Source organism: Gordionus sp. m RMFG-2023, chromosome 4 (assembly GCF_954871325.1).
Source record: "Gordionus sp. m RMFG-2023 chromosome 4, tfGorSpeb1-WG-v2, whole genome shotgun sequence".
Lineage (NCBI taxonomy): Eukaryota > Metazoa > Nematomorpha > Gordioida > Chordodea > Parachordodidae > Gordionus > Gordionus sp. m RMFG-2023.
In genome coordinates this window covers 27,053,386-27,309,087 of record NC_088778.1, presented here as the reverse complement: position 1 = coordinate 27,309,087, position 255,702 = coordinate 27,053,386, and the positions used below count along the sequence as shown (strand labels likewise).

General features: G+C 27.3%; 9 protein-coding genes across 14 annotated transcripts; 6 read left to right on the top strand and 3 right to left on the bottom strand.

Moving 5' to 3' along the window:
- The first annotated feature begins 56,465 nt into the window (after window positions 1–56,465).
- On the top strand, window positions 56,466–65,937 carry LOC135927944 (probable dimethyladenosine transferase). The gene is made up of 11 exons (XM_065464224.1): window positions 56,466–56,545; window positions 56,590–56,663; window positions 56,734–56,820; window positions 56,862–56,923; window positions 57,012–57,155; window positions 58,944–59,067; window positions 61,273–61,365; window positions 61,423–61,487; window positions 61,575–61,638; window positions 62,728–62,834; window positions 65,677–65,937. The coding sequence occupies exons 1-11, from the start codon at window positions 56,491–56,493 to the stop codon at window positions 65,717–65,719; spliced, it is 918 nt and encodes a 305-aa protein (XP_065320296.1). The 5' UTR covers window positions 56,466–56,490; the 3' UTR covers window positions 65,720–65,937.
- A 193-nt stretch (window positions 65,938–66,130) lies between these two features.
- LOC135928192 (beta-1,3-galactosyltransferase brn-like) lies at window positions 66,131–73,921 on the bottom strand. Of its 2 annotated transcripts, none has more exons than XM_065464576.1 (4): window positions 73,852–73,921; window positions 68,085–68,664; window positions 67,178–67,428; window positions 66,131–66,765 (listed from the first exon to the last, which is right to left on the bottom strand). In XM_065464576.1, exons 1-4 carry the CDS (start codon window positions 73,887–73,889, stop codon window positions 66,207–66,209), a joined length of 1,428 nt encoding a protein of 475 aa, XP_065320648.1. In that variant the 5' UTR covers window positions 73,890–73,921; the 3' UTR covers window positions 66,131–66,206. The 2 variants fall into 2 exon arrangements, with proteins under 2 accessions (XP_065320648.1, XP_065320649.1); XM_065464577.1 differs by having other exon boundaries at window positions 67,184–67,428.
- Window positions 73,922–73,996: 75 nt separating this feature from the next.
- LOC135928194 (receptor-type guanylate cyclase gcy-22-like) lies at window positions 73,997–102,959 on the bottom strand. Its single transcript, XM_065464578.1, has 7 exons — window positions 102,881–102,959; window positions 92,152–92,213; window positions 91,614–92,080; window positions 88,462–88,705; window positions 88,216–88,314; window positions 78,846–78,940; window positions 73,997–74,218 (listed from the first exon to the last, which is right to left on the bottom strand). Exons 1-7 carry the CDS (start codon window positions 102,886–102,888, stop codon window positions 74,078–74,080), a joined length of 1,116 nt encoding a protein of 371 aa, XP_065320650.1. The 5' UTR covers window positions 102,889–102,959; the 3' UTR covers window positions 73,997–74,077.
- Window positions 102,960–110,959: 8,000 nt separating this feature from the next.
- On the top strand, window positions 110,960–112,462 carry LOC135928777 (uncharacterized). The gene has a single exon (XM_065465240.1). The coding sequence runs from the start codon at window positions 110,960–110,962 to the stop codon at window positions 112,460–112,462; it is 1,503 nt and encodes a 500-aa protein (XP_065321312.1).
- A 2,735-nt stretch (window positions 112,463–115,197) lies between these two features.
- On the top strand, window positions 115,198–152,841 carry LOC135928528 (uncharacterized). The gene is made up of 17 exons (XM_065464986.1): window positions 115,198–115,368; window positions 115,411–115,607; window positions 115,652–115,945; window positions 123,744–124,159; window positions 128,135–128,301; window positions 130,240–130,355; window positions 136,124–136,230; window positions 137,664–137,855; window positions 139,599–139,675; window positions 143,936–143,999; window positions 144,100–144,310; window positions 144,859–145,070; window positions 148,133–148,496; window positions 150,485–150,756; window positions 151,492–151,627; window positions 151,732–152,169; window positions 152,378–152,841. Exons 1-17 carry the CDS (start codon window positions 115,229–115,231, stop codon window positions 152,518–152,520), a joined length of 3,546 nt encoding a protein of 1,181 aa, XP_065321058.1. The 5' UTR covers window positions 115,198–115,228; the 3' UTR covers window positions 152,521–152,841.
- Window positions 152,842–156,634: 3,793 nt separating this feature from the next.
- On the top strand, window positions 156,635–170,837 carry LOC135927744 (uncharacterized). 3 transcript variants are annotated; one of them, XM_065463898.1, is made up of 9 exons: window positions 156,635–156,853; window positions 156,901–156,987; window positions 159,012–159,158; window positions 160,877–161,720; window positions 163,555–163,785; window positions 170,265–170,359; window positions 170,407–170,499; window positions 170,545–170,580; window positions 170,628–170,837. In XM_065463898.1, exons 1-9 carry the CDS (start codon window positions 156,695–156,697, stop codon window positions 170,757–170,759), a joined length of 1,824 nt encoding a protein of 607 aa, XP_065319970.1. In that variant the 5' UTR covers window positions 156,635–156,694; the 3' UTR covers window positions 170,760–170,837. The 3 variants fall into 3 exon arrangements, with proteins under 3 accessions (XP_065319970.1, XP_065319969.1, XP_065319971.1); XM_065463897.1 differs by having other exon boundaries at window positions 170,407–170,580; XM_065463899.1 differs by lacking the exon at window positions 163,555–163,785 and having other exon boundaries at window positions 170,407–170,580.
- On the bottom strand, window positions 170,766–172,797 carry LOC135927745 (nucleosome assembly protein 1-like 1). Of its 3 annotated transcripts, XR_010572170.1 has the most exons (14): window positions 172,649–172,797; window positions 172,466–172,607; window positions 172,345–172,428; window positions 172,210–172,300; window positions 172,098–172,165; window positions 171,989–172,054; window positions 171,808–171,947; window positions 171,614–171,759; window positions 171,538–171,566; window positions 171,389–171,496; window positions 171,295–171,327; window positions 171,216–171,249; window positions 171,030–171,098; window positions 170,766–170,976 (listed from the first exon to the last, which is right to left on the bottom strand). XR_010572170.1 is itself a non-coding variant. In XM_065463900.1 (13 exons), the coding sequence occupies exons 1-13, from the start codon at window positions 172,753–172,755 to the stop codon at window positions 171,088–171,090; spliced, it is 1,059 nt and encodes a 352-aa protein (XP_065319972.1). In that variant the 5' UTR covers window positions 172,756–172,797; the 3' UTR covers window positions 170,766–171,087. The 3 variants fall into 3 exon arrangements, 2 of the variants coding, with proteins under 2 accessions (XP_065319972.1, XP_065319973.1); XM_065463900.1 differs by having other exon boundaries at window positions 170,766–171,098; XM_065463901.1 differs by having other exon boundaries at window positions 170,766–171,098; window positions 172,213–172,300.
- A 9,443-nt stretch (window positions 172,798–182,240) lies between these two features.
- On the top strand, window positions 182,241–192,108 carry LOC135928775 (vesicular inhibitory amino acid transporter-like). The gene is made up of 3 exons (XM_065465239.1): window positions 182,241–182,633; window positions 190,765–191,489; window positions 191,586–192,108. The coding sequence occupies exons 1-3, from the start codon at window positions 182,262–182,264 to the stop codon at window positions 192,106–192,108; spliced, it is 1,620 nt and encodes a 539-aa protein (XP_065321311.1). The 5' UTR covers window positions 182,241–182,261.
- Window positions 192,109–194,442: 2,334 nt separating this feature from the next.
- LOC135928774 (carbohydrate sulfotransferase 11-like) lies at window positions 194,443–195,372 on the top strand. The gene has a single exon (XM_065465238.1). It carries the CDS (start codon window positions 194,443–194,445, stop codon window positions 195,370–195,372), a length of 930 nt encoding a protein of 309 aa, XP_065321310.1.
- The last annotated feature ends 60,330 nt before the right edge of the window (window positions 195,373–255,702 follow it).

Sequence of the window (255,702 nt, the reverse complement as noted above, 5' to 3'; positions counted from 1 at the left end):
TAGGAATTCTTAATACGGTATTTGGTTTTGTTGTGGTATAAGAAATTATATTATTACCATACTATCTGATGTATAATGAAATAATTCTAAGTGAGTAATTAAATGAACAATTAAATTTAGACCAAACCCCAATTCCTATGAAAATATGCGGCTTGACCAATTAACTAAAGAAATATAAAGTAAAGCTGACCGGGACAACAAAATAATTCTAGAAACCTCATGACACATGTAAGAGATGCTTTATGAGACAACCAAAAGGGATCGAAGGGGAAAGTATAGTAAAGAAGGGAGATTTTAAATCCAAAGTAAAGTGGAAAAGAGATGTATAAACATTGGAATACATAATTATATTAAAGGAATAGAAAAAGAAATTTATTGCTATAGAAATATTGAGCAGCAGGGACTACTAGTACAAGTGGGAGGGGGGGGGTTATAGTAGAAGATCTTCTAGTTATGAAGGCACTCTTGTTATATGAACAAAATTGGAGAGGGTAGGCGGTTATTTTTCAAATTTAGATTTCTTTTTTTTAAGATTCTGAGAGAACCAACGTCTGGTAAGAATTATTGAATTTGGACGAGAATTCCGTACATGCGCAGTACTTGTTGAGAGGGCCATTAAATTAGGGCATTTTGGTGGTTAATGATGCTTATTATCAGAGTTGTACAAAAGATCTTCTTTGAAGATTTTTGAGCGAGATCTAGCTCAAAAATTTGAGCAAGATCTTTGAAGATCGTAAAATTTGAAGATCTTTTATTTATAAAAAAATTTGAGCAACGATCTTAAAAGATCTAGATCTTTGAAGATCGTAAAATTTGAAGATCTTTTATTTTTTTAAAATTTTGTGTAACGATCTTCAAAGATCTTCATGATATTTATTTTTTTTACCCCTTTATTAAAAGCCCAGATGTTTTTCAATTTTCATCAAGGCAGGAGGAGAGGTATAAAACATAAAAGAAATATTATATTAATAAAATTGAAAAACATCTGGGCTTTTAATAGAGGGGTAAAAAAATAAATATCATGAAGATCTTTGAAGATCGTTACATAAAATTTTTAAAAAATAAAAGATCTTTAAATTTTACGATCTTCAAAGATCTAGATCTTTTAAGATCGTTGCTCAAATTTTTTTATAAATAAATGATCTTGATCTTTGAAGATCTTTTTATTTTGAGAAAATGTACAACTCTGCTTATTACCTTAAGGTACTACCTATCAAATTTGAATTTTGTTCATTTTTCATTTGGATAGGCACTACCAAATATATTTATAATATATATTTGAAAAATCGTGATTTTTGGAAAGCCTCTATGGCCTAGTAGGCAATAGCTTGGCTTACTTATCCCATGGTCCCGGGTTCAAATCCCGAGAATGGTCATGTTTTTTTTCTTATTCTAACTTGGTGGTTCCATCCTTGGGGGGATAATATATAGGAGGCTAGACTCGACCACGTGATTCCGTATTAATATATTAAATAATAAGGGTCTTATTACATTTTAATAAATTTTGGTTTATATTTAGCAAATTAGGTTGGTATTTCCATACATTCACTTGGTAGCAAGCATCATTAACCCATTTTGGTGATGTAATCTGGTCTTCTTAAACTTTCACTTATTTAATTTTTTTAAATTATTACTTATAATAACGCATTGTATTCAATTTTTGAGGGAATGAGGGCAAGCAATGGGGGTGGGGGAGGAGTGTAAGCAGATTATTCTTATTAGATTAAAATGTTATATATTACAATCAAATTTGTCAAAGGATATGGTCAAATATTATATTAAATTAAAAAATATTTTTAGAATAAGTAAATAGGATATCCTGTTGTGGACATTTTGTCAGAGTGCTCATAAACATATTTAGAAATGATTAAATAATTTTTGATCTTCTTGATTTAAGTTTCATTCTATTGAACAAACTTGACACCTCATTGTCTAGAATTCCATGAGAGGAATATCTCGAATAGATAGTCGACAAATTTAAATATTGGCCGCGAGAGAAATCATAAAAGAATATTAATATAATATAAAGACAATTTAAAAACAACTGGACATCTAGGAATTACCATATTCAGATAAATGAATATTAAGAAAAATTGTATTGGATTTGAGCTATTCTAATATATAAACAAGATTCGTGAGTATAACACAATAGTTTAAATAAAATCAATGTTTGTACTTTACCCCTGCCTGCCAATTTATATTTTAAATTATCTTAAAAGTAAATATTATATTTATGGGGATCCAGTATTATATATATATTCAGGAAAACAAAATAATTAGGGGATTCACAAAAAATCATTTATTAAAGTTCTTATAGCCATTCTTTTTAAAAGGTAATTGAATTAGCAGTCTTGCATAAGATCTATCAATTCTTTACCAAAATGAATAATTACTAGTGCTATAAACGTTACTTCAAAAACGTGTTACTAGTTACTTTATGAAAAAAAGGATTGTTTAAAAGCTATTTTTAAAAAAAGTATCGTGTCATTACATTCCGATATGTAAGCATCGAGATTTGGCAAATAAATATCTTAGCATTGTCAGCTATGAGCAAATTCATTAGGCCTTGGTTATAATCTTAATCGGGCCATTTTTGACCAAAATCGGGCTTTTTAACAACACTAAACAAACAAAATATACTAAATATTATTTAATAATAAAAATAAAATTATCATATTATAAGATAAGTTCTTTTGTAATAATTCTTTATTTATTATTAAATTTTGATCAGATAAACAATAACGCCTAGTGCGCAACACCGCTTTATCTGTTCACACGTACATCAACTAGCGCAGAGGATGGGAGGGCGGGGTGTATTATATTTAATAAATAAAATTTTAAGGGAATTTATTAAAAATGATTATCTTCACAAAAATTTTCATTCAGATCCTCATCAAAATTTTTTCTGTCTTTATCGGAATTTAATCTGAATTCACATTTTTACATTCATAGTTTTTTTAGAATTGAGCTGTTAGACAACGAGGTTGAAAATATTTGAACTAGAACTCAATCTACTCTTTATTTATTTGTGTAAGTTTTATACTGCCATCTAAAGAAATAAGCACTATTGACATATATTCTTTTAGAGAATATTAATAATCATTTCTGATTCATTCAATAATAATTTGATTAACAATCTTGATAACTGTTTAAAATTCAAAAACAGAAATGTAATAAATAAAATAAAAAGGAAGAAATGAGGGGGGGGGGGGTGATTAAATCAACTTGATTTAATTTAAAAACAAGGCCTAAATTATATAAATTTTAAAAAATAATAATATAAATGTTATATTTGCTTAATTAAAAGAAAGACAAAGATATAAATAAGTATATATACAGTGTTGTGATGATTTAATGAAACATATTGACGATTAAATTAAAACCCATCCATATAAAATTATTTTCTTTGCATAAATAATTAAAATATAGACAAAGCATTATTGAAAATTCTTTTATTACGCCTTTTGTTATTTTAATTAATTTTGCAAAGAAAATAATTTTATATGGATGAGTTTTAATTTAATCGTCAATATGTTTCATTAAATCCTCACAACAATGTATATATTAGTATAATTATAAATAAATAATTGAACGTGTCGTTGACCATGTATTTTATTTACTTCATGTAAAAGAAATAAATACAGTAGCAGCAAAAGGATTCTTTTTTTTGTATTAATGGAAAAAGATTGCGATTTTATTATATTTGTAAAGATCGCCTTTGATTTTTTTGAAGAAATATCGCGATGATTTTGGATATATAAATTATTATGGATAAATTGATTACAAAATAAATTATGACTTATTTTTAATACAAGGTAAAAGAATATTATTAATATAATTTAATATAAATCAGTTAAGTTTCTTTTTAATAATGATAATATATTCTCAATGTTTTTCCATTAAAACAAAAAAAATGAATTCCTTTTGCTGCCACTGTATTTATTTCTTTTACATAAAGTAAATATAGTACATGGTCAACGCTAAACGGGTCCAGTGTCTTTATATTAAAAAAAATTGTCCCATAATATACATGTATTGGACGGATTATATAATACTTTATATTTAACAACAATTAATAAAATATGTTAATGATGTATACTTAGATGTCAATATATATAATAAAATATTTTCTTTTCCATATTATTTAAGGGAAAATAACGAGTAATATTTTGCTTTACCGTTTCTTAAAAAAAAGTAACGCGTTACTCCATTTTGAAACAAGTATCGAATGGATTTCATTTTGCTAAAAATTGGTAACGCCGTCGTCATTTTCATCGACGTTACTTTTACGGAACTACTAATTTTAGCTCTTTAATTTAAATGAGTTATTATATTTATATATAATATTATTTTATAAATAAAAGTAGTAAGATAAGCAAAAAAAATTTCTTAAACAAATAAGCTATTCTTTCATTTCATTTCATTTCCTTTCATTATATTTATTTAAAAAAATATAATTTAATAAAAAATAAAAATATTAGCTTATGAAAAAAAATCAATATATATTTTTTATTTTTAAATCTACACTTATAAATCAATTAAACGCCCTCTGAACAAAATATTATTAATTAAATATAATACAATGTTAATATATTGTACTGAATTTTATAATTTATTAGTTCCCTCATATATTCGATATAGTTATTTCCATTTTTTAAATGGTCATTCATATTTTATTTAGGATGTAAAAAAAATATATAGATATCATATATAAACAAATATGATTATTATGATATCATATTCGATAATAGTCGGTAAGATAAGAATAAATATTCATTTTTTTAAAAATTTTACATGAAAAAATGATTAATAAACTTCATTTATTTTATAAAAGAAATAATAGTATTTTTTTAAATAAAATAAGTATAAAAGCACTATGGCCGTCGTCGACTTATTACTAAATATAACAACCACAAAAGCAAAAGGAAAAATTTAAAACACAAGAAGAAAAAAACGAGAATAATAAAAATTCAAAAAATAACATCGCCACCAAATATTTTGAAACAAACCAAAATAGGGTATCCTAATTCGTAAGCTTTTGGCACACCTTAAATAATTAATCATAGCTCCTAAAATATTATAGGTAGAGAGCCGCGCTATTTTTTTTATTTATTTTGTATGCATTGGGCTACATAAAAATTTATAATTTGTTATAAATTGCTTTTGTTTAATGCAAAATACCAATCGTTTTACCCCGGCCTCCCCTATCTAGGCATATTCATTTCTCGGGATTATTGATATGGATCATTCTTTCACATCCTTTTCTGTCAACTCTATCCTGAGAACAGAAAATTAAAAAATCGAACAAATACTGCGAATCTGTTGATAGTTTCAGCAGTCTCTAAGTTTCAGAACATCAATCCCAAAAAGTATTCAAAACAATAGGGGAAAAAGTTACGCTTAATCACAGTTGATCCAAAACAGGCCAATACCTACTAGTGATCTGCAACGGGCCTAATTTTTAAGACCGACTCGGGTCTGTGCAGCCTGAAATTTTTTTACGATCTTGAACAAGTTATTTGTTCTCCAAGAAGCTGGGCCCAAAATATTCATTGTCCGGTCCTATTATCTAAATATAGAAATTAATTATTTTTCTCATGACATGAGTTATAATGCAATAATAAAAATATAAAAATTGTTCTCTTAGGTATCATCAATATTATAATATACTGGGGTAAGTAAATATATGATTTGATTATATTCTATTCAGTTTAACCATGAAATACAGCTGTTATCTTATTTATTAATTTTAAATTATATAGTCTAGTTTGTAACACAAAATAGAACTTTTGGGGAAAGCATTTGAGTCCTGTGAAAGGAATATATCTGGAAGAAAAAATGTTCAAATATTTAAAAATCGACCGACGTGAGATACATCGTAAAACGATATTAATATAATATAAAGGCAATTTGAAAAAAAAACTGTACAAAACAAGATTCATCATGTTTGGATAAAAATGAATCTTAAGAAAAATTATCTCAGATCTGCGCTATTTTAATTCAATAATATTTTAATCATTTTAATGATGAGATCACACGTATTTGTGAGTTTAACACAATATATAATGTAAATAATATCCCTTTTTTGTAACTTACGTTAACACCAAGCTTGCCAAAATAATATTTTAATCTTAATTTATTTCATAATTCCTATTTATTAAAGTTTTTAGAGGCAGAGATTTCTCAAGAATTAATTAAATTATCAGTTTGGCCCAGGGGTTCGAACCGAACCGAACCGCAAAACCGGAATGAACCGTTATGATTTTCTGAACCGTAACCTTAACCGAACCGTTATGAAGAAAATATTAAAAGAGCGAACCGAACCGTTATAAATATTTTGAACCGGTTTAAACCGGTTCAAAACGGTTTTAAAAATAATTAATTTTAAATTATTAACCTAAATTTAAAATTTTAATTTTCCTGAAGTATATCAAAAACTTAATTCGTTAAAATTAGATATAGCAACTAGATATGATAGGTCCATATTGGGGATCAATATTCAATTTATAAATAACGGAAAAATAAAATTAAGGACTCTATGCATGAAAGTGATTAAATAACGACACACATCAGAATATCTTAAAAAAATTATTCTAGATGTTCTAAAAGAATATGAAATAAAAATTGAGCAGATTTACACAATATCCACCGATAATGCAGCAAATATGATTAAGTTAATTAAGCTAATAATACTACACGATGAAGAAGATGATGATGATGACCTTAACGATTATTTAATTAATGATGATTTAAATAATAATGATATAGATAATGACGATTTAAATAATAATGATATAATTCATGATGAAAATAAAGAACTTTTTAATATTGAAAATATTAATCTTGCACCAAATGCCAGATCCATATTAATAGGTATTAGATGTGCTTCACATACATTTCAATTAGCAATTAATGATTGCATTAAAAATTCAAATGAAATTGTCATTATAAATAAAGCAAGAAACATCTGCAAAAAAATAAGAAATCAGACAACAATGGCTATTCTCTCAAAATTAAATTTGAAAAAACCACTAATAGATTGTTGCACAAGATGGAACTCTATCTATTTAATGTTGGAGAGATTATTAGAGTTAAAAAGCTTTTGCCAAGAAATATCGCTCCAAAGCGATCGCGAAAAATGTTTATCAGAGAATGAATGGAAAATAATTAGTGACATATTAAAAGCTTTATATCCAGCTTATGTTTTGACAAAATATTTACAAAGTGAACAATTGACAATGGGCGATTTTTATGCTGCGTGGATCAAATGTCTTATGCAAACGAGTAAAGTAGACACTCCATTTGCCAGACTTTTTCTACGATGAAAGCACGAGAAATAAATTTCAAAAATGAAGTTTTTTGCTCTGCTATTTATCTCGACCCTAGATATAATGTATTTTTAACTTTTGAAGAAAGAGAGATCGCCAGAAAACATCTTTGTAAAACTTGGAACTTGATACAAAATCTAAATAATCAGAATATTGAAATTCTAAATACTATGCCTACGTGTTCGTATTCGAAGAATAATTTAGATGATGATTTTGAAGATTTATTAAAGTCGCATGAAAGTCTTAATAAGAATAATTCTCAGGGCATCGAAAATTATAATAAATTTATAGAAATAGAATATATAATTCGTTCATTTGATAATATAGAGAGATTAGAAAAAGATACTAATCTTTTGAATTATTGGGAAAATGTAAAGAATAGTATGTTAGAACTTTATAAGTTAGCTATAACTGTGCTAGCAGTTTCAGTTACGCAGGTCTCCGTAGAAAGAGCATTTTCAAGCCTTAAGTTTATACTCTCTGCCCAGAGAACTAAATTAAATCCTGAAATATTAAAAATATTTTAGTTATCCGTTCGAATTCTCTTTTTAAACCTAAATAGTATAGTATACATATTATTTTATTCATTATTGTATTTACGCATGTTTGTTTTTATCTTATTTATTTATAAAATAAAAAAAAACTAATTTGTCTAATTTATATTTCCTAAATTTAATAAAAATATCTATTAGATTATCATGGATAAATTAAATAAGAAATTATAAACTAAAAAGATTTTCTCTAAAATTAATATATACATGGTTAATGATTAATTTTTTTTAAAATTAAATTTATAAAAACCGGAACAAACCGAAAAGAACCGTTATAAGTTATAAACCGAATCGAACCGATATGATTTTTTTTTAAAAAACCGAAATGGAACAAAACCTTTATAAAATTTTAAACTAAAAACCGGAACGAACCGAACCGTTATACTAAACGGTTCGAAACCCTGGTTTGGCCTATGAGCTTTCAATCATTTTGAATGACTAATTTCATAACTCGAATTTAAATGAATTATGATAATTTCAAAAATAAATAATTATAGAATATTTATACAAGATCAATTAACACTCTTTTGTTTAAATAAAATGTATTCCTTTCATTTTAATAAGAAAATATAATCATACCCTCGAACCAGAAACAATTGTTAATTCCTATAATAAAAAAAACAAATTATTATTAGACGAAAATAAAAAAATATATATTTTTTAATATAAACAGTTCTTATACAATTTTATTAAACGCCCCCTTGAGATCAAAATTTTAATAATTAATGAAAGCACGATGTTAATATATTGTGCATCCTTCAAATTTAATATAATCCTTATTTGATAACAAAGTTGTGTTTGAATATTCTAATTTCTTAGTTCGCGTATAAAATCGGTATAGTTATTCAAATTTCAAATGAGTGTATCTTATGTTGTATGGGACTACTTTACAAAGGAAATATATAGCTAATATAAAATTAACAAATGTGATAAACAAGTAGACAGGGCCAACATAAAGAAAATTGGTAGAAATTTATTCATTTTTTAAAAAAATTTTTATTATAAAAAACAAATTAGAAAATATGATTATTAAAAAAGAAATGATAATAATTTTAAAAAAACATTTATAAATCGCTCCCCGTCCCTATTTTTTAGAAAAGGATTATGACTCCAGATTTGTTACAGATTACAGAGACCTTATTATGCCTAGTCGGCCCCAGTCCATAACCGCCCGATATATTACATTTTTTAGCAGGCCTGGGTGGAGTCGGGGATTTAAATAACATATTAATGGGAGTTGGGCCTAAAAAAATTTCAAAACAGTTTCTAACTTTAAAAAAAAGCAATTTTTTATTAGATTTTTGGTTATGGACTAAGGCCTGACTTGGGAATACTTTTTGAAACTTATTATGGGCTTGAGCCGCACTTAGGATTTTTTTAAAATATTAAATATGAGCCAGGTCTAGACCTATAATCAATTTCAATACCGGAGGACTAAAAGGAGAATTCTTAAACTGATTTAGTTTTGTAGAGTGTATAACACTAACTAGAACTACAACTTATTGTATAATTCTTGCCGTTTAAGATTAGTAATTGAAATATTCTTATCATATACCAAAATATTTAGGCAGTTTCCTATAAAAAATTTTCAGAAAGATTTAAAAATTATGTAATCATAGGGTTAATTTGATATTTGCAATACTTAATTAACAAAACTATTTATTTTAAAAAAATCATTTAATATTTGTAATTTAAATATTTAATCCCTAGTTAATAGTACAATACAAATTCTTTATTTTAAACAATACTGAAGGCGTACCCAATTCTTAGGATTATAGACGTATATCATTCAACAACATCCCTATCTACTAACATTATTCTGAGAACAGAAAATTCAAAAATAAATTGACAAATTCAGCAACCTTAACAGTTTATTGTTCGTTTCGGCAGTCTCTAACATCTGTGGTTCAGAACTCAACCCAATAAGTATTCAAAACATAAGGATGAAAGCTGCGTTTAATTATATCCAAAACAGGGGCATTACTTATTTGTGATCTGTGCCGGGACTAATTTTCAAAGCCTAGCCCCAAATTTATTTTTAAAAAATTTTTCTGCCCGATCTAAATTTTTTTATATATATAAAGTGCACCGGAAATAACCCCGCCATAATTTGTTATTTTTATTTTACACTGAACCTAATCAAATTTTTAATCATTTTTTAAAACAAAGTAAAAAGAAAAATATTGGCTACTTGTTTCTTTATAAAATTTTAGAATATATCCTATTTTATTTAAAAATTTAAGCTTTAAAAAAAACTATTACATACTGCAAAAAATATTTACTTTGCTGTTTATCCATGGATCTTTAAAATGGTTATTTTTAAAAAAAGTATGCAATTATAATTTCTAAGGACGGTATGCTTTAAATTAGTTAAAGTTATACCTTTAAATTAGAACTCAATAAAAACCTGTTACCGATGAATAGTCAGACTTGGGCATATGTTTCCCATAACTTCGTCATGTCAGACTTTGATTGAAATATACAATATTAATCTACACACTCTATAAAGAACAATTTCAATAATAAACAGCAAAATATTTAGATTTTCCTAGGGCTTACCAATTTCCTTTAAAAACTGATTATTATTTTTTCTCATCTTAATATTACTTTTTAAATTTATTTTTTCTTATTCTGGTCAAACCGAACTTGGAAATAAACTGGTCCGATACAATATTCTAAACTGAATTTAAAGAGGACGAGTGATATGCATCGGGTCTAATTTTTTAAGCCTGACCGGGCCCGAATATTTTTTAAAAGTTATTTGTTCATTATCTACTTAGTGCTTTCGCGATAATATTATACATCGGGCATTTTGCCCTGGATCTTCTCCTGGATATCTTTGTCCTAGGACCTAAATGTATTTTAAAATATTAATTTTTTAAAATAAAATCTATTAATAATTTTTTTAAATTTATATCCTCAAAATAAATAAGTTTCGTTACTATTTCCTCTTACTATTTGGAGGTTCGTTTTTAATGTAACCTATAAATAATAGGAATATATTATAATTTTTATTGATCTTTGGAGAATATTGATTATGCTTATATCGAAAATTAAATTCAGCTTTAGATCATCAAGTGCCTTTTCATTTCCCTCTATACTTCAAAAATATAATAATATGAAGAGATATTCAAATCAATACTCATGAACATATTTAACCTAAAATTCAATCAAAACAGCTGGCTACAAATAATTCACCCAACAAAATCTGATAGACTTAGCTTACGATGATCTATTCCCATCAATGGTCTTTTATTTTCTCTCTGCTTATAAACAAATTCGACCTGATTGTGACATTTTAACTACCTGGAAAATGGGGAATCACATGTACTGGGATTTTACACGCCTAAACATTTTTGCCCCCCCCCCTCCCACCAATAATAATTATGATCCATTAGGGATCGCTGATAAAAAAAAAATCCCATTTATATATACACTTAGCCGAAAACAATATATTCTTGCCCATATCAAAGTTTATAAGAATTTAAATTATGATTCTAAATTAAGTGATTTAGAACAAATGTTATATTTTTCTCGGAAAACGCAATGCACAAGATATGGACATTCTAAATTTCTAGATAGAAAAGATGATCTAACTTCTTAATCTTTCCACACTAGCTAAAATAAATTATTTATGTTCCGGCAACTAGCACACTTAGGGAAATTGTTTCCACTACCGCTGGGTTGACATTAAATTCAAGCATCATTATGTCGGGAAAATTTAAATAAAATTGTTTTTATGCATGTTATATAAATTCGATTTTTAATTTTTCAATAAAGATCTAAATAGACCGAGATATCTGTAGTAGTATAGTGTATATATTTGAATTTAATTTTCACCTAAAAAAAATTAGTTAACAATTATAAAAAAATATGGTATAAAAAATTTATATCGATGCTCCTATTTATCCCGCCTATGCTGACGGCGGCTAAAAATCTGCGGGAGGCTCATAATATAATATCAGAGATCTGCAGGTCCAGCTCTAAGCCAAGTCGTTATTTTTATTTTTTTAAATATACCCTGGCCGGGGCTAAAATAATTTTTTTTTTAATTTCCTGGGCTGTAAACCGAATATTTTAAATCGCCTTTATTATCTGTAAAAATTAAAAATAAACAAGATAAATATCACATTCGTTCACTTAGCCGTAGAACCTATTTCCATTATTTTTTCGATCCGTAGATTTCTATTGAATTATTCAACTAATCATTATTTTAGGTGATATTCAATCACATTAAAAGAAACAATGATGGTAAACTCAATATTTAAAATCTATTAAACTTATTAAAGGGATCAATTTATTTTAGATAATCATCATTTATATCTTTCTTTTTCTCTGTCCCAAATTCAAGGCAAATGCGTATGTTACCGGGGGGAGAGCGCAAAATGACTGATACATATATTCATGACTATATCAAATTACAAGAGGAACCGGAAATAAGGGTTTTCCACTATTGACCAGTGGAATAAATAGTGTGACGATTTAAATCCAGTTTGAGTTATATATCGATTTCATATTCGCTAAGAAACGATCGGTAAAAAGCAGAATAGATATATTTTTTTAAATCAAGGCCGTAGAAAGAATTTATACACTCTGTCCCAAAATTATTTTCTTAAAGAAATTAAAAAGTAGAAAATCATTTTTAGAAAGAATCAAGGCCGGGCCTAAAAATCCAAACATCGGGCCAGGCCAGCAATTTATTAAAAAAATGTCAATACCCCTATTATCATTCTTTCGAAATATTCCCCTTTAAAACCATCATTTATTTATATATTTTTTAATATATTTATTTGAATTTTATGCTCGTATGATATAAAATGAATTTTGCTTTACAATTTGCAGAGTTGTTAAAGGATCTAGATACTTGTATCTAGATCCTGTATCTAGATACAAGTATCTAGATCCTGTATCTAGATATAAAAATGTGGTATCTGTATCTAGATAGATTTTTGATTAAAATATCTGTATCTAGATATTATTTTAAACGATGTATCTGTATCTAGATCCATTTAAAAAGTATCTTTTAACAACTCTGACAATTTGTAATTTGATAAAAAAAAAGTGTTAAAATAAAAAGTTCATCAAAATGTACCTTAAAAATTATCTGAAACAGATACCGATACCTAGTATCTAGATACAGATACCATATTTTTATACCTAGGATACTTTAACAACTATGTTATAATATATATACGTTTCATTGTGTTATTTCGGCAATGTGTGATTTTTTCAACTTTAAATTATTTTTTTAAGCGCGTATTTTTGAATTCAAAAAATCTGATTTTACCGTTTCAACATGTTTAGAATACCTACTCTATGAATTTCAGATTATTTTATCGTGAACATTTTTGAACTCAATCTAATTTATATTAAGTTTTATGCATTAATTTTTCATTTTAATTTATAAATGACTCAAAAGATATCGGTTATCAACAATTCATAAGATAGGTATTCTAAACATGCTGGAATACATTTCCGGTATAATCAAAATTTAGAATATTAAAAAAAAACGCGCCCAAAAATCGATTTAAAGTTAAAAAAATTAACACTACCGAAAAAAACACATTGACGCTAAAACATATATCCCCCAAGCCAAAAAATGCAGATGCCGGATATATTTTTCATATATATTTTTTTTAAAACAAATTACAATTCTGCAAACAGAGACACATTTTTTTTAAAAATAATTTTTTTTAATATTTAATTTACACTTCTTTCTGCATTTTTAATTTTTTTTTCATCCCTTTTATTTATTTTTTATATTTTTATTGAATGATGAAATAATTTTATATTTTTTGTGTAATTTTAATAAAAATATAAATTAATTAAAAAAATGTATTTTGAAGAAAAAAATATATAAGCTATTTTTAATGTAAAAATAAAATGGTGACCAATTTCATTCTTCGGTATTTATAAAAATTTATACATATATATATAGTCTTTTATATTAATATATTTTTTGGTCTTTATTTCATTCAAATATGTTAGAATATTAAAAAGTTTCCACATGCATGTGAAATGTCTCATCGAATATTTGGTATAATATAAAATATTTTAAAAAGTCCTTGATCTCTATAATGAATAATATATTTTCTAATTTTAATATACACTACACCTGAATTCCCAAATATCTATGCCTATTTCTATGTTCAATCGTGTCTTCAAATATTATATAATAAATAACTAATAATTTAATCATATCAAGCATTTTAAATATTTTATATTTTTTTAAAACTTAAATGTGTCCAAAGTGTTTTGTTATTAATTTGTGAAAATTTTAAAATTTTAAGGATTTTTTAAAAATATTTTGGACGCAGCCTGAGTAGAAATATTTTTTTTAAATATAAATATCGTCATTTAAAAAAAGAATGTTTCTAGTTAGTAAGATTAAGGGTTTCAATCGAGGTCCTGCCTGACAAAGTCAATAGGAATTTATATCCAATCCCGACCGATTATCGATAACAGGTCTCTAATTTAGATGGTTTGTTAAAAAAGCCTGATTCGGGTCGATTTTAAAAAACGGTCCGATTAAAATAATAACCAAAATAACATTATGTAAGCCTAAAGATTTTGCCCATAGCTAGCAGAACTGCTTGGACATCTATTTGCCAAATCTCGATGCCTACATAATATTATTTGAATTGAAATCTTAATCGGGCCGGGCTTTTTAACAATACTAGGTATAACTATATTTTAAAGCGTATGGTACTTAAAAATTAAAATTACATATTTTATAAAAAATAAAAACAACAAAAATCATATTTATTTATTTATTTTTTCAATTTTACATGAAAATATACCAATATCCAAAAAAATATAATTTGTTTTTTAAAAAAAAACAATTAAAAACAAAATTATTTAATTAAAAATCGGTAATAATGATTTCATGGATTGAAATACCAGTTAGGAAAAAAAAGTTTAGTTGGGTAATTACTATATTTTTAGCCTTAAGCCAATTTTTAGCCAGCTGAAAAATTAGCTAAACCAAGTTTTTAGCCAGCTAAAAAATCGGTTAAGCCAAGTTTTTACCTAAAAACTATGATTTTGGCCTCGAGATTTTTTTAAAAAAAATACAACAGCTCTCAAATTTGAAAGAAACTTATATAAATTAAAACGCTTTAATGTTAACGCATTTTCTCCGGCATTGCCTGAGGATTAAGCTGAATTAGTGCACATTTAGCCATTACCCAACTATAGCCGTAAGTTATAAAACAAAGGGGTGTTTTGAATAATTAACTATTTAAATTACATATCGTTTTTCGTAGAAATTATTTTTATTTAAATATAATAATGAATTTGCTATTAATCCATTTTTATTCATTAAAAAATACGAATAAAAATTTAAACCCCTTTAAAATTATATAAAGCTTAATAATCTGAATTTATTTTATAGAAACTGTATAATATTTCGGTGTGGGGAATATTTTAATTATTGACCAATCATTCAACAGCCACTATGCATTTAAGTGGTAAAGTCAGTATAAACCAGCTTTTGAGGATTATTCTTTAGGGTTCCTTTTATATGTTATAAATTTGCTGATATTATTTTAAATTCAATGTGATTGTGATAAAATTAATCCTGCCAGTCACATATTAGGAATTGTATATAAACAACAAGTAATTATTATTTCACAAACTTAAAGCAAACCAGAATAGGGTGTCATCATAGCTCATATTAGTGATGCAAAAATCGCTACAATCAAGCCTGAAGATTTTGCTCATAGATGGCACAAAGTTTTGGACATCTATTAGTAAAATCTCCAGGCCTAGGCAATCCTTTTTTAAAAATCGGCCCAAATAGAGTGATTTTACATCGCTAGCATAAAGGGTTGAATAGCCTAGGCCAAACAGAAATCAGTTTGAAAAAATAATTAGAACGTTGACATAGCCATAGTAACTACTTCTTTTTTATAAATGATTTTTTTAATTATTTTTTTTGATAAAAATTTTTAATTTTTTAAATGAATAACATATTACCAATTTTACTATTGCTTATTGTTGGTTTTAAATATCTGTATATTTATTTTATATATGAATATCTATAGGCATCTTTTATAAAGTATTTTCGTCCTAAATGATATACATGCATTTGATATATGCATTTATCAAATATTTGCGCGAACTACGATATTATATCGTCAGTTAAAGTTTAGCAGAGGATAAGGATTATATTAGATTTGAAGTAATTGCAATATATAAACATTGTATTTTCATTAAATAACGTTATTTCCTTCTCAAGGGGGCGTTTAATTGAATTTTTTTTAGTATGTTTATTTAATATTTACAATATTGTTTATTATCTATTTTTATTCCATTATTTTTTTAATTAAATATATGAAAGGAAAGCATTTTTAAATTTTTTTTATATAATAAAATATTAACAAAAATTATTAAGTCTTATATAAAAGATGTTGTATTAAAAAATACCGAACCCTGCAGAGTTACCATTTACATTGCCCGGTGTAGGATTGTGCAATACCCATTGTAGCTTCAATACCTTATTAATATTATCATTCTAGATTCAATACCGAAGTGATATTTTGGTATTGTAGAATCAATACCGTATTGATTTTTAAGAGATGTATCGCTTCAAATATATTGGCGGCCATTAAAATTACAAAATATTTATTATTATATATATTTTCAACGCTTCAAAAATATTGGTGGCCATTTTGTCCGTAAAAGTTGAGGTTCGGTAATAAATTATAATACGGTATTGATTTTACATTATTTTAAAAAATTTTCCACCCGGATTACTCTTTAAAAAAAATTTCGGTCAGAGTATGTAAACTTTTTCTACGGCCTTGGTCCTTAAAAAAATTGAAATTGACCTAATTCGGCATTTTACGGGCAATTTATCAGCGGACATGAAATCCATATGTACTCTCTCCATGGTAGCATAAGTAATTGCCTGAATTTGGGACGAAGGAAAAGGGAGGTGAAATGATACTTATCTAAAATAAATTTTTCCCTCTAGGAAGTGTAATGATATTTTAAATATTGATTGAATCTTTGTTGCTTTTAATTTGAATTAATACTAATGATTGGTGAATAATTAATTTAGAATATTTTTTAAGGATCGAAAAAAATGGAAATATGATAATTAAATGAATGTGATATATTTCTCCATGATACACAACTTTTAAATATATTATTCTACTCCTTTTTAATTTTTATAGATAATAATGGCGATTTAAAATATTCGGCCCGAGCCTGCCCAGCTATATTTTTTTTTAAAAAAGGCCCGGCCTGTGTACTTGGGCCGGGCTTAGGGCCTGGCATGCAGATCTCTGATATATTTATAGTAATATTTGATTTTATGAAACATATTGACGTATAAATTAATCCCCCTCCAGATAAAACGATTTTACTTGCAAAAATACTTTGCAACCTTATTTTTAAAAAGTCAGAGCTGATAAACTTTTTTTTGAAACTTTTAAATCTATCCGCCCAACACAACCCTATTCTTAACTTCTTTGGTGTTTTAATTAATCGATATCGGTCTATATAACCTAAGCCCACCAACAGAATTCAGGTAATCGAGACAATTACCGCCCTTAGTTTAGTTAGGATTTTACAGCCTTCTATTCACGATAAAATAATAACTAAGTGAGAATCAGATTCGTTCCTTTTAAAATTTTAATAAAATTATATTCCTAAATTATTATATAATTGATATCATTTTTGATATTGAATAAAATATACATCCGTCGCCTGATGATACTATAATCCACATTTTGTCAAAAATGACATTTTTTTCATAATTCATTTTCTTATAGTTATATACTATTCTGTTTACACTAAAAAAAAAAAATTGAAATATATATATATATATAAAATAAGTTAAAAATTATTGCCCAATATAAGGTTAAATATCCTATTGAAAATAAGAGAAACTTAATTTTTTTTTTTTAAATTGGTCTCCTGTAACATTACAAAATATGGAAATGGAATAATCTAATTCTCAAACTACAACATTTAAAATAAGGAATAGAGTTAAAAAAAAATTATCATAATTTGAATAATAATTGCAACGGGCATTAGAATATATCATATATTCTTAAGTTTTACCCAAATAAATTATTTAATTTTTAATTCCTTAGAAGCGTCTTCCAATTTTATAGTTTAAAAAAAAACTGAATTTCATCCAAAAATAAAATTGGTCACGAAGCAATTTTGAAGAAAAAAATAAGATATTGTTTAAATCTTTCTTTTTTTTTGTAGATTGTCTATCAAGAATGACAGGGAATGAGAATATTATCCATAATTTGAAGATGTATGTTACCTATTATTTGACATATCCATTTTATCTCCCCCCCCCCATTCCTTCCTCCAGATATAAGTTCAAACCAGTAAATACTATTATTTTCGTCAAAATAATATTTATTTAAATTACCCATTATTTTATAACTCTCATATCAATATTTTGTGTTGAATAAAATATTCCTGACCCTCCAAGAACTAGACCCGTCCAATTAAAATGATAATTATCATTACAATAAAGAAAGTATTTCAATTTCCTTTTATTTGATGCTCATATCCAATTTTTATTTTTTACCCTCCTTCCCTTTCCTCGCCCCAGACCAAATTCAACTTATTAAGACCATGAGTGGATATTTTAATTCGCTTTTATTTGGTGTCCATAATATTTTGTGTTTTGATAGAAATATTCCTGACCCCTAAGCCTAGACTCGCCCATTAAGAGGGAACGGTTGACCTCCTGTTGGATAGTTGTTTTGGTTAGCTATCAATTGTTACCTATAATGGTCATATGTACTTTCACAAGATCAAATAAAGGCAACTTAAAAATAATATAACATTAAAATTTGAGAACCCGTGAAGGTATAACTGCGGAGAGGCCATAACGCTAAGCTGCTTCGACAAATTCTCAGTTATCGTATTTAGAGGTGAGTTCGATTCAAAATCTTGATATTATTATACTATAAAAGATTTTTTCTAAAAAAAATAAATTGTAAATGTTTTTTAAATAATTCTTGCAAGCAAAATATATATATATGAAGAGTGAGGAGGGGGGGGGGTATTAAAATTAAACGTCAGTCTATTTCATAAAATTATCATAATACGGTATAATATAACTTTGTCAAAGAACTGCAAGCTCCTAGGGCAGATCGATAATTAAATTACCTTCCAAAAAAAAAGTAAACTCTAAGAACTTAAATGTTTATATCGTGATTACGCCAATTATTTTGTTTTCCTAAATATATATATATATATAATTCTGGGTTCACATAAATATAATAAATGAAGATTTAAAATAATATTGACAGGGGCGGGGTAACATAAAATACAAAAGGTGAAAATATTTAAATTATATATTCTTTTATTCAAAACATGTGATCCCACCATAGAAACGAATTATATAATATTGTGATATAGCGCAGATCCAAGAAAGTTTTTTTTAAGATTCATTTTTATCAGAATGTGGTTATTCTTAAACGTATAGTATTTTTTTAAATATTAATACCATTTTAAGATTCATTTTTATCAGAATGTGGTTATTCTTAAACGTATAGTATTTTTTTAAATATTAATACCATTTTATGATGTCCCTCACGTCGTCTTATTTTTAAACCTTCAGATATATTTCTTTTATAAGATTTCAGACAGTGGAGTTTCAAGTTTAATAAAATGTTTTCCTCCCAATGTTCTATCTGTATTATAAACTACCCAATCTAGTTAAAAATTGATTAATAATTATCCAGCTGTATTTCTTGGTCATGCCTAGAGTGTCGTAAACTAATCAATCATATATTTTGCTACTCGGTATATTATAGTGACTATATTATAACTTTTATAACTTTTAATATTTATTTAATATAACTGATTAAAAGCCAAAGGCGGTTAAAAATATTTTCGATTAAAATTTTGAATTTAATAATATTTAAAGATAAATTATGGACAATTATTTATTAAGCATGATAAAAATATTTATTCCCAGAATCAATAAAAATTATAATGCAATCCTATTTTTATAAGGTTGCATTAAAAATAACCAATCTACAATAGCAAGAGAAAGTCGGAATAAAACTTATTCATTTTGAAGATACATACACCAACATTTTAAAAAAATGATTGAATTAAAATAGATTAAATAGAATAAAAAAGAAATTAATTTTTTAAAATATATTTATGAGCGCTAGAGCCAAATATCTAAGACAAAATGCGCGTACAATATACCAGATGCACGAAATGCCCAATAGACAAATATCTTTAAAATACTGTTAGGCCGGGCTTCAAAAAATAGACCCGATTAGACCTGTGCAGCGAAGTTTCAATTAGCGGCCACGGTTTTTAAAAAATTTTTTTTATCGCGTTTTCACGCGTCGACTTTGCCGGCGTCTAATTAATAGACAGCGCAATATATAATTAAATAAATGTATAAAATTAATTTAATTAATAATTCAATTTACTAAGGTCAGAGTCACGCATTACATTAGTAATATTCTAATAATTTTTTTTATAAACTTTATATATAAATTTGGAATGCAAACAAAATATAAATTAGAAATCGAAAGGTTTAAATAGAGTTGTGTTGTTATACAGCTCGATTAGAGGCTATTTTTAAAAACGGCTAACTCAATATTTTAGCCAGAAAAACATTACGCAAGCTTAAAGATTTTGATCATAGATGGCACAAAGGTTTTGACATCTATTAACAAAATCTCGAGGCTTGTGAGAGATTTTTCTGGTTAATGAGTTAGCTGTTTTTAAAAATCGGCTAAAATCGAGGAATTTAACCATACTAGCCTAAAGAATTTTTAGCAAAAAAATTATAATTGTGGAATAAATAATTGTTTTATCGAGATTGGTGAGGACTTCTTTCTTTCTTTCTTAAAGTTCTTTTGGCATTGCGTATTAATACAGAGGTGGAAAATATTTTTTCGATAAGTTAGTTAATTTAGATATTCAAAGTATTTTTCTATCCAAGTATTTTCTATTACTTTTTTTCAAAAGGTTGGTGCATTCTGTTGTTGGCCAACTAAAATATAACATTCTTGTGCTAGATTGCTAGTGTTATTATAATTGTTGCTTGAAAGTGAAAGTTTACGTTTGGGATATATGAATTAGATGTTTGCCTATTATCTTCAACTTGAATCTCACTCTCTGCAATTCTACATGCTTTATAATGCTTCCATCTAATAAAACTTGCAAGGAATTTGAATATTTTTAAACAATTTTAAGATTTTGAAATCTCTGATCATGTGTTGTAGCTCCTTAAAATAATATCTGAGCTATCAGATTTAGTGTTGTTAAATGAATCTTATAGTTTTGCATTAAACTTATTCTAGTTGCTCTTTCGATTAAGATAATAAAAGGGAAAAATGGGGTGAGGGTTACACCAAAATATAAATGTAAGATTTTTATGCATAATTACATAGTGTATAATATTGCAGCTGTAAAGCATCCGCCTTTGATACGGAGTATCCCGGGTATGAAAATTTGGTGCTTGCCAAAAAATTAACATTAGGTTATACATTCGCCTTAAATTTTAACACTTTAAGATGATAAGAAAACGATCAAATATTGATTAATGAGATTATATATATTAGAATATTTCAGAATCAAAATTTTCACTCAGCATCACGAATTATAATAATAATAAATTGTTCTTAGAAAAATTACGAATAGGAATAATGTGGTTGATTATTTCAATTTTTATTTTTTAGTGCATTTCCATGTAATTAGAATACAGGCTTGTAAGTCCAATATCCTATGAAAGGAATGTCTGGAAGAAATATTTTGAAGATTTAAATATGGACCGTGTGAAAGATATCATCTTGCGGACAAGCTTAAAATTCAAATACAAATTTTTTTTAAAAAAAAATTAAATTATCATGGTCTGGTCTATTTATGCAAGCTTTAAATTATTTGACAAAATGATTAAATATGGATCTCATTAAAATGAGTTATAATAATTTGCTCTTATAAATGCATGATAATTTTAAATAACTAAACTTTATTTAATACATTTTGGAAAAAATAATTTTAACGGCAAATAATAAAATAATTGTAGCCCCAAACAATATGTTAATTTAATTTTTTTCTAAACAATTAAACGCCACCTTGAGAGTTAAATATTATATTTTGACACTAATCGCATTTAAATATATCGAAAATGCTTAAACTAATAATTTATCTATTATTTTACACAATACTTTAGACAAAATCATAATTTTGTAGTTAGCAAATATTAATCAATAGAGTTATTCCTATTTTAAATTAAAGTATTTTGTTTAGATAAAAATAACTTTATAAATGAATTTTATACATAATATATGAGCAAATAGTATATAAATTAATAGTTTATAGGCCACCAATTGTAAGATTGGATAAATTTATTCATTTAAATAAAAAAATAAAATTTTTAATTTTGAAAAAAATAGGTATATTTTTTTAAATTTGTATATTAGTATTCGCATAACAAGTTAATCCGAAAATTAACAGATTTGTATCTCGTATTCGTTTGTAAATAAAATAAGGGTTTGGAAGTTATCCAAACTAGTCTAAGAAATTTTTATGAAGGAAATAACCATGAATTTTCTTAATTCTATAAGCTTATATTTGCAAATTCTGCCCCTTAAAATATCAAGTTGTCCCAACCAGGATTGAAAATCATTTTGATTGGCCTGCAGGCTGAGTTTTAGATCGCGCTCACTAATAACAGGTTGAATTTTACACCTTATCACATTAAATTTATGGAGGTAAGTATATATAGGTTTTTAGCGGTTTGTTTCCAGTGAATGTCCTATAGTGTAGAAGCTGCCCTAAAAGAAATGGTAGAAGTGTTAAAGATGATATTGAGGTCATCTGTGAATTTTCCAATTGATTTGAGTCAAGTATTTGAAGAAAATATTAATTTGATTGCTAAAAAGGGAAAATTTAATTATTAAACATGACCTGGAGGTTAAAAAAAAATCTAAAGATCTGTCAAATTCTTGAAAATTGTATTATTTTATTAAAATATTAAAATTAATATATTATTTGGCCTCTTCATCATGATGAGATTCTAAAAACTCACGAAAAACTATTCGTTTATTTTACTTTATGTTTACTTTCTAGTTTTTCTGCTTTTCCTAATTTATCTATCACATATAAATATTTATTAACTATTCTTATACTCCCTCATGTACTGCCAAAAGAGTTATGAGTATAATTAAACTAAAACTAAAACAAGACTTCGTATTACCATGAAAGATCCAATAATTTAAATATTATGTCAACTACTCCAAATATCCATTTAAATAAATTATAAGTAAAGTTTCAGGATGATCCGCAGAAAAAATATGGCCTATCATGAATTTTTAAAAGATTTCGCCAGCTCTTAAATTTTTAACCCCGACCTGAAATCTCTTTAGCCTGGCCTAACCCGTAATTATATTTTATAAAGTAAGAGCTCATAGATTTCTATTATTTAAGGCTTAATTAAAAATCGGAAATATTTTGCACATACCGGATTTTATTTTTATCGTGGCCATCATTAATTTTCTTAATACACAGATTAAATTTATTGTTAGTCAAGGACCTCCTAAAAACATTTTCAGTCTAATGTGGAAATTCTAAATAATTTTGATAAGACTATCTAATTGATATAAATAGAGGAGATTTATTTTAAAGAAGTGATAGCTTAGAAATAATGTTTTAAAATTTTTTGAATTATCTAAATTCGATGAAAGATAAAATTATGAAAAGGAATAATATGTATATTTTATTAATAAACAGATAATTTATTAAATAAGGGATATATCCAGAAAATTAAAGTGAAGAGGAAGAAACATAAAACAAATTGAGGAAAAAGAAAAAAATGTTATAAATCATAAAAAGTTCAAAAATATGACCTTGAGGAGAATTATAATATGTATTGAAAAATTATGAAAGCTTATTAAGGAACGGGTTTGGCGCGTTTTAATTTGATTTTTTTTAAATTTTCCCGGCCCAGCCGGCAGGTCGGACTTTTGGATTCGGCTGCAACTTTTCCAGATTTCTAATTTAAATAATATCCTTTTTGGGTAATGCTCCCACCTACCAATATATATTTGATTCTAAATTTATTTCATAATATTTTTAAGGATTAAGAATCGTTTGAAGTAACACTTAGGAAAATTTTTTTTTGAAAAGTAATTAAATTTTTAATCTGGTTTAGAAACTTTGCAATTCTTTGACAAAATGACTAATTGCAAATCTCGAATTTAAATGAGCTATGATCAAGTTATTTTATTTTTTAACTTTCTTTATTAAATTGCCTAAACTTATTACATCCAATATTTATTTTGATGCAGATACTAACTTTTCTATACTGTGATATAAACATTGGTGTATAACTGAGGTTTATTTTTATTGTGGAAGTAAAAATTTTTTACATGATATCAATTTTTTTCTACTATTCATTTAGGATATTATAATGAATGAAGACCAAATGGTGTTAGTAATTTAGATAATGCTGATGATACTTAAAACGATTCATAAGTTCCCCAATTATATTAAAATTATTTTTATTTTGGCAATGATACCTAATTAGTACATTCACAAATGGCAGGACCTTTTCTTTATTGAATAAAAACCAATCAAAAGTATGACATATTAAAATTGATTAAATAAACTAAGCTAATCCTCAGCTCAAAGCAAATTATTAAAAAATTGGCCCAATCGCAATGAAGATTAAATTTTCTTTTATTAACGATATTTTGACTAACTTTTTAAATCATTATAAAATGTTTAATTTTATTGTGATTTACATACCGATTTATATAGCTATAATAATTTTTAACCGTATTATATTCGCTCTTAATATTTTGTGTTTTCCAATATTTTATTATTTTTATTCAAAATTATCATATTTATAAATATGATTGGTTCTAATAAATTTTATGATGTTTGTTGTAATAATGTTTTATGATGATTAGTTATAATATATTTTTAATGCTCCAAAAAAAATTATACCATCCTTCCGTAGAAAATTCTTGTCTAGGCGCCATATCACTTAAATAAAAATAAGAATTTGGATTAAGTAAAATTTTGAGAGTTGGTTGCCCTGTTTTTAACAGTAATGCTTCATTATTTATTTTTTTCAAGTTTATTTAAAACTACAAATTACGGGTTTTTTAAATCACTATTTCTATTCTTTTAATTAACAATTTGAATTTAAACCAATATCAATATGAACCAATATATACCAATTAAACCAAAAACAATATTAATATAAGAAATAAAATATTGTTTGCTAAGTGATGTACTTAATGGTTGCATTTTTTGTTCATTATATAATGAGAGCAGAGAAATAGGAGATTGTGACTCAGATGATTCTGGACTTGGATAAAGGACAATTGCAGTTTGGTGCTAATCTGAGATATGTAAACAACATATTTGTTTATTAAACTTTTGAGAAAATATCCAATGGTTTAATAAATAAGGAATAAAAAAACTTAATTTTGTCAAAGTATATATCTCTCAAAAGTGATCAAATCCTATTCAGCTATTTTTTAAATTAATGTATTTTAGCTTGAGTCTCTTAGTGAAGGTCACGGTCCGGTCTTTGGTTCACCGACACCCTCGGACCGGACCACGATTCTTAAGAAAAAGATCGATCCATACCGTGGTCCTAAATAAAAAACATATTTTTTTTAACCTAATTTAATTTGTTTTATCATTTTATTAAATATAAGAGTATTATATAAACAATAAAATTTATCCAATGGTATTGAAGAAAGTGATTTTGTGCTTGTGGAGGGCATATTAAAATTAGGAGTAGATTATGTTTTTGAGATATTTTCATTTTCATCATTAGAAGTATATATTTTATGTTTTATCAGATGTCTGCTTAAGGTACCTAATTATTTTATTAAGAATAATGTTAAGTTATTTTGACAATGAATTATTCAGACAGTTTCTTAAGAAAAAATAAAACTATATAAATAATAACCAAAATATTTTAATAATAATACTGCTTATTTTGATTAATTTATTGCTTAAAAAATTATAAACAATTATTTTGTTACTTGTTTCTGACGATACATTAAATTTGGTACTGCAGTGAACACATAATCTATGTTTTTTATTGTGACTATAAGTAAAATGTTTCTTGGACAAACTTATGGTTTTCATATTGTAAAATAAAAATTAACAAAATCTAAAATAACTCATCTAGAAAAATATCATAAAATAAAATATACAAAAAAATTATATTAATTGAATATTAAAGCAAACTTAAATAATAATAAAAGACCGGTCCGGACCACGGTACTAAAAAAGACCGGTCCGACAATCGGCACGGTCGGGTCCCGGTCTGAGACCGATAGGACCGGACCGTTGCCATTCACTACTCTTGTACCCCACCTTTGTTGTAATTTCTCCCAAAGCATATGATCTTAAATCAAAACCTTTTTCACTTTAAAAAGAATTTATAGAAATTTCACTCATTTTTATTAAAATATAAACTAACCCTAAACCATATATTTATTCTTTCTTTTTCTACCTATAGTATTTATAAATATATTGTAATATTTATACATTATGAATTATTACATACGTCAATTAGATATAGTTATAATGATTATTATATATATTTATGATTTTATTATAATATTGTCTGGGGATAACTACCTCATAGAAGAGCATATATTGTCCAAACCTTTTTGAGTGGATTAATTTCAAAATTAAAACTCTTATAAAACCACATGATCTATCATAATGTGATATCCGGATTATAATATATTTTTATATCCTGCCGTTTTTTGTATGTGTTATATGAATATTGTGTTTGCAATTATTATCCTATTTATTATATTAGGACATTCATGGATGTAAATGTAAGTATGAATGTATAATCTATTAAATGCGATGACGAGATAAATAACCTGTAATATGAATCTATTGGATGTTTTATGAAGTAAATTATGGGGAATGATTGGAAAAAGTCATGGGAAGTATGAACTATTTTTTAAATGTGATATTTGTTTGAGTAATATGAATGTATTGGATATTTCATGAAATTAATGTGGAGATAAAGATAAGATTGTGAATTAATTCAATGGAATAAATTCTGGAGAATTTGCAAAATATGATAAAATTATAGTTGACAATAAACTAAATTTGAAAAATATATGATTGGTTCTGATATTGTGTGAACGTAAAAGAGTTATTTTTTAGAACATGAACTCAATTAAAAATCCCTACATTTATAATGAATTATTATAGTATATTACTTGGTATGAGTATGAGTTTACTGACGCTATGATAGTGTACAATATATAGATTTGGTCGGTGTTTTGCAAAACTGCATTATAATAGTCAATAATAAAAGTCTAAAAATTTAATAGATAACCCCCAATAAATTTATCCCACCTCTAGACTACCCCCTTAAATGCCTACCCCCACGAAAAAATAGAATGAAAACTGTTCCTGCCCCCACCGCTCATGTAGACACTGAGTATTGTATATTGACTGTTGAACGTTTGTCAATAATTTAATGCATAAAATATTAGACAAGTAACAAGGAAAAGGGAATACATTATGTAATAAAAGGAGTTATAGTTATTCTTTATATTTTTTAATTAATAGAAACGTTTTATTATATTTAAATAAAAAATCTTTTCTACTAAACACGATTTGTAATTTAAATTGTTAATTACTAATTAATATTATCCCCTTTTTTCCTTTATTTTACACTAATTAAAGCAAAGACCATTTATCAAAATTAGCCGTTTTAACTGTACATTCAATTCATGTATCATTCATGTCGATTTAAATGATATATTTTTGTTTTTAATAGTTTTTTTTTTAATAAAAAAATTTGTTATATTTATATTATTCGGATATCGATATTTTTTCGTGTAAATTTTTTAAAAATAAAATATTAAGTTAATTGTTTTTTTAAAAAATAAAATATGCAATTGATTAGTATCATATGATTAAAATAGAATGTTCGTTATTGGATATAAATTTCCTCGCAATTCAGGTAGAACCTTGATTGAAAATTTTTTAAATTTTTCTTCTTCTTCTAAATGGCACTAACTATAAATATTTTTATTAAAATAACGTTAAAAAAATTCATTACAAAATTCATTACAAAATTAATTAAAATTTACATAAAAAAAATAAAATTATTATCATTTCAAATAAATATAATAAATTTAAAGAAGAGATGAAAAAAAAAATTATTTTTAAAAAAAATGTGCCTTCTTTGCAGAATTTTTAATTTGTATAAAAAAAATAAATAAATTGTGTTGATATAAGGAAGAAAAAATAAATAAAAAATCAGGCTAACCAGGTCTCCCCCTACAACGGAAAACTTCCGCATTTTTCCTTATCCCGCACAGAACTCCCCGAATCTCCCGCGAAAATATCCCACTACTTTATAAAGCCTCATCAATCTACATTTTAATTATCAGAAATTATTTTCGTGTGTTATCTATTTTATAAATAATTTTAAAAAAATCTATCAGTATAAAAAAATTCTGAACGGTTCTATCTTTCTATTGGAAGATGATAATTTTTTTTAATTAATGATAAATATGTTTTAACCAATAACACAGCACACGAGCACGCCATCTTTAGTTTTAAGGGTAAAGCCAAAAATTGACTTATAATAATTTTAAATTCAAGTAAAAAAATTTTCTATATTATTACTATCTTTTAAATATAATATAGGTATATAATATAAAAAACTTTAATAAATTTTCACAATATAAATTATAAATTTAATTTTTGAGCTAATTTTTTTTAAAAACTAAAAGTGATAGGAGCTATTGCCTGCTGGAAGTTGCAAATGGCTAGAATAATAATAGCTGAGGCTTTTGAATTTGTTTATTTTTTTTAGTCTCTGCTTGAGTATGCAGCTTGCTCTTTATATTGGTGGGGAAGGATGAGACAGATGTATAATCCCAAATAAGGAATTTACCCAGGAGATATGGGGCAGGCAGTCAGATCGTAGGCTGCCACCTGTTGAGAGGTTGCAAGATTTTAGAATATTTGGTATGCGAGCCTTTTTTTAAAGGAGACTTAAATAATCTGTTGGATGAAGAATGTCGTTGATGTCGATCTCGACTTTTGATGCAATTATGTCTTCCCTGGGCATTTACCATGAGGGTGCAGTTCACGCAATGACGAAGCTAAACTAGGTCACATCCGGGTAAATCCTAAAGTTACTCTTAGTTGTTCATTAGTTAAGAGATTCTCCAGATTTTTGCTCAGCAGGGATTCCAACCATCCATGGCCTTTGAAGGGGAAGATAAATTTGTAAAAGTTTTGGTTATTAAGGGCGATAAAATTTTATTGTGTGCCACTATTGTGGAAAAAGGTGTATCAGGAGAGATACTGTCTTGCCAAATTGTAATAACTTATTTCAAAGCTCAATTTACAAATTTATTAAAAGTGTCACATTTTATGTAAAAGACAATTTTCACAATATTATTGATTAATGTCGTTTGTGAAATTTTTTTGAAAATAAATTATTTTTTATTTAATTTGGTTTAGCGAAATAATTTTTTTATAACAAAAAGTCAGATCAATGGATTTAATTTATATACCTCTTATTTGATATAAAAGGCAAAATAATGACATAACTTAGAAGTAGTGTTGTTAAACGGCTCGTTTTGAGCCGATTTTAAAAAACAACTAACTCAATATTATAGCCAGAAAAATATTGCCTAAACCTCGAGATTTCGCTAATAGATGTCCAAACCTTTCCTTCTACAGACAAAATCTTCAGGCTTTCGTAATATTATTCTGGATGAAATATTGAGTTAGTCGTTTTTAAAAATCGGCTCAAAACGAGCCTTTTAACAACACTACTTAGAAGCATTATATGACTGATTTTGTAAGGTGTAATAAAGTTACAAATATGAAATTTAAAAAAAAGGGAGTTTTCTCCTCATCGAGCCCTGGTCATAGGTCCGCAAAAAATATTTTCCGTCAAATTTACGAATTCTTCCCGCAACATAAAATTTTAACTTGATATACTGGGGAGGAAAAGGTATCATTTGCACTAATTATATTCCCATTATTATACTTTGTATTATGAAGTCGTTGGTTGTTAAATTTCTTAAAATTTCTAGAAGTGTTACATTATATATTTTTTTTAAATTCCGTTATGTAAAAATTACTTATATTTTATTGTAATTATATATATTTATTATTTTCGATTATATTATAAATATATTAGAAAATGATTAATTTGTGATTTATTACTAAATTTTTATAAAATTAATTAAAAAAATATATATATAAAATATAATTTTATTAAATTTTAGATTATTTATATAACAAATTTTTTTTTTATCTCTCCACTTCATTATTATATATATACAGAAGTATAATTAATTTTTCCTCGTGACTCTAACAGAATTAAAAAATGAATCTGTATTATGCTTAAAACTTGTGCTCCCAATTCCCCAGATAGATTTTTTGAAAAGCAGGGCAAAATAGCTGTTATTATGTAGGATTTGGTCTAAATTTGATCTGTTGTAAAAAGAAGTAAACTTGATTTGATTTACTCCAAATCGACATGAATTAGACGGGTTGATAATAATGATAAATATTTGCAAAACTATATTTCTTTTATACTAAACAAATTACTATTTAAAATATTGAGTTACATTGATTATATTATCTAACACTACACAATTTATGATCTTGTTAATAGTTATTGTGTAAAATATGCATATATTAGACTTGAACTATTTACGATATGTTAAAATCGATCATCGTTAAAAAAAATACTATTATAATCTCAAGGGGAGCGTTTAATTAATGTAAATAACTGTTAGGTTATGTCATCGTGCGGGCAACTGATTTTCTTGAAACCTAAAAATTCTAAAAAATCTTGTTCCAAAATATAGAAAAAAAGAAATATCGGTCAATAAAAAAAATTAAAATCGAAAAATCATAAGAACCTCGCTTTTTTTATATATATGAAAATAATTTTTAATTTTAATCATTAGATTTTTGTATTAGACACACTTCATTCTAACCAATCGATCATAAAATCAACTTTTATTAATCACCTTTTCTCATTATTTGTAGTAGTGTTGTTAAACGGCTCGTTTTGAGCCGATTTTTAAAAACGGCTAACTCATTATTTTAGCCAGAATAATATTGCCTAAGCCTCGAGACTTCGCTAATTGATGTCTAGACCCTTGAGTCATCTATGAGCAAAATCTTCAGGCTTGCGTAATATTATTCTGGATAAAATATTGAGTTAGCCGTTTTTCAAAATCGGCTCAAATCGAGCCATTTAACAACACTAATTTGTAGTATCCAGTATAATTTGTTTATTCATTTTTTGTATTCACATCACACACAAATATCAAATTATATTTAATTTATTTTTCTATAATTTCTATTTTATTTTTAACGTTTTTTATTTTGAAAGTAATGGGAAAATGATATCAAATATAGGAAAAAAATTTTGACCCTCATTTAATTATATATATTTTCGCCTTTATTGTAATATAATTTTTTTGCCATAAATTATCTTCTAACGCCAGAAATGGGAATTCAATTGGAAGCTGTCGGTTATAAGTCGGCAAATGATCAAACTGGGTACATGTTTTACATATAGTTATAGATATAGAAAACAAAAAATATTTTTCAATGGATAACGCCAGAAATGTGAGCCTTTCTAATATTCAAAGTAGTCGGTTAAGACAGTGGTCTCTACAATAGTAGGGGGGGGGGGTGCAAAGAAGTTATTTCTTCTTAAAATTTAAATGAAGATACTTTTTTTGAAATTTTTTTTAAAACTTTACAAAATTCTCAAATAATATATACAAAAAAAGAAGAGATATAAAACAAATGGATTAAAATCTAATCTATATTCCAATCTTTTATCATATAACAATATAAATACCATTAAAGATATGGTTATAAAAAATTCAAAAAGAAATTTGAATCTAATTTTTTTCAGTTATACTTATAGTTGATGGAACATATATGATGTTTCGAATCAGATAGTAATGTATATTGAAAACGGTGAAACGCCTAACCCGGTTAAAAATAAATCGATATTTATTGTATGGGTAGCACTATTAACCTTGATATTAAAAAAATATTTCATGCAAACTTAGTTATATACTACCTTTAGAATTTTTAGTTGGGTAAAGTTATGATGATGCATAAAACCTGAGTGAATAAATAAAGTACAGTTTTATTAGATCTGTGGCCCCAAAGGCATCTTTCATTTGATGCTATTGTCATGGATCAAATTTAATCATTGTTCAATTATATCAATCGATAAAAAAGTTAAGAAATATTTTAGGGATCCTAAACGAGATTCACGAATTTTATTAGTGTTATAAGGTATGCAGTGCTCAAAGAATTCTAGTAATGTAATGTACTGACAAAATAGCTAATTAAGAATACCACTCGGTGATATTATCTTATTTTTTATGATTTAAAAAGTTTATTTGATATATTTATAGAAGCTGGTTTTCATCATATAAAGCTATTGTAAATTTATTTCTACTTTATAATGCCTTGAGGTTAGCCCAATGACATATAATAACACCTAAACTGACGATTCATTCATGTAATGCATTTTTAAGCATGTATGAATGCAAATCAGCTGACGCCATTAACACCATCTTGATCGCCTTATAATATAAAGTAAGATACTAAATTTAAGTATTTTAATAAATGCTTTGGTTTTTCACTGCCTTATATTACCCTACCCCATTTCTTAAAATATTTCTCACTAAATCTTTTACAAAATTTTAATAATCGAAACGACATACTTCTCATCCAAATAATATTCTCATATTCCAATCAGAGCCCTTTCAAGTGCTTTTCTTGTTTTTGTACTTTCTTATTTAATATCAATTAAATTAGATTATGTGAATTTCAATCGGTAAATAAATACATGATTAGCTGAATTGTTATCAATATATATATATCAGTTATAATTATAATATTATTTATAATAAGAAGATATATATAATTGTACAACTCTTTTTCTATTCTTTTTGTTTAAAATATTATTTGACAAACATTAAAGAGAAGTAGGTGATTAAATCATGCAAAAGTCTGAAAAGGAGTAAACAACGTAAAATGACAAAATCAGGTAAATCTTCGCATACAAAAAGCATAAACAGGACGTAAAAGGCATGAATAAATATGTAACAATCGAAACAGGCTTATAAATTTTAAAAATAAACATCATTATTTAATTTTGTTAAAGATTTTTTTTTAATTTAATGCTAATGAATTTTTTAAGCAATTTATTCAAATTAAGAGCTGAAATTCACAGAATACATCCGTAGATGGATAAAGATAATTGTGGTAATTAATCATAGATTAAATTCAAATATATATACTTAAGATAATAGTGAAGTGTAGTTAATCATTTTTTTTGAGATTGTGGATTAAGGCGACAAATAAAATACGCGTTTAATATTAGTTTAAGTCATTTATTAAGTAAAATAGATGTCTATATATTGGAATTTTTTTTTATAAATTCCTCATTTCATGGTTGAACAAAAAAAAGAATGAAATAATATTCTTAGAGTCATTTAAATGGACGAGGTAAGCCTAGGGACTCTCATTTCGGGCTAGATAAATATCAAAAAAGACATAACTCTGTATATATAAAAATAGAATATATTTATACCAATTTAATTATATGTAATAAATTTTAAAAGAGCCGACCAGAAAGAATATTAATGACAAATACAATTCAACTTCAGATATAAAATTGAAGGTAATATATATTTTTTTGATATATATATTAATATTATACATAAGTAAATAGAAATATTTCAAAATAACCTAATTTGTTTTGAAAAATGGGTGAGGAAGTGTGACCATATTATTATTTTGTCTTTACTCTGTTCTTCCTTGTAAATAATTTGCATTTTAATATTATATTATAAAATTCATTAAAGCATCCTTTGCCTTTGGTACAATACCAAGTTGTTGGGGACCGTCTATTCCCAATTTATCCAAACACTTGTTACATTAAGATGGATAAACATACCATTGAATGTAATTCATTATTATTTTAAATCGAATATATATTTAAATATAACTTAGTAAATTGTTATGTTGGTGATAATATAGCGAGGAAGAATTAATTAATATTGAGTACGATCAGACATAGTTAAACAGCTGATAAAGTTTATAAAATCTTGTAATTGAGAAGGGTTTTTCTTATTAGTCTTAATTTTATCTTTAATTTCAATTATAAAAATATTATAGGGATTTTTGATGATCTGTTAAATCGCGTCGAGTTGCTAAGAATTTCGTCTTAAAAATTAAATTTATATTAAGTTATTTAAAATAAATAGTATATTTATTGAGTGCTTTTTAATTTTATACATAAAAAATCTGTCTTTTTAAGGTAATTATTCATGTTTATTATCAAAAATAGTTTAATTTATGTAAAATCTATTATAAATAATAATTATTTATAATTGTAATCAAAATAAATATGTCGCTATAATATAAATACATTGTAAATGAGTGAATTAGATTAAATAATGATATTAATTAAATATCATAAATTTACGGGGAAAATCTATTTAATTCATAAAGAAATTTTTTTTACATATCGCGAATATAAATGAATAAAAAAAGGGTACATATATTTCTTAATTTGAGAATGAAAAAAAAAAGAATGTAAATGATGAAGGGAATAAGATCTAGGTCATTCCGTCTGCTCGGGATGAAGCATATGAAATTAGATATTATAATCGAAATTTCAATGCTTTGACGTATGTAGACGTCTTTAGGTCTTCTGATTTATTTCTTATGGCTCTACCAAGCTTTTTAATTAGGTTAAGAGCCTAGCTTCCAAGGGATGTTAATGTAGTGACAACTGGTACGATGATTTTCACCGTAAATTTATAATTATTAATTTATATCATTATCTAATCTAATCACTCATTTATAATATATTTATATTATAGCAACATGTTTTGATTAATTAACATATAAACTATTTATAATAATAAATATGAATAATTGCCTTTAAAAAAAATCTATATTGATGTGTATTTTTAGCTTTGATTTATATTTATTTTAATGCATTATAATATTCCTACAATTTGTAGTGAAATATTTGAACTATTTTAATTTTTAATGATTTTTCCATGCAATTTTGCATGTGAATTCAAATTAAACAAATTATTCAAGTCAAATGTGTCTGAATTATAGTAGGGTGATCTACTATAAACAATGATGAAATATATTTCAAGCAAAATATGATTTTTCAAATTACAGATTAATAAAAAATTAAGTCATGTTGTATGAATAACATATATATAGTATGTATATACAGTATAACTTGTCTAATTTAGGCTTTCATAATTCGAGAAACTCTTAATTTGATCAAATCCTATATGCCAATTAAATTCTTAGTATTGATAAATTGAACAACTGTCTACATTGAGCAAAAATCTTAATTCTAGCGCCTAAATTAGATAGGTTTTACGGTAATGGTAATGATGGATGAATTAAATTGGCAAATGATATATATCAGAGACCTGCAGAGGTACTATTTTGCACGGCCCGGTCCGGATTAAAAAATTCCCGAATATTTAAAAAAAAAATTGGGGGCCTGAATTAAAAAAAAAATTTTTTTTAGGCCCTGCTCGGAATTTTTTAAAATTATATTCGACCTGGTATATACAAAAAATTCATCTATTTGGTATTTTATCAATTTCTCGGCAAGTATTATCATAATAAGCAAGCATATTAGTTAATTTTTTAAACGGCTCGTTTTGAGCCGATTTTTAAAAAGGCTAATTCAGTATTTGCGCCTTAAAAAAAATTGACTAAGCCTCAAAATTTCGATACTATATGTCTAGACCTTAGCTCCTTCTATGAGCAAAATTTCCAGGCTTGCATAATATTTTTCTGGATAAAAAACTTAGTTAGCCGTTTTTAAAAATCGGCTCAAAACGAGCCGTTTAACATCATTAATTTTATTTTTTTTTTATTCTAAACAGATATTTAGTATATTACAAATTGATACTATAAAAAATTTGTGTAAATAATATTTTGAGAATATACTATATTAATATTTTATAATTGTTAATTTTTTTTTTTTTTTTGCCTTTTGTAATATTGTATTATTTTTCAAAATTTTTTCAAAAAATAATTCGATTTTTTAAATAAATAGTTAGTTATGATTTTCATTATATAAATAAAGTATTCATTACGCGAATAAAATTATATAAAATATATTCTAATCATCATGTGAGATGAGGCTGCCAATGAAGCTGATTGCGAGTCTTTGTCTTAAGAAGAAGCCTTCACGAGGTTCATCTGTTAGTTTGCGGATTAGCGATCCAAGTTCCTTGAAGAAAGAAAGAGCACGATTCCCAAAGGTAGTCAAGGTAGTGGAAATGATGGGAATGAATAAGTGATCTTGGTATATTTCTGAATATTTTGCAATTTTTAGAAGCTCCTTGTTCTCCAGAATGTTAAGGGATTGATTGGAAGGAGCCAATGGATCAATACAAGAGTAATCCCAGACCAAGAATTGACCTCGCTTCCAGGGAATTTGAGAAATCCTGTCAGGGCGTTTCCCATCAGATCTAAAAAGGCCCAGAGGGTTCACGGTCCAATGATTGCATACTGGAAAGGAGAGATTCGACGCAGCTTGCAATAATGGGCTTATCCCAGTCCTTCTGCTTGTTCGTTTCTGGAATTGGGTGGTCGGCAATGAATCGAGATTTCCATTCAATGATGGCACTATCAAAGGAAGGGTCAGAATTTAAGGAATTAGGATTGACTAAATTTTTGGTTAAAAGACAGCTCGATATAAAGGCAGTTAAGGCAAGATCGGAAGGGGATCTGATGCCTAGTCCTCCCATCTTGGTAGGAAGGGTGGCTTGTGTCCACGCTAATTCATGGAATTTTAGATTAAGGATACTTTCAATTAGGACTTTAATCCCATTTTCATAAATGCCTAAGGAAGTGGGAAATTTAAAAATAGGGGTAGAGCGGAGCGCGTAAAGAATTTTTGGGATATTGAAGAAATTTTTCAGGAGAAAAAAGGCTTTATGAGAGGGGAGAAGGGAAAATAGGTCAGCCAACTCATTAAGGGTTTCGAGTGTAGATTGTAGTAAGGATGATATGGCTGTGTGTCCACCAACGGGAGCACCTAAGTGAGATAATTCCTTCAGAGTAATCTGTTTGAAATTATGAAAATTGTTTTCAGATGAATTAATTGGAATGAATTCTGATTTTTTGGTTGATTGATAGACCAATGGATAGCCCTGCATCCTTGATTATCATTAAAGCTTTATTGATTTCGTCGTTTGGACCACAAAGGATTCCATCATCGATGTACCATGCATGCAATGATAATGAACATGCCTCGTTAATAGATTTAACAATTTCATTCATCCCTAAACAGAAAAATAAAGAACCTAGAGGATCTCCCTGTTGTATGCCCTCAATCGAAGGAATTTTATAGGTATCAAATTGGAGAGTGGAAGGCTGTTGATAGCATGAATAAAAGAATTTAGTGTAACCAGGAAAGAGAATACTCGATGAGCTCAGAAAGGAATTCCGAGAAAGAGTGTTATAAGCATTGCTGAAGTCGATTTTGACTAAAGATTCGTTGGTTGGCTGGGTTTCTAAGTGTATTCTCGTTAGATGAACAACAGCTTCACAGCCGCCAGGTATACCAACACCAAGTCGGAAAGGACTTAGTATATTTGAAGCTTTATGCTTTATTCGAGAGAAAATCATTTTAGCTACTAAACGACGAAAGGTCGAGCCAATTGCCGGTCTTAAATCATTATTGGGTTTTTGAAGGGCTATTAGCCTGGCACCGAAAAGAATAGGGGAAACAAAGGTTGGCACATCACCTTTTTTTGTTGCAAAAGTTTGTAATTTTGGAAAGAATGGAAGTTTGAGAACATATTGAGGGGGAAGTAATGTCCTGGAGAAATATAGGACAGATTCCATCAATGCCATGTGCTGAATCTCGATGAAAGGAAAGGATAGCTTTCCTCACTTCATTAGTGGTAAATTGTGATGCGCATGTAGAGTGAGGCTGTAGAGATATAGGGGTTATAGTTGTAGAAGGGTGTTTTCAGAGCTTCAAGTATGTGTCGTTTGAAGGTTCGGCGAGGGAGTCTTGAGTAGAAACCAATCTAAGTGCACCTTTGATGTTAAGATTGTCAATAAAAAATAAAACTGATATTTTAATTAATAAAAAATATAACATATATTATATAATAATGTATTTAATCCTTTGCGTATTTATGTTGTATAAATTTTTAAAAAAAATAGAGCCCGGCCTGGCCCGGGTATTTTTTTAAAAAAAAATTTTCAGGCCCGGCCTGCCGGGCCGGGTATGCAGGTCATCGATATATATAAAATTTTATGTTAAATATTATCTCATATCAGATGTTGACATTATCCTTCAAGAAAAGAGGAAATTTAGAGAACAGCATAAGACTATGGGGTACTCAGTTGTTAATGCGAGAAAACTGCCTCAGCCTAAATATACTTACCAAAAACGAACTGTGGTAATTGCCATGCCGGTTTTCTAAAAAGCAGGATCCTATTCTGCTTTAGAGAACTGCTCCGAAAGTAGTATGGGAAGAAAGATACTCCCACTGGTATGGTGCTCAATACTCCGATGAGCTTTTTTAATGCGCGCACATGTAGCTTAGACTAATTTTTAAAAAATATTTCCTAGATTTAGAAAAAAAAATACCTTGCATATATTTTAATAAAAATAATGGTTACTACAAATCATATGTTAATTTAATTTAAAAAAAATACATTATGAAAAACCATTTATAATTTTAAACAATTATTTTTATATACTTAATTAAACGCCACCTAGAGAGTTAAATAATTTACGTACAATAATTACATTTTAAAATACATCACAAATACTTCAAATATAATATATTCAAATTTTACACAAAATATAATCAAAGATTTAGGTTATTTATATTAAATTGAAAGTTTTCTAATTCGTGAATCCTGAGTATTATTTTATTGACTTATAATTAATCGGGTTATTAGGTTTCGTAAAAGAAACAATTAATGGGTTAATAAATATATTTATAACATAATTTATATTTATTTATGTTCATCTCACAATATCTCATGTCCATATTTTTATAACAGGGTTAATATACGTTCACCATTGAAAAATATGGTAGTAAAATTTTTTTTTTATCTCAACCACAATATGGGAACTTTGCAAATAGTTTAAAATATCTATTTATCAATATCTTCCCATGCCAGAAAATTAACCTTCCTCACTAATCCTAAGTACTTATTATAAATTAGATAACACAAATAAATTTAAATTATATTTAGCCAATTGAAAAATAAACATTTATCTCATATTACCACCCCAAAATATGCCAGTATTCTCAAACAATATTTGAACTCTGGAAATGACATACAATACCAATTTATCAAAATCTACCTACATTTTTAGTATCTTAAGAATCTCAAATAAATAAATAAAGTTTGCTTAGTTAATAAAGAAAATAATTAAACATCTGTTTAATTACTGTCTCTTATATGCTGGGGCCTTTGGCAGATATACTATTATGTCCTGTTGTAATCATTTCGTTATTAATATCAACATGTGAAATGCAGATTGAGTTTGGGACAGTTGAGACTTTAAAATTATTTTCTGATAACCAGAGGTAAGCTCAAACATGATTTAAATCTTGTGCCAACCTGGTGGTGATTTATTCTGTAATAATATCTATAAAAATTAAATATCTTTTTAATTACTGTCTCCTATATTTTGGGGCCTTTAGCAGATGTACTATTATGTCCTGTTGCAATCATTTCGTTACGATTTTTTTAATTAAAATAAAAAATGGTTGATTTTAAAATTAAATAACTATAAATAACTATAAACCAATAAAATAAGAGCTTAATAAGCCAATAAAAATAAAGATTAATCCAATAAAAATAAAATTGCATAACAATAACATATATAAGAAAGATTATATTACAAAATTTAATATAGAAGTTGGCTGAGTGGGAAGAACGTTTGCCTTTAAAACGTTAAGTCATGAATTCAAATCCCGTTATGTACAAAAAATTTTCTTAAAATTTAACATTATAGAGATATAGTCTCCATCGATTTATTTAACATTATGAAGATAGAAAAGTTGATAAGAAAAATAATAATTAACATTAAGGATATACGAAAACGTTCATTTCTTGATTACGGTGATTATATATATAGATAATAATATTTATCTAAAATGCGTAATATTTATCGATATATTTATTTTTAACGCTAATTATATAATAATAAAAATCGCTATTTATCTAAGATGCGTATATATAATAATAATAAAGAATTAAACTTGTATGAAAAATGCAACTCCTCCTTGCCAAATCTCTACTCCATCTACACTCTTTTGACAGTGAGGAAGAGTCAGAAATTAAATCTTGTAGAATAATAATTTATTAATTAAACAAAAAAGTTATATTAATTATACAAATTTAAAAATAAAAAAAACAAATGAATCAGTATAAACAAATTTGTTTCTTTATATATACTGTATGTAAAATAATTAATTAAATTTTTACAAATTCTTTTTTTAAAACTAAAAAATCGTCTGGAAATATAAAATACATCTCATTAAAATTATTTCGTTTGTAAATTTTACAAAAATATGTTTCAATATACACTGTATGTACAACCATTATTCAAATTTCACATAAAATTCTTTTTTAAAATCAAACAATCGTATGCAATGCAATTTCATTAAAATAATTTATATAAACAAAACAAATTATTTTAATATATTATGAATTATCATAGTCAAGGACTCAATTAAAATGATATAAACTAATTATTACAACACCCCTTTGCTTAAAATTGATCCTTACCCCTATTGTTCATTGATGCAGAATTCCCCTTTCCTTGCACTTCATCTTCCTGCACCACTAAAAAGGTGTCATTATTGGCCAAAATAGTTGTTAGACAACGCCTCTTTATATGATCACCGTAACAGGACCAGCACGACATTCTTCGTCTTTTATCCTAGTTTTGCTCCTTCTTTGGTCATAGAAAGAACGTGTAAGCCTGTCTTGTATAGTTTCTCCATACCTTAGTTGTGCTTCCTCTATTGCTGCATTTATTCAACTTATTCTCGAATTTCTATCTTTATTATTTTATTGCATATTCTGAAATAGGAAGTCATCTACAAAAGAATTAATATATATATATCTTGCACCTTATTTCTATACTCTTACCCAAAATACCTTGTTAAACTCAAAACTATACTTCTAACACAACTTGCTTCAATACAACTTATGATTCTCATAACTCAATCCTATATTATGTCTCTCATCAGTTTTCAACACACCTAAATTATGATTCCCATAACTCATCAGATTTGTTAAAAAACAAATCAATTATGTCTATCATCAACACTTAAAATTATGATTCTCATAATTATCACTTGTTAACAAAACAAATCAATTATGTTTATCATCAATTTTGAAACCGTTTTTTATTCCTGACCTACACATCTAGGTCTTAATTGTTTACATGTCTTGAACATATCTCGGCTTGTCCTTCAATTTCAACCTCGACCTTTTTTCTTCCTATATTCTTCCTTACTATACCCTTCCGCCATTTAACTGGACCATCAAACAGTAGTATCCACACTAAACTTCCAATTTAAAATTTTTCTCAATATACAGTATCTTTTCGCTTTACCTTTTCTTTCAAGAAATCTAATTTAATTCTCGTTTTTCTGCATAAAAACATCTCTGCTGACGAATTTCCTCTGATCGTCTTGGTATTATTGTATACTAACAACAATAACCACCATTTTCCTTCTCCATATTTTTCTTTTTTAGCCAACTTAACTATAGCTACCATACGTTCAGCTTGTCCATTACTTCTTGAGTAATGTGGTGGCGATAATAAATGTTCAATCTTCCATCTATTACAAAATTTGTCAAATGCTCCTGCCTTTAAACGCTGGACCACCATCTGATACTAAAGTTTTCATTAATCCATATTTACCTACAAAATCTTTTACCTTAACTCTTGTTGATAGTCCTGACACCTGTTGGCAATCTATCTATTTTGAACCAGCATCTGTCATGATAAAATATTATTTCTCAAATTCTAAAAAATCTACATGTATTCTTACATATGGAACATTTATCTCTGACCATTTATCTTCCTTGTTTTTTGCTGGTACATTAGCACACATATTGCATGTTTCACACAACGCTTAGCTAATTCTTCAATTTCACTATTCATCCTGGGCCACCAAATATACTCTCGTACTTTATTCTTCATTCTTTCTATACCTTGATGTCCGGTATATACCGCTGCTAAAATGTCTTTTCTTAACATATTCGGTATCACTAAGCGATATCCTCTCATTAATCAATTTTCATCTACATTTAATTCACTCTTAATGTTTTTAATGGCTTTGTCTTAATTTTTCCATTCTATATCTCCTTTTAAACAAGCTCTAATACTTATTAATTCTTCATCTTGCTTTATCTTATCCACTAGCTCCAAAGTTATCGGCCTTATTCTTGTATCTACCTTTAAAGCTCTTATAATATTAATATTTAATTCCTCTTCTTCCTTATTAATCATTGGCTCTATATCTTTGCTTTCAACATCTTTATTACCTCTGAATCTTATTTCAAAATCAAAATTACCAACCAAGATTAACCAGTTTTGCAACCTCGGGGAGATCATTAATTCTTTATTGTCTTTTTTGAACAAATATACCAACTGTTTATGATCCGTATGTAATAAAAATTTCGGCCTAACAATACTCTCTACACTTAGTCAAACCAAATTTGACTGCTAACGCTTCCTTTTCTATTGTAAAGTAATTTTTTTCAGTAATATTAAATTGTCTGGACAAAAATAAAATCGGCTTCTCTATATTATCAACCATTTGCAACAAACAGCGTCTACATGAGCGGGAGGGGTAGGAACAGTTTGCATCCTATTTTTTGAGGTGAGTAGGGGGAAGGTTGCTTTAATGAGGGTAGGATAAATTTTTGAAGGGTTATCTATTAAATTTTGAGATGAAATAGGACAAAATTTATTGCTGTAAAAATTAATACTTTTTATAGAATTATTATAATACAATTCATCGACCAAATCTATATATTGCAAACAATCATACACATTGTTTTCCAAATAAAACTTTCAGTTAAAATATATACAAACTTTTGTAAAAATTTTTAGAAAAATATATTGAGGGTCAAGGTTGAATATCGTGTATTATGTGTTGATTTGTCATGGAATTTTCGCCGTATATATACGTTAGCGGCAAATATGTTTTTTCCGGCAATGTGTTATTTTCCCAACTTTAAATAATTTTTTGAGTTCGTTTTTTTTTAAATATAGAAAAATCTGATATTAACTGAAATGTATTCCAACTTTTAGAATATATAACTTTTGAATTGTAGACAATTTTGCCATTAACGTTTTAATCATTTAGTTATTTATATAAAAAAAAATCTATGAAAAAACGAATATAAATTATATTAAGTTCAAAGATTCTTGGCAAGATTATCAAAAATTCATAGAGAGGTATTCAAAACATGATGGAATACATTTCTGGTAAAAATCAGATTTTTATTTTAAAAATAACCTGCTTCAAAAAATGATTTTAAGTTAGAAAAATAACTAATTGCCGGTAAAAAGCATATTGCTGCTATCATATATAATATTAATTCTATCGTAACAGGATGGTCCGGAAAATTTTATAAAAAAAGATTATACCAAGAAATCAAAAACATGGAAAAAAAAATTTTTTTAATTTATTTTTCTGTATATTCCACAACTCAAACATTGGATGGTTGGTAACAATTTCATTTTTTGGTAAAAAAATTTTTAAGCTTTTTATCTGTATTAGTATATCACATTTATATGTCGTTTTTTTTTATCTTGCACCATTTGGCAACTACTTTGCAGATTGGCTTTAATTGACACAAGCTTACGTTCAAAATTTATTTTTTGTTTATAAAATTATGAAACATTACCAAAATCTTCCATTAAAAATTTTTAAAATCCTACCAATTCATCTTCATACTTCCCATTTATTATAAATACTTTCCAATTTGAATAATATAATTGTCCATTTCTTATAATTTGAAAAATATGAATTTATATTATGTTGACAAGGTGGGGAAAAGTCTTGTACGGTCTTGAGAGAATTAATATTTTAGAATAACGTCTTTTATTCAATCTTTTTATAAATAGAATTAACTGAATAATTTTATAATATAAGATTTCTATATACAAGGTAAATCAATCATGTAAAAATGTATATCATATAAAATAACGTTATCCATTACAACATATAATATATCAAATGATCGCCTTAAACCTTCATTATCTAAAATGAAAAAGTATATTAATACAATACGAATATATCGTGAAAAAGAATATGTAGTTAATAACATGTAACATATCACTTATTTTTTTCGTAAAGATTTCACAATTTATTCAAATTCTAAGCTAAAAAATTAATAAATTTTCATAAATTAGACCAATATTTCATTTTTACATTTAAAAAAAAAGAGTTTATTTCTCTCTTTTCGTTAAAATTAACTAAATAATATTTTTGATATTTAGGTCACAGCTAAATGTGAAAAAAAAATTTTTTTATAACAAAAAAAAATAACTAGTATTTTTTCAAAAAAATTGTTCAATATTTGTTTAACAAAATTTAATTATAAAAAGATCATTTTATTTTTTTTTAAACATTTATTTTGTTAAATTTAAAAATATAATTTAAAAAATTGCACCAATCAAAAATCATCTAATTTAAATTTTAGATAGATACCAATGACATATATAATACCTAGACTGACGATTCATTCATTAAAAGTGTACATCAATGCAAGTCAGCAGACGCCATCTTGGTTACACTAATCATTATTAAAATTTTAAACGAGAACCTAATTTATTCCTATATCTGATGCAAACTTTATTAAAGAATTACCGGATCATCGAGATAATAAGGAAGCAAGTTATCAATTTAATAGTAATTTTTAAATGAGAATAATTACTACATGTGTTACCAAAATGGCGGGTCCAGCTGATTTTCTTTAAACCGCTTAAAAATTCATTTTAATGAATGAATCGTGAGTCTAGGTAAGATACCTGCAATTTAGTACTATAGACACTAATTTTTTGACACTAGATAAAAGGAATAAAGTTTAAGCGATCATATCGCAATAGACTAATTTTTAAAAAATATTTCATAAATTTAGAAAAAAATATAATATAACCTCCTTGTTGTTCATTTATTTTAATAAATATAATTGCAACCACTAGCAATATTTAAATTAATTTTTTTTTCAAAATGCATTACAAACATCCATTTGTAATTTTAAACAATTATTTTTATATACTTTAATTAAACGCCACCTAGATAGTTTTAAACACAATCGCATTATAATTATATATCACAAATATTTCAAATATAATATATCCATATTTGACACAATACTGTAAATAAATCACAATTTTGTAGTTAGAAAATTTAATCAGTAGTATTATTCATATTTTTAATGAAAGTATTTAGTTTAGTATGAGGATACTTTCTAAAAGAATTGTATTGATATAATATATAAATAAATATTATATAAAATTAATGACGAGGAATACAATGAAAATGATAAGAGTTTATTCATTTAAAAATAATTTTTAGTTTTTAAAAAATATATATTATAATGTCTTTTTTATTTTTGGCAATGTGTTTCCAAATTTTAGTGATTTTTTGAAGAATGTTTTTTTAAATTGAAAAGTCTTATATTCCATCATATTTTGATTTGATCTGCTTACCAAAAATGGCCCACTAGGCGTTCGCATTCGATCGCCCGTGTCCAATCGAGTGACGCGAGCTTTTTACCCATGTAAAGTTTGAGAATAGGTCGAGATCGTTTCGATCCCGAGACCTCTAATCTACCTCCCTATGAATAAAACAATTTTGCCAAGAGATTTTCAACTTAATATTAATGGCAAAATTATGTACAATTCAAAAGATTGAAATTTCGAAAGTGTAATGGAATACATTTCTTCTAAAATCAGATTTTTAAAATTAAAAAGACGCGCTCAAAAAATGATTTAGAATTAAAATAACACATTGCTGGAAAAAACACATTGACGCTAACGTATATCATATTAATTCTTTCGTAACTGGATAGTCTGGAAATTTAAAAAAAAATTTTTTATAAACGTTAAATACCAAGGTATCAAAAAACATAAAATACTTTTTAAAAAATTTATTTTTCTTTATTAATACATTAATATAAATATATTTATATGCCCAAAATTTCAAAAAAAATAATTCAAAATATGATTTTTTTAATTTGAGCATTTTATTTTTATCAATCAGTGCATCACACTTATATATCATTTTTCGCTTGGCAACCACCTTGCCGATTGGCTTTATCTTTTCCTACCTCTTGGATTGAATCAATTGGGCATCTTGATTTGCCAGGTGGTATCATTTTTTAGGTGCATTTTCAATCATAGAGTGAGACATATTTCTATCCAAAGAAATATGTATAATCCAAGTGTCTTCAATACATATCGAGAAAGTTAGAAATAGGTACTATCACCATCTTTTGTTATGCACTCATAGACGATATTCACTCAAAAATCTATGCAATGAATCGATTCCTGCTATATGTTATGAGATAATCATATTTGGTTGGTCGTTATTAAAGAACTGTATTACTTTACTTTATTGAGAGGATATATTCCTTGATCTACTGCTACTGATTGACAATTATTCTAATAACACGAAGTAATCTTTTTATCATTGAAACTTTCATAAGATCCTTTGGGACATTTTTCATTAGTTTTTGACAAACATTTTTTGGCTCGATTTATGTAGATTGTTCTTTTACGACCTAAACTCCTTCTCCTAATATTCTTAAAAATTTGTGAAAGTAAAAAAATTATCTATGAATTTTGCATGTTTGAACGCTAAAAATAACACTTGTTAATTTCAGACATCCTTCGCCAAGAAAACTAGCTTTATTGATCAAAAGTAAAAGGCTATTCAAAAGATAAATATAAATCCAAACCTAGACACTAAATTCTACTGTGTTTTCTGTAGATCCTTATTGTTTTTCCCATAATAGGAGATCCTTTATTCATTCAGACTTAAATTATCTTTGAGCATCTCAAATTATTGCAGATTTCTACCAATAATATTTAATAAGGGTCTAACCTTCCTAATTTCTCACAATATCAAAATTGTGAGATAGACATAAATAAGGTTTAATTTCTCAAAAACCATTTATGGAGATTATGGTGATAAAATATGAACCAATATTTTCATCTTGAATAATAATGCGACCAAAGCTGTTTTTGAACGAGAGAATTTTATGCTGACTATAAAAAATTTAATAAAAAAATTATAATAAAAAATTGTTGTTAAAAGATCGAATCAAAAGATCGACGATCCTGGATTCGATCGCAAATTTGTCAATTTTACGAGATTTATGATTCTGACTTAAATTGAGGATCGAGATCATTTTGTTTAAAATTCGATCCCGATCTTTTTAAAAATTAATTTTTTACTTAAAAAGCAATAAATAAAATAAAAATTTTGAAAATTAAATTAAAATATTATTTTAAAAAAAAATATCTATCTTCATATTTTATCAACTTCCATTCCACCATTTATTTTATAGATATATTTATTCATTTCCTAAATTTTACGAGATTTAGAGCTCTTACAAGTTATTTAATATAAATTTATAATAATATATTAATATTTATTTTAATAGGTAAATGTAAATGTCCATTATAGATTTAGAAAATTCTATTGCTTCTACTATTGATGTAACAGCAGATATAAGTGAGAATGAGAACCTTTTACCATTTTTGAAATTACGTAAGTATTTTACTTTATGTGAAATGGATGAAAGCAACTCTTATAATATGATCAGCACCAAATGCCGTCTCTGTAAGAAGATAATATCATCTTCCAAAATATCATCCTCGAACTTAAAGAGACATTTACAAATAATTCTTTTAAATTTTTTTTATTTGATAATCTTAATGTCAACATGTTTAAATTTAATTTATTACATTCCTGAGTTGATCAGGTACTACAGAAATAGAATCTAGATACAGATTCTTTATAAAAAAATATTTTTTTATGCAATTATTTATATTATCAGATATCTGCAAAATATATTAAAAAATTGCAAAGATCTGGCAAATTTAGTAAAATATTTTTAACAGGCCAGTTCTATTAAACCTCTGATATCTAGTAAAATATTAATGGGCCTTTGAAGACATTAAAAATTTATTAGATTATTTGAATTTTAAGCTAATATTTTGTTTAATATTCTTTGTAAATAAATTACAATGTTAATTTATATTAAGTATTAAGTTTACATTTAATCAATATTTATGATATGACCCAAATATAAATATATACCATACAGATGATGTGCCAGACTTGACTGTAAAATTTAAAAGGGTTAAGTTTTGCAGATACTTGATTTATATGAATAAAATGAACACTTATTTAATAATAAATTAATTATCATTACATATTATAGATTTCCTTCACTGTATGAAGACAATAACATTTTGGCAGCCATGATTCACCCTAAATTTAAACTTAATTGGCCTTATATTAATCTGCCACAAAATATGATGGTAAAAGAAAGATTAGTTGCCCATTTGGGAAATATGCAGGAACAACCATATGCGCAGAGTTGGGCAGGTCCTCCAGAAAAAGAATCTAGATACAGATTCTTTATAAAAAAATGAATCTTAGATACAGATGCTAGTATCTTTTTCAAAATATCAAAAAGATACAAGATAAAAGATACTTGTATCTTTTACTAAATTAGAGTATCTTAAATACAAGATACTTTAAATTATAAATACCAATTAAATTAGAATAGTTTATAAAATACAGTTTTTATTATTTATTTGTGAAGAACATAGCATACACATATAAGAATGAATATTTGCAATAATTAATAAAATATTTATTAATAAATTAATTATAATAACCAGGGATTTTAATATTAGTTTTTGCCCATTAATAGCTTAAACAGGGAAGGGAGAGTAGTATATTTAATGGGAGTTGAAAATTTGCAAATAAGAAAAAAAAATTAAATTAAATGATTTATTAGAATTTGCAGGTTATTTTCTATGTTGTTTTAAATATAGCTTATATTCGGAGTATATGGCTAAATGGCATCTCTAAAAAAAATATACTAGTTTTATTTTATTCATTATCTTTAATAAGTATTTATCATTACTTATTTGCGATTTTATGTATTATTTAAATTAGTTTATTTTTTAATATGACTTATTAATTCTTGCATTTGTAATATCATATATATAAATATCATTTAAATCTCTTTTCAATTTTTTTTTATATATTTTTTGCAAAATCATTAATTATATATAAAAAATATCATAATAATGTACAACTTTATATTATAATTATTAAATACATAATTATTATTAAAAAAATATACATAAAAATGGATTTCGATTTTATTTATAAAAATAAATGATTTTATATATAATTTTTTTAAAAATTTTATAACTTTTTATTTTTGTTAAAAAAGCCATTTTATATCGGATCAAATTTTTTAATATTGGCGGATAACCGATATTTTAAAATGGGTGAAACCAGCCCGATCCAAGCCGATAAAAAAATCGGCACATCCCTAATATATTTTATATATAATTATTTTAGCAAGTTCTTATTAGAGAAAATATTTAAGCTACAATTGATATATAAAAATATTAGATAATTTTAAAAGGCTCTTAATAAAATAATTATAATAAGGTAGAATTTAACTTTATTAGTTACTTTTATTTATTTATGATATAAGTAAAATTACATTACAGTATTTATTTACAAAATTTAATCAATTTAAAATGCATTAAAGAAAATTATTATGTTTAATAATTAATTAATAAATATTCTGCCATGTTGTTATTTTTTTTGCGCATTCTGTTTATAAAGGTGTGCGAGATTCTCTTCAGAATCTGTTTTTAGTGAAGCAGGTGATATTGACAGTTATTATCGCTGCAAGCTGACCTCTGATAAGGAAATATTGGTATTTCTAAAAAGAAATCTTTGTTATATTAATGTTAAATATTATTTTAAATATTTATTTCAAATTTCATAATATAATTGTTTATTACTTATTATGTATATAGATTAATGTTATTATTTATTATATAAAAGTGATTTAATAATAAAAATATTTTATATACTTTTAGAATTGAATTGAATATAAACTATAACTCATCATTATAATATATTAAATGACATAAGTTATGGTATATTTAAATTATAGATGTTATACTATTAAAGTATATTAAAAATTAGAAGCATTGGTATCTTTAGAGAATACAAAGTTAGATATGATATCGGATCGGTAATCGGCCGATATCAATTTAATATCGGGAATATCGTCCAAAAAGTGGTGTCGACACACCCCTAAAATATATATACAAAATGATTTTAATTTGTAATCAACCATCTTCTATAAAAAAATTTATTAACAATTATCTAAGAGGTAGTTAAGTATAGGTATTATTATGTTGATAATTATAAAATAAAAATATAATATACTTTAATATGTTTAACAAAGTTTGTAAAGGAGTTTGTTGAACCTTTAATAACTTTTTTACTTCTGCAATTTTGACAAGCTTGTACCTTGTTCTTTTTCACATGAATTTTATAAAATTTACCATCTAGAATTTTAAGATTCGGATTTGATTCAGGAGAACCCATCTCCATAATTTCATCTTCACTACTATGATTGTTAAACATTTTACAAATTAAAAAATATTACATATAAAATATATCCTTTATTTAGTTTTGGTGTTGTTATTTTTAATCTATCTATCTTTGTGACCTATAACATTTCCAACTAATTTGGGTTATCAATATTATATTTAAAATATAGCGGGAAAATAAAGAAAATAATACAAGATTTCACGAAGAAAATAAAGTTACATTGTGTGATATGTAAATGTTTTAAACAAGAATATTAAAAAGAATCTGTATCTGTATCTTTTTAAATAAAATGAAAAAGATACAAGATTTTTTTCAAAATAAAGGATCTTAGATACAGATACTAGTATCTTATTAAAAATGTCAATAAGATACTGAGTACAAGATACAAAAGGATCTTGTATCTTAGATACAAGTATTCACGGTACTGCCCAACTCTGCATATGCGGATACCTCAAATGAATGTATGGATGACATTGATGCTTTTTTTGGGAAAAATACTGTACAAAATGCTTGTTCCGTTAAAATAATTTTTTATTCAAATGATGATTCCATGAATATTTTTAATACTTATATTAATTTTTAAAAAATATTTATTGAATATAATACACATTTGCCATCAAGCGCTCCTGTGGAGCGCTTGTTTAGTAAAGCTAAACATGTTCTAAATGAAAGACGCAAATGTTTAAGTGATGATAATTTAGAAAAAATTTTATTATTAAAAGCTAATTTTAATTATAAATAAATATATTATAATTGTTATATTTATTATTCAATTACAATAAATTTTTACCATATTTAATTTATTTTTATATTAGTTAATTTTGCATCGGTTATATTATATTATTATTCAATTACAATAAATTTATAACATATATTAGTTAATTTTGCATCGGTCAGAAATTTCCTTCAGAAATTTAAATAGAAAAAAAGATCGTGATCGCGATCTTTTTTTTAAAAAAAGGTCGATCCTGGATTTCGATCCTCTTTTTTTGAAAAGATCGTGATCGGGATTCGATCGTTTTAAAAAGATCGGTTAACAAGCCTGAATTTAGATATCATTATACATATACCAATGTTAGGAAAATGACATGATAATATTTTATCTTATATTTTCGGAAAATAAATACTTCTGAGGCTAATATTTTAAAGAGTTAGTTTAGCATATGATTTATTAGAATATATATTTTTTGAATTAAAATTTTACATAAATTTATTTTTAAGTTTTTTATGCCCGAAAAAAAATTTGCATATTTTAAAATCTAAATTTAACAAAATAAGTTCAAAAATATTTTGGTTATCAGTTTTAGAAAGATGAATAATGGCAAGATATTATATGATTTTTTAATTTAAATAAAAAGTATTATTTAATGCCATAGTTGATGTTCCGAAAATCAAATTTTGTTTGGTTATTAAATGGATACCTTTTGCTCAGACCGTAAAATACTTGTGTAAGTTATTCAACCCAGCAAAAAATTTTGTATGATGTAGGAAAATAAACTAATTCTAAGTTCATAAAAATTTGCTAATTCCTGACTTGTAATAATATTTTGCACAAGTCATCCAATGCGTCTCAAAAATATTTTCTTCATGCTTGCAGCATTAGAGATCTGCAAAGTTAGGCCCGGCCTGTACCCGCCCGAGTCCGACCCGACCCAAACGGGCTTCGGGCCAGGCTTGGGCCTAATTTTATTTTAAATATTCGGGTTCGGGTCGGTCCTTGGAAATTTTTCTAAATATATCTAAATTTATCCATTTTATATTGAATTTTTTATGTAAAATAAAAAATTTTGATTTTATTAATGAAACTAAACACCATATAACATATGTCCTTTATTTTGAGTAATTATAAAAATTAATTTCTATACTTACAGTCCGGGCAAGGCCGGTAAATGCCAGGTCGGGCTTGAAAAATTAGGCCCGATGCAGATCACTACGCAGCATGTCTTCAGGATATCGCCTAATAATAGGTTTATTGAATTTGTTTTACAATATATCAACATCAAGGACATTTGAAAAATCCTTAATCTGATTAGCTTTTGGCGATATTATAATACCGACTGTTACATATGATATATCCTGTTCACATAAAGATTGTAACAGTGAAATATTCTAATATAGAAATGTAAATGTGGATTAGTTAGTTATGATACAACAATCCTAAAAATATATATAAATAATCCTTTATAATATATAACTTAACTGAGGGTAATAAATAAAATCTGTCTGTTCGAGATAACATACTCATTTATTAAAAAGTGCAGTGGTAATGAAATCGCATTTCATTAAAAAAATATCTTCAAAAAATTTTTTTCTATATTAATATTGCCCCAATTCATAATATATACAAACAAAACAAGACATTAAATTTCGCACTGTACAGTTCAAAAAAATTTTCCGACACAATGTTGGTCTCCTTGAACAAAGTGTTAAGGAAAACTCTTTCACTAATTGTGCTAGTTGCCGGAATACAATTTTTTTTAGCTAGCGTTGAAAAATTATGAAGTTCAATTCTCTTTTCTCTCCAGAAATTTAGAACATCTATATCCTGTGAATTATGTTTTCCGAGAAGAATATTGGATTTTTGCTCTAAATGGCTTAAGTGGAATCATGATTTGTACTTGTTGAATGTTTAATTGCCAATTTTGCCAAATAATTTGAATTTAATATTCAATTTTGAATCTTGATTCTCAATTGCTCTATTTACTACCCTAATATGATGATACTCTATATATTTAAATGTTTTATAATAAATTCCGACGCTGAGTAATTTTGTTCTATTATATATACTTTGACACAATTTCCAATTTTTGAAATCCAAGGTCTAGTGGAGAAGCCAACATTTAACCGGAAAATCGCAATGAAGTTTTTTAATGCTTTAGGAAAATGATTTTAGAGCTATCATTATCATTATCATTTTCTATTAAGTTTGCTAAAATCACTTCTAAAAAGTAATGCTAAGCAAGAAAAGCTAATAATTCTTTTACGAGATCTGATTTATAGTTTGTTAGTTTTATATAGTGTTTCCCAATTCTTTTCAAGCCGATATTAATTAAATTTTTATTTGCTCCAGACCAGATATCCTTTCAAGCATAATTAATATATTATGCCAACTGGTTAAACCATTTAATTTTAACATTCTATATGTGTGTTTGAAAACCAGGGTATATATAATTGCTATCATTAAGTAGCATATCTATTGTACTCAGCCATTTTCTTTGTTCTGTTTTCAACTTAAATTCAATCTCTGCAGTTTTATATCTTAGAGCAGCAGTAATAATTTCTCTTATTCTTTTAATAGAACCATCAACAAGAGATATTTGATACCATCTGTAATGTAAACAGATTATGCCCATGACCCAAGCATAAGTGGTGTTCATACAGGGTTGGGCAAATTTTCAGAAAATTGTATTCGGATACAGATACAGATACTTTATAAAATTTTGTATTTTAGATACTAGATACTTTAGAAAAATTTCAATAAGATATAAGATACAAGATACTTGTATTTTTTTTAAAAAAAAGTATATAAGATACAAGATACTTTTTTAAAATCTTTAAATAGTCAAAATCAAAATGTATAAAGCTTTATTTTCTTATCTATAATATAAATTTATAAAAAAATATTTAAAATAAATTGTAGAAAATATTAAATTTATTATAAAAGATAATGCGATATTCCATTTAATAATTATATAATTAGTAAATAATAATAAATCAGCATCATATATCAGCAATATTTTTTAATATTATTAATTTTTCAAATGATTTATCGTTCAATCTGTCGATTTGGTCTATTAACCATATTAGCAAAGCTAAATAATCTTCAACGGGGGCGGAGGAGGATAATATTGTGTTATATTTAATAAATATTTCTTTTACCTGTCATCTTTCATATAATTTAGGACCTCTATTTCAATAAATGCACTTAAAATTGTTATCAAAATCATATATATTTTTAAATCTTTTATTTAAATAATTTTCTATGGCAATAGCTAATGGTTTGCAAAATTGTAGATTGGTTTGAATTAAATTTGTATTTTTTTTAAACGACATTTAAAATTGGAGCTGATTCTCCATAATAGCAGTTGATTTCACTCTGTATTTTGTCAATCGCTATAGCCAATGGGGCCATAATATTGCAATATTCTTCTAAATATTGAATTTCAATATCTCTTAATTTAGGAAATTCTAATTTTTGACATAATTTAGGAAGTTCGCCTTTAAATTTTAATAAACTATGAAGACTATCATACAAACTATTACATCTAGTGCAACAAGGTGTAACCAATTGTTTTCCTAAAACTGTTTTGATAAGTTCTGCAGTTTTAGGCCTATTATTTGCATTCCATAGCATAGTACATTTAGCTATTGCAGGATGATAAATTTTAGAAATGTTAGGAGAATCCTTAATAGCTCTCTCGACATTTGTTGTGGTAATTAAACTTATCGTATGGCACAAACAACAAATGTGCTGAGGCAATGTTATTGAGGCTTCTTTATAACCTTAAATAAACAAATAAATAATTTTATTTGAATAAATTTTTTTTACTAAATTTACAATATCATAATAAATTTTAAAGAAGTATTAGATAATACTTTCAATGATTTTGAATTCTATACATTCATCATCATTGATGTCAGAGTCATTCTCTACAGCTTCCATAGAATATTCAAACTACTTGAAAGCTTTTTTAAAGTTAGAGCCGTTATCGTAACAGTTGCTATAACTTTTTCGTCAATACCAAAGTCACGATGAATTTCTTTATTATGATCATCTTGAAGTACTTCAAAAAATTTGCCATTAAGTATGCTTAGTTTAAATTTATTATTATAATTTTCGGTTGAAGAATCATCTGAAGACGAAGATAAACATATTATTCTATTTTCTTCTTCCATAATTTTAAAATAGACAGATATAAAACGATTCAAATATGGTAGTTCTAATTGTTAGCAAATTGCTATATGACGACCAACGTCATATATCAAAAATTATCTTAAAATATCTAAATTTTGATTAAATTTTTCATTTAAATCTTAAAACAATATCATTTTAAATTTTAATACTATTTAAATTAACGAATATAAATTTTTTTTTAAAGTATCTGTATATTTTTGAGTACAAACAAAGTTGGTTAAGATACAAATACTTTCAAATAATATGTATCTTAGATACTGGATACAAGATACTTTCCAAAATTTTAAAAAGATACAAGATACAAAAGTAAAGTATCTTGTATCTTGTATCTTAGATACAAATATCCGCGATACTGCCCAACCCTGTTCATATTCACCAAATCAAACATCCTTTCTAACATTTGGTCTCCATTTTAAAAATATGCAAAATTATGGTAACTTTTGGAATTTTAGACTTTTAATTAATTGAATTCTAAAATGATGTAAAAATAATTATGATGTTGAAATAGGTATAAAATAAAAATTTATCAATTGATTGGCACAAAAAAATTTACAACAGTGATGTTGACCAATTATTAGAATAAAAATGCATAAAATATGGAAATTATTTAACAACTTTTTTCTGCATCGATATCGATGGCACGTCTGCGTGATTTTCATAAACGGCGACATTTTTAGAGTGCATAAATATCGGCGGTCGAATAATGGACGGCCGGCGCACAGGTAATTAAGCTAATAGCATAACCAACAAATAACTTACATTGCATTAGGTTTTGAACATAGCCAATTATATATAATAATACAAAGACTGACGATCAATTTATTTAAGGTGGCCAAGCACAAACAGCACCTATCAACACTACCTTTTCTGGCAGTCATAGATTAGGTCAGCATAATAACCCATTCATACATTTAAAAAAATTTTGTATTTTTTAAAAAATGGGAAAGATAAAAAAATCTAAACCAAAATCTAAGTCAACAAATATCAACCAAGGTAAATTATCTTTAAATTAATTTATTGATAATGTATGATTTTAGGTATATTTTTAAATAAACAAGTTGGGCAACATGTATTAAAAAATCCTCTAATTTTACAAACCATTGTTGATAAAGTAAACAAAATCGATATGAATTTTATTTTATATGCATATTCTTATATAACCATTATTTGTTTAAATATAGGCTGCATTGAAATCAACAGACATAGTTCTTGAAGTTGGTCCTGGAACTGGTAATTTAACAATTAAATTGCTTGAACAATGCAAAAAAGTATGGAATGAATTAAAATTTGAATTAAATTTTATAACAAGGTTGTTGCCTGTGAGCTTGATACACGACTTTCAGCAGAATTGATAAAGAGAGTTCAAGGAACGTAAGTTACTATTTCATTTAATCATTCATTGTTAATTATTTGTATTTATTTTTTTACTAAATATATTTCTTATTTTTTACTAATTTAGACCATATCAAAATAAACTTGAAATAATACATGGAAATGTATTGAAGATTGATCTTCCTTATTTTGATGTTTGTGTTGCTAATTTGCCTTATCAAATTTCATCCCCATTTATTTTCAAGCTTTTACTTCATCGTCCAATTTTCAAGTAAGTATATAATATATAAAATTATTCATAAGCATTTAAACTGCAACTTTTAATGCACAATAATACTCTGAAATATATCATTTATAGTTCTACATAGTTCAAAATTATATTTTTGGTCATACTTGACCTAGGCTACTGGAAAATTAAAGTTTGGTTTGATGTTGATGTGTTAAACATAAAATATATAATAGCTATTACAATAATTATAATTTTATTTATTACTTTATTTTTAATATAGTCAAAATTGATTAAAAAAAACATCACTGGCTATCATAAAACTAATGTCTAGCCTTTTGAAAAATGTTCAGGAGAGAAAATAATTATATTGCTATTTATTTAAATAAATTTTATAAATAAAAAAACATGCTTCTTAGTTTATTATGATACGAGCTATTAGTATATATATAAATTAGAGATGGATGCAGGCCATGAAAATACCAACAATGTGTCACAACATGAATGTGAATAAATTTTGAATGATGATTGGACATGACAGGCTTTTCCAGAAAATCACAAAATCACTAGGTGTGATTAGAATTTTTATGTAAATCATGGAAGAATTTGAAAAAAACTTGATCTCTTACCTTACACATTTTATAACAAGGTTTCTTATAGAAACTACTTTAGGAGACTTTATCCAAAATGGGATACTTATATTTCAATAATTTTTACAAATTTAAGGAAAAAATTGAATAAACTATTAGAATTTTTTAAAATTACTAAGAAATTTATATTATAGAGAAAAACTTATTTCATTATTTTTATTAATGTTTTCTTTTTTTAGAAAAAGCCAGTAAAATTTTGTCATCCCCAGCCAGTTTGGTTTTTAAAAAACGATTTTTTTCTTTAGCTAATAAGCCTTTACTAAGATGAACATAACTTAAATAAATATGTTGGCATTTTTCAATTAATATTGATGCTTTTAATTACTGCAAAAATGTATAAGACAATTTTATTTTACATAAAATTATGGTAATAAATAAGACAGAATAATATATTTAAAAATAATCTATGAATTTTTTGGGTATGACAGACATGATAAAATTTAAAAATATCTGACATAAGTCGGCATGAATTTTTTATTTCTAAGAGTGAGTAGATGGGCAATGAATAAAAAAAATTAGGCCCACATTTACCTAACCTTTATCAGCATGACCTATAATATTTTTAGTTTAGCTTGGCTAAAAAAAAATTTTTTTTTGTTATTTGCCCAGCCTAAACCAATTTATTTGGCCTAACTGCAATTATCTTTTGTGAAGGAAAAATCATTTCTTATTATTTATGATTTAAACAATTTCCCAGCTAGCCTAGCTCACAAGTATTTTACCCAGACCCCAAAGGCTGGGTCAAGCACATCTCTGGTGGAAGGAGTTAATTGATAAACCCACTTATACAAAAAAAAATGTAAACTATGAGAGCTTGCAGCATAGGTACTGACTTCATGAGAGAAGTGGGGCTCTCATACCTATTGAATTCTGCAAGATGATAATATTGACCTATTATTTTTGGTAACCAAAGAAATTTTTTATAAGTCACAACATCTTTGGCTTGCAATCCAGTCAATGATATGTAAATAAAATGTTAAAAATCATTTTTACACAAGTTTCAACTATTTTTTTAACTCAGACCCTAGTAATATGGCATATAATTTCATTAATCTTTTATTCGACGATTCTGGCCACTATAAGCCTGAAAGAATTATTCTAAATTTTATAATAAGCTTTGTAAATGATAAATATCAATACTTATTTATTTTATTTAAATCAAAATTGTTACTAAATTTTTTAGATACGCAGTATTAATGTTCCAAAAAGAATTTGCACAAAGATTAACCGCAAAACCAGGTGATAAATTATATTGTCGTCTTTCTGTCAACACTCAGATTTTGGCCAGGATTGATCACTTAATGAAAGTATAATAATAATTTGAAAATATATAAATAAATATAATTCTACCATGTAATTTAGCTTTTAGAACTTGGAAAAACAGAAAAATTAATAAATGTATTTTAATCTTAAAAATAATTATGAAAAGCCTAACTGTTTAAGTTAAAATACTGGCATTTTTTAAATCAGAGTTTGTACAATAATCATCGAAAAAAAGAGGTTTCTCAAATATTTTTTTTTATTATTAAAAAAACAAATATATTTTTGAGTGAATAAAAATTTTGAATATTGTTCTCAAAGATTTTTTTAAATTTAAAATGAATAATATTCAAATTATAATTTTTGCATAAATATTCTTTTTGTGATTTTTGGTATAAGAATCTAACTTTTAATTTTTTTTTTTATTTATCACTTATATGATAATTAAGAGTATTTTTTTTGAATTGTCTTGCCAACTAATTTATAATGAAACCTGAACCAACAAATCTGACCTCTCCAAAGACGAGAATGGCCGGGCCGTATTTTAATATTTTTATAATATGGCAGCCCAGAAACCAAATGTTTTAGATCGTCATTATTAGCTATTAAGAATTGAAATAATTTAAAAAATATTCGAGCTGGGTTTGAAAATATAAAACTCGGGACGGGCGGGCCGAAAAATTCTTTTTAAAAAACATCTGGGCTGGGCCCTTCAAATGGTACTTCTGCAGGTCTCTGTGTAGACTAAGGCTGAATTCATAGTGGGATCCAATCCGACTCAATTTAACAGCCGATCTATTTTTAAAATCTGTTTATGAGATCAATTTTTCTTTATTAGTATAAATTATATTTTTCAATTCTAGGTAAGATAATAATCTAAGAATTATTGATTTTAAAATAAAAATTGTTCTGAAAGATTTTTAAAATCTCTCAGCTGTTAAATGGGATCGGATCCCACTATGAATCCAGGTTGAGACCAATTTATTTTTTTAAATCGGATGGATTCATAGAACTATATTATAAAAAATTTTGTTCATTACCTTGGGTGGCGTGGATAGGGTCTGGTAGTTCCCCCAAAAGTCGGTTTGACACATCACCATTTCTTTTTGCACCGGGGTTACATGGTCAATCACATACCAAAAAAAGAAAATGTATAAGAAATCACTTTATACCAAAATATATTAATGTTTTAATTATGCCTTTTTTATAAAAAAAACTAGATAAAGGTGAAAAAAAATTATAATATATTATGAATATTGAGTATAAAATTTTAATTTTTAAAATTGTGATTAAATAAATAATATCATTATTTTCCTTATTTTGATATTTTTTAGTAGTAAAAAATATAAATTACTAATTAGCATTTCCATGAATACGGGTGTTTACCGTGACTCCGATCTTAAGGTTCCTGAGGATTTACTGACCCCTTCAGCCATTCCTCCAGTTATTGAAGACATTCTACCTAGTGATCTGCATCGGGCCTAATTTTTCAAGCTCGGCCTGACCCGAAATTTTTTTTTAAAAAATTTGCCGGCCCGGCCCGAACCCAAAATTTTTTTAAAAAGTTTTGCCAGCCCGGCCCGAACCCGAAATTATTTTAAAAAATTTACCGACTCGACCCGGCCCGAATTTATTTAAATATAGAAATTAATTTATAATTACTCAAAATAAAATACATATGTTATATGTCGTTTAGTTTCAATAAATAAAATCAAATATTTTTATTTTACATAAAAAATTCAATATAAAATTGATAAATTTAGATATATTTAAAAAAAATTTCCAAGGTCCGACCCGGCCTGAGCCCGATTATTTAAAATAGAATCGAGCGCCCGAAGCCCGATCGGGCCAGGTACGGGCCGGGCCTAACTTTGCAAATCTCTAATTCTACTATTAACGGATGTCCCTATACATCAAATGCTCCCCCCTGGGGACATTGACAAATATTAAAAAATATATGGTACCAGCCTTTGCACAATTATATTCACTGGTTCCCTTTGCAAACGTATGAGATATCGGGGAAGATATTCTATTTCTTACTTATTACTGACTAATGCTATTCGACAAAATAAAGAATAGATTTTCTGCGATTAACCATAGAAAATGCAAGTTTTTCGCAAAATGGGAATCATCATTACTATGACCGAGTTAGCCGATCTAGCTCGGTACAGGGCTATAATAACAAAAAAATGATATCATTTTAAAACGGTTATATACATAAATTATATATTTTTTATTTTTTTTAAAAAAAGGTTGGCAAGAACAATTTTAAACCTCCGCCTAAAGTGGAGAGCAGTGTTGTACGAATTCAACCCAAAAATCCAGCGCCGACGATTAACTTTCAGGTTACATTAACTATAATTTTTTTTAAAAATAAAAATATATTCTAAATATTTGATCAGGAATGGGACGGCTTACTCAGAATCGCTTTCAACCGGAAAAACAAAACTTTATCTGCCATATTTAAGTTCTAATATTTAAATTCTTCCATAATAAGTATTTAATAAAGCATGATTGACATTTTAATATTTTAAAAATATACATACATATATAGGCAGTCAGGCATACTCAGTCTCATCGAAAAGAATTATGGTGTCCATTGCTCGTTTAACAATATAGTAAATATGATGCTTAAAATAGATCAATTCTAATCTAAATATTTAAGTTATGTTAGTGTCGAATGCGTTTTTGTTTTCGGCGACGTAATTTTTTTTCTCCCTTCATCTTAGTTGAACCGGGGAATGTATTTCAGTAAATTATGTTTTTAAAAAAATCTACCATAAGGATTTCGGATCAATTTTTCCCATATAATTCTAAGATTCGCCCATGAAAAATAAATGTCCTAAAATTTTAGAGTAGGTTATTCTGCGCCATTGCTTAAATTAAGATTTTCCCAATTTGAAAAACAAGGTTTTTAAGACTGCAATCCTAATGAAGCATTTTTAAAAAAAAAATAATTTGGCAAAAGATAGTGAATACCTTTAAAAACGCTTAAATGTTTTCTCATTCCTATCTTTAGGCTAAAAATCATATTCTATTCAGCCGAGGGTTATTAAAAAGCCGATTATTGTTATATGCAACAGTAATTTAACGTAAGCCTCGAGATTTGGCAAATAGAGATCCAGACCTTTCTGCCATCGACGAAAAAGTCTCCAGTACTTACGTAATATTATTTTGGCCAAAATAAGTTGGTTTTTAAAAAGCGACCCAAATCGGACCTTTTTACAACTTTATTTCAAGACATATTTAAAAATTCTAAAATGAAAATGAACGAACTGGAATACAATACAGCCTTAAATATTAAAATTGAAGGAAAAAGAATTTTACTCATTGCCGGAGAAAAAAAAACATACGACGTTAACATAGTATTTATTATAATCCCTGCAATAATTTCCAATGTTTAAATCAGAGATCTACCGACCCAGATAGATGAGTCAAGTATTTTAATTTTTTTAAATATACCCGGGCCAATCCTAAATTTAAAAAAAAAAAAAATACCTGGGCCGGGCAGTATATTTTTAAAATCGTCCCATAATTAGCTATTAAAAATGTAATATATTTTTAATAAATTCGGGTCGGGCCGAAAATTTTTTTTAAAATAAAAATCCAGGCTAGTCCGGACCGTGCAAATGGTATCTCTGTGGGTCTCTGATTTAAATCGCATCATTTTGTAATATTTATATTTTTTTTACAAAATCTTTATATAGCCCGTACCTAAAGATTTTAACATGAAGGATTTTGTCATAAAATTGTTGGAGGATAATGACTTTGCTGCTTCACGAGCGAGAACGATGGAAATAAACGATTTTTTGGGGTGATTAAATCTTTATTAATATTATAAACATTTTTTATGGCTCCTGGAAATTTAAAAACCGGATTTCGGTTATTAGATTTGACTCGGGTTTGGTTCAGGTTCCAAACTCAGTTAATATACCAGATGAATAATATGGGGATCGGAATCCTGAAGATTTAGATCCAGGTAGAACCTTAAAAAATAGGATTATTTGGTTCTTACATTTTATCATTATTGCTTCTATGAACAAATAACTGGTTCAAAGTTAGCGGTTAATAAATTTGAATTCTCGCTTTCATTTTAATTTTTTTAGTAAATTATGATGAATCTAGTAGACTTTTTTAAACCAGAGTCTAGAATTACAGAACCGCCTATTCCTTATAATTTAAAATAAGGTAAGGTACTCTTCTAATGCTTACAAATGGAGCATTTGTTGCCGTACTTTTTTAATAAAAAGCCTTACACTACATTTATAGTTAACGCGTTATCTTCAAACATTGCGGTATTTAATGCAGCGTTATTACAGCTGATTCAGTTTTAATAACTAAACTAATTTGAGATAATGCTAAAATAGCGATAATTATTTAATATAATACTTAAGAAAAATCTTATACCTTTTTATCGAATTCGGCTATTAATTTTATAATCTTATTGCTTATTTTTTATCAATGTATCTCAGCATATATTTTTCAAATTTTAGAGCGTTATCATCATAACGCTCCATAGTTATAAATTTATACCAATGATCTTTTTATTTTAGAATTAGTATTACATCGATTCAAAATGTCGACTTAATTATAAATAGAATTGATTTTTGTAAATTGTATTATTGTTTGCATTTTTATTCCATTTAGAAATATTCCATTTTAAAAGATAGACTTTTTAAGGAAGAAATTTTTAGTGCGCCCTCCTCTTATTATTCTTAACTGGGTAACAGGGTTTTGTCGGCTTACGTAAAAGCTGGTGTCGTAGACAAACGTGAAAATGAATAAATGAAAAGGTAGTGAAAAAAACACCAGTTTACGTTTTTCAAGATGGTTTCTAACGCCAAACTGTAATTTTACCAAATTCCGCGATACTATTTGAATTGCATTTGCAAGGCAGTGTTTGAAAAGCACAATTTTTTTCGCACTAAGTAATCTATTTGACACATCTTTCTTTTAACCAATCTCTTGGACAAGTCTAGTAGACTATGATTTAAAGGTATCCATATATATGCGGTAGGATTAATATATGATTTTTTTTTAAAAATGGTGTAATATAAATCTGTTGTTGTTTATAATTGCTATATGCTATCCTACTAATGTAAAAGCCTGAAATGTTCCTGGAAAATTCATGCTTATTTTTGGAAACGAAATTTTAAATTTTCATCAAAATTCTCGAAAATATATAATTATGCATATTAGAAAGTGATAAATCGAGTATAAATACCGAATTCATTTTCTATTATTTTAAATCAATAAAAAAAAATTTTCTTGGCAAAAGTGACCAGAAATATATATCACTGCAAGTGAAAAAACGCAAGGAGTTTTGTCGTCAGAATATTCATTTCGTGCTGATCATCGTTTCAATGATTTTGAAGTAACCAATGATGAGATATCATCTGGTATAGCTGCAGTCAATGCCATAATTGCAGAATTCAATCTTAATATCGGAATTGTTTTAAAAGCCATATTCGCAGAATTTCGATCAGAGTAATTTTTTGGAAAACGTTGGAATAAAGGCATGTTCAACTTCTGATATGGTTGAAAGGCCTTTGTCTGCACCTCTTATAAGTATCGCTATAAGACTTATCGATTTCTTTTGTCATTTTTGGAAGAACCCATTCCAAAAATCGTAATAGATTTATTAATAAACGCGTGGAAAAGTTAATTTCCATAAAATTGCAATTTTATATTTACAACATAAAATTATTGACCCTATATGTAATCATCCAGTTTATTTAAACTCCTTATATTTTAAGAAAATTCAAATATATCATCAGCAGATAGTGATATCATTATAGAAGAAGAACATAAGTTCAACTCCCCATTTCCCTATAAATTAATTTCAAATATATATATCAGAGTCCTACAGGCCCGACCCGTGTCCATATATTTTAAAACCAAATATTAAATCGCCATTATTAGCTATAAAAATTAAAAATAAATATAATATATTTTTAAAAAATTCAGGTCAGGCCATACAAATGACTGCAGGTCTCTGATATATATATTTTTCAATCACTATAATTTCAAGAATTAAATAAAATGTTATGCATCGAAAATTAATATATTTCAGTTTAAGATTTCCTTTTTGGTTTTTACTCTATTTACTGTATCTAATTCATAGGAGAACACAATTTTTACATCACTTGAGAGGCTTAAATCCTATATTATACTAAATGTAGTATGATTCATAATTTGCCAATTTTTTTTAATTTTTAGTCAATTTGGGACATTTTTACAAAAGTTCCTCAAAATGCCCCTAAATTCCTGGGGTGGGAATATCGATGTTAAAATTTCTGGAATTTTACATTGGTATGTTATCCCCATTAGATGTCAACTTATGACTTGATTTGCCAGGTGACTTTTTAAATCTGACATATTTTATATATTTAATGATCGTTTCATTTTTTTCCATACCTTATACTGCACTCACAGTTAGCACGAATTCATGGCGAAGTATACAAAATATGCTGTATTTTTATATTCTTCGGCGCAAATTCTCACTAACTTAAGGGTTTTTTTCCAAAAATTTCGAAACTTTTAAAAAAAATACACTACTAGATTACTCTTTTTTTTAGCTCAAGTACTTGTGCTTCATTACATCTGTTCCAAACTAAATCGTTCATTTATAATTTTTATTCGGTATCTCATTTTAGACTTCTACAGCTGTTCAATAACAATGGTATACATTTTGGCTGAGCATGGTGAAGAAATATAGATGGGGACATTTATACTTTTTATTATATATAAAATGATCAATAGAACGAATATGTCGCGATATGATAATATTATATATTGCTTGGTTATGAATAAAATATTGTTAAAACATACCTAGTTATAAAAAAAATATTTGTACTCAATATTTGTTTTTTTTTACCTCTAATTTATTAACTAATTGTATATTATATATTAAAACAAAAATATATTAAGTTATAAACAAAATGCAATACAATTCAATTACAGTATCTAAAATTACAATTTCATAAAGTATCAATGAATAAAATATATTTTCGTAATGCGAAAGTATTATTCATATATTATTCTTTTAATAAAAAAAAACCTTATTTATACATTATTTGCTTAATTATTTAAAGATATTATTGTACAGCATTTGCGCGATCCCTTTTAGAAACAAATCATTTATATCTTTTTCTTTGACAATTCGTTTATGCGCATTCCCGATAGCTTACTCTTTGTTATTATGGTTAGCTTTTAGGTTAGTTTTTTCGTTTGTCTTTAGGTCTTTTATAGCGATCTTAACTCTCTCATGTCCGTCCATGTTGTAATTGCGATGTTGAGACATGGTTTTATTCCAAAGTCGGGGGAAAGTGAAGTGCCCATGTTCCGCGTAAGCGAATATTTGTTTAAGGGGCTCTGGCGCACCATTAGCGGCCCATTCCAGCGTCCGAACCGGATCATATAAGTTGTACAGATCGTTGACTTCCATGTGAGTTACCTTCAATCTCGCGGGTAGTATTCCCGTGACGTAAACGTCATCTATCCAAAAGTATCGGTCACCCAGGGAAGAAGCCCATAACCTCAAAGCTAATCTGGGGGTCGTAATGTAAGCTCGGCCCGAACAATACGGTGGGTAAGTATCGGAAGCGTATTCTGAGGAAGAGACAAGCCATTTAGCGTTGGCGTGAGTTTCGTCCGAAACTGCCGGACTAGACGGAAACAAGTAACACATGAGGAGATCGGGGGGTGGGGAGACTAATTGAGACGGACTACTGGAAACGATTTGGCTTGTAGTGTTTTTTTTTATAAAGCGGAAGAAAAAAATTAGATAAATTCAGGGGAACCCGAATTTTCTTTCAAATGTTTTTAAGTATTTCGCCGAAATTTCGAAGACATAAATTTAATCGAGTCCGATTTTCTGAATAAACACAACCTCCCATGATTTAAAATACGCTGGGTTCGATTGGTGTTCATAACTTGATCACTGGTAAGTCCATGTTTCGTTCCAGTTATATTAATTTTTTCCTTTTAAATTAAAAAACAAACGTATCAAATTTGGGCGACATTTTTGTCCCCAAAGTGAGCCTTGTCTAATTTGATCAAAATCTTTGAGGGCTCAAATTAGAAAAGTCTCAAAAAAACACAAGTTAAAAAGATATAAAAATTATCAAGTTTTTTTCATCAAATTTATAAACTCACGCGAACCTATCAGAACTCGGCCCGGGAAATTCATCTTCTAGGAATGCCACTAGTTGAAACATATCCACGAACATGTCGTCATCAGCCTTTAAAATGTAGAGGGCTTGTGGGCATCGCTCGGCTGCCCAGCGTTTACCCATCAAGTTTTTGTAAGTAAGATTACGATAGGCGTCGATAAAATTTCCTTGAATTATGTCTCCGTAAATTGAATTTTCGCGTTCTATCTCCAACTGAATTGGTCCGGAAGTCGTCTTTTTAAATATTATAAAATATGGTATTTGATTTTATAAGGGTAACGATATGTAGCATCAAGCGTTATTAATTTTTTTAATATGTTTTTGTAAAAAAGTTTTTTTTTTGGTGGCATTTGTGGCTCAGACGTTAGAGACCTTAATTGAGAAAGCACTACTAGCTTTGTCTTGGGTTCCAAATCTAGGTTGGACTAGTTTTTTTTAGAGTTAACCAAGGTTATATGCTTCTATGAATGTATGGTATATAGTAGATATAACCCAAAGCATGATAAATTAAGCGTCTATCCATTAATGCATATTTTAAAAATAGTATTGTATAAATTTGGGCGTTGAAATTGGTATACATTGATGGACGTCATATATTATCTTATTTTGTACGTAAGCCACGTTCCTAGCAAGCAATTGAGGAGGCACGATTTTATTCGCCAAAGTAAAAAAAAGGTATAGGAAGTGATAAAGCAATAATATTTCGTGAATTAACTTAATTTATCGCTCTAAAAAAATTTAACACTAATTGAAAATTTCCCAATTTTAACCGCTCGCGTAGACGTCGTATAATATATAGGAGTTTATTGTGGAAAGCTTCATTACATTTCTCTGATCTTTTTTAACTATTAGGTTAAAAAAAAATTTCAAGTGTAAAAAGATTTTTTTACCGAGTTAAATGGAATTTCTATGATGGCAGCCAATAAAAATGTCAATTTTATCGATATGTGTTTGAATATATTCGTAGATGCCCAAGTAGTCCTTATAGCCATTCGTTCTTCAAAATTTTTTGGAGCCGTGTGTATCATTATGAGCATATAGACATCCTTGGTGCCGCATATGTCATTGTCTATTAGGTATTCAAAGTTGGTCAGATCTATGAGAAATGGTATAGTCCTCTGCTTCTCCGAATTGCTGAAATACCTATTTCCAACCATTTCTATGGTCCGCTTCATGATTCTCCAATCTTCTACGTTTTTTTCCATGACCGAGTTGTCGATGTTATTCGTTTCCCCATCTGACCTGAATCCGCTAAAACTGCTGTAAGTTCCGGTACACAATAAATTGGTATAATAATAGTAAGAAAAGTGATTTTGATCATTGGGCGAGTCGTAATTGTTGTTAATATTGATGTTTTGGCATTGATTGACTTGTAGGAGAGAAATCAACACCATAAGGATCAGGATGTATAACAATAAGGCAAATAGGACCATATTTTTGAATCTCGATTTTTTTCTCACCAAAGAGTCACTGCAAAGGTATCAAAAAAAGTGAAGATGAAATTTTATTAATTAATTTTGCAGAAAGTTGGTAAATATTTATAATCATGGTGTATTTGTCTTAACTTTTTCCTTGCCAAAACTAGGCGTTTACGAAGTAGGCATTCAAAGGGGTAGGATAAAACACAAATAAACATTATTTGTAGATTAAAGATTAAAAAAATTTTTTTAAAATTTATAAATAGATATAAAAAATTTATTTAATGATTGAATTTTATACACTCCCGTGACTTATTTAAAAAATAAGGTTAGTAATAACTAGTTGATTATCACCAATAAATGTTTATTTGTTTATCATAGCCTAGATCATGAGGCCGGAAAGAGTTTTTAATAGAATTTTATTGGAAGGTAGAAATTGGTGGTTTACTATAATATTTTTTTAAAATTAATATCATGCGTTTAACTTTATTTTTTATAATTAAATATTTGAAAGGAAAACCTTATTATTTTTTTTAAAGAAAAGAAGAGTTTTTGCTAAAATATCTTATTACTATTTTTTATAAATATTATATATATAACTCATTTAAATTCGAGATCTGTAATAAGTCATTTTGTCAATTGTCAAAGAATTGCAAGTTCCTAGGCCAGATTCAGGCCCATAACATCAAATTTTCCTGTTTTCGTTAGTATCATTTTAAGTTAAAAATTCCCCCACCCCCCTCTTCCCAAAAAATGTAAACAATATATCATTATAAGAAAGCATTTGAAAGAAAAATTAATAACTTTTTAAAACAACGACTTAAAATTCAAAATTTATTAGAAAAATAGCATTTAAGCAAAAAATAGTAAAACCCCAAAATTATTTTTATATAAATCTACTAGAGCCAAAGGTTTACAATAAGCGGACTTAAAGATCTCTAACAAAATTGATGGGAAAAAAATTTTATCTATAAGTTCTCCCCCCTCCTCCACTCTTATAGCAAAATCCTGGATATGCCAGCTGCCATATTAAATTAATCTCCTTTCAAAAAAAAATTTCGCTCTGAGAACTTCTTTAATAATGGTTATAGTGACTACCCCAATTATTTTGTTTTCCTAAATATTACTCCATACAATTCTGGGTCCCCCTAAATATACAGGGTTTCACATCCAAAAAAAAGAAGAAAGACTCAATCAAAAAAGAAAAAGTGCAGTCAGATCAAAAAAGAAGAGGTCTGCAAATATATTAAAGGTTCGTTAAAAAGAGAAAAGGTACCAACGACTTAGGATAAGGTCAGATCAAAAGAGGGAAAATGTCAAAGATGCTAGAGTATAAAGGGAGGGGATGCCAGAAAAATAATTTATAATGATATACCCTCTTTTAAAAAATTTTAAGCAATTTAAAAATCAAATTCCAAGTCTTATATTACTGATAAGATTCAGCAGATAGAAACTTTTCAAAAAAAAGGAAAAGGTCCGATCAAAAAAGGAAAAGTGCTAATCATAAAAGGAAAAAAGTCGGATCAAAGAAGGAAAAGTGTCAATAAAAAAAGGAAAAGTGCCAATCATAAAAGGAAAAGGTCAGATCAAAAAAGGGATAGTGTCAATAAAAATAAAGAGATGGTATGATCAAAAACGGAAAGGTACGAGGAAAGGAAATACAAAAAAATGGATAATGTTATTTTTTTAAATATATTATTTTGAAATAATGAGAAATTTTTTTTGTTGTCGATATATTAATTCTTAAATATTATTTTTCTTAATTTTTGGTTATTTTTAATTTTGTTACTTATTTTATATCTAACTTTTTGCGATCTATTTTACTTCTTTTCTTTTATTCTCTATTTTTTTTGTTATTTTTAACGATTATATTTCAATATTGTATAGATTCTTTATACACACAGTAATATATTTCCTGTCAAATCAAATTTTTTAAAATTTAAAAATAGCTCTCAGTGAAAATAGAGAGATTTAGATTCACAATGGTTTCCTTATCCATATACGACATATATAATCAAAATTATTAAAATTATGTCGAATTCCTTCTGATTCAGATTGTCAAATCTTGATCTAGAGCGAATATAAAAGCTATTACTTAGATACATTAAATACTGTAAACTAGATAAGGTAATTTAGAAGATAACCTATTAATCAAAATATAATTCTTATAAAAGAGGGGAAAAAAAGGAATAATATAAAAAGATAAATAGAGAAAACTTGTGCGAATATTTGATTTAAAACACTAATTACCTACCGTCCATTATGTATTCATCTTAAATTTTCGTTTTTATTTTTTAAATGATTGATGAAACGCTAGCATAGTTCAATTATTTATTCTGCAAATTAGGAGTAAATGAAGCCGAGCACGTTATTTACTTTAATTATGCATTTATAAAATCTATTTTATCAAGTCAAGCCCTTTATTTGATATCTAAAAAATCAAATCTTAATAGAACCTTCTTCAAATGGCATATATTCTGACAAAACGAATCAGTTACGACATCTCTTAATCATTGAAAAAGATTCAAGAAGGGTATTTTAATTAATAGATTAAATCAAACAATTTAATTAATAGATCACTATACATGCTTATAGTACTATAAATTTGTTATTCATTGAAGTTGGCATGAATTTGAATAAACTTGGGTTCGGTCTGCTTAGACAAATTAAGTATATATATATACTAGATTAGCAATTATTATTTAAAGGTGCCCATATTTATAAATCAGCTCTAATGACATTTTCTGGTTTCAAGGCAATTAATTGACATTAACGTGCATTTGACATTTCGAAGTGTAAACAACTGACTTCAAAGTTTGGACACTTCCACTTAACAAATCGCTTTTTTAAAATCGGGCCGTTTAAGAACACTAGAACCATGAGACAGCCTATCATCTTCGTTTTGTTACAAAAAAATATCCCCTTTGCAGAATTGCAATTCTAATATTTATTTTATTTTTTTTCATTAAAAGACAAATTGGTCGGGCCAACAACCTATTACCTCCCTTGCAAATGTAATACAGAAATTTAAAAAAATGAAATTTTATGATTGTATTATAATTTTGCGACTTTTATAAATCAAATCATACGTTTTTTTTATTATAGCATTTTTTTAAAAAAAATATAATAATTAATGACATTATCAAACTTTATTAATTATCGAAGGATTTTTATAGATTTCTTGGAAAGGTTCAATATCTTTTAATAGATTATCATCATTAAGGGGGTTAATACATTTTACCTAATTAACAAAAATGTATCTACGATTTAATTTACAAATATGCGCTTATAGTGCGCACAAATTGAGCGTTTCAAATGTTGCGGTGCAAGCTCAAATAATGCATTTCAAAGGGCCTCGGTGCAAATTGGTAAAATTACCGTTTGGCGTTAGCAACCATTTAAAAAAGTTTGCTTTTTCATTACTCCCTTTATTCTTCGCTTTGTAATATCATATAAAATGTATAATATAAATAACTTACTTATATCCTAAAAATGAATATTTAGAAAATTAAAAAAAAATAAGAAGGCAGACGATAATATAATTTTCAAATTTTTTTTTTTAAAAAAAGCTTATTTAAAATTTTGAATCGACGATAAAAAGGCAACCTCAATATAAACAAGGGATGCGTTACGTTTTTTTTTATTAAAAAATTACGGTAAAACATAAACGCTCAATTTGTGTGTAGTACAAATAAAATTTATAAAACTGTGTCCTGTCTCAACTCTTTTTTCTTTCGAATTCTAAATATATGTCCAAATAGAAAGTGATTTTTTTAGATTTCAAAAAAAATAAATTAGAGTAAGCAATAAATCCATTGGGATTTAGGAATTTTTCAATTTCAAAACATTTACTTAGGGGGCGAAACGAATTTTGAAATTCTAAAAATCTGGTTATATTTTAAAACGTTTAACCTAATATTTTAGCCCAAAATTATTACGCAAAACATGGAGATTTTGCCAGATAACAGCAAGGTTTGGACATTTATTAACCAAATATCGAGGCCTGCTCAATATTTTTGGCTAAATTATTGGGTTAGCCGTTTCTAAAAATTGAGCCGTTTAACAAATGCTAGTAATGTAAAAAAAAGGATAATGTTATGTTATGCTTAAAAAAATAAGAAGTATTATAACTATTTAAAATAGCATATATACTCTGCGGAAAATTGTTAATCCAGACTATTAGTATGGAACAATATTCAGGATTCGAACAAAAAATCTACCTCAGTTCTACCTAGTGTCGCCAAAATCTTCAGTCTTGCGTATTATTTTTTTCTGGATATAAATTCGAGTTAGTCGTTTTTAAAAATTGGCTCTAGTTCTACCCTATAAATAATAAGCAATAATAGCTTACAATACTATACTAAGGAGAATAAAAATTACTAGTTATGGGGAGGGGGATTTAATCTGAACCAAAAAAATAGAAATCTAATTGTTGTAAAATTCATCGATTGTGCGTTAACTATGAATATTATTTAGTTAATCATTCAATGATTGTGGTTATAGTAGGTAATAATCTGTACTGGGCATGATTTTCTAAGCCCGGTCCGGCTCTAAATTTTTTTATAAATTTGTACAGGCTGGCTCGATCTGAATAAAAATTTTTTCCGAAAAATCGGGCCCAAATAATAATATTGACATTTTTACAGTGGACATTCTACAAACAAAATAAAGAAAAATATTAGCGCCTTGTTTCTTGCAAAATTTTTCAAATAATTTGATTATTTACTTCTATTTCAAAATTTAAGCCCTACCCTACTCTGCCCAAACCTTTCATAAAATATATTGGGCCCAACCCAACTCGAACCATTTAGGCCCGGTCTTGGGTTTAAGCCCTTTCAGGGTGGGTCTGGCCTACTTTTGTAGATATTTTAATGGTAGGTAATTATTGAAAAGCGAGCAGTTTTTAAAAAATATGAATTATTCTAATTATAAATAAAGTTAAGAGTTATTTTCGCATTCAGTGCTGTTCGACTCGACTACTTGTGAAAAATATTTATACGAGTCGGAATTTCATTATCTATTTTTAAAAAAAGCTTATATAAAATTAGAAAAATCTATAACTTTTTTCCTTTAAAAAAATAATATAATGCTAACTAGACTATACCGGAAAACTCTTATAAAAAAAATTTTACGGGTCTGGCCATATAACCTAGTCAGAAAATTGGGCAGTTTGGGCCGGGCCTTATCGATTTCCAATTCAGATATTTATATGATCTAAAAAAATGTTAAAATTATTTACCCGATACGGTTTTCCGTAGAATACATGACAGTGTGCATATATTTATTTTTTCCAGATCCGTTATATAATTTTTATTTGGAATTTTTTTTTAAATATATTTAGATTTTTATTTTTACTATTTTTTAAAAATTATTGCTTCAAAAGTTATTAGATAATTTAAAAAAAATTTTTTGTTGCGAAAATATTATTTTTGGAAGAGGTGTGAAAAGGGAACTGGATATTCCTTTTAGATTTTCTCTTCGGCTTGTTTTTCTTCTACTTTTTTCTTACGTTTCCATTGGGGTACAAAGTGACAGACTTCGTGATCTCTTTTGCTTTCCCAGTTTTTTTTGCCTAATAGCCAATGTAATTGCATCTCATTTTTTCCCTTTATTATATACATTATTAATAAATAAAGCGAAATATTAATATTTATGCATATTAATTATACTTGTGATAATAAATTTAAATACCGATGGGGTTCAATGGTATCGAAAGCTAATGATCTTCTTAAATTTACTGAAAAAATATGTAATCATCAATATTATAACACCTTATGGCAAAAATTACCAAGTTTAAGTCTTTCATTTAAAAAAAATCGAATTTTAAATATTTTGATTATTATTATAAAATTCTGACTAAAAGTCTTGAAAAGGCCTATCCAACTCGATAACCCGGGTTGTGACTGATGGGGCCTGTTTGAGTAGAAACATGGGTTCTCTAGTTCTAATTCCATCTTGCATCAAGATAAAAAGGTAATTCAAGGCCAAAATTCGGACTGCTCAGGAATTTTAAGACCTTTGTTTATCGGTTGAAAATTTTTGATAAATAATTCTTATTAAAAATAAGTTATCTTATTTTTTATTGTTTCTATATTTTTAAATATGAATGAACAATAACGCATTCATGAATTTGAACACTTGTTCCTTTTTTTCTTTGCAAATTTTAAATGCTAGTCTAATATCATTTTATCAATAAAAGTGTGACACGAACGTAAATGAATTTGTTTTTTTTTCTATTGAAAAAATTTACAGCACTAAGATCAAGCCTTATTCCGAATAAAATCAAGAGAATTCAATTATCTTAACAACAACATTATACATTTTAGTAGATATCTTATGTCAACTATAAATTTTATCGTCTTAATGAAACATTTAGGCAAATTAATTCTTTCTTTATTTAATGTAATGTACGGAACTCAAAGACTTAACTGGTCCCTCGGTTCTTTACTTCCAATTGCCCCAGATTAGGCTTGATCTAAGACTAAGAAATAGTGTAGGCGCCTCTACCAAAATTGGAGTTGGGACCATATAATAATAAATAATACGTAATTATGCCAGGCTTTGCCAAAATATTTTTTATGAATGCGGAACAAATCTAGAAGTAGAAGCCATAACCTGGAACCCCTATTTCAAGATTCTGAGGGCCCGAAACCGGTTCTTGCAAAAGCATAACTAATTATATTTTTTCAAAATGTTTGTGCGATATATTTTAACGGAACCCAGAACTGGGAAACTTTGGAAGGGAATCAAACTTTGGAACAGAATTAAGCCACAACTTGAACTTTGTATAAACCGGAAATCGGAAACACATTTTTTTAAGGAAAAGAAAATTTAAAACCAGAAGTATAACTCTCTTTAGTCTAGTTTCCAAAACTCGAATTATAATAGGAATAAATAGTTTTCACTAATTAAAAAAAAATATTCCTTAGAACTTTCCCCAGTTGGGAAACCTATTATTATTTAATAGTTTTTTCTAACAACAAAAAAAAGAATTTTTTTGTAATGTTTTACTTTTAAAATGAATTCAGCAAACAATAAATATAATTATCATTTAAATAGGATTTTAATGGATTCGGCAATTTAGCGAAAAACGAGACGTTTAAAAATTTCTTCTTTTTTTTCAAAAATAAAAAAATCAAACAATATTTCTATTTTTTTATTTTAAAGTAAATAGATGAGATAATAAAGCATTTTATATAATTTCATTAAGCCCCATCAGCAATTTGGATTAATTGAGTTTTAAAAAATATATAGTTATTTTAGAATAAAAAATTTCTATATAAAGGTATGTATATTATATTAGTAATATATAAAAATATAACAATTTATTCTTCAATCCAGAATTAATGTACGATTGTTGTTGCAAATAGTAAATGTTTTAAAGTGCATTTAGGCTCAATTTTAAACTTTTATTTTTTATTTTACAAATATCAATGCGATTATTATAGTATTTTTCTCTTTATTTTTTAAAAAAAATATTGTTTCAACAAAACATGCTTTCAAATTTTTTTAAATAATAAATGAATTATTCTTACTTTTAATAATGAAGTTCTAAAATATTTGTCCAAAAATTTCCCAAAAATTTATGTTTTTACTCATCATAAATATATTTTATTGAAATATAAGATAAAATAAAAATATTTTTAATTATAATTTTAAATTTAATTTTTATTTTTATTTTTATTATATAAATAAAACTTATTATTTTTTTTATCTAATTAATAAAATATGAAATTGAATTAAATGTTGATAACACTATAAAATAAATTATCCATGTAATTATAATTGCTGTATTATGCAAGATAAAGACTAGTATAAAACATATATATATTTTCAACCTGTAATATTTTAATTTTTAATCTTCCTCGTCTTATATATAAATCATCCATTATTATTAAATGTTACACTTACAATTATTATTAACGATAGCGCACACAAGAAAAAAAATGTTATGATTGAGGAGGTTATTAAATTTTAATTAAAATATATAAAGGTTTACACAAATAAATAATTTTAATCGAGTTTAAGAAGATAAAATTAATTGAGGGAAAAATTATGATAAACTCTTAATCTGATCTGATCTCAATATGTTATATTTTTGTATGTAATCAAAGGTGGAAAAGACTATAAAGAAGAGTTCTGATACAGGGAAGGCGACAATAAATATTATATAAAACAAAAGATTATAATATTTTTTGATTACATAAAAAAAGTATTTTCTTTTCATTATTTTTTTTCTCTCTCTCTTTATTTATATTAATTGTAAAAATAACTCTTGAATACAAAAATTCCCTAGGATAATTAATCATTAAAAAAATTTGAAAAGTATATAATATTTAGGCAAATTTTTTTTTAGTGTAGTATATATTATTAGCGGCAATTTGTTATTTTTTTTTTAAACAATCATTTATTTGGGCACTTTTAAAAAAAATTTTAAAAATTTGAATTTAGCAACACACATCTACCCTATGAATTTCAGACAATTATTTACATGAACATTTAAACTTAATATAATTAAATTTCCATTTTTCCATAGATTTTTTTAATATATATTTAAAATACTCAAAGTAAGAGGGAAAAATTGTCTACAACTCATAAGATGCTCTAAACATGTTGGAATTTGTTCCCGCCATAATTAAATTTTTAATTTTTCAAATTTAAAAGAAAGCGACCAAAAAATGATTTAAAGTTGAAAAAAAATAACACCTTAGAGGAAAAAACACATTGACGCTTAACATATATAATATATTTATTTTTTAAAATTTTCCCGGATTCTGCTTAAAAAAAAGTAAACAAATTTAGTTTTAATATTTATTTGATTGATGGGAACGATGAAACAAAATTCCAGATAAGGATTTTTTCTGGAACCATGAAATTGTGGGCCAAGCACGTTGGTTTTAATGCGTCACCTAAAGATAAATTAGGTGCCTCGGGCAATATAAATACCCCCACCCCATTTTAAAATTGTTTTATTGGTTAAAAAAATTAATTTTTTAAAATAAATATAAACTAGTATTTCTAATTTACTTCACCCCCCCTCCTGTTTTTAACTTTTTTTTTTGGCTCCTGCCCGCTAAATGTTAAATTTTCTTAGCTAGCTCCCATCCAAATGGGCGTTTGCGGGGGTTAGACTTATAGCGTAAGTATTAGAGCACTGCATGGATCTAGTCAAGCCTTATTTTGATTTCATTTTTTTTTATTTGGGTCGGCTTTTTTTTCACAATTTTTTTTTAAATATTATCTTCAGGAAAATTCATCTTTGGTGCTTTTCAATTTTTTTTATCGCTTTCTTTTGGAAAAAAAAAATTGAAGAAACTTTTTTTCCCCTCTATCCAATATTTTTTCTTAAAAAATATTTTTCCAGATCGGATTCGAAAAATTATTATAAGTCGGATTTAAGGATCTTCTAGAAATTCAGTCAGAACCACCGGATAAAAATAAAACCTAGTACCCTTATCTAGATGAACCTTAGTGCCCCTAATCCAAAATTTTGGCCAAAAAATATTACGCAAGCCTGAAGATTTTACTCATAGATGACAGAAAAGTTTAAATATCTGTTGACGAAATCTTCGATATTATTTTAAATAAAATCTTGATTCAACCGCGAGATCTAGCCATTTAAGCAAGGACTACCTTTTTTTACCCTGCATTCACACTGAGCGGCGAATTCATGGCAAAATATAATAATTGTATACATTCATTTTTGTAATACTTCATCACGAACTCGCGCTAACTGTGAAAGCAGGGTAATACATTATTCTTTATATATTTTCTCAATGGACGGGACCTTTAAAAATGTTAACATATAACACCTGTTTTAGAATATTCAGAAGAAAAAAATTATGCTTGATTTATATTATAAAATTTTATTTTTGTTTTCTTTTTAGTTTCTCTCTCCCAGGATGAAATCAATGACTTATAATAATATAATACTACCCATAATTGACGATTTAAGTGTGCACCAATACAAATCAGCTGATGGCAAACCATTTTGTTTTGACCAGCTGATTCGCTTGTATATTTAACGTCGCTTGAAAAGAACCTATCAATGAATCAAGCAATCAGTTCTAGGTAAGTGTTATATAATGAATGGATTAGAAATCTAATTTTTACCCAATATCCCTAAATTTTATTATTAAATATAATCTCTTGATAATGAAGGACAAATAATTTTTTTTTTTTTAAATGGAAGAAGAGTTACTCGTTTAAATAATGGAATTTATGAGAATTTACTTTTATGAGCACTTTCCCCCGCTTTTCGCATATGTATCCATTATCTCTTTCCATCAATAAATCGTAGGTATAGGAACTGAGCTGTATCTTTGAAGCTTTTTTTGGGAGGCAAATTTTAACAAAAAACATGATGATATATTGTTTAGTTTAGCGTTGTAAAAAGCAACTGGTATACAGAGCCGTTTTAAAAGCTTTGACACCCTCCCATCCTCTGGGGCAATAATGAGTCCGTTAAAAAAATATCCCAATTTACCTAAATTTTAAGAAGCGGAAATTTAAATTTTCTAAAAAAAATAAATAGGGAATCCACTAACAACAAAAAAAAGGCAGGAAAATTAAAAATTTATCGAAAATAAGGGAAATCAAAATTTTAATTTTTAACCATACGAAATAAATAAAAATAATTATCATATAGGAAATTAAAAAGGCTTATAATAATATTTTTTATAATTCTAAATTAGATGATTTATGATAGGTATATATTTTGCTCTGAAGGATTAATAACAGTATCTGAGAAGTTATGGTTCTCAGTGAGAACTATAACTTAAAAAATCTTGAATATAAGAATTATGGATTCCGGTAAAAAGACAAGCGCTTAAAAGCAAAATCTTATAAGTGAAATATACTTATATATGGATGCAAGTATAATACAATTTAGGTGCTCCTACAAGTGGAGAGAGAAGAGAGTTATAAAATGCAAATGCTTTATTATAATATGAAATAACTCTCTCTTAAGAAAAATAGAATATTAATTAATTTGTTTTAATAGCATAATAATTATAGGAAAAAAAATAATAATTAATTTTGAAATTTTAACAGGCAGAATTGGGGTATTTATTTGAATGTATTAAGTTTGTCAAAGTATTTGTTCAATAAAACGAATTTTAAAATTTTATATTGAGTGTACTTAATTAAGGGAAGGGAGGTTAAATTTTTTTAAAAATGTTTACTTTTTCCAGGATGGTATATTTTTAAAGGTTATTCAGAGGCACTTACAGTGTTTTGCAGATTTAATTCAAAACTGTTATATTGCTTGTTTTTATTTCAATTTTTTATATTTAAATAACTACTCTGTAATTTGAATATTTAAACAGGAATTATGTTATTAAATAATTAATTTCTTTTTGAATATTGTGTTAATAGAGTTTTCGACTATAATTTAATATTTAGATATATTTGAATATTTAAGTTGTTATATATTATTATATCATGAACTTTGATTCACTTTTAATTTTTTTTTGAATATGCAGCAACGATTATAAAATAAAACAGTTTTTGTTTAAATAATAATATGTATAAATAATAAGAAAACAACTATTACAATTAATTAATTTAACAACAATTCTTCCGACTTTATTCAAAGGGATTTCTGAAATTTACACCAAAAATTATTCCCAAAAAAGTGTTTTATTTTATAATCGTTGCGTAAAATAAAATTATATATATTTTTTAATATTCAAAAAAAAATTAAAAGTGAATCAAAGTTCATGATATAATAATATATTCAAACAACTTAAATATTCAAATATATCAAATATTAAATTATAATAGTGGAAAACTTTATTAACACAATATTCAAAAAGAAGCTAATTATTTAACAACATAATTCCTGTTCAAATATTCAAATTATAGAGTGGTTATATATAAAAAATTGAAATAAATATAAGCAAATATACCATCACCCCCCTTAAAAATTAACTTCCTACATTTTTGGTGTAAATTTCAGAAACCCCTTTGAATAAAGTCGTAAGAATTGTTGTTGAATTAATTAATTGTAATAATTTTTTTTCTTATGATTTATACAAATATTCAAAGTTTCATTTTTATGTAATTTCCCTTGGAACTTTTATTTAGTCTCCCTTACACCACTCAATAAATATATTACGATAACTAAGATCGGAACAAAAACATTTCCATATTTTTTTTAATTAGTTTGTAAAAAAATTATTTAACTCGTAAAATAAGAATATATAACTATGTTTATACAATTTTTTGCAAGTTCAAATAATATTATTTTCAAATGAATTAAAATTATGGAAATGTTTTCCATCAAATCTAGTCAACATTGGATATAACTTAGATTTCTCTTAAATTGATAAGAATATAATATATTTATTTTATAACAATTTTTTTGCGAGTTAAATAATTTTATTTTCAAATATATTTTAAAAAAATATATGGAAATGTCTTCCACCAAATCTGGTCAACATTGTATATAACTTAGATTATTGACTTATAAAGATATGAAATAAAATTTTCATTTTAAGTTAATTAAAAACTAAAAATTATTTGGTTTTATTTTTATCATAAAAATAAAAAATAATATCCATAAAAAAATATATCTGTGAAAAAAATATATGTATTTTTAAATTATGAATATTAATTTTTTTTTAAATAAGATTTTAAAAGAGATTATATTAATTTTTTTTTAATGAGTACTGACTAGGAAAAGAAATGATATTTATAACGGTATAGAGGTCGTAGGTTAAGAAAAATTTATGTTCAAGCTTCAAAATGGCCTAAAATTTTATTAGCGTTATTAATCGCCGAATGAAGATTACCAATAAATCTAAACACAAAGGGAAGGAAAGGGGAGGGAAAGAAAGAAAGACATTTGCTTTGTTTTAAAAATATAAAGAATGTAATAATCATATCATACCTCCTATCCTGATGCTTATGTAAGCTTTTATAATAGCATCTAAAATACTTTCGATTTTTACATTACTTAAGATTATATGAGAAAAATTTTGAATCTCTTAGAAACAATTAAAGTTATATCACCAACAAAAGAAAAGGGATCTAATATTATAATTGATTTGATAAGACCAATGAAATATTATTTGCTCGATGGAAGGAGAGTTCAATAGTGAATTGTTGGGTCAACATTAATAAAATTGGAATGGGGGTAAGGAGGAAATAGTTTTAATTTGGATATTTGCTGATTTTGATTTCCTCTTTTTCTTTAATTTTGATCTGAGGAGATAAGAAGAGGATAGGTTGTAAGCATACGCGTACGCAAGAATTTGGGTCTGGGGGGGGGATAATAAATTTTTTTCAAGAAATATTATTGTTTTTTAAAAATATCAAGCATAAATTTATTAGGACTAATAACTATTTCTAATACACAATTTTAAAAATGTAAATTATAAAAAAATTATATGTAAAGAATCACTTAAATGACCCAAAATAAAAATTTGAATTTTTTGAGCTTTAAAATTTATATATAAAGTATAAAAAATTTAAATGTTATAAATATAAATTAATACACAAAAAGCTTAGGAATAATTGTATTTTGTATGTTATATATTTACAATGTAAAATCCAATCTTCGTTGTGAGCTAATTTTTCAATTATCTCATCCTTGCTTGTTGTCAAATGCCTATGAATATTCAAAAGATCCAAACCTTTCAATCTACTTTCAAAAGTTGTACTTCTTGGTATGTTTTTCAGAGAGCTGCAGGCCTGGCCCCCGGGCTGGACCGTATGGTAGGGCCCGAAATTTTTAAAAATAAACACCCGGGCTGAACCTGAATTTAAAAAAAACATTTAGGCCGGGCCTGAAAATTTTTTTTAAAAAAATATCCTGGCCGGACTGTATATTTTAAAACAGCCTATATTTGAAATCGTTATTATTAGCTATAAAAATCAAAAATAAATATAATTTATTTTAAAAAAATCCGGATCAGGCCTGAAAATTTTATTTTAAAAAAGGCCGGGCCGAGCCTGAAAATTGAGCTTAGCCGTAAAAATCTTTAAAAAAATCCGGGCCGTGCCCTGCAAATGGTACCTCTGCAGGGCTCTGTTATTCTTCTTAAAAAAGAGAATGTTCTCTCATTAGTTTACTATGGGGAAGAGTTGCTAATATATATAAACCCTTTTAATACATTGGGAATATAATCTAAAATGTGGTTGAATTAATGCAGAGCATCCATGGCATTTTTTGGGACTGCATTAACCATAGTTAATCTTATAAACATAGTTATTCAGCTAATAAGGCATCATAAGATCAACAAATATTTTTTTCTATCACCATCTGAAAAAGGTTGGAAAGCTTTTATGGAAATAATATTTGCAGATGAATAAGTGCTGCATAATGAATTAAAAACCATTAATTTATTTGGTTTATAAATGTATTTGTATCTAAGATATACTCTTCTACTGATCCTATATTAATGTTTTCTGTGAGCTTGCCTTGCTGCAAGTCGAGTGAGACAAATATTAAATACGTATAGCTCTGCTTTTGACTTAACAATAACATATAAAACATGAAATTCTTTATAAACATTAGCCCTAATTTCCTTGAATTCTAATAAAATGCTCTCCGCTATTTTCATCTTATTAATCAAGTCAATAATACATAAAATAGTTGTACATTCTAATGAGAAAAAAAATTTGGAATAAGCATTGAATCCAATAATTTGCTTCTAAGGAAAAATTTCTTTCAGGCCATTGTGATATGTCAGTAATAGCAAATAATCGGCTCTTCTAACTACATAAAAGCTGTTACTGCTATGGCGAAAACTCTATCTCGTAGTAAGGTTGCGATTTCTTTCTCCCTGTCGGACAATTTCAGAATAATTATTATTTGACTAAAAATTTAAAAATGATAGATAAATATTAAGCCACTAAAAATTTGAAGTAATATGATAATATTACGCCGGAAAACTTGAAATCGAAATTAATTGATAAACTTAGTTATGAATGTGATAATAAATGTAATTAAATATATATTTAATATGAGATAGGAATAAATATTAACAAATATAAATTAATATGTACTGTGTAAATTTAATTCAAAACACATATTTATTAATTTATTTGAAAATAAAATAATTTGACTTGTAAAAAGTTGTTAAAATAACATATTTATATATTCTTATCAATTTTTACAAGTTAAAATTTTTATTTACAAACGAATTAAAAAATATGGAAATCTTTAATTTAAATCTGCACAACACTCTAAACAAAAATATTTTTGAAAAATATATTCGGCATCTGCATTTTTTGGCTTTAAGGGGGGATTTGTCCCCCTGTCTCCCCCCCCCCCCGCTGCGTACGCCAATGGTTGTAAGGGTATAGTAAATCGTCATTGGTATGTAGAAGTCCAAAATAACTTTTATAAATTTGTTATTATGGGATTAAGTTTTAAAAAAAATTATCATATTAGACATATCTAACCTCTCCGAATGCTTTCAAGGGTTAACATTATTTTCGAACAATTTATGCAATATGTATATATATATATATAAAGGACATCCTTTTCACCTAGAAAGGAATTAATAGTTAACCAGTTTTATGATATAAAATTATAAATAAAACTACCAATATTTATCTCAGACAAAACTAAAATAAATTTAAATTATTTAAAATAATTTATTTGCCACCTACCTGACAATGAAGTTTTAAATATTTTGACTCCATTCGTTTACAAATTTTATTAATCTATAAAGTTGAAAATAGATAAAAAAATAAAAAACTATTAGAGAAAAGGAAATTTAAACCTAATAATAAAATCCATGTATATATATATTTTATCATACATCTGGAAATTTTTAAAGAATATAAATTATATCATTTCAAAAAGTTTATATTTGAAAGATTATACTAAAAAAATTATAGTTGGGACAAGAAAAAATATCTGAGGGAAATCATTTAAAAAAAATGTGTGCAAGTGTTATTTAAAAACAATTTAAATTTCAAAATATTTGTAATGTATACATCAAGGAGTATTGTTGTTATACGGCCCAATGTTATAGCCCAAAAAAAATATTGACCTAAGCCTTGAGATTTCGCTAATAGATGTCAAACCTTTGTGCCATCTAGCAAGATCTTTAGTCTTGCCTTATATTTTTCTGGTAAAAATATTTAGTTAGCCGTTTTTAAAAATCATCTCAAATCGAGCCGTAACAGCACTAATCAGGGGCGACGCTATGGTATAGTAAAAGGTTCAAATGTATTAAGAAATATAATATTTAAAACAATTCGGGATTGCGAAACACAAGTAAAGGGTGTCTTAACAATAATTTTAAGTTTAACTATTATAAAATTATAAAATTTGTTATGGATCTACAGAAATTGCTTAGAGTGTAAATATGTTAAAAACACTCTACAAAATGCTCGTTTTTTTAAATATAATGCCAATGTAATATAAGCGTGTGAAGACCACTGATGTTCTGTTAAAATATATTTTAACACTCTCCTTTGATACAATAACGTTCGTTGCTACATTAAATATTTTTAAAAAATATATAATCTTATTGTTACCGGGGCTCATTTTGAGCCGATTTATAAAAACGGCTAACTAAATAATTTATTAAGAAAAATAGTATGCAAACCTTGCTCCTAGGTGACACAAAGGGTTGAATATCTATTAACGAAATCTCGAGGCCTAGACAATAATTTTCTGGTTAAAATATTAAGTTAGCCGTTTTTAAATCCGGCTTAAATCGAGCCGTTTAACAACACTAGTTACCGACCCATGTTTTTGTCTACATTTAGAAATTTTTTTAGAAACCATTTTCTATATTCTAAGGTTAAAGATGTATGTATGTATATCGTTGAACGTCATTAATTTTTTTAAAAAATCTTTTATTAAAATATTAGAGAACGTCATAATTTTATATATAATTTTTATCGATAAGTATGTGTATCAAAAAGTTAGTCATGGATTTGAATCCATCGAGAATCAGGGTTTTTTCTTGAAGCCAACTTAGTGACCAACCCGCTACGCGGTATGGTAATATAGAACATAGTAAACAACCGCGTGATTCCGGTAATATATATTAAAATAAAAGTGGGCCTTATTGCATTTTAGGCAAAAATATAATTCATAAACTTTCTAACGAAAAAAAAAACGAGGTATTTTTTTAATATAAAAACTAAAAGGTGTTCTTAAAATATAATTATAGAAAATTTAAAAAAAATTTAACATACGATTTGATCAAAATTTAAAACTTCTAAAAGTTTCTTATTAAATTTTCGCTAATTTTTAAACCAGATTTAGGGCACAGTTTTGATAAAATTCGGTTCGCTATTTAGCAAATTTCTAGATGGTTGCACCTTAAATCTTGTAATTAGGATTATTAATATTGTTATATTAATAGATATTTAATTTTTTAAAGCTAAACCATCATAATTCATTAATTTTTTATGATATTTATAATCAATCTTTAACAAGGAAGGTATATTGGAGGTTTTTTTTTTAAAAAAAAGAGAAAGGGTTTAGATAGATTCAGTAATATAGTATAATATAAAAATGAAATAAATTATTCCTATTTTTAATAAATTATTCCTATTTTTAATAAATTATTCATCGAAAGGTAATAATTAATTAAATTAAGAATATAAAATATTGAAAAAAGGCACAAATTTATCATTTTATAAATATTTACATACGTATTTGAAATAGTTGAAACCTAAATAAACAAGAATAAATATATTAATAAGAGAAATAGATTTTTTTTCCTCTTCTTCTTTTATTTCAAGGTATATATTAGAAAATTTAATTAGATATTATTTTTTTTCTATTTAAAAAGTAGTCGATTAAATGTAAAGGTTGCGGTTCAAAGTACAAAGTCGGTTCCATAAAATAGGCCGAACCCGACCGGTCTTACAGATGTTCTTTTTCGGCCAATTTTTTATTATTAAAAAATTTTATTTTTATTTTACTCGGGATAATTTTTTTCCCTTTCTTCGTAAAAAAAATAAATTCGTCGAAAAGAATTTTTCATATCATATACTAGGCAGACCTTGTTTTTTTAGTAAGATCCAGTGCCCGCTATCGCGGTGGTGGGCATGATATAATAATTTCATTAGAATATATGGGGGTCGGGTTGTTTGAATCAATAGTCCCTCTCCCAACCCTTTTTTTTAAATACAATTTTTATATAACAACTCCCACCCCACCCCACCCCACCCCCTTCCTTTCGATCCTTAATTATTTATAAATATAAAATAAAATCTAGTCATGGGCAGGGGTAGATATTTTTGGAATATGATTTTCAAATTATTTATATAATATGTATATATATAATATTCGCAAAATATGTTTTAAAGAAACGAAATTCTAGACCAGAACAGTACTGATTCGATTGCTATCTGTCAGCATCTTGAAAACATGGAGGTAATATGCTTAGATTATCTCTTCTCTTAGGAGCATACTTTTACCCCCTGCAATAAAATAACTTAGAAATAAGTTACAAATTATTGATAAAATACATGTAAATTTTAATTGTGGTAAGAGGCATACAGTTAGTGAATTCGCACAGATTTCTGTTAAACAATTAGTACCATATGGTTATATTTATTATGATTTAAACTTTATTTAGTCTATAAAATGAATATTTTGTATTTCATTGAATTAAATTTGGTGGCTTAGCAACTAATGAAACGTTTTAATTGTGTAATTCAAACATATTTTTTTTTCTTACACTAAAAGGGTTATATGAAATGACATGTTTAAACTTTGGCGCAATTAGATTAAATTTCGATCTAATTAAGGATTAATTAAAGTCAAATGTCATTATAAACCGTTAAAATATCTAAGATATTATTTTTAAAAAAATGTTTTTCTTGAAAAAAAATAAAACCCAAATATATATATAATTTTTGAAAAATATGGAATCTAGCCAAATTTCTTCTTCAAATAGGAAATCTAAAAATAATCCAATAAATGGTAGGGAAAGATTCAACCAAAAGCCTTTCTTTCTTTTACGAAAATCAGGGATACGCCACGTGTCATTTCTCACTTGCATAATTGTAAATTTATTTATAAAATGTTAAAAACGATACAGAAAATTAAAATTTGAAACTTTTTACTTAAAATTTATTAACTATCTTCATTATATCTTTCTTTTCTTTTAACTTATGACTTGTTGTAGGAAAAAAATTTATTTTAGACTTACTCGATTTATTAGTAATAAAGATTAACCATCCCAACAATTCACAGCCGAAATGTGATGAATAAGATTTTAAAAAAAATAGTAATAGAACTAGACTAAAACAACAAGGGGAGAGTCTATGCGTAGCGAGCTACAAGGAGATAGAGTACACTAGTTAGATCTTAACTATTTATGGAAATAAGAAGATAGGGTCGGATTGAACTCAGACCTTGAAAAAAGAGTAGCCCCACTCACCCAGAATTTAGTACAGTTAGCCCATATTCGTGGCGAAGTATATAAAATTTGCGAGAAAGAATACAAGAAAGTAGCATATTTTGTAGACGCCACGAATTCATGCTAAAGTGTGAATGCAGGGTTATGGAACGGCTAAGCCGGTCCTTTTTAAATATTCGATTCATGACTCTAATATAAAATACGCCCTTTAATTTTTAATCATATCGTCTCTTATAAAGAAAATAATGATTAATAACTTTCACTAGTAGATTCCATTCTTGAAGCTACATTAACAGCATCTCCAAATAAACAATATCTAGGCATCTTAACTCCAACGACTCCAGCCACTACTGAACCTTAAAAATATTTTTTGTAAAAATATACATTTAAATAATCATTATTTTTTTTTAATCATTGATTAACCTTATTTAGTTGTTTTGAAAATGTGTTTAGTAAATCTAATATTTTTAAATATACAATAAAATAAACGTTTAAGGCATTACCAGTATTAATGCCTATTCTGATTTCAACATATTTTGACTTTTTATGGGGCATCTCGATTGTGTGGCACAGGGAGTTTAGATCGAGAGCTAATAAACAGATCTCTTCCACGTGGCGAGTCCCATTCCTTCTGGGAAGTCCACTGCATGTCATATAGGCATCTCCTATAGTTTCAACTTTGTAAACATCATAATAGTCTAAGCGCTTGTCGAAGAAGGTATATAAATGATGGAGAAGATTTAAAACCTGGTATATAATAAAGAATAAAATTACTTATATGTTGGCGTAGACAAGAGGGGGGGGGGTTAGGGTTTAATTCCCTATAACCCACTATTTTTTATTTCAAAACAATTATTTATAAGTTAGTAATATATTTTATTTATATTGTATAAATTAGATATTTATAAATATAATTTATATTGCTAAATAAATTAGATTTATAAATATAATTTGAATTGTTAAATATCTAATGAATAAACTGAAAAGAACAAGCAGCATCTATATTTATAAAGATCATAGAATCAATCATAAGATTCAAAAATATTTTTAATTGGGGAAAAACTTCAATGTATTTAAGCGTAACTGACTTTTGAATCGTAATTTTAAAATTCGATATTCAAGACTCGGCCGAAGGCATGTCGTAATTTTTATTTGACTTATAACTAGTTTTTATTTATTGATTTAAAAAAATTTATGATAAATTAGTAGATATTAATCATGCCTTACATTGTTCATTGCTTCTATGATTTCCCTTCTAACATGATGTCAATCTTGACAATTTATTTTTATTTTTCCAATGATGTTTTTTGTATTAAAAACTATCTTCAAACGGGTTAAAGAACTAAAAAGTTTGAAATAAGCACTAGTTATTGACATAAAGATAATATTATTTTATCTTTAAGGCGTGATATCATAGTTTGCATTTTCTTAGTAATTCAGTTATTTTTTTTGTGGGCTAATTGGTGGAAGAATTAATGCTATAAATATTAAGGCAAATAGCTAACTTCTATATTCTCCGTTCGGACATGATGCTAATTTTTACAATTTTTTATTTTTTGCCAATAATTCTTTTCCCCTTTAAAATATCTACCACGAATAAAACAATAAAATGCTCTAATAAAGCTTCACCTAATGGTTTGGTATAAGTTTCAGACTTTTTATTTTATGGAATTAAAAGTACTAATCAAACATTTCCATTCTATCATAATTCCAATTTTTTTCTTCCTATTGTCAAACGTATTAAATTAATTTACAATTGATTGAATAACATTTTCAGGAAAATGCTTTCAGTCGCTTTTTATTCGTAAGTTTGGCCAACTATTTGTTGATAATTACATTCATGTTGGCTACTCTACTATACTGGTTAAAATCGAACACTTATAAATTACAAAATATTGGCATATTTTAGAATTAATATATTTTCAGCCAAATTTAAGGGAGATGATATAAAGATAACCATTTAAATATCAACAATATATAATAATTTTTTATAGGAGGGACCCTGTCGAAGGCAGGTCAAAACGAGGTTTGTATTCAATGTCCCGAAAAAATTTTTAAGCCTCTCCTATGGATAAATCATTGGCTAACTTTTGAGCTACTAAGCTGACACATTTGTACTAGGGTTCAAGCTAATCAGGTGACAAAATTAAATGGTCGTCTTCATACGTTCGACGATCAGATTTGAATCATAGACCTAATTTTTGAGTTATACTAATCTGACACATTTATAATAGATTTCAACCTAATCAGGTGATACTGGTCATCTCATACGTTCAACAATCAGATTTGAATCAGATGCCTAACTTTTGAGCTACTAATCTGACATACTTATACTGGTTTCAACCTAATCAGGTGATAAAATTAGATGGCCGTCATCATACGCTAGACGATCAGATTTGAATAAGATGCCTAACTTTTGAGCTACTAATCATATTTACACTGCTTTCAACCTAATCAGGTGATAAATTTAAATGGTCGTCTAACATTTACAAAAGGTTTCAACTTAATTCAGGTGATAAAATTAAATGGTGATCTCTATACGTTAGTGTGGGGGATTCTATAATTTCTCATTAGACCATTAGCTAAAGAATATTATTTTCATTACATTTTTCTTTAAATAAAAATAATGTATAAATTGTATATTAATGAATACGAAAATGGATATTAAAAATTAAAAATATTTATTTTATTTTAAATTTTATTTTTGCAATCTTATTTTTCTTTAGCAATAAATTTTAATTTATATATTTTTTTCATGAAAACAAAAAATAGTATTTATAAGTGTATGATTCGTGGAAAAAATAATTAGATATTATAGCTGATTTCGAATCACACACACAAAGTATAATATTATTTATGCCAAAATTGTATCTATTAAAATTACGATATTCTTCTTTTTATAAATAATTTATTCTACCTAAGACCTCGTCAAATATTTATTAGATGATGAGCAATATACATATATATCGCAGATCAATAACAAGCGATTATTTATTGTATTGCTCCAATATAAACATTTCCTCTTACTCGTTTATATTTTATATAAATTAAAAAAAAAAATTAACATTCATGCATGCATAAGAGGCCCCGAATTAGAATTTTATTTCCTAATCGATTCAAAGTTATGTTTAACAAAATTTCGCATTTGAATATAAGTTGTCGGTAGGAAAATAGGGTTTAAATCATAACCCCTAAATAGTTAAACAATTTAACTTAAGTAGTTCGAATGAGATGGGTGTTTAATTTTGAAAAAAATAACATTTTTTTTTCTCTCACATTTGTTCTATTTTAACTTTTGATTCTTGGATTTATTTCTTAAATCGTAATCGAGGAAATGTCTATTTGTTTATATATGATCATACTTTGAATATAACAAGAAATCATATTTTATTCATAAAAAATGAATAACTTTTGGTATTTTGGTCTAAACCAGATATTATAATAAGTCAACTTATTTTATCTTTCATTTATTTTTTAAAGTGAAAACTAAATAATTAAGGTATCAAGAATTATATTATAATGGGTGATTTTTTAAATTTGCTAATGCAGGCTAAAATGTATTTAAATCGTACAAATAATCAAATACGCTTTGGTGAGATGCTGGAAATACGTTTTAGGTGTGACCAAAATGTTAGATTTTATAATATAGACTCACTTGTAAGGGTGTGCATTGAGCGGAGATGGCAGTGAACCCCACTATATCATTAAACATGATGGTAACCGAATCGTAAAACTCTGGACTTATCGAATGACCTTTCAGCAAACCATCAGAAACATGTCTAGGTAGGATTTTATGAAGCAGCTCAAGACTGCGGCCTAAATTATCTGTCACCCGTTTTCTGTTCAGGTTTATGAGCTTGCATATGATATTGTATTCTTGGTTAAGTCTAATCACATTCCGGTGCAACATGAAGTAGTTTAAATATAACAGTGCGACAGACATGATGGCGTATAAAATGGCGTTGTAAAATGACGCAGTATGGCAAGAGTTCCTATAAAACCAGAATGCCGTTGGATAGATGAAATTTTTGGAGCTATTTAGTATGCACCCATCTTGCCGGTGATTTTTCATATTTTCACATATGGGAGTGGTGTATGTTCGATTGGGAAGATTCACGTGAGCTAATTTTTTTAAAGGATAATAAAAAAAAATTTTTTTTATATAACAAATTACATTAAATTATCATAATTACTTAGAAGTGCGAAGTCGTCTATTCTGATATAGGAAAACTTTTCTATCATTCGTTGATTTTTTCTATGCAAATATATAAGGTATATTTAAATATGAATTAGTTGGGGAAGTGAAGGGGGGTACGATGGTTGACCCATCCCTGAAATTCGTGATTTTGGTTGATTTTTAAAAACAGCTTGATTAAAATTTACTCTAAGATTTTGCTTATGGATGGCAGAAAGATTTAGAGGACCTCTATTTGCCCACTCTCGTGACTTACATAATAATATTTTGGCTAAAATCTTTATCGGGCCGTTTATAAAAATTGACCCAAATCGGGACGTTTAACAAAACTACCGGGGATTCTAATGCCAATAACATTAATTTTGATTGACTCATTACATGAAGTTATTTATATATAACGGGTGTTATGTGCAATTAGATATCAATACCTAATTATTGGAAGGCAAAAAATTTACTAATTATATCTTTCTTTTAAATTATTTTTTAAGAATATTAAAAAATATATATATAGGGAGATTTAAATTTAAATTTTTAAATTATACCTAAAATTCCCAAATCTTTTCTGTAAAAAAGATCTTTTATAATTCAATTTTATGATCTTCTAAAAAATTTTCAAAATTTTGATCAAGATAAATCTTCAAAATGATCTTATTAAATATATTTTAAACTAAAGGTTGTTGGAGGTGTAAAATGTTTTTTTGGCGCGATCCGAAATAATTTTTTTTTCCCTTACCCCATAAAAATAATTTTCTACATTGTCCAGCTCCGCTCTTGATAATTTTTTATAAAAAAAAAATTACACAAATTAGTATAATTTTAAGATTAAAAAAAAAGGCTCCTTCAGAAGGAAAAATCTTTTGTCCAAGCCCGGTTTAGCCCCCCAACCTCTACTAGATCGTGAATTAAAACACACATCATCTTTTCAGATTTTATTTAGAAGCTATGCCTTGTTCAATCAACTCTATTTCAGTTCACTTAGACCTTGAAATATATTTAATGTAGATATACGATTTTTTTAAAAACGAAAAATGGAGGTTAGCATTGCAGCAGCGTTATATAAATGAAATAAGTTTCTAGATTCGTCGCTGTTTGGTAATGTGTGGTTTAATTCAATTGTAAATGCTTACAAATTAAACGATTAATAACAACACAACTGTATAAATAATTACTTCAGCTTAAAATTTATTGAGCTTCTTTTACTGCAAAAATAAAGAAATTATATAGATTTTTTCGCATGAGGATATTCGAAATGTCTCAATTTAAAATCATTTATAAGAAGCGATTTGAAAACATCTGATCATACCAGAATGTCTTCAACATGAGTGGAGTACTTGCCCAATAATTTTGCTCTGAACTTTTAAACTAGTCTTATAAAAAAAAATACACAAAAGTTTATGGCGAAATTGTCAGAAACTCATATGATAGGTGTAGGTATACTCTACATATGTTTAAAATATATTTCCGGTAAAAATAGAAATTTTTTTTCGGATGTAAAAATCTCCTTAGAAAGGGATTTAAAATTGTAAACCAAATATCCTCATTTTAAGGATTTCGGAGATGAACTATATCCCGAATAAACTTATCCAAATAATAGCTAAGGTTAACAATGATTTTATTTAACTTAGCGAATTTATTAACCACTGTTTAAATAAAAACACTCACAAATATTTGATAAATGCTTTTGTCATTAATTAGGCCATTAAAAGTTGTTAATATATAATAAATAATTACATAAATATTTAAACTTTATTTTTTTGATTTTTATTGGACATAATTTATGATTAATATCTCATTTAAGGATTATCACGGCTTACAGTGCATTTATATACATATATATATTATATTACAATTAGAGATCTGCAAAGTTAGGCCCAACCCGTACCCGGCCGGCCCGAACGGACGGGCTGGACTCGGGCCTAATTTTATTTAAAATAATTGGGTTGGGCCGGGCCGATTATTTTTATAAAAAAATTCGGGCCGGGTCGGGTCGGACTTTGGAAATTTTTTTAAATATATCTAAATTTATTAATTTTATATTGAATTTTTTATGTAAAATAAAAATATTTTATTTTATTTATTGAAACTAAACGACATATAACATATGTCTTTTATTTTGAATAATTATAAAAATTGATTTCTACATTTAAATAAATTCGGGCCGGCAAAACTTTTTAAAAAAAATTTCAGGTTCGGGCCGGGCCGGCAAAACTTTTTTAAAAAAATTTCGGGCTAGGCCGGGCTTGAAAAATTAGGCCCGATGCAGATCACTAATTACAATGTCAGTTTTATAGTTACAATTTCAAAACAAAGACATTTTAAATTCAAAAATTTATGAGGTATACTTACAAACACACCAAATTAATTGGTACGTGGTATATAGATTTAGATCAGATATAATTATTAATTCTACCAGATAGAAGATAAATTTTTTTTTTATAAAATTTGTCATATTGTTTATTTATTTAAATAAGGAATAATGGCGAAAAATATTTCTTTTTTGTCATTACTTTTATTTTGTTGAGAGTAGAGGTTTGCAATGCCCGGATAACGTCTAAAAATTTTAATATAGGATGAGCAAAAAATTATTGGGCTGGATTATTGAGGAATTCTGATAATTGATAGAAGTGATAATCCATAAAGTGCTGTGTTATAGTTAGAATAAAAGTTATGCAGAGATAAGTGGCATAAATGGCCATGTGACTGGCTATGCCAGACTAAGGATTGAAATAAGTATTTAGCATGTTTCGATGAAATTTATAAATATATGAATAGATGAGTGGTTAATTTTTAAATGTTCAACATCCAGATAATAATTTATGATATATTATTATTGAATAGATGAGTCTGATGGTAAAATGAAATGTTAATATTAATTATTTATTGTAATTTTTAATTTATGATATAATTCTTGAATAATATCTTATGGCCAGTTGAAACGTACCATGTTTGAACTGGGCCAGAAAGTCAACACTTTCACATAAACTCATCTGGCTCAAAAACTGTTATAGATACAGCTATGATTCAAATTATTTTAAAGTTAAATATTGGGCTCGACTTTATATTATATTTATATGATATATTACTCTAAAATGTTTCCTCGTTGAAGCTACTATTCTTGTTTGTTGATAAAATTTTCTGGCACTCTTAAAATTTAAATTTATACCCTGTGTTAAAATTTTTATCGAGATTAAAATATTTTACGAATTCAGGAAAAGAAAATTCGATAATATCATCATTTTTCAGGGAAATTATTTTGCTTATATGATCTTTACCAACATTATCTTCAATATCAATCTCTATCGTCGACATTTAAAATTTTAAATTATTTTGAAAATAAGATTTATAATTTTTAAATATAAATTTAAATTTCAAAATTAAATAAAAAAAACTATGCTTTTAGAATTAATTATAAATATAATTTAATAATTTTTATGTGTATTTATTATATAATACTTCGCTACTTTCTTAATTAATAGCTAGTTACAGCTATTTTTTTTAAAAAGTAACGCGATATGGTAGCACAACTGATAATTATAACCAAATTTGGCATCTAACCAAAATAAATAAACAATATACCAATTTGCTCGGTACTGCCTAACCCCTCATTCATAGTTAGTGGGAATTCGCTGTGAATTATAAAAAATACGCTTTATTTTTGTTTTCTACACCACGAATTCGCGCCAACTGTGTATGCAGGGTTAGGCAGTATCTGCTAATTTCTCATTATAGGAGGTTCAGATTAGAGATCTGCAAAGTTAGGGGGCCTAATTCTATTTAAAATAATCGGGTTTGGGCCGGGTCGGGTCGGACCTTGGAAATTTTATTAAATATATCTAAATTTATCAATTTTATATTGAATTTTTTATGTAAAATAAAAATTTTTGATTTAATTTATTGAAACTAAACGCTATATGTCTAAGTAATTATAAAAATTAACTTCTATATTTAAATAAATTAGGGCCTGGCCGGGCCGGTAAATTTTTTTAAAAAAATTTTGGGTTCGGGCCGGGCTTGAAAAATTAGGCCCGATGCAGATCATTAGTTCAGATATTGCAACTAAAAAATTATTTGAACGAAGTTTCTGTTATTTTTTTCTCGGTGAAATATTAATCCTTCTATAATTAAATTTTATTATATTATTAAATATGCATTAAAATTTAAAAAAACATATTTCTTTAAATTTATTTTGATATATTATTGAAATAAGACACATGTGATGTATCACTGTATTTCGTTGATTACATAAAAAATTAAATCTAATTATAATAATAAATTAATCAAAAATTTAGTGCTCTTTAAATATTTTTTCTTATATTTGTATTTATTTATGATACCGACAATGAGCTCAATCGTAATCAGAATCAGGCAATAATTTCACATTCCCGTTTGATACCTTTATAAGTCATAAATTAAAAATGACTCCAAGGTGATTACCAAACATAGTCTAAAATTTTAAAAGGATCATAACTATTTAAAGATGTTATATTTAACCTTACGAATTCATTGTGAAGGATATAGCATTAATTAAAGATAAAATTTAAGTAAGGCCTCAGTGTTCAAGCGTTGCGTTAAATGTATAAATATGAAGCTTTATGAATGATAACGCTATGATAAAATTTGAAAAACATATAATGCGATGAGTTGCTAAAATAATAGCGAATTCGATAAAAAGGTAATATGATTTTTCTTAAAATGATATATAAAATAATTTTATCTCTATTTTAGAAAATGGAATCAGCTGTGATAACGCTGCGTTGAATAACGCTACGCTGAACATAACGCCTTTGTTATAAGTGAGGCCTAAGGCTTTTAAACTTTGATATTAATCATCTTTTTTGCTCCAAGAGTTGAGTGAAAATCACCTTTGCAAACCCGGGTTTCGAACACGCGCGGTATCGACAAATATATATATATAATCTTAGATTTATGAATTTTCTAAAAAAAAAAAACAATTCCAACAACACAGACTCCTATAAAATTACTATTTTTTCAATCATGGTAAATAAAAATTCCAGTCACGCTACCTAAAAGAAGAAACATTTTTTTTTTTTTAAAAAGTTGAATTTTAAAGATAACTGGCAAAAATATTTTTCGTTTGTTAAAAGACAAAATAAAATATTTGGTATATTTAATTTTAATTAATTTATAAAAACCAAAATTATTTAAAAGATTGGATACAAAAAAAAAATATCGATTGTTAAAAATTCTTATAACACGATTTTTTTTTAAAAAAAAAAAATAAGAATAATGACCTGCCTGACTAAGGAAATTTTTGGAGCCAAATTTTTACGGCCGAAAATTTTGCTGATCGCGACCCAATGTTAACTTCAAAATGAGCCTTAAAATTTTAAGAAAATTGAGCAGGGAGGGGTAGAGGCTGTGTTGTTAACCGGTCCGATTTGATTTTTAAAAACGGCTAACTCCATATTTTAGCCAGAGAAACATTGCCCATGCCTTGAGATTTAGCTAATAGGTGTCCAAACCTTTGTGCCATCTATTCAGGCTTGCGTAATATTATGAATAATATACTGAGTTAGCCTTTTTTTTAAAACGGCTCAAATCGAACCGTTTAACAACACTAGGTAGTTTTTTGCAATGGGCGGTTTTTAGCTAGCAAGCCAGCAAACTTTTGCCCAACCACTAATAACTTTTTTTAAAAATTCATTCGCGCGCTAAGTTTGGCTTTTTATTTATTTATTTTAATAAATTTTTTTTAATTACACTTATAAAATGTGTAATTTGAAATTTAAATTTTTTTTTAATTTGTGCATATTTTGACTGAAAAAATATTTAAAATTCACCCATCCATTGATTTAAATATTTTAGAAAATCTGCCCACTTCAGCTCAGAGATTGAGCGGGTGGACGTGGGCAGGCGGGCTAAAAACCTGCCTATCTCAAACCTCTAGGGTGGGGTTCGAACCTAAATCTTTTTTTATTAGTGGAAAAATTATGAAACGTGAAAGGAATGGTGACGATTATCCAGTGAACGTTCCCGGAACAGTTGTGAAACGTTCCCAAAAATAATGTCAAAAATCTAATTTGTTCCATAGTTATGATTGGCTAGACCACAAATTAACTCCCTTGATTACAAAAGTAGGTTATATTCAATAACGGAATAGAAGAAATGTTGAAGAGTACGAAAAAAAGCAACATTAATTCATTTATTACAAATAAAATGAGTAGTATTGAATATATAAAACTTCCCCTTCACCAAACATGGTCCTATTTCTGATATTTCCATCCTCGAACGACATAATGAAGTGGTAATCATAGCGAATTTTATTTTTTGCTTTACCCGCTCATAATGCTAAAATTGATAGAATCTTTTCTTTATTCGATAGTAAATGAACAAATGAGAAGAATAGATTATCCGTGCACTCTAATAAGATCAATTTAATGCATGCGATATAATTTTAAATCGTTTTTATGCTACCAGTTTTATTAATTTTTAAAGAAAAGGCCAAATATATAACGAAAAACATATGTAAATGAAAAATAAATGTGATTTGTAAGTTATATAGATTAATTCGATTTAAATTATTTTATGTTATTTTTATAAAATATTATACTTATTATAATATAATAAAAATAAAGTACATACTCGGAAAAAAAAAAATATATATATATATATAAGATATTTAAAACATAAATGTTTAATTATAACGAAAAAATATTTTTTTTTGTGGTTAAAATCTAAATATAGTTGCGATGCAAAATATAAATAAAATTAACAAAAAAGTTTTTAATATAAAACAAATGACTATATTTGATAAACTAGGAGGGAAATGGGAGTGTTTATGCAATAAAAATAAATGATCGCTTAAAATTAATTTTTTTCTAAATGTCCTTTTTTTCATTAAGCAGGATCTGGCAACCCTACCTATGGCTCTCTTCTAAATACGCTAGGATTTATAGAATATAAATATTTTTGATTCTATTTGTTTATATGGAAATTTAAATTCCTAAAAAAGGAAGGATTAATGATAAAAATAACTGTATTATACTAAAAATAAAATTAAACGTTACAATTTATTCTATATTCAAACCATTACTTATCCTTATTTTGTCAGTTCCATAAGAAGATCTTTTCAAAAAAAATATGCTGGTGCTATAGCCTAACGTAATATGGCGTAACCTCGGCCCATCATTATATATTATGGCTCATTTATAAATATTCCTTTTTTATTTTTTTTAATTAAGTTTGCTTCAAACTTTATTACCAATTTATTTAGTATTATTTATGTTATTTTAAGAATTAAGACCTTAAAAAATCAAATAATTTTAACTTGTTTTATCTTAAAATTAATATGATATAGTAAAAATTTACAATTTCATTGGCGAATATTCTTACCAATTTAATGTTAAGTTGGGTTTTTGCTCAGTCAAATGTATATTATCACCAGAAATTTAATTAGATATTTTTTTAATCATGTTAAAATAATTTTTACTGTTTTATTATAAAATTAATATTGTATAATTAAAGTTCTAAATTTAAATGTATATTATTATTAATAATTTAATGATATGTAGTATTTTTTCTCACTCAAATTTATAATACCACCACCGCACAGATATAAGTATTACATAAAATGTCATATACATAGTGTAGGTATAATAATAGCAACTCATTTCGCCAAGTTAATAAAGTAGAAATTTAATTAGATATTTTTTTAATCATGTTTTAAATAATTTATAACTCTTTTATTATAAAATTAATATTGTATAATAAGAGATGGATAATATTCTTACCAATTTAATGTTATGGATAATATTCTTACCAATTTTATGTCAAATGGTGTTTTTCCACACTTTATATTACTCAGAGACCTGCAGAGGTACCATTTATACGGCCCGACCCGGATTTTTTTTTCAAAATTTTCAGCCCGGCCGGGTTTTTTTTAAAAAAATATTTTATTTTATTTTAATTTTTATAGCTAATAATGGCGATTTCAAATATTTGGTTTTAAAATATACAGCCCGGCCCGAGTACACGGGCCAGGCTTGGGGCCGGGCCTGTAGGTCTCTGATATTACTAGTGTAGAATTGGTATGATATCAAGATTTTAATTATCCTATTTTTTAATATATTTTTAAATAATATCTGGCCCCGACCACAAACAAGTATAATTATTAAAAATATTGAAATAATATTAAATATATTTTAAAATCTAAGTAATTTATGACCCTTTCTTTAGCTACCATTTTCAAAGTATCCTTTTTTAAATTTTTTTAGGGGGTTCTTAAAATTTTTTCCGAGGGCTCTAGCCCGTGTGCCTTGACCCCCTAGTGACGCTACTTTGTTTTTTTATAAAATTAATATTGTATAATAAAAATTTAATATTTTAATGGATAATATTATCGCCAATTCAAGTTTGAGAGGTGTTTTTTTTTCTCGTTCAAATATAAATGATGTTCGTTTATAAAATGTTTTAATTAATACTTAAATAATGTGGAGTTGGTTTAAAAATAAAGTAGAAATAAAATTAGATATTTTTAGGAACGCGTTCTGGAAGGTTCTGAGATCTGTAACATAGAACGGAATTGGAATGGAACAAATCTTTTGACCGGAAACGGCGGCTTTGGAACCAAAAATGCATTCGTTCCGGGTCCCTTATAGAAAGTGATGATGTTTTCTCTTCTTTTATCAAAACAAAATGATAATCGGAAATTTTTCTGTGATAAATCGTCTGTTAAGTATTATAATGTTCTATATCCACTTTTTTGAATTCTTCTGTACTATATTCTTACATATCCAACAGTAAAAATTTTAAAATTTAATGATAATAATTTATTTTGCATTATTAAATTGTGAATTTTTATTTTTAATACAAGAAATCCTTTTTTTTCTTGAATGCTCTTTTGAACAATTTTTTTAAAAAATGGATGTGAAACATTATAATCCTCATCATACGAAATGACAGAGGAAATATCAAATTTTATTTCATTTAACTAAATAAAATGAGTTATTAAATTAGAAATATTGGACAAAAGCTGAAAAATTGAATATGCTGAGCACCACCCTCTGTGGGCCTCTAAATGTATGAATGGAATTAATAATCCATTTTTTTTTAAATTTTAACCTACAAGTCGAACTTTATTTGATGTCTTTTCTAATAAAATATTTTACAACTATGGTAATTATCCGTATATATATGTCTATATGGGACATGGAATCCATTTGGGATATCGAATCTCTCATATTTTACATGATTTACTGAGGCAAATTTTAAATTTAAAATGTTCTTAAATAATTTCTAGAATAATTCTTTTAAATAAAGTTAATTATACCCCCCTCTTACCCCCCCCCCTTACCTTTCGCCATAGCAAATTCCTGCGTACGCGCCCTGCCGTATATTATTTTCCTAACGGGAAACTTAAAAATGAAATATGAAATCTTGTTAAAGTTTTGCTAAGTAACCCTTTACTCTAAACAATTCTAGCAAAAAAAATATTTATCAAAATATAAATTAGATGGTCTTGTTTTTAAGTCATTTGGCGGCTTTTCGTATTTTATTTTTTTTTTTAAATTTTACGAAAGAAATTTTTGTAAAAGGTAGTTAGTAATGTTAAGTAGGATTCTTTTTTGTTACACAACTAGGACATCGATAAGGATTTTGGTTAAAATAAATCGGGAAATCTTTGACCTAAAACATTGTGATTTTGAGATCAAATGATTATAATAAGGAAAAGTTAAAAGGTTTTATAATAATAATAATGTAATATATCGTTGGTCTCACTGCAAAACGACTATATATTTTTTTTTTAAATCCACAAGGAGAGACAAAATAAGAGTATTTCAATATTAAAGATTAATTTCAAATTTAGTACGATAATATGCCATTTACAAAATTATCTCAAACAACGTGTTAAACATTCACTTAATATAACAATGGGAATTGAGATGTGAATGTCCGACCCGCAAAGCTTAAAAATCCGGCCAGCAAAAAATTATAAATGGCTGGGCCATTAAAAGTAAAAAATAAACTGGTCGGGCCGGATAGCTCGAAAATCTATTATTTTTGCTTAAAATTTAAATTTTGATAAAATATTTTTGTATTTTAAGTTAATATTTTGATTTTGATGAATAATATTTGGAAAATAAAATAAGTTATTGCATGCTTATTTCTTTATATAAGAGCTGTCTAACTAAATAACTAAAATCTATAAATTAAAGAAGATTCATCAAATATTTAACCAAGTTATTAATTATAAATGATTCAATTACAAATGTACACAATACAGGTATCAAAAAACAATTGATTTATAAAACGGTTGTTATAGAAATAGAAAACTATAGAGTAAAGAGCCTAAATTGACATCTAAAAAGAAATAGATATAGATATCAAAAATGTCCGAATCAGTGACTTTTAGTAAATAAAGGGTCTGGAAATGAGTAAAAAATTATTATCAGGCCTGGATGTGCCGGAAAAATATTTAAATAACGGTCCGGGGAACTTGTGCGAAAAATTTTAGTGAACCGAAATAAGCAGGGCAGAGTTTAGCAATCCACTTGGAATATATAATTATATAATATTTTTGCCATAATCTTAAGATAAGGATAGAATTAAAGTTTTAAATAACGATAGACATTTTTATTGGTTATTGGTATAGGAACTTTATTAATAACCCCATCAATTAGAAAAGACGCATTTCAAAAAGTTCGTTGGTTAGAACACTGCAATGAGATCTTGTAAAAATTATTATAATATAATGAATTTATTTTTACTTGTACATGATCTGGTACAATAGAAATGTTATAAGGACAAATAAGGACCCGATTATTGTGTAAATTACGAAATTGAAAATCTTCATAGACCTCCAAAATTTATCATTGATTTTAACCTCGTCACCGTTACATAGCATCAGAAATTTAAATTCTTCGTATTTAGTACTACTAGATGAGGAGGAAACTATTTCATCTTTGCTCTTTGGCCATAATTTTGTCAATTTTCTTGTATCCAAAACGCTGAATTTTAATTTAGGCGCTAAGGACGATTCGGGAAAGTTGCTAAGATTTATATTCCCTGTGGGACTATAAGGTGAAGGATGGACGTTGTTATTTGTAGAAAATTTTACCATTTTTTTTTATTGAGTGAAAACTTTAGCAAGATGTTTTTTTCCTTCCTTTTATTCTTATTTTAATATCTAAATATCTCAGGAATCAGCAAAGGGCAATGTTTAAAGTCTCTTTCATTTCTCGTTTAAAATAATTTATAGAGTATAATTAATAAATATCTGATTTTGTAATTATATCTTTTGTGTTTTTAATTTTTTTTAAAATTTTTTTAAAAATTTTTTAAATTAAATTTTAAAAAATGGGGAAAAATTAAGAATTATTATAAGCATTAAAAAAAATCGATAACAAAAAAGGAAAATAATATATACTTGGAATATGACATGACTTAAATACAGTTGGGCTGTAAACTAAGTGGTTATGATTGCCTGATTTATCCGAATTCCTTAATGGAGGTTATCTTTCTAATGTAGCAATCCAAGAAAGAAACATTTTCAAATATCCCCTCATCATCCTTATAACAATAGTATTATATATAATCTATAAAATATTCATTCTAATTTCTCAATAATTTATATAACAACAAATACCTATCAAAACAACTTGTACAATTAAACCACCTAATCGATTAACTAACTGTTACTATTAAATCTCGACTAATTATTTTAAATAATATAAATTTGCATTTATCTTCTCCTAATTTTGTATCGATAAAATAACACTTTAATAAACTTATTTAAATAAACCAGATGGCTTACATATTCATTAAGTAGCTCCAAGATTTACCTAAAGTATGACTTGCCATTTGGCCCTCCTATTCATAATAACGCCAGCGCAGTTATATATTTATTTAATCATATTATCATTTTATCTATCACTTGAAAAACCTATCGACCTCCTACCCTCAATAAATCTATTTCATAAAATAATAGATAATTTATCAAAAAAGATAGAAGGAAAGAATGAAAGAAAGTTCGGTTCTTAAATGAGAATCAGATTCTGGTGTTTTAGCTTGCGCTTCCGGTTTCATACTTTATTAATAAGAAATTTCAAAAATCTTTTTAATAAGGTTCAAGTTTAATTTCAAAAGGCAGACAGGGTTCCTGCTTCTACAAATTTTTAAAAAAGAGGTTCTGGATATTAGATTATTTTTTTCTGGTTCCTTTCTAAAAGTTCTAGTTTCAAGTAATAGAGAGAATAATTTGATTTAAAAGCTGTCTCCAAAACCAAAGTTTCAAAACTTTCGCAAATTTTAAAATCATGCTAAATTTTCGAAATTTTTAAAAATTTTTGGAATTATGTCTCATAGGTTAGGACATGTTTTTATTTTTATTTAGAATTATTATTTATTTATTTTGATCAAAGTTTCGAAAGTTTGTGAATTCAATTTTTTGATATTTTAGACGCAACCTTAATAAATTTTTAAATATAATACGAATTCTCAAATATTTTGATTTTGACTAATATTTTAACAAATATTAATGAATGATATAAAATTTTCTTGTATATTATTTATAAAAAAAAAATATTTTGAAAATTGAATAGATTTTTTTTAATTGCACAATATAAAAATGTAATAAAAATGGCAAAATAAATTTCTTTTAAATTATTGAATATGTAATTTATATTAATTAGATGATGATATCTTAACTCAAGATTCAACTGAAATTTTTGATATCTGAATGAAATATATTTAAAATTTAACAGGCATCTAAAGTAAGGAGTAAGATGAAAGGGCGCATACGCAGAAATTTCCTAGGTATAATGGCGGGTAATTTAAATTAAAAAAAAAAAATTTCTTGCACTTATTTAAGAATATTTAAGTTTCAGGAATTTATTAGGACTATTGACTATAAAATATTGAGAATTTCTAATACACAAATTCAAATATAAATATTAAGTACATATTTTTAGGATATGAATAATCACTAAAATAAATATCTCAAAAAATAATTTTGTAAAAAAAAAGATATAAATTTTTCAAACATTTAAAATTTGATATTTAAATTTAAATTATAGTTTTTAAAAAAAATATGTCGGAAATGTAAATTTTAATCTAGCAAAAATATTCTTAAGAATTATTGCACATATATAAACCTGCAAATAATTGATGGAAAAAATATATGGTGAATTATAAATTTGAGAAAATTAAAGAAGCATATTATAAAATTAATTTATAATGTGAAAAATTCAATCTTCTTTAGGATTGAGCTAAAATTTCAAAGATTTCATCAGTGCTTAATGTCAACTCTTTATGTATAAAGAAGGACTAATCCATTCAATCAGTATTCTTCAGTAGTGTTAACCGGCTCAATTTGATCCGATTTTTAAAAACGGCGAACTCATTATTTTATCCAAAAAACTATCAAGCAAGCCAGAAGATTTTGCATATATATGGCACAAGGGTTTTAACATCTATTAGCGAAATCTCGAGGCCTAGCTCTAATTAAAATATTGCATTAGCCGTTTTTAAAAATCGGCTCAAATCAAGTCATTTAACAATACTACTTTTCAGGTATGTTTTATCCGTGTTAAATAAGAAAATGTACTTTTATTGGTAGAAGTACTAATGGGTAGAGTTGCAAAAATATACAATTGTTTTATATATTGCAAAAATAATCTAAAATATGTTTAAAATTTTGCGAAGCATTTATAGCATTTTTGGAACATTATCAACCATGTTTAACCCTTCTATACCCACAATTTGCACACAGCTAGTAGTTCATCACGGGATATTTTAACATCTTCAAAATAGAAATTGGCCAAACATTTAATATTTACTCAATTAAGATTTAAAATAGATTCGGAAGGATTCTGCAGTAATAATATTTATCAGCTGCAGAGGAACCATTTGTACGGCCCGGCCCGAATTTTTTTCCCAAAAATTTTTTTACGACCCGGCCCGGGTTTAGAAATTTTAGGCCCGGCCAGGCCCGAATATTTTAAAAAAAAAATTTGGGGCCGGCCCGGCCTAGATTTAAAAAAAAATTTTTTAGGCCCGGCTCGGAATTTTTAAAAATTATATTCGACCTGGTATATTCAAAAAATTCATTATTTCGTATTTTATCATATTTTTCGGCGAGTATTATCATTTAATAAGCAAGTATATTAGCTAATGTTGTTAAACGGCTCGTTTTGAGCCGATTTTTAAAAACGGCTAACTCAATATTTTGAAAAATATTGACTAAGCCTCGAAATTTCGATACTATATGTCTAGACCTTTGCTCCTTCTATGAGCAAAATTTTCAGCCTTGCACAATATTTTTCTGGATAAAACACTGAGTTAGCCGTTTTTAAAAATCGGCTCAAAACAAGCCTTTTAACAACACTTTTTTTTTTAAATTCTAAACAGATATTTAGTATATTACAAATTGATACTACAAAAAATTTGTGTAAATAAAATTTTGAGAATATACTATGTATTTATAAAAAAAATAAAAATGATATTTTTGGGCCGGGCCTGAAAATTTTTTTAGGCCTGCAGGTCTCTGATATTTATAGAATTATAAGTGCTGCCTGTTTAATCAATAACCCGTCATTCTTTAGAGTTATAAAAGTATTCAAAACGGGCATAAAGAGATTCATTTTATAGTATCCTTCTACTGACCCTATATATTTCATTGAGATGAGCGCCTTCCTGTTGATAAATATCAAATTCATACTCTACTTTTGATTCAGCAATGACAAATAATTTATGAAATTCTTTACCTATATTTGGCCTAATCATATAAAGTTTCAATATATTGCTTTCAGCTATTCAGAGTCTCTATTAAATTGATTATTTTAAAATGGTAGATAAATATAACGTCAAGGAAAATTTGAAACCGGTATTCATAGAATAAATTATTAGCGTATTAATTTCTCCTATGAATATAATAAATAAATTTAAATTGGAATATCGCTATAAGAGGTAGGATTGATTATTATAAAATATAAAGTAATAATTATAGAACATAAATATTTTTGAAAAATATTTAAGACGGAATCTGAAATTTTTGGCTTATGAGGTGCCCTCGCCCCCTTTGCTCACGCGTAGGCCTACAAAAAAACGAATCGAATCGAATTTTCGAATCGAATAATTGCGCTATTCGTATTCGTACGAATAATAAAATCATTATTCGTTTCGATTCGTCGAATATTCGATTCGATTCGAAAATTTTTCTAAAGCTTATAAAATATTTTGCAAAAAATTTTTTACAGATGTTTAAAGATGACACTTTTAAGGATTCTCTAAACTAATTGTCATTACAATATAAAAATTTATAGAAAATAAACGAAATAAAACCCAATGATTTCATATAACGTTAACCAAACAAATTGACCAAAATATCCGATTTTTAGAATTAGAATTGCTTATAAAAAAATATTTAAACTATTTCTTCAATCTAATATTAAAATTTTTTAAAAATGTACAATAATCTCATTTTATAAAAATAGAAAATAATACACAAAAATATAAAATTATAGTAAATCCGAATTTGATAATATCCAATTTTTTAAGCATAAAGTCTTTCTAATAGTTTCCTCCTTCAAAGACATTCTATTTTTCATTATCATATTTGTTCCTATTGAGAACAACCGCTCACATGAAGCCAAAGATCCCTGAATTGACAATATATCAGTTGCCATTTTTGACAACACAGGAAAACGATCCCCATGCAATCTCCACTACTCTAAGGGACTCTTATTTGAACTGATTCTTATTTCGTTAAGATATGTCTCCACCTAACATACTGATGCGATGTTATTTTGTTTAAAAATTCTATCCATGTTCGACTGTACTATTGGGTTAACTGATGTTGATTTGATTTGATATTATATTTTATTTTGTAATCATTATATACATCTTTAAATTTTTCTAATAGATTTGTCGTGTCTATGTTATATGTAGTTGGTAGTTGCTCAAAAAATTCCATTTTTAGTCTAGGATCCAGTATTGTTGATATTATAGTGTGAATATTTGTTAAGTTATAATAAGTTTCTATTTTCTCAATCGCACTGATAGATATTTGCGAATAATTACGAATATTTATATATAAATAATTTCGAATAATACGAATATATTTTCCTCATTATTCATATTCGATTCGAAATTTCGAATCGATATGAATAACAAATAATTCGTTTTAGGCCTACTCACGCTCCTGGTTAGGGTAGTTAATTAAAGGTTTAGAATTTGTTTAGGGTTAATTTAAGGTTTGATAGATATGGGTTAGGGTTAAAAAAATATATTAGAAATGCTTTTAAATAAAAAACATGTCAAATATGATAGGTCATGTGATTATAAAAGAGAAATATAAATAAATCAATATCGACAATATTCTTTTGTTAAACAATATTCAAATTAGGTGCATTTAGATAAAGCAAGAAAATTGTTAATATCATGAATATCAACTTTATAGAGAAAATAATTAAAATACCAAGTTTTGATTTCGGGTCTTGATTCGAGATCTTTATCGGTCTCGAGCAATGCGCCTGAAAATTGATCTAGCTCAGTCATTTCGAGGAAGTAAAAGTCGTAAGCGGCCATCTTCCAGGCCCAACGTGTCAGACGATTGTTCGATATCTTTGGCAGATCCCTCTTTTCCCCGAACAACCGTTCCAAGGGTTTATGGTCTGTCCGAAGTTTAAATTTTCGACCGTAGATAAAGTTGTGGAATTTTTCTATTCCAAATAACAATGCCCTCGCTTCTTTATCGATAGGCGCATAATGTTTCTCCGACTGTAACAACGTCCGAGACGCGAATGCTATGGGTTTTTCCTCGTTTTGTGAAACCTTATGAAGTAAAACAGCCCCCAGTCCTGTATCTGACGCGTCACACTCCATAATCAACGGTAATTTAGCATTATACGGCGTTAAGGTTTCTTCCGCTGATAACAATGTCTTAACCTTATCGAAAGCCTCCTGCTCTACATTAGTCCAACACCATGGTACTTTTACACTAGTCAATCGATGTAACACAGCTGCTTCACTATGAAGATTGGGAATGAACCGTTCATGATATGTGACAAGCCCAAGAAATGAACGTAACTGATGAACATTCTTGGGGTTAGGTGCGGCCTGGATTGCTTTAACTTTCTCTTCGCTTGGATGTACCCCATTTTGGTCGATAACTATACCTAAAAATGAAACAGATTTCCGTAGAAATTGGACCTTTTCAAATTTAGCTTTGAGGCCGGCTTCCTGCAGCCTTTCGAGTACTATTTTTAAATTAGCCAGGTGTTCGGCGTCATTTTCGCCGGAGATAATTACATCGTCCAAATACACTCCAGTCATCGGGCAATCTTTCAAAACATTGTCCATGTAACGCTGGAAAATAGTTGGTGCGCACGAAAGCCCAAACGGCATCCTTCGGTATCGAAAATATCCTTTATGTGTTGAGATGACCAAATATTCTTGGGACTCTGGCTCAACGGCCATTTGTAGATACGCGTCCTTTAAATCTATCACCGTAAAACGGTTCCCCCCTGAATCTTAACCAATAAGTCATCCAGTGTAGGAATAACGTGATGATCATATAATAGATGGGGATTTAGACTCACCTTGAAATCTGCGCAAATACGAATCTCGCCATTGTTTTTTCTGACATTTACTGTTGGGGTTGCCCATGGCACCCTAGTTATAGAGGAATCGATGGGCTCCAAAATCTCAGCAGCCACAAGGCGATCCAGTTCTAGTTCAACCGCTCTGCGTAACGGAAATGGCACTCGACGAGCTGGAAACGATTTTGGAACAGCCGTATCTTTTAATTGAAGTCGCACCGCGTAATTACGTATCAACCCCGGTTTGTCGTCAAAAACAGCTTTAAACTGTTTAGCTAACAAATGCCCCATTGAGTCTTCCGTTAGTGACATCCTCGATCCGTGTGAACATCGATTGTATTCGAACGGCCCATCGAGGCTTTGGCCCGCGGGGGCACCGAATGTATTCGAGCGGCCCATCGGGGCATCGTTGGTTTGGTGGCAACTTGATGTTATTGTTTCTCTATTCGTTTTGAGAACCTGTTGTATGCTTACCTGTCTCGGTAACTCAAACCCAAATGCTAAAATCCATGGCAACCCAAACAGAGGTAAATCATTTGACTTTATTATAATAACTGATAAATTGCGAATTTCCTTCCCCACTTGCACACGAACCATGGCTTCACCCATAAGATCCAAAGGCTTATCTCCATAGGCTGCTAATGGGTTTGTGGAAGATGTTAATGGTTTGCCAATTTTCTCCCAAATATTCAATCCTATAATCGAGGCTTGTGCTCCTGTATCATAATCAAAAGTGACACTAAGTCCATTTATTTTGGCTGTGATCTTAGCCCTTTTATTTAATCCCCTTGTCCAGAGATTATTAATCGAATCACTTGAGTGAAAATGTGGTTTCACTGAGTTTAAATTGCGATATACAGGCTTACTAAGGCAACATGCTGCGAAATGTCCGGTTCTCTGGCACTTAAAACATGTTTTGTCTTTAGCTGGGCATAAATATCTTTCATGCCAGCCGGCACAATTCTTACATTTATTATCGTAAAACTTATTATTAGGCTTCCTATAATTATTATCTCTCTTAACAAACTCTTGTGAATTAGGCATTTTATGTTTGTTATCTTGCGGTCTGACACTATTTACCAAGTCTTTCTTGATGGTCATTTCGTTTTGAGCATTTTCTGTTGCCGTGGCCATATCTAGCACGAATTGGAACGTTTTATCAACTATCCCTTTAATGTGAAATTTAAATCGATATACAGTTTTTAAACTGTTATCAATTTCATCTAATTACTAGTGCAACCAACAACAATGCTCAAAATGGATCAAAGTGTTATTAACGAAAATTTCGATTTAGTGATTTTAAATGAATGCAGTCATGTTACCAATATATTAATAGATAAAGGGATAAGTGAAACGGAAATTGACCAGAAGGTCAAAATGTTTAGGGAAATGCTCATGAACTCTTTCGGAAACGCGACCGGAAGTGAGAAAGAAGCGGCTCAAAACGACGGGACTTATTTGGAGAGTGGGCGGGAGGAACGCGTCGAATCCAAACAAAAACCAAAGAAAAAACATTCCAAAAAGCTCCGCGAAAACAAACCTGTCAATCATTCCACTACGCCCACGCTCGAAATATCTAACCATTTTGATAACGCGCTAGAAGTCATCAAAAATGACGGCAAAGCCGTCAAGAAATTCAAAGAAATCCCCCTTATCCAGTCTAAGATGGATGCCATTCTCCCACCAAATCAACTCACAAAGAACACTGCTATTGAAAACAAAACATCAAAAAAAATCTTACATTCTACGGCCCTTCAAAATGGCCTTTCAATTTCTACGGAAGATTTGGGGCTAGTTGACCCCAGGTCTAGAAACGGGACCAAGAAAGGGTCACGAGAGATCAGTACTACCACCGCGTTAGATCAGAAAATGGTAATCAAACGCGAGAAGAAAACGCGCAAGCGCGCCTCCTCGACCGAGATGAGTGAAGGTGCCGGTGTCGACGATGTTGACATTGACGTTGACACCCAGACATTGCTCAATGATAAGGTATCATCAAACAAAGATAGGATCACCGAAAAACACGCTCATAAAAGAAAAAATTCCGCGAAGAACAAAGAGGCCTCTAAGAACGTCTCGCGTACCTCTGAGATAATAAAACCCGCTAAGGATAAAGTAGTAAAAGTTCTGACAGAGCAACCCGCACCCCAAGCCCGTAAATCTTCGTCCTCTAAGATTCACTCCTCTTCAAAAAATGGTGGTAGTCAACTCTCCGAAGGCAAGAATATGCGGAAGCCAATCAAATCTGTTTATCCGGATGATAGGGAGGCTCTCCGAAATTTTTTCGTAGATCTGTTGATGGAAGGGCAAGCCTCGCCCACGCGCTTAAGTCCCAGTGAAAACAGCGACGATGCTTCCACCGAATCCGAGTCGGAAGAAAAATCTTCCAGCGACGAGGCGGCCGAAGATGATTCGGCGAAAGTTTCTTTACTCAAACAACTGATGCTATCCTTCGCCCAATCCTCCTCCAAAAAAACTAAGAAACGCGATAAAGAAAGCGGTAAAAAATCTAAAGGGACAACCTCGGCGATAACGTCCTCTCTGCCCGAAAGGCGATCCAAACATTCCAGGAAAAGACAAGAGCGACCTTCGGATATAGGAGCGGTCTTGAAGGCTTATTTAAACGATATCCAAAAGGCGGCCGAAACGAAGGGCGGAAAGCCTAAAAGGGATGATCGCGACCATAAAACTAGACGCGGAAAAAGTAAGAAAATTGCCATTTTTGACAACACAGGAAAACGATCCCCATGAAATCTCCACTACTCTAAGGGACTCTTATTTGAACTGATTCTTATTTCGTTAAGATATGTCTCCACCTAACATACTGATGCGATGTTATTTTGTTTAAAAATTCTATCCATGTTCGACTGTACTATTGGGTTAACTGATGTTGATTTGATTTGATATTATATTTTATTTTGTAATCATTATATACATCTTTAAATTTTTCTAATAGATTTGTCGTGTCTATGTTATATGTAGTTGGTAGTTGCTCAAAAAATTCCATTTTTAGTCTAGGATCCAGTATTGTTGATATTATAGTGTGAATATTTGTTAAGTTATAATAAGTTTCTATTTTCTCAATCGCACTGATAGATATTTGCGAATAATTACGAATATTTATATATAAATAATTTCGAATAATACGAATAATTTTCCTCATTATTCATATTCGATTCGAAATTTCGAATCGAATATGTAATAACAAATAATTCGTTTTAGGCCTACTCACGCTCCTGGTTAGGGTAGTTAATTAAAGGTTTAGAATTTGTTTAGGGTTAATTTAAGGTTTGATAGATATGGGTTAGGGTTAAAAAAATATATTAGAAATGCTTTTAAATAAAAAACATGTCAAATATGATAGGTCATGTGATTATAAAAGAGAAATATAAATAAATCAATATCGACAATATTCTTTTGTTAAACAATATTCAAATTAGGTGCATTTAGATAAAGCAAGAAAATTGTTAATATCATGAATATCAACTTTATAGAGAAAATAATTAAAATACCAAGTTTTGATTTAATTAACTTAATTTTGCATTAGGTCCTGATGTTGTTAAATAACCTAACTTGGTTGGTCCCAAGTCACTAAACCAATCGTCTCCTATCCAATTTTTAATTCCCTTTTATGGTGATATTCAATCACAAGGTCAAGAGAATTGCGAATAGTGTTGCTGAACTGTTAAATCAAGCCGGCATAGCTGCTACTCGAATAGAGTGACCGGATTATTTATTTTCTAAATAATGTTTCAAAATAAATAAATAATTTATATCAGAGGTCTGCAAACCCGGACCGTAAACTAATATAGAACAAAAGACGTTTAGGTAGTTTCGATTTTTAATATCATGTAATTATAAAATGGAACGATCTAGCCTTAATTTGTAACCCATAGGCTGGGGAAAATTTTCAGGCCAAGCAAAATTTTCTTTAAAAAAAGCTTATATAAAGTGATTGGCCAGGCCGGACATAAGATTATCAGAACTAATACAACTATAGGTCAAAACTAAAATTTATTAGAGGAATAGGAAGCCTTAAAATGACTCTTTAGTAATTTTATTTTTTCAGAGTTTGCCATTAATGTTATTGGTATTGTAATTATTAGTAGAATTCGTAAATTCTAACTGGATAACCTGATTGTTAAATCCGCTATACGTCTGGCAACCTCTGACAATTGGCTTCCTACGACCAAGCAACTTATCAAGCTCTTCTCCTAAAACGCATAAGGTCGCCTTCCCTACTCCCCGTTAGTGCGTTCATATGCTCTTGCCTGTCTTGCGAGCTACACACACTGACAAAACCTCCTTGCTTCTGCAGGCAAATGATCTATAGAAGTCTCTTTCATTAGTCGATCTTCCCTTATCCTAAAAAAAGAACTTGGATAAGCCTCTAGTTGGCAACTCCGTTGTATACTTTAAATTGAGGTGCCAACCTGAGGACGATTCTCTACTCTTCTTTATTTCTGCAGACAGCGGGCACGAATTTAACGATGCTTTCCCATCGCGAAACCTTGAACAGCTCATTAAGTATAATGAGCTACAACACGCCATCGGTCTTAGACTTAATTGGGTGTCACTGTATACTCTGTCAAACGTCGGTCAACTCCAAAAGCCATCTCTCTTTGCATTGCAAGCGCTGTAGTGGCTAGGCATTCAAAATGCAATGATACTATTCAGGGCCTTATAATCTGCATCAACCCATCAACCTTCAAACCTACTGGCCTTTACAATTCCGATGGTAAGCGGCCTGATGATTCTACTATGATCCCTTGGAAGAGGGGGGAATTCCTAACCTAGGATTTCTCATGCATCAATCCTCTTGCCCCTTCCAATATAAATAAAGATGCCCTACTAGACGCCGAGATAAATAAACTCTCTAAATACGTCATCGCTTCTTGCTAACTCTACATTCCTACAACTTATCGCCAAAACTCTAACATTGTTCGGCTCTCATGCCCCGGCCTTATTTAAAGAACTGGGAAAACGAATCTCTACTAGGACCGAGGATCCCAAAGAGGGATTCTACCTACGTCAAAGGTTAGACCAAAAACATAATAAAATGCAACTATCTTAGCTTTATACTCTCAATGACCGAAACCCCCTAAGTGAACCTGAACATCCTATACATAGGAGAGAATTAGGCTATTTTACTCCCAATTATAAAGATGACGCTTTAAGGGAACTTGAATCTCAATCAATAATAGATAGCAAAAATTAATGACTATATATAATTGTAATTTACTAATATAATATTTTTTTTCAATAATTGTAAAAATTATAACTTATTTTGTAATTTTATAATCATTTTTGACTTTATACTAAGCTTTTCTAGTAATTGAATATGGTTAATTAATTAATTGATAGAGTAATATATTTTGTCAATTTTTATAATTATTATATATGTTTATTTTCGAAATCTTTAAAATTGCATTGATGCAAATCATCGAAAACTAATTTTTATTTTTGATATCAGAGCTGCAAGAAAATATTCGAATCATGCTTATATAACTACAAAATATGGATGTTATGGTGGCTGAAGAAGTAACTTCAAATGAAGATGAATCAGATGTATTTTCCGATATAACTCCTAAAACTGGCAACTCAAATTCAGCTACTATTAATGATATTATAGATATACTCAAACCAAATGAAGTCAGGTATTAAACTTATAAAATATATTTTATTATTTATTTATCTAGATGGTTTTATTCTAGTCCAAAAAAAACATGGATTCCTTTTTTGGGATATGATTCTTACAGGATTGAACTTGCATATCGTCAATTGCACTCAAGTCTTAAAGGACTGTATACTGAAAATTTTGAGCCAATTTCAGTCAGAGGTGATTTATATGAAGTGGATATAATAGTTAAAAAATGTCTCCCTATATATTGGCATGGTAAAATGTTATAGATCACCAGTTATTTAAATATTTACTTACAGGTGATCCAGTTGATGTAATGAGGGGGACTTGGTTTTTTGATGTTGGTTGGCAGCCATTAGATGAAGAATATGCTACTCAAATAGAAGTTGAACATTTATCTAAATTTGCAGGATGGAAAGCTAATGATACTGTTAACAATAATATTATAATGAACAATGTATTAAGGGATAACAATCCTAAGAATAGCCTAGATGATAATAAATACTTAATCTCTCCCAAATACTCTTTAAATGATAAATCGTTGTTAGCTATGGGTAAAAAAGGAAATGATAGAGATAAAAATATTAGCAAAGGTGTAATATATTATATATTATGTTTCTTTAATTTTCAATTCTATTTGTATGATTTTGTTTTTTTCTCACCATAGTAATGATATAAACAATAATGGTTGGAAAAATTTTTTATTTACAATTACAGTATTTGACAGTTTATTTAAGGTTATTATATTGTAGGCCTATTCAAAAATGAATACAAATTGAATAATAAATTATTGGTATTCAATTCTTTTAAATGAAATGAGAAATTACTATTCATAATTATACCAATTCAATAAAAATAGTATAATTTTTTATTATTCATATCTAAATTATTCATGCTTAAAAGAATATAATACAAATAATTCCTTAATCATTTTCATTTTTAATAGTATGCCTTATTCTTGTCATTATATTTAATAATTTTAAATAAATTTATATTTATAATTGTTTTAAAAATGAAGTCAAAATTGAAATTAAAATATACTCCTTTCTTCAATTTTCATAATAAAAAATATTTTTATAACATTGTTACTTTTTTGAATTGATTTTAAATTTACAAGAAAATCCATAGTAATAGAAAATTTGGTTAGTTTAATGGGTTTTTCTGAGGCAATAGATTAAATTCTAACAATATTATTGGTTAATTTTTACACACTTCAAAATCAAAATTTAAAAAAATAAGATAAATAAATTAGATTTAGCACATAGTTTAAACTTAATTGCTGATATTCATGATTTTTTTTATTAAATCTAATATCATATGGCTGTTGTGGTAGAATGTTCCAGGAATACTGGAAATTCTTATAGATTACATTTTAACATGTTTAAGAGATCTATCTCTTTTCATCATAGTTTGGTTAATTTTTTATATGATATAATATATTTAAGAACAATATTTGAAAACACTAAAATGAAATAGCATCAATTAATTAGACTATTGATACAATATTTAACTATGCAAAAATAGTAGAATGCATAGCAACATGAGCTTATCTCAAGTTACTTTAACAAAATGATATATTAAAACTCATTTAATCATCTTTAAATTAAATATTGTTTTCATATTTTATTTTTAAAAAAGCTATAAAAGCTTTTGAAGATATACCAATAAGCTTAAATTTTTTTCATGCATTTTGATACCTTATCTGGTTGGGTAATTAAAAAAAAATATTAGGATCCAGAATTGATATACCAGTGAAAAAATTAGAAATAATACAATTCTAGTAAATAATAACTTTACTAAATTTTTTCTTTCTTTCTTTTCTTATATTTTTTCAATTTATATATTTGTTTTAATATATATAAAATAATTTTTAATCCCAGCTAGACGATACTTTGTGAGTGGTTTTTTAAGAAAAATTATTGACTTTATGAGAAGTGAAAATTTTTTTAAAATGATTTGCATCCCTAATTTTTCAAATAGTTAATTGATATAAGTCACAAATTTTATTTTAAATATTTATCCTGACCCAAGTTTATATTTTTTTTTAGGCTATACTTGGATCTTTAAAATCATATCATTTTATTTGTCCCACAGACCTGTAAATTTCTGTTACATTTAAATCAATTAACGCAGTAGAATTTAATATGTTACTGTACTGATAAATTATACTGAGTATATAGGAAGAGACCTCTGCATAGATAGATATTTTAAGTCCGGTCATTTTCAAAAGTTATTAAGGTGGCCTAGCCCGAATTTTTTTTTTTTAGATTGATCATCTTACATCCCGCCCTGATTTTATTAAAAATTTCGCCATTTTCAATAATTTTTTATAAATCGCTTAAAAAATGAATTTGAAAATTTAGAATGCATAAGACCTGCAGAGGTGGATATTTACTGGACATCTTTAAATTTTCAAGCTGACCTGGCACGGCACGGATTTTTTTTTAAAATCGATCATTTTATCCCGATGAAGATTTTTATTCAAAAAAGAATAGGCTAGAAGGGAGGAATCAATCTTTTAGAACGAGATTATAATCCGGGTTATCTTAAACAAAAAAAAACGCACGATTTATTATATTTAATAAATATCAAAATTATGCCTAATTGATTAAAAGCTAATTTGAAAAAAAAATGTCGGATCATCGTGAATTGCCATTTTTTTTTACATTTTGAATAATTTATTGATAAAATTACGCCCCTAAGTTGTACCGGTTTACCGAACAATCTTCGAAATTTTCGGCCCGGACCCGATTTTAAAATTTTTTTTATTTTTATCCCAGTCCTGATTTTTTATTCCTCCAGAATTTTATGGCCTTTAGTAGGGCCACATTCATAGTGGGATCCTACACGAGTTAACCCTTCACTACATAGGTGGAAAAAACTCCCGCGGTTACATAGGTGGGGTCTATTTTACCCCAAATTTTAAATAGCTATATCTCAGAAAATAATAAAATTTAAGACCTAAAATTTTACACACTTATTGTAAAAATATTAGAGATAATAAATACAAAATTTATAGATTTCCATTTACTTCTAAATAAAGTTATGGTATTTTTACTAAAGCTGCTCAAAAAAAAATCTTTTTTGGAACTTTCCTTAATCATATGATATGACCAAAAATAAATGAAAGGAAGCAAATTTGATTATATATTTTATTAATTCAATATTTTATAGTAATAATTAAATAAATTTTATAATAAAACATCAGATATTAAAAAAAATATTTGATATTATAGTTCATGCATCTTTTTTAAAAACATTCACGACATGTTACATACATATGATCTTTGCATATAAATTTTGAACAAATAAATAAGGATTTCTTGTCCCTAACCCTTGGACAAGAGGAGCACCTTCCTTTTTGTTTGGTTGATATAGGTTTTAATTCTTCTATATTAAGCATATTCCCAATATTATCCCTTAGCAGTTTATTAACATGTGGGTTTTTGTACTAATATTATAAACTTTGGTCTATTAATCTCCTTTAAATTATTGGACTTATAAATTATTAAAGAATTTATGCAAGTTATATTCAACAAATTATAAAAAATTGCCATAGGCCATCTATTTGTTATTCTGGATATTGAATAATTTGAACATAGCTGATTCACAACATCAACACGACCCTTGGTTAGATTGTAAAATGTGATAATTTCTGGTTTTTTCAAATCCGCAGTTGATGTATCAATATTGTTATCATAGTGAAGGGTAGAAAGCATCATGCTTATACTTTTTTGGTACATATGATACTAATGTCATATTATCTTAGCAGGCAAATAAACTTGAACAAATATCTTTCTTTTTAAAATTAAATGATGTTGAAAACTGCTTTTTATTTTTTCTTAAAGTTCCTACTATTGTTAATGAATGGGAATTTAATAAATGTATAGCAAGTTCATAACTGGTAAACCAGTTATGTGTGGTGACATTCCTATTACTCTTAGAAATGGGCTGAATTAACCTTTCAACCACATTAAAAGGCTTATTTCTCAATTTATATGGTCCTTCAGGCTGATTGCCAGCATATAATTCTATTTTCAAAGTATAAAATGTCACTAGAATAATTCAAATTAAAAATCATATGTTAAATTTATGATTTTTTACTCCACCGAAAAAATAAATAATATAAAATTTTCAAATTTAAAGTCATATATATCAATCAAAAAATAGATATAATTATATTTTTTTCAATTATATTTATTAACCTGACATACATAAATATAATTAGTAACAAAAAAAAATTGGATTTTAAAAAAAAATTACGTCATTACATAGGTGGGGTATATTTTACCCCAAGCTCAACAAATAGCATATATCTCAAAAACTATCAAATCAATAATCATGAAATTTGGAAGTTGTATTCCTTGTTACAAAATATTAAACTACTGAAAAAACCAGGTCGGAATATCTTCTAGGTTTTGTATTACAATTATTATAAAAGTTGTGGGGTCGTATTTACCCCACCTTTGTAGTGAAGGGTTAACAGCTGATAGATTTTTAATATTCTGAGAAATATTTATTTCATAAACAGATAATTAATCAGCTGTTAAATCGTATCTGACCGGATCCCACTATGAATGTGACCTTACCCGGGATCGGATTGATACCTGCCGATTTTAAACGTTGTCGATTAGTTGGAAAATCATATATTTGAGCGTGTAATATTTTTTTAAATATTTTGGGTTCCTACTCGGGTTTATTTTTCTAAAAAAATTGACCCTAATGGGGCAGATGGGCCAAAACTAGCCCCATCTAGACCCATGATACCCACAACCATCTAAGATAATATTTTTTTTTAACCTCAGCATGCCGCATTTTAATATAACATTTTTTTTGTAATATATGCCAGTTGGAGACTGATCAATTTTTTAAAAACAATAAGAAATGAGATAATAAATAATACATAAAGTTTATTTATTTTTTAAAATAATAAATAATTATCATTTTTTTTTATTAAATCTTCAAATAAATTGTCTAATTTGAACACCATTGGGTCCAAAATTATTTTTCCAATACAAATAGGTTCCCTATTTATCAAGACCTTTTTTAAAAAAACCTTTCTAATCGTGAGCAATTTAATTGGGACTCATAATTTTGGTCAAATTAAGGAGTTGCTAGAATTATCAAGAGCCCAAATTAGACAAGTTTAGCGGTATAACATATATTGATTTATTTTGCATTATTATTTATCTTATTTCTAATGTGTGCCTCCTTTTTTTTTGAAACAATGAAAATTCGGCATAGGTAATTTGATAACAATTTTAAAATTTTGAAATAAATTTTGTCATTCAAGCCAATAATTATTTATGTAAAAAAACGGTTTAAATTAACTCAACCTGCGACATTTTTAGCTAGCTACTTACCATAATCAAGCCAATAATAGGTATAATTTATAAATATTGAGCGGAACGATGAAAATGGCGACAGCTGTTTACGTATTCAAAGGGTATTATCGCTTGTGATGAATCAGCTGTGATTTCGTTGGCTATTAATTTATCATCGCTTGAGAATCGCGATTAGTATAATACCGGCCTAGTTCATTATCCATTAGAATTAAAGTAATTACATGTAAAAAATAAATACAATCTTTAAAATTCTAGTGAAATATGTAATGTCAGCCATTATTTTGTGAAGAGTGTAAACGAGATTATTCTCTTTATAAATTATTTTTTTTCAGATGCATGCTTAAATTTTAACACCTTTTAAGCACTTTTTTAAGTTAATTAATCCCATTCCTTCGTTATGGTTGTGGATATAGTATTCTTTTAAATTCTATTTTTCCATCATCCTCTATTCTCCTAGGAAGAAGTAATTTTGGAAAAATTTCCCAATTTTTCTTCCATTTTATAACCTCTACATAGACCGGTTTGATTCAACCGAACTCCGGTCGTTCGAACCGGAATAGACATTTTCTTGGAAATTTTTATTTTATACAATAATACACAGAATTGTTTATCATCCTTTTCGTTTGAACATATCCTATTTGGTTTATTTTAAATATTTGTTGACATTGTTATTTTTCGTATATATTTTCACTTTTCGATTTTTTTTTGTATTTTTAATTTTTTTTTTTAACTTTCTTTTTTCTCATTTCCTTTTTCAAGATGTTTAATTTTAGTCAATAGTAAATATCCGGCTGTTTAGTAATAATTCGAATCAGGACACACCTATAAAAAAATAGTTTAACGAGAAAAAAAAATCTCGGACCTGATCAGAGTAGTGTCGTTAAACGGCTCGTTAAGAAAAACGGCTAACTCAATATTTCAACCAAAAAATATTACGCTAGACCGGAGATCTTGCTCATAGATGACAGGAAGGTTTGGACATCTCTTAACGCGATCTCGAGGCTTGCGTGATATTATTTTGACTAAAATCTTTATTTTAAAATTGGCTAAATTGAGCCGTTTAATGACACCAAGTCGTAGTTTTTTAAATTAAATTCAGATTATATTCATAATAGTTAAAAAAAAAAATTTTTTTAAATTCATTTAAAAGATTTTGGAATATTTATTTTTGTTGCTTGCAACTTAAATTTATTTATTATACCCTAAAACTTCTAATTTAGGACACAGTTTTGGACCTGGCCAATTTAGACAGTTGCCAATTTTTTTTTGAAGCATTCTTAAATAGTTAAATAGGAATTCGATCGCGACTCAAAATTTTGATCAAATTAGGAGAGTTGCCCGAATTATCGAGAATTCAAATTAGACAAGTTTAATTGTACTCGATATTTTTAATTTAATATCTGAAATCATCGTTCTTTCATTTAAACGAAAATTTGGTGATTAACGATTTCTTTTTCAAATTATATATTTTTTTTTTAAAAAAGTGGTATAAAATAACATTTATATAAAAAAAAATTTAAGAAATTTGATAATAATTTATTATTAAATTTCGTATTCATTCATTCTTTCACACTTTCTACTCTTTTTAGCTACGATATTGCCAGCTTTAAAACGGAGCCTTGAAACACAAATTTTTATTTAAGTAGTTTTTAAATTTTTTTAAAAAATAATTTAAATATTGGGGTTGAGTTGCTCATAAAAATCAAGGCTGGGCCGATATTAATAATCAGATTTTATCAGCGCCGATATTTAGTTTTGTAGTTTGTATGTTAGCGGCAATGTGTTATTTTTCAACTTTCAATCCATTTTTTGATCACGTTTATTAAAATTTATTTTTTGGAATACTTACCACCTTATGAATTTCAGACAATTTTCCCATTAGGTTTTTCACCCAAACTATAAATGACTCGAAAATTAACGGTAAAATTATCTACAATTCCCAATATAGAAATTCTAAACATGCTGGAATACATTTTTCGGTAAAATTATATTTTTAAATTTAAAAAAGACGCGCTTCAGAAAGTTGAAAAAATAACATATTGTGCCGCTAACATATATATTTAAATTTTATAAATAATTTCTTAATAAATTTAACGGAAAGGAACTGAAATACAATTTGTTTTGTTGTAATGTTTTATTTTTAAATAAAATAATAGTTAAAAATGATACACTATTTTTTTTGTTATATTATCTGTAACAAGAAAAAGATTTTAAAATATCTAACGTGCCACATTCAGCTTGTGTTGTTTAACGGATGAATTTTAACCAATTTTTAAAAAACGTTTAACTCAAGATTTGAGCCATAAATAAATTACTCAAACTCATCTATCTGTGGGCCACAGATGGCAGGAAGGTTTGGACTTCTATCGCCTAAATTTTGAGGTTTGGATAATAATATTTTGGCTAAAATCTATCTTGATTTAGCCCTTTTTAAAAACGCTTGGCATTCACTTCATAAACATTGCAAATATTTTAAATGAGATTTAGAACTTTTGAAAAATGAGCACGAAATCTTCCATGAAAGTTATGCCTATTTTTATGACATCGGCTCAAAGATAGATGGTAAATAAAAAAAAATCAACGACAATTTCTGGATCGATTTTTTAGTAATATCGAAAAAGATCGAATCGGTGAAAAAATTTTGTGGATCGGCGCGGCATAAAATAATTATGATTGACTCTTTTTTTTGTTGTTTTATGATAAATGCTAGTAAATGTTTCTACCGATAAATTTAATTGGGTGTTGCTATGTTACACCCCTTTTACCCCCTCCCCATCTTCTGTCGCCAATATGACTCAAAAAATTAATGATTTTTTCCCTAATCTTGTGTGTCCTAATTATTCCGTTACATTTTGTAAAAAAAATTTTTAAAAAACTAGAAATGGATAAATTTTGCTTTTCAATAAATTAAATTTTTTTTTATACCCTATCTTCGAGGGTTCTTTTCTTTCTTTATTTTTTTTTTTTGAAAATTATTTTGAACAATTCTTCATTTAATCTTTTTATCTATTCCCCTTTTCCTGCCATTTTTCAAACTAAATGTTAGGCGGCATCAAAAACCCTCCGCTTTCTCCTACCAATCGTTCTCAATCCCTTTTTTACCAAACATCGCCGACCCCTGCTCCTTCCTCCACCATCACTCCCGCTATGGATATGACCGAGATTCGGACCAATATCCCCGACAAAGATAGGCTAGACGGCAAAAAATCAGCTTCCGTTAGCCCAATGAGCGACGAAGGGGCCAACAGCAAGACTCCCGCCGGGAACGAAAGCTCAAAGGATAAGAAAGACGCGGATTCCGATTACAAAGATAAAGGCAATAGGAAAGATTTTAAAAAGAAAACCGCAACCTCTACCGCAGCTTTGCACACCCTTAAATTCAAGGATTTTTACGTAGAATGGTACAACCCGAACGAAGTTTACATGTTTAGCTTGGCAACGTCTTCCAAACTCTACCGTTCGGTTAGCGCTCTTTTAATAAATTTTGAAATCAGGAAAACTAAGAAAGAAAAAAAGAAAGAATTGAAAAATACAATAATTAAGTTTTTAAACAGATTTTATTAATATGTTCATTTTAAACTTATAAATCTTTCGATTTTTTTTAATTTTGTTAATCCATTCTTAATCTTAATATCTCAAAGGATACTTATTTTTCCCTATCTGTGCATATCAAACAACAATCTGATGTTAATTTTTTTTATTCTCCCTTTTGACATGCATATCAAATATTTTATTTTTTGGCTACTTATTACTTCTTAATGCCATTAGTAAACCACCTCTTTTAATTAATTATGAAGGTCATTTTATGACAAATCGTCCAAAAAAAAGAGATTTCTTGACTACCTTACTATAAAACGAACGATACTTCATGTGATGGTTGTACAAAGTTTTAAAGTCCTAGCTCAAATAAGCTTAATACTGATTCTATTTCGGTTTCAATAATTACTCGCGGCCGAATCTATGTATTATATATCAATATGCGAAAAGTTCTTTCGTGCCTATGTATTTTCGGCAAAACAAAAATGAATTATTTTGAGTGTAAGCCCCTCTTGGTACTGCAAAACTTTTCAAACATGTTTATAACCAATATATTTAAATACTGTAGTAAAAAAAATTAGAATAGGGAAATTATGAATTAAAAATAATTTGGGAAAATTTAATAAAAAAATGAATATAGTTGGTACTATAATTTTAGCATATTATCCATCATCCTATAACATGAATTGGAAACCACTTACAAAATATTAAATTTTGATGCCTAAGACTATCTTGATTGAAACCATCAAAAAATAATATATATATATATTTTATTTTTATCATTTCAAATTTACTACACAAGTTTATGGTAATATTTTATATTTGAAAACGGAAGTTAATCAAATCATGACATTTTATTTATTTTTTAAATTTACCAAATGTTAAATTTTTTAAAAAGATAAGATTTTTACGTTTTTTAAAACAGGGGTTTGAACCGTTAAATATGGCGATTCTGTTCATTCCGGTTTTTAGATTGAAGTTTTATAAAGGTATTCTTCCATTCCCGTTATTTTTTGGGAAACTCATATTTCCGGGTATAGAATTTATAGCGTTTCTTTTCGGTTCGTTCCGGTTTTTATTAATAAATCATATATATATTAATCTTAGAGAAAAATCTTTTTAATTTATATTTTTTTTTTATAATTCCTTATTTAATTTTAACTATGATAATCTAAACTTAAATATAAATTAGACAAATTAATTTTTTTTTATATATTTCATAAATGAATAAGATAAGAACAAACATGCCTAAATACAATGAGGAATAAAATAACGCATAAATATAATGAAATTTATATTATTTATCAGAGACCTACAGAGGTAACATAATTTTCAGGCATTATATTTATTTTTAATAATGGCGGTTTAAAATATTTGGTTTTAAAATATACTGCGTGGCCCGGGTATATTTTAAAAAATTAAAATACGGCTCGGCCCGTGTACCCTATCTTAGGGTCGAACCTGCAGATCTATGCTATTTATGTTTAAAAAGAGAATTAGCATGGATAACTAAGATATTTTTTTAATATTTCATTATTTAAATTAGTTCACTACGCAGTTAGTATAAACTCAAGACTATAAAAGGCTATTTTTTACCGATACCCGCGTAGCTGGAACTGCTTGAACAGTTATTAGCTAACATAAAGTTCTGGCATATTATTTATTACAATTTCCCAATAATTCCTAATCTCTATATTATCAGCGAATACGCTTATTTCTATATTTTCTATGCCCTGAGACTTATTAAGACTTTTATGCCACTTTAGTTAATCTTCAAAATTATCATCTAAATTTTCTTTCGAATGTGAACACGTAAGCGTAGTATCTACAATTTCAATATTGTGATTATTTAAATTGAGTATATAAAGCAAAAACAATAAACTTGGTATTGATTGTTATGAAGATAAAGACGATTTAATTTTATAAAAAAAAAATTTAATTTGAAAGGAAATCATGAATTTAAATTTCTCCCAAGGATAATTGTTTAAAAACCTATAAACCGGGTTAAACTGGCTCAATATATCGATAACACTTCGGTTCTTCATATATCTTGATAACTCTTCGGTTACGGTAAAATTATAACGGTTTGTTCCGGTTTGGCGGTTCGGTTCGAAACCCTGTTTTATAGCTATAAAATTATTTATCTTGATGTCTTAAACATGTTTAATGAGATGGAGGTGCAATCAATGCAATGTTCCCTTTTATCTAATCTTATTTAAAATTATTTTCTATGACTTTTGATATTGCCGGTGGAGATTGTATACGATACCACTTATTTTTTTTAAAAATTTTAAATATGTTTTATTTAAAATTAAAAACATGCTGATCTCATTTTATACCTGATCCGGCTGAGACTTAAGAATTTGTTTTTATTTTCAAGAGGTTGGACTTAAATTTGAAAAAATATATTCCCCCCCCCCCTATCCTCCTAAAAAATTATATTGATGTCCAAAAAATTGAAGAAGCCCGGAAAATAAGATTTTTTTCAAAGATTTCTTCAGAAAACACTGGTTTATTTTAATGCAAATTTTTATGATAGATGATAATTATTTTTGGCACTTTTTTTAAAATATATATAATGTTAGCGTCAATGGGTTTTTTCTGGCAATGTGTTATTTTTTCAACTTTAAATCATTTTTTGAGCACGTTTTTAAAAACTTCAAAATCTGATTTTACCAGAAATGTATGCCGTCATGTTTGAAATACCTAGCCTATAGATTTCAGATAATTCCATGAACTTTTAAACTTATTTATAATTTATATTAAATTTTCCATATATTTATTATATAAGTTATAAATGACTCAAAGGTTAACCGCAAAATTGTCTACAATTCATAGGATAGGAATTCCAAACATGATGGAATATATTTCCGATAAAATTAGATTTTTAAATTTTTTAAAAACACGCGCTCAAAAATTGATTTAAAGTTGTAAAAATGACACATTGTCGTAAAAACATATTGACGCTGACATATATATAATATTTTATTGCTATTATTTCTTAACGATGGCGCCCTCTATATTTCGTTTTTTTTATATTTTATATGAAAACAAAATAATATTTCGAATTCTTGTTTCCTTCATTTTGATTCTTAATTGAAAATTTTAATATATTGGTAATGAATCTATATATCTGGCGAGTTTCATCTTCTCAAAGTGAGATTAGCACAAATAAAACTTAGCTTTGTTTTATCGGAAATATATCGACACTGGAAAATTTTTTTTAAATATTTTTATATATACTCAAGTTGGATGACCTTAATATAAAAATATGTGATTAAACTTGCGTACCTTTACCGAAAAAAATTAAAAATAAGCCATTTTTAATAAAAATAAAAAGTGGCCTAAATCATTTTTTCCTATTTACGAAAGTTTATTAATTTTTTGAAGTTAGAGAGAAATTAATAAATTTTGGATTAAATTTTATAAAGTTAATTTTTACTAATAAAGGGTAAGCAATAATTAATTTATATTTTCCATATTTTAATAGAAATGGGTAGTTGTGTTAATAAAATAAAGAACTATTAAATTATAATAATTTGGATTATAAATTTTATAATTTACAAAACTTTAAAATAAATATTAATGGAAGATTTTGTTGGTGATGTTTCATAATTTTATAAAGTTACGAATTTGTAATTTTTTGATATTTAAAATATGCTTTGTATTCTTAAGGAGCTAGAACTTAAAGATTTTGATTTTTTTTATGAATATAACCAACGCATCGCCTTTCATTAATTTAAAAAAAGATGGTTCATATGATGTCCCAAATTTTACTTGGAATCGACCCATATGAATTATTCCTTTTTTTTTGACTTCCTCAGGGATTTAGATTAGGGTTGGTCTATTTGTTATTCAATTTATTAAAACAAATTTCATATATTTTTTCTTAAAAAAAAGCTGACATACGCCTTGGGTTTCCAAAAGACAGGTCTTAGGCTCAACAGAGGCTATTGCATATTAGCCAACGATTCGGATAAACCACCTGACATACAGCATATAGTCTTTGTAATTCACGGGATTGGCGCCAAACTCGACACCAGCAAATGTATCAAGAATTGCGGAATGTAAAAAAAATTGACCTTTATTTTATTTTCTCATTTTTTTCAGGAAATATTATGCCCGAGGAAACCCTGAATTTATTCTTTTATCTTTTTTTTTCAATTTAGCTCGTCAGTTCCAGTCAAACTCTTTATTAAAAATAATCTTATCAAAATTATTCTATTACTATAAATTTTAGGTGATCTAAACCGCCAGGCGGACACAATCCCTTTCAAGATTAGCGTCATTGAGAAGCGTCCCGCCTTTCAAAAAAAAGATGAAATAATTTTTTTTACATAGTAGGGAACTTTGGCGAATAAGAATTTCTTTTCTCTGGAAAGTTTTTTTAAAATAAAACATTAGGTAAAGAGTTAACAACAATCTCTGGACTCCTAAGAAATTTTTACCTTAGACAAAGAATATCTCTAAGAGATATGCTGATCCAACTTTGATATGAAATTAATATAAAATATAACTACTTAATATATGTCCTCTTTTTCTTTCTAATTTTATAATAAAATTAATTCTCTAGTGCTTTGCCATGGAAAAAAGTACAAGGAATTCTCGAAATTCTAAAATTTATTTTGCCAATTTAGGCTATTTTACAAATGATAATGGTAGAGAATTCGAGAGTAATTTAATATTTATTAATATCTAATTAATTCTTATATAACTTATCAGTAGAATCATTAAGAGCGCACCGTACCAGGTGTTTTATACTCGTAATGATAACCAATGAAAAATATCTAGTTCAAATGAAATGGATTTAACATCATGTTCTGATAATGGTATTGTTTAAAATGTTATTACTTATTCTTAATTTTTTTTTTATAAAAATTTAGTTTTTTTTGGTTTTTATTAATCCTCAACTTCTAGCAATGGTATTAAAGACAAATTTTAATGCATAAATTGAATATTTTTTTAAAAATATAAGGATATGTGGGTGATCGATACCACACCTTATCAGATGTCAGACAACGCATCTTCCGATTTCGATAGTACTTATTCGATAATTGGAATTGATGATTTAAACATAACATTGTGTTTAACTGGTAAGGTGTGCTCTTGCTGATTCTACTGTAATTGTTAATTATTTTTGGAAACTGGTGGGCCTAGTCATTTTTTTTATTCAAGAATATACGCAGAGATATTCCCATTTCCAACCCGTTTGTTTCAGGGTGCTTAGGCCTGGAATGAAGAACGATAATGAATGGAAACTCTGTTTTCATCACCTCTGTAAATAAGTTATCTAAGAATTAATTAGATATTTATAAATAATAAATTACTCTCGAGTTCTCTACCATTATTTACTTTGCAAAATTTTGGGTGGCCCAGATTGGTAAAATAAATTTCTTCGAATTTCGACGATTCATTTATGCTTTTTTTTTTGAAGGCAGAAGGTAAACTTACTGAAGTGATCTTTAAGGTTGAAATATATATTTACGACAAATGAGTTTATAATTATTAGAAATAAAAATATTCCGAATAAAACATGGCTCGAATCCCCACGTTGGAATTCCGTAACCCAACCCAATACAACAGACATATAATTTTTTTTTAAAAATAATTTTGTATTAGTATGAATATAAATGTAGTTTTAGATCAAATATATTGGGCTAGAAAAGATAGAACCGGGGGACATGGACGCTTCCTGTCATAGAAATTGAAGGCGGGGCAATATGGACGTTTGATCATCACTAAATATAATCAGAGGAGTAACAGACACCCCCACAATGTGGGAAGATTCGGACCATTTTTTTTACAGATACAGAGGTCTCAGGTGGCCTCAAATTATGCGTAATGACCTCCAATTAATCTTCCTTTTTATGTGGCCCCAAGATTTTCGCATTACGCCTGACTAACTTTAATAAGTTGATTAAACCTTACCCCTGTGGAGGCTTTACCTTATTTAATAGCCAACATTTAAATCTATGCCTTAATACTTTACTTGTATTCAAATATAGTATGAGAGATCACGCTGCCAAGCTCAAGCAAAAATGCATATCCGACAAATGCCCTAGCACCGTGAGGGCCGAATTTTTCCCTATCGAATGGAGAGCGAACCTCAAATTAGACGACGGTTATTTATTAATATTTAAATTTTTTACTCAATATAATGTGTATTAATTAAATTAAATGCTATTATTTTTTGCTAAGATTTAGATTATGACGAAAGACCTGCAGAGGTACCATTTGCCCCGGTCCGACCTAAATTTTTTTTAAAAAAAATTTTTTGGTCCGGCCCAGGTTTTATATTTTCAGGATTGGCCCGGATTTTTTTTAAAATGTATTATTTTTAATTTTTATAGCTAATAATGGCGATCTAAAATATACGACCCGGGTAATTGAAATACGGCCCGGCCCATGTAGTCGGGTCTGCAGGCCTCTGATTAAGACAAAAATTCATTTTTCCTTTAAAAAAATAATAACCAATCATATTTGACTAGTGTTGTTAATCGACTCAGTCAGGTTTTGGGTCAACAAAAATCGACCCAAACTGACTTGAGTTATGAACTCAAGTAGTGAAAGAGGACGAATATTTTAAGAACTTGAGTTAACTAGAGGACGAATATTTCAGATATATTATTAATTAAGATATTTGTTCTGTTTTTACATTTTTTTTTACTTTAGACTTCTAATTTGAGTCGTGAATATGAATTATATAAATGAGTCGACTATTATTTTAAGTAATTATAAATATTAATTTCTCTATTTAAATAAATTCGGGCGTGGTCGGGCCGGTAAATTTTTTTAAAATAAATTTTGGGTTAGGGCTGGGCTGGTTTTTAAAAAAATTTTGGGTTCGGGCTGGGCTTGAAAAATTAGGCCCGATGCAGATCACTAATGTGAATAAGAATTATATAGTTGAATCGACTAAAGAACGAATAGTTCTATGAACTTGACGACTAGAGGACGAATATATTTAATTAGTTATTAATTAAGATATTTTTTGTTTTTTACATTTTTTTTTACTTTAGACTTCCAATTGAGTCTTGAATATAAATTATATAGTTGAGTGTGAGTCGACTAGAGGACGAATATTTATATGAACTTAAGTTGACTAGAGGACAAATATTTCAAATTAGTTATTATTAATTAAGATATTTGTCTGTTATTTACTTTTTACTTTAGACTTCCAACTTGAGTCGTGAATACAAATTATATAGTTGAGTCTACTAGAGGACCAATAGTTCTATGAACTTGAGTCCACTAGAGGACGAATATTTTTAATTAGTTATTAATTAAGATATTTTTTGTTTTTTACATTTTTTTTACTTTAGACTTCCAATTGAGTCTTGAATACAAATTATATAGTTGAGTGTAAGTCGACTAGAGGACGAATATTTCTATGAACTTAGTCGACCAAATATTTCAAATTAGTTATTATTAATTAAGATATTTGTCTGTTATTTACTTTAGACTTTCAACTTGAGTCTTGAATACAAATTATATAGTTGAGTCGACTAGAGGACGAATATTTCAAATTAATTATTATTATATATGATATTTGTTCTGTTATACATTTTTTTTACTTTAGACTTCCAAATTAAATCGTGAATACCAATTATTTACTTCATTATATTATTCCTCATTTTATTTGATCAAATAAATTCTTATTAACATGTTTTGATTGAATACTCTAATAAATTCTTATTTACTTTTGATTGAATATTATATTCTCAAATAATAGAATATTTTGAAATTATATCTCAACCATTATTTGAATTTTATATAAAAAAAACCAGACGTGTGATAATAATCAAAACTGTGAGTTGACGGGTGAATCTTCTTTAGCACTCCTCATCTGTATTTAATATATTTTTTATAATTTATAGTCCCTCTTTTAGGTAATTATTTTATTGTCATATATTTAAATTAATTATTATTATTTAATATATTTGTTTTATTATTTACATTTTTTTTACTTAGACTTCCAACTTGAGTCGTGAATACCAATTATTTACTTCATTATCTTATTCCTCATTTTATTTGATCAAATAAATTCTTATGAACATTTTTTGATTGAATACTTAATAAATTCTTATTTACATTTTTTGATTGAATACTATATTCTCAAATAATAAAATATTTAGCAGGTATCGGAATATTTTAAATTGTATCTCTCATTATTTGAATTTTATATAAGAAAACCAGACGTGTGATAATAATCAAAGCTATGAGATGACGGGTGAAGATGACGGGTGAATTTTCTTTAGAACTCCTCCTCATCTGTATTTAATATATATTTAGTATTTTTATAGTCCCTCTTTAGTCATTATTTTAGATAATTATTTTATTTTATAATTAATGGTTAATAACTATTAAAATATTTTCAAAAATCTCCTCTTTAGTAAATAATTATTCTTATCTTGAGTAATTGTGATGTAATATTGGATTAAAACTTTGTGGATAAGAACTATAACGACTATAATCTAATAATATTATTTAACATTTAAGAATTTATAAAAATCAAACAACAATTACGCAAATTTACTTTATTTTTCTGTTTCTAATTAAAATATAATGATATAAATATAACATAAGAAAAAAATATTATATAGTATTAAGAAAAAAATATATATATTATTGCCCTATATCGATATTCCAGTTATTCAAGGATAAACAATGCTTTAAGGTGGATGGTGCCATCCTATTTCTTTTTTTCGTCAGGAAATCCACTGTCTTGCTAAAGGCTCTCTCACTCGGCACACTTGATGATTGCTGGGCAAGAAAATCTTTTGCAATCATGTAGGATAGACAAGGCTATTTTTTTCCCACCAATCTAGTATATTCGTTGTAGGGGACGCTGCTTTATCATCGAGATAATCCTTGATCTCCTTTTTTATAAGATCAGGGAATTCATATGCCTCCCTAAAAATTATAATATAATATATTTTAATTACTATCTCAATTCGTGATGCATGCAAACAGAATACGGCTGAGTATCCATGTCATCAGGAGAAAATTCGTAGGCATTAGATCTATAAGATGGAAATTCAAAACCTTTATATAATATTTTAAATTTTTCCATATATTCCGCCTTAACTAATATTTTAGGCATATATTTAATTTTAGTTTTAGGATCAAGTAATGTAGCCACATAATTACTAAATGTGCTCACATAACTTTTATATGTCATACACTTTGTTAACATTTTATTTGCAGCATTCTTAATGGCATCATCATTATGATTTCTGGAAGTCTCCTCCAAAATTTTTTCCATCCTTGTAACAAATAGCACAGCCGTCCCAATCGTCGTTGTATTGGATGATATTTCCAACGTCATTTTGTAAAACGATTTTAAAAAAATTTCAATATCCTTCAAAATATTTGCTTCCGTATCATTGATATAGTAGGCATCCGTCATATATTTATTTACAAGTAATTTGATGGCATCTAAATTCTTTAATAAAATATATTACACAATATTAAAATAATTATGTTAACACTTACTTTGTTTACTGTTGCTAGCATTAAATATTTTCCGTTCCTATGGTGATATAATCTAGAGGGATTCTTGTCCCACCAGAGACCTTCATAAATTTTTGTAGGAGCTTGGGCGATAGATGTAACTTTTTTATTGCATTTCAAACTTTTTCAAGTTTAACGTCTAATGATGATAAACCTTCTTTTACAATAATGTTAATAATATGGGCTATACATCTATAGCTAAACAGAGTTATATTATATTTTGATTCGAAAATGGTATTCATTTTCGCTGCAGCACTCACTATATTTGGTGCATTGTCTTGAGTGATTGATAGTATCTTGTCTTGAATTTCAAATGCATCAAGTGATGTTAACAATGCTTAGGAAATATCATCACCACAATGTGGGTATGGTAATTTAATTAAATCTAGAATAAAACTTTCCATTTTCCATTTGTTGTTAATATAATGGCATGAATTTAGATGCCATCAAATTACTTGTAAATAAATATATGACTGATGCCTGCTATATCAATGATACGGAAGCAAATATTCTAAAGGATATTGAAATTTTTTTAAAACCGTTTTACAAAATGACGTTGGAAATATCATCCAATACAACGACGATTGGGACGGCTGTGCTATTTGTTACAAGGATGGAAAAAATTTTGGAGGAAACTTCCAGAAATCATAATGATGATGTCATTAAGGATACTGCCAATAAAATGTTAACAAAATGTAGGACATATAAAAGTTATGTGAGCACATTTAGTAATTATGTGGCTACAATACTTGATCCTAAAACGAAAATTAAATATATACCTAAAATATTAGTTAAGGCGGAATATATGGAAAAATTTAAAATATTATATAAAGATTTTGAATTTCCATCTAATAGATCTAATGCCTACGAGTTTTCTCCTGATGACATGGATACTTAGCCGTATTCTGTTTACATGCATCACGAATTGAGAAAATATTTTATATTATATATTATAATTTTTAGGGATGCATATGAATTCCCTGATCTTATCAAAGATGAGATCAAGGATTATCTCGATGATAAAGTAGCGTCCCCTATAACGAATACACTAGATTGGTGGGAAAAAAATATCGTTGTCTATCCTACATTGTCGCTGATTGCAAAAAATTTTCTTGCCCAGCAAACTTCAAGTGTGCCGAGTGAAAGAGCCTTCAGCAAGACAGTGAATTTCTTGACGAAAAAAAGAATAGGATGTCATCAACCACCTTAAAGCATTATTTATCCTTGAATAACTGGGATATCCATATATGGCAACAATATCTATATTTTTTTCTTATGTTATACCATATAATATTTTTTTCTTATGTTATATATTATATCTTAATTAGAAACAGAAAAATAAAGTAAATTGTGTAATTGTTGTTTGTATTTTATAGGTAATAAATTCTTAAATGCTTAATAATATTATTAGATTATATTCGTTATAGTTCTTTACAAAGTTATTATCCAATATTACATCACAATTACTCAAGATAAGAATAATTATTTACTAAAGAGGGGATTTTTTAAAATATTTTAATAGTTATTAACCATTAATTATAAAATAAAATATCTAAAATAATGACTAAACAGGCAATAAAAAAATACTAAATATATATTAAATACAAATGAGGAAAAGTTCTAAAGAAAATTCACCCGTCATCTCATAGTTTTGATTATTATCACACGTCTGGTTTTCTTATATAAAACTCAAATAATGGTTGAGATATAATTTCTAAATATTCAGATACCTGCTAAATATTTTATTATTTGAGAATATAGTATTCAATCAAAAAATGTTTATAAAAATTTATTTGATCAAATAAAATGAGGAATAAGATATTGAAGTAAATAATTGTATTTCCGACTCTAGTTATAAGTCTAAAGTAAAAAAATGTAAAAAACAAAAAATATCTTAATAACTAATTTAAAATATTCGTCCTCTAGTCGACTCATTTATATAATTCTTATTCACGACTCAAATTAGAAGTCTAAAGTAAAAAAATGTAAAAACAGAACAAATATCTTAATTAATAATATTATATCTGAAATATTCGTCTTCTAGTTGACTCAAGTTCATAAAATATTCGTCCTCTTTCACTACTTGAGTCGACTATTGACTCCTGAGTCGGAGTCGGATGAACTCGACTTTTTAACATTATATTTTACCAATCAAAGAATTTGTCTTATTTAATCAATATTTGAAACATCGCTGCTCCTCGCATTTTAAGAACACTCTCAAGAGTTTTTTATATGCCAAAATTATTTTGGATTTATCTTAAATAATTCAATACACATTTTTCTAACGCTTTCCAGCTTTGCATTTCTCCCTTTTTTAAAAAAAAACGTTTTAAATACATACAAATATTGACAATTAAAACACATTGTTTTTTATAGGAGCTGTTGACATGATCTCGCCCAAAAATGTTATAGGACTCAGAAGCATACTCAATACTACGGTCATGGACATAATGTATTATACTAGTCCAATATTTCGTAACGAGGTTTCCTTATTTATATATATATACTAAGATTTTTCTTTAGACTGTGTCCTTTTCACAAATTAATAAAATTATGAAACATGGCCGAAATCTTCCATTATTTTTTTTTTAAATTTTGTAATAATTAAATAAAGAAAAAGAAAAAAATAAAACGAAAATGAAAAATAACAATGCCACCAAATTCTTTAATATACTTTGAAATTAATAAATTTATGATTTTTAAATGAAAATTTTTTTTTGTAAATGATTAAAAATGATTTAGAACACTATTTTATTTTTACATTAAAAATAGATTGTTATTTTTTTATCCAAAATGTATTTATTTATTTATATTTTGGACCCACTTTTTTGTACGTCGCCAAAGCTTGAGAATTATATTCAAAAAATTTTTGAACATAAATCTTTTAAGAGATTTATTTTTTAATTTGTGATTATTCATCTTGAAAAAGAATTTTTATTCATAATATTTTACAAAATTTTTTTTTTTACCAAAAAAATATTTGGCATCTTTATAAGGTAAAATTTGATCAAAAAATGTTCTTTTTTATCCAAACTCTGGATGTCGCTATTACTGGTTTTCTATTTAAGTATACCCAAAAATAAAGTGATCCTCTTCTATTTCAAAGATCTATAAATTGAAACCTTAGTTGTATAATATATTCAGTTATTTATTTAAAAAACGGCTAAACCGATTTTTTAGCCTAAAACCATCACTTTGACCCCGGGGTTCTACCTTAAAATATATCAGTGCCTTTATATTCACGGATTTTCTCCGGCACGCGTCTGTAGATTGAACCGAATTGACCGACATTTAGAACTTAAAATATTATCTAGATGGAATTATAGTTCGTTATGCCAATGAACTTAAAAAAAGACTATTATGATGGCCTCTAATAGCGATATATAAATAAATTTTTTAATATGGAGTGGGACACCTAGAATAAATTGCAAATTTTATTTATGAATTTAAATTTACGTTAAATATAAGCAGGTATAGAACGATGAAAGTTAGTTTATGCATCAAAAAACGATGGGGAGGGGGCGGGAAAATAGACTAATCAATTTATTAGTATTATATCGACATGGGCATCAAATTTGGGAAAGGGCATTTTAAAAAAATGGAATGTGGATTGTGGGAACAAGTGTTAGAAAACCTTTTAAGGATGCTGAAAATGAACCGATTTCTCCTTTTTTTTTGATTCCATATTTAAATGTTTTTATATTAGAAATCCGTCATTCACCTCAGCTGTATTTATGTTTTTCTTTTTTTTCTATTTAAGATACTCACTGGAGTCACAAGTGTTAGAAAACCTTTTAAGGATGCTGAAAATGAACCGATTTCTCCTTTTTTTTGATTCCATATTTAAATGTTTTTATATTAGAAATCCGTCATTCACCTCAGCTGTATTTATGTTTTTCTTTTTTTTTTATTTAAGATACTCACTGGAGTCCAAAAAGAACTAAATCGCCTTTACCAAATGTTTTGTGCCAAACATCCAAATTTTTCCAAATTCCCTCAAAATAAGGTTTCCATTATTGCTCATTCCCTTGGGACCGTTATAATTCACGATATTTTATCGGGTTGGAACCCATCTTACATACATCAAAATTACGTGGATCAAACTTTGGTATGCTTTTTTTTAAAAAATAATAATATTATATTAATTTTTAAAGAGCCAAAATTTCTATCAACACTAATATTAGGATAATAGTTTATTTTTAAGAAAAAAAGAGCTAAAAAAATAACATTTTCATGCCATAATTCTGAATCTTACCCTATGTAACTATATAAAACAGGGTTATGCATTTGACCGGTCAAATATGGTCAAATTTAAATAAATGTTTTTTAACAATATTAACTATTTTATATATAATAGTAAAAAATGAATATATGTTAATATTAAATTTTATTTTTTTTAAAACTCTAAAATTAATGTTTGGCTCTCCATGGCAGTCTTATCATTTTCTTTAATATTTTTAATCAATCTTAGGTTATGATATACTTTTACCAATTTTCTGGTTGTCGAGATCTTCAATCGACTTCTTTTCTTCGTATGAATATTACCTTAAACCTTCCAATTTCTTTCTGAAAAAGTAGTATAACTAGGAATTGTTGTAATTTTTAAGGTGTACAAAGTCGATTTCAACAACTATGAGCCCGAAATTTGATCGTTTCTTATGAAAGTTACTGCTTCTCCACATTTTTTGGCTATTTATTAAATACCGCCGCTTTTACTTCTGAAATTTATGATATCAAATAAAATATTTTGATTATTATCACCCCTAGTTCTTGTATTATATCACACGCTTCATCAAACTCAATTATAATGCTCCCCCTATATTGGGGATCCAATAAAAATAAATTTTATCACTTGGCACCTCATCCCTTAGTCGTCCATTTTTTGAATTTCAATTACAGGAAATTGAAAAAATTAAAAATTAGCAAACTTATTTTTTTTTCAAAAATAATATTTATATTTTTAAAAAAAAACAGCGTGCTACATACACTTCTCAGATAATTTAAATACATTTGAAAAACTTTCCGATATTTTTATACTTGATAAAAGTTTTCTGGAATAACGTAAATTTAAATTATTTGCCAATAAAGGTGGGGGGGGGGCGTTCGAATTTTGGAAATTTGATTTTACCGGAAACCGGAAATGTGATAAAGCATGCACAGGGTACCTACGCTTAAATTGTAGACAATTTACCTACCCTTATTATTTCACATTGAGATAGTATCATTAGATTGGCATCGAATTCAGAATTTTAACCTCCTAGTAACTAATAGTTCCTGAGATATCGATGGTTCAAAAATTTTCAAAATATAAACCCATTTTTAGAAAAATTTAATGAGATAAAAAAAAAACTCCCGTAAAATTAATAGCGAAATTGTTTGAAATTTATGAGGTAGGAATAATATAATTCTACGGGTGCTTATATGGAATACATTTCCGTTTCAAATTTAAAAATACTCTTCACAAAGATGATTTAAAATTGGAAGATTCCGAATCTCTCACCTGAATATTCCAGGTGAGTCGTTCTTACTTCAATATTGTAATATCTTTTACGTGAGTAAAAATAGTTTTAAAAAAAAATAAAATAAATATAACTGTTAATTGGCTCGTGTTGAGCCTATTTTTTAAAAACGGCTAGCTTAGTATTATAGCCAGAGAAAATTGCCTAAGGCTCAAAATTTTTTATAATAGGGGTCGAAAATCTTCAGGCTTGCATTATTTTTTTCTTGACCAAATATTGAGATAGCCGTTTGTAAAAATCGGCTCAAATCAAGCCGTTTAACAACACTACGTCCTCGACAAACAATCACATCCTTTCAAATCTTTCCTTCAACATTCTCTATTTTATATAAGAGCGACTGCATAGAAGACGCAAAGGATGAAGTCGATAAGAAGAGGTGGTCCAAATTCGCCGAAAATTTGAAGGCTCAGTAAAAAAAATGGATTACAAATATATATTTTTTAAAAATATGTGAAATAAAATTATTAGATATCAAGGTTATACATTAAGAATATTCGAAAGCTGACGGGCCAGGCAAAAAAGAATTATGCAAGGCAAGTAGTGTAAGTTTTTTTAGCCGGCCCGGACAATTTATACATCAAATATCGGACAAGGTCTCGTAAATCTCTGATTTTTTTTTCGTAAAATTTTAGTAGGCCAGCTCGGGTACTAAAGTTTTGATATATTTTTTTTGAATTTTAAGCGATTATTTTGATTAATACTATTTGAGAAATAAATTGCAATGCGCTTATTTCTTTGTATTTGTTTAAGAGCTTGTGTAATTTAGAATAAATTATTTATGATATTAAAATTACAAATACTCTATACATATCTCAAGTTGTAAAAAGAAATCAGAAGAGATTAGATATAAGAGCCTAAATTGACATTGGAAAAAAAATAATTAGATAGAGATAATAAACAAAAGGGCTAGACAATTATAACGGGCTGGCCAACTTGTGCAAAAATTGTTAACCCGCAGAAATGGGCCGAGCTGGGATTTCCAGATCTATAATATATGGATCAGGAATTTAACAATTAGTGTAACCTTTCTAATTCGATCATCGTTGAGGCCAATTGCCTAGCTTAGACAGTTGCCCAATTTATCAAGGCATTTTCTAATACATACTAGTTAATAAGAATTTGATTGGGACTCAAAGTTTTGGTCAAATTAGGGATTTGCCTGAATTATCAAGAGCCCAAATTACATAAGTTTTACTGTATACTATAGTAAATATTCAAATAGAAGTTTTTTTTAAAAAAAATAATCCATTTATGTTATTCTAGAATTTTTTAAAGCTCTTACATCGGCCCTTTATTTCCAGAGCCGGAAAAGCACTCGAAAAATTTTATCTGACTGCTCTTATCAGATTATTTTTTTTTGAGCAATATGATCCAATAATTTTATCGAGGTTTGTTTGAGTCCGGTACCAAATTAATTTTGAAATCAAGGTTCTAACCCACCCATGTCCGCCTCGGAATGGATTTCGACTCGAATCAGCCCATGTAAGACTCTAGAATCTTTTAATTCGACCTGTTATCTGGACTAGAGGTCTGCATTGGGCGGGTTTTTGGACCAAAAGCCGCCCATCTAATGTTTTAAAAAATTTAACCCGCCCAGCCCGCCCATAGTTTCAATTTTTTTTAACCCGCCTGCCCATTCTCGAAAAAAATTTTACCCGCCAATCCGTCCGCCCACTTAGATGGGCGTGGGTGGTCGGGCCGAAACTCCGCCCGTCGGGCCGAAACTCCGCCCAATGCATACCTCTAATCTGGACCACCTATTAAAAAATGGACCCATCCGGATCTCAATACTGAGAATCCGAAATATTTTTCCTCTTACACTCCAATGCGTGTACTGGAGACATTTACATATGATGGAGGTCGTCTGGTGGGATGGACCCATTAGTGTGTTGAATGCTTTAAGGTAAAGGGTTTTGTTATCAATCCAGCTACTATACGATCGAACCTGGTCTTTCGGTTCAATGATAATATGAGATAGGAAGCAAAATTCTAGTCTTCTATTATCCTCGTTTACCTTAGCCATCATAAAATAAAAATTAGTGGTTATATCCAGATAGATGACCAAGTGATGAGGATCGATTTTTCCCCTTTGATTGTGATTCCCCAATGTGCCGCCATCTCTGCGACTGCTAATGTGACCCAGGTTACCTCTTCCTCGTCTGTACCATAGATGACAATGGCTCTAAAATAGACCCAGTATTTCAATTGGGTGATTGCCTCGGCGCAAAGATTCAATGCAATATTTTTCAGCGCATACGGGAAGATAGAAGTTTCCATCGGTAATTTCTTGTATGCTTGTTAGGCGCTTCCTTAGAAAGCTGGGGAAAACTCTATTGGTATCGAACAATGCCCTGACCAATTAATCGTAATTGTCGGGATTGTTTTGAGCCTATACTAGTAACGGTTGAAGTTTTTTGACACTTGAAATAATTTACGATTACCCTGGGAGTACCATTGGCTTTGGGGATAAAGATTCATGACTGTTTGAAGGACTCCTGTTCGTTCCATTTGTGCGATGAACGGGAGATATCTATTTGTTAGTCTGATTAACCTATTGGTAAAGTATTGCCGTTATATTGTTATCCCCCATACCTTGATGGTCTAGTTTGGGACAGAATCCTCTCCTTGCTATCTTCTTCATGCAGATGGATTGATCTTCTCTACATGTTAAAGTTAAGCTAGATAATTTTAGATTCGCCTCTAGATTAATATCCGAATTTGTAGGTGTGGTTCCCCATAATCGTGTTATTAAACAATGAAAGTTGTCATTGGATGCACTTTCTCCGTCCATAATACTTGGGACTTCAGTGTTCCTCAGTTCATTTATCTGAGGAAAAATGTTTGACATAATGTGGGGTTCCTGGGAGCATTTTGTCATCATCCGACCTTACTCACGTTGCTTGGTCGTTCTCATCGTCTAGCTGTGAAGTATGCACACTACGTGTTCCTCTGAATCTTATCGATGGGATTAGTGTATCTAACTTTGGGGATACCGATGAAGTATGCACACTACGTGTTCCTCTGAATCTTATCGATGGGATTAGTGTATCTAACTTTGGGGATACTGAATATACCAGGGAAGATCGGGAGCTCATCGATCACGTTTCTGTCGGTCTGCTCCTTGTATTTGGCCCGCTCCTATCACCCGAATTATCCCATCGGATGCTTTCTGCTAGTCGGGATTTGGTAATATACGGTCCACTGTATCGGGGATATAGTGCTTGAAGTCTTAGGTTCCTTGTTATATTTGCAGCAGGTGTATCGTGCCGTGAGTTGAACCTCGTCCTTTCGTTTTCTGGTAGGCAGTAATCCCAATGAACAATAGTATAGTAGCATCTATTAATGCGCTAAGATTAGCGCCACATACAATGAGGACCTCGAATCTAGACCCGCTCTTGCACCAGTAGGTATGGCCGACACCGTTTCCAATCCAGGGATGACAGACGTCCTCATATTATGGGTAGATCTCTAAGGACGATGGCGGACTGCAAATATTTTCTAATGAGTAGCTCGCTCATCTTGATATCTGTTCAGAAAAAAAAGGAGACACTCCTTAGGATCCACTATGCGAATGGGATATCGAAAACAGAAATTGAGCCTGTAAGTTGAATTTTAAGGAAAGAGACTGGAAAAATAATCTACGATGGCACATTGCCTAAATTAGTATAATAGCTTAAACTCTTTAGTATGTGTACAGAAGGGGTGGAATCATCTTCGGTTGACAAACAGTTTACTCCTCCGAATCATCCAACAGATGGCCTTTCTACGACCAACGTTGCTTAAAGTCAATGCTTATTCCTTTTGTTAACCCCCACCTCCGTCGACCAGGTAATGGACAAACGAGGGTTCAACCTCCAGGCACGATATCAATCTGCCGGTAATACAAGAACATACGAGGAGCCTAGGACCACAAACACAATCTTACCCCGATACAGCAGGCCTTATGGAACTCAATCTCGTCCAACAGGGAGCATCGGCGGGGAAATTTGGCGGATAGGAGTGGGTCCAGCGTAAGAAGCAGATCGATGGAGCTGGTATATTTGGTATCCACAATGTATTGCTCCCCCTTGCTAGCAAGAAATTGCTAGAAAAGTTTATCCATGAACTGAGACGGGAGAGAATTCTCTCTCAACTTGACAATCAAGCTATAGAGAGAAATGGGAAACGATATATTACCAATAGGTTCACCAGGCCAACTAATCGATATCTCTTTCTCCCAATAGCGTTGCAAAATATTGTTTTGGTCTTTGCGGCAAGGCAATCGCCCAGTCGACATCTATTTAGACGACATTATCATCTTTGAAACAGACGAGTAAGAGGTCGGCTGGGAAACATTCACATGATATGACGGCACTTTCGGAACTCACAATCATTGGGAGAATATTTGTCCTCATCTCCACTAAAGTGGTCATCTATCTGGAAATTATCATTGATTTTTTTAGGGTGGCTGAGATATGAGGATAATAGGAAAAGACTAGAATTTGTATAATAGCCTTTGAATAATATATTTTTTAATGAAAGTGGCCTACCAAAAATATAAATTCGGGCTAGACTCAGATCAAAATTGTAAGGCTCTATTTCATTGTACTCAAATTTTCTTTTTATTTTAAATCAACTTATTCAAATTCAGAATTTAGTGACAATTTAATTTTTAATATTATCGTGACAGAGTTTTGGATATCGAAAGCAAATTGAACTATATTCGCAAAGACAGAAACAGTCTGAAGTTTAAGGTAACAATTTTAATCACATATTACGATTTCAATCCATCATCATTTTGTTTCGCCGGATGCCAACATATCTTATACAATTTTACGATGTTGAAAAAATTAGGTGGAGAACCTATTCCTACTCGGCTCCCCTCTCGCGGTATTTCTAGTCATGCGTGGTATATCCCTTTATGGCAGAAAAATTGATGTAAATGCCGGAAACGAAGTTAACGACCAAATAGATGATTTCTCATCTCTGGCTGATTCCTCAAAGTCTTATAAATCCACTTCGAGATACCCCCATCGGTCTTCAAGTTCTCTCCCGACATCTAACGGTATTTATATTAGAGGTCAGCGCGGCCCAAAACCGCAGATCTCGACTCACGAACCCATCCATGAAAAAAGTTATTAGGCTAGGGCGGACAAATTGTCTAAATAATTTTAACGGGCTGGGCTCAAAGCTTCGAAAAAATTTCAAGCTGATATTATGATGTTTTCTTTCATATAAAAAATAATATAGGCTGGGCCGAAAACTCTGTTAGAAAAAATTTTCAGGGGTTGGTTTGGGCCAAGCCTCCACACCTTATAATATATATTTTTATAGCATGTTAAACCCTAAGACCCACTTAGATGGATTGCTTTCTCTTATCCCTAGTTTCCAATCGTAACAAAGTTAACATAATGAACTTATGATCAGTGTATCTTCGCCTGAAATAAAATATTTTAGACGCCCCTTGCTCCTCCCTCTATCGTTTTTGGGGTCTTCTTAAGAGATAAAATTAAGCTATTTTTTTTAATCACATTTTGATTTAAAACATTACCTCCTTTCTATTCATTCACATTACCATAAGATTATGATTTATTTAAATAAATATATATACAGCTGGTAATGACATAGTAGGTAAGGAGAGTCTACAACAGGAGCTCGAAAAAATGGACCAAAATTCTAATAGATCGTTGCGATTTTCTATCTGCGAAAATAGTACTAGCACAGATTCTTTCTCGGACAAAAGCCATAAACCGAAAATATCTGTTTTGCTACCTAAACATATATGCAATCACGTTTATAATATATATCACCCGGCCGACCCAGTGGTAAATCTAATTTTACATTTAAAACTTACCAAAATATTTTACTTATAGGATCCTCCTATCTATTCCTGCTCATTGATAAATAAAATATAATAAACAATATTAAATTTTTATCACTATTCTCAGTGACGTCTAGGATGGTGGTCTGCAAACACATGGTTTAACCTAGCGTACCCCGCCCATCCTACGGGATGGTGGGTTTAAAGTTTTTTAATTAGTTGGCGGGCCGGTAGCAATATTTTAAAAGTAACTGGCGGGCAAATTTTGAATATTTTACGAATGAGCAAAGAGGCGTATATTTATTTAACACTATTTTTGTATATTTCATATTATTGCATGTTTCAAAACTTAGTAAAGATGTATTAAATAAACAAAGGAGCCAAATTGACCAACAAAATTTTAAAATAAATAAGCGGGTAGGCGGTTAAATTTAATGGGAAAACTTTGGTAATCACAATAAATATAAATATTCAGTAACCCCTACACTTTTTGAGGGATAGAAGCAGAATACCCCCCTAAAGTACCCCCACCCCCACCCCCCTGTTATTGTAAATTATTTTTTGACACCAATTAATTTCAAAAATAATTTTTATTGCATCAATATTTATTATAATATAAATATAATGTAAAAAATATATGCTTTAAAAATATTATTTTTAAATTAATAATTTAGATAAATTAGGGGAAGAGAAAGCAAAAGAATTTATAATTTCATTAATATTTAATTGTTTAAATAAATTATTTTCCATTGATAAAATGGTTAAATCAATTAAGAAATGGATCTTTCATGACACTACGAAGTCTTGTTTTAATTTTACTCATGACCCTTTCGGCAGTACATGATGTAGTAGGAATAGTTAATAAATATTTATATAAAATTGTTAAATTTGGGAAAGCAGAAAAATTTATAAGCAGACGATAAGGTAAAATAAATGAATAGTTTCTCCAGTCTGAATCATTCATCTCAGAATTATTATCATCAACAGAAGAAGCTAAATAATGTATTAGTAAAAATATTTTAATTAAATAAATTTACAATTCTCAGAATCTGACAAATCTTCTTTAATCTCTAGGTCTCGAGTAATAATTACGTCCCCCGTTTTAGCCATTTTATAAATATTTCTAAACATCAACATTTCCTCAAAAACTTGACTTGTATTTAATTGATAAAATTCACAGATATCCTTGATATCATCTTTAACAATTGCCTTTTCCGCCATTCCCTCTGGAGTAAAAAATGATGTTTGACTCAAAAATTTTATCGATTCATCGTTAAATCCTTCACTAAACTGCATAATAATTAAATCAAGTGCAGCATAAACACACTGATTTTAAAGCTAAAATAAAATATTATATTTAATGATGAAAGTATATATATACCTCTCCTTTTTGGATTGTAATGTTTGAAGTCTTGAACTTTCAAAATCAAAAGGTAAATTTCTCTTCTTCATAAAATCTTGGGCCTTTGAAAAGACATCCAAAAATTCAGTGTTATTATCAATTTTAGGATTATAAAATAATAAAAGATAATAATTTAAATTATACTTCTCATATTAATCAGGCAATCTTTTGCCAATTGAATTTGATTTATTGCAAACCCTATATCCTTCGAAATGGTTTGCAATTTTGTACAAGCCAAGCTTGTTATCAACAATATTTTATCCAAAACACATAGTGATAAAATAAAATCAAATTTTTCTATTCTATAGACTAGAGCACTAGCCATAGTGGAAGTGGCAGGATCTTCTGAATCCTCTAAATTTGCCAAAGCTGCCCTCAAAGCATCATAAAGTAGGAAAAAATTTACAATGGCCTTATATGATGTTAGCCAGCTTCTATAAATATAAAATAAACATTATATATCGAAACAATTAAGATAATATTACCGAGTGGTATTCTTGATGCGTAAAAATCTATGTGATTTTGTCAGTAAATCACACTGACATGTTTTGAGCACTTCATATCTTTTAACACCATTAAAATATACGTAAATTTCGTCTAATATTCCCAAGACATTTCGCAGCTCTTTTACAGATTGGCATAATTGAACAACTATTAAATTTAATCGATATAGCACCAAATAAAAGCTGCCTTTGGCGCCTCCGCTCTAATCAAAGCCTGCACTCCATTAATTCTTCCACTCATGTTTGAGGTGCCATCATAGCTTTGCCCCACTAGGAATTCGAGGGGTAGATTCATGGAGCCAAGCTTGGATATTATATTCTTTTTAATATCGAGGCCCGTTGTATTTCCCGTACAATAAATGTCTAATCAGCCTTTCAACGGGCTTAGGTGTCTCGCTATTTTCAACATATCTCACTATCAAAGCTATTGCTTCTGATTTCGATACATCATATGTGCCATCATCTATAATTGAATAGCACCTGTTGAATTCAATCTCCTTTTGAATTTTTTTATAACCATATTTTTCATGGTTTCAATAAGAATATTTATGTTATTATATGATAACAGATTTGAATATAATTTAGATTTTAATCCCTTAATTTTTTTCTCACTTCTTCTTTCTTCATTATCTTGTATATACATTTTAAGAACAGGCTAGAATCTGCAATAAGTTTAATAAGGCTCATCATATTGCCATCTTAATTTTTAATCAAGCATTTATATTTTTTTTGGTTAATATTTTTGGGCATATTTTGACAATGATCTAGAAATTATAAATGATTATATATAAGATTAAATATTTAAATTTTTACTATTCCCTTTGATAAAATTTTAATTTTGCGCCAAATCTTGAAAGTGGAAAAATAATTTTATGATAAGAAATATCGGATAACAAACTAATTTGCTAAACATCGACCATAAAAATTTTTAAAAAAATAAATAAAAAAATTTAAAAAAAAAAAGTACCCCCATAGAAATTTATAGAAGCAGTTGCTTCGGACCCCCCCCCCCGTTGTAGGGGTCACTGTAAATATTGAACACAATTTTTTTTTAACCAAAGTAGAGTTCAACCGAAACGTTTAAGATTTGATTTAGAGTGACTTAAAACAAATATTAAACGCTTAGTATAATTATATGTACATGTAATTATAACGAATAAGGCCTACCGACTAGAACCACTCATATCTCTCGGGTATATCCGCGTGAAACCTCTGCCCATTCACAAATGCGATTTGGTTCGAAAAATACTTTATGGCGATCTTCCGCTCGAATTTTATCCCTTAGAACCGGTCGAGCCTCAACCACAAACCGAAGAAGAAGCTGAGATACAAAATTTATTGACAGCAACCAAAAAGGATAGTACGATTTCTAGTCCTCTTTTGAATGCATCGAATCCCATAAGCAATATAAATGCCATGATGAATCTATCTGTGTTAGAAAAGGCCGTTAGCAAGGAATCGAGGCGAGATATCCGAGGAGAAGAAATTTTTCCGACAGAGGGACATCAATGTGGCCTAGTTAAAGGTAAAATTTCTATAACTTGAGTATATCCATCTGGGTTGGGGGGGGGGGGTTAAGATAAATGGAAATAGACTTTAATATGTTATTCTACTAAATTACAGAAAGGGAAAAGGGGATATTTTAGCATATATACAATTAGAAAGAGCCTTTAAATGAATGCTATGATTTCAAAAATTCGGTATAATTAAACAATTTGTGGAGTCTTGTATATTTTATTAAACATTAGCATTTTAAAAAATCTAATAGCTATGCTTTCAATATTTTATTGCTGTACACTGGATTCAGCTAATAATTGGATAATATATTTGATTTTTTTTTAGAATGAGGATAGATTAATAGGCTCAATTTCTATGTCTACATAAGGTAGATTCCAATGGCTCCTACAACAGGAGGTCGGACGGGGCCACATATATGTTTAGTGGGGTCTTATTTTGTCCGAATTTGATACAGTTATATATTTCAGGGGTTTGCTAGTTTTTTTTAAAAGTTTCATATTATTCAAAAATTAAACTGATCAATGATTCTATCTATAATCATTACATCACAATTTAATATGAATTGTATGTTGTAAATGATATTTAAAAAAAATAAACTGAAACACAAACCGCGCTGTAAAAACAAACATGATTTTTTGTTTAAAGCTTTGTAGAAGAACGATTTCTTAAATGGTGTATGGCCATTTAACGTCGGAATTATACTAGTTCACTAACTATTTTATCGTAATTACTTTTAACTTTTGGGGAATAATTTAGATATATTAGCTTAAATTATTTAATTTTTTTGCTTTTTAGTGAAACATCCCCTATTGAGAAGTCAAATATGTTTTCAGAATAAATATATGAGCTATATTTCTAGATAAGGAACTTGAAATTAATTACAATCTTCAGAAAATATATGCTAAATGCTCTATACTACCACCAAATAATTTTAATGCAATAAGTTATAGGCAGGCCGGCGAGGAACCTGCCAAATGGTACGCGAAACAACAAATACCCTCAAACCTATCCCATTAGTCCAGGATTTTTTATTTTTAACCCTTCACTACAAAGGTGGAAAAAAATCCCTTAAAACTACAAAGGTGTGGTCTATTTTACTCCAAATTTTGATTAGCTATATCTCAGAACATATTAAAATTTGAGATCTAAAACAGTTGCCCAATTTATCAAGGTATTTTCTAATAGTAGTTAATAGGATTTTGAATGGGGCTAAAAATTTTGTTCAAATTAGGGAGTTTCCCCAAATTATCAAGAGCCCAAATTAAGAAAGGTTTGACTGTATAAAAATGCTTCGTAAAATCGTCGCACACGAAATGTGATTCGATAAAAATTGAAAGAAAATAACCATTGAATAAATATTAAATCGTGAGAGAAGGTCCCCTAATTATCAGCTGCTACTTCACAGTTTATGAGAAAAGGCATGGCGGCCATATTTGTTTCGAATAGTGTTGTTAATTGACCGGGCCGAGCTAGCCTGATTGAACCCGACTTTACTCGAATAATAAATTTGAATGGATGATTAATTAAAAAGATTAAAATTTCTCTGTTCATAAAAAATTCAACCATTATTTATTTTGTGGGTTGGCCATCTAGCCAATGATTGCATATTTTTTTAGTTTCGATCCTCAGCTGGGAATTTATTTTATTTTCCTGAAGCTAATCTCTTGGACGAGAGAAGTTTTGGGTTGTCATAGATATGTATTAGGGTTTAATATTACATTAAAAATAACTCCATTAAACTTTCTCATCTTCTCCGAAGAAATAAAGAACTCTTACCAAAATATTGGAATAAATAAATAATTATGATACTCTTACAAAGTTTTTTTTATTTAACTTTTAACAAATTGGATTGAAAACAATAATTCCTGCCCATATTATTCACCTGTCGCCATAGAACCCTTAATTTAGATAACACTCCTCACTATCGCTTCATCTAATTTCATATTTGATATTTATATATTTCATTTATTTAAAAATTTTAAAAAATAAATAAAGAAGACGAACAAATTGCTTCTCCAATTATTGACCCTCACAATCCTCCTCCCATTCCACCCCCGCCATATTCGTCGTACCTGCCGCGGGCTTCCTGGGCCCCTAACCTAGATTTCATCAAAACTTATTGGAGGAGGTCTTCATCCGACCCCAAATACGATGATACACAAAATCCGGTCCACGAAAAACAAACTCATAAAACGAATTCTAAATTATTGAACCGGCCCGGTATGATTTCGGCTATTAAGTCCGGTCATGAGGCGGATATAAGCGAAGTTAATATGCCAATCACATTTTATTTTCTTATACTTATACATGATGCCAACAAAAAATTAGCACACCCCCCCCCCCCATTCCCCCCACCACCAAAAAATAGACAGACATCAATCTCTTTTTTCTTAAAACAATTAACTACACTTTAAAATAAAATTGCATCCTTGAACCTTAAAATTTTGTCAAAATTGACACAAAATTAATCAGTATATATTTTTATCTCATAATTTTTTGTTCAACAAACTCCTCAAAATCAAAATTCTTCGTTTTGATCTTCTGAAAATTAAAAAAAATGGATTTTTTTTTCTGAGAATGCTCACAGAGAATTCGATTAATTTTTCCTCAAAATTCCAGAATATTTTATAAAAGAATATCGATGATCTTTCAGGATGATATCATAAAAAAAAAATTTCATCAAAGATTTTGACTCTTAATTCTAGGCGAAAAAGATCTTCAAATGCTCAGATTTTTAAGTTCAATTCTATTAAATTTGTTAATAAGCACTCTTTTAAAGATGACTATACCTAATATTATCGACTCTTAAATTTGAATAAAAGGGAATTTGGTGAGGTTCAATTTAGAAGCGGAAAAATTTAGCTTCTAATATATATATCTTAATTTTTGGTTAAATTATAGTTTATTCGCGCATGCGTGTATTGGCATTCATCATAATCTCTTTCATACGAAAATAAATTACATTTTTCCAAAAATAAAATACTCATTTTCTTCGAATTAAGTACGAAATGTCGCCTAAACGATCCGGTAACACCAGTGACCCTTCCACCTCCAATATGGACGGCCTCAAAATAAAATACTATACTCACCCTAAGGATCAAAAACTCGATAACCCAAAGGAAGATCGTTCTTCTCATAGTTTGAGCTATAATATTTGCACGCTATCTTCATACATTTAAAATTATTCCTTCCGTTAACCCTTTATAATCGCAATTTATATATCCTTATTAATTACCCAAAAGAACGGAACAAAATATCTAGTCGAATTAACGGCCCCTTTTCATCTCTCAACGAAACCGGTACTGACACTAGTAGCCAGGACGAAGGCATCCTTTTTATCGAAGATAGAGACGATGATGTTACCCCGTTAAATAAATTAAGCACTACCGCATCTTCGAATATCCCGAAATCTAGTCAAAGTAGGGTCAAGGAAAACAAGGTTGAAGCGAAAGAGATCGTTAACAAGGACATCGTCATAAATCCTGCCCATAAGACAGTTTTGCTCCCTTCCATGACCGCTCTCAAAAAGAGGGTCAACAAATCTAAGGGATCAAAATCGAAGACGCCAGACGAAGCGGGGTCAACATTGAAAGATGCTAACGATAGATCGGGGCAAGATGGGAGTGCTAATCAAGATGGTAATACTGCTAGCATTCAGGTGTCTGATGAGGATATACCTAGTTAGTGGCTTAATTTTTATATTATTATCTTTTTTGATATATGTTAATTTAGTTTAGAAATCGGTTTTTAAAATTCTCGAGGAAATTAGTAACAAGTTTAATATAGATATTTTAAAATAGGCATCATGCCAAAATGATGTCTTTTTTTAGAGTTGTTTTAAATTCCAGAAATTAATAAGTTGATTTTATTTTATTTTCAAAAAAATAGAATTGGAATATAGGGTTGACTACACATTACCCTCAGGTTGGACTATAGTAAATACATATGTTTCTGCCATAACCGCTCATACCAGTTATTGGAATAGCCCCGATGTCATATATTTCATATTACAACACCTGTTTCCCGACTAAAATGCAAATTAATTATTTTAAATTCACTTAAAATCCCGCTTTGGAAAAAACCATAATTTTTATCGGGAATTTCCCATATATAATTTATATTTTAGATTTCATCATTATCATGCGCAAAAGTCAAAACAATTATAATTTCATTATAAATGTTAAAAATATTACCAGGTTTTTAATGCATTGTAATAAATGGTCTTTTATTTACCCGCATTAACATTTACTTTATTGATATGTTAATATATCTATAATATATGCAATAATTCTCATTAATTATAGTTATTTATGTAGTTTTATATAAGATTTTTTTTTAAAGAAAATGGCGATAAAAATGTGACAAATTATTATGATAATTATATTGAAATATTTTTATTTATTTATTTAGTCAAATATTTTCTTAAATTTTTTTTTTAAGAACAATAAAATTTGAATATAAAATAAAGAAAAGGCAATTCTTAAATTTTTCTTTTATTATAATCAGTTCTGTAAGATATTTTCTATTTTAATATAACCTTGTTTTAAGCGGATCTGAATCAAAGAATTTGTGCATCATTATAGCTATGCCGTTCTACATATTTGCTAATATTCGACCAAACAGACGTCGATTATCACCTTATTGAACTATGTCATAAAAAATTTTTTAATTTTCTATTCAATCAAAATAACTAATATTTTAATTTAATCTATTTTTTAGAAAATAAATTACAAACTAAAACAAATTTTTAGTTATTATTAGGAAATTAATAAAAATATATAAATAATGCCAGATCAAAGAAAGAAATTTTTTATTTTGAAAATATCGACTCCGATACGATATTTAATATCCGCACCATCCTATAAATTATCATGGTCAAGGATGGGTAAAATACTCTAAATGTATATTTTCGTTACTTTTTTTTCACTTACTTTGAATAAGTTACATCTTACAATTGTTCGAAAAACAAGACCTAAATTACGAGTAAATTTTAAATTAACATATAACAAAAATAATTTTGCCTCGAGATTTCGGTAAAACCTTGTATTCTATCTATGAAAAAATTTCTAAGCTTGCCTGTCGAAAATTTTGATTTAAAATTAGTAATAGCTCTAATTCCTGTTAAATCAAGACTTCTTATATTTTTTTTATTAATAACTTATGACACTAACATTTGCCCGAAAAGAAAAATCTTCAAAGATTTTGATCTAGAATAATTATTTTTATAATACTCGAACAAGGAAATAAAGGAATTACCATCGACTGGTCTAATTGAAAGTGGGGTAATTCAAGTTCACTCACGACAAATGGGGGATAAAATAATTTGAAAAATTATTATATATGTATTTCATATTCGCGGAAAAACGATCCTTAACCCTTTCACGCCATGGATAACTTTTGGAATCATAATTTTTCAATAGTAATTTATATGCATTAAAAATGGTCACTGGTAACTTTTGAAATCATATTTTTAATATTTGCTCTTTCGTATTTTATCACTAACTCTTTTGTTTCATATGTTATATATTATAGTTTTAAAAAATCAATTTTTTCTTAACATTTTCGCGCCAAAATTTTAATTCATATTTTTGGTTATCAAAACTTGCTAAAAATATAAGTAATAGTTTTATTATTAATATATATATATATTAATAATTTTATATAATAATTATCATCTTTTTAAACATTTTAGGTGCTGGAATTTGAACATAATGCCATTTGGCATCTATGGTCATTTCTTATGCACTAAAATATTTTTTTTATCAATAAATGGGAATTTTAGTCAAATTATTTAGGATATTTAGATTTAGGGTTAAAACGGAAGTGGGAGGGGGTGGGGGTAATCAGATTATATTTTGATAATAGTTAACTGTATTGATTATTTAATGTCTAATAGTTTTCTTGGATATAGGGAGAAGTCATAATAAATATTTTATATATATAACATGTAATAATATGAGATACTTTTTAATCACTATGCATTTAGATATGACTACACTTATCCCCGAGGGTGATGTTTCTGAAGCTGATATAGAGAGCTCAGATGAAGAAGACAATTATTATCCTTTGCTAGGAGATGATTTGCCAACCTCATCTTATATTACAAATGAACTAGGTCTTGAATTGGAGGATATAATCGAAGATACTACTATAACTAAAATAAAAGATAACCCTCTTTGGTCTAAGAAAGACATTGGAAACATGAATACAGAATTTACTCATATGGTGGAAATTCCTGAACCAGATTCAACTCCTCTAACCTATTTTCGTAAATTTTTGGACAACCAAATGATAAGCAATTTTGTATAAGAAAAAAATATTTATTCCTTCCAATGGTGTGGAAAATCTATAAATACTGATAGCAATGAAATTGAAAAATTTATTGGAATACATTTGTATACTAGCTTTTAAGATGCCTTCTATACAGCAGTATTGGTCGGTTGAGACATCTATTCCACAAGTATCAGAAACTATGTCCCACAATCGTTTTCTTTTGATCCGAAAATTTTTCCATATTAATAATAACAAAAATATGGTAAATAGAGAAGATTAAGGTTACGACAAATTATTCAAAATTCAACCTTTCATATGCCAGCTAAAAAAAAATCAACTCGAAGAGAAGTTAGCTGTAGACGAATTCATAATTCCTTCTAAGGGGCGCTCTAAATTAAGGCAAATACATTTGATCGAAGCCCCATAAATGAGGGATAAAAGTATTTGCCCTATGTGGCTCTTCTGGATTTATGTATGATTTTGAAATATACCAGATAAAGTCTACTAATACTATAAAATCATATTTAGGTATCAGTGTAGATATCGTACTTCGCCTGTCTGAAATAATACCATCAAATAAAAACCATAAATTATATATGGATAATTTTTTCTCCTCATACCAATTATTTATGATTCTTAAAAAAAAGGATATTTGGTGTCCAGAACAGTAAGGTCTAATCAATTATCACGATGCGCACTTAAAAACGATAAGTCTTTAAAAAAGGAAGGTAGAGGCGCTGTAGATTATAAAAGTGAAAAAAACGGTATTATTATCTGCAAATGGCAGGACCACAAAGCTGTTATTACAATATCTAATTTTATAGGTGTTTTATCTACGACCAAAATTAAACGATGGTCTGTATCGGACAAAACCTTTATAAATGTAGAAATGCCCGCTATAATTAAAAACTAAAATGAACGTAACAATTAAACAAAGGTGCAAGTATTGCGTAGATGTATATTCAAGAATTATGTGTCAAAAGTGTAATATTTATTTATGATAATAAACGAAATTGTTATTTGTCATTTCATATGAAATAAAATATTTTTTTAAATGAACTTGCATTTTGCCCATTGATGACATTTGGAATCATTGAATATTTTTTGATAGAAATACTCGAAATAAGTTTTTTTTGATAAAAATGTGTTATTTGTGTCTATAATAAGTATCTCTTAAAAAAAAAATTTTTCATCGAGGGGCGAAAGGGTTAAAATGCCAAAGTTTATTTTAATCTTTTTAAAAGCCAAGCCCGTAGAAAAAATTTGCACGCCTTTATCGTGTAAATTTTTTCTTAAAAGAAATCCAGGCGGAAAATCTATTTAAAAAACCCGGGGGCGGAAAATTTTTTTAAGATATCCGGTACAAAACTCGGGTCGGATCGAATTAAGAAATTCAGGACCGTCCGATTTTTAAAATTCGGGCTGGGGGTCTCTTGATAAATATTCAATTTTATGTCTTCAAAGATTTTTTGGGAAAAAAAACTTTCAAATGCTCATTTGAAAACCTTTCCTTATAAACCTTGAATATACTATTTAATAATCAGATTGCCTTGGTGTCTAAACATATTATCCAAATATTTATTAAGTTTATTATTAGATGGATCGTTTTTTTTTCTTTATCTTAATCATCATTTCGTTACAAAATGTTGATAAAAAGTGAGTTATATATTCAATGACGTCAAAGAAAATACCTTTGATTATTTCTTTTTACATTAATATTTCAAATGAAAAAAAATCGATAAATCTAAAAAGATAATACTTCATCCTAAAAATAATTTTGAAAATATGAAATTTTTTAAAATTATTTATGAATTTTCCAAGTTTAAATTTTATTTTTTAATCGTCGAATAAACAGACAAATTACATGTGATCTACACGTGTTAAATAATCATTTATATTTAACGCTCGTTATGTCGATTAATTAGAGAGACCATGCCAGGGATCATTCTTATAGTTGGTGTATTTTTATGGTCCCTATTTATATTCGCTATATCATTGTTGGTAGGCCTTGGGTTTCCAAACTATATCTGGAGATATGTTCTTTCAAACCAGTGTGTAAATTTCAAGGAACATCCAGAATATCATGAATGGGTAAATGTTGAGTATGATTTTATTGTAAAAAATAAAATAATGTACAGGTTATTGATAGTAATTATGATCCAATTTATACCTCAATATATTTATGGAATATTACGAATCCGGATGAGATGGCAACAAATCTTAGAGTAATGGATAAATAAAATCGTTGTTAAAAAAATAAAATATTTTTATCATTGTTTTTTGTTATCTCAATCGTGCATATCATTAATATCGCTGCACAAAACAAAACTTATTAGATGCGGGTGTCGGGTGCCATTGCTTTTATATTGATATCTAGAAGAAAAATTGTTTTTCTTTAAAATTGATGAAACCTCTACCTTCATTTTTCACTTTTATTTTTATAAAATCATTTTAGGAATATCTTATTCTATTTTTTATAAAAAAAATCTATATTCGATGTGATGTGAAGTAATTCTAAGCATGAATTACTAACTCGATATGATATATAAAATTTTAACTATTTTAGGTCTATATTTATTGAACGAAAAGAACAAATACTTCTATAAATCTGTTTATTTATAATTAGTAAGACAAGTCAGGCATCACATATTGGTTTTCACCCAAATATTCGATGCTTCTATAATTTTTGTTCTAGCAAGATGCCAATCTTGTCAATTCTTTCCTATATCGCCAATACTGCGTTTTTCTTTAAACCACGCACTAATCGTTGTCATAAATTTCAGAGTCAATGCTTCCAGAAGTTTGGCTGACTTCAAGCTTAAGATAATATTCTTTATTTGTATTATAAATAGGTTGATTTTTTGTAATCGGCGAAATTGAATGTAGAATTAATAAGTATGGCGTTAATTATTATTCTAAATATATACAATTTATGTCCTCCGTTCTGCCATGGTATGGTACACATTTTGGAATTTTTTTTTCTTATCTTACCAATAATTATTTTTCCCCATTTTAAACCATCTACCAAACAGATTAAAACAATATAAACACTTTTTAATGGTTTGGCATAAGTTACTGAGCGCTTTCATAAACTTGGCTGATTTCACACTTAAACGCAATGTCATAGTATTCATTTAGTTTATAACTCGGTTTCTTTTTTGTAGTTTGGAAAACTGATTGAGGAATTAATAATACTAATCACTAAATACTTATGCCAACTAGATATTTAATTCTTCTATATTTTCCATTCGGACGTCATGCCATTTTCTGGATTTTTTCTTATTTCGATTAAAATAATTTTTTTCCTTTCTCTACCAAATAAGAAATAATATACAATAAGGTACTAAACATTGTTAAACTATTATGAATAAATAGTTTCAATCGCTTTTCACTCTTAAGGTGGCCAAAATTTTAAATAGGGGTTTCCCAAGACAAATCCTGGCTATGTCACTACAGTTGGTGCTTTGTTTGTCATGGTAGGAATAGTACCTTCTTATTAGTGTTGTTAAACGGCTCGATTTGAGTCTATTTTTTAAAACGGCTATCTCTATTTTATCCAGAAAAGTATAAAGCAAGCCTGAAAAATTTTGATCATAGGTGGCACAATGGCTTGGACCTCTATAGGCGAAATCTTGAGGCTTAGACAATCTTTTTCTGACTAAAATATTGAATTAGCCGTTTATAAAAATCAATCAAACCTTTTAACAACACTACTTCTTATAGGATTACCTAACCAATATAACCCAATCATTTCTTTAAACTGATACAACCAATGTACCTCAGGTGCAATTATAGCGTTTAGCAAAGAATACTGGCCTTTAATTATTTATAGAGGGATGATTGATTTCTTTACAAAAGATGGGCCTAATATATATTTAACTTCTTTTTTCTATAAATAATACCATGCATGATACCTTTACGAAACCAAATTTGGAATCGTATATCCATTATATATTTTGCTCATTCTATTAATGAGAATTTGGTAGATCATCTGTTTACACGATTTGGACTAGAAGATTAGTTATTCAATCAAGTCCAAAGTTTTCCACCTCGATAATAACTATTATAAATAGTTACAAACAATCACGATTTGCCCCACCCAACTCATAAAAATGTAACCTGGCCCAGCCTACGGGTTAGACTTTGGGTCTGACCGTAACCAAACCTCTACAACACATAATAATTATTATATATATAAATTATTTGAATAATAATACTATCCTAACATTTATTTTTATTTTTTTGACAGACACAAATAATAGGTCCTCTTAATTTCGTAGAAAAGTACAAGAAAGTGAATGTATCCTTTATTTCGGATACAGTATCTTATATAAATATGCCAAGTATCGTAATGGATACCTCAAATTCTCTTATTAAATATAATTTAGAAGATACGGTATGTACATACCATTATAATTAATGCATGTTATTTACAAGAATTTGGGTTGGCAAAATTTGTGATTTCTTTGAAAAAATTGATTTTTTAAAATATTTAAATGGCGATTATACCAAATACTAATATTTTAATTAGAGAAGTTATTGATTGAAAAATATCATACATCATAAAAAAATTTTACCTTAGCATAATATTTCTTTGTAAAGTAAAAGGTTATTGCTTCAGAAGATCTGGTCAGGAAATTATTGATGAAATATATATTGATAAGTCACATGAGCTAATTTGATATTTTGTCAAATGAAAATCCGACTTTTAATCAAAAATATCAAAAATTTGATGATATGTGTTTTAAAAAATTTTAACTAGTCGATATCAGGGGGTTGAAATTTATAAAATTATGTTTTCGATGAAATAATTAAAGAAAATGAATGATAATTAACAGGACCATTTAATTCATAGTAAAACAATCAACAGCTTCGTATTTTTATCATATGGGAGTGTATTCCAAACTAAGGAATCGTTTAGGAAAACTAATTATTTTTTTTAACAATAAAAATTAAAATATCAATGTCGCGTACATGAAAAGTTATAATGCCCCGTCAAAGTTAGGCATCTTTCAATTTTAACATTTTTGGAAGATATCATGATAATTCTCTTATAAAGTTTTAAATAACAAATATAATATTATTTTTCAAATTATACTGCATTATTCTAATATTTCAATAAAACCGATTTCTCACAGCCCTGAATTTCAAAAACTAATTATTTTTTCTTAGAATATTAAATAATTTCCTACTACATTGAAATCCGAATTATTCAAATAACAATTAATTATGTCAAAAATTGACACAATGCAAAAATAAATTAGGAATTTTTTTTAATCCAATATGTAATGATTACTATAGTGCAATTTAGTACTTTTCGTACAAAAATTATTTAATTCTAAAATAATCCAAATCTTTATCTTTCCTTATTTTAGATGAGTATTTTAACAAAAATTTAACATATAAAATTTTATTATAAATATTGATTTATAAATCACTGATTTTTCTTTAAAAAAAATCGGGGCGACTTGAATCGCGATTCAAATCAAATTGATTTTTATATGACAACCCTAACAAAAATACATATATATTCAGTTATTGTTAAAATTTCGTGCAGTTTATTATACACGTCGAAGATCTGCAGGGCCGGTACGAGGAGCCAACAAAAATTGGCATGCTCATAAATATTCGGGCCGAGCTTAAAATAGTTGGGCCGATTTTTGGGAAAAAATCATTTCATCAGTTGGAAAATTGGAAATTGAGCGTTTAGCATTTTTGAAACATTTTGCTAAGTATAGGGCTAAAATTATTCAAATAACAAAATTTTAAAAATTTCCGAGCCGGGCCTGATATTTATTAACCTTGTATTACCAAATATCCTGATGATTTTCGTTCTAGACTTCCGATCTTTAATAACTTCATACACATTCCTTGTTTCAAAATATCAGATAAACCCAACACGTTTTATTCAGTAATCTTGTTTTAATTAAATTTTACGTTACACCTAAAATATTTTATGATTAAAATATTATACCTTAATATTGTGAACTTGCAGATTCAATGAAAGCATAACTTGATCGTTTAAAAGAATGTATTTTTTTTTGTATAGATTTTATTATTTAAGTTAAAATAGTCTGATCATACCAATCGAATTTCAAAATGTTTTAATTTTAGATGTTTACGATTACTTATAAGGAAGATTCATTACCAATCATGGGAAACATTAGTTCCTTGATTGAAGAAATAATGGAATTGAATCAATTTTACAATGATCCAAGGACTGACTATACAACTCCTGCAAAGGTCAACAAAGAACGATTATCCACACCTTCAAGTGTCCTATTCACGGCGGCGGGATGCAAAAATATTTATTTGAACCTAACAAATTTTGTCCTTGATTATAAAAAATATGGATCTCAATCAAAATTTGACGACACTTCTCTAAGCTTTAAAGTAAATCGTATATTGTGTTCGTTAAATTTCACTTTAATACAAAATTTAACCACCGACAATGACAGCTATAAGATCACAGATAATATATCATTTGATACTGACAAACCTGCAAATAAATTGACAATGAGGTTGAACTGTTCTATATCCTTCCCAAATTGCAGTTATTATCAAAATTTGACAGCGAAAACTAATAATGCTGTAGTCACACGCTACACCCAGGAAACTATGATGCACATCTTAAAAAGCCTTGATACTGTAAGAAAAATATATAAGACAACTGAAGGCAACATTTTTGGTATGCGAAGTTTAAACGAAATAATTTTTGGGTTTACCCAAAGTAACTATGACATGGAACGAGTGATGTCGCAACAATACACAACTACGAATTACACTAATGTCAATGACAAATCCGATGACTCAGTAATTGGATCCAAAAATTTTGAATTTAACCTTATGTATGTACTTGGCATACTTCCCAATCCCAGATATGACAAATCCTTCAAAAAATTTACGCTATATACCTGCTTGAAGGAGCGGAATGCTGATTATAATGGACAGTGGCAGAGTGAGTTGAATATTTTAAAATAAGAAATTTTCTTTCTTTCTTTCTTTCTTTCTTTCTTCTTTCTTTCTTTCTTTCTTTCTTTCTTTCTTCCTTCCTTCCTTCCTTCCTTCCTTCCTTCCTTCCTTCCTTCCTTCCTTCCTTCCTTCCTTCCTTCCTTCCTTCCTTCCTTCCTTCCTTCCTTCCTCCTTCCTTCCTTCCTTCCTTCCTTCCTTCCTTCCTTCCTTCCTTCCTTCCTTCCTTCCTTCCTTCCTTCCTTCCTTCCTTCCTTCCTTCCTTCCTTCCTTCCTTCCTTCCTTCCTTCCTTCCTTCCTTCCTTCCTTCCTTCCTTCCTTCCTTCCTTCCTTCCTTCCTTCCTTCCTTCCTTCCTTCCCCTTCCCCCAAGTTGCATTTTTATCACTGCAACGCGATTTTTTTTTTTATCTAATTTCAGCCTGATTGGTTTTGACTGCTCAAATTAAAGTGCGCATTTTTATGAATATAATCAACTTCTAAATTCCTCATAATTAAAAACCTCAAATGTATAATTTTATAAAAAATATAAAATATTAGTAATAATTAATTATATAATGAACATAAATAATTTCTTGGAATCGATTCATTTATTAGTTACTTTTTTAAAATTATTTCTTTATTAGTGGGTTAGTAAGTCATTCTTAAATAGTTGATTTGATCCAATTGTATTTTTAAAAAAATATATATATAATGGTATTTATTAAAATATATAAAATAAAATTGGTATATTTTTTTTTAAATATACTAAGAGATAATTATCATTTATTCCCTTTAATTGTGATTTAATGGTTAAAATTAAAATGAAATATATGTTTTTATTGATAGCGTCTTTTTGTATGACTATTTAACATAGGTCCAAATTATAAGTGCTATCTTCTATTATAGTGTTAAACGGCTCTAGTTTTGAAAACGGTTAATCAAATATTTTAGCAAAAAATTATTATGCAAACCTCGAAATTTTCTTCAAAGGTGGTAGAAGGGTTTGGACACATCGATTAACGAAATCTCGAGGCTTGCATAATATTATTTTGGCAAAAATAGGTTAAATTGAGCATTTGACTACTCGCGATTCGGGTTAATCAGATTATTTCTTAAAAAGGAAGGGTATTTAAGGGCGACTGGGGCTGGTTGGGCAAGAACTTTGCTTTTTTGGGTAAAAATTTTAGCTTAATATTTGTATCATATAAGGGCATAAAATATTAGGCTATAAAAATAAAAAGAGCTTCCTTTTATAATATGGGCACTATTTTAGATTTAGGCGGACGATAACTTTTTTTTTGCCATTATTCCTCATGCCCGGGTAAGATTTCAAAAAAATATGCATTTATGAGATTTGTTGAATAAAATTGGCAATTTATTAGGTATAAATATCATCAAATTACAACAAAAAAAATAAGCTAAGCATTATGGGCGGATAATTCGTGTGTGGCCCATCAGAGCACTTTTTTCATTGAATTCATTTTTCTCTCTTCTTGCTTTATTGAGATATCGGTTATAGGCTGATCAGATTTCCTTAATTTTTCCTATTTTGAATTTGTAAGGAGACAAAGCTATTGTTTCAGCTCTCTTAGTTTGCCAATTATCCCCTTGCCGCTCAATCCCGGATTTTTTGTTCATTGATTTGTATTTTCTTTTTTTTGGTTTTTTGATTTGATTTGGATTTTTGATGGATATCATTTGCTTATAAGAAATAAATTGGAGGTTTCTTTTATATGACCGTCAAATTCATTTTGGTTTAGAGCCACCAAAAGTCTTAGAAACGACTTTGAGTAAGAGAAAGATGATATTTATATACCTTTTTAATGGACATTTAAAAAAAAAGGCTACGATCGTGAAACCATATATAATCAAACGAAGACAGGAATCGGGGGTTTAAGCCCTTTTTATAGATACTTTCCCGTCTCCTCTTACAATTTATGCGATTGGAAACATTCAAAATTAGAACCATTTTATATGTTATTCGTTCCGGAGTTAAAAATATATTTGAATTACAGTTACATTTACGATACAAAAATAGAGGATATCGATGTCAAGGCCTACGAATTTTTGGGAAGTAAATGATATCATTTTATATTTGTAGATTTTTATGAAATATAATTAAAAGGTCAAACGACACCTTCCGGACACGCCACTCCTAAAAAAAATATTATAGGGAGAGAACGAATATTTGACATTTTTTTAATTTTTTTTTTTAAATAAAAAATAAAATATTATGTAAACACAAAAAACACACAAATGAACTTTTTGGTAATTTTTAATTTTTTAGAGAAGAAGGCGAGTTCAGAATATAATTTTTTTTTCCGTTATTTTTTCTATATATAGTTTTTAACGATATCCGTTCTCCAGAAAAATTCAATATATTATATTTTGTATATCTCATATTTTTTTAAAAAAATATATATTTACAGACAATAAATGCATCTGCTTTATAAAATATATGTTAAAAATTTTAGACTATTAAAACCAATTTCTGATATAATAAATAACCACCAAAAAATTCTTTAATTTATTTCTTTCTAATTTCTTTATTTCTTTCTTTCTATCTTCTTTCTTTCTTTCTATCTTTCTTTCTTTCTTTCTTTCTTTCTTTCTTTCTTTCTTTCTTTCTTTCTTTCTTTCTTTCTTTCTTTCTTTCTTTCTTTCTTTCTTTCTTTCTTTCTTTCTTTCTTTCTTTCTTTCTTTCTTTCTTTCTTTCTTTCTTTCTTTCTTTCTTTCTTTCTTTCTTTCTTTCTTTCTTTCTTTCTTTCTTTCTTTCTTTCTTTCTTTCTTTCTTTCTTTCTTTCTTTCTTTCTTTCTTTCTCTTCTCTCTCTTTCTCTCTTTCTCAACAACAAATCTTTTTTTTGTGGGGGATTTAAGGCCTCGATAAATTTTGTATGCGTTGCTTGAATGTTATACTTTAGTTTGGAAGAGAATAGAAGAGAAGAAGAAGAGAAGAGAAGAGAAGAAGAAGAGAAGAGAAGAGAAGAGAAGAGAAGAGAAGAGAAGAGAAGAGAAGAAGAAGAGAAGAGAAGCATAAAAATAATCGTTCACGATATGAAATAGCAAATTTTAAAAAAATCTTTATCTTTTTATAAGAAAATCTTTCAATATCGTTGATTTTCAAAAATTTATTCTCAAAATTTTGGGCGAAAAAAAAATCTTCGAAATGTTCATGTGATGATTTTCATAAAACCATGATTTTAAAGATATCATTTATCATATGTATGAATATATGATTTTTAAAAAAAAACTAAAAAAAAATTGTGTCCAAACTAGAGGTCTACGATGGGTGGGTTTTTAGCCTGCCCACCAATTCTACGAGCGGGCAAGAGCGGGCTTTTTAGATTATTTTAAAAATTAGGCGAGCGATGCAGAATTTTATTTAATGATATTCCTTATTTTATAAATTCAATCAAAAATACATTAAGATAAATAATTATAAATAGCCACAGCAGCCATTATAAAATAATCGAGAAAGTTAAACAAAATTTTTAGATAAATGGGTCGGTGAATGAATTTATAAAAAAAAAACTATCATGGGTCTGGGCGGACAGGAATTTTCAAAAAAAAACGAGTGGTCGGGCTTGTTGGTCAAAACCCGCCCATTGCAGACCTCAAGTCCAAACTTATTTTCTAACTTAGAAAATCAGAATAAAAATGTAAATCCCATATGGGGATATACCAATTATTTCTCATTTTATTTAAATTTCCTCAATTAACTAACTTTTCTAGATCAATAACATTTTTTTAAGGCCTTGAAGCGATCAAATTTCTTTAAGTTTTTAATACTTTACTTTAAATCGGCGTCTTTTATTAATGTTATATTGTATATTTTTATTTTTTTTTTAGAAAGAAATTATTATTTTTTTTTTACTTTTAAAAACGTTTTTGTTGATTTTATTTCAGCAAATTAAAAAAAAAAAAATTTGTAAAAAATTTAGTAGTAATATAATGTCTTGGCATAATTTATTTTATATTCTAATTTAACGATAAATGTGGGTTTGGGTTAGTTCGAAGTAGTGTTGTAGGTCGATTTAAAAAAATGGCCAGATTAAGATTATAACTAAAATAACATTATGTAAGCCCTAAAGATTTTGCACATAGCTGTCAGAAATACTTGGACATTTATTTGCCAGGCCGTTTTAAAAATCGATCCAAATCTGGCTTTATAACAACACTAGTTCGAAGAGATCTACTTGGTGGTGTTGTGAACAATTATTTCGGAAAATAAATATATATTATGATTTTTCATATTAAGGCAATCATTTTTTGGGGGTTTCTCTAAAAATGAGAATTTGGAAAGCCATAACCGGATAAAATCTAAGAACTGGAACAAAAACATCAAAGGTTAGGGGATTAAAATCTCTTTTAAAATATAGGAAATTATTCTTTTATTTTCCTCGATATATTAAAAAAAGTTGCATTCCTGAAATCATATTGATTTTTGAAGTTTAATCAACCCAAAAATAGGAAAATTTTCTATTTTTTTTAAAATAAAATAAGAGATCGATGAGCCGAAAAACTTAATCTAATAATGGCTAAGATCCTAAATTTTGACATTTAAGATGAAACTACTTAATCCTGAAATTACTTTATTTTATTGCAAATTTTGAAAGATACAATAAATTTAAAATAACAATAGGGGGGGGGGGGGGTTAAAACATTATTGTGGATTCCTTCGGTAAAATATATCGAATGTAGTATAAATTTTTTTTAATATTTACTAGTGTTGTAATAACTAGTTAAATAAAAATAAATGCATATTTTGGAATGTAGTTCTAAAAAATGTTTATATATCTCAGAAACCTGCAGGCCCGGCCCGGCTCTGGTACAGAGCCGGGTTATATTTTAATTTTTTTTTAAATACACCCGTGCTTGGCCCTAAATAATAATTTTTTAAAAAAAAATACCCGGACCGGACCATATAATTTACAACCGTATATTTTAAATCGCCATTATTAGCTATAAAAATTAAAAATGAATGTATAATATATTTTTTTTTTAAATCCTGGTCGGGCCGAGATTTGTTTCTTGAAAATATAAAGCCCGGTCAGGGCCGTGTAGATAGTATACAATCTGCAGGCGTCTGATATATCTCTTTCATAAAAATAATTTAATTTCACTGTTTATTGAACGATTTATTGTGTGTATAATATATATATAATATTGCTGTAAAATTAATTAGATAAATTTTGATTAAAAAATAATAAAATAACTATAACTAGTTGGCAGTTACTTTAGAAAAAGTAGCCACATTTTGGAATATGATTAATTTTTAAAAATATTTAAATAGATCTTATTATGATTTTCCAAATTTAAAATCACTATTTATTAAGGACATCTAATTTACATCAAGTTGCCCCTGTATAATTTATTTAGTTTAGGGAGGCTTATCTTTTAGACATCCCCATTTGAAAATAGTTTATTGTTAATAATGTCAATAATTTATTAAGCCCATATTTTATGAAAATTAATTATTGTATTGTGTTATTTTATGATATTTTTTGGTTGATGTTATATTATTTTCAGTGCAAATAAATATTTTATTGTGGTACTTTATTTAAATTCTCTTTGATTAATTTTTGGCAAAATTATTTTGTACAAATAAGATACAATAACTAGCTACCTTTTTTTGAATGTAACTTGTAATTAGTGAAATATTGCTTCCCTAAATTATATCCAAATATTTAAAAGCGGCAAAATATATCGCTGAGTCTTGTCAGAACTATTTTCTTAGATCTGGTATTTGGATCTCCCATATTTTGATCTGGGAGATTCTTGACTGATTTAATTATATTTTCTTATTGTTGAAGAAAAATTTAGGATCCAGTAATAGTAAAAAAAAAAAAATTGAAGCTATATATCGTCGGCTGATTATCATAATGTTCTATATCCACTTTTTTTCGATCCTTAGTAAATTAGTGTTGTTAAACCACTCTATTTTGCCAATTTTAATATAAAATTTTAGTCAAAATAATATTATGCAAGCCCGAGGTTCCATTAATAGATGTCCAAACTTTACTAGCATCTAGGAGCTAAATCCCTAGGCTTGCATAATATTTATTTGGCTAAAATATTGGGCCAGTCTTTTTTAATAATGAGCCGTTTAACATTTAGTATTCTGCATTCTTCTATATATCACCAATGAAAATGTCGAAATATAATTTATAATAATCTTTTATTTCCTTTTATTATGGTGTGATCTCTTATGTAAAATATATTTTAAGAAAGTTGATGGAATTATAATATAACGTAAGAATAATTTATTACGCCTGTCTTTTACTGTTTATAAAACACTTATAAAATACTTATAATAACTTAAGGTAAAATAATTTAATAGATTAAATAAATAAATAGCTATTTGTATTTGGAAGAAATAGCTTCTTGCCTTTTTCTCCCTCACATTCATATCATAACTATACCTCACTCTAATACTTCAATTGGATAGGGCGTAGTTCCACTCTTTTTTTATAACTATGCCTCTGAGTTTCAAGGTTTGTCGGTATCCTTGAGAAAATAGCCAGAATTATATGTAGGTTGGACCTCCATATAATTCATGTTCGCTCACTTTGGGCAGGTCTTTAACCACGTGCTAGATATGATAAAGAACACCTGGATAGCGTCATCTTTAATTTATGATAATTCTTAATAATTTATTAATATCTTATATATCGATGAATAAAACTGAAATAATAAACTAATTAAAATTTGAAAAATAATTTATTATGGTATAGCCATAGACTAACACATAAAAAAATAGTAAAGATAGGGGTAAAACAATTGGTATTTTTCATTTTTGCCATAAAAATTTTTAACAAAGGTAAATCAGAACTAATTATATCTATATGTAATGCATCCAAATCCCTCACCTAAAAAACAAAAACTCTGTTCTCTACTTACACTTTAGGAGTTATGTCATTTTATCCAATACTCAGGGTAAAACTGCTAAGCAGCAGGGAAAGTAGTTAAATAAAATTGAACCAAATATTAGGATTGACGTCTATTTATTACTTTTAAGTAGTGTTGTTAAACGGCTCGTTTTAAGCCGATTTTTAAAAACGGCTAACTCAATAGTATAACCAGAAAAACATTGCCTAAGCCTTGAGATTTCGCTAATTGATGTCTAGACCATTGTACCATCTATGAGCAAAATCTTCAGGCTTGCGTAATATTATTTTAGATAAAATATTGAGTTAGCCTTTTTTAAAAATCGGCTCAAATCGAGCCGTTTAACAACACTACTTTTAAGTATAAACTAATCAATATAATAAGGGAATGTAAATAAATCATCAAAAATAATATTTTTTAAATGCGCCTATTTTAGACACATCGGTACATTTCAATTATTCATTTTCCCTTTTACGATTATTTTTATTTCATTATGAAACAAAAATTATTTATTAATCTTCCTCTTTGCTCAAAAATAGCTTTTTATATACATTAATTATTTAAATATTCTCATTTTTCAAGTTTAATCAAATCATTTTAATCGTTTTACTCAAAACAACTTTATGAACCTTTTTTAAATTTGTATTGCTAAAATTATTAATATTTTATTTCAATTTTAAAATAGAATAAATTTAACAATAAAAATAATAGACAATCAAGCATTGATTCATTTAAATTGGTTGTATTGAATTTCGTGTACAAGATTGAAGGGGGTCAGTGCATGCTCATTAGTGTTGTCAAACGGTTCTATTAAGACTTTAGCCAAAATATTAATATTTCCACACTAATTTAAATAAAATTTCAAAATTGAATAAATCTAACAATACAAATAATAGACAATCAAGCATTGCTTCATTTAAATTGGTTGTATTGAATTTCGTGAACAAGATTGTAGGACGTCAGTACATGCTCATTAGTGTTGTTAAACGGCCCAAGATTTTAGCCAAAGTATTATGTAAGCCTCGACATTTGGTTCGATCGAACCATTTTTAAAAATCGATCCTAATCAGGTCATTTAACACTAATGATAATGTTAAAAGTAAAATAATATAATCATTTTCTGCTCAAGCATTTATCATTCTTAGTCTTTATTACGATCGCTACTTGAAGAATGGTGATTTGAGCAAAATTTACATTCATAATTTTCCTTTTCTCCAGCAATAATAGATTGTGGAATACATAATGAGATTTGTATCATGGCATATTTTAATTTAAAGAGTTATATATTAAATGAACCGTTATTTTAAAAAAAAATTTAGAAAGATAATTAGTAATTAAAAAAAAATTTTTACATGGATATCCCAGCCTTTGCAAAAATAATTGTTTATCTTAAAAAAAATTTTTACAATATAAAAAGATATTTTAAGAAATTTTTAGTTATTTTTATAATATAAAAAGAGATATATTTTAAGAAATTTTTAAAGTTATTTTTATAATATAAAAATAGATATATTTTAAGAAATCCACTGTTCCCTCAAAATCAGTGTCAATTTTTTAAAATTTTCTGTTGTTTTATTTTCTATACCTATTTGAATCAGCCTTCAAAAAGTGGTTATATAGTACAGTACATTTCTAGTTTAGAGCTATATATTAAATTTTTTTAGATAATAATGATCTGAAAATATGGTCAGACAATGTATGCATCAATTTTAACAAGTCTGAAATTCAAAAACATATCACTCGACCTTTTCATAACATGGTAAAATATTGTGAATTCTAATTTATATTAAATAATAAATCTATTAGATCTTCATTGAACACAAAACTGGTAAACTATGGAGGCAAGATTTGACATACTTAATCCAAAAAGACATTAATCATCATAATAACACAACTTCAGTGAATTTAAATCTACCATATTATTTAAAAACTTCAGTTTTAAAGGTCAATCAGAATTATACAAATTATGTTAAAATTAAGGTACACATTCATCAAACTATATTTATAAATAACTCTTTTTTTTGTAGATAATAAGACCAATAAAAATTAGTTGTGGTATATTCATCATTTTAAGCTCAATTTCAATGACGCTTTTAATAATGAGCATAATTTTGGTAATAAAAACGTTGAAGCAATCAAAAATATTTCCATATAATTGAAAAATATAACCTGGGAAAATTTGATATTTATTAGTTATAAAAAATCATGAAAAATAATTCATCAAAATTGTAATTAACAATGAGTATACATATATGTAAAATAGCATTATATATAATGTCAATAAAAAATAATATATTTTTTTGCAAAGAATATTAATGGTTAAGATTTCATGACAAGATATTATTTTGTTCTTGGACAGGAAATAAGATTGTAACTCTGTACATTATTTTTGGCATTCACTTAACAAAATTGTTGATTTTATAATTTACTGGAGTGTATTTTGCTAAAACTTAATAAGTTGGATGTGTTGAAATATTGAGGAAGCTTTTATTCATCATCTTTAAAGTTATAAATTTATTAGATAACATTAAATATTTATAACATTGAATCATAATATTAAACAATAAATGCTCCATTTTGATCACAGTTAATGTTTTTATTTATTTTATCATAACCTTCTAAATCGCCTGAGCCTTCCTCATCATCATCCTAAATAAATATGGAATTACATAATCACAATAAGTACGATAATACTTCTTCTTCAGATAACTCTTCCCCATCATCATCCTACATAATTTGATAATTATTTGTTAATTTAAAATATATGAGTAAAATTATATGTAATTACAGGAGTATAATATCCAGTATAATAAAAAACGGCTCTTGGTACTAGTCTTTCACGTATAAAATTGCCAATTTCAACATCATCTGCTAATAATTCTCCCATTTCTTCATCCTATTTTTAATAATAAATTAAAATTCTTCTTAAATTTATACCATTTCTTCAGCATTTATATTTTCTGGTACTAAAAGTAGATCATATATAAATGTTTAATTATATATTTAATTATACTTTCTTGGCTTTCAAAGAAGTTAAAAAAGGATTCAGTCTTAACACTTTTAGTTACCATTTTGGTTTGGCCTGTAGTTTTATGTTTTTGTCTTTTTTTAACCACTCTTAGGGTAACATTTTTTCCAGGTTTCCAATTAATCTCACATCTAAAAAAAATATATGTGAATAATATTCTTAGTGTATTCTTTTCTCACCCTACACACTTAGTTGCCTCTGGTCCTTCAAATAGGATGGTATCATTTTCATTTATATTACATGAGAATTCATAACTTTTGGTCAATATTGAGTTAGTAAAAAAATCATTTAGTTCAAAATAAAATTCTAAAGTGTATCCCTACAAAAAAATTTATATAATTTCAATATAATAACTATTACAATTGGATCCTTGTTCATAATGATCTTAATATCTTTTAAATGCTTCAAAATTGGAATATCTTGTTCCTAAATTTATTCTTGTAAAATATCTAAATTCTATAAAAAATACTTCTATTAAGTCTGAAAGCACATCAGCATTTTGCATTGCTATTAGCCAAAAATCTGCAATACCTTTAACTAAATAAAAAAATTTAGCTGAAAATAATTGTTTAAATATAAACCACTTTCTTTAGAAGCATCATTGAGCTGGTTTTGATTGATATCAATGAGTTGTTTTTGATTTGTATCAATTGATGTATTTTCCATTTTTTCCTAAATATGAATTATGTGAAAAAAATTTATAGTATATATGCTACCGTCAATTCACCTGCCTCATCATCAGAAGCCCACTGGCATTCTTCTTCAGTAGGATTATATGAGCCATCTACTATATTTTTTCTCTATTCAAATATAAAATATTGCTATATATATGTTTACTTTATCAAAAAACACTTGATATTTTTTATAATAATTGCATTCAAGTTCATGAGCTTCTTTATGGTATTTTGCTTCTTCTTGACTATATTTAAAATGCAATCTTTTCAAGGCTTTTATTTTTCTTCTAACATCTAATGGGAGACTAAAAAGTAATTAAGTTTAATATCTAGGTGATAGATGTACCTTTTAATAAAATCAGAAGATTTCCAATCTTTTGAGTCCTGCAAATTTGCTAAAAGTCCAGGATTTTTCAAAATTTCATTAGAAATTATATTGTCGCCTTTTTCCATGATTTTAAAACGCAGTCCAATACGCGAAATACAATCCGGAATATACAAATAATACAAGTTATAAATATTGTTAAAATATTTTTAAAAAATAAATTTTATATAAATATATTTTATTTAGAGATTATATTAGTTTAAAAAAGAAATTGCTCAATAATAAAATTTTACATATTCTTATTGGATAAGGTGAGTAAATTAATCTTTTTAAATTGTTTTTATGCAAATAAAATACATTCTTTTAAGAACATATTTATGAAGTGTTCAATGATATTATGTACTACGAGATTGGCGCTTCATTTCTTAAAATATATTATGGAGTCTTGGTGATTAAATGTAATTTATTTTGTTAAAAAAGGCGTTCGCCTAACCCAAGTTGTAGGAAGGATGAGGCGTGGAAGCGAAGAATGATGGCAGTGATTCCCAAATAATGGTGAATGATAAATGGTAATCTTCTTCTATCGTTAATAATATATTGGGGTTTCCTTTTGGATTTTAATTACATGTAGTAATTATTTATTTTTGCGAGTTTAAATTTTCTAATTCAATCGTGAACAAAAATTAAAAGGTATCAAAGTTGAACAAAATTTTTTGAATAATTTTAAGAGTGCTGACGTCTAAATAACTATAGGTTAAAATTAAGTCGAAGAGGGGATCGGAAGTATCTTTTCATTTAATATTTTGAAAGACTGTTAAGCAAAGAAAAAAAAATAGGTAATTAGCAGGGAATAAAGATTTTTCATTAAGCATATTTATAAATTAAGTAAATTATAACACGAATTTCGTAAATTAAATAAATTTTATTGCAGATTTATATTAAATTCTAAATTTCAGATTAAATAAATAGAATTGTTTTTTTTAATTCGAATGATGTACCGACGGTAACAGGGATGGAGTTTAGGGCATTATCATTTTGAGCACTGGTTAGCTCTGGGTTAGGAGATATATCTTTTACCAAGATAGTTGGACCTAAAATAAATAAGGTCACACATATCAATATTCTATCTTTTGTTTCAGGATTATCAAGGGATAAAGGGGCCTTTTGAAATTGTGAAGTAGATAATTTAAATGAAAAATACATACAGCGAGTGTCAGTATGGAATCTATTCTTTATTTTCCGATATAAGTCTGAGTATTGCAAGTTACCATACAATGGTAAACATGGTTGAAATTAATCAAATATACAAATGATTGTAAAAGATTAGATCCAAAAATGAAAATAATTGTTATTAAATAATTAAAGATAAACAAAAATGATGATAAAAGAGATTTTGTCCATAAACAATCCCGTTCTTACATAGGTTTTAGATCTATTATGTTTCCTCATATTAGATCACAACATCAAGAAAGAGCTGGGTCGCTATATATGCTTTCTTATTGGTCAATTCAATGAATTGCCTCAATTCTTTATCTAAGCACAAATATCATGTAATAGAAAATATGGACATGTAGAATAATAAGCTTGGTTTGAATAATTAAAATATTTTAACTTGTTTATCACTTGTAATCTATATAGTGATACTAAGTTATTCGATAACAAAGAAAGGGATTCTTAAGAAATATAAATACTTTAGTTTAACAAAAACAAGGTTGTTGTTAACACAACAGTTTTGAAGAGAAATATGTTGTTTAAATATTTGGTCAATGGAATCAATAAAATAGTTTTATAATAAATAAATTCGTTTTCTAACCACGAGTGACCACATTCCGACAGTACTGAACCATATATGTTGGAGAATAAGAATTCTAAAATGAAATAGGATTGCTAATTTAATAATAATATTTTATTTTATAAATTGCTATGGAATGCTATTAAATGTGTGAATTTTAAAAGGCGATAAAAAAAAATAAGAAGTTAATTCGGAATTTTTCATTATACATAGCAGAAAGAAATGAGAACACTATATTAAATTTCTTCTTTTAGAAATTATGATTTCACATGATCCTCCTCCCTCCCTATCATAAAAGTATATTTAAACATTGCACCATAATCTTTAATTCAAAATTGTATATTTCCTTTATTTCCAAACAGAATAATAAGAATTTCCAACAAAAATTGTATTTCACAAATATAAATTAAGAACAAAGGAAAATTATTGTTATATCTCTCTTATTAGAAATTCATTGAAGAGCGTCTATAAATGTCAATTATATATCAACAGATACAACACTCCCCACCCAATGTAGCGTGTTTAACTTTATGATATATTTTCACAAAAAAATAATTATATATATATTATAGGGGTTTAACAAATCTTGGCCTTTAAGAATCTTTAAAAATTAAATAATTAAAGTAGCTTTTTTAAAGTTTGGTAGACCTGATTAATAAATTATATCCTATCATGCAATGTATAAATGAGCAAGAGCGGGTGTGGTGCATTTTGCCTACAAATTATTAAAAAGGGGTAGAGGGCAGGCATCTAAGGAGGGTGTGAGGTTATTAATTAAATCTTTAGATGATATATGGCTAAATATATTGCTGTTATAGACCTATTTAATATACTTACATAGATTACAAATATATACCGAATCTTCATATTGCATACAATACATTACCATAGGCGCAGCGAGGGTTGGGGCAAGGGATAATCCTCACTTTGGTAATTTGTCTCTTCCCGTAAATATCATTTAAATTTTATAAAAATTTCCCCCTACACACATCACATCCCCGTCTTCCACAAAAATGCATATAATATATCACTATAAAGATTTGAAATAAAAATTATGAAAAGTATATACCCTTTAAATAGCGTATATGATTAAAATATTTTTAAAAGAAAAAGTTAAAACCCAAAATTATTTTTATAAAATCTAATATATCCAAAGGCCTAAAATATGTGAGACCTCTAATAAAATTGATTGGTAACGCTCACCTAATAGGAAATCTTTCCTGTTTTAGCAAAATCTTAACTTGCCTATGTACAATATAATCATAGTCATTGAATAATTTTACATAAAAACTTATTCCTGGATAATTTTTCGTTATATTTTTATAATCAGCAAAACTAAATTCATGCCAAACAATATAGTATATTTTAGAAGTTTTTTAATTTATTCATATTCTTAAAAATAATTCTTTCACACTTTATTTTTTGATAGTTTATAATAGAGCATTGATAATTTTCGTAGTTAATAGTTAAGAAATATCGCAATTTTTCTTTGGGAGATAGATAGATATATAGGTTTTTGATCAGGGTTTGCATCCAAAAAATTTTTGAACAAACCTTAATTATTAATTTAGATATGATAATTATCATATAAATTTAAAAAATCATAGGTTAGGGACTCTATACATGCTTGAAAGCGATTTCTATAACATTAGGTACTTTCGAATTAGGCTCTGATTTATGTTTTTAAAATGATAAAAACTGAGGGGTATATGAAGCATTGTCCTGTATTTGTTAAACACCTACGATGTATATACCAAAAAATATGATCATATTGTAAATTGTAATGGTTATTTTTTATACAAAAAAATTATCAAACAATTAGTTAGTTTAAATAATTTTATTGTTCTAAGTAAATTTGGCAAAAAGGAGTTAGTATAATCATAAACACAACTATAGGCTTATTACTATAGTTTAGTAATTACTATATTTTTAGCCTTTTAAACCAATTTTGGCAGGCTACAAAATCAAATAAATCAAGTATTTAGCCGAAAACGTTCACTATGGCCTCGGAGATTTCTTAAAAGTTAGCAACGCAAATTTGGAAGGAACTAATATAAATTAAAACGCCTTAATGTTAATGTTTCTCCGGCAAGCGCCTAAAGATTTAGCTTAATTAGCTGACATTTAGCCATTAAAATAGGTTATTCTATTATAAGATTTATTTTAACAGTTTAAAATTAATGAAATATTGTTATTTGAGAAAGAATTTAATAACATTTTTGAAACTGTTTACATGGTTAACCAAGTTGTGGTGATTATAAATTGATTTATTATATACTTGATTTAAAACTAAAGGTTAGGATGATGTGTATGCGCGGGGGGGGGGGGTAAATCTCGATTTTCTGTTTATTATTTTATTTCATGAATACATTGTTTCTTACAATTACAAAGAAGTTTTGTGCATATGGCTTCTTAGCTATATTCAGACTTTCCTCAGAAAAATGAATCCGTTTAGTTCCTATATTAACTAAAAGGTATTTTGAACTTTTTAGTTTTCAAGTTCATAAATACTAAATTTGAGATATGGAGACAATATATAAAACATTTCTACAAATGGCAACTTTCGCTATTCGTTCATTAGTAATGAATAATTTTGGATAGTGTTAAGAGAATGTTGATTGCTAGCTATCCAAAATAATATAATATGTTTTGTATCTGTTGTATGATTAACGTAATTTGGACCAGCTCTTTAAGAATTTAAATGTTCTTAATTGATCATAGCCATTTCAAACCTATAATATATTATGCCAATTTTTTTAACTCTTTCCGATATCAAACTTCGAAGGGCTTGGTTACCAAATACAATAAGATAAGGATAAATAAGATGCCTAAATTAGAAATAGACAACGTAATATCAATTTATGTCAAAAATTTTTGAGTCTCTTGCAAGGAATGTTAATGTATGATATTTAAAAAAGGAAGGTGATAGTGTTTAATAAGCTAGCAATCTTGACAAAATTATGCAAATTTGTCACATATTTTCCCTTCATTTGACCCCCTTTAATAGCATGCAGAATAATTATTGTTTTAAATTTAATGGAAACTTTATTTAATAACATATAGCAACAATAAATTTTTTAGTACTGGGTTTATGTTTTTTATATATCAGGTACCAAGTTTGCAAATTAAATATCAATCTCAATAAGCATAGTAATGTGACAGAGCGTGTTAATACAATTGGATAATACACCGTTAAAAAAGAGCTTAAGGTTCTCGTAAGTCTTAATGAAATATTTGTTCTTAAAAATGCGTTGTCCATCTCTAGAAAAATAAATACCCTTGTTGGCGAGGAACGGTAGAGATGTTATAAGGGACACCACAGTTATCAACAACATTATAAAGCCGTCCAAATTAGTTTTTTTAAAGAATTTTATCTTATAAAAAATGGGATATTTAATTCCCATAAAGCTTCTTGCTGACAATACATACATGAAACAATGAGATAAAAACATAAGAATACATAATAATATTGTTTGGATTTTTCACTTCTATAACATTCATATCCTGGATAAAGCAATTATTGGGATGTTTTATATTCCAACAAACCTTGAAAGTAGTGATTATGCAGACGAGAAGACCCATTAGATTTTCAAATCAGGTAATATCTGATGTGGGTGTTGAAAAGTAATTTTATCGCTTTTCCATAAGAATTCTTGTATTAGAAAACAGGGATTAAGACCGTTTCTTAAAAATCCGAAAGGTAGCAAAATGCTAACGATAATAAGAAAGACGTAACTCTCTTGATAGGATAAGGGCGTTACAATTTCATGACTAAAATTAGGTCTTGTTAAATTAACCGATGCCATTATCGTTAAAAATAGCGAATATATTAATCCATTAGATTTTATTTACATAGAAAGTATATTAAATTAAATTATGACTTGATTAATATATATATAAAAATAGAGTATAATATTTGGAGGTTGAATTTTATTTAGGTACAATAGTAAATTCTCAGCTCAATTTTAAAATTTATTATCTTTGCATAATTAAGATTAATTATATTTTATAAATTAATCGGAATTTTATTTTTCTAATAAACAAGAGCCAAGCCAACTATCACCAAAATTAACTTTATTAATTTTTACTATATAGCGCTAACTAAAAAAATTTTTAGAAATTTTATGGGTATGAATTATATAAAAGGATTAATTAAAAGGCTGGGAACATTACATATGTATCAATTTGAGTGCAATATCCTAATAATGTAGGTGCAATCAATTTGAACATTTCAATCAATTATAAAAAATGCACTATATTTTTCAGGTGGCCTTTTGTAAAATAATAGTAATGGAAAATGTTAAATTTAATGCATCAATCAACCATATGTCAACTATAACTAGCCATTAATTAAAATTTGAAATTCAAATCTATGCAAAATTTCTCACCTCAAATACTATTACATCCCTATATTTTAGATAGGTCATAAACTCTCAATAGAATAGTAATTATAAATGAATGTAGGATATTTTTGTAATCTACTGGTTAATATTTAGAGAGAAGAAAGAAAAAAAGCCATCGCTAGATTTTTTTTCTTCTGAGTTTTATTTCTATCATATAATTTCTTTTAAAAGGCTATTTTCAGGGTATTTTATAAAAATCGAGTATTAAGATTTACTAACAAGATACCTGTTTCATCATTTCTCCTCCCTTTCTTATCCAAGGTGTCATCTGTCGAAATTCACGTTAAACGCTGATGTTCATGCGGGTGGGAAATCAGTACATGAACATCCACCTAATTTTTACAGTGATTAGAAGTTAGATGAATAACTTTGTTGATCAGCTATAATTTATAATTAAAAATTATTTAACTCACTTATAGAGATATTATTCAATATCAATTGATTAAATAATATGATATTTATGTACATATTTTACCTAATTGTTATAATCCAATTGAATAGGGGAAATGTGCCATGAATGGCCATGTTTTTGCTTTTTTGAAAAAAAGGTATTAAAATTTATGTTTAACCAAACAAATTTTATATCAATGTGTAGCCTTAATATTAATCTTTAAAATAAAATTTGAATCAAAGCTCTATGTGTAATACTTTATGAGCTAAATGAGATTATGTGAAAGTTGTTTTTCTGGCCAGTCAATACATACTATGTGTTAACTGGTCATAATATATTATTTAAGAATTTTATTATAAATATAAAATAATACAATATGAAATACTTGTAAAAGGCCTATGTTAATGTTTCTACATTTTTTAGTTATATAAAAAATTAATTATACACTAATTTAATTAGTATTAAAATCTCAATTTATTACCACATCTATTTAATGATAATATTATAAATTAATATCTTAATTATCATTTTACTTGTTCATCATTCCATTTCACCAAATGTTGTTTTGCAAAGCTTTACATTTTAATATGAATATGTGAGGCCAATCAATACATGGCCAGTCAATACTCACCTCTCTATTATTATTAAGCGCCTTTATATGGCTATTAAATAAAGCTTTTAAAATCTAATTTTTTGTGTGAATAATGCTAAATGCCTAAGGATAATATTTATATAAAATATCAGTAATCTAAATTAGTAATTTTTTCATTAAACAAAAAAATGTGCAAAGTGATTTTTCCAGAAAGAGGTACTAAAAACAGTTTTTTTAGAATATTTTTTCTATTGAATTGCTCTATTCAATTATTGAACTAAGGTAAAGCACATATCCTAAATATACACATTTTGACCCAATTTTGAGAAAAACTGGTCCAATAGATAAAAAGTTAAAGGGTTGTGGCCATTCTTCACACATCGCCATTTATGGCACATTTCCCCTACTTATTATTTCTATAATTTGAGTCTACCATGTTACAGAAATCTAGCGCTGACGCACAAACGAGAGTTTAGGAAAAGTTCCTAGGAATAGAGTTGATGGAATAGTGTTTTTCAAAATGTTAACTAACTCTATATGGGACTAATAATACTTCTCTTTGAACTTTATGAACACAATACTTGATTTTTTATATGCCAAGTATTAATACATTTTTGTATTGTGTAAATTAATTAAAAGGTATATGTTTTAAACAGTTAATTTTTAATATCATATATCCTACAGATTTAAAGTTTTTTAATGCTTTATTATAAAATAAAGCTTATTCTTTAAATTACCAAAATTAAATTTTATTGTATATACTCGCCTAAGCTTAAAATACAATATAATTTATTGATTTTAAAAAAAATAAACTTCAAGTTTTAATTAAATTATAAATTAATACGAGAATTTTGTCATTTATATAAGGGATTTAAAAATTTTATAGTATAATATTTTATTTTTTTAACTATTAGTTTTCAGAACCAAAGTTTTTTTAAAAAAATACTATATTTTAGAGTTAATATCTATGATTATAGTACTTAAAATAACTGGGTTTATATTATAAGCAAAAACATAAATATAGTGAAAATATAAATAAATAACTTGTCTTTTCATGAGTAATAAGAATCTTAGTAAAGCGATGCATAAATAATTTTCAAATATTCAAGTTGAAACAATCAATGAATGCAGAATACTATGTTGAAATGATCTGGAATTGAGTTAAATCAACGTTTTTTTAAATTATAAAAAGGTATCTATGTAAACGGGTTCTTAACTAAAGACATAATTTAACAAATTTGCTTAAATTAATTTTATATTAAAAATAACTTATGAAAATAAGGAGATACTGGTTTGGCGTGATTCCTCAAAAACTAAAACTATATAATATTTTTAATAGCAATAGATGTAAATTGATTTTTAACAGAAGATAATATTTTTTTAAAAAAATTTTTCTTATCCGAAGTGGACACCTTTATAGGCCTTTCAAAATGAAACTCGATTGCTAATTTTTAAAATAAAAAACGCTAGCTCTAACCTGGCTCCTATAAACTAACTATTTGAGTTAACCTACTGCAAAAAACGTCTCCAAAGCTGTTTAGAAAAAAATTACACTCACCCTTATATGCGAAAGGCTAAAGAGGTTTTAACACAGGATAAAGATTCCTTTGGTTAATTTATAAACTCAAGCCCCCCAAAATCACTTCTTCGGTAATATTGAATTATACACAAAGTATAATAATTTGTATAACAATGAAATAAGATAGCTATTTTACTCTTAACTAGAATGGATAGGTTGGAGCATAACCCTGCATTCACAGTTGGCGCGAATTCGCGACGAAGCATACTAATGTAAAATTATTATATTTATATCACATTTCGTATGCTTCGCCGCGTATTCGTGCTAACCTTGAATGCAGGACATCTTATCATATTATCACATTATCTGCTAAAAAGGAAGTATACACCGAGCCGTATTGACCAAGCCAGATTTAATTATAAAATGGAAGCTGATACTAAGAAGTCAACCCCCTAAATGTTATAAAATATCTTAACCCCCCGCTCCAACCCCACTATTAGAAGCACATCGAGGTAAAAGTATAATAATAATAATAATATGATAAATATTATATATATTTATTTTCAAAACCAAATAACTTTTCAAAAAAAAATTTCCTATTTCCAAGAAATTTTTTTGTAAAAATAGCACTGATAATTGATTATTTTTTATAATATAAATTACTAATAATGTCACGGCAATTTATTAATAAACTTTATATATAAATTTTTTTTAAAAAGACTGTAGAAAGAAATATTCTTCCTCTTCATTTTTAAAGTATAAAATATTGATTTAATCAAGAATCTAATAAAACTTTTATTTTTTTTTTGTTTAAAATTTACAATTTTTCTTTTTGGCTTAAAAAAAAAATAAAGTTTCAAAAGATTTTTTTACTTTTAATTATAAAAAAATGAGTAACTTCGATGAATATTTTAAAACGCTAAAACAAAATTTTAGAATGCCAGGATTGAATCCTTATCATCACTTGAATGACGAAATTTTGGATGTGGGCGATATTTCTTCTGGGAACTCTTCCTCGATCATTCCAGCTGGACAAGATTGTAGTCGAGATTGTCATAATCTCGAAATTTTAGAACGTAGTCCAACCGATAACATAGTTGATGAAAATTTCGAAGATCAACCTCGTGAACAAAATGAATTGGAGAAAGGGTTTCCCTTAAATAATGATAGTAATAACATAATAGAGTATTTGGATGACAGAATAAGGCCCAAATTACAAAGGCGTGACACGACCTGGACCAATAGAGACATACCAGGGAATCGTATAACGGAATGGCAAGCTGGATGGAATGTAACCAACGCCATTCAAGTTATTAAATTTTTAAAAATATAAATAGAGTATTTATTAAAGGGAATCAAATGTCTCTTTGTCGCATTAAAAATAATGTTATTAAAATTTATTGTGGATTTTTTTTTAAAGAAATTTGAGGTTTTTTTACAATTATATAGATGGTGTTGGGAAAATTTAGATCAATATGGATAAAAATTTAAATACTTAAATTTGTTTGTTTAAATTTTTAAAAAAGACACTATGATTGTCAAATTTATGTTTAGAACAGATTTAGAAATATTTAATTGCAAGAATATTTTTGATTTCTATACCATGATGCTCAAGTAATATATCAGAGGCTTTTAAGACCAGGTGAATTGGGGGCGAATAAGACAAAATAATTTTTACAATAGCAAGATGAATTATTTATCATATTTTTTTTCTTCAAATTTTCTTTGAAATCATTTATAAAATCCAACCAAAATATAACTAATAAATAAAAAAAAGAAGTTCTGGCTAGTTAGTATCAAAAGATCTCTGCAGAACTCTGGTATTTATTTACTATATGCAGTACCAAACTCCTTTAAGGAACCGCTAAAATAACGAATTAAATAGAATCTCCAACAAATATAAAATCAAAATTTGCCATTACATATAATAATAAATAAACATTCCGACTTATCCAACCCTAAATACCTGTCATACAACCTGCTTTACTCAGTATTTAAAAAAAATATATCTAAACTATTCGTAATTAATTATTTGCCATATATATAAATCGATATTTTGAAGTCACATTATTATATAATTAAATAAATCATAATAAGTGTAATTTGTATGAAGCTCAAAAATCAAACCCAAAAATGTTACTACAGCAGTCTATAATCCCTAAAAATGAATTTAAATTTAAATACTTTAAAAAAAATTTAATACCAATATAAAGCAATATAATTATTATACCGTAAAAACTATTTAGTTATGTATGCTTTAACCAAAAAATAATCGTTAACTTAAAAAAAATGATTTTCTCGTATATTCTTATATTTATTATACCTATTTTGAAATTTAAATTGGTTCGGACGTTATCAAAATATAAAAATGGCGTAAGTTGTGGATAGTGTTGTTAAAAGGTTCGATTTTTTATTGACTAACTTACTATTTTCGCCATAAATATCACACAAGCCTGGAGATTTGCTAATAGATGGCAGAAAGAGTTGGACATCTATTAACAAAATCTCGAGGCTAGCGTAGTATAAAATTTTGGTGTTAACCTTAATTTAAAATTGGCGAAATTAAGTTGTTTAACAACACTAGGTGTGGAATATCTATATACTCATGGATAGAAAAAATATATTATTTAGCCCATATATATGATTAATATGTAATGTGTAATGAATATAAAACTAGCCCAACTCGATACGTTATGCACTTCGAAGGTGGTAATGTGTCGATAGAGGCCATACAGACTTGCATTCTCTGTTTCGATATCAACTAATTAACCAATTAGTCAACAAAAAAACGCGAAACAGTAATTGCGGCGGAGTATACAAAAATACATCATCTCTTGAATTTAGATAAATTTCACTATATAATTGTCCTCTGTGTTTTGTTGTGAACTGATAAGATTGTGGGGTCAGGCCAATCTTTTTAAATTTTTGTTGAAAACATATTAATATTAGACAAGAAGTGCCTCCCCCTCTACGGGAAATCAAACAGATACTTATTGCTGCCTAGAGAAACCCTCAGTTTTTAGTTTGATTTCTGTGGGGATGTCGAATACCAAACTAGTTAGCCTAAGCTTGTGCTGGACTTGGTACCAGATGCTTACTTCTGAGCTTCCATGCTATATAAAAAATTTTAAAAAATATAATATATAAATCATAAGAAAAACGATGAGTTCTAAGGTAAACATTCATTTAAAAAAAAATATGTATATATAAAAATTTCTTTTAAATTAACTTCAGTTTTAGACCATTTGCAGAAGTTAATAAAGTAAGAAGTTAATTAGAAACATTTAAAAACATAGCTGAAATTTAAGGATGTATATATATAACAATGAATAGGAGAGACCGGAGAAGCATACGGAGCCCCTAAAAGGCAAATGTCAATAAAAACTGCTTGATAATATTAAATATATATTATCTCGTTTTATTCCACTTATTTATAAAAGCGAGTAACCAATGGGAGAGAAAGATAGAAATCCCCCCCCCCCATCGCAAATTTGACTGTTTTTATATATATCATTTTAAGCTAATAAAAATTTTACCCCCCCCCCCCCACCTCCCAGTCAAAATTTTGCAAATTTTCCAACCTAAAACTCATATTTTAAAAATAAATTTTATTAAAATTTCCTTTCCTTGCGAGTGTATGAGAATTGTTCAATAAAATAAAAAAAATTTTAATTAAAGAGATAGAAACAGTAATTTATTTTATCATTATGATTATTTCTAGTTATATCTATTATGATTATTTTATCTAATTCAAAATTATTTGTGTGTTAGTAGGAATTAATAGGTATTTTATATAATATTTTAATTATTAAAAATATCTAGAATTTTTTAAATATTGTTCATTTTTACTTCTTGTAGAACAGAATAAATAGAAATACAAAAGTTAAATAGGACTGAGCATGAAATAAAATGAAAATACAAATTGAAGAAAAAAAGGGTATTGTATTTTATAAGAAATTATTATTGGCGTACGCAGCGGGGGGGGGGGGCAAATCCCCCCCAAAGCCAAAAAATGCAGATGCCGGATATATTTTTCAAAAATATTATTGTTTATATTAATTTATATTGTTAATATCTATTCGTATCTCATATTAAATATATATTTAATTACATTTAATATCACATTCATAAGTTATTTTATCAATATATTTCGATTTCAAGTTTTCCGGCGTAATATTTACTTATTATTTTCAAATTTTTAGTGACGTAATATTTATTTACCATTTTCAAATTTCTAGTCAAATAATAATTATTTCTGAACATCTGGTCCAACATGGAAAAAGAAATTGCAACCTTGTCCAACGAGATAGAGTCTCTGCCATCAAGCAGTAACAGCTTTTAAGAAGTTAGAAGAGCCAATTATTTGCTATTACTGAAATATCACAATGGCCTGAAAGAAATATTTCCTCAGAAGCAAGAAATTTATTGGATTCAATGCTTATTCCAAATTTTATTTCTCATTAGAATGTATTATTTAATTATACAACTATTTTAAGTATTACTTTTCAAAAACATGACATTGACTTGATTAAGAAAATGAGAATAGCAGAGAGCATTTTATCAGAATTCATGGAAATTAGGACTAATTTTGATGAAGAATTTCATATTTTATATTTTATTGGTGAGTCAAAAGCAGAGTTATACATGTTTAATATTTGTCTCCCTCGACTTGTAGCAAGGCAAGCTCATCGTTAAAACATTAATATAGGATCAGTAGAAGAGTATATCTTAGATACAGATACATTTATAACCCAAATAAATGAATTTTTAATTCATCACGCAGCACTTACTAATCTACAAATAAAGCCTTCCCAACCTTTTTCAGATGGTGAGAGAAAAAAAATTATTTGTTAGATTTTTATTATGAAGATGTTAAAGTATCTTATGATGCCTTACTAGCTGAATAACTATGTTTATAAGATTAACTATGGTTGATATAGTCCAAAAAATGCTATGGATGCTCTGCATTATTTCAAACACATTTTAGATTAAATTCCCAATGTATTAAAAGGGTTTATAAACTCTTCCCATTAGTAAACTAATGAGAGAACATTCTTTTTTTGTATCATTTGCAGGGCACGGCCCGGATTTTTTTAAAAAGATTTTTTAAGGCCCGGCCTGGGTTTTTTTTTCAGCCTGGCTTTTTTAAAAAAATATTTAGGCCTGGCTCGGCTTTTTTAAAAATTTTTAGGCCCCGGAATTTTTTAAAATAAATTATATTTATTTTTGATTTTTATAGCTAAAATACGATTTCAAATATAGGCTGTTTTAAAAAATACAGCCCGGCCTGCGTGTTTTTTAAAATATAATTCAGGGCCGGCTTGGGTGTTTTTTAAAAAAAAATTAGGCCCGGCCCGGGTATATTTAAAAAAATTAAAATACTGTCGGGCCCAGGGGCCGGGCTTGCAGGTCTCTGAAAAACATACCAAGAACATCTAAAAGTAGATTGAAAGGTTTGGATCTTTTGAATATTCATAGGCTTTTGACGACAAGCAAGGATGAGATAATTGAAAAATTAGCTTAATCCAAACGAAGATTGGATTTTACATTGTAAATATATAACATACAAAATACAATTATTCCCAAGAAACTTTTTGTGTAAAGGCTCAAAAAATTCAAATTTCTATTTTGGGTAATTTAAGTGATTCTTTACATATAATTTTTGTATAATTCACATTAATTTAAAATTGCGTATTATGAATAGTTATTAGTCCTAATAAATTTATGCTTGATATTTTTAAAAAACAATAATATTTCTAAAAAAAATTATTATCCCCCCCCCCCCCCCAGACCAAATTCCTGCGTACGCGCCTGGAAGTTATATTTTAAATTATATTCTAGTCAATATTTTTTACACACTACAAATAGTATTTTACTTCAATTATATGAGAATTTAAGCTGAGGCTAGTTTTTAAAGCAAATTCTATAAAAAAAATGACACTCAACTACCTAACTTAATATTATAAAATAGGGTAATAAACTTTCCTCTTTAAATATCCATAAGCGCGAATTAGTAAATAAAAGCTAAAAATATTAATATAATTATTATTGAATTATGAAAAACTTAATAGAATAACTCAAACATATGACCGGGTTCGAAGGCCGGGAAAAGCTGGTCGAAAGCCAGCTAAAGGTGGTTTAGGGGAAGCCCCATAAAAAATTCTCCACCTCCCCCTTCCATAGAAAAATTCTGGATACGCCATTGATCAACAGTATTAATTTTTCCGAATAAAATTTTTGGGAAAGAATGTGGGAAGGACGAGCCTTCCCATGATTCGTTTTTGAGCCTTAAAATATTACTTTTTTTTAAATATAAAAATTGATCTTTATATTAATATAACTACTTTATTGATAAAAATAAGCCATAATGGGAAATGAATATAAAAAAAAATTAGTGCAATTTATTGACAATTTAAACTAATAAAGAATGGATTAAAATTGCAACATGATCCAGCCCAAAAAGAGCCTTTACCATTGAAACACCAGGCCTCATTATTATGAAAATTTATATTATTTAATTTTCATATATCAAACATATACAACCTGGGGCTCATATGTGGATCTCCCTTACTACAAAAAACTTTTAATTTATATAAAGTGTAAAAAACAGAGGGGAAATTAGAATTTAAACTTAAGAGTTATACTGCTAAGAGGCAAAAAAATATACAGTCAAGCAAGAAGCAATATTTAAGATGAGTAGGGATGAGTTAATTATTCACATAAAAAAAAATTATATAACATATATTTTAACTTACTGAAAAATGCGAAAACGAGTTACATATACTTTTATTCTCCTTGTTTAGGCTTCAAATATTTTAAAAATTTCAAAACTATAAAATCAGATAGATGTATATAACAATCATTATTTAATAAAAATCATTAAAACCTTCTAATGCTGTTCTAATTATTGGGACTACTATACTATAATATCTGCTTACTTAAAAAATAATTGTATTTAATGGATTTTTAATTAATTTTCAACTTAACCTAAATCGATTTAATTATAACGATAGAGCAAAATTAGCTTCAATTTTTATTACACAACGAAAACTTATCATTCGATGAAAAAAAAAAAGATAAATAGTTTTGCTGCATAACTAAAACTATGACAATTTTTAGTGATCCTATTTCTAGGCTTCAATTATAGGCAGGTATTATTATAGATTATTCAAGACAGCAACCTGCTAATGATTTGTAGTGAAAATATTTATTTTATAATTTTCGTGATTAATTATTAGTTTTGAGTTAGGTCTCAAACTTTAGACATTAGATTTTTCCCATACATTTAATAAAGACGCAGTAGATATAGGAGTCTTTAACTTATTAGATATAGGAGTCTTAAACTTAGAATTTTATAACTTATAATCTATATAAAATAATAATAATAATAATTTCGAATTAAATACAACGTTTTAATATTATAATCCGCTAATAACATTTACTTTAAAAAGATTCCACATTTCCCATTTTGATTTCGGGTTCCCAAAAATCATAAATTTTACAAAGTTTTCAAAATTTTAAACTTTGCCCAACTTATAACATTTCTTTTTATTTCTGGCCTAATGTTGTTAAACAGCTCGTTTGAGCCGATTTTTAAAAATGGCTAACTCAATATTTTATCCAATAAAAATATTGCCTAAGGTTCGAGATTTCGCTAATCGATGTCTACTCCTTTGGGTAATCTATGAGCAAAATCTTCAGACTTGAGCAATGTTCTTCTGGATGAATTAGCCGTTTTTGATAATCGGCTCAAATCGAACCGTTTAACAACACTATTCGGGCCTATTAAGAATAATTTAATGAGATTTCTGATATATCCCTTATTCAAATTCGGTGACTTTTTTAATTTACTTCATTAAAACGATAATATCAATTATCAACTATTCAAGTTTTTTTTTTTTTAATAATGAAAATAGCTTTAACATTTAAAAAATTTTTTATCTTTCAATTCGAAAGACTATAATTGTCGACTAAAAAAATTTTTTTTTAGTATTATTTTAAAAATCATAGTAAATGTATAACTTTTAATTATTTTTTTTAGTATTATACATTGTGTTTGATTTGATAATTACAAAATTACTTAGGCATCATTTTTATATTTCCTAATTTAAATAAAAGATTTTGATTGTCGTAAGTATAAAAATTAAGTTTTGGATAAAAATAGAATTTATATAATATTCCTTATTTTTACAGAGATCAAATAAAATGTTAAAACTAAAGCAAAAATAAAATAAATATTGTTATATTTTAGTGTCATAATTTATTAAATGACAAAATTCATCAATAAGGTATATTGCTATTCCTAGTATATTCTTCTGATACTATAACTATTTAAAATGAACTAATCTTATATTTTAGATGAACATGATATTCTCCAAAATATTTGATGATAAAATCAATAATAGTAAACTTGAGTTGATTTATATTTCCAATAAAAAAGCTCTTAATTTAATTGATTTTGAATTGATATTTCTAATAGTATAAACTACTGGCTGATATAAAAATAATGCTTTTTAACTATTCAATCACCTAAGATATATATATATATAAAGGTTAAAGAAAAGATACCAATTACTAATTTAATTAATATAATTATTTTAAAAATTACAAAGGTTTTATAAATTTTGAAATTTTATATAATTTATTGGAATATTTTTTGATGTTTTGAGACTAGTGATGCAAAATAGCTTCATTTGGGCCATATTTTAAAAAAAAAAAAAATTTTGGTAGGAAATAATATTATCCAAGCCTCAATCTTCAGACATGAGTAATATTTTTCGGGTTAGAATACTCAAATGGAGCGATTTTACATCACTAATGGAGATTACAATTTTTTCTTTTTTTAGTTTAGATTCTTGATACGTCTCTTATCTGTCAAAATAATAAATATATAATTGGCCTATTTACCCTTCGTCGAATGCTATTTCAATAATTTCAGGTTCAAAATTTACCCTTTCCGATGACTAAATAGTAATACGCACTCGCTAAATTTACGGGTGCTCCGATTATAAGAAATTCAATTGGAAATAAAAAATGTGCTACTTTTTTTTTTTGATTAATGAATATACAAGACCTTTATCATGACTTAGTAGTAGGCGTTGGAAAGCTTGTTGGGAAATATACTTTTCTAAAGTTTAGGATCGATTTTGTAAACCTATATCATTATAGATAATTTTTTTCCTTCCATTATCGGAATTCGGATTGTTAAGTTTCATTAGTTACCTAAGCTTAACAATAAAATCATTATCGCTACCAATTTTAAAGAGTGGCAGCTTAAAAATTAGACAAGGATCATAGGAGATCATTTAAAAGTTTTCCGCATTTGTTTATTCAATTATTTATATAACAAAGCTTGCTTCTTTTAAATAATTTAAAATGTGATACATATCAAAAACTTATACTAAAATAAAACTATTTTTTATTTTATTATACAAAAAAAGGGAATGTTTATAGTCAGTCTACCCTATGCTGTACTCTACGGTGGATATTGGGCAGTTTTTGCTATGATCATCGTAGCTTACATATGCTACTACACGGGAACAATCCTCGTAGATTGTCTTTACGATGAGAAGGAAGAATTAACCATGCAAGAGATTAAAAATTATCACGGAAAAATTTTCTTGGAAGAGAAAAGGACTATGGTAAGAATTCGTACTAGAAATAGTTATGTGTCTATAGCCCAGTCTGTTTGGGGCGAAAAATGGGGAAGCATCTTAGTCAATAGTGCTCAGATCATAGAACTTCTTATGACGTGTATACTATATTTAGTATTGTGCGGAGATTTGATGTTCGGTTCATTTCAGAACAGTGCTTTCAATTCTTTAGTTTGGATCATTTTCGCTACTATAATGTTGTTACCTTGCGCTTTTGTCAAAACTTTAACAGGTATCTCAAGACTAAGCTTTGCTTGCACTATCGTTCACATCATCATCAATGCAATAGTCATCATATATTGTGCGAGCAAGATAAAACATTGGTTTTGGGGCCAGGTACGTTTAAAGATTGACATGTGGAATTTTCCGGTTTCAATGGGAGTCATAGTTTTTAGTTACACCTCACATATATTTCTTCCGGCCTTAGAAGGAGGTTTAGAGAGCACCTCAAAGTTCAAAGGCATGCTAAAGTGGAGTCACATAGCGGCTGCTTTATTCAAGTCGGTCTTTGGGTATGAAATAATAAATTTACAAATATTTTAATTAAACTTATTTATATTAGTTTTATTTTATATAAACTGTGCAAACATATTTTTTACACTCCTTAGATACGTCGGATTTCTAACTTTTGGAAAAGACACACAGGAAGTTATCACCAATAATTTTAACAATCTAACTTTCAAAGGTATTTTAAATATAACCTTGGTGATTAAAGCTCTTTTCTCTTATCCATTACCATATTTTGCGGCATCCGAATTGCTCGAAACCGCTCTGTTCAGGGGTAAGTCCGAAGGAACGCCATTTCCTACGTGCCTAGACATCGAAAGTGGAAACTTTAAACTATGGGCTCTTGGTTTGAGATTACTGTTGATTTTGATAACACTAGCCATGGCGGTTATGATACCATATTTTAACATCTTAATGGGGCTAATAGGCTCATTTACGGGGACTTTGTTATCTTTCGTTTGGCCGTGCTATTTTCATATTAAATTAAAGGGAAATTCCCTCGAATCAAAAATTCTGTACCTCGATATCTCGATCATTATATTAGGAGGGTTGTTTGGGTCATTTGGAATGGTTTATTCATTTATCGCACTAAGAAAAGCTATAAATATCTCTAAAAACCTATAATTTGTAAGGTTTATATAATACAAACGGGTTCCCAGTTGCTCTAAATAACGAGTTAATATAATATACCCAACCAAAGAAATAACCAAAAATAAATAATTAATAGTTGATGATAGATGTAAAAACTGAATATATTAATATATCGTCGGCTCTCTACAAACCCGTCTAATTAGCTTTTTTTCTTCAGAACTTATCAGGAGAGGCAAACGGGTTTTAATATTAAAAAAACAATTTTAAGGAAGTAATAAGCTATATTTTAAATTAATAAAATTAACTTTTGTAATACGAATATTCGTATTCAACAAAAACTATATTAGTGATTCATAAATTTTTGCCCAAATTGTTACGATGAAAGGAGGCATTTCTATTAAATAACAGATTACGCACTTATAAGGTATTATAGAAAATATATTAATAAATCTATAAATGCAAAAGAATCCACTAGGAAAATTTTCTTAGACACTTCTAAGGCGAAACAAATTATATGTATAAGCCTCAATTATATGGATTTATCTGGGATTTAATACTTCTTAATCTCAAATCTACTGAGGAGCGTTTTTTTTGAAAGAATTTTTTAATAGATCATGAAAGAATAATTTAATTTTAATTTATTATAATGACTAACATAAAGTTTTACGATTTTTAGTAAAAACTAATAGTTGATATGATTTCATTTGATAAATTTAATTTCTAAATATCAGGTTTAGGGCAAATAGGTTGATTAGTTTATCACAATTTCTAAATATTTCTTAATATAAGACATTTCCTACGCCTTATATATTAATTCAACATATGTATTAAACATAATGATAGTGAAAATTAGAGATAAATTTATTGCCCTTATCAAATACAATTATTAGATAATATTTTATTATTTCCTATATAAAATGCCTTCGGATTTTATTTTTTTTATATTTGATTACAACTACAAATATTGTTGAACTTTTTATTTATGATGGGGGAGAAAATAATAATTGTGAATTGCATAATTAATACTTATATGTTAAATTTATTGACATTTATTTGATAATATTTATATAGTAAGTATAAAAATTTGGAAGTCTTTTGATTGAAATAAATTGAAAATTATGGCATACCATATGATTAATAGATGAATTTTTTCGCTTAAACATATAAATAAATTTTAGTTTTATTTTATAAAGATGATGCATAGGTTCGCCATGAAAATTAGATATAATAGACATACTCAATTAACTCTCATTTTATTATTTGGAATCATTCTTATATTTTATACCAAGAGAAAGGTAATTTAACGTTTACTATGTAAACTAAAAGAAGAAATAATAAATTAAATCTAATTATCTACGATCAAATTAAGTTTGACATTTTAGCTTAAGCGTTACAATCCCCAAATATTTTTTAGATATATTTCTTTCATTTTATCTAATATCAGAATTTCAAATGAGTTGTTTTTAGGTTTATTTATAAAAAAAATTATAAATTAGTTCAAGTTGAAGGGCATTCTCGAAAATTATAATATATTTGGAATTCATGAATTCGCTCTTAGCTAGCAAATTCACTGAATTATATCTCTAAAAATAAAGATGATTCGGGTTAAAAAAATGATTAACAATTAATTTTATACAAATTGCAATATCAATAATATGATAAAGCCGAATATTTAAAACAAATAAATATGGTTTAAAAGTGAAATTATTTCATTCCGTTGATTTTCTGAGAGATATTTGCATAAATTTTTATTTAATTGCTTATGAAATTAATTGAGTAAAGATATATATTAATTTTTTTTAAAGTATTTTGGACAGTAAAGATTTTTAAGTCTAAGATGGTTATAAATAACTGTAAATTTAAGAGTCAAATACATCATTAGAAATCGTTAAAATGTGTCCCGCTTGTCATTTTTCTATTTTAAAATTCTAAATAGGTTTCTGAATAGTGATTATTTTTAAATTTAACAAATAATTATCAAATTATAACTTTAAGCGTATTTAGTTATATCATCACCTTATGCCAAAATCCATAATTAAAAAAATAATTGAAATATAGTGTCCAGGCTCTGAATAGAATTCAGCAGAATTAAGAACAAAAATTGAGACGAGTAACGCTCGGAGAATCTCTTAATATTAGAAATACTATCCGTCCTATCAGTGTTATACTAACCTCAGATGATGCTTTAAGGTTTCTAATATAAACGTAGGCTTGGGGTTCTTAAAAAAAATAATATAACTAACAGGTCTATTATAAAATAATATTCTTGTGTGCTAAATAAACAATCATTCATTTTAAATGACTAAATATAATTAATTATTTTAAATAAAGTATATATATTATTCTCCCGATGGATTCAAAGAAAGGATGCTAATAAAATGTGAAAAAATACGCCAATATTCTTGGGATCACCCAAACAATCTCTCCGTGATAACGTTAAAACACCTGATCGTAAACGACAATTTAAAACTTATTTATTGCTATGTTCCGAAGGTGTCTTCTACTCAATGGAAAAAAATATTTTATATGGAAGAGAATTCTAAACTCATTAAAGAAAGCAATTTATCACAGGCGCACGTAAATAATCTGGTGCACGATAGAGCGCAATTGACTTATCTATCATCATTTAATGATTCCTCAGAAGTCGAAAAAAGATTGAATCATTACAAAAAATTCATGTTTGTTAGGGAGCCCCTCGAAAGGCTATTATCGGCGTATCTCAACAAATTCGGGAGCAATGATAATCTATACTTCAAAAAATCTTTTGCCAAATACATTCTAAAACTTAAACATAAGAGCCAGAGAAGGTTTAAAGAAACATTTAATTATAGCACCGAAAATATTGTTGAATTTAGAGATTTCGTTAAATTTATACTGAACCCTAAAACTCAAAAGTCATCCTATTTGATGAATGAACACTGGTTACCGATAACCAGTTTATGTGATCCTTGCGCAATCTCTTACGACTTTATCGGGAGACAAGAACAGATGATCGAAGACGGAAATCAAGTTTTATCGCGATATTTTAAAAAATCTGTATTAAAAAGTGATAATGCATTTAACCTGTTTAAATACGTTAAGAAAATATTACGTCAGTCACATCATAACGCGGACGATTACGATGGTCTTACGAAAACACCATTTATTCAAAGATCCCATACCAATGATTTGATGAATCCTTATTTTAGAAATATTTCGATTCGTGAAATCGAAGATCTAATTAAGGTTTATCAAAACGATTACATCCTTTTCGATTACAACGACCAAGCTATTTTAGAAACACTGATCAGCTTTTGACTTTGAATAGGTGTATAAATTAAGGAGTACCTCCTTATATTTTACCCCCCAGAAATAAAAGGACAGAAAATAGACATCAATGAATTAAATATAAATATGGTTATCTAGTTGAACAAATCCTATTTCTTTTGTTTTTTTTTGGAAATATTATTACCAGGGTTTATAAATAATGGAGCAAATTTTTTTAAATAAATTTACTCCCTTATTAAATTATTAATTTTTTTTTTATATATAGATTTCTTTTATAAAAAAATAAATTATGCCTTAATGTTCATCCAATTAGTCAATACATATTTTGGTATATTATTTTTCTTTTATAAAATCGCGATTCTGGCTCCCTAGCCCGCTCGGTCTCTGGTAAGCAACGCGGGTTTAATATATACTCTTAAATTAAGATAAACTTAAATTACCTATTAATCGTGAAAAGGGAAAAATAATCTTCTTCTTTTTATTTTTGTAAAATAATTATTTAATATTCCATTTTGAAAGAAATGTATTAGAGAGAGTATTATTTTTTTCTAATGTCGAAAGGAGGGATTTAAATATAAATATAATTTCGTTTGAAAAAACATAAAAATAAAAAAATAATAATACACATAACAATAATAATAAACTAAATTTTTTTTATCTCTTCTGATTTAAACAATATTTAATTACTATTATTAAAGATTAAAAATAAAGTAATTTAAAAATATAATATATTTTTTTTAATTGGGTCAGCATAAGCATGTTTAAAATGACATTTTAAAAAAAACAAAGTTAACACTTTAAATTCAATGAGATTGATATGTTTAAATAAAAAGAAATGACTTTAAAAAAAATAAAATAAACAACAATATAATACAGTGTAAATAATTGAAAAATTCGATGGCCAATCAAATTTGAGATAATATTTAAGAATTTGTTCTCGTCATCTATATAATGTAAATAATTGAAAAATTCGATGGCCAATCAAATTTGAGATAATATTTAAGAATTCGTTCTCGTCATCGAATACGTGTTTATTTTGTAACTCAAATCAAATAAAAGCTTGGTGTATAGTAGTAACAATAAAAAGACGCTAAAAGTTATCACTTTCATAAACGAAGACAATGACAGGTAAAGTATGATGGACGATAGGTGCCAAACCATCTCCATTCCCATACTTATCAGAATAATTTTGATCCAGTTGAAGCTTTTACGATATTTGAAAACTTCCGAGCCTAAGTATCCATAGATAGAGATGTAGAAAAGGTGCATAGCCAATTGAAGCATCAAATATATGGGATCTTTAGCGAAAGGGTAGCAAAATACTTGTATCCGAGGTGAAATCTGACCATCGGAATGGCTGTAAACCTCTAGATATGCAGGGTTCGAGGCATCGAAAATTATGGCAACCGTACTTATGATGATCTTGTTTATTTTTTTTCGAAATATTATATAGAATAAATAATCACAAATTAAAATGGTGAAATAATCCGTAGATTATTCCTTTAACCCTTTAAGTTTTCTCATAAAATAAATATAATGCCGTATTTATGATAAATGCGTGAATTTTTTTTTTTTAAATACAACCTCCACACTTATATGGAAAAGTATCTTAATAATATATTCATGGTTGTTTCATTTTATATGATCAACTCCTTTAGAAGATATAAAGGTTGAAAGGTGGTTTTATATTTGCATCTGCTTTTAAACATATTTTCCTTTGGTAATTATAAGTAAAAAAATCTAAAAAAGAAAAAATAACATTGGACTTACCCTGCAATCACAGTTAAAGCGAATTCGTGGCAATGTAAAATTATTATATTTAAATCATATTGTATACTTCGCCACCAATTAGCGCTAAACTATGAATGCAGGGTTTGGGTAAAACAAATAAACATGGGTTTATTTGATTTTTTGAAACAACATAAAATAGAATTATAAGGGTTGAAAAATAATTTACATGTGGCAAATCGAGATTAGGATGTATGAGGGGAATTTTATCTATAATTATTCATTTTTAAGTTTTTAAAAGAGTTGTCGTTTCCGCTTTTTAAGTTTAACCTATCAGTAATTTATGTTTTTTATGTAAACACCAAAGTGTGGGGTCTGAACAACCTTAATTTCAACTAATTCGATATATCTCCATTTACATGCAATTTAACTTATTTATTTTACTTTAACATATATCCTATTAAAATCTTAAACTTTGCAAAACATTTATTTATTTTAATTAATTATGTTTAGATGAAAAATATATTTGAGAGTAATTATAACCACGGACATAAAAAGAAACATTCCGGAAAAGGAAATTGGGAAAAATTATAGAATTTGAGCGAAACTAACGGTGATTTAGAAATTTAAGAACAAAAAAATTTTCTGTTACATAAATAAATATAAAATTTATAAGAGATCATTGATAAATAAATTCCTCGATTAACAAAACAATATCATTGCCCATTTTATTAAATAACTTTCAGAGATTTTAAGATGATAAAAACATTAGCTTAAAATTAAATTTAAAATTATGTTCACTGTTTTGTTATTAAAATTGATATCATATACAATGTTTTAAATCTCAATACGACAATCAAGTTTATCACACCATTAGAAAATATCTTAATTAGTGCTGTTAAAAGGCTTTCGATTTAGCCGATTTTTAAAATCGGCAAACTCAAGATTTTAACTTAAAACAAATATATTACCTAAGTCTAGAGATTTTGCCCATAGATGGATTAAAGCATCTACCAAAAAAATATGGAAGACAGGTAATATTATTTTGGCCAGAAATCTTGGTTTTCGAGACGTTTAATTTAACATAAATGTTGATATTAATAAATAGTATTTGACAATCATTTATTGTAGTTAGGAACTTCATATTTAAGCTATTAGAAATAAAAACTTAGGTATAAGTTTTTGAGGGGGGGGGGGGGGTGCTTTCATTAAATTTTCTGTCATGTAGACCCTGGAAGGAGGGTTTGGGTAAAGGGCTAAAAAACACATCTAGACCTTTAATATTTAATATAAACACCTATGTATAAATAGTATATTACAGCTACTAATAAGTGTCCAGAGTATGAATAAATGAGTGAATATTTCGTGTAACGCTTTCTAAAATTTTTGACCGGATTTAATTTATAACGAATAAATTTTAATTTTACGCAATTAATAATTAATAAACTGATTATTGATATTTGGAATAACCATTGACCGATTTTGCATCCTAGTGTACTAAGTTGTGATACTATTAGGATAACAGAAATAAATCCCATTAATAGATTAATATACGTGGTATAGTGAGTTATCTCAAATTCTTTTTGAAATGCCCAGGCATTGTAATATCTAGCACTATAAATGAAGGAGGAAAAAAGTAGGAAAATTCCCAGGATAGCGAATACTAGTATGCAGCTATACACGCGAATATTGTATCGTTTGATACCCATAATTGCAATAGTTAAGCAAGTTTGGTTTGGGTGAGTGACATTGGAATTTGATGAAATCCAAGGAGCCGTGTATTTGGGACATCTGATACATTGTTTTATTATGTTGCGCACATATATTTCATTCGACTTGCAAGTCACGCACTGCCAACAACAGGGCTTATCAGATGTGACTTTAAATTCTGTAACTTTGCAAGGTTCGCGACATCTGGATGGGGGAGATTTGGTCGAATCTATGTAAGATATATTACCCCATATTAATGATTTTTTGATTATAACTTTTTGCTCTTTAATTAGGTACAGGCCAACGTGCCTACAATAGAAATGTTCAATGTTATTGATTTTCTTAGAAACAAAATTGGATATGACCATAGTAGGATATAAATAAGAAGCATTGGATATTTTTAGGGTTTTCACGTTCTGATATGGGACCGACATTAGCAATTTATTTTGTATAATTAATCCGTTTAAGCAGGATATCTTTTGTTTATTTGTTTTATAATGATAACAGGATTTGTTGAGCAATTTCTCTATATTACTCCATATAACTTGAACAGAAAATATATTTAGTGAGATAATATTTTCATGAAATTTTTCGACCTTTGAATTTAATTTATTCTCTAATTCTAATGTAAATTCATATTCAGAACGCCAACGCTTGTACCAAGAGTTGGTTGAGTTTAGATTGTATAGCCATTTGTATAAGCCATGATCATGATGAACATTGTTGTATATGTAAATTGAGCCTAGAAGAATATCCTGAGTATCGCTTTCTATAATTAGTCTATTATTTTCTTTTTTATCGAGCCTGATAAATAGCAAATTACCAGTATAATTCTGACTTCTGATGAATTTTAAAATATGCAAGAATTCTAAGTTTCCTATAAACAAGACAACAACTATAGGTTTAGGCCGTTTCATTAACTTTAATATATCATCTCTCCAGCCATATTCATAAATATTGTAATGCATGTATGGAATTTTGATATCAGCTTTTACACATATTTTAGAACCCCTCAGTTTCTCGATAAGTTGAATTTTATATTTGTAAAAAACATCGAGATCGTTGTATATTATCGCTATTTCATCCCAGACAAATTTTTGGATCAAAAAGAAAATGCAGTTGATAAAATCTTTTTGATGGTTGGCCATTGAAAAGAAGTATCTAAATCTTAGTATATCATAAAATATAAATGTGTTGTATTCCAGGATGCCTAAAACAATGAATTTAAAAAAATCTGATTTAACCGGAAATGTATAACAACATGTCGAAATTAATGATGTATACATATGTACATAGGCGTAGCCAGAGGGGGGGGGCAAGGGAAAATCCCCCCTTCAGAAATTTATCACGAATATCATTTTAAGCTAATAAAAAATATCCCCGTTAGTCCTCCCCCCACTCCTTGCCAAAAATTATGCATATATCTTAAACAATAATTTAAAAGAAAGAATGTAAAAGTTGATATTTTTTTAATAAAACTATTCATCATAATTTATACATTTTTGGAAAAAAGCATTTATATATAAAAAAAGTGAACCAAAAATGCTTTTTAAGAAATGTAAAAGCCAAAGATAAGTCTTAAGACAAAAGTGAAATGTATTATATTAATAATAGATCCATAAAATTACTAAATAATATAATATATCAAATATAATTTTTTATAAAGTGAGTTATTTTAATTTATTTATCTTAATAAAAGTAAAATATAATTATAAAACTAGATAAAATTAAATCATAAATTAAATAAAAAATTAAAGCACAATACAAACTGTGGAATATTATTGTCGTAGATTTACAGTATATCTAATTTTATCAATTAGCATATGACAATCAAGTAATTTTTACCAATATAGGGAATTATATATTTTACAGAAAACTATAAAATATTGATAAGGACATCAGAAAATATCTTTTAAAGTCATTGTGGGATGAATAATATAAAAATTAATTTTTAATATCATTATTTATTTAAAATAAATAGATTGCGTTAAATAATTAAATGCAAAATGTTGCTATATTTATTGTCAAGAGCATTGATTAGTAAAATTTGTTAAAATATTAACTGTAATATATTCTCTAACTGTCAAATATGTCTGTAAAAGTGGAATTTTACCTAGTATTTTCTAACTAATTTTATATAATAAAGGAATATCAACTATATGTCTACTTACTTTTAATAAATAAATTTCTTATACTTGTATAGAATAAATTAATACCATACTTTTGTATTAATGTATATAAAATAATTTATTATATTTTATATAAACTAATGGAAATATATTTCATATTTGTTCCAAGCTTATTTTTTTTTATTAAAATTAACCTCTTATCTTGTAAAAATATTTTATGACTATATATAGACTAAGGTAAGCCGGCCGAAGGCCGGGCAAAAGCGGGCTGAAGGCTCGCCCATAATGGGGTCTGGGGGCGAAGCCCCCAGTAATTTTTTAATCCCCCCCCCCCTTAGGAAAATCCTGGCTACGCCTTTGTATATATATCCTATTAGATTGACTATTCATTAATTAAAAGTGCCCATACATAGCTGTAACACTATTTTGTGAATTCGACTAATTGCTTTTATTTATAATTATATGAATGCACATTAATGTAATTTAATTGGCATACAAACCACAGGCGCTACAGCTGACTCCTATGTATGTGCTCATTTTTAAATGGACTTAATAAATGAATCGGTAATCAAATATCATCATTGGTCTAAACTACCAACTCTATAAATTTCAGAACACCTTAAACATTTGGGTATTTTTAAAAAGGGTTATAAATGAAAATTATTTTCAAAAGTTGTACTCTCTCTACATAGTGAAAAACATTTCCGGTGATATCAAATTTTTCATATTTAAAGATCTTTCTCAATAAATTATTTTAAAGCGGGACCACATATATATAGGAAATGACTTAAAAAGTATAAATAGAAAAATGAACTTTGAAGTTGGGTACAAATAGTCAGCATTAGCACTTGGACTAATATGGGTCATTTTTATATGTTGGAAAAATGGCGCAACTGCTTGAATTTCTGCACTTGTAAATGGACCTATAATGGCCACAAACTTGAAGTTTAATATTCTCTCAATTGCCCGGATGTTTAATGCTTGAATCTAAAATAAATATAAAAACAGTTTAAATATATGCTCACTTCTGATTCGTTTTTTTTATAAGAATATATATAATTTATATATTGTTATATATATATATATAGTTTTTATATTCTTATATATATATATATAGTTTATATATTCTTATATAAATGAGATAAAATACAAAAATATTGTTTTATTATATTTAAATAGAGAAATAAATTTATTATTTATTTTATTAAGACATTATAAAAAATATAAAATAGCTGACACGATGCCTAATATGGATGAAGATAATAAACAAAAAATATTTGATGATGAGGAGGAAAATAAAATAGTTGAATATATAATTTCGAAGTTATCTGTTAAAAGTTATTAAAAAAATTACTGAGATTTCTCATTGTTAAAATATAAATAAAAGATGTCTATACAAAAACAGGACTACAAAATTTTCATAATTTATGTGACAAAAAAGATTATTTTTTTATTTGTTATAACTGTAAATATTATTATATAAATAAAACAAATATGAAATTCTGATGAAAATATTTTTTGAGTCTCATAGAATGTCTGATAAACTACTTGATTCTACTAGCCCCATAAATAATCCAACTAACCACGGGTTTGGGGCTACTAGTTTCAAAAAATCACTTTTACTAAACCCTTTTTGGAGAAAAAATTATTAAATATTTATAAAGTATAATAGCGTATATTTATAGGTAAGTATTTAAGGTATGGATTGGTATTTTGTAAAATCTTATACTATCATTATTAGGAGCTTGATGATTTTGGCAATAATTACGCCAACTAGTCCTGATCTCCCCTATAGTAGTTAAGGGATAGTGAATCTGGGCTCTGATCAATCAAATTCTGCTATCATATATTTATATCACTATTATATATTTAAATCAATTTTCTACGATAATACAATAGAATAGAAAAAAATATTTTAAAAATTTTACACATTTTTTATAATTCAAATAATGCCATATTTTGTCATTTTTATATGAATTATTTTCATGTAAATGGTATATTTATAACAATAAAACATTGTCCATGAAAATTATGAAATATTAATTATCTTATGGGACACTTAATTAAATAATTGAAGCAACGCCCCAAGGTCTTGTTGGAGCAACAAATTACTTTTACCAGAATCAATCTTTAAAAAAAAGCACAAAATATTTGAAATTTATCATTGTATAAAGTTAGATAGATGTTTGGACTATCTTATGGTACTTTATAAATTCAAATACATTAGTTTCGGACCTATAATGATTTTGACAAAAATTGCGCCGACTATCCATGGTCTCCCCTACCTTTTCCAATTTGGAAAAATATAGATGGATTTTATTTTTAATCATATTTTAATCAGGAAATAATATTATAAAATATATAGTATTTTTTTTTTGTATTGCTAGACAAACCAAAATCTAAAGATACATTTCTTTTATTCCATCGGGGTTCCTGATTTTTAAGAAAAACTTAAATTTTTTTTGTTATATCGATATATCGATGGTGCCATTGTCATAAGGGAAGAAAATAGTGTGGCAACGCATCTTTGCATATAGCTAATATACCTTGGTGTTTAAATCAACGTCTAGCATTAGCGGTAAGATTTTGTAAATGTTGTAACTGACGTTAAGTAATTTAATTTTTTATTGACATGATTTAGAATTTATGCAGCTAATATACAATAAAAAATAAAATAATTTGGATAAAAATAGCGCCTGAATTGGGCCTTCAGTTTTTGAAGATTGGACGGGTATAGGGGGGACTGGGGCTATTTGACCCGTTTTTTGCAAATTGGCTATAACTTCCATGTTTTTTTATATATATATCATAAAGAACAATATATTAATCGATACCTATAACTATATTCTACAAAGGTCCCTTTGTTTTTTGTAAGAGTTTAAATTTTAACCAACAAGACCCAATAGCGGAGTTGGGCAAACCACTTCAAGGGGCTTACTTAAACAATTGGTTTTTTAGACTAATGAATTGAAATGCATTTTTATTTATTAATAATGTACATATAGAATAAATTTATTGTTCAAAATATCATATTACTTTTAAATTGAAATTAATTATATGTAAAAAATTGAAACTTAATTTTGGTTAATAACATTTTGGACGTATAAAGATAAGAATCTTAGGGTGGGATTATGATTTTTTAGGATAAATCTTAAATACCAATCATACACAGCCATGAAATGTTCTATTTAAGATTTTGAAATATATTTTTTTATATTAACTCCCATAATTGACTTGTATGGTTTAGCAAGCACTCTAGCTCTGAATTGACTTATCATGAATTAAATAGTATTTAGACTTAATAAATATTCATAAAACTTAATTATAAAAGTGTGTTAAAAATTTCCTATAAAATTTAATTTATATATAAATGATTATATATATTGATAAAAATTTAAATTCTATCAGTAAAAATCTTTTGAATATTATATCAAAATTATATTTTTTAAATTTTATTAATCATTTATTTCAAAAAATTTTTGTCTATAGATGCATACTAATAAAAGCTATATTAGGATAAAATTTAAACATACTAGTCTATTTAATTTTAAAAAGAGATTAAGTGGTTTACAAAGTCCCGGGGTTTGCCTAACCCCAGCCACTTGATCTTCTTCTTTCTTTCTTTCTTCTTTCTTTCTTTCTTTCTTTCTTTCTTTCTTTCTTTCTTTCTTTCTTTCTTTCTTTCTTTCTTTCTTTCTTTCTTTCTTTCTTTCTTTCTTTCTTTCTTTCTTTCTTTCTTTCTTTCTTTCTTTCTTTCTTTCTTTCTTTCTTTCTTCGAAAGAAAGAAAGGGTTCAGCAAAGGCAGGTTGGAATAATTAAATTTCCATTTATGCTCATTTTTGAGATTTAACAATATCTAATAACAGTTAAAATTTAACTAATTGTTCACTTGGGATGATCTAGCCTTGTTATATCAGATTTAAAAATTATTTTCAAAACTCCCGAGGCCGTAAATAATATTTTCACAGTTTTTTCAGCCTGGCATGACAAAAAATACTGCTTCCGATCCAACTGTGCAAACCTAGACATCAGATATCTTATTCACAAATGTATAACTATAATAAAATTAATGGAGAAGAAAATGTTTCACCTATCTTTAACCAGAATCCTCGAATTTTACAAGTTGTGTTGTTAAAAGGCTCGATTTGACCCTATTTTTAGAAAATGGTTAACTCAATATTTTATTCAAAAAAAATAATACGCGAACCTGAAGATTTTGCTCATAGATTGCACAAAAGGGCAACTGTTAGAGAAATCTCGAGGTTTACGAGCCGTTTAGCATCACTATTTACAACCTAACATTTGATAATCCTGCTCATCCTTTCTTTTCATATATATTTCCAAATAATTACAAACTCACAAAAAATAAACTTTTCTTTTGTTTACCAGGGCCATGGAAGGAGTACCGCATGTTGGTAAGATAAAATATCCTAAAGACAAATTGTACAACTGCATTGATGCATGATTTAGCTTTTCGAGTTTATATATGGTAGAATAGGCCAATTCAATATGGTGGGAACGAATAGTTTCGCTGCAGAAAGAATTCCCTGCTGAGCCCTTTTCATAGATCCGGTACAATCCTCCTATCATTATGTCCCCTTTTTTGTACAAATATCCTGAAGGAAATTTATATACTCCATTATTATAATATACACTAGCGAATAGAATTATCAAACAAGCTGATAAAGGATAAAATGTATTAGACATATAAGTTATATCCTATATGTTTAACTCTGTAAAACGACCAAAAAAAAGGAATTATTAATCACCGAAATTAGAATAGAGATAATATTTGTAATATAAAAATAATGGGAATATTTGATTTAGTTGATTATAAATAATTTATTTGATTTGTTTTAAAAATTTGAAAATAAAATAAAATTAATTTAGGTGTATATGTTGAATATTTTTGATTAATAAATTTTTTATAATTAAAAATTAATAGGATTCCCTAATCATTTAATCAATTTTAAATATTTTAGAGCAAACATTTTGCAAATATACCTTAGGTATTATTTATGACTAAACTTAATTATTATAAATTAGCTTTGGGCCCAATTTTAGTCGGCGGTTGTGGTTTATTTTCATCTGCGTTTTGTTGGCCAGTCAAGTTCGCGGTCGCTCAATAATTTAGCAATAGGCTAGGGCGGCGTTAATGTATTATTTTATTTTTACATCATTCATTTGGTTACATAAAGTTTTAGAATCATTTCTGTGCCCGATTCCCCCTGTTTAATAGACTTATTTATCTGTTCCTCTATCTGTATTTCGTTTTCCGAAAAATGGATTATAATAAAATATATAAATTTAAAAATTATTCAGATTAGTGACAACAATATTTTATCTATTTATCTATTTATATGTATTTTATTAAGAGATTAAAGAATTATTAATATTTATGATTATAAAAATCTAATCGTTCATTTCTATACTGAATATAATTGTTAACATTTTTCAGATTTTAAGCGGCGTAGAATTAATAATATTCCCACATGTTTCTTATTCTATTACCCAAATCTTCTCAACTGGTCCAAAACAAAGTTGTCATATTGTATATTTTAGACTTTTTGTCTTTTAGAAAGATATTGATAGTACAAATTCCAAACTACTCCTACAAGTCGTAAAAAGCTGTTTTTTTTACTCAGAAATTTTTAACTAATCAAAATATTTTTTTAAAATGATAGAGCCATTACAAATGATATTTGGGTAAAGATAATGTAAATCATTGTAAAATATAATTAACCTTTCTAAACTTATTATAATTTGAGAATCAGTTCAAGTCCCTTGTGCAAACTAGACCTGATCTTTCTATGCGTTTTGAATACCACCATCCCACTCCCAACTCGAAGCTAAACGAAACGCCAAAAATTTTCTATCGTTTTAAAAAATTTAAAACACTCGTAATAAATTTTTATTACTTTAATTGACCTTAGATCGAACGAGAATACCCACCGAATTCAAGCATATTAATAATCGGAAGAAAAGAAACAAAAGTATTTAAGTCAGATCTGCAGCACCGCTATTGATACTTGGGATTTTTAACAGATAAATATACTTACCAGAAACCTGCAGAGATACCATTTGTACGGCCCGGCCCAAATATCTAATTTTTTATTTATATAGCTAATAATGGCGATTTCAAATATTTGGTTTTAAAATATACGACCCGGCTTGGCCCGGATATTTTTTTTAAAAAAAATTTTCAGGTACGGCCCGGACCGGGTATTTTTAAAAAATTAAAATACGGCCCGGCTCGTGTACTAGGATTTCCTTTTCATTTTTCTTATAATTTAAGACTTTTAATTCAATATCATTTACTTAATTATTTTAGTTGGATGTGGTATTTTTAAAACAAAAGTAATCATCGTCTTCATCAATTGAAAAATTTGCTGACATATTAATTTAAAATATATTTTTTTTAAATAATTAAAGTTTCGTTTATTAATAAATCTTAGAAGGTTTTTTTTTTCTTTTTCACCATCAATCCAACGATTTTTATAGTAGGGATGATAAACATTGGCCAAAAAATGCCGTTTTAAAGTTTTTATCATATTAATATATATTTTTAAATATTTTTATTTAGAATATTTTACATCATTTGCAAAAATGCAGATCAGTTTGAATTACGATTTTTTGAAAGGCATTTAATATTGGAGCTGATTCTCCATAAAAGCAGTTAATGTCGTCTTGTACTTTTTCAATTACTATAACCAATGGTGACATCATATGGCAATATTCTTCTAGATATTTCATTTCAATATCTCTTAGTTTTGGAATTTTTTATTTTCCACATAATTTTGGCAGTTCATTTTTAAATTAGTGAGTCTATCAAACATGCTACTCCATCTCGCAGCATGGTATAATTAATTGTTTTCCTAAAACTGCTTTGATAGCCTCTATTGTTTTAGGCCTACTACTAACTAGCATTCCATAACATAGTACATTTGGCTAGTGTAAGATGATGAATTCTAGAAATGGTAGGAGAATAATAGCTCTGGACGTCTACGGTGGCAATGAAACTCATTGTATGGCATAGACAACGGATGTGCTGAAGCAATGATATCAGATCCTTGAATAATAATAAATAAGTAATCTTATATAAATAAAATCTATATTTAAATTTGCATTATCATCAAAAATTTTACTTTAAAAGAAAAATCGTTAAATAATACTTTCAATGACTTCAAATTCTATATATTCATCTTCGATGATGTCAAAAAAATTATTAAAACCTACTTCCATAGAATATCTAAACTGCTTTAATAACTTTTTTATCAATTCCAAAGTCATGATTATCAAATAACTCTATTCATCTAACAACAAGGGCCCGAGATTATCTTTGTAAACTATCGTTTGAGAGCTTATTTAATTATTTATTTTATTGAATTTATAAATAAAATAGCGATTTCATTACCCAGGGACAAGTCATTCCAAAGAAGCTTCTTAGTAGACCATTATCTGTATTAGTGCAGATATATGACTGGGATTTTAACAACTGTTTTAAATTATCACTTTCTTATTTGAAGCTTTCATCAATTTATCTTTGCAAAGATCTTCGAGAATAATTATTAATGGTAATACAAAACAAGATAATATTTCTAATAATAAATTGACAAATATAGATAAAAATAGGAGAAAACTAAAAAAAAATTAAAATTTACCTTCTATCATTTTAACAAATTCTTTTTGCTCCAATAGATAATGAATGCATTCCTTTAACAACTTTTCTTTTTATCATTTGAAAATTCTAGGGTATTATGAGTTAATACTTTTGAAATCTTGTTTTAAATTTATTATTTACTCCTTTAATGCTCAGTTATTTGCCACCAAAAAGGTCATATTTTGCATAGCTAGAATGCAGTGACGAAGCGTCCATAGAAGCAAGGGAAGCGCTTCCGTTGAAATTTTTATTAACATAATTTTTATAACTTAAAAAGATTAATATAATTTTTATAACGTTAAAAAGATAATATAATTTTTATAACGATAAAAAAATAATATTATTTTTAGTATATTAAGAAATACTATTATTTTTACTACGTTAAAAATGTTACTATTATTTTTACTACGTTAAAAATGTTACTATTATTTTACTACGTTAAAAATGTTACTACGTTAAAAAAATATACATGAGGGAAGCAAATTTAATATTTCTGAAAATCATGCCATGGTATTGTGTAAATTTATCATTAAAAAATAAGCATTGGGGAAGCAAATAAAAAAAATGCTTATTATTTTAATAAATAAAAGAGAAAAATTTTTTTTTATATAATATTTTTTTCCTTACTTTTTTAAAATAAAAAATATTTCGTTTTTAAAATCCTTAATTAATGTTTATGAAAATTTATTAACATTAATATTTAGCTCAAGAAATTTTGATGCGAAAAAATTGATTATTGAAAAAGGAAGACCAAAACCAATTTTACAAAACTTAAAAAAAAGAAATCAAAACTTGCACCCGTAATTTTTCTATAGATAAATATGAAAAATATGAATGGCTCACTGGATGTGAAGCTTATGATTCTTATATTGTTGGTTATGCCTATTATACCCAAAGGAAAAATAGGTTTGGATTAATAAAAGATTTTCGGATATGAATAATTTCAAAGGCAGTTAAATGGCAAAGAATCAACCGCTTATTTTCAGTCGATTATTCAATTAAAAACAGGGCCAAGTATTTAAAATATGATAGATTCGATGCGCAAAATATCAATCAATGAAATTTTAACACAACAATCAGCATATCTCAACCAAAATTCTTCCTACCTTGTTAAATGACATTGGTATTTTAGTATTTTAATCCTACCCAATATCTGGCTATCCCTTTGACTTTAAACATAATAACCCAACCCTTACACACCACCTTATATATTGGTGCACAACAATCATTAGTATTATAACATTATAGTGACTTGCTCAACAGTAACTTACCACCAAGATTTCTTTGATTCAATCAATGATGAAATTACTTATCTCAATCAAATATAGTTTTAAATAGATATTGCTGCAAAATAATCATAATACAAGAACTTTATTGTGGCTTGCTCAACTTACCACCAAGATTTCTTTGATCCAATCAATGATATTCCTGCACAACAATCATTAATACAAGAACATTATTGTGGCTTGCTCAACACTAACATACCACCAAGATGTCTTTGATTCAATCAATGATGAAAATATTTATCTCAATCATATATAGTTTTAAGTTAATTTATCTACTTGATTTTAAAAATATTTTTAAACATTCCAAAATTCCACAATCATCTAAACCTCAAATTTTAATATATATTTTTCAAAAATATAGATCTTAAGTTAGTTTGTATTATATTTTTTAAAATATAAATTTTTATTTAAACATTACTCAATTATTCTTAATACAACAAAATTTAAATTTTCAATTTAATTTTATAACTTTTATTTATTTTTTATTTTTTTATTTTTTTTAAAAAATAATATTTTTGAAAAGTTATTCATTTATACATACCCCCACCCTCTTTTCCTTTTTTTTTTTTTTATTCTTCTAAAATGGGTATGTCAAGCATTTGTAATGCCTGCCATAGAAATATAACCTTGACCCAAGCTATATGTTTTTATAAACATGGGCCCAGGTCAAAACCATGTATAAACTCTGGTAAACCCCCTTTAAATGAAATTTTGTACAACAAAATTGAAACAACCCCCATTGTAATTCAAAATTTTTAATATGATTTTTATGATAATTTTTTAAAGTGGGAAAAGCCACCAACCTTAATCCACCTACCCCTTAAATCAAGGTCTTTAATTTCTAATTTTTTAACAACACTTATTATGGAAGTTAATTTAAATTTAAATTCCCTTAAAGCTTGGGAGAATCGTTTAACCTTTCCTTTTAAAGTCTTTATTAAACCTACAGATAAAAATAAAAAAACTATTTTGCATGAAAGTATAAAATATAAAATAGACCATTTTTATGATTTAGAAATGGAAAATTACGTTCCTGATGTAAGGGCTACATCTGATTTTGCCCATAAATGTAAAATTATATCAAAAAAAATAGACCAAGGGGACGTATGTGGAGCTCTTAAATTAGCTTCATCTAATGATAAATTGGCTCCATTTGATGAACATACTTTTACTTTATTAAAAAAATTGCACCCTCAGGCTTTTCCTGAAGATCTTCCCATCCCTATAAAATCTAACTTAATCGAAATAGGTAAGGAAGAATTAATTAAAACAGTTTTATCTTTTAATAAAAACTCTGCAGGGGGAATTGACGGTTTTCGCCCCTCTTATTTCCAATTTTTAATTAACCCTAAAAATCCTTATCAAGATTCATTTGTAAATTCATTGATAATATTTAGTGAAAATATATTGAACAATGATTTACCTAGTCAAATTCACCAAATTATTTTTGGCGCAAGATTAATTGCTTTTTCTAAGCCTGATGGTGGAGTTCGGCCAATTGCAATAGGGTCATTTTTTAGGAGACTTTTAGCTAAGATAATCGTTGAGCGCATCAAATCTGATGCTTCAAAAATGTTCCAAACATATCAACTAGGCTTTGGTACTAAAGGGGGATGCGAAATAGCCACTCACTCTCTTCGCATATATATCGAAGATCCTCCTCCAGACGCCGTAGTCTGTAAGCTCGATTTTAAAAATGCTTTTAATTCTTTATCCAAAAAAACATTTTTGAACATTTTTTATGAAAAATTCCTAGTTTATGCAAGATTTATTGAACAGTCTTATGGCTGTAGAACCCCTCTCAAATTCGGGGAATATACAATTCCTTCTGACGAAGGTATTCAACAAGGAGACCCTTTGGGCCCTCTGATCTTTAGTTTAGGTATACATAACCTAGTTCATTGTCTAAAATCCTCTTTTAATTTAGATTTAAACATATGGTATCTAGATGATGGTACCATTTGCGGACCTTCTAAAAATATTCTTGCAGCGATAGAATATATAGAGAAGAATTTTCTAAACATAGGCCTTACTCTAAATAAAGCTAAATCGGAAATATGCTTTTTAAATTCAAATACTCTCAAAGTCCAAGGGTTTAAAATCATCAAAAAAAGTGAAATTAATCTTCTAGGTTCACCTTTAAGCAGTTTTTCCAACTGTGAGGTGTTCATAGAAAAATTTTTCGAAGGCTTATCAGGACTTGAAACTATTTTAAACGAAATTCCTTCACACCAGAGCTTTTTTCTTTTAAAAAAATATTTATTTTTACCAAAGATTGTACATATTTTTAGATCTTCTTCCTTTTTTTTAAATAATGAAATTATTAATCGTGTTCATGAATTTTTTAGAAGTTTATTAGAAAATATTTTAATTATTAAATTGGAAGATTTTAATTGGGGTTTCTCACAATTACCCTCGAAAATGGGTGGTTTAGATTTATATCCTTTAAACCTTCTATCTCTTTCCTCATTTTTGGCATCACGTTTGATGAATAACGCCATGATATCTTCTTTTATCTCTCCTAAAGATAACCTTTTAAACTCAGCCTTGACAGCCTGGGTATCTTTAGCTCCACCTGAAGCTCTCTTACCCACGATCTTAACACACCAATCTATTTTCGAACCTTTAATAAAAAAATTTTTTAAATAATCTCATCAAACCCCCCTTTGGTGTATATTCAACTATTACAGAATGCTGACTGTACTAGTGGTTATGAATGGTTGGAAGCATTACCAAGTCGTAACCTAGGTAATCTCTTATCAGATGAACAATTAAGAGTTGCCATAGGCCATCGACTTGGATGTAACATTTTTCAACCACATACATGCATCAAATGTAAAACATTAGTTGACTCCAAAGGGAGACATGGTCTAAATTGTATATATAGTCAAGGCAGGCATGCAAGGCATGCAGCAATTAATTTAGCTATTAGCCGTTCTCTTACCAGGGCCCGAATATCAAACATCCTGGAGCCTACAAATTTATCGTTAGATGATGGCTTCTGATGGCTTAACTTCCGTGCCTTGGTCATTAGGGAAATCCTTAATTTGGGACTTCACATGCGTATCTTCTTTCCCAAAAAATTTAAATTCTAATCCGGTTGATATAGCCGAGAAAAAAGATAAGAGCCCTTACATCAGAACCTAAAGAATTTTATTTTATAAAACAAAACCTTCAAATCACAATTTTAAAATATAATTACGCATGTTTTTTGGGAACTTGTAGTCCCACCTCGGTTTTTATATAATATTGTTTTATTTTATTTTATATTTGATGTGAGAAAACTATATATTAAATAAAAAATTTTATAGCAAGAAAAAAAATCGAACAGCATAATTCTAAAAGTCAAATCAAATAGATAAATGTTCAAAATATTGATCAACTCTATATGCTTTCTTGGAATTCAGGAGCACGTATTCCGTGGTGATGATGAATCTTCTAATTCAGTATATAGAGGAAATTGTATTAATTTATTTGCTCGCGGAAGAAAATTTACTATTAAAATAAAACATCATTTAGAAATAGTGCAGTTTTTATTGGACTATCAAGCAATATTCAAAATGATTTGATTAATTCTATTTCATATGTCTTACACCAAAAAATATTAAAAGATAATTTAAACGACACTTATTCTCAATTTTTTGACTTACACAAGCTGGAAACCGAATTAGGTAGTGTTTCGGGATGTTGAATTTAGAAAGAGATTAATGTAATACTTAAATTTTTAATATGCACCGATTTGATGAAAAGTTTTAAGAGTTTTTTAAATTATGCAAATTCATCTTAACTTTGGCTTCAACAACAGCAAGTGCAGAACGGAGTTTTTCATCTTTAAAAAGAATCAAATCTTTTTACAGAAACAGGATGAGCCAAAATCGATTATTGAATCTATCTTTGATTTCGATTGAAAAAAAATAAATAAAAAATTAAAAATCTATTTTTATAATGCAGTACTTGATCATTTTACTCAAAAAAAAAGATGAATACCACTTATTTATAAATTTTAATGTTTTTATGGTTTGAGTTTGACTAAAATAAAAAATTTTTTGATTTCTTCCCTATTAGTAAACTTGACGCTTCGTCACTGCTAGAATGTATTTTATTAAATTATATATGAAAAAAAAACTGTTATCTTTATTTATAAATAATTCCAAACATTTATTCCCTCTAAAATTTTATAATGCAAATATAATATTTAATATGAATTTTTTTTTTATAAGATTTTTTTTAAAATGCAAAATATTGACCATTTATTTATTTTATAAATAAAATTATATTATAAGCATATGTAAAAAAATTTAAATAAATATGCAAGGTTGGGTTAAAAATTGTAATATCATATAAAAATGGTATCCCAAATATGTGGATTATATTTTACCCTAATGTTCAACCTTTTTTTATCAATGTATTTTATTTTTTTTTCCATATTCATTTCAATTCTATATTATTTTTTCATTCATTTTCATTTCATTATCACCAAATAAATATAAAAATTTTCAAGAATTTTTTTCACTTTCGGTCCAAATTTTTAAATCTTTAATCCTAATCCAATTTTTTTTTTTATAAATCATACCATTTCTTAACGTTCCGAACCGTGTCCGCAAGTCTTTGATATATATCTGCATTTTAAAAAGAAACTTATAAAAAAACGTGAAATATGCAGATAATTCATCTTATTATGTGGTAATTGCGGAAAAATTTGGGGAAAGGTGTTATAAATGGCTAAAAATTGGGAATCTCGCTTATATCTTTTTAGAAAATTTTTAAAGTAAATTTGAAATTTAATATTAATTAGATTATTTTATCAAAACAATCATATAACTTTAAACAAATAAATTTTACTATATTCAGCAAATTATTTCATTTCTTTTATTGAAGTGTATAATTATTCTAATTTAGACGCAAAATGAAAAATATACACCATATATTTTTTCCCCATTAATAAAATATCCGCTATTTCTAATAACGCTAGCTTACTATGTACTTTTATCCTAACAATTCTTGGCCTTAATCATAATGGCATCTCAAAATAGCATGGGTGGCAATATACTATTATATATATATTATTTATTATTCTTTTTTTATAGGGTTTTTATACAAATTGTATAATTTATAATATTATTATACCGACCTTTTTGATTGAATAACCATGTTAATCCAATAATAATAAATTACATTTATTATCAACATACAAATAAATTTACACTTCCTCTAGGCAAATGTAAACTTTATTTCTCCTATACTTTTTTTTATCGAGTAAATGAATCTATACTTCAGATAAATTATAATATAAAATATTACTCTATTTTCATTTATGAATTATTGAGCACATTGTGAGTCGAAATATTTTATTTTATTTCAGACCTTTAATACCGCCCCAAAAAATATATCCCTATACATATATGCATACGAAGCCTTTTTAAATTGGAATGTTTTTTTGCAATCGATATTGAAGATGTCGATATAATTTTTTCATTAATTATTGAAGAGTTGCCACTCTTCTTAAGGATTCCCTTTTGCCAGTAATCTCAATATACTTTTTATATGCTTATAACACAAATGGTATATCACTATACTTAGTATCAATTTTAATGTTTACTCGAGGGAGACCTGACTATCACCTTTTTGCATCATCAAAATATTTTTATATAATATATTTGGAATAACAATAAATTTGCATAATGTCTCTCCCCTAAATCTCTCAAGGTAGAGTCCCTGGAACACTCTTTTTCTCTTTATAATCGGGGCTTTCCAAAAAATATGCTTTACATCCTAAATTCATAACTGAGCCGCATCTAATACACATAACAAGATTTTTTTCTTGACATTTAAGCTATTATTGTTTATATTCTTTAGGATATATTTCGTATCCTTTATTTATTTAAATATCAGATTCTGCTTTGTATCACGGCATATATGGTCAATACGATGTGAATTTTAGCAATAATATTCAAGAAATCCTCTAAATTAGTGGCCCTCTGATATTTTTTATTTCACTTAAAGTCAACATTAAATCAATTTTTATACCGAATATTTTATTTATCTCACAATTTGCACATGAGCCTTATCCGCTGAAATAAAAATTTTATCAAAAATAATGGGACTGTTTCCTAAATGAGTAGATCTCTGCTTTTTTCCACTTAAAATCAAACTTAAAATATTTCCTTTGCAATCTAAATGCGAATTATTATTTTTCTTCTTAATTTGTTTAAAATTTGATTTAAACCTTTGGTTTGGGACCAAATTTTCTATATTTGATTGCAAGACTTGTTGAATTTTCTATTTATGACGATGGGAGAAAATAATAATTGTGAATTGCATAATACTTTTTTATTTGATATTATGATAAATATTAAAATTTGGATGTTATTTGATCTGAAATCCATTCTAAATAATGGCATATATGATTTTTTTTAAATTATATTATTGAATTTTATTTTCAATTTCAAATATATTTTAAAATATATATTTAAAAAGGAAAAAAATTATTTTAAAAATTATAAGAAATAAAATATTAAAAAAGTTGGGGAATATTAAAAAGTTAAATTGACCGATATAAAATATAAAATAAAATAAATAACTACATTAAATTTGAAAATAAATAAATGACACAATAAATAATATAAAAGAATGTTAGGAATAATATTCACAATAAAACCGATAAATAAATTTTAATGATTTATTTCAATATAATAAAAGATTTTTTTAAATAAAGAATCTTTCAAATATTTTAAAAATTTGATCAAAAATTGAATTTTTTTTAAAACTTTTAAGAAACTTTTTATTTTTTATAAGGATACTGCGAGGCCATGAAAATATTATTTAATAAATATATTCTCTTAACTCTCATTTTATTATATGGAATCATTCATATACTCTACACCAAGAGAAAAGTAAATTAAAAGTTTACTCTTTAAAAGAATAAATAATGTAAATCTAATTGTTTTAGATTTAGGTTTTACATTTTCGTTTTTTAGATATTAATGTCTAAGTTATTTATAAATATATTCAAAATAATATACTTTCCTTAAAATATATTTTTCAAAATATCAGCATTTCGAAGTGAGTTGTTTTAGTTTTATTTAAAAAATTATAGAGAATAAAGTTTGAATTTTCGGGAATTCTCGAGAAACAGTATATATTTTTGGCATGATTTTGCCCTTCCCCAACAAATCCCCTGAATTATATATCTAAGAATCAAGTTGATAGGGATTAAAAAAAATTAACATCTAAATTTAAACAAATTCAAACATTATTAATATGATAAAGTTGAATATTAGATATAAAATTAATTTGATAATAATATGGAAACTCATAATTAATTATTTTGTTGCTTTCTAAAATATTTCAATTAATTTTTATTTAATTACTAATGCATCAATTAAATGATTATAATTTTTTTTTAAGAATACGTTTATAAAATTTGCTTAAATTTGTTATTAATAATTTTAAATTAAGGAGCAAATCATCATAGAAATTGATGATGAAATTTAATTCAAAAAATAATAACAAATACACTTTATTTTGAATATATCACCTTATTCAAATGGTGTCCAGGATGCAATTCTAATATAAATTTAAAATCGAGAACAAAATTTAAGTCGGGTTATGACGTTACCTTAATATTGTAAACATTAGAAACACTACCCTAATAAATATATACTAAACTCAGATGGTGCTTTAAGGTTTATTCTTTCTTGGATTTTTTTTATAGATATAATAATACATTATTAATAGGTCTATTTTACTTGTGTAAATTATATATTCATTCAAGGAGATTTGAAGTTTATCAATTTTACATTTATAATGACTTTATAATTAATTAAATAATTTTAAAAAATATATATTTTATTTTTTCAAATTTTCATTTCTAGCATTTTTTTTCTCCAGATGGATTTTATGAAACTATGCGAATAAAATGTAAGAAAATATCCCAATATTCTTGGAATTACCCAAACCATGTGTCCAAGTTAACTTTAGAACATCTGATCGTAGACGATAAATTAAAACTTATTTATTGCTATATTCCGAAGGTGTCCTCAACTCAATGGAAAAATATATTCTATATCGAAAATAATCCTAAAGCTATTAAACGCGTTAATTTAACGCAGGAAAACGTTATTGATCGGGTGCACGATCCAACACAATTCACGTTTTTATCGTCATTTAATAGTTCATGCGAAGTAGATAAAAGATTAAATCATTACAAAAAGATAATGTTTGTTAGGGAACCTCTTGAAAGGCTACTGTCGGCCTATCTCAGCAAATTCAAGAACGAAGATAATCTACATTTTAAAAAAAGATTTAATCCATACATTTTTAGAATTAAACATAAGAGCCAAGAAGCTTTTGAACAAAAATTTAATGTTAGCGCAGAGAATATTGTTCAATTTCACGATTTTGTTAAATTTGTACTGAATCCCGACACTCAAAGGTCATCTTATTTGATGAATGAGCATTGGTTGCCAATGAATAGTTTATGTGATCCTTGTGCAATCTCTTACGACTTTATCGGAAGACAAGAACAGATGGTCGATGACGGAAATCGAGTTTTATCGCGATATTTTAAAAAATCTGTTTTAAAAACTAATAACGCATTTATACGCCAGTCAAATAATAACGCAGACGATTATGATAGTCTTGTGAAAACACCATTTTATCAAAAATCTCATACCATAGATTTGATGAAACTGTATTATAAAAATATTCGATGCGAGAAATCGAAGATCTCATTAAACTTTATCAAAATGATTATATTCTTTTCGATTATAACGACCGAGAATTTATACAGAGTATTTAGTGTGGTGAAAGTGGAAAATTTGTTATATAAATATATATATAATGAGATTTATTGTGGTAAAAATTTTTCTTTTTGTATATAAAATGAGAATTTTAGCCTTTAAAAGTGGAGAATGTGTCTTGGTTCATTTTTAATTAGTGTCGATTTATTTTGAATGGTGTATTAATGTTGGTTTTGAATTAACTGTCCATTTTTAATTAATGTTGGCTCATTAGGAATTAATCATGTAATGATATTTTATTTTTTAATGGTAGATGAGAGATATAAATTTAAATAAATTTTATCATTATGATTTGTTTTTAATGATAAAATGTGAGACATTTAAATTTAAAGAAATTTTATAATTATGATTTGTGTTAATGATAAGGTGTGAGACATTATAGGTAAAGAATGTTTATCATTATGATTGTTGTTATGATGAGTGTGAGGCATATAAATATATTCTTTTTAATATGTATTTTTAATATATTGTATTTACATGTAATCGATATTTGGATTTTTACGTAATGATCTGTCCTTTATAAAGAAATATATATCATATTTATACCCCTAATTCGTTTGGAAATAACAAAATGATTTACGTTTGGGATAATACTAGCCGAGGAGCTCTCCCTAAAATTGAACGATTTACATATAATGGTATCAGATGGACTTTGGTGAAAGATGAAACCAAATGAATAATTTGTGATACGTATGTGGTTATAGTATCAGATGGACTGCAAAATGAATGGTAGCAGGTGAACTCTGAATCAATTTGTACCATTGAAAAAGATTTTGTTTTGGCAATTATAAGTAATAATAATATTTTTTTTGGAAATGTTATTAAGCGATCTGTAAAGGTCAAATGATTCAAATTTTGTGAACTATATGAAATATTTTTTTTTTGAGAATGTATCACGTGGCTTGGGAAAGGTGGGCATGTGGTAGATTTGTAGATTTACAATAGATTATTTTATATAACATTGTATGACAAGCAAGTAGTTTATAAATGTAGAATATCAAGTTATAATGTCAATTATTTGTTATATGTTAAGAAGATTTGGATTCTCTTTATTAGTAATAATAGTGGGATTTAAAGTGAATTAATAAAGCATTTAAATATATATGATAAAAGGATTTATGTATTTTGAGGATCAAAACAATGTGAAAGCTTGCAATAAAAGGATATTGAAAAATTATGATTGGCCTATATCTTTTCAATGGAATTATTTAAGAGCCGTTTAACAAGGCTACCCTAGGCTAAATTTATAATAAACGCGATATCTATCATGAGTGATAGCAAAATCAATTTTAAAATGTAACCAACTTTAGCTTAATAAAACATTTATATATATATGGGGAGACAGGGATATTGTTACCCAAGGGCAAGTAATTTCTTCTCAAATAATTTTATAAACTGATAATTTGAAATTTAAACTTCGAATGTATTTTAACAAGATGCTTCAATGGTTCTAAAAATGTTTCGGGGAGATACACTCATAAAAAGAAATCCAAATTTAAATTTTAACACGTCAAATAAATATTATTCAGACTAAATATCCATTATAAATGATATATTTTTTCCCCTATTTTTCAGATGACTTGCAGAAGATTTTTTACAAAAATTTAATTATGTTAAAGTTAGATAGCATTTAATTTAAATTTTGCATTATTCCGTTTTTTTCCCATGAATCATTTCGGCGAATAGATTATTTATCGAATCCGAATTTAAAACTTATAACTCGATAAAAGTAATTAACAAATTAATTTTGAAATTTGGTAAAAAATTTAAAAATGAATCAAATTTATTTAACAATTTTTTTTTCTCTAGTATATATTGTATTGTATCATTATTTACATTTGTGTTTAAATAATAATTTTTTTTCCTGCCACATTTAATGTTAACTCGATTCGCAAAAATTTAAATAATTCATTTATTTATTATTTAAAAAATTTGTATGTCATTAAATTCGAAATATTTGAAAATCTGGCTTCGTTTATCAATATCGCTTTCGTTTTGTAACCCAGATCCAACAGAAGCTTGGTATATAGTAACAATAGAATAAATAAGCTAAAATATATGGTCTGCATGAACGAAGACGATGACAGGTAAAATATGATGCAGGCTAGGTGCCAAAAATTATTCACCCACATAGATATAAGGATGATTTCTACTTCTTTGAACGTTTTACGATATTTGAAAACTTTTGTGCCTAAATAACCGTAAATGAAGATGTAGAAAAAGTGCATACACAGTTGAAGCCACAGATACGTAATATTCGAAGCGTAAGGTTTGCAAGATACTTCAACCCGCGGGGAAATCAGCCGACCCGAATTATCATGGACCTCAGTGTATACTGGGTTCGGGGAATCGTAAATTATGATAACCGTATTTATGATGATCTTTGAATTTTTTTTTCGAATAAAATAAAATACAATTATATTCACTAATTTTGACAAATAATTTAAACGGGAAATATAATTTCTTTTAAGGTTAGAAATTAGGATAGGGGGTAATTTTGGGATAATTAATGAAATATTACACAATACCAGCAATTTTGTTGCACGTTAAATTGTTGAAATAAATTGTTAAAAACATGAAGGGAGTTATTATTTCTTTTTGTATTAGTCTTTAGGAAATTAGAAAACAAGGTCATGGAGTGCCTGAAAAACTTTTGGGAATCAACCTTGAAAGATAATAGAAGGGGGATGAAACGATTCGTGTATGTTTCTAGCCAATGATCCTAACCATATAACGTATACAAATCCAGGTTTAAGTTCAGATAAAAATAACACTTTATGGGTCAGAGTTGGTCTATAAATAGTATTGATAACGGTTTAGTTTAAACCCTTAAATGCCTGTTAGGAATGAATCATTAAAACTTGTTCAAATCTTTTTTTTTACATGCACATTTATTAGAATTATATATAGTGAAACACATTTTTATATAAAATTATCTAAACTAATGTTTATTTTATTATTATTGCACATATACGAATTTACTAATTTATAAATTTTAACAAAAGAAAAGTATATTTTACGAAAGAATTTTCCTGAAAAAATAATATTGGGCAATGTACAATAAAAATATTTTTAAAATTCTCTTCCATCAGATTATATCTATTTACAGAATATATGGTTGAGAACACATCTATACGCTAACTTGGGCAGCTGGCAGGGCCAAATAACAATATACTCGAATATCTGAAAAAGGTTACTGATATCAAAATTTATTGTTACTAGTCTTAAAAGAAGCTAGGGGATATATAAATATTAAAATCGGTTCGTAAACATTTCTAGCAATTCAGTCAGACCCAAACCAATGAGGAAGCTGGAGGAGTAGCAGTTTTGGGCCACCAAAATAAGATATTCCATAATAATTCTTCTCTTTTAAATAAAATGGAACTCCCGATTGGATAAAATGATAGCCAAGATTTCCAAAAATTGGGACGATATAGGGTTGAATGACTCAAAAATTTGTAAGAGATTATGTTTTATTGCTGTCATTATAATATATTTGTTATAGCAGGAAGAACATTTATCAAAAGCTACAAAAAAACAATTTGTTGTTGAATAATGGCATATGCTTATCCAGGATTTTGCTAAGGGGAGCGGACACTATGTCTTTAGCTACACTTAATATTATCTTTCCCCCTACCTGAATGAGTGTCTACATGCGAAAAAAAATAATTGGAGATGAAATGCCTAGATCTACCCTTTTATTCCTTCCCTCAAATACAATAAACTCTATCTCGTAGTACCCCCTCTTCCCGCCGTTTATGTAGACACTGAGCTAGGACTACATACTAAATATAATATTATTAACTTGGTCAATTTTGTAAGACTCAAATAGATAGTATATTTTTAAAATGTCCAGAAACGCTTTTTCAAAAAATCAATGAGATTTTTTTAAAATATTTTTTTAGGCTACGTCTAAAGCCTTGTGTATTAATGTATCAAGATATAATTTATCCAACAAAGAAAAACTAATGACGAACTTACATGATCTCTTACTCTCAAGTGAATCAACTTTGTCCATAGGATTAAAATTTAGGAAATTGTACATTAAATAATCTCTGTATGATTTGAATAACAGCTATCATAGTGCTTACAAATTAAGCAGCAGCGTTTAACGTCATTTTTCTCTAAAAAAGCGTACCATTATTTAAAATACAAAATGCCATTTTTATAAAAAGGCATCATTTTTAGTAAATTCCAAATAATGTTATGTCACTCAATCGATGCGTAGTTCACATAGTACATAATATTAAATTATACAGACATTAGTTTAGCGTAAATTACCCATCGTTTGAGGGATATTGCGGTATTTCGCGCTCACTATAACCGAGTACAAACAAACACTTTTGGCTTTTTATAACGCAAAAAAACGCTTACCAAATAATATTATTTTAAATAAAACGCAAAACTAACGCTTCAATTTGTAAACTATCATGTGTTACGTTATTAATGATTCATCAGCAATGTGCATTATCCGGCACAGTCCTGAGGTTATAGTTATTCTACTCATACTGGAGGGCAAATCATTTTTATTTTTTTTAAAAATTTTCTAAATAAGTGATTCAATTTTGTTGAGCCCTGTTTTTTTAATGCCATTTTGTCGAAAATATATTTGAATATTTGTATGATATCTTTCCAAACCTTTGAATTATTTTTAATTTATATATCAAACATTATGGGTTTACTAAAATATTAATCAAGCAACCACGTATTGTCCGATTATATAGATTCCCGGAAAGATATATAATTATAAATTATGATTGCGCAATATAAATTTTTAAATATATAATTAGGGTATTACTGCCACTAAGAGGTATCCAGAGCATGAATAAACCAATGAATTTTTCGTGTACAGCATTTTAATTTTCTTGATGGGATTTAATTTAAATTGAATGAATTTTAATTTAAAATAATTGTTAATGAATAAACTGGTTATCGACATCTGAAATAACAATTGACCGATTTTGCAACCTGCTGTATTAAGTTGTGATACTATTAGTATGACGGAAATGAATCCCATCATGAGATTAAGATATGTGATGTGGTAAGCAAGCTTGAATTCCATTTGAAATACCCAGGCATTATAATTTTTAAGGTAATGAATGAAGAAAGATAATAGAGTAAAAATTCCAAAGATAGCGAATACTATTATAAATCGATACACGTGAATATTGTGTTGTTTGAGTTCCATCCGTGTAATAGCTAAACAAGTTTGGTTTGGGTGGGTATCATTGGAATTTGGCGAAATCCAAGGAGTCGTATATTTGGGGCATTGAATGCATGGTTTTAATATGTTACTCTGGTATATTTCATTCGATTTGCAAGTCATGCACCGCCAACAGCAAGCTTTATCAGATGTAATTTTAAATTCAGTATCACTGCAAGGTTCACTGCATCTGGACGGGGGAGATTTGGTTGAGTTTATATAGGATATATTTCTCCGCCATATTAACGGTTTTTGGATTACGAGTTTCTGCTCGTTAATTAGGTATTGACCAATACGCTTGCTATAGTAATGTTCAAAGTCATTTATCTTTTTTGAAATGAAATTAGCTATGGCTATAGTAGGATTCGCATATGAAGCATTTAAAATTTTTAACGTTTCTACGTTGTACAAATAAGGGCTTGACGTTAACAGTTCATTTTGTATTCTTAATCCGTTTAAGCATGATATCATTTGTCCGTGTGTTTTATATTCATGACAGGATCTGTTAAGCATTTTTTCTATATTATTCCACAAAATTTGAACTGTAAGTATATTTAATCCTATATGAACTTCATTAAAATTTTGAACTGTTATATTAAATTTATTCTCGTATTCTAACGTTAATAAATATGCAGAGAGCCAACGTTTGTACCACGGATGGTTCGCTTTTAAATTATAGAGCCATTTATGAAAACCAACGCCGTGTTCAATGTAATCGTCAAAAATGAAAATTGAACTTATGAGCATATTCTGAGTATCACTCATTATAATTTCAAAATTATTGTCTCTTATATCGATCCTGATAAATATCAAATTACAAGAGCAATTCTGACTTCTGATAAATTTTAGAATGTCTAAGAACTCAAAACGTCCTATCAACAAAACCACAACAATAGGTTTTGGCCTTTTCATTAAATTCAAAATATCATCTTGCCATTTATTGAATTCATAACTATTGGAATGAATAAACGGGATCTTTATATTAGCTTCTATACATATTTTGGAACCTATGAGTTTCTCTGTAAGCTCAATTTTATACCTGTAAAAAAAATCTAGTTCATTGTATATTATCGCTATTTCATTCCATCCAAATTTTTTGAGTAAAATGATGAGACAATTGACAAAATCTTTTTGTATGTTAGCAATTGAAAAGAAGTATTTAAATCTATGCATAATATGTCATAAAATAATAAAACAAGAAATATAATAGTTACTTTGAATTTTGGAATAAATAGTTGTTATTAGCAGTCGGACTTATATGGGTCATTCTTATATATTGGAAAAATGGTGAAACTGCCACAGCTTCAGAACTTGTAAATGGACCTATAACCACCACAAACTTTAAATTTAATTTTCTCTCAATTTCCCGCATGTTTAAAGCTTGAATCTATATTACAAAAATATTTGAATAAACACTATGTTTACAGGGGTATAATTAACAACGCTAATATATAATTTAATATAATAAAGTTGGTGATATCTAGTCTAACTAAAGTATACGCTCAAAAATATCTATGTATATGGGCATAGAATTAGACTAAAGTAATTGGACCCTTTCTAGAACTAGTTGCAAAAAAAAGGAAATATGAGGGCCATTTCACCAACTCCAAAATTACATTAAATTATGTTAATCTTAAATTTCATTTCATAATGCATAAAACATTTTATTCTAAATTTGTACATACCAGTGCTGTGGATGGAGTATCACAAGTCGGTAAAATAAAATATCCTATAGATAAATTGTATAACCGGATCGATAAACGATTTAGTTCTTCAATCTTAAATACTGTGGAATATGCTAACTCAATCCAATGGTAATTAGAAGTATTACTGCAAAAAGAATTAATAACCGTATCCTTTTCATATATCTGATATAATCCTCCTAGCATTATGTCACCATTTTTATATAAATATTCTGAAGGAAAGTTGTAGGGTCTTCTTTCTTTATATCCACTCACTTGAGCCAAAATTATTAAATAAACCGTATAAACGTTAAATATATTAGACATATAATGTATAATTATATAATATTTACTACTATGTAAGCTATACTATATAAAACAATACCAACACGGAAAATAAATTTTGAATTAATAATCATGAATATTGGAATAAATATTTAAAAATCAAATATTTTTCAATATTTAAATAGATAATGATAATTTAAAAATTGGCGATAAAAAAATTACGTGTTAAGTTTTTTTGATCAATTTTATAATTAACTTATTATTAGTCTAATTTTATTTTTAAATTAAAAAATTAGATTTCGTTAATCGTTTAATCAATTATTTATACAAATTTATATAATCTTTTTATATCCAATTTTAGTTTCAGTTTAGAACAAAAGTAATAATATAACCTTGAATTTTTATATCATAATAGCAAATTCGTATCATTTAACCAATAGAATAATATGAGTTACATATAGATCTGCTATTATTAGCACATTAAATTGAAAATGTAATTATCCAAATTAATTGAATCACTTTTTTACCCTTCATTCAACTAAATTAAAATTATTTCAGATTATTTAGAATAGGAATAATAATATCGCTTGTGATAAGGTTGCCAGGTCTCCCAGATGAGTGAAAGACTACCTACCCTACCAGGGTTGGACACTATTACGAATACTTGTATTTAAAATATACTAGATTCGATATTGTATTTAATTGAACAATTTAGATGGATAATCATAAATATCAGAACATAAAGAATCTCAACTGAGTTTAAATAAAGATATGTGCTCTGTCTGTCATGGCTTTGCGTCTTCACTTCTATTTATTACAGTTATGGAAGGTATAACGAATGATTTAAGAAATATCTCCCCTTGACCACTTATCAATTCATATTACTCAGTTTAGTCCAATACATTGAATTGGCAAGATGTATGGAGATTTATGTATTAAGAAAGAAAATAAGAAAACGATAGAAAAAAAGTTTAGAAATGAACCTAATGATAAACTAATTGGCATTGGTGGGTGTAAAGTAAATTTTACAGACATGGGGGTTATTAAAATGAAATAAAGCAAGGATACATTTAAATTCGATGAAATAGAAAGATGTTGGGCGAATGAATAAAACCATGTAAACGTTCCAGTACGTTCCGGGAACGCGACTTTGAGTAAATTTATGGAACGGGTACGGAACCGGAATGTGTATTCGAAAATTCTAGGAACGGTCCCGGAATGTTCCTAAAAAAAATATATAAATTCTTATTTATTTCTATAATTAATAAAATAAAAAATTAAGTTCTTTTTATTTTCTTTTATAATTTTTTTAATAATAATAAATAAACATTAATCATATTAAATTATACAATACTAGCAGTAGCAAAGTAATAATAATTATTAAACAATAGTTTAAAAAATTAAAAAGAAGGGTAACATTTTTATCAAATTTAAAAAATTTATTTATAAAATTAATTTTTTTTCTTCTATTATTAAATAAAATTTTATAATTTTTTTTTGATAGAATCAGAATGGAGCGGAAATGCAAAAATGCCTTTGTTCCGGGTCCCTGAATAAAACTTATTATGTTCTCAGGAGATGCTTGAGGTAAATTGTCGAGTATTTAATTTTTCATAAAATAATAATACGCCAACTTGCGGATTTAATATTAATGAAATTTAAATTGTAATTATAATTATTTTTAATTTAATTATAGTAAAGGATTTAAACTCTTTATTATGAGATAAAAGGAAATACAACTATATTCATTTATTATTGAATATATCTAATAATAAAATTTTTTATAAGTTATTTATAGAATAAGAATATGAACCTCGCTCCAATTAAGAGAGTATATAACAAAATTTTGCAGTTTACCTTGGCATTTGCAGTTTACCTTAGCATTTGTAGTTTAGTCAAACCGAAGTTTAATGTTATAAATATAAAAATTGAATGAAAAACATTTTGTTTAATGCAAGGAAAATAAAACACAACATTGGTACAAAATACACCCATAAAAATTGTAAATATTACACACATTAATAAACATTATAATAGTAAAATTTTAAATATTACACACATTAATAAACATTATAATAGTAAATTGTTATTATTACAATGTAGAATATTATTTTATCATACTATAGTGACTATTTAAATAAATTTTTTAAATATTAATTGATCTTGATTTATCTAACAGTATTATATAAGATTATTTATTTATATTTATATAATTAGAATCAAATTTATATAAATATTTCGAAAAACTGTAATTTAATTTATTTACATTTTTTTAAACCTTATGACATACATTATCAAAATTTTTCCATTTATTATTTAAATCAGTAGCCCAACTTTTTAGACAAGTCTTTCAACTAATTTATTAAAAATTCTTCTGATAGTTTCAAGCTTTATATGTAAGTATATCAATATTCTCAAGCTTTATATGTAAGTATATCAATATTCAGTTCAATTATTATCTATTTTTTTATTATAAAAGTACTAATTTTAAGGTTTACAATATTCAATTAATAATTGTTAAAACATTATATTTAAATTTTAGAATGAATAGCTTTTATTATAAATTTCGTTGATTAAATTAAAAAAGCAATAATGAAAATAGATGCGAACCATGCTCTCATTGCTAAGACTACAGAAAAATACTTCAGGTTATTCTGCATTAAATGAATTGAGATTTATTAAATTATATAATAATATTCACCTAAATGCAAATATATTTTATTTAATTTGGAAGCTTATTTCTCAAAGGGATTGCTAAGATCATTTAGGGGCATCTTTTGAATTATTCACCTAGAAAAGTTATCGGAGATGGCAATTTTTATATCATTGCTTGTCTCTAGCAATTTTTTATAGAGTGAGGAGGAACATATTTAAATGGGAGTCTTGACTGCAATAGAAATGATTATTAATAGAAAATAAGCCAAAAAAAATATCAACCACTAATTGCAATTAAATTTTAAAATGGTAAGAGATAGATATTAAATGGAATTTAGTTTGCCTTGAGTCAGAAAATAATTTAAAATTTTTTTTTCATTAAATCATCATAAGCTTTGCTGATTAAATATTAAAGAAATATATATTTTTATTTCATTCATCTTTAATATAATTATATTAAAGTATATAAACTATCTATTAATATAAGGAAATATAATTATTAATGCAATTATTTTAATATTGAATACATCTAATAATTTGATTTTTATAAATTGTTTATGTCACAAGAAAATGAATCTCACTTCATTGAATACAGTATATATATATAAATTTTCACCTAAGCATTTCCAGTTTACCTTGCCGTTCGTATGTTTAGTCAAACTGTTACAATGATCCTTGTTATCAGTCATTGTCTCTCATTGATTGCAGTCCAACTTCCAAATATTATGATATCTTATTCACTCATAGGCGTAGCCAGGGGGGGGGGGTGACAAGGGGAAATCCCCCCTGCAGAAATTTATCACTTTTTGTGAAAATCATTTTAAGATAATAAAAAATATCCCCTTTAGTCCTCCCCCCACTCCCTGACCACCAAAAATGTATGCATATAACTTTAACAATAATTTGAAAGAAAGAATGTATTCAACATAGTTTATACATTTTTGGAAAAAAGCATTTATATATAAAAAAAAAAGTGAACCAAAAATGCCATTAAAGAAATGGAATATAAGATTGTATTAAGACAAAAGTGAAATGTATTATAATTATTAATAATAGATCCATAAAATTACTAAATAATATAATATATCAAATATAATTTTTTATAAAGTTAGTAATTTTAATTTTTTTATCTTAATAAAAGTAAAATATAATTATAAAACTATTGATAAAATTAAATCATAAATAAAATAAAATTAAAGGACAATACTAACAGTGGAAGATTTTATGTCGTAGATTTATAGTATATCTAATTTTATCAATTATCATATGACAATCAAGTAATTTTTACCAATATAGCGAATTATATATTTTACAGAAAACTATAAAATATTGATAAGGACATCAGGTGGTTAATGATGCTTACTACCAAGTGAATGTATGGAAATATTCTAAATACCAACATAATGTGCTAAATACCGACCAAAATTTATTAAAATGTAATATGACTTATTATTTAATATATTAATATAGAATCACGTGGTCGAGTCCGGCCTCCTATATATCATACCCCCAAGGATGGAACCACCAAGTTAGAATAAGAAAAAAAACATGATTATTATCGGGATTCGAACCCGTAACCATGGGATGAGTAAGCGAAGCTCTAACCGACTAGGCCATAGAGGCTTTCCAAAAATTACGATTTTTCAAATATATATTATAAATATATTTGGTAGTGCCTATTCAAATGAAAATAAACATAATTCAAATTTGATAGATGGTACCTTAAGGTACCAAGCATCAATAACCACATCAGGTGGGATAAATATGGATTAATTTTTAATATTTTATTTAAAATAAATAGATGGCGTTAAATAATTGAATGAAAATTGCTGCTATATTTATTATCAAGAGCATTGATTAATAAAATTTGTTAAAATATTAACTGTAATATATTCTCTAACTGTTAAATATATCTGTAAAAGTGGAATTTCACCTAGTATTTTGTAACTAATTCTATATACTAGAGGAATATCAACTATATGCCTACTTACTTTTTCTAAATAAATTTCTTATACTTGTTTGGAATAAATTATTACCATGCTTTTATATTAATGTATATACAAGTAATTTATTATATTTTATATAGACTAAAAAAAATATATTTCATATTAGTTCCAGGCTTATTTCCCCTTCCCCTTAGGAAAATCCTGGCGCCTATGTATTCACAACTCCTGAACCTCTAACCATTATTTATAAAAAAAATTTATTATTTAAAACCTTTTTCTGCCCTTAAAAAGGCCAATAAAAAATTATTGATAAACATTTGTCATATACAGTATTTTTTTTAGAGTAAAATAAAATCGCGTTTTACTCTCGAGAAGCACCAACAGAATTTTTATACCTTTAGGTTATTTAGAACGATGAAAACTCTTTAGGCTTAAATTTTACACCCATCTTACCATGCATTCAAAGTATAAATTAAAATTTTCTCTTTCATTTTTGTTAACCTCGCTGCCCTGTTAACTCTGAATGCAGGATTAAACGTCTGCTGATTTTAATTTAGATACCTTATATTTATCTTAGTCTTATACCCCATTTGACAAAGTTAAAGAATCTGTTGGATAGCTATTTTCATCTTTTTTAGTAAGAATTCTTATTATCCTAACTCGTTCTAACTCAATCAAATTAGTTGCAAATTTTTTAATTTAATTAATTAGTTTGCCGAAACCTGCCAAAATTATAATAAATTTTAGACAAATTAGTTTATTTCTATCTCTATTGTTTTTAATTGATTTTTTTTAAATCATATGATTTTGAAATTATTAGACCCTATTTAAATCCATCACTTCAACATTGTTATTTTTTTTATGATGGCTACGCTTTGGAAAGAATAAATGTATTTCAAATTTATGAAATTTAAAAATTCCAATTAAAAAATTATAATTAAATAATTATAAATTATATGCATCCGAAATTAAGTTAGCAAAAATTTATTTCATACAGTAAGTTTGATGTTTTACGAGGTAAAAGTTTATAAATGTTTGAAGAAAAACAATTTTATCGATAATTTGTTTAAAAAAAATTGAATGACATCAAATTTGAGAATAAGAGTTTCATCTCGTTGACTAATAAATCTTTCATTTTGTAACCCAGATCAATCAAAAGTTTTGTGTATAGTAACAATAGAATAAATATGCTAAAATATATCGCTTGCATGAAGGAAGATGCTGACAGATAAAATATTATGCCGGCTATGTGCCAAAGATTGGTGATCCACATAGATATAAGGGTTATTTCTATTTCTTTAAACATTTTACGGTATTTGAAAACTATCGAGCTTAAATACGCATAGATCAGGATATAGAAAAAGTGGATGCCCAATTGAAGCCCCATATACAAAATCTTGGCAGCATAAGGTTTGCAATATACTTCTATGCGTGGGGAAATTAGCGAAACTGAATTGTCATAGACTTCTATATATTCTGGATTCGGGAAATCATAAATTATGATGACCGTATTTATGATCATCTTAGTTTAGTTTTTATTATTTTTAAAAAATAAAATTTTAATATAATATAAATTTAAATTAATTTCGAAAAACATAAAATTATGAACCATTAAATCTTATATTATCGATTATAAATAATTAAAAACAGAGCAACAAAATAAGGTGTGAAAAAAAATTAATTTTTTTTGAAGTAGAAACTCAAGAAAACGACAGAAATGATATAAAATATTAGAAATATTAAATAATAAATTAAATAAATTTATAGTATAGATTAATAGTTTACCGATATTAAGAAGTGACCACAACATGAATAAACCAGTGAATTTCTCCTATAAAGCATTTTAAATTTTTTGATGGGATTCAATTTAAAATCAATTAATTTTAATTTGAAATAATTGCTGACAAACAAAATCATTATTGATATTTGATATAACCATTGACCAATTTTACATCCTACGATAGTAAGTTGTGCTGCCATAAGGATTACAGAAATAAATCCTATTAAGAGGTTCATATAAGTGGCATGATGCGATAACTTAAATTCCATTTGAAATACTAAGGCGTTGTAGTTTTTAAGATAATAAATGAAGAAAGAAAATAGGGTGAAAATTCCTAGGATAGCAAATATTATTATACATCTATATACATGAATGTTATATCGCTTGAGGTCTATCACTGTTATTGATAAACAAGTTTGGTTTGAATGGGTAATATTGGAATTTGACGCAATCCAAGGAGCTGTGTATGTAGGACATTGAACACAAGGTTTTAATAGGTTATTCACATATATTTCAGTCGACTTGCAAGTCCTACACTGCCAGCAACATGGTTTTTCAGATGGAACTTTAAATTCCGTAACTCTGCAAGATTCACTACATCTGGACGGGGGAGATTTTGTCGAATCTATATAAGATATGTTTCCATTCCATATTAATGGCTTTTCGATTAGGACCTTTTGTTCTTTAACGAGGTAATGGCCAATGGGCTTGTAATAGTATAATTTAAAGTTATTGAACTTCTCTGAAATAAAATTAGCTATAACTATAGCAGGATTAACATAATAAGCGTTTGGAATTTTAAGGGTTTTTACGTTGAACAAATAGGGAATCGTCGTTAACAATTCATTTTGTATACTTAATCCATTTAAGCAAGATATCTTTTGTTCATTTGTGTTAAAATTATAGCAGGATTTGTTAAGAATTTTCTCTATATTACTCCATATAACTTGAACCGAGAATGTATTTAATGCCATAGCATTTTCATTAAAATCTCTAACAGTTACATTTGATTTATACTCATATTTAGCCGCTAATAAATATTCAGAGCGCCAACGCTTGTACCATGAATGGTTTGTTTTTAAATTATAGAGCCATTCATAAAAGCCAGCCTCGTAATTAATAAAATCATAGATGTGAATGGAATTTAAAAGCATATCCTGTGTATCACTTTTCAAAATTGCTATATTATCATCGTTAATATCGACCCTGATAAAGATCAAATTATTGGACAAATTCTGATGCCTAATAAATTTTAAAATATTTAAGAATTCAGGAGCCCCTATCAACAAGATTACAATGATAGGTTTGGGTCGTTTTATTAAATATAGTATGTCAACTTTCCACCTGTAAAATTCGTATGAATCCGAATATATATTAGGGATTTTGATATCAGCTTCTATGCATATCTTGGAATCTATCAGTTTTTCGGTAAGTTCAATTTTGTACCTGTAAAAAAAATTAAGATCATTGTATATTATCGCTATTTCATTCCATCCAAATTTTTTCATGACAAAGATTATGCCGTTGACAAAATCTTTCTGCCGATTAGCAATTGAAAAGAAATAGTAAAATCTAAAAATTGTTTAAAGAATCAGTTAATGTATCAAATAAAAAAAAATACTTGGGATTTTCATACAAATAGTTGGAATTGGCAGTCGGACTAATATGACTCAATTTTATATATTGAAAATACGGTGAAACAGCTAAGGCTTCCGAACTCGTAAATGGACCTATAACCGCCACAAACCTGAAATTTAATGTTTCCTCAATTTTTCTGATGTTCATAGCTTGAATCTATATTTATAATAATTTTATTAAATTTCTATTTTTTAAGCATATATGCCTCCTCGGCATTCACTCTTTTTTCCATAGATAATCTGTTTATATAAAATTTGCCATTTTTTTAACATTCACTCCTTTTTTCCATAGATAATCTGTTTATATAAAATTTGCCATTTTTTTAATGAAGGCATGACAGGATTAAATATGGGTTCAAGATTAGTAATGTATATAAGAAAAACACAGTTTAGTTCAGTCAGAAGCCCGAGGGCCTAGCTCGCGGTCGGGCTGAGTATGGGTAGGGCAAGACAAATTCAATTTTTTATAGGTATTTGTTTTTATAAAGATAAGACCGGGTTATATCTGGATCAATTGCATAGATGTCGGTTTAGTCCGGGGAAAAGCCTAGCCTGCTGGACGGCATAAAAGTGCGCAAAAAATTTTACGAGCCGGGTAAAATAATTATGAGTCAAGAAATTCTAGGAGAATTTTAGTGACATATTTCGTGCTGGTTACACTATCTTCAGTATTGCTATTAATTTTGGACGGATACAAATGTCTAATAATGAAATAAAAATATATAAATGGTAACATCAAGCTACCATGCCATGCACACTAATATTTTTTATGTAATATAAAATGGTGTCATAATCTAGTTTTTGATAAAGACATATGGGAAAAAGCGGGGGGGGGGGGGTTAGTATTTATTATATTTCAAAACTATCATCATGAAGTGTAAATTCAAACTTGACTTTGGTGATAGTCTCATAGCACTAAAAAATGAATACAGAATTCAGTCCATTGTCATTGGTTCTCTATTTCGCAGGTTCCCGCAAAAATTATGGATAATCCCATCAAGGACCCTTTTTGTTAATTCCTCGTCAACTCGGGTTCGAAATAAAAGATGGTTCTGAGGGTGCAACACATGCTATGTGAATTCTACTAGAGCACAGAGATACATGCATCTTTAGACTTGATTTCTAGAAGGCATTAAATTCAATTCATCATAATCGGTTCGTTCCTTATTTTTTAAAAAATTTCCCTAAATGCTCTACATTCTTATTTAGTAGTTATTCTAAATTTTAGTTCTTAAAATACAATATGAATTTAATCAAATTTGAACAAGGTATTCAACAAGAAGATTATCTCGGCTCTGCTCTTTTTTGTTCGGGATATAAAAGAATATTTTTTAAAATTGGATAATCATCTTAATACTTGGTATCAAGATGAAAACTTTAACTAGATCTCTCTCCGAGTTACACAAAGTCCCAAAAATTAATGATGACCTTTTATCTGAAACAAGTCTTATTCTGAACATCATTAATTACTAAATATGCCCCATTGTTCTATTGTCATCGGGCCTTTCTTTCAAGATAAAAACTGCTAACGAGGTAAATACATTCCTTAATAATTCTAGTCACTCCAAAATCTCAAATAAATTCTCAGAAAGTTATCACTACATCCCTAAACTTATTTAAGCATTTCATTCTTTCCTCTGTAATTCTAACCAGGTCGAGTTGAAAATCAAACATTCAGGAAATCCTTTATCTTTTTCCCTTCTATATCATGGATTCAAAAATTCTTCCTTCAAATTGTGAAGGTCTCAGTATTTGTTCTTTGTTACATCTTTCAATAGTGACATTCATTTTTCAAAACTATCGACATACATTTTAATATGCAAACTATCATTCTTCCTGATAAATACCTAACCTCTACGCTAGAGCTCTGGGATACCATTAAATTCAATTTCCGATCACCCCTCAACATGTTTGCAGAAATATTGGGATTGTTCCTTCGAATTTCTATTACCTAAAACCAGAAGGATTAACTAACTTTTGATTTGCCAACTTAGACTGTGGCTATAATGGATTGAAGCTATCCCCAACAAAAATCCCGGTCTTCATCTATCTTCCGAACAATTATGATTATCAATTGATCTTCGAGCTTGTTGCAATATTGTCACCCCTTTCACTCGTTCACTTTGCAACATCAAAGTTGAAGAAATTAGGCACCACCTATTACACTGTTGACTTTCTATAGGCCGTCATTATAGCCATAGCTCAGTTAGAAATATAATATTCAAAGCTCTATGAGGAATCAACATACCCCTTACATTCTTGAGTCCTTAGGTCTCATTACTTCAGATTGTAAGAGACCAAGTGGTTTAACCTTAATTCCATGGAAGAAGAATCATTCTAGCTTTGGATTACACTTGTGTAGACATATTTGCTAAATCTAACACCAACAAATACTCTCTTTCGATGGCCTAAATAAAACAAACAAACAAATAGCCAAAGTTAAAGAATATTAAATAATTTTCCTGTCGTCACATCAATGGCGTAGCTAGGAATTTTCCTTAGAGGGGGTCCATACATATAAAAACTGGGGGCTTCGCCCCCCAGACCCCTTTAATGGGCCTTCGGCCCTTTTGCCCGGCCTTCTGCCGGGTTTATCTTACAAATCATAATCATATCTTCGATAATATATAATAAATATATTTTATAAATGCATCAATAATATGTTATTATAATTTAGTAGATTATTCTCAATGAATTTATAATAATACTATGCAGAATAATTTCAATAGTAATATAATATCCTTCCACAAACATCAAAACCAGAAAAATATAATTCATATAAAATCACTTTTAGGTCTTTTGAACGTATAATCTAAAAAAAAATTTTGCTCTGGGAGGGGTCCAAACCCGAAAACCACCCCCGTAGCTACGCCATTGCGTCACATCAATCCTCAGAAACTTCGGCCAAGAGAAACTTTTATTCCTAAAAGGAAAAAGAAAGAAATATTATCTATCTCAAGGAGGATTCTAAAAAAAAATTTCTATCTTCGCATAACATTGGTAATTTGCCCTTCAAATTCCCTATCAATTCATGGCTCCATGTAGCCTATTATCCATTTTATAATCCTGCATTCACAGTTAGCGCGAATTCTAAGCGAAGTATGCAAGAATTAATGTAAAATGTTCATATTTACATCCTTATTTTATACTTCGCGCGAATTCGTGCTAACTTTCAATGCAGAATAATAGTATTTTTATTAGTCTTTTATTTTAGTCTCCTTTTTTAAAAATATATATTTAATTTAGTTTGTTTTAACATATGTTTAATGCATATATATTGTTAGTTATGTTCGTATAAATTACAATATATTATCAGTAAAATCAATTGACTTGGTATTATAGATTTTTGCGCCATATACCATTGACTTAAAAAAAAATTTGAAAAATGTTTATTATTTATAATTTTTACGAAAGAAAATATTTTTTTATTTAACATACCAAAGGTAACAAATGTGCAAACTTGATCATTTAGATTTCTAAGTAAAGCATTTTAATATCTCAATAAATCAATTTTAAGAAATTTTAAAACCTTATTTTTTTTTAACTGACAATTTTTATAGGGATGAAACATTAATTAATATGATTTTAAATAACATTTATAAAATTAGAAGGCATTTTGATTAGGAAAGTCATATTAATTATTGTATATTTATATTTTATTTAAATTGAACTAATTGGAAATGAATCTTTATCAATCTAATTCCCCACTCCCAGAAAAATCTGTTAATCAATTTAAACATATTAGATGATTTTTCATTCAAAATTTTTTTATATAAATTTATTACAATTTCTAAATTGAATCTTATTAACTTAAATTATTGCTTTTTTAAAATCATATTCTCAATAATAAATTTTTTTTTCAGCCTCCAATCTTATAACAATTTTAAAAAAAAGTTTATTTATATTTAGACCATTATTTTTGGTGGATCAACTAACCACACGTTTGTACTTTGGCCTATAAAAAAAATTGTACGAATATGTGAAATTTAATCTTTTACATTATAATTATCTAGTTTTTTTAAATATAACATTTATTTAAGAAAAACTAATTTATATAAGTTTTAATATATTTTTGATACATACATATGTTAGCGTCAATGAGTTTTCGGTTAATGATAGTCACTACCTTAAGCTACTATCAAATTTGTATTTTGTTAGACACTACCAAATTTATTTATAATATATATTTAAAAAATTGTGATTTTTGGAAAGCCTCTTTGGTCTAATCGGCAAGAGCGTCGCTTACCAACCCGATGGTTATGGGTTCGAATCCTAGCAAGTTCATGTTTTTTTAAATCTTATGGTTCCGGGGGGGGGGGTGATATCTAGGAGACCGGACTCAACCACGTGATTCCGTTATAATATATGTTAAATAATAAGGGTCTTATTACATTTTAATAAATTTTGGTCGGTATTTAGAAAATTGCTATACGTTGACTTGGTAGTGACTATCATTAACCTGTTTTTTTTTCGGCAATATGTTATTTTTCTTTTTAATTTTAAATCATTTTTGATCGCATTTTTAAAAATTTAAATATTTGATTTTACCGGAAATTTATGACATTATGTTTGGAAAACTTACCCTGTAAATTTCGGACAATTTTTCCATTAACTTTTAAACTTAATATAATTTATATTAAATTTTCCAATATATCTTTCATATAAATTATAAATGATTCTAAGGTTAACAGCAAATTGTCTACAATTCATAAGATAGGTATTCCAAACATGAAAGAATATATTTTCGGTAAAATAAAATTTTTAAATTAAAAAAAACGCTCTCAAAAAATGATTTAAAGGTGAAAAATAATACATTGCCGGAAAAAACACATCGCCTCAAACATATATATTTTTTTAAATTATGCGATTATTTAAAAAAAAATTAAAAATAATTTAAACTTTGAGAAGTCAGAATATAGTTTAACTATTCGGATTAGTTCAACAAAAAGAGTCCCAATCTACTCCGGTTTCTCCTAATAGTATCAAAATACAAAATCTTTTTTTTTGTAAATGCAGAATATGACAAATACTGCACATATTCATAGATTAGTTGCTCATAAAATAAATAATGTAATGAACCTAAAGGAATTAAGAGTGTAATAGATTTGATTGAAATTGGTAATTTTTTATTATAAACTATCTTTTGACCCTAATACACATAATTACAAATGTAATTTTAGGGTTGGTAAAAAGGTTATCTTTATAAAATACATTTTTAGAGGGTAAGCCATATGAAATTGTAAATTTTAATGACGATTACTAAAATTTAAATGGAAATTTATTTATAATTAGCATCACCAAGCCCAAAACATGTCTTCGCCCTTATCTCATATTAGAGATCTGCAGCCTTAGAAATTTTTTAAAATATATCTAAATTTATCAATTTTATATTGAATTTTTTATGTAAAATAAAAATATGTGATTTTATTTATAGAACGTAGACGCCAAATAACATATATCGTTTATTTTGAGTAATTATAAAAATTAATTTCTATATTTAAATAAATTCGGGCCTGGCCCGCAAAATTTTTTAAAAAAAATTTCGCATAATTTTATAAAAAATTTCGGGCCGGGCCGAGCTTGAAAAATTAGGCCCGATGCGATGCAGATCACTATCTCATATTATATATACATTTGACAGGTAAAATAAAAACTTTTCTTGTTAACCTACTATGTATGAAATTTTTATTTTATGAATTTATTTCAGGTTTTGTAATATTTATAATATTTTTAAAAAATCTAAAATTAGTATTATACTTAAGTATATTTCCAATCATTTTTAAGTATTTTATTATTTTCTAATATGATTTTAACCTGATTTTTGCCTACTTTTTTAATTTCGAAATTTTGATTTATATTAATTGAAAATAAATTTAAATACGCTTATTTCTTTGTATTTTAAGAGCTGTCTATTTAAAATACAAAATCTCTAAGTAATATAGTCACAAAAAATTAAACAAGTTATATCTATGAACACACTTACACAATACAGAGATCAAACACAAGATTTATGAAACGGTAATTGTATAAATAGATCGGGTGTGCCTTACATGACAGTGGGAAATTAGATATAAATATTTAAAAAATGTGATATACGGAAAATTAGCACAGATCACTGCTGACTTTTAGTTAAATATTATCTGACTTTTTGTAAAATTAAAACGGGACTTGAGGGACAGCTTTTATGAAAATCTTAACCGGTTATAATGGGCCAGGCTTTGCGGATCTCTTTTACCAATATTAACTTAAATTCACCAAAATATATATACACATTCTACAGAACTCATAAAGGGCATAGATTATCGTAATTAATATAATTAGAATCTGTCAAAATTTAAAAATGATACCAGTGCTGTGGAGGGAGTATCACAAGTAGGTAAGATAAAATATCCAATAGATAAATTGTATAACTTCATCGATAATCGATTCAGCTTTTCAATCTTAAATAAGGTGGAATAAGCCAATTCAATCCAATGGTAATTAGAAGCATCACTGCAAAAGGAATTCTTGACTGAATCCTGTTCATATATCTGATATAATCCACCAATCATTATATCACCTTTTTTGAATAAATATTCTGAAGGAAACTTGTACAGTCGTCCTTCTTTATATCCACTCACCCGGGCTAAAATTATCAGATAAACGGAATAAATGTAAAATATATTGGACATTTTTTTATTATATTATATTTATATTACACGAAACTAAACAAGATTATATAAATCCACTTAGTAGTAATATTGATAAATTAATAAAGTGTTTTGTTTTTAATATGATATAATTACCTTTTGGTAAAAAATAAATAAAATTTGAATTACCAGTAAAAAAAAAATTAATATAAATAAATTATAGATTTTTTTCAAAATTAAAAATTTTGAATATATTTAATTTTATATAAATAATTTATGTGATATTGAATTGAAAATTATCCTATGCCTTGATCTTAATTTATCGAGGATAAAAGATCCCACAACTTTGGCATTCATTTAACATTTTTGGGGAGAAAGATTTACATGGTTTTCACCAAATCTGATATCCATAAAAATTTCGTTTAAGTGGTCTAAAACTTTACGACGAAGCAATTCTTTATTAAACAGTTCTCCTTCAGAGATTCCAATTGTAGGGTCAGATCCATATTTCTTTCTTTCTTTTAAAAAAATTGTCCCGGTGTAGTATTGTAAAAACAATACCATCTAAATTCAATACGGTATTGATTCTACAATATTGTAAAATCAATACCGTATAGAAAACCTTATTTGTTTGTGATTTGCTTACTTTTTTCTATTAAAATTTTAAGGCTTGAGATTCCAATAATACGATATATGAAGAAAATTTGTATACATTTTATTTATTTAAAATTTTCTGCAATAATTATATATACATCTAATAAATAAAATGATGATTTTAAGAAGCCAAGAGGAAATGATTAATCAGAGTGAGTGATTGAGATCCTTTGACGTAATAGAAACCCTTATTTGTTTGTGATTAGCTTACTTTTGTCTATTAAAATTTTAAGGCTTGAGATTTCAATAATATGATGTATGAAGAAAACTTGTATATATTAAACAAATAAATTTTATATAGGAATTGTAAAATAAATAAACTCCCTTAAAAAATTATATAAAAGAATAGAAAATCATTTATATAATCATTTAAATCTATTATAAATAAATTTTTACAAATCGAAAATGGCCGCCAATATTTTTGAAGCGATGAAAAATATATATTAAAAAATATTTTATAATTTTAATGGCCGCCATTATATTTGAAGCGATGAAGAATATATATAATAAAAAATATTTTATAATTTTAATGGCCGCCAATATGTTTGAAGCGATGAATAAATATATAATAATATTTATTTTAAAATTTTAATGGCCCCCAATATATTTGAAGCGATGAATAAATATATAATAATAAATATTTTAAAATTTTAATGCCCCCCAATATATTTGAAGCGATGAATAAATATATAATAATATTTATTTTACAATTTTAATGGCCGCCGATATATTTGAAGTGATGAAAACATCTCTTAAAAATCAATACGGTATTGATTCTACAATACCAAAATATCACTACGGTATTGAATCTACAATGATAATATCAATACGGTATTGAAACTACAATGGGATTTCACAATCCTACACCGGCCCTGATTTTATATTTTTAATCCCAGCTCCGGTATTTTCCAAAAAGGAATTTTAAAATTACGGCCCCACCCGAATGTAAAAAGTTATTTTTGCGACACCAATTTTAGAAGAAAAAATTTTAACCGTACGGGTTTATAAAAAAAATAAAAGGTAATATAATAATTAGGTGTGGTAGGTATAATCTAAAAATAATTCTAATTAGTTGAATAATTTGTAAAATATTTTATCTCTATTTTATAAACTCGTTAAGTATTTTCTTAAGGCTATGTATTATTTGCAAAGAGCTTTCAAAGAGCAAGAGAAGACTAGATTAAATGGATGTACTGCTAGGAATGATCTCCTGTTGGATGTGCCAAAAGTTTTGTTCTAATTTTTTAAATTTATATAATAATTTTATTAAAGCTTAATTTTGTGTTTTGATTATGGTTAAATTATTGATATAAGCAGTAATTAAGATGATAATAAGTAGTTTTTTAATTATTGAGAAAATAAAGAAATATTGACTTTTCAAAAATTTTTAATAAAGCTTTTGTTTCCAATTTTTAAAAAAAAAATGTAATAAATTTATTTATGAAATAATAGGTAGAATATACCTTGAAATTATCATAAATAATTTACAATATTAATGACAGGAGTGTTTTAATATAAAATCTAAGAATATGTATCAATAATTACATAAAATATATTTCTTTGCCTTTTTATTATCGTTTTTTTGAAAATGAAATTTAAGATTTTCTAACCTTGAGTTCATATGATAATGCTTACCTGCTATTTATTGCATACTTTTCTTGTGAGAATTATTGAGGTAATTAGTTCCTTTCTCAACAGGCGTAAGACAATGTAATCATTTATGGCCCTAAAATAATTTATGGATAACATACATAATTCAATTGGGCTTTGAGCTGTTAGTCTATGATTATACAGTGCTTTAAATGTTTCTAAAAAAGGAACAGGTTATCGTAACTCTTTACCTTCTAAAAAAATTAATCACCTTTCAAAAAGACTAAAGCGTTACTCGTTACTTAAAAGATACTAGAAAATTATAAATAAATTTTCGTTTTTTTTTCATCGATAATAAAAAATAAGATTATACAAAAGTAATATACTATAAGGTAAGTCCTTTTTGTAATAATTTTTTTATTTATTTTTAACAGCTATTGATTTTCAAAATTTTGATCAAATAAACAAGAGTAATTAGTGTTAAAAACAGCTGCCACTGTGCTAAGCAAACGTTAAACTTGGGCAAAGTTGGGAGGTCATTTAATAACTAAAAAATTTAATTAGATTGTTAAAAATATTTAAAAATAATGTTTATTTTCAAAAAAACTGGATCATCTTCACAAGATTCATTCAGTGCTCATCAATTTTTTTTTATTTTCATCAGAATTTAATCTGAATTCATATTTCATATGTTTTATTAGATTTAAGCTGCTGGACATCAAGATTGAAATATATTTTCTTTATTGGTGTAAAAAATGTTTCATACAAGAAGCAGGGCAGAGTTAGATCATCTTCACCTGAAGAAATATATATACCATTGACATATATTTCTTTATATAATAAATTAAATTATACGTGCATTGATTTTGCAGTGAAGTCTAACCTTCATTTTCTGATATCGAAAAGGGAAGTCTTTATAAAAATAAATACGTTACACTAACGAACACAGTTTTTATGCCAATGGTCACTAAAACCCAGCGTGTGTGGGGGGGGGGGGGGTATTTTGCCTCCAAATCTTATGTGTGGGGGGGGGGGGTTGTTGGTTGTTTTATAAGGGGGAAAGGCCTTGAGTAGGAAATTTATCGGAGGGTTATCATTAAAATTTTAGCCAAAATATATGGCTCTAAAAATTTATTTAATACTTTTATTATAAAAGTATTATTATAAATATATATTGCTAAACATTGACCAAATTCATATGTTGCTTGCATATAATCATAATCATTATTTTTAAAATAAAACTTATTTCTTTATAATTTTCTGTTAAATTTTAGAACTATTAGACATTCTAGTAGCAACTTATTTTCATGCCAAACAATATATACTATAATAATGCATCAATCGTTTATAAGGAGAAGGTTTTTAATTTAATTCATATTCTAAAAAATAACTCTTTACATTCATAATTTATTGATAGTTTGGAGTAGCGTATTGATTAATAACTTGGGAATATGATGCCCAATATAGTAAATTTCTTTTAGAAGGATATGTATAAATGGGGGTGGGGGGGGGGTTACTTTAGTGAATATTCTACCATGTAGATGCTGCTAACACCCTAGTACGGAAAAGAGCTCCAATGTATCAAAGCCTTCGACAAAAAAAGAAGATTGATTATAGATGGCCCTAACGAAGGATTCTACCTTCCTCGGCCAATTTTATCTTTAACATTCACTTTCTCTAGGGTGACATGTCCTTTTATTTTCTTCTTAAAATGTTTTTTTTTAAATAAAATCATATATATTTTTCTTAGCATATAATTTTTATAATATATATTATTTTTAAAAAAAAACAACATAAAGATGTGTTAAAAAAAGAAAACATATAATTCATGAATTTACAATATTTTAAATAAATCATATATCATTTCATTAATAGTTTCTTAATATGAATAAAATTTATATAGCAAAATTATATAAATTAAACTTGGAATTTATAAAGTGTATGATTTATAATTAGCTTAGGTAATAAAAAAAAAATTTTTTTAAAAAAATATATATTGTATTAAATTATGCGTATTTGTGAAAATTGAACTTAAAATTTATATACCATAAAAAAATGGTATGTATAAATTAACGTACCTTTATTGATTCCATGTAATTATATTAACAATTTTGACTGTATAAAAATTTAAATAAAGAATAAAATAAAAATGAAAAACGTTGGTGGTTGATTTGAATGCATGGCAAATAAGTAATCTATAGTTGAAGAAGATCCCCCCCCCCACAAATAAAGAGCCAAAAAATATTAGGTATTCGTGAATAGGTTTGGAAGGGGTAGAGCAAGTCTAAGATTTGCTAAAATTCAGGCGAAGTACCAGACTAATAAATGAACTCTAGTTGAGGTTAATGGAACCTAAGATATTTGAAGAAACTGTGAAAGGAACCGTCATCCAGGTCTCAAAAAAAATTTATTGTGTTAAGGTTTAATCTATCTTTTAAAGTAGGAATCAGGTTCTCAATACCCATATTAAATAAGAGCGGTCTGATGATGCTCCTTGTTGAACGCTCTCTTGAGCATTTCAGGAGTTGTGCCTGAATTTTACATAGGCTTCTTTACCATAAAAATTAAGAAAGAAAAGATAATAAGTTGGAAAAAGGCTGTAAAGTGGAAGCAAGCAAACTTTATGCCTGGTGGAGTTAAAATAAATCGAACTTGCAGATTACTTTATCCTCATTACTACTATTGAAGTAAATTCTAAAAAAGGGATATAATATCACTATCTTCTTTAAGCAGAACCCCATCATCTGGTGCTTTTAAGGTAATCAGGTGACCACCAACGAATAGAGGTTTAAATAGTGTTTGTCAATTGGCTCGATTTCGCTAATTTTAAATTTTTAAGCTAAATTATATTACCCAAGCCTCGAGATCTTGTTAGTAGATATCCAAACCTATCTGCCACCTATATACAAAATCTCCAGGCTTGCATTATATTTTTTGGCTAAAATGTTGGATTAGCCATTTTTAAAAATCGAACCGCTTAACAACACAAGGCTTGACGGTAGGCGGAAGAGTTTCATACAAAATTTTATCGCAAAAAAGGGCAAACCGATTAATAATTTGTCGCGGTAAGGGTTGGTACTGTCTATTGAGTCAAGAAAACGAAGATGGGGGGTCCATCCAGCCTATCTCTTTATTATCTAAAAATAACAATAAAAAGTTTTAAAATTTTACAATATATATAAATTAAAACTGAGGATTAAATTTGCCTTTAATATCATATTTAAGGAGTTGTTATTTTAAATACGATAGAGCCAAACATAGCTCTGTGGGATATGGCAACAATCACATAAGATATAGGGCGCCGGGTATTATGACACGTGACTATCAAATATAATGTAAAGTTCTATATCACCTGATGCAATAAAATAATTTAAAAATTTTCAGGTAGGAATATTTTCTGCATAATTATTTGAATTTTAGAAAATCATATATAAGTTTAAAAAAAAATTTGTTAATGATAGTATTTTTAACAAAAGTATTCTAAATTGTGTTATTTGAATTTAAATACCTTTTATAAAAATATTTAACGAAACCAGATTACTTAGGCTGTAACTTTTACTAAATTTATTTAGTTACTGGCAAAACTTTCTGATAAAGAGTATTAAAGAATTAATTTACAATTCGTGATAAAATTTGGTAAGATAGGGTCTCGTTTATAATAAGCGCGAATGCCTAATTTACAAAGTTCACGATATTAAATTATATAGCTATGCTATCATTTATAGATGAATTATGCATCGCTTGAACGATATCACGGTATTTCCCTCTTACCATAAACGAGATCTTAGTGTAACACAAATTTGAAAGTGACAATCGTTTGTAATTTACGCCTATACTTTTTCCCATTTTATCCATCATGCCACCCTTCGCTTTAAGAATAATTTGTGATGATTCCAATATTCAACACAGTGTTAATACTAATCTTTAATAATACCTTAGACATGTTCTGAAGTAAGGCCCTTAATTTCATTAAAACCTTAGGAAAAAGAATGAGAGAGATCACAGGTGACTCCAACGAAAGATTCTACCTTCGTCAGTAGATTTCTCTGGAAATCTGCTGGTCCAATTTCCTAATCATTCCTCTCTAAGGTAGGGGAGACTGGGGTTAAGTAAACCCTGGGGCTTGGCAAATCACTTAATCTCATTTTAAAATTAAATACATCGGAAGGTTAAAAATCCTAATATAGCTTTCATTAGTATATATCTATTGACAAAATATATTTTAAAATAATTAATTACTAAAAATTTAATTTAAGAAATAAAATTTTGATGAAATTTTCAAAAGATTTTTACATGACAGAATTTTAATTTTTATTAAAATATATGATCATTTATATGTAAACTTCTATAATTTGGGTAAGTTTTATGAGTATTTATCAAATCTAGATATTATTTCAATCATGATTTGTCAATTTAGAACTAGCGGGGTTTGCTAAACCATACACTTCAATTATAGCAATTAATAATGATAAAAATTTCAAAATCTTGAAAAGGCAATTTCATGGCTGTTTATGATTGGTATTTAGGATTTATGCTAAGAAATCTTAATCTCTCCTTAAAATTCATATTTTTTTATGTCCAAAATGTTTATTAAATTAGCCAAAGTTAAGTTTCAATTTTTATATATAATTGGCTTCAATTTATAAGTATTATGATATTTTTAACAATAAAACAAAAAAATTATTCTATACATTTCATTATTAATAAATAAAAATGCATTTCATATTATGGCCTAAAAAAATCAATGTTTTAGGAAGCCCCTTGAAGTGGTTTGCCTCACTCCGCTATTGGGGCTTGTTGAACAATTTTATTTTTTTATTATAATTTTTTAATATATTCTTATTTTTTTTAAATATGTTCATATATTTGTATTTAGTTTTTTTAAATTGAAACCGCTTTTTTAAAAAATAGAAAATTTATTATCTCATAAAAATAAAAAAAATTTTAAGTTATATAAAATTTATAAATTTATAGTTAAATAATTTATATCATAAAATTAATGTTTAAATTAAATTTCAGAAACTTTACTCACATTTACCTTAAATATTTTTATAATTTTCAAAGAAAATTATTATTCTTTTTAACATACAATCATTCGTACTCATCACTGTAATGTTAAGATAACTGATATTCATTCTAAAATAAATTTATTTAAAAATTTGACACCGGTTCAAAGCTCAGGTTAAAATCATAAAATAGATTTTATAAAAAATGGAGAAAATATACAAAAATTATTTATTAAAAGAATATAAATGGATAAATTTATTGAAAAAATTCATAAAAATATATAACTCCAAAATCTTTAAAAAAAAATTCACAACAAAATTTTTTTTTTGTGTATTAGATAGCTAGTTTGTGTATTATTAGCTAGCTCTTAACTCGTTCAAAGTGGCTGAGCTTGCATATTAGATATAAAAGATGATATATATATATATTAAATAATTAAAAAAAATTTTAAAATATGTTTAGCAGCATTTTGTAACCCAAAGTGATCAAAAGTTTCGTATATAGTAGTAATAGAATAAATAGGCTAAAATATATGGCTTGCATGAATGAAGACGATGATAAATAAAATATGATACAGCTTAAGTGCCAAAAATTTGTCAACCCCATAGATACAAGTATGATTTCCACTTCTTTGAAAGTTTTACGATATTTAAAAACTTTCGACCCTAGATAGCAATTGATGATGATGTAGAAAAGGTGCATACTAATCTGAAGCGCCAAATACAAATTTTCAGTAGCGTAAGGTTTGCAACATACTTCTACCCTAGGGGAAATAAGCTGATCTAAATTTCCATAAACCTCTATGTATCGTGGATTCGGGGTATCGTAAAGTATGATAAGCGTGTTTATGATAATCTTGTTTATTTTTTTTAGAATAAAATATTTTTATAAAAAAATAAGGAAACACAGAAAAATTAAATGGTATGAGCCAGTTAGAAGAGAATTTTCTATTGGTTATAATGGCGCGCAAGTGCAAACAATTTTATGTTGTTTTTTTTACTTTTGAAACTCTAATTTTAAAGCGCAACAATACCTTTTTTAAAGATTATGTCGTTTTTAAAGATTATGTCGCAATTACTTTTAGGTTAGGGCATTAAATTACACTTAGGTCCCGTAGGTAAGGTTACCAGAGCTTTAGAGATGTCTAAAAGTATGTCCGGTAGCTATTGTTATTGTATTTAAATTTGACCAAAATTGTTTTTATTTTTTTACTTATTTTTATTATTATTATGGGAAAGGTGTTTTTACAATAATATCTAGATAAGTTTTGTTTATCTATTTATTTATTTTTTCATCATATTATTATTTTTCATTTAAATGATTTTTTTTCTCATCATACACTTTTATGAATATGGATCAGCTTATAAGTTGTAGTGTTGTTAAACAGGTCAATTTTTGAGCCGATTTTTAAAAAAATGGCTCACAAAATATTTTAGCTATAAAAATATTTTCTAAGCCTCGAAATTTCGCTGAAATGATGTCCAAACTTTTGTGCCTTCGGAGAAGCAAAATCTTCAGGCTTGCATATTAATTTATGGATAAAATATTGAGTTGGTCCCTTTTCTTTTTCTAAGCTCAAATCGAGTCGTTAATCAGTTGAGAAAGAAAATAATTCAGTTCACATCAACAGAAAGAAAGAATGGAAAAATTTCCGTTAATAATAAATTTTTAAACATAGCGTTTTTTAAGAAGCGGCTTTATGGCATGTTTTCCAGTAATTTTTTGTTTGTTTTTTTGTTAACGATTAAATGGCGCCTGAAATCATGAATCATAATGTTTTTAAATAAGAAAATTACAGAAAATGCCACAAAATCACTTTGAAAAAAAAGAGGTGTTTGAAAATGGCCTAATAATAATAGGTAAAAAAAAGATTAAAAACGGACTGTAATATTTTCCAATAGATGAAAATTAAAAATATTCTCAAGCAGATTTAGTAAAGTTTAATAGATTTTTTGATAAAAAGTTGTTTATTTAAATGAGTCAATAATCTTATATTATGTAATGATTATACAAAACTTCTCTTTCACCAAATATGTGAATATTTCCCTGATATTCTAATACTTGAACAACATAGTAAACTGCTAATTGTAGCAAGCTTCATTTGTTTTACCAGCATTACGGCTAACATTGAAAGAGTCTTATCTTTAATTAATAGTCAATGAATAAATAGGAGAAATAGATTGCCGCGGAATCTATAAAAGCAATTATATGTAAGAAATACAATTTTAAACCGTTTTACAAATTTTTAGAGAATAGGGAAAATATAATTATAAAAAATTTTATCTGCATGTGAAAATATGAAATAAAAGAAATATGTGATTTGTAAGTTATATGAATTTAATTAGATTTTAATTATTTAATATCATTTATATATAAATGTAGTTAAAATAAATCGCTGCTTTAAAATCAATTAAATCTTTTTTAAATTCATTTTAATGCCCTCTTTTCCGCTAAACAGAATCTAGTGACCTTACCCATAGGAGATACAACTTAAAGAGCGTGTAATACCATAACTTAGATGTTTCGATACAGATCTGTTTCAAAAAATATTGGCTTATATAGTAAATTAATTGCTTCAAAGTATACTGGGCACCATTTTCACATGCTAATACAAAAAAAATCCCCTGCTAATTGTGACTTCCTACCAATTAAAATATGAAATTAGTATTGTTAACCGACTCGATTATTAAAACAGCTAACCCAATATTTTAGCCAAAAATATTATTTAAACTGAAGATTTTACTCATAGAGGGCAAAATGATTTGGACATCTATTATCAAAATCTTAAGGCTTGCATGATGTTATTTTGGTTAAAATTTTAATTTAAAATAGATTAAATCGAACTAACAACACTATAACGAAACCGTTTATAATAATTTCGAAATATAGAGACTGGAACAAAGAATAAAAATGACATTACATGCATATAGAAAGAAAGATAGGAAGGAAGGAAGGAAGGAAGGAAGGAAGGAAGGAAAAAGGTGGGAAAACGTCCATTTTTTTTAAATTAGAAAGAACAACATAAGAAAAAATACAAACGTAAACAAAAATAAATAATATATTAATATATTAATGCAATTAAATTTATGATATAAATGGGAAGATTACAGATATTAAATAGTGTCCAGAAGATGAATAGACCAGTGAATTTTTCGCATAACCCATTTTAAAATTTTTGATAGGATTTAATTTAAATTGAATAAATTCCAATTTAAAATAACTAACAATATATAAACTGATTATTGATATTTGGTATAACCATTGACCAATTTTGCACCCAATTGTACTAAGTTGCGATATTATAATGATAACGGATATGAATCCCATTAATAGGTTAATATACGTGGCATAGTATGTTAACTTAAATTCCATTTGAAATACCACGGCGTTGCAGTTTTTATAATAATAAACAAAGAAAGAGAATAAGATGATAATTCCCAGGATAGCGAATATTATTATACATCTATACACGTGAATGTTGTATAATTTGATGTCCATAACTTTCATTGTCAAACAAGTTTGGTTTGAATGGGTAATATTGGAATTTGGCCCAATCCAAGGAGTCGTATATCTAGGACATCGAATACAGGGTTTTGATATGTCATTTACATATATTTCAGTGGACTTGCAAGTCATGCATTGCCAACAACATGGTTTTTCAGAGGGAACTTTAAATTCCGTAACTTTACACGATTTACTACATCTGGACGGGGGAGAATTCATCGAATCTGTATAAGCTATATTCCGATGCCATATTAATGGCTGTTCAATTAGGAGTATCCGTTCTCTAGGTATGTAATGACCAATGGGCCTGCGATGGTAATATTCAAAGTTATTGACCTTCTCTGAAATAAAATTAGCTATAACTATAGCAGGATTAACATAAGAAGCGTTTGATATTTTTAGGGTTTGTACGTTGAACAAATAAGGGGTCGTGGTTAACAATTCATTTTGAATATTTAATCCATTTAAGCAAGATATCTTTTGTTCATTTGTGCTATAATTATAACAGGATTTGTTAAGCAGTTTCTCTATGTTATTCCATATAACCCGAATCGAGAATATATTTAATGCAATAACATTTTCATTAAAATCTTTAACAGTTAAATTTAATTTATTCTTATATTTTGTGGCTGATAAATATTCAGATCGCCAACGTATGTACCATGAATGGTTCGCTTTTAAATTATAGAGCCACTCATAAAAGCCGACCTCGTAATGAATGAAGTCATAAATGTGAAGGGAACTTAAAAGTATATCCTGAGTATCACTCTTCATAATTGCTATATTATCGTCGTTAATATCGATCCTGATAAATATCAAATTATTGGAAAAATTCTGACCCCTGACAAATTTTAAAATGTTTAAGAAACCAGGAGCTCCAATCAGCAAAATTACAACGGTAGGTTTGGACCGCTTCATTAAATATAATACGTCATCTTTCCACTTGTTAAATTCGTAAGTATAATTCGAATTTTTATAAGGGATTTTTATATTAGCTACTATGCATATCTTCGAACCTATCAGTTTCTCCGTAAGTTCAATTTTATAACTGTAAAAAAAATCAAGTTCATTGTATATTATCGCTATTTCATTCCATTCAAATTTTTTCATTAAAAAGATTATGCCATCGATAAAATCTTTCTGTCGATTGGCAATTGAAAAGAAGTAGTTAAATCTAATAATTGTTTTTAAAAAAAAATAATTAGAAATTCATCAAATAAAAAAATTACTTTGGGTTATCGTACAAATAGTTGGCATTGGCAGTTGGACTAATATGGCTCATTTTTATATATTGAAAATACGGTGAAACAGCTAGGGCTTCTGAACTCGTAAATGGACCTATAACTGCCACAAATTTGAAATTTAATGCTCCCTCAATTTTTTTGATGTTTAAAGCTTGAATCTATAATAATAATAATAATTTTAATAAATTTTTGTTTTTTTTAAGCCATATAACACTGCCTCGACATTAGAACCAGAGACCTTCATGGGCTTGGTATGGGACTAATATTCTATTTTCTAAATGGTCTGGGTCGGGCCTGGGTTTTTAAAATTTTATTTAATGGGCTTTGGCCTAAAATTATTAAATTTAAATTTAGATTATTTAAAAGAGTTGCTAGTTTAATGAAATATTGCCTTTTTTTCTAATAATGATAAATTTCAGTATTGCAAACAAAATGATTGCCTAAATATATTTAAATATTGTTCATTTTCATTAAATGAAAAAAAATTAAATTTTTGTATATTGGCTTGGGCTTGGGAAATTTTTGTGAAACTTATTATGGGCTTGGGGCTTGGGAATTTTTTTTAACATTACATATGGGCCGGGTCGGGCTTGAGCCAAAAAAAATTTTTTACTACGGGTCTGGGCCGGGTTTGGTTAAAAAATTAAGGCTCATGAAGGTTTCTGATTAGAACTATTTTTGATATAAATAGGTTGTTTTATAGACATAGAGATTTAACAGGTTTATATATGAACGAAGGGCATATTTATGTTTTAAAAAAAAGAAAATATAATGAAAGATGTCATAAAATCTACTATTTTCGTTAATATTTATTGTAACATTAATATGATGTTAAAAAATTTCTTATCTAAATAGAAGATTAGGCAAAGGCCCGTCCCGTCTCAAACTAAAGAAAATCATCATTTTTTCATATGAGATTTGGCAATAGGGGTGAATTTAACTCATAATTTAGAATATGGATGAAAATGGGTTATGGTTGCAATTCCAAGATTTGTCCCGGATCCGAGAATTCCAGGTTCTGGTTCCCAAACTCTCATTTAATGTAATTAACACGTGTTCTATGTTTGTGTTCACAAGCAAAAAAGCAGTTTACCTTTGTATAGTTCGAGTCAGCCCAATTCAAGGTAGCCCATATTATATTTATAACAAACCATAGAGGAAATAACATTTCAAAGATTGATGAAAAATGTTTCTTAATATTTTTTTTGGGGGTGCTCTGTTAATCCAAAAATTTTTCACCTATTTATTCGATACTTTTAGATATTGCTATAATGTCGATCCAATAACTGATGCCAATCTGATATCTATATTTTTTTAAACGAATGTCATTACAAAAATTTAATATTTTCTTATTCAAAAAATAACCAACTTTACTTTCTCCAAATGATTTGAGCGTATTTTTTATTTAAGTTCTCCAAAAGTTAATCAAAAATATGGGCAATATGCATGGCTGAATGTAGTGTTATTAAAAAGGCTCTATTTCGCCAATTTTCAAAAAAGATTAAATCAAGAATTTCGAAATATTATCATCTACGACTCGAAATTTCGTTGATAAATGTTTAAACCTTTCAGTCATCTGTGGGCCAAATCTTCAAGCTTGAGGTTAACCGAATTTTAAAAATCGACGAAATTGAGCCTATTAACAACATTAACTGAAGGTGATTGGCTAGATATGTTTAAATCTTTTTCTTGAATATCAAATTACTCCAATTTTTAAAATAATCTGATTTTTTTATTACAAATAAATTAAATTTTGGTTCCTTTTATTATTATTTATTAAACTATTGTATAAAAATAAAAAATATTATATAATCATATATAAAAACATAAAATAACCAACCAACCAATAAAAGATATCAATCGGGCCTATTTTTTATATCTATTATTGGCACCGTATTATTAATTTTTTTTATGTCGTAACTTTAAAATTTAAAATATAAACTACTGAATTATAAATACAGTAGTTCTAATCAACTTCTTTATGTCATATTTACTAACAGCGTAGCACACATCAACCGAACACTCACATACAAACGTTATTTGAATAGGTGGAGAGTCATTTAATTAACAATTTTGTCTATACCACATTTTTAATTCATTTTGTAGAGTAATTTTAATAATTAGATAGCTTTTAAACTGGTTAATTTACCTTAGGGTACTTCTTTTTTTTTAACTACACCATTTTCCTCCATTAAGGCATAGATTCATCCTCAATTTATACAAAATTTTGCATAGCTTAGTTAAGAACACATGTATTGATATAATTATAAAATATCAAAATTAAAAAATAATACCACTGCAGTGGACGGAGTATCACAAGTAGGCAAGATAAAATATCCTATAGATAAATTGTATAACTTCATCGATAAAATATTCAGCCTTTCAAGCTTAAATACGGTGGAATAAGCCAATTCGATCCAGTGGTAATTAGAGGTATCACTACAAAAGAAATTCCCCGGATCCCGTTCATATATCTGATATAATCCTCCAATCATTATGTCACCTTTTTTGTACAAATATTCTGAAGGAAACTTGAACAGTCTTTCTTCCTTGTGTTCACTCACCTTAGCTAAGATCATCAGAACGGGATAAATGTAAAATATATTGGGCATTATGCACTATAGAACGTGTATTAATTACTATAAATATAACTATGTTAAACGAATCAAACGCAATTATAAAATATTCGTTGTAATATTGGATTAAATAAAATGTTTTGTTTGTAATTAGTATCTTTTGATAAAATAAAATTTATATTAAATTTTCATTAAAATTAAATTAATTTTTTTAATTAAATAGAATATTTTTCATAATTAAATTTTCCTAATTTGAATTTCTTAATCATTTAATCAATTTACGCAAATTATATAAACTCATTAGATTAAATTTTTAATATAGTACATTACTCTCCCCATTTATATTTTTGTGATTTACATTTATAGAATGTAATTAATTTATAAATTTTCTATAAATTATACATATTTATCTTATTTCGACTAGGCCCTCAACACTTGGCAATTCCAGTACCCTGTCATCTAAAAGTGAGTAATAAAAAAAAGAGTTATCTCCTATTAAGAATTTAATTTTTGAACATTTTTCTGTGAAGATTAATTCAGATTTTTCTTTAGAATTTTATGTATTTCATTTATTAAGGTTGCAAAATAAAATTTAAACTGATTCAGAAAGCTTAAAACCGTTTTTTTTATAATATTAATTTTCAGACTTTTTGT

What these genes read in the sequence shown, in the direction of transcription:
- LOC135927944 (XM_065464224.1), top strand. Translation starts at nt 56,491, where the DNA reads ATGGGAAAGATAAAAAAATCTAAACCAAAATCTAAGTCAACAAATATC. An exon ending in GTCAACAAATATCAACCAAG is followed by an intron (nt 56,546 to 56,589) that starts GTAAATTATCTT and finishes GTATGATTTTAG; the next exon opens with GTATATTTTTAAATAAACAA. An exon ending in TACAAACCATTGTTGATAAA is followed by an intron (nt 56,664 to 56,733) that starts GTAAACAAAATC and finishes GTTTAAATATAG; the next exon opens with GCTGCATTGAAATCAACAGA.
- LOC135928192 (XM_065464576.1), bottom strand. Translation starts at nt 73,889, where the DNA reads ATGCACACTGTCATGTATTCTACGGAAAACCGTATCGG. An exon ending in TCTACGGAAAACCGTATCGG is followed by an intron (nt 68,665 to 73,851) that starts GTAAATAATTTT and finishes ATACCTTTGCAG; the next exon opens with TGACTCTTTGGTGAGAAAAA. An exon ending in CCGAGTTCTGATAGGTTCGC is followed by an intron (nt 66,766 to 67,177) that starts GTGAGTTTATAA and finishes AAACACTACAAG; the next exon opens with CCAAATCGTTTCCAGTAGTC.
- LOC135928194 (XM_065464578.1), bottom strand. An exon ending in CTCAATGCACACCCTTACAA is followed by an intron (nt 88,706 to 91,613) that starts GTGAGTCTATAT and finishes ATTATATACCAG; the next exon opens with GTTTTAAATCTTCTCCATCA. An exon ending in CAGAATAGGCATTAATACTG is followed by an intron (nt 88,315 to 88,461) that starts GTAATGCCTTAA and finishes AATATTTTTAAG; the next exon opens with GTTCAGTAGTGGCTGGAGTC.
- LOC135928777 (XM_065465240.1), top strand. Translation starts at nt 110,960, where the DNA reads ATGCTCAAAATGGATCAAAGTGTTATTAACGAAAATTTCGATTTAGTG.
- LOC135928528 (XM_065464986.1), top strand. Translation starts at nt 115,229, where the DNA reads ATGGATGTTATGGTGGCTGAAGAAGTAACTTCAAATGAAGATGAATCA. An exon ending in TCTCCCTATATATTGGCATG is followed by an intron (nt 115,608 to 115,651) that starts GTAAAATGTTAT and finishes ATTTACTTACAG; the next exon opens with GTGATCCAGTTGATGTAATG. An exon ending in GAACCTCAAATTAGACGACG is followed by an intron (nt 130,356 to 136,123) that starts GTTATTTATTAA and finishes TGTTTTTTATAG; the next exon opens with GAGCTGTTGACATGATCTCG.
- LOC135927744 (XM_065463897.1), top strand. Translation starts at nt 156,695, where the DNA reads ATGCCAGGGATCATTCTTATAGTTGGTGTATTTTTATGGTCCCTATTT. An exon ending in AATATAATTTAGAAGATACG is followed by an intron (nt 159,159 to 160,876) that starts GTATGTACATAC and finishes TTTTAATTTTAG; the next exon opens with ATGTTTACGATTACTTATAA. An exon ending in TTATAATGGACAGTGGCAGA is followed by an intron (nt 161,721 to 163,554) that starts GTGAGTTGAATA and finishes TTAAAAAAAAAG; the next exon opens with GCTACGATCGTGAAACCATA.
- LOC135927745 (XM_065463900.1), bottom strand. Translation starts at nt 172,755, where the DNA reads ATGGAAAAAGGCGACAATATAATTTCTAATGAAATTTTGAAAAATCCT. An exon ending in ATGAGGCAGGTGAATTGACG is followed by an intron (nt 172,301 to 172,344) that starts GTAGCATATATA and finishes ATTCATATTTAG; the next exon opens with GAAAAAATGGAAAATACATC. An exon ending in ATACTGGATATTATACTCCT is followed by an intron (nt 171,328 to 171,388) that starts GTAATTACATAT and finishes CAAATTATGTAG; the next exon opens with GATGATGATGGGGAAGAGTT.
- LOC135928775 (XM_065465239.1), top strand. Translation starts at nt 182,262, where the DNA reads ATGCCAGGATTGAATCCTTATCATCACTTGAATGACGAAATTTTGGAT. An exon ending in ATGTAACCAACGCCATTCAA is followed by an intron (nt 182,634 to 190,764) that starts GTTATTAAATTT and finishes ATACAAAAAAAG; the next exon opens with GGAATGTTTATAGTCAGTCT. An exon ending in TTATTCAAGTCGGTCTTTGG is followed by an intron (nt 191,490 to 191,585) that starts GTATGAAATAAT and finishes TACACTCCTTAG; the next exon opens with ATACGTCGGATTTCTAACTT.
- LOC135928774 (XM_065465238.1), top strand. Translation starts at nt 194,443, where the DNA reads ATGCTAATAAAATGTGAAAAAATACGCCAATATTCTTGGGATCACCCA.